This window comes from Microcaecilia unicolor, chromosome 2, assembly GCF_901765095.1.
Source record: "Microcaecilia unicolor chromosome 2, aMicUni1.1, whole genome shotgun sequence".
Taxonomy (NCBI): Eukaryota; Metazoa; Chordata; class Amphibia; order Gymnophiona; family Siphonopidae; genus Microcaecilia; species Microcaecilia unicolor.
Genome location: NC_044032.1, coordinates 382,751,473 through 383,001,847, shown reverse-complemented (window position 1 = coordinate 383,001,847; position 250,375 = coordinate 382,751,473). Strand labels below are relative to the sequence as shown.

At 44.1% G+C, this 250,375-nt stretch overlaps 1 protein-coding gene across 1 annotated transcript; it reads left to right on the top strand.

Moving 5' to 3' along the window:
- The first annotated feature begins 11,973 nt into the window (after window positions 1–11,973).
- CNOT6L (CCR4-NOT transcription complex subunit 6 like) lies at window positions 11,974–233,065 on the top strand. Its single transcript, XM_030192478.1, has 12 exons — window positions 11,974–12,028; window positions 126,613–126,734; window positions 135,245–135,431; window positions 144,960–145,045; window positions 173,534–173,623; window positions 181,561–181,629; window positions 184,663–184,820; window positions 205,989–206,143; window positions 214,955–215,106; window positions 217,319–217,546; window positions 231,199–231,398; window positions 232,658–233,065. The coding sequence occupies exons 2-12, from the start codon at window positions 126,623–126,625 to the stop codon at window positions 232,868–232,870; spliced, it is 1,650 nt and encodes a 549-aa protein (XP_030048338.1). The 5' UTR covers window positions 11,974–12,028; window positions 126,613–126,622; the 3' UTR covers window positions 232,871–233,065.
- The last annotated feature ends 17,310 nt before the right edge of the window (window positions 233,066–250,375 follow it).

The following is a 250,375-nucleotide window of genomic DNA, read 5'->3' as shown; positions in this document are numbered from 1 at the left end:
TAATTTATTTTATTTATTTATTTGTTACATTTGTATCAGGAAATCTAGACTGCCCCAACTTGACATTTCGTCCTTTAGATTGTAAGCTCCTTTGAGCAGGGACCGTCCTTCTTTGTTAATTTGAACAGCGCTGCGTAACCCTAGTAGCGCTCTAGAAATGTTAAGTAGTATTAGTAGTAGTTACATTTGTATCCCACATTTTCCCACCTTTTTGCAGGCTTTATTTGAAAGCTTCCCATATGTAGATATAAATAACACGAAATAACAATTTAATATCACTAAAACAGCTTAAAATTATTATAGCTGGTAGAGACAGCAATTTTAAACTCTGTATTTTGTGCTCATTTTTCTACACTAAATAAATACACAGATGGACAAATTTCAGTGAGGATATCCTGTTTCCTGATTGGTGTATCTTAAATGTTGTTGTAACCTGCCTTGGGAAGCCTGGTGTTATAACGATGATGGAATATATTGAAATTAAATGGAAGTAAAATTAAACTCTCCTTTCATTGGTGCAGATGGAATCACATCTTCATCTGTTTTGTAGACGTTTACCTTTGAGATACACAAATGGATTATTCTGTTGTTTGAGCATGTTTCAGGGACAAGTGGTTTATAAGTCAAAATAATAAAAATATTTTCTGTCAAACAGATCTCTGATTTGTTCAAACATTACTAATTGGGCTATAAGCCCCTAATGCAGTCCATTGGTTTTCTTATATTTTGTTCTTGTGATGGCTTATACTGTGCCAAAACTGGAAATACAGTGAGACCGAACAATATAATTCAGTAACATCCAAAACATATTTTTTATGTTTTAATCATCTTTATTAAAAGCAAAACATGTTGGTTGATAAGCTTCATACAGAACAAGAAAAACAAAACAACAACAGTAAACTATCCAACATGGCACAATAAAAACTTTTACAGAGAACATACCCCAAGAACCCTTCCCCTCCCATACTCCCCTCTCTCCCTATAAGCCCCACGTTTCCACCCACCAAAATAACACAATAGATGATCAGTAGGACTCAAAGCATTTCATAACAAGCACTACCTCCACTGTATGCAAATCTCTCTCATTAATATTCATTGTTAATATCCAGACAAACCTGACTGCCTTGGGTAACTCCAGGGCCAGGTTATCCTAACTACCATAAGAGGCAGACACAGTCGTATAATTAACATTATAGTTTTATTTGTATTTGAGTAATAACTGAGAAAATGCTATTAAAATTATATTACAAAGCATGAAGTTGACTTGGTTAACTTCTGCTGTATATCAACCGGTAATAAATAGTAATAAACAATATTAAGTGCATTTTTATAATATGCCACTGCATTCTTCAACACAGAAGGTGCAAGTTCCCACAAACCATCTCTCTCTTTTGACCTAGGCACAGGAAAAAAAAACTTTCAAAACCTCGTTTCAACCTAATATATGTTAAATGTGGGATATGAATGTCATAAATAAATAAATAGATAGAAACTCTGAATGTTGAGCACCTGATTCTCATAACATGATGTCTGTTTTAGTGGCCCATTACCAGGAGAAATAAAAATATCTGCAAGAATATAACACTTTCTAGGGTGTCCCTGTAACCAGACCCTCCAACTGACCACTGATTAAGATTTATAACAAATTACTACTCTACCTATGAAAAGTTATTCCGTTATTATACTTCCTCTGTGTACATCTGTATGCTGCACAAGCTGGAATGTTTGAAAATGTAAGTGAGATTAAATAAAAATGCTACCAACAATAAAGAATTACAAGGTGGATGCAGCAGCTCATAGGTTTGCTTGCTTTGTTTTGAATGAATGGGGATGACAGCTGTGCTGGGAAGGGGACACTTATAGACTGACCTAATTGGTTTCAGCGTTCTGATGTCACTTCTTCTCCTATTAAACTTCCTTGCTTGTTACTGAGGATACTGGGCTGCCGCTGCTCCCACTATTTACCAAGGTTACAGTAGTGCAGGTTTCTCTTTCTTCTGTGAATGACTCTCAAGCACTGAACAGAGCAGAACTGCACCTCCTTGCTCTTGGTTAGAGTGCAAAGTCAGGAAGCAAACTCCTCCATCCCTGGGGGTGGCTGAAGCCTAAGAGTGCTTAGATTAATGGCACTGGGAGGGCACAGAATAGAGTATGTTATGCAGCGCCTAACCAGCCCCGCCCCAGGCTCCATCACTTACTTCCATCCTCAACTGGAGATTAAAGGCCAATGTGAGGCATTTTTTCAGGGGTCCTGGCCTAGGGTACCATACTTGCAGAGCCAAAAAAAGAGGACACAAAAAATCTAAAATGCAACCCTGTTGCACTGCACACTGCTGTATAGTCACCTTGACCCCCCCCCCCCAAGCAACATGTCGTTTCCTTTCCCTTCCCTCCCATCCATGAGCAGCATGTCCCCCTCTTCTGTCCATCCCCTTCTATCCATGTGCTGCATTTCCTTTTCCCTTCCCCTCTCCATGTACGTCCTCATCATCACCAATTTTTTTCCAGCCCCCTTCCATGCACCCACACTCCATCCACATTTACAGCCCCTTCCCTCCCTCCCTCCACCCACCTCCCCTCCCACTCTGCATCAGGCCAGAGTGTCCTCCTCGAATGTACCATAATGCACGATGGTGGTCTCTTCGGGGAAGGAAAGAACCCTATTCTTTCCTGCCTGCAGCTGCTGACCTCGCTGCTGCTTCTTCAAAATTATTATTATTTATTTATTGCATTTGTATCCCACCTATTTGCAGGCTCAAAGTGGCTTACATAGTATTATTAACCTGGTTTTTCCAGTGTATAAAGTATTGTTAGTATTGTGTAGAGATTAATTAAGGGAAGAGAAGGGATTTATTAGGGTATTTATAGAAGGTGAGTTTTCATAACTGAATAGGTTGGTGAAGTGGATTAATGGGGCTGTAGGTTCTCATTGTAGGCTTATGAAACTTTAAATCTTTTTATTTGTATCAAAATTGTTTTTTTATTTTGTTACATTTGTACCCCATGCTTTCCCACTCATGGCAGGCTCAATGCGGCTTACATATTGTATACAGGCACTTATTTGAACCTGGGGCAGTGGAGGGTGAAGTGACTTGCCCAGAGTCACAAGGAGCTGCCTGTGCCTGAAGTGCGAATTGAACTCAGTTCCTCAGTTCCCCAGGACCAAAGTCCACCACCAGTGGCGTTCCTAGCCTGGATGGCACCCGGAACGGATCGCTGATGCGCCCCCCCCCCACCATGTGCAGCGCGCCCCCCGGCGATATGACACCGCCCCCCTGGGTACACGCCGCTGAAAAATAACTCTTTCCTCTCACTTTGAGAGAAAGGAAAAGGTGGGACAAGGAGAACCGCCTCCCCCTCTTTTTTCTTCCACAGAGTTTCTATTCTGTGCCAGTGCCCTAACCCCTATGGGAAACCAACTAAAATAGTAATCACGTTCCTTTCAACAGTTTGTAAACACATCAGAAAAGGGAAATAGCACATGAACTCAAAACTTTTAAGTGCTATTCAAGGCAATCCCAGTATCATCCTTTAAAAAAAAAAAAACACAGACGCGTAGAGGCATTAATTTACAAAATTTAGAAGAACGTCGTAACATCCTGAATCTACGGGGTCTTACCAAAAGGCTGTAACAGCAGTGTCAAAGAAACAGATGGCTGCAAACAAGCTTTTTTTCTGAAGAAAGGCACCAGCAACAGTTGGCATACTGAGGAAGCGCGTCTAACATATCTCAACGCACAAGGTTTTTGTTTTTTAATCTACACAAAACTTTTTTTGTGCCTAAGTGCCTGCCTCATGAGTCTATAAAACTTGTAAGAACTAGTGCGAACATACAATAAATACTGAGACAATAAAATCAAATATAAAATATAAATGTAGCTAAACATAATAAAAACTTATAAATATATTACCAAGACATAACATATAAAAATATTGTACTTTGATTAAATTAGAATAAAATAAAGAACAGTAAAAATTACAGGATGGATTTGCATGCATGAAGGAATAATGTATGGAAGAGTGGCCTAGTGGTTAGGGTGGTGGACAGTGGTGTATCAAGGGTGGGGGGTCCGCCCTGGGTGCACGCCGCTGGGGGGTGCCACGGCGCGCGCCTGTGGACTCCAACTTCGCTAACTTCACTTGTTCGCTGCAGCTCCCTCTGCCCCGGAACAGGAAGTAATCTGGAGCCCACAGGCGCGCGCCGCGGCACCCCCGAGCGGCGTGCACCCGGGGTGGACCCCCCCTTGATACACCACTGTCCACCACCCTAACCACTAGGCCACTCTTCCATACATTATTCCTTCATGCATGCAAATCCATCCTGTAATTTTTACTGTTCTTTATTTTATTCTAATTTAATCAAAGTACAATATTTTTATATGTTATGTCTTGGTAATATATTTATAAGTTTTTATTATGTTTAGCTACATTTATATTTTATATTTGATTTTATTGTCTCAGTATTTATTGTATGTTCGCACTAGTTCTTACAAGTTTTATAGACTCATGAGGCAGGCACTTAGGCGCCAAAACAAAGCAGCTGTGTTGAGTCGCTTGGTGTTTTTCAATAAAAACCTATAACTGTGCATACGTCTCACTTGTTGTTTGAAAAGAGCAAGCCTACCCTACTCCTTCCTTTGCTTGATTGACTCACGTAGGGATCAAAGGTTCCTTCACTTTGCTGGTTGTTTCTCTTTTTCTGCCAGAAATCAGCAAGGCAGATGATCCACAAAACCCAGAATGAAAGCACATCAATACAAGATATCCACCACCAAAAAAACAAACAGTAGGGCACAGAGCAATGCAAGATATCACACAATCCAGAACTAAATGTGTATTATTTATGATGGATGTCTTGTATCAATCTGCTTTCTTCTGCTTTTGCACTGTGCCACAAAGACTTGCATTTGCCAAGCAACTAAGAAAGACTCCTGACTGTGACCCTGACACTGTCTATCCAGTGAAACATCTGGCCCAGTTTGGAGGTATGCAGATAATCTTGGATAAGTTTATGCAACCTCAGATGGCTTTGGGGGGGTGGGGGAGGAATATCTAGATTACATCAAATATATACTTGTGGTCTACCATAACTATAGGGCACGGAACAATCACCTGTCATGATATCATCATCAGTGGAAAGTCACTTCTGATAAGAACTTGTATAAAGATGCACCTGCAAAAGGCATGGGACAGCACTCATTAAGAACATCATCACTCTACATCACATAACCATGAAGATTATCACCATTTGCCTTCTGTGCCAGCTGCTTATGTGAAGAGACAACCCAATACCAACAGACTAAAGTTGTATACCTTTTATTGTAAAGTCTGTGATCGTTCTGGGCTCTTTAGGTGGCTTTGCCCGTATGGGGTGTGTGTTATTCCATCTGACTTCTGTTCAGTTTATCATCCTATATAATTGTATCAGGGACATTTAAATCCTAATCTTTACTTCCATTTATACTTTTTGCATTTTATCTTTGTAACTACTACTACTACTTATAGAAGCCCCTTTTTCCTCAAGAAACTTGTCCAAACCTTTTTAAAACTCAGATACACTAACTGCTGTTATCACATTCTCCAGCAACGAGTTCCAGAGTGTAATTATTTGCCGAGTGAAAAAAATATTTTCTCCTATTTTATAACTTAATCGGGTATCCCCTGGTCTTTGTACTTTTTGAAAGAGTAAAAAATCAATTAACTTCTACTCGTTCTACACCTCAGGATTTTGTAGACCTCAATTATATCTCCCCTCGGCTGTCTCTTTTCCAAGCTGGAGAGCCCTAACCTCTTTAGCCTTTCCTTATATGAGAGGAGTTCCAGCCCCTTCATCATTTTGGTTGCTCTTCTTTGAACCTTTTCTGATTCCGCTATATCTTTTTTGAGATAGAGTGACCAGAACTGAACACAGTACTCAAGGTGAGGTTGCATCATGGAGTGATGCAGAGGCATTATAGTATTCTTGGCCTTATTTACCAGACCCTTTCCTAATAATTCCTAGCATTGTTTGTTTTGGCTGACATCACACAATGGACCCCTTCAGCACAACACCTGAGGTGTGATGCCTCAGAGGTGTGCGTTCTGTAGTGAAATGGGCAGTGAAGGCTCCACCTATTAACTTCTGGGGAGACACTGTGTATAAATTCCCGATCACACCCCTTTGAAATGGCTAGACCAAATGAATAACAATGCCAGACTTACCTGAGGGTATTTGGCCCTTCAACATTTATGATTTGGAGTCTAGCATAGAGCAAGGGAAGTACATACCAATACTGATTTCCTGTCCCAGAAAGGTGACTACCAGAAGAGTGAAGGCCAGGAAGGAGGGAGGTACATGACAGGGTATACATCCAGTCACTGGTAACTAGATTTTCTGGAGTAGAGAAGGTATCTGCTCTTTGAGCAGGAATTGTTTTTCTATGTTAAATTGTACAGCGCTGCGTAACCCTAGCAGCGCTTTAGAAATGTTAAGTAGTAGTAGTAGCCAAGTATAGGAAGACCATTTGGGTTTAGTCCCTTCTTTCACACTCAGGGTAAACTCCTGGGACCTTGCTGGGGTGGTAGTAGTCCGAGCATAGAGACTAAGCAAGAGGTGGGAGGAACTAGCCCAGTCCTGAAAGGCAGTGGAGTAGATTACTATCACAAGAGGAACTGTAGATACATAACATTGGACCCAGTGGCTCTCAGATCCTGGAAAAGTGTGTGTGTGTGGGGTGGGGGTGGGGGTAAGAACTGAACCCCCTGAACTTGTCTGGGGTAACCCAGAACAGTGTTCTGGAAGTGGAACCATTTCACCCTGAGAGAAAGGGACCTATTAAGATGACGTAGAAGCCAAGGAGGCCTAAAAAAACACAGAACCTGATCTGTTCAGAGGTCTGGATTTGGCTTGTATTTCAGAATGCAGTACCTTAAGGATTCAGCTCACAGTTCAGCAAACAGTGTTTTACACGAGACCCCCAGTCTACACTGTCAGGTAAGTGGTTTGGTTCACAAGATTCCAATCCTTAATCCAATTCTTCATTTAATATAGTTGATAAGATAAACAAATCAGTCACTTAGTTACATTGAGTCAGATTCTGCACATGCAGAGTGAGTCTGTGCCTTTGATTATCCCCTCTCCCAGAGAAGAACTATCATAAGTACATAAGTACATAAGTAGTGCCATACTGGGAAAGACCAAAGGTCCATCTAGCCCAGCATCCTGTCACCGACAGTGGCCAATCCAGGTCAAGGGCACCTGGCACGCTCCCCAAACGTAAAAACATTCCAGACAAGTTATACCTAAAAATGCGGAATTTTTCCAAGTCCATTTAATAGCGGTCTATGGACTTGTCCTTTAGGAATCTATCTAACCCCTTTTTAAACTCCGTCAAGCTAACCGCCCGTACCACGTTCTCCGGCAACGAATTCCAGAGTCTAATTACACGTTGGGTGAAGAAAAATTTTCTCCGATTCGTTTTAAATTTACACACTGTAGCTTCAACTCATGCCCTCTAGTCCTAGTATTTTTGGATAGCGTGAACAGTCGCTTCACATCCACCCGATCCATTCCACTCATTATTTTATACACTTCTATCATATCTCCCCTCAGCCGTCTCTTCTCCAAGCTGAAAAGCCCTAGCCTTCTCAGCCTCTCTTCATAGGAAAGTCGTCCCATCCCCACTATCATTTTCGTCGCCCTTCGCTGTACCTTTTCCAATTCTACTATATCTTTTTTGAGATACGGAGACCAGTACTGAACACAATACTCCAGGTGCGGTCGCACCATGGAGCGATACAACGGCATTATAACATCCGCACACCTGGACTCCATACCCTTCCTAATAACACCCAACATTCTATTCGCTTTCCTAGCCGCAGCAGCACACTGAGCAGAAGGTTTCAGCGTATCATCGACGACGACACCCAGATCCCTTTCTTGATCCGTAACTCAGCGGCTGGTAATATGAAATAATCTGCAGCCTCTACAGTAACCATAGTAGCAGCAGCTGCAAAAATCACTATGGATTACTAACTCTGAGAGGAAAAACAAGCAGCAGTTTACCGCCTCAGCATGGAGAATTCAAGCTCTCTACATGCAGGATCTATAACCTAGGCACAGCTCAAAACAGGTTGCCATGTCTTTCCTTATTTTTTTTTTACCTCAGGAGAGCAAAGCGGAGAGAGGGGGGAACTGCTCTTCCCAGCATGCTTACAAATATCCAAAAGGCACTGAGAGCAGAACATAGGTGTTCATAAAGGCTAATCACAGAACTTTGTAAGTCTAAGTGCTTTGAAAATGAGCCCTATAATCTATTACACACAGACAGAATTAGCTGCCCCATGTAATGGTGGCAGAACAGCACAATAGCAAATAGGTGTCTTATTGACACTTTTTACGCGAGTGCTGGTATTTCAAACATTTATGTGTGCAAGGGGTGCATAAATGTGGATGCTTAGATTATAGCATTGCCTTTCATGTCTCGGTTTATCCCAGTTCGATAATGTGCAAGCCTTATAAATCTTGGCAAGTGGCCCCCTTTGTCCCGTTCCTCCTTTTATGGGGTAGCCTGGATAAAAACAAAGGGGTCAATATTCAAAGCAATTTAACTAGCCAGAAATAGCTCCTGGCCGGTTAAATTCCCTGTTTGGGGCTATCTACTAATTTTCAGCGGCACTTGACCGGTTATTGCTTCCAGGAACTTCTACAAGAGAAGACAAGTTTTAAAGGTATGTTGGGGGAGATGCAGAATGGTTGTGGAGGGGACAGCAAAGAGAGATGACAGACCATGGGAATGGGTGAAGGACAGCAGAGAAGAAGAGGTGATGGACCACTGGGGGAGGACAGAAGGAGAAATGCTGGACAGAGAGGAGGGGAAAATAGAGATAAGGGAAGAGACAATGGGAGTCTGTATATGAAGTGTGAAAGAGAGGGAAAATACTGACCCTTGCTATGGGGAGGAGGGAAGGGAAAAAGAAGGTGAAGGGGAGATGCTGACTGAGGGGAGGAGATGGAGAGATTGAGGGGATGCTATGGGGGACAGGAGAAGGAAAGTGTAATCTGTTAAATTGGGATTACTGAAGAGAGTAAGTGCCTGTGTAGAGTCACTGAGGGGAGTGACTGGGAGATCCCTGGGTGGGAGGGAGCCCAACTCATGGAAGTGTTTATGAAACAAAGTGCAGAGGAAAGAGTGGTGAGGAGAAGTGGAAGGGAAGTGGAGTTAAGGGATAATAAAAGAGTAGATTTTGAGCAGGAAGATGTCCTTGGCTTTGCCTCTGAGGGTATCTAGTGATCTCTGGTAGCCTGCAAGTCCATGCCAAATGACCAGGAAGAATGGGAATACATGAATGCCACTTACAATTGGGCAGAAATTAAGAAGCAGTATTGCCAGACTCACAATAACTGCAGAAGGAGTAAGAGCTCTGGTGGGATTAGGGAGTCGTATCCAGGAGTGGGACTTGGAGAAGACAAGCATCTGCTCAAGGCCAGCGTGTGACCCAGTGAGGTGCACTTGCGAAAGGAGGATAACCCTAAAGGGGTCTGTGCTGGATGGAAGAGGAGAGATTGGAGACAGGAGAAATATAGCCCATGTAAACGGATACCAGGACAGGCATGGACAGGAGTACTTGTCTATATTTATTTCAATTGGCGGCACTTGAATTACCTCCTTCATGCAGGCCTGGCTAATTTGCCTGTGGTGGTTAAGATCAGCATTTTATTGAAACTGCTCTGGTTCACGTCGAAGGAATTGCTTATCAGTTGGGATCTGGACCCTGCATGCATTGACTTTTACTGATCTTGGATAATGTGGAGTTCCCCCTGGGTCTAGACAATAAAGCATTTGGTGGGTGGGCTCCTTACAGAATAACACTGGTGGAACAGCTGCTTCAGCTGGATGGTGTGTTGTTTAACTTTAAGGGTAAATCAATAGAAAAAAATAAAAACAACATGGAAAAGAAAATAAGATGATACCTTTTTTATCGGACATAACTTTAATACATTTCTTGATTAGCTTTCGAAGGTTGCCCTTCTTCATCAGATTGTAAATAAGCTTATTTCAGATCTGACGAAGAGGGGCAACCTTTGAAAGCTAATCAAGAAATGTATTAAGTTATGTCCAATAAAAAAAGGTATCATCTTATTTTCTTTTCCATGTTTTATTTCTATTGATTACCTTTAAAAGTGGACTAACACGGCTACCACACCTCTCTACTAAAGATTGTTTAACTTTGATTATTCTGACCCTGCCCTATACCGGTGATTAACTTCAGTACAGAGGAGCCTTGGGGCTCTTGTGAACGAAGGCCCTGCTGGTCCCACGCCCACTGACACATATGCAACTTGTACAGAATACGTTGTGGGTATAGGACCAGAGGGCCTTCATGCACATAGGGACCAAGGCTTCTCCACACTGAAGTCACTAAAGTTAATTGCCAGTATTGGGCTAAGCCAGGTACTTTTCTTCAATCTCATGGGACTGGAAGGTAAAGCGGAGATGTAGTTGCAGGCCACATAAAATTCACTGTCAAGCTGCAGGTTGCACACCCCTAGTCTAACTGGACAATAAGGAACATTTACTTGAAAAAAAAATCAGATTTAAATTCACCTGTGTTCAAATATTTAAGGTTCAGAGACATCTCACCTAAATTAAATGCACAAATGTTCTATTTGAGGGACTTTGCCTAGTTTACCATGGCACATCACTCTCTACACTAGGGCAGTTGTTAAATACAAGGAGTTCCTCTCTCATCAATGATGGAGAAACAACTTTTACACATCAAGATAATTTGGCAACACACATCAGGCCAATAAGAGTTAATACATATAGAAGTAATTTTACAACAGAGGCCTAATTTAGAAATCTAACTCACGTCAACCCACACTTTCTGTTTTATAAAGGCAGGTTACACATATAATTGCCTTTATCCAAGAGGCTCCTACACTAATCCCCAGCAGTACACAAATGCTCACACACAAAGTTACACTTGATGAAAGGAAAGTGCAACTATGTGCAAGAACTCTTACAAGGGCACATATCTATTTTATAAAACAAAGTAAACTGATATACAACAGTTCCACCCAAATGCAGACCTCAGGAATACCTATAGGCAAACCTCTTAAAAGTATACAGAAAATAAATCTACACAATTTTATAAAAGCTGTTTCCACATGACTCGCACAACAAAAATGCTTTAGGACAGTGGTTTCCAAACTTGGTCCTGGAGGCACCCCAGCCAGTCAGATTTTCATGATATCCACAATTATTCATGAGACAGATTCTCTCTCATAAATATTCGTTGTGGATATCCTGACTGGCTGGGGTGCCTCCGGGACCAGGTTTGGAAACCACTACTTTAGGAAATTATATTTAAAGTAGTTAAAAGGAAAAATCCTTTTTTCAAAATTGCAACAACAGTAAAACAAAGCTACAGGGCATAAAAAGGTCTTGCATTTACAGATTCCAAGGCGGTACGTGTGGGAAAGCACATGTGCAAATCCATACATGCGTGCTTAAACTTAAGTGCAATGCAGAAGTCTACAGACAGGCCAGAAGCTGCGCGGCTCGGGACGAGCAACTCTCTCTAGAGATTTCTAAGGATAGGTTCTGCGCACTTCCTCCAGGCAAGTCCAGGACAACTCATGGCAGGGAATTGAGGGCAAAAGCATCAACGTGAGACCAAAACCGGAAGAAGCAGGCACTCAAACACCTCATACAAGCCCACGACCGATATTTCTCCCTTTCTCTCACAGCCAAGCTTGTGTACTGGCAGCCCGTAGTCCAGTATCTCTCCTTCACTCGTCGCAAAGTCCCCGCCCTCGACTATCACCCTCCAATGTATCTTTCTTTTGAAATCACCAGAAGCTTTCCTACTCCAGCGTCCCGCCCTCCCCGACGCCACTTTCTCCTTGCCCAGAGTCCCGCCTCTTCCTGTTTCCGGCAGGGCGGAACGCGGCAGAGGGAGAGAGAAGTTACGTCAGAGGGGGCGGGGCGGCGGAGGAGGAAATCGGCGAGGACGGCGGCGGGCAACCTCACGTATGAATTTGAAGGTAGGAGAGGTGAAGTTTGAGATTAACGGGGAGGCGCCGGAGCGCGGGTGGGAGGAGAGTGGGGGGGAGATGCACTGGAGCGGGGAGAGCCGAAGATAGAGGGGAGAGATGGCAGACCACGGGGGAGGGGGAGGGGTGCTCGGTGTGTAAGAGTGTGAGGGCAGGCGAATGCGTGTGACTTGGTTATCTCTGTGTTGTTTTCACTCTCCTTCTCAGCTAACTTTAGGTTTGCCGAGATCTTGTCCTGTAGTTATTTTGTTTATCTCTTCGTCGGGCTTAATCTTGCTCACGCATCCCTCGCTTTGTTTCTTTAGACCTGTGATTAGACCCCGATGTTTATTTGTTGATGGAAGGCTTAAAAAAACTAAGGTATTTTTAACTCGTGGTTTTGATTAAAAAAAGTTTTGTGTAGATTAAAAAAAACAAAAACCTTGTGCATTGAGATATATGTTAGACGCGCTTCCTCAGTATGCCAACTGTTGCTGGTGCCTTTCTTCAGAAAAAAAGCTTGTTTGCAGCCATCTGTTTCTTTGACACTGCTGTTGCAGTCTTTTGGTAAGACCCCGTAGATTCAGGATGTTACGACGTTCTTCTAAATTTTGTAAATTAATGCCTCTACGCGTCTGTGTTTTTTTAAAGGATGATACTGGGATTGCCTTGAATAGCACTTAAAATTTTTGAGTTCATGTGCTATTTCCCTTTTCTGATGTGTTTACAAACTGTTGAAAGGAACGTGATTACTATTTTAGTTGGTTTCCCATAGGGGTTAGGGCACTGGCATAGAATAGAAACTCTGTGGAAGAAAAAAGAGGGGGGGGCGGTTCTCCTTGTCCCACCTTTTCCTTTCTCTCAAAGTGAGAGGAAAGAGAGTTATTTTTCAGCCAAACAATTGATCCCATTAGAAAAACATGTAACATAGTAAGATTAAGACCTGAATGGTCCATTCAGTCTGCCCAACAGTCACTTTCATTCTCAATTCTAGATTAAATCAACAGTGAACATGATATTGTATATTTGATCTTGGTCTTTCTTTGTTGCTTCTGGGACATAGACTGTAGACGTTCGCCTGGCTCTGTCCTTATGTTCCAACTACCGGAGTTACTGTCAAACCTGTCCAAATCTGTCTTCTCATTTACGGGACACAGACCGTAAAAGTCTTCCTGGCACTGTCCTCATATTCCAAATTACTGGAGTTTATGTTGACGTTCTCTCCAACCCATTCTAAACCGGATTGCTATATACAGCACTCAGCCCGAAGAAGCCAGCCCAGCACCTAGTTGATACAGCCAGAGTTGCCATCTAAGCACCACTTGATATGCAAACACATGCAACCATTTAAATCTTGTTTTTTTTATACCCATTCATTTTGTAACTAGAGATCCTCTGTATTCATCCCATGCCATTTTGAATTATGCCACAGATTTTTTCCCAGCACCTCCCTTGGGAAGGCATTCCAGGCATCAACCACCCTTTCCGTGAAAAATAATTTTCTGACATTATTCCTATCAACCCTGCAACCTCAATTCATGTCCTCTAGTTTTACCATTTTACCTTCTCTAGAAAATGTCTGTGCATATGCCAATAATGTATACTTCTATATCTCCATCTAGGTTCAACGTGATTTACAAAATACACAAGTTCCAATACAACATTGACCAACTGCCTATTAAATAAATCGCCAACCAGGAGATAATTGATTTTCAAATAAAAAAGTTTTCAGTTTCTTGTGAAATAAGAACCCAATCTCTAATCTTTCAGAGAGGGGCAAAGAGTTCCAAAAAGAAACTATCAAAAGAAAATAATGTATGTTTCAATACTTTTTATTGATAACAACTCAAGATAGACATTCTCACAAATCTGGAACTTATACAATATAGCATCTGTCATCAAATATTAAGTTTTTACCCCCCCCCCCCCCATCACTATTATGTAATATAAGTCATTACTCAGCAGTCACACTGAAAACATTAAGGCCATCTTTCAGAAACATCCATTTCGCCAGACCTTCCCTCTGCATTCACCCTAAATCCCCCCTTCTCTCCCCCCCATCCCAGATTCTAAACTCTATCCACCCCTCCCTTCCCCAGTCCACAAATCCGTGATTAGGGCTCTATAAGTTCAACAAGTGGCTCCTGGCAGCAGGCGAACGAGTATTCCAAAAGGGGCTCCATGTCCATTGCAAATCCTCTCCAGCTCTAGTGTTCATGTCAGCAACTCATACGTTCAATACACATTAAATATATCATATGTATGCGCCACTGTTGCAGTGATGGATATTTATATGTCAGCCACTCTGTCAAATTAACCTTCTGAGCCACCACAATAGTCTTATTAACAAAAGTTGTAAATCCATTAGGAGTTGGGCGCCCCAACTTTAGCTGCCCAAAGAGGAGTTTGGCATCACAATTCCACCTTCTCCTCCTCAAGCTGGACGTGTAACGCACAAGTTCTTTCCAAAATCCAAAGTATTCCTTTGCAGGACCAGAACATATGTCCTAATGTCGCACCACTGGATCCACATTTCAGGCATGACCCCCAAGGAGAGAGTCCCATATAAAATGCCCTTCTCGGGGATATGTATAGTCTGAGAACAAACTTATACTGCTGTTCCCAGTGGAGTGCTCATGCAGACTTGCGTCGAATCGATAGAATATATGACTTAAGTTGTACCGCTGTTATTGTTATCTTTAAATCTTGTTGCCATAAGTACTCCAGCCTAGAATAGTCCAACTTTGGCATTGAGTCCCTGATGTGACTATGATGAAAAGAAAATGTATTAAAAAGAAATGAACACCTCTAGAACCGGGGGTTGTGATATTAAAGAAACAGAGGTATTTAAAACTGTGCTCTATGGCAAACTCAGGGGTGCTGTTAAGGAAGATGTATAATAAGTGCACGCTGATTGTTCTCCTCTTTTGTGCCTGGACCCAGGTTATTGCATGTTAACATATTAACTTGTACTGTGCTGCTGTCCACGGGTTGGGTCCTTCCTGTCACAGAAAGTAGAACCTGACTTGTAGCGCGGCAGAGCTAACATGATAATCTGGAGCAGGAGGCAGACCAATGGAGCACAGCAGAGGTAGTGAGCTACTAGCACTGGGCTACAGCAGCAGCTGAACAAGCAGATAGCAGTGAGTTCTAGGCAGCTCTTTCTGTGCATGGGTGATTAAAAGCGTACCCCCCATGAAAACATTTCCCCCCAGAATACCTTTGGAATGAGCACCTGGACACTAAGGGTGCCGCAGACCAAAAAAGTTTGGGAACCATAATCCTTGTGTGTATAGGTAGCCAATGTAATGCTGTCAAACATGGTGTAACTCTGTCAAATTTCATCAAGTGTTCTGAATAAGTTGAGTTGATTGGGGGGGGGGGGGGGAATGGGGTTTTTAACAGGCAAATATGTATAAGTTAGGCAAGTAAAGCAGGCAGACAGAGGGAAGTCCCCCATTGAAATATGGGTAAACAGAGAACTTGCATAATTGTCTTGGAAGAGTAGTTTAGAACAGCATTTTGTAACTGCCGGTCCACAAATTTTTTTGTCATTCTGTGCAAAACAAGCTAATTTTTGAGGTAGCAGGTGGTGAGCGCAAGCCCCTCTACCTGAAGATCTTCTTCTGATGGTGCCAAAAATGTTGCTCTCCACCTCGGCAATCTGCGACAGCTCCCTGAGCTGCCAACACCAGCATCTATGCATGCTCAGTTTTAAGCACATGCTGGTGTTGGCAGCTCAAGGACCTGCCGCAGACTGCTAAAGTGGAGAGCAGCATTTTTGGCACCATTGGGGAGAGGTCTTCAACTTGAGGGATTTGGGTTCCCCTGCAGCTCAGGAATTTAATTTTTTTTAAGTTGAGTAGCGAGGGGGTAGATAGTAGGAGGCAGGAGGTAATTCGGTCCACAAAGAGTTTCTTAGCTAATTTGCTGATCCGCGAGTGCAAAAAGGTTAGAATACAGATGCTTCTGAGGAGTTGAGGGGGCAACAGGAGGAGAGAGAACGTTTGGTTTTAGGGAGATTTGCTGCCTCCGTGCTCTTTAGTTTTGTTTAAAGGAGTTTTGCTTCTTGCTTATAGATAAGCCACTGAAGGCCTTAGTCAAAAGGGCTGTGTTGCTGTTTGGGTACAGATTCTAAAATAGATGATGCTTATATTAAGGTAGGTAGATCCTACACTACTGGAGATTATTTATTCTTTTTTTTGTGTGTGTTATCTAAGTGATAGTTATGAAAATATTTACTGGTGTTAAGGTGAGCAACGAAGCTACAAAGTTGTAAATTTAAAACAAATCAGAGAAAGTATTTCTTCACTCAATGTGTAATTAAACTCTGGAATTCCTTGCCAGAGAATGTGGTAAAAGCAGTTAGCTTTGCTGGGTTTTATAAAAGGTTTGGATAGCTTCCTTAAAGAAAAGCAGAGAAGGCAAAAGTAGAGACTAATAGACGATTCACCACTGGAGACGTGAGTCCAACAGTCTTTATTATATCAGAGATAATGACCCATAAGAAAAGCCCATAAACCATTATTAAGATGTACTTGGGAAAAATCTATTGCTTATTTCTAGGATAAGCAGCATAAAATTTATTGTACTCTTTTGGGATCTTGCCAAGTACTTGTAACCTGGATTGGCAGCTGTTGGGAACAAGTTTCTGGGCTTGATGGACCTTCGGTCTGTCCCAGTATAGCAACACTTATGTATTTTTTCTTTGTATTTGGCTTTTCATCTGGCTTATGGGTTAGCAGTAGGCCCTGACGAATAGAGAATTTAGCTGTCAACAGGTGTGTGTATGTGTGTGTATTTTCCTTCCTCCCCCCATTAAAAAAAAGTTGACAAAACAGGTGGTCTTGAAATAACCAACTCCTGTTGCGTCCCTATCTCAGCCTTCCATATTCTGTAGTACCAAAAATAAGTCAGTTTCTGTGTGGCTTTTTTTGTTGGGCAGCTTGTGTATAAAAGAGGTGCAGAGGGAAACTGACACTGTTTTTGAGTAGCATGCCCTTTATTGCAATGCAGTGTACATTCTGATATTTTTACATTGTGGCCTGCAAAATATTCTACATTAAATCAAGACAAATATAGGAAGAGGCCAGAGCAAATCAACATGTGAAGATTAAATAAAGTCCTGACTAAAAATAAGGATTTATTTTTCTCTTTGGCTTTATATTTCATGAGTAGGTGTGAAGCACATTTACAGTTCTGTCTTAGGCTTGGCTCCCATGAAGAGACCCTTGACCACTTGATGAATGTATCGGGTATTGCTTTAGTGTAATTCTGATAGGTTTTTCCATTTTGTATGGACAGAGAATTTTATTTAAGTGTGTTTAGTTGTTATGATTTACAGGTGGTGTCCAAGGGTTTTTCTAGTTTTTAGGGTTATGTGAATGAATGTTTATTAGGAGGTTGTATATTGTGCTTGTGGGTGCTAATTGTTGGCTGGTTTGCTTGTATTTCAAGTGTTTTGTAATGCTTTTGTATGTTTTAGTGCAGCTTGGTTAGTCTGGCTCTGGAAATTTAAGTAAAACTATAAATCAATATATAAGCACCACAAATTGTAGTTTACTAATAGAATGGTTCTTCTCCAACCAGTGAGATATTAATGGGGCTTCAACCTTCTGCAATTGTATATTACTTTAATGTTGAGCCATATGGAATTTGACTGTACGAATGGTTTTTCCCATATACCAAAGATTGCAGGGTCATTTCACAGCAAGTCACTTAACTCTCCTTTGCCCCATGTAAGCCGCATTGAGCCTGCCATGAGTGGGAAAGCGCGGGGTACAAATGTAACAAAAAAAATATATATATATACTACACCTGCAGTATCGCAATCGGCAGTGCTTCTCAAATGTTTTTTATATGTCTTGCCCAACTTTTGTGTTGTAATAAATTACAGCTACAAAGAACTTTATAGGGTAGCTTATGCTGTAGTCAATCTCTTTGTTCTGGGAGGTGGTTATATACAAATGTAATAAGGTTTTATTACCTCAGAGATACTTAACTTACTCTTGAGCTGGGTAATAGCAATCAATAATAGGATTGATATATATGTCCGCATCAAGAATAGTAGACGTAAAGTCTCAGAAATTTTCAGGGGTGTTTTATGTATGTATGTTGGTTTTGAGAGTGCAATTTTTAACTGTATATGTGTGCAATAAACTATAAAGTATTTTGTATGTATAAGCATTTTAGTAATATAGTAAGTTAATCATATCAACAATTAATATTAGAGACAATAAATATGTATGAGAGAGATCTGCATACAGTGCTGGGAGTGCAGATCTTTCTTATGCAGATTAATTAGGGATGTACTGAAAACCTAGCCTGTTTGCAGCCCTGAAGGACTGAACTTGGACAAGCCTGTTGTAAATCATACTCTTCAGTGTTATAACATAGGCAAGGGCGACTCCTCCCCATTGTTTCCTCTCCCCTCACCCCCCCCCCAAATATCTATACACAATGCACAAACCATAAAATACACATTGGAATTCCAGTGGCCACAGTTAATTTGGCCAATAACCTCTTATACAATACCAATGTCATATTCATCAGGGTCCCCTTCCATTCCCCCAGGTGTACCTCCCTCCCTGGCATCTGGACAGTAACTCTATCACAGCATTCAAACTCCACAATTTCAGCTACAACTTTGGAGGTTATCCTTAACTAAGCAGGATGCCTACACACAGTTTGTGTTGCACTTCCCTTAATACTAACTTTATAAATTGCTATTAGACATGTTGCTTGTCTGTGGAAGAAAACAGAGGTGGCTCTTGCTGTCTCACCAAAACATTGTGGTCTTAAACAAAACCCAGTGTGCTCCTAGGGCCCTGTTCACTAAGGTGCACTAGTGTTTTTAGCGTGTGCTAAAAATTAGCATGCGCTGTGTAGACGCCCATAGGAATATGGGCATCTACACGGTGAGCGCTAATGCACCTTTAGCGTGGCTTAGTAAATGGGGCCCCTAGAGTTTGGTGTAAGAAAAGTACACACCATCTGCCTTGTGAAACCCTGTCCATCCTTCCTCCCTGGTGTACCCTGCAGATAAAATGAACAAGTTTGATTCTCCATGCCCACACCATTTTCAGGTCTCTCTGTCCTGCAAGAGATGTCCGATTGCCATTTACCTAAATGTTGAAATGGTTTTTTTGCTCTCCATTTCCTACTGCTGCTGTGCTTGTGGCGGTGCCTATCCTAAAGGAATGGGTGCAATAAGCCTTGACTCTTCCTATCTTAGGGAAGACATTCCTCAAAATTGCACCAAAGTAAAACTTGGTGAGCATCTACGGAGTGCGATCGTTCATCTCTTAAGCCTAAACTAGATCAGAAGAGTATGCACCTGCATTGTGAAAGCAAACTCCCAGAGGCCGTTCTTTGTGTAAATCGCTTTTATTAATTACAAAGAAGATCTGCTTCAGAGAAGGTTTCCCAGTATTCTGAGACTGCTCTCTTCTCTACCCTAGAGGTCAGAACCTAATATAGAGTCCAGTTCATCCATACGCATGATACAATGATGTGAAAAATGTTGACTCCTTTCTGATGTCCCCTATTATTGCATATCTGGGCTGAGCTGATGTAAGTCTGATCTACTTAACCTTACCCTTCCCTACAACCCCTCTACACTACACCTGGGATTTCCTCTGTTTGACTGTGGTGCTTTGTGATGAGCTCGTATATGTCTTTGTGGCAGACTCAGGACCTTTGTTTCTTTCCGTGGGGGTTGTTTATTTGTTTGTTCTTTCCCTGTGCTTACATTAACCCTTGACTGCAGTATTCCTGCGTCTGGCAGCTGTGTGTTCAGAGCCTGGTTAACCCTTTGACTGCAGTATTTCCCTGCCTCTGGCAGCTGTGTGTTTGGAGCAGTCTTTCCCTTGTGACTGTTTTAGTTCTTTTTGCTGTCACTACCCTCTCTATTTGCTGTGTACTACTCTTTCTGAGCGGGGGGTGCATGTCAGGCCCTGCACTCTATTTTTTGCTGACTTTTCCTCCGCTGTCTTCTGGGGGTCTCTGCTCTCTCTATCCATATTCCCACAGTCCCTCTTTTCCTTTGTGCGTTGTGGGGTACAGCCTGACTTGTTTCCTATAGTTACCTCTCTTAGTTCCTTTTCCCTTGTGTCCTTAGGGAGCACTTAGTGTGTTGGTGCTCTAGTCCCCGTGGGGACCCCTCATTTTTCCTTTCTCCCTTCTCTGGGTTTGAGTCGGTTCGGTTAGGCCAAGAGGCCCGTATGACTGTATTCTGAGCAAGTGGGTTCCTGATAGACCGTGAGGCCTGCCTGAATGTCCTATCTTTCCCTTTCTGGAAGTGCAAGTTGGTTGTGTGTGTGTGTGGAGGGCTTGGTAGCTGGGGTAGTGTATAGTACCTGTTCGGTCCATCCTAGGCCTTAGCCTAAAAGCTGTATTCGGCCTAGGCTCAAGGGCTCACGACCAGACTAACAGTGCACAGGCGGTGTTCTCATCTATCCTTCCTGTTGAAGGTAAAGACCAAATGAGAGAAGCTTGCATCCTGGAGCTAAATGTGTGGCTGAGTGGATGGGTCTGGCCTGAGCGCTTTGGTTTCCTAGACCATGGTATGATCTTCCAAGAGCTACTGAACGATGATGGTGTCCATCTCGCAAGGAAGGGATGGAGTGTCTTCAGCAACAGACTGGCTAAAACACTAAGGAGGGCTTTAAACTAAACTTGCAGGGGATGGGTAATAAAGGCCCCAAAGCCATAAATAACCATCAGGAAGGTAGGACATCGAATGCTCCTATAGAATCGGAAAAAAAAGAGTAACACCTGGAGAACCTTGTATACCAATGCCTGCAGTATGGGAAACAAACTTCTAGATCTAGCGGCTACAATGATTGATGCAGATTTGGATTTAGTGGCGGTCAATGAGATGTGGTTCACAGAGAACCATGACTGGGATATAGCTATACCTGGCTGTAATGAAGGAAAGTCGGTAGGAAAAAAAGGATGGAGGAGTGGCGTTATATGCTAAGAATAATATTAAAGTGACAGAACTGCAGGACACACGGGGTACGGAAGAAGCGCTGTGGGTTAAACTGCAAAGATGGAAAGGAAAATGTATTTACATCGGAGTAATATACAGGTCACCTTCACAATCAGAAGAAATGAACAGAGACTTAATTGAAGTCATTCACAAGATTGCTAGGAAAGGGGAAGTAGTACTGATTGGTGATTTTAATAGGCCGGATGTTGATTAGGGCATTTCTGCTGCGGGGTCGTCCAGAAGCAAAGGGATTCCCTACAGGAAGAATTGTTTCAGCAGTGGGTAACGGAACTGGACCTGGTGTTTACAAATGGAGAGAATGTTTCTGAGGTCACGGTGGGAGACAATTTGGCATCTAGCGTTCACCGAATGGTGTGGTTCAATATTAAGACAGAGGAGAGAGCTTATTTGAGATTGAAGGTCCTGGATTTCAAAAGAGCTAACTTTGCCGAGTTGGGGAATTTCTCAAGGAACAGTTAGCAGCATTGGAACAGCTGAAGGAAGTAGAACAACAGTGGACAAGACTGAAAGGAGCTATTTTAAAGGCAACTAAATGTTAATAAATTGCATAAAGGAAAGAGGAAAGGTAGGCCGCTTTGGTTCTTGAACATAATAGCCAAAAAGCTAAGGGAAAGGAGGTTAACCTTCATACGATATAAGATGACTCAGAAAGAAGAAGACAGGTGAGAATACCTGGATAAGCTAAGAGAAGCTGGAAAAGCTGTCTGGAAAATGAAGAGGCAAATGGAAGAAAAGATAGCTAATATGGTAATTTTGGGGGATAAGACGTTTTTCAGATATGTAAGCAACAGGAGGAAATGCCAAAATAGCAGAGGGGGAAGAATACGTGGAAGCTGATAAGGATAAAGCTGAACTGCTTAAGAATTATTTCTGTTCTGTGTTCATAGATAAAAGGCTAGGGGTAGGACCACAGAAAAAATGCAAAAAGAGATGGATGTATGATAGACCAAGACCCGTTCGTGAGGAGCTACCTAAATTAAAAGTAGACAAAGCGATGGGGCCTGTTGGGGTGCATCCGAGGGTGCTAAAGGAACTCAGAGAAGTTTTGGCGGCTCCACTGACTGACCTCTTCAATGCTTTCTTAGAGTCTGGTGTGGTCCTGGAGGACTGGAGAAGGGTGGATGTGGTCCCTTTGCACAAGAGTGAAAGTAATTGAGAATTAAAGACCTGTCAGTCTGACCTTGGTGGTAAGTAAATTAATGGAAAAACTTCTAAAGCAGACAATTGTGAGGTTTCTCGAATTGAATGGAATGTAGTACCCGAGGCAGCATGGCTTCACTAGGGGTAGGTCGTGTCGGACGAATCTGATTGATTTTTTTTCAACTGGGTGACCAAACAGTTGGACGTTGGAGGGGCTGTTGATGTGGTGTATTAGGATTTAAGCAAGGCCTTTGACATGGTTCCGCATAGGCGACTCATAAATAAACTGAGTTCCCTCTGTATGAGACCTAGAGTAACTGACTGGGTTAAAAATTGGTTGAACAGAAGCAGAGAGAGGGTAGTGGTAAATGGAGCTTGCTCTGAAGATAAGGATGTTAATCATTGGTGGAGTACCGCAGAGATCAGTCCTAGAGCCAGCTCTTTTTAACATCTGTGTGAGTGATATTGCGGAAGGGCTGTCTGATAAGGTTTGTCTCTTTGCGGATGATACCAGATTTTGTAGTAGTGTGGACAACCTGGAGGGTGGTGTGGTTGACATGAGGAAGGACATAGCAAAGCTTGAGGAATGGTCTGATATTTGGCAACTAAGATTAAATGCTAAAAAATGCAGGGTCATGCGCTTGGGTCACAAAAATCTGAGGTAACGGTACAGTATAGGGGGTGAAGTGCTTCTGTGTACGAAGGAAGAGCGTGATTTGGGGATTGATTGCGTCTGATGACCTTAAAGTGGCCAAACAGGTAGAAAAAGCTACGGTTAAAGCTAGAAGGATGCTTAGGTGCATAAGGAGAGGGATGAGCAGCAGGAAGAAAGAGGTGATGGTGCCCTTGTATAAGTCTCTGTTGAGGTCCCATTTGGAGTACTGTGTGCAATTCTGGAGACCGCACCTGCAGAAAGATATATAAACAGGATGGAGTTGGTCTAGAGGGCGGCTACAAAATTCGTAAGTGGTCTTGAACACAAAAAATATAGGGACAGACTTTTGAACCTCAACATGTACTCTTGAAGAGAGGAGGGAGAGAGAAGATATGATAGAGACGTTTAAATATCTCAAGGGCATTAACGTACAGGAAGTGAGCCTTTTTCAACTGAAGGAAAGCTCTGGAACAAGGGGGTGTACAATGAAGTTAAGAGGGAACAGGCTTAGGAGTAATCTAAGAAAGTATTATTTCACAGAAAGGGTGGTGGAGGCAGTGGAGTCGAGGACTGTGCCAAATTTTAAAAGGAGTTAAAGGTTACGGAGGATGGGCAGACTGGATGGGCCATTTGGAGTTTATCAGTCATCATAGTTCTATGTTTGTTTTCTTTGTTTAATGGGACCTGTGTTTCCAAAGAGTTCTACTTTTGACTTGTCTATCCACAGAACATTATTATCTCAAAAGGCTTGAGGATCATCCAGGTGTGGTTTTGCAAATGTGAGGTGAGCATTGACGTAACTCTTGGACAGCAGCGGTTTCTGCCATCCTACTCCTATGAATCCTATTTTTCCCTTATGGAGTCATGAACCACTGACCTTAGCTGAGGTTAGAGAGTCCTGTGGTTCTTCGGATGCTCTTCTGGGATTTTTTTTTTGGACTTCTCAGATGAGTTTCTGCTTCCTTGGAGTAATTCTGATAGGCTGGCCAATTCTGGAAGAATCATCACTGTTCCAAGCCTTTTCCATTTGGAGATAATGGCTCTTCCTGTGGTTTGGTGAAGTCTCAGAACTTTAAAAATGGCTTTTGTAAGCCTTTCCAGGCTGATATTTCAACAACTTTTTTTGTTCTCATTTATTCTGGAATTCCCTTTCATTGTGGCATAGCATTCTTGTGGTGACTACTTCACTCTCATGGTAAGGCTCAGTATACTGTGTAGTTGAGGTTTAGCCTGAATGTAATTAGCAATTAAATTTGGTCAATTGGTTGAATAATTAAGGGAGCAGTTACTTTTTCACACAGGTGATATAGATGTTGGATAGCTCTGTTCTTTAAATAAATGACACAACTTAAAAACTGAGTTATGTGTTTACTCAGGATCCATTTGTTAGGAATTATATTTTGTTTAAACATCAGAAACCATTCAGTGTGACATAATATATGCAAAAATAGGGGAAATCAAAAAGGGGGCAAAAACTTTCTATCGGTATATACATTTCTTATTTGATTAGCCATATAGGGCCTATAAACATGGATGCTCAGTTAAGCAGGCTGCTTCATTCCTCCCTTTTGGACTGTTGGAGCCCAGCACAATATCTGCAGTTATCAGTTGTACTTATTTTGATCTGACTTATTCTGTGATTTCTTCCTGTACATCCATCATTAAGACCTGGGCCACTAGAGGAAGCTGAATACTGATAAAACAAAAATCTTATGGTTTAGTAATTCCTTGCATTCAATTCAATCTGCAATTCCACTGGGCCAATCACAGTCAATTCCGATTGTGCAAATATCGCGAGTTTTGGGTATCCTTTTTGACTCTACATTGTCCTTTGAACCCCAAATTAACAACTTAATGACAAAGGTATTTTTTAAACTGAGGCATCTAAGAATGATTCGATCTTTATTTTTATGATAAGCACTTTTGGTGCAGTCTTTCATATTGTTTCATCTGGACTACTGTAATTTGGTTTATATTGGGTTACCAAAGAAACAATTGGATAGATTGCAGCTACTTCAAAATACTGCTGCTAAAATGATTTTTTTTGTAGTAATAGATATGTTGGAAATAGAATACTGGGATAGATGGACCATTGGTCTGACCGAGTGTGGTTATTCTTATGTTCTTATGGTTACCAGGAAAAGTTAGAATTATTTATAAGGTTTTTGTCTGGTATTCAAATCACTACATGGTTTAAGGTCAGACTACTTGTATGATATACTTTTGTTTTTTTTTTTCTCGATTAACATTTAATTTTAAGAGTCATAATAATCTTCTTTATCCTCCTGTACAACATTTTAATGTCTAAAAGAGTCTACCATTCCAAGAGTGTTAAATATATGCTGGTGTATCAGCGGCAGCACAAGTGGCATACTGCTTGGCAGTGCTTATGGCAAAACAAGGGGATCGGTTAAAATTGTTCTCCACTGGTAATAGTAATGTCTTTGGCCAATGTAGAGGCTGGAGAATACCATGTCTCCTTGTTCTGGGCAGTGTCCTTAAGATCCCTACTCCTTTGCCCAGCAACCGCAGTCCCTGAGTGACAGTAGTAATATTTCTTCACTCAACATGTAATTAAACTCTGGAATTCATTGCCAGAGAATGCAGTAAAAGCAGTTAGTGAGATTTAAAAAAAGGTTTGGATAGGTTCCTAAAAGAAAAGTCCATAAGCCATTATTAAAATGGACTTGGGGAAAATCCACTGCTTATTTCTAGGATAAGCAGCATAAAATGTATTGTACTGTTTTGGGATCTTGTCAGGTATTTGTAATCTGGTTTGGCCACTGTTGGAAACAAGATGCTTGGCTTGATGAACCTTCAGTCTGTCCCAGTATGCCACTACTTACGTTCTTTTGTTTTTATGAGCCTGTTAAAGAGGCTTTCCCTTTCTTGCTTATATCAGTATTGCGTTCATCAACACAGGAAGTCTTCATCAAAGATTCTTCTCTTGCTGATGTACTGTATTGGATCCTATTACCTTAGGCAAAAGGAGAAGAGGGAATGGACCCCAGAAAGAGGCTAGGAGCCAATATGAACGGGTCTGAGCTTCAAGTGGGAGGCGTATAAAGAAACTAATGCATAGTGTACATTTTCCCCCAGACTCTATAAATTGCATGCTATTATGAGATGCACTTAGAACTAAATTGGCTAACTAGCCAGTCAGCGCTAATGGGTGGTAATTATTGGTGTTAATTGGCAGCAATTTGAATTTGCTTGTGGATCTTGCTAAGCACTATTTATAAGGGTCCGTGTGGAGCTCAGAAAGGGGGCAAGGCCAGCGAGGGGCATGGGCGGGTCAGGAAGGTTCACTAAAGATTCTTGCAGTGTTACTGAATACCCGGGATCTGTAAATCCTCACACCCAAAATTTGGCGTGGAAATCAGCTGTAAGCGCTATTCTATAAATGGTGTGCATCTTGGAGTGCCGTTTAGCACTCCACATAGATTTTTTTTGTTCACCCCAATTTGGGTGCCATTTTTTGAATCTAGTCCTTTGTTTTTATTTATGGAATTTTACATGTTTGGTAGCAGTTTTAACAATTCATAGTAACATAGTAGATGATGGCAGAGAAAGACCTGTATGGTCCATCCAGTCTGCCCATCAAGATAAACTCATATGTGCTACTTTATGTGTATACCTGACCTTGATTTGTATCTGCCATTTTCAGGGTACAGACCATAGAAGTCTGCCCAGCATTAGCCCAACCTCCCAACCACTAGCTCCGCCTCTGACCACTGGCTCTGCCACCCAATCTCCGCTAAGCTTCTGAGGATCCATTCCTTCTGAACAAGATTCCTTTATGTTTATCCCACACATTTTTGAATTCCGTTACCGTTTTCATCTCCACCGCCTCCCGTGGGAGGGCATTCCAAGTATCCACCACTCTCTCCGTGAAAAAAATACTTCCTGACATTTTTCTTGAGTCTGCCCTCCTTCAGTGTCATTTCATGTCCTCTAGTTCTACCGCTTTCCCGTCATCGGAAAAGGTTCGTTTGCAGATTAATACCTTTCAATATTTGAACGTCTGTATCATATCACCCCTGTTTCTCCTTTCCTCCAGGGTATACATGTTCAGGTCAGCAAGTCTCTCCTCATACGTCTTGTAACACAAATCCCATACCATTTTTGTAGCTTTTCTTTGCACCGCTTCAATTCTTTTTACATCCTTTGCAAGATACGGTCTCCAAAACTGAACACAATACTCCAGGTGGGGCCTCACCAATGACCTGTACAGGGGCATCAACACCTCCTTTCTTCTGCTGGTCACACCTCTGTCTATACAGCCTAGCAACCTTCTGGCGATGGCCACCGCCTTGTCATACTGTTTCATCACTTTCAGATCCTCAGATACTATCACCCCAAGATCCATCTCCCCGTCTGTACATATCAGACTCTCACCGCCTAACACATGCGTCTCCCGTGGATTTCTACTCCCTAAGTGCATCACTTTGAATTTCTTCGCATTGAATTTTATTTGCCAAACCTTAGACCATTCTTCTAGCTTCTGCAGATCCTTTTTTATGTTTTCCACTCCCTCCTGGGTGTCCACTCTGTTATAAATCTTAGTATCATCTGCAAAAAGGCAAACTTTACCTTCTAACCCTTCGGCAATGTCACTCACAAATATATTGAACAGGATTGGCCCCAGCACCGATCCCTGAGGCGCTCCACTACTCACCTTTCCCTCATCCGAGCGAATTCCATTAACCACCACCCTCTGACGTCTGTCCGTCAACCAGTTCCTAATCCAGTTCACCACGTCAGGTCCTATCTTCAGCCTGTCAAGTTTATTCAAGAGCCTCCTATGGGGAACCGTGTCAAAAGCTTTGCTGAAATCTAAGCAGATTACGTCTATAGCATGTCCCTGATTCAGTTCTCCGGTCACCCAGTCAAAGAATTCAATTAGATTTCATTTGGCTTGATTTACGTTTGTTGTCTTGGATCTTTCAACTTATTGGCTTCCAGGAAATTCTCTATCCTTTCCTTCAGCATTGCTTCCATTACTTTTCCAATAACCGGTGAGGCTTACCGGCCTGTAGTTTCCAGTTTCTTCCCTAACACTACTTTTGTGAAGAGGGACAACATCCGCTCTTCTCCCACGGAACCTCTCCCGTCTCCAAGGATTTATTAAACAAATCTTTAAGAGGACCCGCCAGAACCTCTCTGAGCTCCCTCAGTATCCTGGGGTGGATCCCATCCTATTCCATGGCTTTGTCCACCTTTAGATTTTCAAGTTGTTCATACACACTCTCTTCCGTGAACGGTGCTATATCCACTCCATTCTCATATGTACTTTTGCTAGTCAGTCGTGGTCCTTCTCCAGGATTTTCTTCTGTGAAAACAGAACAAAAGTATCTGTTCAGCAAATTTGCATAATTTCTTCATCATTATCTACATAGCGGTTCGCAGCATCTTTCAGTCTCACAATTCATACTAGGTATTATAACAAAATACGCACCTATTAAAAACAGCAAAGATCGTTAGCACCCCATATCAGATCTTGGCATCTAGAACCCCGACCCAACTTCAGAGACTCCACTGATCAGTCTGATAAAGTTTGGTAGCAATTTTCTCTGGTTAGCATGGTCAAGCATTTCTTCAGAATTGTTAGACTTGGGTGGATATTTGTATCCAGACCCTATTGGAGAACCAACACCCCTCCCTTGCTGGCTGAAGGGGATGGCAGTGAAGCTCAATTTGTGATAGCATCTAATGTCTGGAGATCCTGAGCGGTGGTGGTTTTCTTGCTATACAATGTGTGGATCCATGTTGAGAGAGCCTTGGCACTTAAGTACAGTATTGGTGGTTAGCACCTGGTAGGGTTCTTTCCAGCATGGCTCCAATGATGACTTGTGCTAATGTAATTTCATGTTCACCCAGTCCCCTGATTGTAATGGGTGGCACTCTTCCTCAGGTTCCTGGGTTAAGGCACTGTGTTAAGGCCTTTCATGCTCAGGTAATGTTCATCAATGCCCTATAATAATTCAAAACGGTATCATCAGTTAAATGTATGTTGGCAAGGTGAGTTTTCAAGAGGGAGAGGGACATATTTTATGACGGCTTTGTCCATTCTTTTCAATTTTTAGCCAGTTTATTCTTTGAGATCCCACTGTTTCTCTCACCCGGGGCAAAGATTTGAAGGAAGTATGGGCAATGAAAACTTTGCTGAATTTGCAAATGACCTTTATGATTTGACCGTAAAGTAGATACACCTATGCTTAATAGTCAATGATATCCTAAAAAGAGGGATAAAGGCTTCTCAGCAATTTCTTACTCCTGTAGCTGAATCCGCTTTGGCCCATTATTAAGCTTCAGCTGATCCAATAAACATATGCACTATAATCAGAACACATTCATAAAAGCAGCTTTTCATTTGAACAAAGTCATTCTCAAGGTTTCTAAAAGTAACTGATTTCCGCCTTACTAGAGCACAAGCTCTAGGGTCTAGCGAGTGCAATTAATTCTACAACTTAGGTTGAGTAAACCTGTGGGAGGTAATTATTTTCAATGGTTGCATTGTGAGAGCACAACCTTGTCCAGCTGCAAAGGCACCAGATTGATTTCATTGGGGAGAACCATACTGGAGTGGTGGTTTAAAATGGAATGTAAAGTTTCAGTGAACACAAGCCAAACAACTAGGGATTGCTTAATCCCTACGTATCGTGCACATTTATTAAAATTCAAACAGAATATCTGCAAAAAATAAACAGGCGTTCTGTTTTACTGCTTTTGTATGGTGTCACTGTAAGGATAGCAGTTCATGACAATTTTGTTTTGACTAATTTATAACTAGACATAGGTCTCTGAACTCTTAGTTTATGTTTATCATTTTATCCTAAGCAATCATTTCACTATTGCATAAAAAATGGCAGTGGATTCTCTGGTACTCATAATGTTTCTATTAAAAAAAATATCATGCTTTCCTATCATAAGCTACAATATCTGCAGAAAAGGCATTTACACAATCCCTAGGTTAACAGCAATAGAAGCCTTCTGTGCCTTTCTTGTTATTTCTAAATCCCGGGAACACGGGATCTCTTCTCTGGGGAAATAGGAACATCAAAATCTAGAAACTTGAATATGAAATGAGGTTTAAATTGAAATTCAAAATAAATTTATCCTTAGGATTATGCACTTCCGTAGACAGCACTTACATATTGCAAATAACTGAATGTCAATTTTATTTTCAAAGCACTTAGACTTACAAAGTTACATAATAACCTGTGGAACTTAGTGCTTTGAAAACGAGCCCCTACGTGGTGGAACTGTGCTGTTCTTTATTCACACAGAGAATTTACAGTCTCAGGGAAAGGCAATACAGTTTAGTTAATAAAACAATATATACCCATAATGGGAACACTGCATTTAATTATATTTCTTTCAATTTTTTGCAAGTATGTTAAGGACAAATTATAAATTTGGCTTATTCTGATTTACAGCAGAACAAACATTCATTATATTTCTTCTTTTTATTCTCCTTCCAAGTAAAGACTTCAGTGCCCCACCTGAGTTGCACCAGGACCTACTCCTATTGTTGTGCACATAACAATTCATGTGTGTTCCTGAGATGTAAATGTTGCAAACTTATAATTTAATGCACATGCCAAAACGGGTTTGAGGGTAGTGAATACCTTGATTTGTCTCAGCATGGTTTTTCTATATTTCATATGTAGATTTGTTGATGTAATTTACTCAGTTCAATCATTAAGGTGAATAGAAACAACTGCATGTCCCTTAAATTATTTCTATTTAATACGCTCTTATGGAAAGGAGGTCATAATTTTAACCTTCACAGGTAACAACTCTTGTAAAAATTGCGCCTGCCACTAGAATTCTTATTTTTCAAAGGTTCTAACTTGCTAAACATTCCTGTATAAGTACTTAATAGGCTGGCTCTTGTATATATGGTGTCTCTCTAGATCAGGATTTCTTAATCCAGTCCTGAGGACACACCAAACCAGTCAGAATTTCAGGATATCCACAATGAATATGCATGAGATAAATTTGAGTGCACTGGCCTCTATTGTATGCAAATCTATGTCTTGCATATTCATTGTAGATATCTTAAACCAGACTGGCTTGGTGTGTCCCAAGGACTGGGTTGAGAACCTCTGCTCTAGATGTTGAGGGAAAACTTGAGTTATTGGGGCTGCTATCAATTTCCAGCATTTAGTTTTCATCAAAATATCAACATTCCCCAGAAACAAAGCTTTTTAACCATGGCATAACTGTCTCTGATAAGATAATTTTTTTTCTTTAAAACTCATTCACAGTCAAGATAAGAGACATGAAATAGCTTACAAACATAATTGAAATAACAACACTGCTGGAGGTCAGATTTTTTTTTTTTTTTTTGCAGCTATTGATAGTAAAACAGTCTGTTTCAGAGAGACTTCTCTGTATCCATTGAGCAGAAATTTACAATGGTAAAATATAAGCTTAAGGTAGTATACAGGTCAGAAGGGTGGGGTGGTGGTGGAAGACATTAAAGGCAAAAGGACTAGCGGGGAAGAAAGAATGAAAGCAAGCATGTTTCAGAAATATGTCCTAGTTCAGTGATGGCGAACCTATGGCACGCGTGCCAGAGAGGGCACGCAGAGCCGTCGCTGGTCCGCCCACTCTCCCTCCCTCCGAGTACCAAGCCGGCCTTCCTCCCTCCCACCAAGCACCAGGCCGCCCGCCCTTGCTACCTCCCTCTTCCAACCAAACAAGCATCAGGCCGCTCACCCGTCCTCCCTCCCAGCACCAGGGCCCCCCTCCTCCTCTGAAATTTAAAAAGCGTACCGGGTTAAGGCGGCGTTGGCAGTGGCAGCGGCAACGAAAAGCGTGTTCTTCACTCGGCGCGCCTTCTGTCTCTCAAGCTGTGGTCCCGCCCTCATTGGTTGGAGGGGGGGGGGGGCGGGAGGTAGGCCTGGTGCTGGGTTGAGAGGGAGGTAGGCCTGGTGCTGGGTGCTGCTGGCTGCTGGGTGGGAGGGAGGCCTGATGCTGGCTGCTGCTGCTGCGTGCTGGGTGGGAGGGAGGGAGGCCTGATGCTGGGTGCTGCTGGGTGGGAGGGAGGCCTGGTTCTGGGTGCAGCTGGGTGCTGGGTGGGAGGCCTGATGCTGGGTGCAAGGAGGGAGGGAGGCCTGGTGCTGGGAGGGCTGATGCTGGGTGCTGGGAGGGCAGGGGGGAGAGGAGGGTGGCTGGACATTTGTGGCTGGAGGGGAGAGGAGGGTTGCTGGACATGGATGGAGGGCAAGAAATGAAGAAGAAAGGAGGAATGTAAAGAAATAAATGGAGGCAAGAAATGAAGAAGAAAGGAGGAAAGTAAAGAAATAAATGGAAAGGAAGCTGTCTTATTTGCACTGGGTATACTGGAGCTGTAACAGCTTATAGAAATGATTTATAATGAAAGAAAATCATGTTATTTTTTTTCTCCTATACTATTATAATATATTCAATGATGTCTGTTTATATGCGCCATGGCTGGTGTAAGGGGTGAGACTATCATAGGGGTGGAGTCATAGGTGGTGACCCCACCCATAATGAGTACCGGCACTTTTTTTTTTTTTTGTTACATTTGTACCCCGTGCTTTCCCACTCATGGCAGGCTCAATGTGGCTTACATGGGGCAATGGAGGGTTAAGTGACTTGCCCAGAGTCACAAGGAGCTGCCTGTGCCTGAAGTGGGAATCGAACTCAGTTCCTCAGTTCCCCAGGACCAAAGTCCACCACCCTAACCACTAGGCCACTCCTCCACTTTGCGATAAATAATTAGATTTTGGGTTGCTGTTTGGGCACTCGGTCTCTGAAAGGTTCGCCATCACTGTCCTAATGAGACAGTTTTAAAAGGCACAATCACAGGAGGACAAATGCCCAGTAAAATTTTGTAAGATCCCCAGAGGCCTTGTCAGCCTACCTCTTCTACTTTTCTTAGAATAGGAGGAGCTGAAGGTAGAGGGGGCCAACGGTCTGAGGTACTGCCCAGTCAGTAATTAATTTATCACACTATCCTGCTAGACCAGTTAAGACTGATGGGTTATCTCCCCCTGTTAGCAGATGGAGGCAGAGACTTTGAAGATTCTGATGACATAATAGTGTAATAGTTGGTTCAGCCAGGAACTTTCCATATTCTGGGGCTGATACAGAAAACTACCGTGATGCTAACCATGCGGTTACTGTGGGTTTAAAGCGAAAACTACTAGCTGAGCAATGCAGAAAAGATTTCAGCTTGACTGTTAACTCACACAGAAACCACAACTGAATACTGTATCAAAATGAATGGTAATGCAGACATTACCACTTCTGTGGCCATGACAAATAAAACAAAGTTTTTGACACTTGCACGCACAAGAAACTTTTGTGCCAGGTCTGGAACAGCATAGAAGGGTTGGTTGAGAGGAATGGGTGTCTGGAGGCCCCTCCCTCTCTTTCTCCCAACCCAACCACCGTGCCCCATATAGCTTTCTGCAGTAGTCCTTTCCATAATGTTCCACAGATCAATCCAGAGACTTGTGGGTTAAGTCCCTCTGCCAGCAGGTGGAGATAGAGAGAACTGAGGTTCACTATATATGGTCATGTGTAGCCACCTTAACCTTAGTATTCTCTCTGTCTAGCAAGTGGAGGGTCATAACTCTGCAGCTCTGTATTGATTAGGCTCCTGATCCATCTCCCAGGGCTGAGTCGAGTCTTCTTTGGGGTCGAGGTCTCCCTTCTATGGAGAAGGGTACACCTGGTGGTGCCAGGTTCCTCCCTTACCTCCCCTTGTCTGTCCCCCTGGTACTTGCCTGGATTGTGTGCTGACTTTGCTTCTCCTGCCTCCAACCAACAAAAAAAAGGAGAAGCAGTGCTGGTAAGCTGGTGAGTCCTTAAAAAAAAAAAAAAGCAACCTAAAAGTTCGGAGCGCGGCTGTCGATTGCAGCGTGTGGGAGGGGGATCAGTACCTGCTGGGTCAAGCACTCAGTCATGTTGGCGCTGTCAGAAACCGCCAAGCACTTCTCCCGGTGTGGGAGCCAGAGGGCAGCATCACGATCTTGTGCTGCGTGCATGTGGGGTTCCTTCAAAGCCCGTCTTCTGGCGGACAGCAAGGTGCGGGAGTCTGGAGAATGTGCAGGGGCATCAGAGCTGGTTTTGGCGGGTGTCTCCAGCCTTTCCACTTCGCGCCCTTCGGTGGGCGCCATCGTCTTCTCCATGTTTGGTGGCGGTTGCAGACACGCTGACGGAGGAGCCTGTTTCGCTGTAGGTTTTGTTCGGCACCTCCGACCTTTCATCTGTGTGCCTGGCAGCAGGCGCCATTTTGTCTACCCCCTCTTGTATGGCCATGGGGCAATGCGCTGGCAGAGGTGGCTCCTGCATTGGGGCCGCCTGATCCTGCTTCTCTGGGGGTTGCTGACGGGGTGGGAGTCGAGGACACCCTTTTTCCCCGGAGTTTGTGCTATTGAAGCACAAAGCATTTTTGCTCAAGAGGCCGATAGGTCTTCAGGTTAATGCTATTTGCCCTGACACCCAAGGTGCCCTGGTTCTGCCGCTAGGGGAACTGGACTCCTTATGTCTTCCCACAGTGGATTCCTTAATTACGGCGGTCACTAAAAAGACCACTTTGCCAGTGGAGGGCAGAACGGCCCTTAAAAATCCCCAGGACTGGAAGTTGGAAACGTCCCTTAAAATGTCTTTTGAGGTGGCGGCCTTATGTCTCCAGGTGCTGGTTTGCGGGTCGAATGCGGCCCGGGTTTGCCTTTCTTGGGTGCAGCAATCTTTGGCGGATGAGCTGGTTAGCTGCTTGCTGACCCTGGAGTCGGGCCTTGCATATCTGGTGGACCTGTTTTACGACCTTCTCTGAGCTTTGGCTAAGGAGGTTGCATTGGCGGTTATGGCTCGCCGTTGGCTGTGCCTAAGACATTGGGCGGCTGATACGGCTTCCAAATCTCACCTGTTGCGCTTACCTTTTAGAGGCAAACTGCTTTTTGGAGAGGACCTAGATAACATTGTTAAAGACCCGGGAGACTGTAAGGGGCGGCATTTGCCCCAAGGATAAGCCTAAATCTAGTTTTCAGTTGGGTTTTGTCCTGTTCCCGTTTTCGAGAAGCGAAGCATTATTGGCCAGGACGTTCTGCCTCTTTTCTGAAGCCTTGTTTCCAGCAAAAAACAGCAGCCTTTTTGAAGGGAGGAGCGCACAGACGGCCTCTCCTCTCTGGCAACCCCTTCCCTAAGGTCCCAGTGATGGGGCCCTAGTCCATCCCCTGTCAATAATTGGGGGATGGCTGTCCTTCTGGGGGAATGGGCCAGGGTTACTTCAGACGAATGGGTCTTGGAGGTTATCTGGGACAGATACAAAAATCGAATTATCCCAACCTCTGTCAGATTTTTTCGTGGAGTCACCTTGCAAGGCTGCTACCGAGGTGGCGGCAGTCTGGGAGACTCTCGCGGCCTTGGACTGCCTTGGAGCAGTGTCATCAGTGCTGCTATCATAACACGGACTCGGCCAGTACTCCATTTACTTCGTGGTGCCCAAGAAGAGTGTGTCTTCCCACCCTGTCCTCAATTTAAAGGGTGTGAACAGGGCACTGCGAGTCCATCATTTTTGGATGGAAACCCTGCGTTTGGTCATTGCAGCAGTTCAGCCAGGGGAGTTTTCTGACCTCTCTCAACTTCAAGGAGGCCTATTTGTACATCCCTATTTGGCCACCTCACCAGCACTTTCTCCGGTTTGCAGTGCTGGGTCAGCATTTTCAATTCCGGGCCTTGCCTTTCGGTCTGGCGACTGTGCCCAGAATCTTTTCCTAGGTCATGGCTGTGACTGCGGCCTTCCTCCAGAAGGAGAGAGTACAGGGCCATTCATACCTGGATGACTGGTTGATTCAGGCATCGTCCTACGAGGAGAGTGCGCAGGCGACGGAGAGGGTGGCCAATCTTCTGCGTTCCTTGGGGTAGTCAATCTGCCTAAGAGCCACATGTCCCCCTCGCATTCTCTGGAGTACTTGGAGGTTCTTTTCGACACTCGAGCAGGGACAGTGTCCCTCCCGGAGGCTCGATGACTGCAACTCTATTCCCAGTTGGAGGGCCTTTTGCAGATTGCGGCCACCAGGATGTGGGATTACATGCAGGTCTTGGGCTCCATGGTGGCCATGTTGGACTTGGTACCGTGGGCCAGGAGTCATATGAGACCTCTCCAGATGTCACTGCTCAGCCGGTGTTCTCAGCTGTTGGAGGATTACTTGATCCGCCTCTCCTGGTTGTCCCAGGCATGACTCGCGACGCGTTGGTGGCTCCGACTGGAGAATCTCCCCTGGCGACCCCAGACTGAGTGACTTCAGATGCAAGCCTGTCGGACTGGGGAGCCCATTGCCTAAGCCAGATGGCTCAGGGGATTTGGTCCCCGGTGGAGTCATTTTGGACAATCAACTGGTCTGATCACCTTTTCGTTCTGTTTGTAGGTCCCAGGAAAGGGGATCTGGTCTCAAATGTGGGCAATCCGGATGGTGCTTCAGGAATTTTGGCTTTTGATTCAGGGTTGACCAGTGTGTGTCCTTTCGGACAACGCTACAGCTGTGGCGTATGTCAACAGGCAGGGGGGCTCCAAGAACTCTCCTCTTGCGAAGGAGGCATCGCGGCGCTGTTTCTGGGTGGAGTGGCACCTGATCCTCCTCTCGGCGGTGCACGTTGCAGGATCTTTGAATGTGGAGACAGACTTTATCGATCACAATACACTTGGACCCAGGGGAATGGGAACTTTTGAGTCAGGCATTTGCTCAGATCATGGAGCGTTGAGGGTTTCTAGCGATGGATCTCATGGCCTGGGAAAACAACAGAAAGGTGCTCCGGTTCTTCAGCAGGGGCAGGGAACCCGGTTCGCAGGGCATTGATGCACTTGCAGCCCTGGCCACTGTTGCTCGAGTGTTGGAGTAGCCTAGCAGTTAGTGCGGCGGACTTTGATCCTGGGGAACTGAGTTTGATTCCCACTTGTGACTCTTAGCAAGTCACGTAACCCTCCGTTGCCCCAGGTACAAATAAGTACCTGCATATACTATGTAAACTGATTTAAATATAGTTGCAAAAACCACAAAAAGGTGGTATATCAGGTCCCATTCTCACCGCTTCCCCCCCCCCCACGTGTTCCCTCCGTGGCCCGTGGTGGGGTGGATTGTAGGGCATATTGCACAGCATCCAGGACAGGTTATTCTGGTGACCCTGGATTGGTCCAGAAGCTCCTGGTACGCAGACCTGATCTGCCTGCAGGTTGACAGTCCTTTGTGGCTGCCAGCTCGCCGCAGTCTACTGTTGCAGGGGCCAGTCGCAATGGAGGATCCCTCCCCCTTTGGTTTTACGGCTTGGCTCTTGAGAGGGTGCAATTAAGGAAGAAGGGTTACCTGGACTGAGTGATTACCACCATGCTGCAGGCACTTCAACGGCATATGCGCACGTCTTGTGGATGTTTGAGTCCTGGTGCTCGGTTGTGGGCCTGTCTGCGCACTCGGCCTCTGTGTCATCCATCCTGACGTTTTGCAGGATGGTCTTGATAAGTCTCTCTCCCTGAGCTTGCTGAAGGTTCAGATGATGGCCTTGGCCTGTTTTCGAGGGCGCCTCAAGGGTTCTTCACTGGCGTCCCATCTGGACATTGTATGCTTCCTGTGGGGTGTGAACCACCTGTGCCCGCCGCGCTGTCCCTGCCTGGAGCCTTAATTTGGTATTGCATGCGTTCCAATGTCCACCTTTTGAGTCTTTGGATCGTTTGTCCTTGAAAGACCTTATATTGAAGACAATATTTTTGGTGGCCATCACTTCGGCTAGATGGGTGTCTGACCTGCAGGCCTTGTCCTGCAGGGATCCCTTTCTTCGCTTCACAGAAGTGAGGGTTTCTATTCGGACGGTTCCATCTTTTCTGCCTAAGGTTGTCTCAAGTTTTCATTTAAATCAGCTGGTCTTTCTCCCGTCGTTTAGGAGGGAGGATTATCTGACAAAATTTTGGGCTTTCAGTGCCTGGATGTGCGGTGAGTTCTTCTTCGGTACCTGGAGGTCACTAATGACTTCTGCCGGTCTGATCACCTTTTCGTTCTGTTTGTAGGTCCCAGGAAAGGGGATCTGGTCTCAAAGGCCATGGTTGCCCGTTGGCTGAGGGAGGCAATTTCTTCAGTGCACCTCTCTATGGGGAAGGCTCCTCCTTTGCGGGTGAGAGCGCATTCCACTAGGGCACAGGCGACTTCAGCCGCCGAGTCCAACTTGATCTCCTTGAATGAAATCTGCTGATTGGCGACTTGGTCTTCGGTGCATATCTTCTGTAAGCATTATCGGCTGCATGTGGCGGCGCGTGGGGATGCTGCATTTGGAGCTTCTGTCCTGGCTTCTGGAGTGACAGTGTCCCACCCTACTTGAGGAGTGCTTGGGTACATCCCACAAGTCTCTGGATTGATCTGTGGGACGCTATGGAAGGTAAAATTAGTCCTTGCCTGATAATTTTCTTTCAACAGTTCAGTCCAGAGGTCCGCCCTATGTTTTTATCTCAGCATATTTTCTGTTTCCAGTTGTTAAGTTTCAGTTTCTACGTATGAAGTTTGCGGTTGATTGGTTGCTTGACCCGGGTTGAAGGGGTCTCATAGCTCTGAGCTGCATGCTTTGACCTCCCGCGGTAGCGGTTGAAGGACATACATGAGTTGTATGGAGGCAGGAAATGTTGGTATGTTATTTTCTACTCATCTACACTGCTTGGGTACCGACAATACTGAGATTAAGGTGGCTGCATATGACCATGTATAGTGAACCTCAGAAGTTCTCTGTATCTCCACCTGCTGGCAGAGGGACATATCCCACAAGTGTCTGGATTGATCTGTCCGGACTAATGGAAAGACAATTATCAGGTGAGAACTAATTTTACCTTGTAGTCTAGTGGCCCCTCCTCCTTTTTTTCCTCCCTGATAGTTCAGTGGCCCCTCTTCTTCCTGACCTCACTCCTGAAAATAAAATACCTGGTGTCTAGTAGCACTCCTCCCTCCCTTCCCCCCGACCTGAGTTAAAAAAAAAACCCCAAAACAAAACCCCCCAAAATGGTGTTTAGTGAGCTCCATGCCCCAGACCCTGTACCATAAATGAGGTGGGAGTAATGCCTGCTTGATCCTGCCTCTGGCGCTGCCGTTAGTGCCTGGCCCTGTGTACTGCATCCTGGGATACACTGGGAGAGCCTGCTCAGGCACTGAGAGGAATCACAATGAACTGTAGCTTATTGCTGCATTATACTCATTGCTTACTATATGGCTGCGATTTTTTTTCCCCCATTAATTGTGCAGTAGAACTGGTGTGCTGAACCAGGGATAGCTTGGCTGGAATCCAGAATGACCTTTTTGTGGATGCCTTTCATGAGCTTCTGCACATTTATTTATTTGTTGCATTTGTATCCCACATTTTCCCACCTATTTGCAGGCTCAACGTGGCTTACATAGTACCGTGATGGCGATTGCCAATTCTGGTATGATAAATACAGAGTGATAATTGTGGCAAAGATCACTTGTGACAGACACATTAGGGAATCAAGGAGGAAGAGTTCAGTTATGTCCAGTTGAGTATTGGTTTCGTTGTGTTGCAGGGTCAGGCGTTGGATCATTAGGGGTATGCCTTTTTGAACAAGTTAGTTTTTAATGATTTCCGGAAGTTTGATGGGTCATGCATTGTTTTCACGACTTTTGGTAATGCGTTCCATAGTTGCGTGCTTATATAGGAGAAGCTGGATGCATAGGTTGATTTGTATTTGAGTCCTTTGCAGCTTGGGTGGTGGAGATTTATGTATGTACGTGTTGATCTTTTGTGTTTCTGGTTGGTAGGTTTATGAGGTCTGCCATGTATCCTGGGGCCTCACTGTAGATAATTTTATGAACCAGAGTGCAGATTTTGAATGCAATACGTTCTTTGATTGGGAGCCAATGCAGTTTTTCTCGTAGGGGTTTGGCGCTTTCAAATCTCATTTTTCCAAATATAAGTCTAGCTGCGGTGTTTTCAGCAGTTTGGAATTTATTTATGATTTGTTCTTTGCATCCCGCATAGATTCCATTGCAGTAGTCTAGGTGACTTGGTACATGGATTGTACCAAGTTGCGGAATATTTCCCTCGGGAAGAAAGGTTTTACTCGTTTGAGTTTCCACATTGAGTGGAACATTTTCTTTGTTGTAGTTTTCATTTGGCTTTCTAGCATGAGGTTTTGGTCGATTATAACTCCGAGAATTTACAGGCTGTCTGAAACAGGAAGGGTGTAATCTGGGGTGTTTATATTGGTGGGTTTGTTCGTGTTATATTGGGATGAGACAGTGTGTTTTTTCTGTATTAAGTTTTAGTTGAAATGCATCCGCCCATGAGTTCATGATTTGCAGGCTGAGTGAGTTTGATTTCGTTGGTGATTTATGTTAGATCGTGTTTGTAAGGGATGTATATTGTGACATCATCTGCGTATATGTAAGGGTTGAGGCCTCGGATAAGGATTTGAATAATGAGGTCATCATTAGGTTGAAAAGGGTCAGTGATAGTGGTGATCCTTGGGGTACTCCACATTCTGTTTTCCATTGTGATGATATGTTCGAATTTGATGATATTTGGTATGTTCTTGTGGTTAGGAAACCCTTGATCCAAGTACACTTCCACCAATCCTGAAGTATTCTAGTATGTTTAATAGTATTTTATGGTTTACCATGGCGAATTGTAGGAGAAATATGCTTTTGCCAGTTGCAATTTCTTGTTTGAATTTAGTTAGGAGAGTAATTAGCACTGTTTCGGTGCGGTGGTTGGAGCGAAATCCTGATTGTGAGTCATGTAGTATTGAGAATTTAAGTAGTCGGTAAGTTGCTTGCTTACCATGCTTTCCGCCAGTTTGACTACCAGAGGGATAGATGCTACCGGGAGGTAGTTGGTGATTTCGTTTGCTTTTTTCTTTGTATCTTTAGGTATTGGGGTGAGTAGAATGTTGCCTTTTTCCTTAGGGAAGAGAGTCCTTATTGCAGCATGTAGTTTAGGTGAGCTGTGAGGTCTGCTATGAAGCGTTGAGGGGCGGATTTTATTAGGTGGCTGGGGCAGGTGTCCAGTTTACAGTGAGTCTTGGCGAACTTATTGATCGCTTGGGTGACAATTTCATCGGTGAGGAGAGCAAAATTTGGCCAGGTTCGGTCTGCTGGGTATTCACTGGGGATTAGGTCCAGACACTCAATGAATTTTTCGAAGTCGGTGGTGTTCTGTGGTAACGTATTGCGTAGGTTTACAATTTGGCATGGTTGTCTGCAGATGGGGTGTCTGTGTTGGTTGTGGTAACTACTGTGGTGTCTAGTAATTTGTTCACGAGTTGATATAGTTTGTTCAAATTACTTTAAAGAAATATTAGAAATAGAAGATAAAGATATACCACCCTTTTCACAGGTCTTTTATATTCCTGTGAGGGTTTTGGACAATCAACAAAGGAATAATATTCAAAATGATCAACCACTTGATGTTTCAGCTTTGCTCCAAATGTCAGATACAGAGCAAATAACAGCTACTACTTTGTTGGCTACAGTAGCGTTACCCTCTGACAAGATCTGTATTTAAAAAAAATTATTTCAGAAGAAAGATAAAACTTTTCGTGGTTTGCAAACTCGTGTTTTTCCAGATCTAGTGAGGGAAACGCAGAGGCGACGGAAAAATGTTTTGCAAATGAAACAGGAGGTACTCCAAATGGGAGCAACATTTTATCTTAAATACCCATGCAAATGTTTAATTTCCTACCAGTCAGTGAAATATGTATATTTTGATCCTGACCAATTGTCCTCCTTTATAACAGCTAGAAGAGCTCTTATATAAGAAAAAACCGAATAGAAACCTGTCTGAAACTCAATTTGATGTAAAGATTATTTTCCTTTCTCTCCTTTATAGGACTATTGGACTCTGGTAGTGGACTTATATGAAACTATAGAATTATTTAATCTGTGTACAGATAATTTCCCTTAGAATTATTACCATAGTGGAATTTTCTTTTGCAAGTGATATGCTTGTATAAAATGTATAATAATAAAGAGATTTAAACATAATTTGTTCGTGTCTTTGTAGTCTGGCCCTATATTGGTTTTGTAATATGATCTTTTGGTTTGTCTTATTGCAAATTTGTATTTTCGTTGAGTTAATTTTCATGCGTTGAGCGTGTGTACATCTTTTATTTTTTTCCATGCTCGTTCAAGTTTCCTAGTTTGTGTTTTTAGTTTTTTCAGTTCTTCTTTGAACCATGCTATTGAATTATGTCTAAGTGAGGTTCTTGTTTATAATGGTGCTATTTCGTCTAATATGCTTCTGCATCTTTTATCCCAATCTAGGAGATAGTATATCGAGTCCGTTTGCGCTGTCCATTCATTATTGTAAATCTGTTACCAGAATGTTTCCAAGTCTATTTGTCCTCTCGTGGTGTAGGTTGTATGTTCTTGTGTTAGGTATGAACCCTTTTTTTGCCATTGTAAAGATAGATTTAATTTGTAATGGTCTGACCATGGTGTGTCTGGCCATTTAGTATCTGCTAGTATTAGGTTCTGATCTATGGACAATTTGTGTGTGATAAAGTCAAGTGTGTGCCCTTTGACATGGGTTGCTTGCGTATGTTGCTAATTGAGGCCCCATAGTTGGAGGAATTCCTTGCAATCTCATGCATTGGTGGAGTTAGGGTTTTCTAGGTGAAAGTTGATGTCACCTAGTACTAGTAAATCGGAGTTAGTTACGCAGGTGTTTGATATGAAATCCATGAAGTGTGATTGGCATTCTTTCCTGTTACCTGGTGGTCTATAAAACAAGACACAGTTTAGGTGGTCAAGCAAGGTTGTATTGTGGATTCTGATTGAGGCGATTTCAAGTTGGGATGTTATGGACTCAGCTACTGTTTCGGTAGTGAAGTGGGATCTATGGATTAGTGCCATGCCTCCGCCTCTTTTTTTTCTTTTCTGGTCCAGTGAATGATTTTGTATCAATCTACATTCTTGGTGGCATGTAGATTGTTGTGGCTGTAGCATTGATCGATAGATGTGGTGTTCAAGTCGCACTTGAATAAACTAGTCTTTTTTGGTCACTTGTCTCGAGAGGACTTGAAAACATTAAGGATCTTGGTGAGATTTGCCCACAGCATGTCCTGACAAAATCTGGATCTTGGGGTCTGGGAGTCAGGGCCTTCTCCAAAGACTGGGCTTGGTACTGGCAGAATAGGAAGACTTTCACTGGTTCAGCAACTCAGGGCCAGAAGGGGTTGCTCTTTCAAGGGGTTTGGAGGGCGAGGTATAGGCCTTCTGCCTCCAAAGGTATTGAGTGAGAACTTGCAGGCAATATTCCCTCTAAGCTGTACAGGCGACCTCCAACTGTATTCCTGCCAGTGGGGGTTGGTGCGTCAATATGTTTGCAAATCTCTAGGGGCAGGGAGATTCCTTTAAGTCCTACAGAGCATGCCTGTTCCTTACTACTGAAAATGTGTTACTGGCACAGCACCCCCCCACTGGCAGAAATATAGGTGGAGAACTCCTGCACAGCTTAGAGGGAACACTGCTCACAGGCCCCCTTTAGGGAGTTTTGGGGGCGATGTCGCCTCCCCTTGTTACACAAGGAGGGTCCTTAGAGGAAGTCCATCAGGGGTGAGCCTTGGAATTTGCAGAGCCAGTTTTAGATGCCTTTATGGTGTATCCCTGCGTATTTCCCTTCAAGGCATGAGCAATAAGAGTTCACATTGCAACAATTTCTCCAGTGAGAGGTGATGAAGCCTTTTCCATGCCAGGATATGGAATAATGGCATGTTCCTATTTTTGTGGTGCCCATGAAAGGGGGGGGGGGGGGGGAGTTTCCTTCTGGTCTCTTCTAGATTTGAAAGGGTTCAATGCCTTCCTTTCAGTTCTGCACCTTTGGAAACCTTGTGCTTGGTCTTGAAAGGCAGACCAGGGGAGTTTGATGTCTCTAGACCTCTATTTCCATCAGAGCTAAAAACACAAAAATGCTTTCTGTACGTCTGTGTTCTGGGTCAGCACTTCCTGTTTTGGGCATATTTGGGTGGCAAAGCCCCAAGGTTTTTTTTTCCCAAGGTAATCATGGTCATAGTAGGCTGTTCGAGCTCATTTGTACTTGAGTGGATTGTCTTATCTGGGCTGATTCTGAGACAGATTTAAGGCTGATGATCTCTTAAGTGGTCCAGTTGCTCAAGCACCTTGGCTGGTGAACTATGCCAAGAGTCATCTGGTATTCTCTCAGAGGTTAGAATATCTTGGGATTCTTTTCAATACCAAGTGCAGTATGGTGTTTTAAACCCAGGAGTGGGTGCACAACCTCCAGGATCAGAGAAGGTCATTCTGTGCGCAGAAAGTGCCTCCTCAGGCTTGGGACTGTTTGCAACGCCAGGGTTTCATGGCAACAAATCTCAGTAGTTCCCTGGCTGAGAGCTCACATGAGGCCCCTTCACAGGTGCTCGTATTTCAGTGGTTCCCCAAGTCCCAGCAATTTGAAGTCCGGCTCCCGTTCATCAGGAGTTTGAAGATCTGTTTGGCACAGTGTAACTCCCCAAACAATTTCCCCTACTAGAGTTCCCCTGGGCACTCTAGATTGGGTGGTGCTCACCATCAAAGCATGTCTAGGGGACTGGAGGCCCACAGTCAAGATCAGGTTGTCCAGGGGCATTAGTGTCCGCAGGAGGCCTCATGAAATATTTGTAAGTCTGGAGGCCAGAAACATTTGCTTTACACGCCACACTTCTGGCAGCTTCTACAATCAGACAGTGAGACAACTGTGGCTTACCTCAACAAGGAAGGCGGGACCAGGAGTGCAGTGGTGGCCTCGGAGGTTGGCTTGGTTCGACCCTGGGCGGAATGTTGAGTGGTAGCAATTTCAGTGGCTCATGCAGCAGGATTAGGAGGTCATAAAGCAGGCTTTCTTAGCAGGTGCATCTTGGATCTGGGGGAGTGGGTCCCTCAGACTAGTGGATAGCTGGGGACTTTGCATTCTTACTGAATGCTATGAGACAGAAACAACAAAGTGCCTGCACCTCTTTAGCCACAGGAAAGAGTGGGGATTGATGTTTTTCTCCAGGCCTGGCTAGAAGTGGAATTTATTTATGTCGTTCCCCCCCCCCGTAGCTTTTAATTCGGCAGACTTTCAGAAGGTGACAAAACATCTATTTCTTGTGATCTTGGTTTTGATTTTTTTGGCAGGGTCCCCAGATCTGTTTCTTGTGATCCTGGTTTGATTTTTTGGCAGGGTCTCCAGATCTGCTTCCAAGAGGACCCATGTTCCTGCGACAGGAGCTGGTGCTCATGGAGGATCTGGATCCCTTTTGGCTTACAGCCTACCCCTAGAGAGGTGACACCTGATGTGGCGAGCTACTAGCCCTCTTGTCACAACTTTGCTGCTGGCTGATCTTATTTTCCACACCTCTGGCGTATGTCCACATTCAGTGGGCCTGTGAACGCTAGTGCATAGAGTAGGAGCTATCTCTGGGGCATATGGGACCTGTCCTTTTATCATAACCTTTTTGCAATAAGGTCTTGAGCAGGACCTAGCTCTTAATTGGCTACCTCCTTGGGTTGGATATGTGATTGACAGGCTCTGGCTATACAGATGGATATGGATCGTTTTATGCAAGCAATTGTCAGATTCTGCCCCATTTGAAGGGATCGTGGTCTCTTGGGATCTCAGTTGCATACTTCACTGAAGGATTTGTCGTTGAAGGTGGTCTTTTTAGTAGCTATTTGGCCAGATGTGTATCTGAATTGTAAGCCTTTTCTTGCAGGGATCCTGATTTTTTTTTTTCATATGTTCTATCTGATTTTTATTTTTCAGATGTTCTATCAGGGCAGTACCTGTTTCTTCCAAAGGTAATGGTCCTCTCATCTAAATCAGGTGGGCTTGCTTCCAGCATTCTCAGACAAAACAGGTGCCGCCTGAACTCTTCATGATCTGGAAGTCCATAGGGACCTCTTGTGCTACCTGGAAATCACTAATTTCTTTCATGAGTCAGAGTTGGTTTTTTTTTTTATTTTTTATTTTTCAAAGGCTATGCAAAGGGGAAGCAGCTTCAAAGTCTTTGATTGCTAGATTAAGGAGGTGATAGGAGAATCTTACCTCTTCAGTAGGTAAGAGATCCTACAAGCTTGAGAGCTCACTCGGCTAGTATTCAGGCAACTTCCTGGGTGGAAGCTTGGGCAGTCAGCCCATTACCAGTACTACTACTACTACTAATCATTTCTATAGCATTACTATAGACATACATAGTGCTGTACACATTATATGCAGGTACTTTCTCTGTCCCTAGAGGGTATACAATCTAAGTTTTTTGTATCTGGGGCAATTGAGGGTTAAGTGACATGCCCATGGTCAGAAGGAGCTGCAGTGGGAATTGAACCCAGGTTGCCAGGATCAAAACCCATTTCACTAACCATTAGGCTTCTCCTCCCTACAGCCCAGAGGATAGCTGTAGAGCAGTGACTTGGTCCTTTCTGCTTTCCTTTGTGAAGCATTACAAGATTAATGATTGGCCAGAGCAGAGCTGTGTTGCAGATGCCTTGTTTTCTGCTCAGTGGCATAAAGCTTTGATACATCCTGTCAGTCTGGACTGGTCTAACAGGATGATAAAGAAGGGGAAACTTAACTTTACTTGATGGTTTCCTTGGCTTCTGCTAGACCAGTCCAGGACCCACATGTAGTCCTTAGCCTAAGGCTGCTCTTTCTTCATTATACATAACTTTCTTTTTAATAATCTGGGTTCTGTAGGGGGTTCCATGGCTGATAATGGATTCCATGTGTACATAGGTTCCTTTAATTCTTAGCTTTGCCTTTAGCATACTAAAAAACAGGTAGTACGTCAGGAACATTCTAGCCTTCATCTGCTGATAGTGGGAGATAATCAGTCAATCTGGACTGATTTAGCAGGATTTAAGAAAACTGTCAGCAAAGGGTAAATTTATCTATTTCTCTGAAAGATTTCTAACTTGTTCAGTGATGCTTGTTTGAGTGTCCTGGATACATTTGGTTTATCAGGTGGTGGCATCTCACTTTTTTGAAGTATGTTGGTTGTTTCTCCTTTGCATGGATTAACACTAAGTACATAAGCACCGCCATACTGGGAAAAGACCAAGGGTCCATCAAGCCCAGCATCTTGTCTCCGACAGCGGCCAATCCAGGCTTCAAGAACCTGGCAACCCCCCCCCCAAAAAAAAAAAAAAAAAAAAATTAATAATGTTCAATGGACTTTTCCCTCAGCACCTCACTTTATTACATATTTATTTATTTCATTGTATTTTGATTACTTAGTCTACCAGTTTAATTCTAGCATACCCCTAAAGTGCATGATTTTATGTAAGTCAAAGGTGCCTTGGCCAGGGAATTATTTAGCTGCATCTTGAGTTATCCAGTGACATTCCTCTAAATAACCTGCAGGAACTTTCCCTTTATTTGTCAGACACAATAAGTTTTGGGACCAGGTTTAAAATGTTTATGTAGACTGGTTCCCATAATTCTATATCCAGTATACACATGCACATACTACTTCTGCCATGGTCCCAAACAGTGAAGATGCAGGTGCAAGGTGCACTTTGTGCAAAAATGCAGGTGCTGTGCAGGCTTGCAGACTGAGACAGTGCCGTACGTAGCATGCAGGTGCAAAAGGCAGGAGATAGCCAGCACTACTCAAGAAACCACTCAATGATCGAGCCCCTCTTCTAGCAACAGAATGTAAGAGGAGGTGGGGAGGAACATGTAAAAAAACAACAACCCCCCACCCCCCACAAAACTCTGGTATGTGAGCTGTCTCTTCCAAAGAGATGCAGGTGGAATGGCATTAGACCAAATACCAAAATGCCAAGTAGAAGAATAAAGGGTTGTCCCTAACCACAGACCTGAAGACAGCCCTTTGGTATAACATTATACTCAGCAAAAGCAAACTTCTTACAGGATCAAATCACATAGATCTACATACATAGAGATTGATACACATGCAAGCACACAGGCATACAGCACTCATGCAGCTGTCTCCTATTAACTGAAGCACTATGAAATCAAAGACCTGTAAATAGAAGGGTCAGTATGGACAAGGGTGAGATAGGAGTAAAGATTTCATGGACTTTGCATCAGAGAGAGAGAGAGACTTTGCTAGGTAAAAGCTGCTTTATTTCATGATAGTTTTTTTTTTTTTTTTTTTTGGGGGGGGGGGGGGGTACTGAAACAGTCCTGTGTGAAATAGGTATATGTATTATATATATCTTACTCTATAGTTGAGCACTAAACAGGATGGGTGATCTGTTAAAAACGCAGCTCGCACAGGAATTTAATAAGATGGCCACTCATACCTGTCTCAACAGGTAGAACTGGGAAGCAGCATACAACATAAAAAGACAAGGGGGAAAAAAAATCAACTCCAGTATTAAAAAAAAAACCCTTAACAAAGTAGCATGGGGAAGCAAAATTCATGTCATTCAAAATGTAGAAATCCTGTCTTAAGAACAGAAACCCTTAATGATTAAGGGACATGTAAATCGCAGTAAAGAACAAAGGCAGGCATGGGCAAACCCCATCCTGAACAGACATGAAAGGAAACACCCTCTGTCTGCTCCTACCTGGCACAGCTCAAAACAGACAACTACCTTCCCAAGGCCAATACGCCAGTTATGGAAGCAGACTTCCAGAGCCAATTATTTGTCTGAATCTCATTTATTTACACAACAGATCTGCCTGAAAAAGTCTCAAATTTCTGAGACTTGTCTGCCCCATCTGAAGAGTCAGAACCTAACATAGAGTCCAGTTCATACAAATGATGTACACTCCTTTCTTATGAATCATATAGGGCCTATAAACATGGATGCTTGGTTACTCAGGCTTCATCAGTATTCCCTATTTCCACATTCTCTTGCTACCTACCCATACTTTCATCCAAACCCCTACTTATAATGCTTTCAACAAAACAAAACACCCCCAAAATAAACACTTTTAAAATAACTTCACCTGCAGACTTCCTGCAGCAACTCTTTCTGCACCTTCAAAACTTTGTGAGGGATGGACAAACAGCAAACATCCATCCCCCTCTTTCCTCCTATCAAATCCTCTGCACTGCAAATTCTTTTCCTACCCATTCGGCTTCATAAATAGAACCCAGACAGAGATGTTCTTACAGATGATATTGTCAACTTCTCCTCCCTCAGTATACTGCATGGTGCATTCTCCTGTCATCAGCCCCTGATTTATCCTTAGTATCTCAAAATGATACTATACTCCTGCCTCTAACATTTGATGCTCATGTTACAGGTGCCAAGAATACCCAGATCCATTCCAGTACTCGAGTACTCCAAAAGTCCCATAGATTTGTGCTTGTGGTGCCAGCCAGTAGAAGAAATATTTATTTAGTAATTTCTATACCACTTGAAACAAGTGAGCCCACTGTTGATTCTCCATTCTTGGCACATGCTTTGCAAGTGGAGACACATGACGTTGCAAATGTCAGCACAAATACTCTCAATATATGATACCCTCCCATACCTATCCACCTTCCTGTTAATTGCTGTAATATCCCAAGGTTGTCACAGCATTATAAAACCTCTATTCAGCAACCTTTCTCCCTACACTGTCAATGCTACCACGATGGAAACAATTTCTAGAAGATGATATTCCTAACCAGTTCACTGTCGCACACCACACAGTGAAGGTGACAGAATAAAAAAAGCTAGACAATGTCAGTAGAGAAAAGACTTTATTCATACACATTCAAGAGTCGACATGAGTTGTGTTTTGGCTGAATAGCCTGCATCAGGAGTCTAAAAGATATAACATATAAAATACATACCATATAAACAAGTAAAATGACATGGTCAAATCAAAATATAAAACACGTAAACATCTACTCAATTAAATTAATATCAATCCAATTAGGAAAAACATACTATTAAGATAAAATCTATATCATTAGAATGATGTATGTAACAAATACATAGAGGAAGACAATCTCTATGCATAAATACAAACATCCCGTTTTTAAAAACAAAAAGGCCACTAAAACGGCACTTAAGTGGCTATCCGACACTGAATATCGTCTGATAGCGGCTTAAAGATAGCTGGCTACCCCGATTTTTAAAACCCGTCTGGCCAAGTTTGGCAGCCATATTTGGCCACCACAATAGCTAGAATAACTTTGGCTGATCTCACTTTCAGTGGCCAGTGTTGAATATCATCGTGGCCAGTTAAAATCGGACCGGCCAAAGTTTAACTACGGGAGACAGCCGGGTGCTGATGGTCTATGGAGTTTTGTGCATTCTGGTTCTGACATTGTTGTGGCCTACTCATAAAAACCAACATAAACCTGTCCCTTAACTGTTCCACCCTGTGGTTAGGATTATCATCTTGACCAGTCCTCCATCATACTAGTATTGAGAGGGTTTTGCTGAATCATCTCTCTTTGCTTGTCCCTGGTGCTGACTCCAGTTGTAGATCTACACTGTCCTTTTTCATGGTGTATTTAATTACTCTATGACCAGCTCTACACATACCACATGCATGACAGGCCTTGCAGTTGGGAAACAGGTGGCTGTATTGAATTGCCAACACACTTCACAGTCGTCTTACATCTGCTTTGTGAATGCCTGTCCCAAACCAAGAGAGCCATGAAGGAACTCCCCTATGTACTCACTGCAATGCCCTCAGTGCCTGCTACATGACCCTTATTGGTCATCTGGGCTAACAGCCTGCACCATAGCCACCAGCTTCCCTTTCCTGAATTATCTCCAGGCATCCATAGAAATATCTCCTCTTAACTCTCTCCCACCTCCATCCCTTTGTGTAGCATTTGGTTTCCTGATGCAGCCATATTTCACTTGCTAGTTTGCCAGAGGCGTCCTGAGTCTCTTCCTACTGTCCTTTCCTTTTTTTTTTCTTTTTTTTAACCCCGCCTGCCCTTTCTTATTCTTAGCTTTTGCCTTGATCTTCTGGAACCCCACAGCTAAACCATTTTTATCTTCATCCAGTACAGAACATCTGTCTCTGAAGCTCCTGCTAGTGTGTGCACTGCAGGGCGGGGGGGGGGGGGGGGGGGGGGGGGGGGGGGGGGGGGTGTTGCGACTGCTCACTTCTGTCCTATTTCTTCTTGCTGTGCGGGTTTCTGCTGCATATTGTATTATGCCAAGGCTGACAGCACCATTGAGCGTAGCATTTTGCTGCTGCTGCTGCTGCAATCTTCTGCCCCTTTTGCCAGACTCTTGCTCCTTTCTTTTGAGATTGACCAATCTCAGCCCCACTGTGTAGTTCAAAAATAGCTAAGGGGCTCATACTTCCAAAATAAACCTGTGCCCCCATTGGGATACTTCCCAGACCCACAGCAAGGGGGTGGAAGTACGTACGAGGCCCAACACCATGTTGTGGCTGACCCTGGAATCCTCAGAACTGTGTGTGTATAGATTGATTTAGATGACATCTGTATACCAGGATGCACAAATATTTTGAACCTTAGTAACATTTACAAATTGTGACAGCTAATCTATTGTGTTTAAAAAATAATTCTTTTTTAAAACAAATCTTGGCAAACAAGCTGTGTATGATATTACCCTGCGTAATTGTATATTGATGGTCTCCACTCCCAGTCCATGAGGGCCACCAGCAGGTCCGATTTTCCAGATAACCCTAATGAATATGCAGTGATGGGCAGATGATCAAAAGCCCCGCGCTGTTCCAGACAGTGATCTAAAAACAGCGCTGGAACAGCGTGGGGCTTTACTGCCCCTATGATCAGAGATAATTGTTGTTGGGGGAGGGGTTGGTTGGGTCAGGGTTTCTGCATTGGGGCTGCAGCTGCATTGGGCGTAATGGGGGCCTGCTAGCATGCAAATGCATGCTGGACAGGGCTCACCATTCCTCCCCAATGGTCTGCAAACCTTAACGCCAACTCCAAGCTGGCGTAGGATTTGCCGCGTCCAGTGCACCAATCTTTGGTGCGCTGGTCGCTGATCATTGGGGATGAATAGGTTTAGCATGCATTTGCATGCTAGTTGTGTTCAGAGCCCGCTAGCGCGTTGTTTCACGCACTTGGAGGCTCTGATCATGGGCCCATGAGAGATTTACCTACCAATGGAGGTAGTAGTAACCATGCAGATCTGTCATGAATATTAAGGATATCCTAAAAACCTGTCTATTAACAGCCCTTAAGATCTAGGAGTGAATACCAAGGCTTAAGTGTTTGTACTACATTTCTGGCAGCAGTTATCCATTGGCACCCAAGTAGCATAAGCTGATTTCATGTGCAGACAAGTTTAGGATCATACATGGCATGGTTGAGGGGGAATAGGCAGAAGGGAAGTGGGGTTTTTGTTATGTCTTTGAACTTGTGGAGGGGGAATGGGATTTGATATACTATCTTCCTGTGGTTAAAATCAAAGCAGTTTACGTATTATATACAGGCACTTATTTTGTACCTGGGGCAATGGAGAGTTAAGTGACTTGCCCATGGTCATAAGGAGCTGCAGTGGGAATTGAACCCAGTTCTGGTTCTCAGGCTACTACACTAACCATTAGGCCACCCCTCCACTCCAATATTGATTGTGGTAGCAGAGTAAATAAGAAGGGGAGATAACTTAGAAAGGTTACAGGTGATGTGTGAAAATGGAGCTTAATGTATTTGCTAATTATTATACTTGTTCTTTGTAAACTATTTTAAATTGAACTGTATTTAAGGAAAGCAGAAATGTAACACAAATAATATTGAGCTGAAGGGCAGTAGGAAAGTTGCATTCTAAGGAGAAATGTGGAGAATTAATGAAAGGTGTAAGAGGAGATACAGACAGGCTGTAAATACATGAGGATAGTGAATTAACTCTTAGCTTCAGCTGCAGGCAGATGCCAGCATAAGTGTTTGAATGGAAGGGAGATGGGGTGGTGAGGGGGGAGAGTTGCTGAGTTGTGGAATTTAGACTGGTTGCGGCAAGCCATAAACAAAAAATGGGTTTGAAGGGTGTGATACTGAAAAGTAATGAGTCTTATGGTTCTCAACCCAGTGCTCATGACACACCTAGCCAGTCAGACTTTCAGGATACCAATAATGAATATGCATGATAAATTTGCATTCACTACTTGCATTGTATGCAGATCTCATTCATATTCATTGTGGGTATCCTGAATGCCTGACTGGCTTGGTGTGTCATGAGCAAAGAAGTTTAACAACAGGAGACGGCATAACATCAAAAAGCTGAAGCTGTCTCTCCCGAGCTGCTGCCATATTGGTGTACTTTAAACAAACTATCAGATAACAGTTACTGAGAAGAGAAATCCAAATATTTGACTCCACAAACATGAAGAATAGGTAGAAAATAGAGAAAGCATCTTCAAGTTCTTATACGCTGCCTTCATTTACTGCAACCTAAGCACTTTCCTACCCTCTTCTTCTTTCCTCCAATTTGGTGCGTGACACCTTGTCCAATTTGAAGCTCATCTCTCCCGGGTGTTCGGTTTATAGCTGAAACACCGACAATAATGTTTTATGCTGGTTTGGTGATTTTAAATGTTATTCCTTAGCGTTCCTATGGACCAACCCAGATTGAGACTGATGGGTTGTGCATGCCTTCTAGCAGGTGGAGACTGCGAAATCTGACTCTTCAGGGAGAGCCAATAAGAGCCCTTGCCTGACAGAGAAAGATCCAGTTATCTCGTCTCCAGCAGGTGGAAGCTGGTGAGCCCTTCAGTCTCTCTATCTTTCTCTTTATTTCTTGTGACTTTTTGTGAAATTTCAGTGGTTTTCCAGTGATTTCTAATTATTTACGTTTCCCTTCTGTGCATTTGGTGTTTGACTAACCTGCTTCTGTAAGGCTGAGGTCCGTGGGGATCTCTTGCAGCCTCGGGGGTGCTACACCTGGGTGGCCGGGTTCCTCCCCCCCATCCTTCCATTTCCAATGTCTCTTGCTGTGGTGGTTTGCCTAGGACTCTTTGGGGGAAGAGCAGCTAGACTGGGAGAGGCAGCCAGTATTTGAAAAAACAAACAAACAAACAAACCACGGGTTCACAGCTTTCTGCAGTGTGTTTAAGCTGATATCTTTGCTGCAGTTTCACCCGGCGGCTGCTCTCTCTCTCTATTTCCTTCAGTGTATAGAAAAAAAAAAAGGTTCCGTACTGCCATTCTTTTTTCGGACAGCATGGCTGAAAGACTCCGACGCTGCACAGTATGTCAGTGTTGCTGCATGGGCATGAGTGGCTGCTGCAAATATTGCACCGCGATGAAGAGTCCCTCGGAGGGAGGGTCCTCAGCCCCTCTGGCATTGGTTCCGTTAGCGGGGGCTAGATTTGACAGCTCCTATGGAGAAGTCGGCGGTCCTGGTTTTGGCGGGATCCGCCGCCATTTTAGCTACTTTGCTGATTCGGTAGAAGCTTCTGTCTCCCTGCCTTTATCTGCTCAGCATGCTCCCTTGGAGAGTGGGTCTCCCTGTCCTGCATGTCCATCTGGGGGGTTCCTGCCGGAATTTGTTCTCCAGATGTACAAGGCATTTTTGTTGCACAAATCTAATCCTCCCCAGGTGTCTTCTAGAAAAAGACCCTCTGATGGGCAGCTGATGTCAGCGAAAAGGTCCAGAGAGTCCTGGGATCTGAATATAGAACTTGATCTTGACCCAGATTTGGAAATGCCCTCCTTGGACGGGTAGGATTTTTTGCAGGACGATCACGAGGAGGAGGGTTCTGGTCAGGGTGACTGGAGCTGAACCCTTTGTTCCTGGGGAGGATTCCTCGGATCTTTCACAAGGAGGATCTGCAGGAATTAATTTTTCTGGTTTCCTCTACTCTCTGTTTTGAGGAGGAAGAAGTTCTTGAGGCTCAACAGTGCAAGGTGGATCTCCTAATTAAGTGGGTCCGTAAGCCAGGTAGGAGTTTTCCTATGCATCAGGATATCAGGGATGTGATCCAGGCTTAGTGGGATTTCCCTGATTTGGCTTTTAGGCCCGCTAAAGCTATAGTTCACCGCTATCTGGTCCCGGAAGCTGATAAATCCCTTTTGAAGCTTCCCGTAGTGGATGTGATGGTATCAAAGGTCACCAAGCGCAATACGGTACCAGTAGATTCTGGTACAGCCCTTAAAGATTTCCAGGATTGCCGTATGGAAACTGTTTTGAAGAGTAATTTCGATGTGTCAGCCTTAGCAGTTCAGGCGGCTGTCTGTGGATCCCTAGTCGCCAGGGCTTGTTTTCGTTGGTTGGAGAGAGTCCTGGATAGATCTTCGGATGATCTGGCAGCCATAGATTCAGAAGTGGTCAAGCTTGAAATAGTCTCGGCCTTTTTGGCAGATGCTTTGAATGACTTGCTGCGAGCTTCAGCCAAGTCTATTGCATTGAGTGTAGCGGCTAGACGGTCCCTCTGGCTTTGAGGTTGGTCTGCGGATGCGGCCTCTAAGTATAAGCATAGTAAGTTTCCCTTCAGGGGTTCCTTATTGTTTGGGGAGGAATTGTACAAGCTAGTCCGCAGTTTAGGGGAGACTAAGGTCCCATGGCTCCACGAGGATAGGCCTAAGTCTGTTGGGAGTGGATTATCTTCGGGCAGGGGCTGAAACCGTGACTTCCATTACGTTCATTCCCACTATTCCAGGATGAGTGGGTAGTTATGTCCATCGACCAGCAGGTGGAGCTAGAAAATACAGAACTGAGCACCACTACATAGCTCCCTGCTAGCAGCTCAGCTCCCCAGTATCTTTTATCTCCAGCAGGTGGATGGACAGACTTCCTCTGTCTCTGGTTCTGAGGCCTTGCTCCTGGTCCAGGTGGTCAACTGGTTCCCAGTTGAGCAGACATACCTGGTGGTGCTGGGTCCCTGTTGTGCCTTCCCCCTGGTGGGGTGTTCTGCGCCTTTTCCCTGTTTTCCCTCTGTGTGAGAGCCTGCTCAGCAACCAGTCTGCTCAGAAGATGAGGAGTCGCAGGCAACACAATGAGTCTGGCAGGCCGGTGCTGCTGCCGTGCCCTGCTCTGAAAGGGGCGGTGACTCTGTCCCCGGGTAGCGTGGACCCAGGGTGGTGGGTCCTTTCTGCTGTGCTTCAGGCCTTGGGACATCGATGGGAGCACTGTGTGTTGGTGCTACAAAAAAAAAAAAACATGGAGGAAGTGGAGGGGCAGGTTAATGATTAGATCAGTGGAGTGAGAACCAGGGGAGCCTGGTTGAAATCTCACAACTGCTCCTTGAGGTCTTTGGCAGATACAGACAGACTGTGATTCCTCCGAAGACAGAAAACTGCCTAATCTACCTGAATGTAAAAAAATAAAAAAAAAAAAGGGACATTTTTTTGCTTGTTTGTGCTGTGCTTCGGTTAAAAAAAAAAAAAAGTGGCTGTGTAGCGCGGTGCGCCACATGTTTTCCCGCGCAGCGGCAGTCTCTGGTCATGGCAAGCCCCGCTTAGTGTGTGACCTGCTGCCCGTCTTGCAGTGTTCCTCCTTGGGCCACTGCACGGTGTGCTGTCCGGTTCCCAAGTAGAGGAGCTGATTCGGGACTTGCATATGCAGGGCGCGCTCGGTAACAGCAGCTCGTTTCTTTTGGCTCTTGTCCCCGGTGCAGGGCCTTGGTGCTTCGCCTCAGAAGGAGGTGGGAATGGTGGCCATTTTGGGTTTTTTTTTCAGCAGAAACGAAGCCCCTGTGCAGGCAGCTGTGTAGGTGGGGGTCCCTTCGGGGGAGGCCCTGGGTCAGGGCCAACCCTTCGTCTGCTCCACCGGGCCTTGGGCTGGTGCTAGGAGCCTTTTTTCCAGCAGGCCTGGCAGCTCCAGGGAGAGAGAGGAGATGGGGATCTCCTTGCCTGTTCCCAGAGGATCGCGACTGCTGCCCCGTGGAGACTTAGTCTCAGATTTTGCTGCAGTTGGGCTGATAGGAGGCGTCCCCCTGATTTCAGAGGCACTTGCAGTGCTCCCTTGGGGAGTTTCCGGAAGGTAGTCAGGCGGCTAGCCTTCTGAAGAGCCTCAGGGGACCATCCAGGGTATTTCTCCATTCACCTGGACATTCGGGTCCTGCTTGCCGCAAGGTGGAGTGCGTCTGACACAGGCCTACAGGTTGGGAGGACCGTGGCCCATACTTTTTCTCTGGTGCCAGAAGGGAGATGTTCTCTTACCTAAGTTGGACTCTGTGTCTGCAGTCACCTAGAGTACTACCCTCCCGGTGGTTGGCGGCCTTGCCTTGAGGGATCTGCTAGATAGGAAGCCGAAACGGGATTTCCAGCACACCTTGAGGTGACTGCTTTGGAGCTGCAGGCTTCTATTTGTAGCCCTTTGGTGGCACAGGCCTGTTTGCAGTGACATTAGCAGTCCTTTTTCCTGGGGCAGTCCCGGGCTGCCTGGATGGAGGTGGGCTTAGCCTGTCTGATGGCCACTGTGTATGTCAGTTTTTCAGCCACAAGCATGTCTTTGACACTCTCCGTGAGGCGTCAGTTCTGGCTGCGGGTGTGGGTGGCCGTTGCCACTTCAAAGGCTTGCGTGGTCAGGTTACACTTTTGAGACACATTTCTTTTTGGGAATGACCTCAGCAATTTGGTTCAGGAGCTGGGTGAGCGGGCCCCAGCGTCCTCCAGAAGACGTTCCTTGTTCCTCTGCTTGCCTTGTGGACTCAGCAGGTGCCCTGTTTCATGACAGCTCCTTGTGTTAGTCTGGTCGTCAGACCTTTGGCCAGAGGGCTCAGTTTTGGGCCCAGCAATCTTCCTTCCGGGGGACGGAGAGCCGGCAGGGCACTCAGAGTGAGTGGCTGCTGTCTCCTGGCAATCCCAATATAGCCTTGCCGGATGGTCCCTCCGGGCCTACAGGGGACATTAGGCCTTTCGGGACGTGTGGTCTACCTTTTCCTCAGCTTTGGCGCTGGTTATTCTGGGTGATGTCTTCCAGTTGGAGTTCTCCCCTCCGGTAGCTCCTCTCTTCTTAGTCTGCTTGTCGGGGGGCCTCTGGCAGCTCAGAGCAGAAGCTCAGTTGAGGTGCTGCTGGCCCTTCGGGCCATTGTTCCCATCCCTCCCACCGAGTGCGGTCTGGTCAGTTCTCCTCCTATTTTGAGGTTCCCAGGAAGATGGGAGCAGTGCAACCCAATTGGGATCTCTAGGGATCCACTGGTGTCCGTTTTCGGATGGTGACCCTGAGGGCTGTGCTCCCATCCGTTCAGAGAGTTGTCTCAGCTCTTGAGACCAAGGAGGTGTAATTACCTTCCCCTCTTGGGACTGCTTCTGCAGTTCTTTTCCAATTCTGGTCCCGACCATTTGGTCTCCTCACGGGCCCGGGGACCTTTTCCTAGGTCGTGCGTGTAGCGGTCTTTCTGCGGAGATGGGGGTTTTGTTTCCTCCTGCACTTGGAGAGCTGGCTAATCCGAGCCTCCTCTTTCCAAGCCTGTGTAGAGGCTCCTTCAACAATGGTTCGCCTCCTGTTTTGTTTTTTCTTTTCTGGTTTGGGTGTTCAGTTTCAGTGGGGGCAGCTGGCGCCAGCACACCAACTTGGAGCATCTAGGTGTTTTCGATTCCCCGTGAGCTTGAGTGTTTCTCACAGAGGGACGGTGCTTTAAGTTAGCGCACTGGATTCTTTGCTTCTGCTTCGTTCCCAGCTTCCAGCCTGGGATTTTGTGCAGCTCCTTGGTTCTGTGACAGCGGCCCTGAAAGCGGTACCTTACCGTCGGATGCGGCCAATTTTTATAGGGCCCTGTTCAGCTCCTGGTCTCCGATTTCAGAGGGTTGCAGCCTCTGGCTTCTTTGCCCCTGGCGGTCAGCCAGACCTGAGGTGGTTGTGGCTTCACCAGTCGTTGACCCTAGGGAGGCCGTCCCCGCTCCTGCCTTGGGAAGTGGCGTCTATGGTTGACAGTTTCTTGGGCTGGGGGGGGGGGCCTTTACAGGGGTCCCCTGGCACGGCTCTTGGTTTCCAGTAGAGGCGCATTGGCCCTCTGGAGCTGTGAGGGGTGCGCTAAGCTCTGGAGGCTTTTGCCCCGCTGTTGGGAATGCTTTGGTTTGGGCCTTTTCAGACATTGCTATGGCACTAGCCTCTTCTACTAGCTAGGGGGGGGGGGGGGGATTCCTAGCAGTCTGCTGGCTTTGGTTAATGGCCCAACTGGTTAATGGCAAGGGCAAAGAGACACCTGTTTTGTTTTGTTTTTAATTTTATTTTTGTTACATTTGTACCCCACGCTTTCCCACTCATGGCAGGCTCAATGCGGCTTACATATTGTATACAGGTATTTATTTGTACCTGGGGCAATGGAGGGTTAAGTGACTTGCCCAGAGTCACAAGGAGCTGCCTGTGCCTGAAGTGGGAATCAAACTCAGTTCCTCAGTACCAAAGTCCACCACCCTAACCACTAGGCCACTCCTCCACTCCTTGTGCTTTTGCGAGTAAACGTTTTGATCGTGCGGTTAATCGCAGAGAGTGTCCCCCTCACGTTTTCACCTCTATACTGCAAAATATAGACTGCAGATGTAAATTCTTTTACAGTACAAGGCCTGTGACTGAGACCTTCCTGGTGAAGCAAACAGCCACTAGAAAAAACACTTTCAAAGTCAGGTCCTTCAAGGTGGCACACTTCAGGGGCTCAAAGGGCAAGACTAATAAGTAATAGGGTCTTACCGCACAAGCTGTTTAATGCATGCTAGGTGTTAGGTGGGCTCAGTGGTGTGCTGGTAAATTTTTAACAACAGGCTCTCTCCCTGGTCCACCTCAGCGCCCCCCCCCCCCCCATCCACCACTGCGTCCCCCCCCATCCACCACTGCGCCCTCCCCCGTCCACCTCTGCGCCCCCCAAAAATTGCAGAGCTGGCTATAGCGGGGGAGGGGGGCAATGCATTACTTTCTCCAGGAAAAAAAATTAAATGATCCCAGGTTCCAATCTAATTCATGTTTAATGTGGGATAAAATGCCATAAATAAGTAAATAAATATAAACTTTTAATGTTGAGCACCTGATTCTCAAAGTGAACATATTCCAAACACTATAATGAAAATAAAATGATTTTTTTTTCTACCTTTGTTGTCTGGTGACTGTTTTTCTGATCATGCTGGCCCAGTATCCGATTCTGCTGCTATCTGTCCTCTTAACTCCGTTTCCAGGGCTTCCTTTCCATTTATTTCTTTCCTCCTTTCTTCTTCATTTCTGGTCCTCAGCTTCTGCCTATTTTCTTCATCCATGTGCAGTTTTTCTCCTCTCTTCCTTTTCCCTCATCTCATCTCCTTCCTCACTCTTCTCTCCCCTCCATCCATGTCCAGCATTTCTTCTCTCTCCCCTCCTCTCCCCTGCCCTGCATGCACCCATGTCCAGCAGTGACCCTCCTCTCCCCTGCCCTGCATGCACCCATACCCAGCGACCCTCCTCTGCCCTGCCCTGCATGCACCCAGATGTCTAGCAGTGACCCTCCTCTCCCCTGCATGCACCCATGTGCAGCAGTGACCCTCCTTTCCCCTGCCCTGCATGCACCCATGTCCAGCAGTGTACCCTCCTCTCCCCTGCCCTGCATGCACCCATGTCCAGCAGTGTACCCTCCTCTCCCCTGCCCTGCATGCACCCATGTCCCGCGACCCCCTCCATCCACCCATGCCCAGCAGCGACTCTTTTCCCCCCTGCCACCCCCTCCCGAGTTGTTTTGTGAATTCTTCTTCTCCTCCCTCCCTCCCGATCCGGTCCCTCACCGCCCGCTTGTTTTTTAAATTCTTCGCTTCCAGCGCCGAGTCGCCGATTGTCCTGAGTCCTCCCTTGCCGATTCGCGCTTCAAAATGGCCGCCGAGACTTCAGCTGAAGTCTCGCGAGACCGCCTCTGGAAGTCTCAGCAGCCATCTTTAAAGCGCAAATCGGCAAGGGAGGACTCAGGACAGTCGGCAACTCGGCGCTGGAAGCGAAGAATTTAAAAAACAAGTGGGCGGTGAGGCGGATCCGGAGGGAGGGAGGGTGGAGAGCCAGAGCCGGCTTGCTATTTTCAACAACCGGCTCGCAAGCCGGAAGAAAATTTAACAACCGGCTCTTGCGAGCCGGTGCGAGTCGGCTCCAGCACACCACTGGGTGGGCTAGCAATAATGGTTACGTACACGAAAACCCACACTAACTGCTTACCACACCTTAGTAAATATGCTCCTAAATTAGCAAAGACCCTTGAGGTTCACTGCTGATTTCTCTGTTAGTTTAGAATTGGTTCTGTGAATTGCTGGTTTCTGGAGACTACCTTCTAGCTTAATCCAGAGACATAGAACTCACCACTTATGTCTTTGTTTGCCTTGTGCAGCAAACTTTTCATAACTTACTGTGTTAATCCACATTTCATATGTTCCTGGCATCTCATATTTATAGATCTGCTCACATGGTTGTAGAAGCCAATGAGGCTGGTTTTTGACAGAATCTATTGTTGTGGCCACTTCCATGATTTGTTTTTTTTTTGTTGTTTGTTTTTTGTTTTCCTTCCTGCCTTTCAAGTTGCTTAGCTGTCTCCTTCCATAATTATCATGAATATCTTTCCCAGAATCAAATTATGCATTTTGGTCTGTATTTCACATTTTTAATGAAACCTGTGTTACAGCTAAAACAATTCAGTTAGGTATTGAAATTTAGTGAGCAGTCATGCAGTCATGAGAGACATAACTGGACAGCAATAGAGCTGAAAACTTGAGTATTCAGTTCCCACCATAGCTCAAAAACACAAATCTTGTAATTATTAGGCAATATTTATGGGCTTTCTCAAGCTAAAGTGGTGGTTTCTAAGCTAGACTGTTGCATTGGGGTGAAGGAAGGGAGAGAGAATAAGCTAGAGACAATATTGTTGTTCTCTTGCAGGAAAGTTGAATGAAGAGACTAGGGAAAGGGGTGAATGGATTTTTATTTAGCTGGATACCAAATGTTCTCCGAGGACAAGCAGGCTGCTTGTTCTCACTGATGGGTGACGTCCACGGCAGCCCCTCCAATCGGAAACTTCACTAGCAAAGTCCTTTGCTAGCCCTCGCGCGCCCGCGCGCACCGCGCATGCGCGGCCGTCTTCCCGCCCGAAACCGGCTCGAGCCGGCCAGTCTTCTTTTGTCCGCACTCGGTACGGTCGTGTTTTCGCCGTGTCGAGCCCCGGAAAGTCGACCTCGCGCGTCCAATTTGTTTGAACGTGTTTTTTTTCCTTCGGGAAAGCTTTGTCCTAGTCGGGAAGTGCTCCGGAAACCCCCCGCCGGGTTCGTGTAAATCCTCCCCGTACTTCCAGCTTTTTTGCCCCGGTAAGTTTTCTTTCGTCGTCGGGGTAGGCCTTTTTTCGGCCTCGGTCGAGATTTTTTCTCCCTCTAAATTTGGTGCTTCAAATTTCGCCATTTCGGCTTTTGATTTCGCCGGCGTGATTTTTCCGCCCATGACATCGAAGCCTTCCAGCGGCTTCAAGAAGTGCACCCAGTGCGCCCGGGTTATCTCGCTCACTGATCGACACTCGTCGTGTCTTCAGTGTCTGGGGGCCGAGCACCGCCCTCAGAACTGCAGTCTGTGTTCCCTGCTTCAAAGGCGGACTCAGGTAGCGAGACTAGCCCAGTGGAACGTGTTGTTCTCGGGCTCTTCGTCGGCATCGGCACCGGGATCTTCGAGTGCATCGACGTCGTCAGCGTCCAGACCATCTTCCTCGGCCGCCCCTGCATCGAGTGCATCGAGGCATCGGGCCTCTGCATCGGCGCCGAGACATCGGATAGCTGCATCGACGTCGGTGGTACCAGGACCTCGTCTGCTGATGTCGTCGGACGGTGGTGCATCGGGTGGAGTGCAGGTGAGGGCTGTCCATTCCCCTGCTGGTGGCGGTGAGCCCTCGGGTGGGTCTCCGCCTACCCTGAGGGCTCCTGCGGTACAGCCCCCCCGAGATCGACCTTCTTGCGGTCTCGGCCCCGAGGAAGCGACGGGTGGATTCGACGTCCTCCTCGTCGGTGCCGGGGAGCTCCGGTGACATGCTTCGGAAGAAATCGAAGAAGCATCGACACCGGTCTCCTCCCCGTGTCGGCAACCGAGAGCTCTGGGTCGCCGAGGGATTCGGCACCCAGCAGGCATCGGCACCGAGAGGACCGCTCACCCTCTGTTCAGGAGGTGTCGATGCGCTCCGCTCTGGACAGCCCGGAACAGCCTCCACGCCCGGAACAGGTACTGACGTCGACGCCTGCATCGACCTCTCAGCCTTTCTCTGCAGCCGCTCTAAAACAGAGCCTCCGGGCCCGTTCTCCCAGAGATTCTGGGAGAGCTGTTGCGCCCTACCCCTCCGGTACCGGCGGTGCTTGCGCCACCGGTACCGTCGAGCGTGGCGCCGGCTGGCCCATCGCCCAGGTTGAGGTCCCCGACGTCGGTACCAGCCGTGCGGTACCGACCGCGGCCACCTCCCAGGAAGGCTCCCCGACTACGTCGGCGGAGGGAGCTTCGCCGACGCGGGCGAGGGAGTCTACCTCTCGACGCCCCCATCGTGGACGGGGTTCCACGGAGTCGAGCAGGGCGAGGTTGCAGACACAGGTCCGTGAACTTGTGTCTGACACCGAGGGTGAGGCCTCGTGGGAGGAAGAGGAAGATCCCAGATATTTCTCTGACGAGGAGTCTGGGGGTCTTCCGTCTGATCCCACTCCCTCTCCTGAGAGACAGCTTTCTCCTCCCGAGAGTCTGTCTTTTGCCTCCTTTGTCCGGGAGATGTCTACGGCCATCCCCTTCCCGGTGGTTGTGGAGGACGAGCCCAGGGCTGAAATGTTTGAGCTCCTGGACTATCCTTCTCCACCTAAGGAAGCGTCCACTGTTCCCTTGCACCATGTCCTGAAGAAGACATTGCTTGCGAACTGGACCAAACCATTAACTAACCCCCACATTCCCAAGAAGATCGAGTCCCAGTACCGGATCCATGGGGACCCAGAGCTGATGCGCACTCAGTTGCCTCATGACTCTGGAGTTGTGGATTTGGCCCTAAAGAAGGCTAAGAGTTCTAGGGAACATGCTTCGGCGCCCCCGGGCAAGGACGCTAGAACCTTAGACTCCTTTGGGAGGAAGGCCTACCATTCCTCTATGCTCGTGTCCAAGATCCAGTCTTACCAGCTCTACACGAGCATACACATGCGGAATAATGTGCGGCAGTTGGCGGGCTTGGTTGATGCTCTTCCCCCTGAGCAAGCCAAGCCTTTTCAGGAGGTGGTCAGGCAGCTGAAGGCGTGCAGAAAATTCCTGGCCAGAGGAGTTTATGACACTTTTGATGTTGCGTCCAGGGCCGCTGCTCAAGGTGTGGTGATGCGCAGGCTCTCATGGCTGCGTGCCGCCGACCTGGAGAATAGAGTCCAGCAGCGGATTACGGACTTGCCTTGCCGTGCGGATAACATTTTTGGCGAAAAAGTCGAGCAGGTGGTAGAGTCTCTCCACCAGCGGGACACCGCATTCGACAAGTTCGCCCGCCGGCAGCCTTCAGCTTCTACCTCTACAGGTAGACGATTTTTCGGGGGAAGGAAGACTGTTCCCTATACTTCTGGCAAGCGTAGGTACAATCCTCCTTCCGACAGCCTGCGGCCCAGGCTAAGCCCCAGCGCGCTCGCTCTCGTCAGCAGCGTGCGAATCAGCAAGGCCCCGCGGCTCCCCAGCAAAAGCAAGGGGCGAGCTTTTGACTGGCTCCAGCAGAGCATAGCCGACATCCAAGTGTCAGTGCCGGGCGACCTGCCTGTCGGAGGGAGGTTGAAAGCTTTTCACCAAAGGTGGCCTCTTATAACCTCCGATCAGTGGGTTCTCCAAATAGTCCGGCAAGGATACACCCTCAATTTGGCCTCTCAACCTCCAAATTGTCCACCGGGAGCTCAGTCCTACAGCTTCCAGCACAAGCAGGTACTTGCAGAGGAACTCTCCGCCCTTCTCAGCGCCAATGCGGTCGAGCCCGTGCCATCCGGGCAAGAAGGGCTGGGGTTCTATTCCAGGTACTTCCTTGTGGAAAAGAAAACAGGGGGGATGCGTCCCATCCTAGACCTAAGGGCCCTGAACAAATATCTCGTAAAAGAAAAGTTCAGGATGCTTTCCCTGGGCACCCTTCTCCCCATGATTCAGCAAAACGATTGGCTATGCTCTCTGGACTTGAAGGATGCCTACACACACATCCCGATACTGCCAGCTCACAGACAGTATCTGCGATTTCAGCTGGGCGCACGCCACTTCCAGTACTGTGTGCTACCCTTTGGGCTCGCCTCTGCGCCCAGGGTGTTCACAAAGTGCCTAGCTGTGGTAGCAGCGGCGCTTCGCAGGCTGGGGGTGCACGTGTTCCCATATCTCGACGATTGGCTGGTGAAGAACACATCCGAGGCAGGAGCCCTGCAGTCCATGCAGATGACTATTCGCCTCCTGGAGCTACTGGGGTTTGTGATAAATTACCCAAAGTCCCATCTTCTCCCAGTGCAGAAACTCGAATTCATCGGAGCCCTGCTGGATTCTCGGACGGCTCGCGCCTATCTCCCAGAGGCGAGGGCCAACAACTTGTTGTCCCTCGTCTCGCGGGTGCGAGCGTCCCAGCAGATCACAGCTCGGCAGATGTTGAGATTGCTGGGCCACATGGCTTCCACAGTTCATGTGACTCCCATGGCCCGCCTTCACATGAGATCTGCTCAATGGACCCTAGCCTCCCAGTGGTATCAGGCCGCCGGGGGTCTAGAGGACGTGATCCACCTGTCCACGAGTTTTCTCGAATCCCTGTATTGGTGGACGATTTGCTCCAATTTGACTCTGGGACGTCCCTTCCAAATTCCTCAGCCTCAAAAAGTGCTGACCACGGATGCGTCTCTCCTGGGATGGGGAGCTCATGTCGATGGGCTTCACACCCAAGGAAGGTGGTCCCTCCAAGAAAGCGATCTACAGATCAATCTTCTGGAGTTGCGAGCGATCTGGAACGCTCTGAAGGCTTTCAGAGATCGGCTGTCCCACCAAATTATCCAAATTCAGACAGACAATCAGGTTGCCATGTACTATGTCAACAAGCAGGGGGGCACCGGATCTCGCCCCCTGTGTCAGGAAGCCGTCAGCATGTGGCTCTGGGCTCGCCGTCAAGGCATGGTGCTCCAAGCCACATATCTGGCAGGCGTAAACAACAGTCTGGCCGACAGGTTGAGCAGGATTATGCAACCTCACGAGTGGTCGCTCAATTCCCGTGTGGTGCGACAGATCTTCCAGGCGTGGGGCACCCCCCTGGTGGATCTCTTCGCATCTCAAGTGAACCACAAGGTCCCTCAGTTCTGTTCCAGGCTTCAGGCCCACGGCAGACTGGCGTCGGATGCCTTCCTCCTGGATTGGGGGGAAGGTCTGCTGTATGCTTATCCTCCCATTCCTCTGGTGGGGAAGACTTTGTTGAAACTCAAGCAAGACCGAGGCACCATGATTCTGATTGCTCCCTTTTGGCCGCGTCAGATCTGGTTCCCTCTTCTTCTGGAGTTATCCTCCGAAGAACCGTGGAGATTGGAGTGTTTTCCGACCCTCATCACGCAGGACGAAGGGGCTCTGCTGCATCCCAACCTCCAGTCCCTGGCTCTCACGGCCTGGATGTTGAGGGCGTAGACTTTGCCTCTTTGGGTCTGCCAGAGGGTGTCTCCCGCATCTTGCTTGCTTCCAGGAAAGACTCCACTAAGAGAAGTTACTTCTTTCATTGGAGGAGGTTTGCCGTCTGGTGTGACAGCAAGGCCCTAGATCCTCGCTCTTGTCCTACACAGACCCTGCTTGAATACCTTCTCCACTTGTCTGAGTCTGGTCTGAAGACCAACTCCGTAAGGGTTCACCTTAGTGCAATCAGTGCATACCATTACCAAGTGGAAGGTAAGCCGATCTCAGGACAGCCTTTAGTTGTTCGCTTCATGAGAGGTTTGCTTTTGTCAAAGCCCCCTGTCAAGCCTCCTACAGTGTCATGGGATCTCAATGTCGTTCTCACCCAGCTGATGAAACCTCCTTTCGAGCCACTGAATTCCTGCCATCCGAAGTACTTGACCTGGAAGGTCATTTTCTTGGTGGCAGTTACCTCGGCTCGTAGAGTCAGTGAGCTTCAGGCCCTGGTAGCCCAGGCCCCTTACACCAAATTTCATCACAACAGAGTAGTCCTCCGCACTCACCCTAAGTTCCTGCCAAAGGTTGTGTCGGAGTTCCATCTGAACCAGTCAATTGTCTTGCCAACATTCTTTCCCCGTCCTCATTCCTGCCCTGCTGAACGTCAGCTGCACACATTGGACTGCAAGAGAGCATTGGCCTTCTATCTGGAGCGGACACAGCCCCACAGACAGTCCGCCCAATTGTTTGTTTCTTTGATCCCAACAAGAGGGGAGTGGCTGTAGGGAAACGCACCATATCCAATTGGCTAGCAGATTGCATTTCCTTCACTTACGCCCAGGCTGGGCTGGCTCTTGAGGGTCATGTCACGGCTCATAATGTTAGAGCCATGGCAGCGTCGGTAGCCCACTTGAAGTCAGCCACCATGGAGGAAATTTGCAAAGCTGCGACGTGGTCATCTGTCCACACATTCACATCTCATTACTGCCTGCAGCAGGATACCCGACGTGACAGTCGGTTCGGGCAGTCAGTTCTTCAGAACCTGTTTGGGCTTTAGGATCCAACTCCACCCCCCGAGGGCCCTGTTTGTTCTGTTCCAGGCTACACTCTCAGTTAGTTGGTAAATTTTTTAGGTCAATCTCAGTTATGTCCTCGCCGTTGCGAGGCCCAATTGACCAATGTTGTTGTTTTGAGTGAGCCTGGGGGCTAGGGATACCCCATCAGTGAGAACAAGCAGCCTGCTTGTCCTCGGAGAAAGCGAATGCTACATACCTGTAGAAGGTATTCTCCGAGGACAGCAGGCTGATTGTTCTCACAAACCCGCCCGCCTCCCCTTTGGAGTTGTGTCTTCCCTTGAAGTGTATTGTCTTGCTACATACTGGACTGGCCGGCTCGAGCCGGTTTCGGGCGGGAAGACGGCCGCGCATGCGCGGTGCGCGCGGGCGCGCGAGGGCTAGCAAAGGACTTTGCTAGTGAAGTTTCCGATTGGAGGGGCTGCCGTGGACGTCACCCATCAGTGAGAACAATCAGCCTGCTGTCCTCGGAGAATACCTTCTACAGGTATGTAGCATTCGCTATCTATGCACCTGTCCTGAAACTATACTTCAACTGATGCTATTTTTGAAGAAATCATTGAGTTAGGTGGGGGAGGGGGCCCTTCAGCCAAGCACCTCCATTTTTAAAAGGTCAAGGAAAGAGCTAACAAGGGTACAAAGCATTCTTCACTGTCTTTAGGTTGAGAGCCCCAGCCCAGTACCCGTCGTTTTGGACTGGCTAGGCAGGAAGGAAGCCTTTTCCTTTTTTTGATAAAAACCGAGGCAAGGCTCTCAGCCCCAGGGTTAAGTCCCAAAGCCATTTTTAAACCCTGCTAGGCTAACTGCTTTTACCACATTCTTGGGCAACAGATTCCAGAGTTTAATTATACACTGAGTGAAGAAATATTTTTTGTGATTTGGAGGAAGCCAGATTCAAAATGGTCGCAGTTTGCATCTGTGCGAAATCCATAACTGCCATGGCAAGTGCAACTTTAGCATCATGTATTGCTTCCTGCACAGCTACCAGCCAGGTGAGCAAGGGCTGAATGAGAGCAAGCACTAGCCACAATACTAAGCACCTCAACATATACACTCAAAATAACAGTTTTTATATACCACTACGGACTATGCATTCAGTAAAAGGGGAACAGTCTCATAGTGTTAACTCGCTCATGTCCTCAAATTTATCTCAGGACTTTTTAAGCTTCCGTGACTGCGTATAATCACTGACTTGAACCCCCAACCACCTTGATGTCCAGAATAAAGGTGGTACTATGCAAACTTTTTAATTTGTTTTATAATTTTGTATCAATTTTTTTTTTCTTTTGTATTTTAAGAACACAGTCCTCTTATTTGCATAACTCAAATGCTTAAAGACTATCAAACACTTTTCTGCACATTTTCATATCTCCACCGGATTTATTTGAAGACTCTTATATATAATCTATTAAGTTATCAGCAGGTTACAGAAAAACATAAATATATCAAAATAGAAATAAGTAAATCAGTCAAAAGAACCAGATATAGAAGCACAATAAAAAAAATGGACAAAGTGCTTGTCTGGTGGTGTATTATAATCCATAGGATTGAAACACCCTCCTGAGTTTGAAATGTGGAGAATGTAGATACATGTGATGCAAATAGAAAGTTTGACACTTACGGCTCGAGAGAGTTTGGAGAAAAGATTTAGCATCTCTTTTGTCCCTGCTCAGGAGTGAGATATTTAACAGCTAGCTGTTGAAGCTTAAATATGTGGATGGGTTTAGGGCGAGAGGGGGAAGGGAATAACTGTAAAAGTTCTAGTTTGTGAGTTGTAACATGGCAAACTAATGTAAATGATTGGCACGAAAAAAAAAGGGCAATAACATAGCTATTCTTTTAATACAATAAAAACCCAACCTAAGAATACAAAATAAATTCATCTAAAATGAAATGGGAAAATTGTCTTTACTTTTGAAAAATAGTAGGATCAATAATTTACTTGAATATCCTGAGATAGCGTATGACACAATGTTGGCGCAACTGCTGAAAACTCCTCCATGAGTAATGACTTTCCTAACTTCTCTGATATTTAGAATCACAAATGTATTCATAAACAAAACCATACTGTTAAGCCAACTCATACACAATTAACATTACAGAGATGCTACCTGCTGCCATTATGTGAATAGCTTTAAAAGTCCAAAAATGCCAAAGTAGGGATGTCAAACAGCCTTCCAAAACAAATCCAAGAGAGCTGTGTTTCGACATGAAATGTCTGTCTCATGAATCAAAGCTTCTTGGTCACTCTTCTCTAAAATTATTGCTGGTAATGCACTGAAAATGCTAGCAGGTATTAATTATATCAAGAAAGATCTACTACTAATAATCATTTCTGTAGCACTACTAGATGTACGCAGAGCTGTACACATTATATGCAGGTACTTTGTCTGTCCCTAGAGAGCTCACAATCTAAGTTTTTATACCTGGGTCAATGGAGGGTTAAGTGACTTGCCTTAGGTCACAAGGAGCTGCAGTGGGAATCAAACCCAGGTCATCAGGATCAAAGCCTGCTGCACTAACCATTAGGCTAGGGACACTGTAAAGACTGTGGGGGAAATTGAGCTCTGCACAGGGTCTTTGGAGCAGGGGCATAGCCAGACCTTGCGGTGGGAGGGAGCCAGAGCCCTAGGTGGTGGGGGGGGGGGGGGCACATTTTAGTCTGCTGCCCTGCCACTCCCCACCCACTGCTGCAGCAAACACCTTGGCTGGCGGGGGTCTGCAACCCCCTCCAACTGAAGCCTTCTGAAGCGCCGCTGTGTTTCCTGCCCTGCTCTCTCTTCCTCCTCACGTCCTTTAAGTGAAACTGAGCATGCTCAAAGGAGCGTGCAGGACATGAGGGGGAAGAGAGAGCGGGGCAGGCAACGTGGTGGTGCCGGAGACCGGCGCTGGACAAGGCTTCAGCTAGCAGGGGTTGGGGACCCCCGCCAGCAAAACCAGGGGCCCGGAGGAAATTGGGGGGGGGCAGGCCCCCTTGGCACCACTTAGCTATGCCACTGCTTTGGAGGGAACCAGTGGAAGCAGGATCTGTTTTTGTTGCTTTTTCTTGCTGTAATAACTACTAGCATTTTTATTGCATTACCAGCAATAATTTTACAGAAGAGTGACCAAGAAGCTTTGGCTCCTGAGTTAGACATTTCATGCTGAAACACAGCTCCGTGTTGCGTCCTAGTTTAACTTGATGTTCCAATAAAGGTAGACTCTTGTGTTTACCTTTGGAGTCTCTTCTTGGATTTATTTTGGAAGGCTGTTTGACATCCCTACTTAGTTTTTTTGGGGCTTGTGTATAGGGGTGTGTCTCCCTTTTTCTAGCTTTAAAATTCAGCATCAGAAATAAATGTGTATTGAATGTAACAATTAATGTAAAATTTCTCCTCAAGATTTTAGAACAATGAGGAAAGCCCTTGAGTGCTCTAGACTTCTGTAGAGGTTGTCTTTTGGATTGTACCTTTTGTTTTCCCCACAGTAAGACAGAAAAAACATTCTCAAGTTTCTTTAGGGTCAAGAGATTATAGGCTCAGAGGCATCTTGTCTGGTTGAACGTAGGAATTCTGAGTTGGTCACTGGATTTCCAAATATACTCATCAAAGGATGAACTGTTCAGAGCGTTCTGCCACTCTGCCTTCTTGGAGAATGGAGACAGACAGGATTAGAGTCATAGTTTCTGAAGAGGTCTGGAGGTTTAAGTGGAACCAGACTTCTGATTTCTAAAATTGGCAATTCTTGATGTAAAGATGAAGTTTTGGACGGAGTGGATCTGGGTGAGCTTTTAAACAGTGTTGGTCCAAGATATTCTAGAATAACTACAGATGATTTACCTGAAGTGAGATATGGTACGGGGTCTTAAGTGCACTGCAAGGTATTTTTTCCTTTTCAGAAAGCTGCTTCCTGATAGGATATGTATAAAAAAAAAAGGAAACAAACCCTTTTTTTTGGCCCTTTCTCTGCTCTGCAGGAGTTTCAGAGCAAGGAGAGGCACTGGGGATTGGCTTTGCCACTGCTTTATGCCAGCAACACAAGAATGTTAAAAACTTATGGGGGTGGGGAGGCTCTTCCTGTGTTTTGATCTTGCATACTAGATCAGCACTCAAGAAGTGTCTGCCACAAAGTTTTAAGGTTGCATTATAGGCATAAAGCAGCAGCAGCAGAGAGACTACCTCTACTCTAGTAAACAGGTGAAAGCCTGGCTGTTCTCCCAAGCCTTTAATACATAGGGTGACTGACTATACACCTGGACTTGCTTGCTACACATAAAGATCAGTTCCTTATATTTTGGTTAACTGTACAAAGAACTTGCCTTTAGATTAGCCAACCATTTGTTTATCCCAACTGACTCTGTACCACTTGTCCCCATCTATATATCTGCTCTTAGTCTCTCAACTATATGGTAAGTTGTGTTTTGTAAAAGCATTAGCATCATATCTATGCTAGTTGAAATTTTTAATACATGTTTATTAGGTGTATCAATATTGTGTTAACATTGTATTATATCTCTGGTATTTGAATTTCTGTGCTGTTAAATGTATATTTTTGATACTGTTTCATGGTAGTCCTATAAGGCTTCAATCTGCTGTTTTCAAGTTTACCTCATTTATTATAGTTATGTTTATATTTGGTCATTTTACTATTGTTATGCTGTTAACAGTGCCTTGGGTGAATCTCTTCATAAAGGTGGTAAATAAATAAAAACTTGTGGTAAGCAATTCTTGTGTGCTGATCTTGAAATACCAGAGATCAAAATGCAGGACCTCCCTGAGTTTTTGTTGTTTGTGTTTAACTAGCTTACACTATTGGCATAAAGTAGTAGTAGGTTAGGATTGAAGGCAGTACATGGGTGCTCGAGGATCAGGACTTCAGGATTACACTGAGGCATAGGAGCCAACTTTTCAAAATTATTGGGGGTGCTAAGCCCAGTGGAAATAACCCTTCCTTGGACACATACAAGGAATTTTCTCAATATTGGGGGTGCTCAAGCACCCACAGCACCCACAGAGTCGGCTCCTATGCACTGAGGTCAGTGGAGCAGCAGCAGTAGCGTTAGCTACATGGAGGCCCAAGGTAAGGATGGGGAGAGGCAGCTGCTGAGAATGGGGAATGGAGGTTTAAGAAGCAGGGAAAAGTAATGAGGCTAAAGTCAGGGGAGGTGATGCTTGGGGAAGGAGGTAGGAAAGAGGGTGCAGAGGGAAGGGAGGTTTAAGGGAGGATTCTTGGGGAGGAGAACACAGGAGGGTGGACCTACAGGAGGAAGTGGAAAGGCCAAATTAACTGGAGGCTTGCGTAATATCTAACACTATTAAAAAAAATAATAAAGAAGTAAAATACAAATGTACCCCATTAAAATGAGTGACAGCCTTGCCATACTGAATCCTCCCTTTTTAGTTCTGACCTTAGAGGCACTGAATAGTCCTCTGATATGTCTTCGCCCCTCACCTCAGGATTGATGATTTAGATGAAACTGCTACAGCCATTCCTTAACTGGACTTGGGCACTCATTGATTCCTATACAAGTTTTATTATAAGCCGTGCATTTTTTTTCTAGCGAAAAAGGTGCCGGTACTCAAGTGCTGGGCCACCCTTCAGGGATGGGCTGATCACTGAGGGACTTACCCCACAATAGCCAGGCCCCCTGCAACCAGTCACAGAATCTATGACAAGGCAGAATTAGTATGTAGAGTCTGAGCTCTTTCATTAAAACTTGGGGACCATGGGTCAGTTTTAGCAGACAATGGAAAAGGTGAATATATTCAGTACCTCCAAGTACTCCCTCAAACAAAGCCCTGCTTATAAGGAAAGTTATTGAGAAAGAATTCAAGAACTTTCTTAATTGGAGGCAAGGGACAGCAAGGTGCTATGAGTTTGTCTATTCGTAGAACATCTTATCAAGGGGTGTATTTCCCAAAAGTTGTAGCCCGGCTAAATGTACTATCTAGAGACATGGTAGAGGAGCAAAAAAAAAATCAGAAGCCCAAGGTATTGAGGCTTTGGAGTTTAGATATAGCTTTTGAGTGTTCTGAGCCTCCTGTTTGAGCAGTCTTGTTTAATACTTGTGCTTTCAGCCATTAAGGTAGAAATTTTGGTTTGGGCTAGCATCAGTGAATTGGAAGCTTGGTCCTTCAAGTTACTGTTCTCTGTGGTATAGAGTAAGCATTCTTGAGATCTAACAAACACAGCCAGTCCTCTTTTTGGTTAAATAAGAGAGAATGCTAGGTAGGGTGTTCATTTTTTAACTTTTCCTGTTGGAGGAAAAGGTTGATGCCCAAATTGAGTCACAGTCCACTAGGCTAAGGATGAGGAAATATTTGGTGTTAAACCTCTGACTCTTCTCTAGAGGTGGAGCAGGCTCTGTTGCATTGGCTCAAAGCGGTAGGTTGTCTGTAGGAGACCCCTTGCTTTCTCATATATAGCTTCTCAGCAGGATGGAGAAAAACCTTTGGCGATATCTTGACTGCATGCTTAAAACCCAAGAATCTATATTTTGCTGCAGAAGATTGACTAACTAGGGCAATTCTCACAAAAACAAATTGGAGTTAAAGCCAAACCTTGCTGATGCTCATGAATACTTAACTGATTTCTTCTTGTGACACTTTTGATACCACTTCAGAATCTCTGCTTTGGCTACTGCTGCACCGAGGCTGGCATAGTTAATAGCATAAGAGCTTAGAGAGAGGCCATCCATAGAAAAATTATCTGGCACTCCTACCAAAGACAACCTGTTTGGGAGAAAGTCAGAGATGCAGTGGATACCATCAAAGACCACTGTGTCATTTTGCAACATTCTTAGACCAGGAATTCTCAACCCAGTTCTTGGGACATGCCCAGCCAGTCAGGATTCAAGAATCCAGAATCCGTGTTTACAGATGTTGGATTACATGCAGGTGCTGGGCTCCATGTGGTTGAGAGCACACATGCAGCTGCTTCAGCACTTTTGAGTCAGTGGTCACCGGTTTTGCAGGACTATTAGTTGTGCCTCCGTTGGACTCCACAGGCTAGGCACAGTATACGGTGGTGGCTCCAGGATGGCAACTTGCAGAAGTGGCGGCCCCGCAATGGATTCTGGTTGTGACAGATGCCAGTCTGGTGGGCTGGGGTGTAAATTGTCTGCAAAGCAGTGCTCAGGGCCAGTGGACCAAGATGGTGGCACAGTGACCCATCAATTGCTTGGCACTTCGAGCTGGTGACAAAGGCTTTCTGGGTATTGGTGCAGGGCAAGCCAGTCCAGTTGCTCTCTGACAACACAATGGCGGTTGCGTACATCAGTCGCCGGGGTGGGCACGCACAGTGTCACGCTAGCAGCGTGGGCGGAGCACCATCTTCAGCTCCTGTCCACAGTTCACATTGTAGGCCGCCTCAGTGTGCAAGCAGATTTTCTCAGCAGAATTTTGCTGGACCCAGTGGAGTGAGAGCTGTCCCTAACGGAGGTTTGCTCCATCATGGAACAGTGAGGCATTCTGTTCATTGATCTGATGGCGACTTGGAACAATTCCAAGGTGGCTCATTTTTCAGCAGGTTTTGAAGGCCTGGCCGTGCTGCTGCAGCCCTGGCCAACGGAGGATCTGCTCTGTGTCTTCCCACCGTGGCCTTTGGTCAGGGGGGTTCTTCATTGCATCCTCTGCCACTGGGGTCTGGTAATTCATGTGACCTCGGACTGGCCCAGACACCATGGTATGCGGATCTCATTTGTTTGCTCGTAGACGAACTGTTCCTGGTTCTGGATATCCTTTGTCAGTGGCCCGTCACCATGGAGGAACCCTCCCACTTTGGTCATATGGCATGGCTCTTGAGAGGTCGCAGTTGAGACGGAAAGGTTATTCAGAAGGTATCGCCACCCTTCTGCAGGCCCGCAAGTGTTCCACTGCTTCAGCTTATGCGTGGGTCTGGCGCACATTTGAGTTGTGGTGCTCTGCACAGGAAGTGTCACCACTGGCAGCCTCCTTGTCATGGATCCTGACGTTTTTGCAGGGGAGGCTGCAGAAAGGACTGGCATGTAATTCGCTTCAGTTCTAGGTGGTGGTTCTGACTTGCTTTAGAAGTCGCGTTGAGAGTTCTTCTCTGGCCCTGCATCTGGATGTGTTGCATTTTTTGAAGGCGGTTAATCAACATAAACCACCTTTACAGCCTCCGTGTCTGAAATGGAACCTTAATTTGTTTCTGAGAGGCATGCATCAGTCTTCTTTAGAGCCTTTGAAGAAGTTGTCATTGAAGGACTTGACCGTTAAGGCAATGTTTCTTGTCCCCATGTCCTCGGCGCATTGAGTGTTGGAGTTGCAGGCTTTGTCATGTTGTGACCCTTTTTTCCAGTTTTCAGACTTTGGGGGTTACATCCGGATGGTTCTGTCCTTCTTACCAAAGGTGCTATAGGCGTTCCACTTGAATCAGCCACTGTTTCTCCCGTCATTTGCAGCAGAGGGCTTGCAGCCCGGTGGTGTTTGGACATCAACGGTTTCTGTTGCACTATCTGCAGGAGACCATTTGTTTGTCCTGCTAGCGGGGCGCCAGAGGGGCCTTGCAGTTTCCAAGGCGAACCTGGTACACTGAATTCAGGAGGCGGTGGCCTCAAAGTACGTGCTGGTGGGTCACCAGGCTCTGGGAGCATTGTGAACGTATTTTACCTGCACCGTGGGCCTTCCTGGATGGAGTCGAGAATGTTCTCCCTAGACAATATCTGTCGGACAGCCACTTGGAACTCTCTTCACTCTTTCACCAGGCATTATGGCTTGGATGTGGCGGCTTGCCGGGGTTCACGGTTTGGTGCGGTGGTTCTTTCTGCTGGGTGATCGGATTCCCCCTCGCTCCTTTTTAGGGACTGCTTTGCTACATCCTACTAGTTAATGAATTCATCTGCTGCTGATGCAAAGGAAGGGAAAATTATGCCTTACCTGGTAATTTTCTTTCCTTTAGTCACAGCAGATGAATCCAGCACCCCCCCCCCCCCCTCTCTGCTGTATTGTTACCGAGGTTTCTTTTCATGTTCTTCATGTATTTTCTGTGAAGTCAAAGTTTACAAAAAAAAAAAGGAAAATACTGCAAAGGCTGCTGGATCTGATGGTGATTTTCTTCGGCATTGGACCACAATAACCGGATTTCGGTTCTGTGCATGGAACAAAGGAAAGCTGACGACAAACTGGTGAATGACAAGGTGCTACCCTGTAGTTGATTGCTCAGGTCACTGCTTTAGTATTCGACATACTGACTTTCTGAAGAGCTATCTGTCCTATATCACTGGTTTAAAGTCTGTGATCTCTCGCCACCTGCTGGTAGATGGACGCAACCCACTAGTTTCTGAATTTATCTGTTTTGATTAAAGGAAAGAAAATTACCAGATAAGGCATAATTTTCTTGTTGTCAATAGTGTGGCCTGTTGTTGATGATGGGGGTCGGGGTGGGTGGGAGAGGAGATAAAATTTAGGATTAAAAAAAAATATTTCAAACAAATACACATTCTTAATAGCTACAGGAACATTTACAGTAATTGATGCTCCACGGGCACACATTTTTTCACACAGTCTTTTTGATGAATAAATTAAAATATATCCTTTAGTTTTGTTCAGTGTTTTTTTTTCTTTTTTCGTAGCAGGGATTAGATTAGAATTAAAAGTAATGTTTTGGCTATAAATTTGAACAAAAATACAGATCTTCCTAAGGGCTTGTAGACTTCCACAGCACTGTATAAGTAAATACACCATAGAGATATGCCTTTTGGCCTTTTGGATCATGACTTACTGCATTCATGCACAAATAGAGCAATTCCAGCTCTTTCTCTTCACTTAATCTTACATGTCCTTAGTAGTCATAAGGTCTTGATTGTTGTATGAGCTAAAATTGGGAGTAAATGTTAAGGACATATGTTTAACATTTCTACTATTGCTGCTTTTTGTATTAAGGGGCAGTTTTTGAGTAGGCTGTTTTAAATGCACAAACATACTAGTATCCTCTGTGAATTGCCATCTGTTTTTAAAGTGAAATCAGCAATGTGATTCTTTTGTACAGGTGACCAGCTGTACACATTCTGTTCCGCTCCTTGACCTGAAACACTCCTAGGAATGTGCCTTCACTTGAACTCACCTGAAGGTACTGCATTGTGGAAGCACACATGTACTTTAAGCCATAAAGAGGAGGGCAAATCTCAGTTGGGTTCATTTACCTGCCTAAATGTCTTTTAAAGATGCCCCTCCTCCAAATAAACATTGTAAAATGCTTCCTAAGCTGTTGTGAAAACCAGTGAAGAATTTGTATACCGGGGACAAAAGTTTTTACATATATAGATTATTTTTGTTTGAAGTGAGGTGGGTTGTTTTTATTTTTATTTTTTCAGTATCCTGAGTGTATCAGAAAGCAGTATTCTGGGATGTTGGATAAGATTCATTATCTATGGAACAGTCTCACAATAAGCACTCGCAGCTTGACATCAAGTCATAGCGGTAGTAGAAACTATAAGCACAGCTGCAGAAATCAGTGATTGACAAAAGGCAGTATATCAAATGTTGTTAGGGTTTGTTTAGTGCAGCTAATATCACATGGAGTCTCATCAACTTGACAAATTGTTGGCTTCACGTCATTTGTTTTGAGTAACTGCTGGGACCACACTACCCTGGTTTTAAAAGAAATACCATTTTTGAGTGTTTTCCATGTGTCAGTTTGATGCCTGTAAAAGGGGAAGGGAGGGGGGCGAGGTCTGATGAAAATCATCAGAGTAGGAGCAGGCTGTGGTTTATGTAAATTTGAGTAGCAGGTGCTAAATAGGAGACACTCATTATAAGTTGTTTTTTTTTGTTACATTTGTACCCTGCACTTTCCCACTCATGGCAGGCTCAATGCGGCGGGCAATGGAGGGTTAAGTGACTTGCCCAGAGTCACAAGGAGCTGCCTGTGCCGGGAATCAAACTCAGTTCCTCAGTTCCCCAGGACCAAAGTCCACCACCCTAACCACTAGGCCACTCCTAGTTTCAGTTGCTTCTCAGAAATCGAGCGCTAGAATGCTGTGCTTGACAGTGAAACACATTGATGAGGAAAATGGAGTCTTCGTGGGTTGGTATTCTTTTAGAAAAAAAAATCAGCAAAAAAGATGTGCTACAGAGGGTTTGTAAGGCCCAGCCCATGGGACGTCAGTGGGAACGCTGGAGTCAGGCTGCTCAAGACATGGCTCCCACATGCTAGACAGTAATAATTACCATCACTCTGATAGTATAGTCTCTTTTCTCCATTATTTATCTATGGCCCTGTTTTCTCTTCTGCTGTCCACTGTTAACCACTCCCCCCCCCCCTCTCATCCAGAGCACCAGCCCAATGCTGGATACTTGATAGCAGATTTTGTTTTCTGCTGCCTTGTGTCTCATAATTCAGTTCCACTGAACTGAATCTGGTGGTGTTCCGTACATACATGTTAATGGCATGGGAGAGGTGGTAAGAGCAGCCGGATATGAAATTCTAAGTATGGGAGCCATGTTGAAGTACCCAATGAGGGGTGTGTCAGTGAGTGGTATCTGGGTTCTACGTGCTGAGTGAAGCACAGACCTAGCTGGCAGCTGTACAGCTTTTCATTCTCTGTAGGCACAAATACTAGCAGGATGATCTGCTGCTGCTCAGGCTCTGAAGAAGAGACATAAGGAGAGAGCTGATGGGTCTAGATCTGGAGCCCCAAGGCCATGCAGACGGAAGGCGGGACATTCCTCTCAGATTTCTGGTTTGGGGGAGAGGAGAACTGATGCTGGGTTTTCTTTCTTGGTTCTATTCATCTTTTGTTGCTTCTGTTGGTTGTCATCCCTGATGCCTGGGTCTGCTCTTTCTGCACTTGTTACTGCATTTGCTCATTGCCCTCTGGTGCTGGGTTTGGTTTTATTTTTTGGATCTCATCGGTGCCTGTATATACCATAAGAGTAGCCATACTGGGTTAGACCAATGGTCCATCTAGCCCTGTATCCTGTTTTCTAAACAGTGGCCAAGCCAGGTCACAACTACCTGGAAGAAACCCAATTAGCAGCAACATTTCATGCTACAAGCAGTTGCTTCCCCATGTCTGTCTCAATAGCAGACTATGGACTTTTCCTCCAGGAATTTGTCCAAATCTTTCTTAAACCCAGATATGCTATCCGCTGTTACCATCTCCTCTGGCAAAGAGTTCTAGAGCTTAACTATTCGTTGAGTGAGAAAATATTTCCTCCTATTTGTTGTAAAAGTATTTCCATGTAACTTCCTTGAGTGTGCTATAGTCTTTGTACTTTTGGAATAAGTAAAAAATTGATTTACTTCTACTCATTCTACACCACTTAGGATTTTGTAGACTTCAATCATATCTCCCCTCATCTGTCTCTTTTCCAAACTGAAGAGCCCTAACCTCTTTAGCCTTTCCTCATACGAGAAGAGTTCCATCCCTTTTATCATTTTAGTCGCTCTTCCTGGAAACTTTTTTAATTCTGCTATATCTTTTTTGAGATACGGTGACCAGAACTGAACGAAAACTCAAGGTGTGAATGCACCTTGGAACGATACAATGGCATTATAATATTTTCGGTCTTATTCACCACCCCTTTCCTAATGATTCCTAGCATCCTGTTTGCTGTTTTGGTCGCTGCCACACACTGAGCAGAAGATTTCAGCGTATTATTTATGACGACACCCAGATCTTTTTCTTGAGCGCTGACCCCCATGGTGGACCCTAGCATCAGGTAACTATGATTCGTATTATTCTCTCCAATGTGCATCACCTTGCATTTGTTCACATTAAATTTCATCTACCATTTGGACGCCCAGTCTTCCAATTTCCTAAGGTCTTACTGCAACATTTCACAGTCTACACGTGTTTTAACAACCTTGAATAGCCATCTCCTTATCCCTGATGATGCCTGGGATCAGTCCCTTTTTAATCCTGCTTGTCATTAGGATTATGTGCCACTTATGCCCCTTCTTTCCCTTGGATACCCCTGGCTTCAGTGATGTTTGTGTATCCATGCATAAAACTCTGGGTTTGCTTTCCAACATTTTCCTAATATGTTGTGGAAAGTCTTTTTCCTCTAGCTTTCTGTTGGAGTAGAATAAGTGTATTAATGCAGGAGGTGTGTTTTAGATTGGCCAGTGTGCCCAAAATGTTGCTGGCTCTCCCCCTGTCCTCTCCCTCACACATGCACGCACATACTTCAGGTGTAGCATATGAGTTTTTGTGACTTCCAGGCTTCTCCTTCCAGTGTGGTAGTATGAGACCTACATTATGTCTCAAGTTCTTTTTACCATGAAGTGAAATCTTACTACAATTGCTTGTTAGTTCTGCTGTTTTCAGCATTGAGGTCAGAATTGAAAAAACGCTTCAGCCTCTGGCCTCTTTGCACAGGCATCACTATTTTCCCATCCACAGGTTATACTCTGTCTTAAGAGAGTCTGGGGAGGGACAATAGCTGTTTAAGTACAGCTGGTAGGAAATGAAGACAGATAACCTGCTGCAGCTTTTCACAGAACTGTCAAAGGGTGACAGTTCTGCTGCTGGCAGAGTCCCTGCAGAGACTGGCAGCCCACAGTCTAAGGCACTGCACAGTATAAATGTGGTGGTTTTATTTGTAAGAGAACAAGTAGCCCTTAAACATTGTCCCTCTGATTCTATTCTATATACTGACTGCTGTCCAAAAATTGGATTCACAGCGGTCTACAAAAAAAGAATTATCTAGACAAAAGAGGAGGTTACAAAACCCAAAAACTCAGTACAAACACAGGAATAACCATCATATAAATGGGTCTTAAGCAACTTCCTAAAATGTGTATAAATTTGTGTTTTCAGGACCAAAGGCATTGTGTTTCATTGACGTTCCTCTGAAAAGGAAATGATTTCATTTTAAAGTTTAATATGCTGTATGATTGGTAACCAATGTAGCTCCTTCAAAACAGGTGAGACGCTATCAAACTGACCCAAACCAGAAATCAATCTGGCTTCTGTATACTGCAATTGTAAACGAGCTGAGAGTATAAAGAGTTGCAATAATTCAGTTGGGGAAGAAGCGTAGCCTGTGCCAAAATTCTAACGTCTTCTTTCCGTAAAGAGGACCTAATCGCATGCAATTATCTTAAATTAAGAACAAATAAAATCTCTTAAAGCAGCAACCTATTTTTCAAATGTAAGAATGGAATCTAAAATAACTCCCAATACCCTAGAAGCACCCTCAATTTTCAAGCTTTTGCCAGAAGCTAAGACAACAAAACTATTTGGAATATTGTCCCAAACCAAAGTGACTTCGTCTTTTGTTTATTCAAGCACAGATAGTGCCTTGTTGCCCAGTTATCAATGTAGGAAATGTAATATTTAATAGAACTCAAAAAACTGACCGAAGACCCCCTCATGGGGCAAAAAATAAGATGATATCTGCATCCGGTAATAAAGTGTCTCTTTCCTCAAGGAAAAGATTACCCAAAGGTAAATGTTAAACAGTGATCCCTCAAGCACTCCACAACCAGGATTTTCTAATAAGCTGATTTCTCCATATTCTCTTTAACACTATATGACCTGTTCCTTAAGACTTTCTTGAATCACATCAACACTGCTCCTGACAATCTGATTTCTGATAACTTAGACAAAAATATGGTATGATTTATTGCATCAAAAGCAGCTGATAATATCAAACTGTAATAACACTGCCTGTAGCCCCTGACTCAAAAAATGTCTAATCTTGGTTATAAAAACAAGTAACAGTGTTTCTGTAATATGTTTTGATCTAAAACCATCATTAAAACCAGGATCACTGCTACCATAAATGTTATTTGTTATTATTCATGAATAAACAATGTACTAGTTCTTTTCTTTAAATAAAGATTTTTTGTGTGTATAAGAGTACCCTCAGACTTCCCCACACACTCTGGCACTCAGATTAACTGTTGCCCGGTGGTATAGTACTTTGTTCATTGGGTTACTCTGTTTTTTGTGTATATCTTTGTAAATATCTTTTAGTGATATCTATTCTATACCAACTCCTACTAAAAAGGTCCCCAACTAACTTTAACATAACTTCAGTCCTTGGAATCACATGATTATTCATGAAAACGTCACTTATCTTAATATCCACATTCGTGCTGACTTTGCTGGATCAAGGGGCAGAAGTGTATGAAAACATTCGACCACCTTCCCCTGGAAATGCCCGACATCGCGAGTTTCAACCTTCTTTCTTCAGGGACTCTGGTTAAAGCTGTCATCCGCGCCGTCTTTCTTTATTCAACAGGCTGCAAGACACTCCTATTGTTCGCTATTGTAGCTTATATAGGTGAACCAAACAAAAAGAGGTCCAATACTTCCACAAGCAAACCAAGAGGGAAAAAACAAACGAGGAAAAACGCCAAATCCAATGAGACCAGTCCAAATGACACAGTAGAAAAAGCACCAAAATAAAGTTTATTGGGACCCTACACGGTCCATGTTTTGGGTCTAAAAACATAAAACAAAAATATTTAGAAGCATAAAAATAATAGTTTCTCATATAGATTGTACCACGTATATAGATCAAAAGACGTGACATATATGAATGAACATAAAATACAAAATATTAAAAAAACTGTTTCAAAATATACAAATCCATCATAATACAGATAAAAATCATAACATTTGACAGGACATGTAGTAAAGTAAAAAATGTATTACTATATTATAAAATACAATATAATATACATATATACACTCTCGTTCACTAATGTGTATATATATATATATAACAAATATGGAAAAATAAAAATATAGATAAATGAATAAAAGTATATAAAAATATAATGAAATTACATGTAAGCAAGTGTGTGTGTGTATATATATATATATATATATATATATATATATATAGCCTTATACATAATTGTATATATAAATGTATATATTGAGCTCACACAGATAAAAACAATAGTGTTTATAAATGGTCTCACAAATTTACATACCAACGGCTTGACATATACTGATTGGCCGCTTAATCTCTCAGATCAAGGAGCGCATAAACTGCTATGCATATGAAAAAAATATATATATATTAGGATACGTGAACCTCATCAGTTGTAGAGATCAAATTAAAAGGTAAAAATATAGTTAAAAAAAAAATATATATATATATATATATAAACCCTCCCAAAAAAGTTAGAAGTCCCTCTGTAAAAAAGAAAATAAAACGGAGAGGAAGATAAAATAAAACATGTAGATGAACCCTCATATATAAAAGATAAAACTGGTGTAAAATAAGCGTACGGTCCGTGCTACGCTATACTTGCAGGATTATTGGCAAATGATAAAATAGCGGTCTGTGTCTGAACACCAGAACCCTCAACATTTGACAAAAACTTGACTTAACATCGCATAGGAAACAACGTATGAGTGAGAAAAAATGTATAGATGCTTCTAAATATTTTTGTTTTATGTTTTTAGACCCCTGATGAAGGCTTTTTGAGCCGAAACACGGACCATGTAGGGTCCCAATAAGCTTATATAGGCGCTCATCTTACAGCTTCCGACCGGACATGATGTCACTACAGAATATAAAGATTGTTTGGTACCGACTTTATTTCTTCAACTGACATATCTTCTTACTGACTTCCCCAGATTACAGTTGTTTCTTATTCAAATGATAGTATTCCACTCTATATTCTCATTCAAACTTTTGGGGCTAATGGTCTGTAATGTATAAATCCACCACTGTTCCTGTCGGGCTAACATTAAGCCCCGATCAGAGCCAGCGGGGGATTCTGGAACTTGGTAAATCAATAAACTTATGATTGAATTATAAGCAGTGAACAACAAGTGGAGCAGTTACAGATTTTGTTGCAAGCCGACTTTTATGGTCCATCAGTCAAATTTTTATCCTCCTAATAATACGTCCTACACAATATAAGTGACAGGGACATTCTATTATGTACACCACAAACGAAGATAGACATGTAGTGGTGTGCCTCAGTTTGTAGGTTTGCTGTGTTACATTGTGGATCCATTCTTGCAAAACTGTAGTCTGAGGACAAATCTGACACTCCCCACAATGTAACACAGCATACACTATTAACGTGCATACATGGTTAACGCGCGTTAAAAATGCTAATTCGCCTATAATGTGGCTTAGTAAACAGGGCCCTAAATGTCTCTATATGATTTTCAGTTGTTCATTAGCTGAAAATTGTAACAATTTCACCATCCATGGGATACTGGCTGCAGGATGATAGTTCTATACCTTTGTCAGATCAGCACTTGAAGATCATATCACCTCCATTCTGTATCCTGGTGCTGTTGGCACTATCACTTAACTGTGTTCTTTTTACCCCTTTTTTTGCTGAAACTGGTAAGAATCTCTGGGTGTAGAGCTTCACCCAGAAAAGACTTTTGTAAGTGCTGCAGCTATTCAAGTGTCCCTCCTGGGCAAGTCACTTAACCCTCCATTGCCCCAGGTACAAATAAGTACCTGTATATAATAGGTAAACCACTTTGAATGTAGTTGCAAAAAACCACATAAAGGCGGTATATTTTCTTTGAAATACTGCTGGTTCATGGATGTCAGTCCTCATGGGCTGCAGAATCAGATCTGGTGGAGGAGTAGCCTAGTGGTTAGTGCAGTGAACTCTTTGATCCTGGGGAACTGAGTTCGATTCCCACTGCAGCTCCTTGTGACTCTGGGCAGGTCACTTAACCCTCCTGGTACAAAATAAGTACCTGAATATATGTAAACTGCTTTGAATGTAGTTGCAAAAAACCTCAGAAAGGCGGTATATCAAGTCCCATTTCCCTTCCCCCCACACACTTTCCTTGGATTCCACTGCAGCTGGGCTACTTCCTTGTTCTCCCTGAGCCAAATATGCTTTTATCTTCCACAGGATTGGCTGCTCTTCTTCCTCCAGGCTCTTGCCACTGTCTGTTGGTTTTGTGGTGTACCCTCTTTATTCTACCCAGCTTTTGCCACAAATTTATTTTTCTGTGGAGGAAAGCATAATTCTGTGCTGTGGGGGAGATCTGCACAATGCAGAATAAGTACATAAGTATTGCCATACTGGGACAGACTAAAGGTCCATCAAGCCCAGCATCCTGTTTCTAACAGTGGCCAATCCAGGTCCCAAGTACCTGGCAAGATCCCCCCAAAAAGTACAATACATTTTATTCTGCATATCCTAGAAATAAGCAGTGGGTTTCCCCCAAGCCCATTTTAATAATGGTCTGTGGACCTTTCCTTTAGGAAGCCATCCAAACCTTTTTTTAAACCCCGCTAAGCTAACTGCTTTTACTACATTATCTGGCAACGAATTCCAGAGTTTAATTACATGTTGAGTGAAGAAAAATTTTCTCCGATTCGTATTAAATTTACTACTTTGTAGCTTCATCGCGTGTCCCCTAGTCCTAGTATTTTTGGAAAGAGTAAACCAGCGATTCACGTTTACCCTTCCCACTCCTCTCATTATTTTATAGACATCTATCATATCTCCCCACAGCTGTCTTTTCTCCAAGCTGAACAGCCCTAGCAGCTTCAGCCTTTCCTCATAGGGAAGTTGTCCCATTCCCTTTATCATTTTCATCGCCCTTCTTTATACCTTTTCTAATTCCACTATATATTTTTTAAGATGCAGTGACCAGAATTGAACACAATATTTGAGGTGCAGTCGTACCATGGAGCAATTCAAAGCCATTATAACGTCCTCATTTTTGTTTTCCATTCCTTTCCTAATAATACCTAACATTCTATTTGCTTTCTTAGCTGCTGCCGCACACTGAGCAGGAGGTTTCAACATATCAACGACAACGCCTATATCCCTTTTCTGGTCTGTGACTTCTAATGTGGAACCTTGCATTGCATACCTAAAATTTGGGTTCCTCTTTCCCACATGCATCTCTTTCCACTTGCTCACATTATACGCTATCTGACATTTGGATACCCAGTCTCATAAGGTCCTCTTGTAATTTTTCACAATCCTCTTGCGATTTAACAACTTTGAATAGCTTTGTGTTGTCAGCAAATTTAATTACCTCACTAGTTACTCCCATCTTTAGATCATTTATAAATATGTTAAAAAGCAGCAGTCCCAGCACAGACCCTGGGGAACACCACCATCTACCCTTCTCCATTGAGAATACTGACCATTTAACCCTATTCTTTGTTTTCTATCTTTTAACCAGTTTTTCTATCTCATGACTCTCCAGTTTCCTCTGGAGTCTCTCATGAGGCACTTTGTCAAATGCCTTTTGAAAATCCAGATACACAATATCAATCGGCTCACCTTTATCTACATGTTTGTTCACCTCTTCAAAGAAATGTAATAGATTGGTGAGGCAAGATTTCCCTTTACTAAATCCACGTTGGCTTTGTCTCATTAATCCATGCTTTTGAATATGCTTTGTTCTTTATAATAGTCACCATCATTTTGCCCGGCACCAACGTCAAGCTTACCAGTCTATAATTTCCCTGATCTCCTCTTTAACCTTCTTTAAAAATCGGCGTTAGATTTGCCACCCTCCAATCTTCTGGTACCACTCTTGATTATAAATATAAATTACATATTACTAACAATAGTTCCTCAAGTTCATCCGGTCCAGGCGATTTGCTACTCTTCAATTTGTGAAATTGAGCCATTACATCCTCCAGGTTTATAGAGATTTCATTCAGTTTCTTTGACTCGTCAGCTTTGAATACCATTTCTGGCACCTGCATCTCTGTCAAATCTTCCTCAGTGAAGACGAAAGCATAGAATTCATTTAATCTGTCCTACGGCTTTGACTTCCCTGATTGCCCCTTTTACCCCTCAGTCTGCTGCTGATTGAGATGACTAGCTACAACCTTGTAAAAAATTGGCCAGAGGATGTTTGCCTCCATCCCCTGCCCCCTCTCTTCCATCTTTCTTTTGTAGCTCTAGGCTTCCCCTTCCTTTGCGTACTGTCCATCTTGCTGCCTGTCTCTGAGTATGTGGGTGCACCTTACAGTTGCCACACTGTATCCAGATACAACCAGCAAAAAAGGTTGTTTTTTTTTTTGTTTTGTACCGTTAACACACTCTTGGCTTTCTTTTTATCAGTTGCCAGTTCATACCTTCTCAATAAATGGACGAGTGATGTCCTAAATGTATTGGTGGTTATTACGTTGAAGTCAGCTTCCAGAATCTTGACCATATTTGAGGCTTTTCAGATCTCCTTTTGCTCCTCCCTAGTCTGTCTGTTAGATTTTTATGTCATTGGCAATAATCATTATTTTCACTTCAGGTCCTTCCACAATGTCTCTATAAATAGCATTAAGCCATGAAGCAGCACACCCGTTCTTTGCCAGTGTGAACTCCCTTGACTGCTACTCTTAGTAGTTCTCTACCCAGCTAATAACTGTGTCCAGCCCTCATGATTCAGTTTGTTTATCAGCCCTCTGTATATTATTATGAAAAACTTGATATCTCGACATCAGTAGAGTATGACAAATAACATCATATTTGTTAGACCTGTTAGGTTCAGGTTGGCTTTCTTACCATAAAGAAGCCCACTGGACGAACCCATCCGAAGGTATCATTTTAGCTAGGTAATCATAGACCTGGAAGTAGGGCCTCATGTATGGTCATTACCTTGTTGATGCCATTTCACAAGCCTTATCAATACTGATAGCTGCTTCGTTCTTCAAAGACCCTAGTAATAAGGAATTTTAGCGACAGAACTTTGGTCTATATTTAGACACTAATGTCCTCCCGTGGACTTTCACTAACTACACCCTCTCCAAAAGACATTACACGATGTGATACCCGCATGCGAGCCTTCTCCGGAGTAGCCCCCACACTCTGGAATGCATTGCCTGAAAGGCTCCGCTTAACACAAGACTACCTCTACTTTAGGAAGGAGGTGAAAGCTTGGCTCTTCAACCAAGCCTTTAACGGAAAAAGTAACTAACTTGTTAGTCTCACTCACACACACAAGGATTGACTCGGGCTGCACATACCGCAGTGGGCCATGTTTATCCACTCCTACCCTAGCTGAGATAATATTTAACCATCTCTCTGACCTCACGTGCAACTTTCTTCAAATCAATCACCTTACTTTCTAATTCTTCCTACTTTCTTACTCATCTATATGTTACAACTTTGCCTTACCCTTCACTACCAATTATAATGTTCTAGTACATATTCTGTTGTCATTGCAAGCAGTATACTATGCCATACTTTGTATTGTTGTTTGAATATTTTTACTGCTCTAATTGCCTACTGCTCATGTTTGATCTATTCTTACTGTACACCGCCTTGAGTGAATTCCTTCAAAAAGGCAGTAAATAAATCCTAATAAATAATAAATAATTTTGCAAAATTCCTGAACTGGGTGACTAGCCATTTATCTTGGTAGCTAACCAACAGTGTACTTTAGGGCCCTTTTACAAAACGGCATTCAAAAATTGCCTGCAGTAGTGTGGACATGTGAAGATTACTGCGCAGTGAGGCCACTTTTACTGCAGCAGGAATGTCCATTATTTTAAATGGAAATTGTAACATAGTAACATAGTAGATGACGGCAGAAAAAGACCTGCATGGTCCATCCAGTCTGCCCAACAAGATAACTCATATGTGCTACTTTTTGTGTATACCCTACTTTGATTTGTACCTGTGCTGTTCAGGGCATAGGCCGGTGTAAGTCTGCCCAGCACTATCCCCGCCTCCCAACCACCGGCTCTGGCACAGACCGTATAAGTCTGCCCAGCACTATCCCCGCCTCCCAACGACCGGCTCTGGCACAGACCGTATAAGTCTGCCCAGCACTAACCCTGCCTCCCACCATCGGCTCTGGCACAGACCGTATAAGTCTGCCCAGCACTCTCCCTGCCTCCCAACCACCAGCCCTGCCTCCCACCACCGGTTCTGCCACACGATCTCGACTAAGCTCCTGAAGATCCATTCCTTCTGCACAGTATTCTGATAGATTTGTTTAAATTTTCTAGGAAATTGCAAATTCCAACTTTTTCAAAAAATGATACACCATATACAGATGTTTCCATTGTCAAGAGAACTCAAAATGGATGCCTCCAGGACAGCAAGATCCACTTATCTATGCATACATGGAATGCGTGCAACGGGATGTTGCTCTTTTAGAGAAAAAGAAAAAACAAAGATTCTACAACCTGTCTAAAGAACAAAATGAAGCCATCTATTCGCTATCAACAAACTGTGCAATTGTGATCAAACCCGCTGATAAAGGTGTGGGGATAGTAATCCAAAACAAAACAGAATATGTGACAGAGATCAGAAAACAGTTAGACGACAGACGATATTACACTCCACGTGACACAGATCCAACAGTTACTATTCAAAAAGGCATAGATGAAACAATCACTTTGGCAGCATCCAGAGGTTTTCTGACTAATAAAGAAAAAGATTTCCTGTTAAATATCCTACTATACCTACACTATACACCTTGCCCAAAATCCACAAATCTTTAACCGATCCCCCAAGCAGAGTAATTGTGTCAGGCAACGGATCAGTTTTAGAGCCCTTGTCTGTTTTTGTTGATTTTTTTCCTCCATTCCTTAACACCATCCATAGAATCCTATGTTAGAGATTCTGGCCATATGATACAATTACTTGAAAACTTTGACGGTGACCTCACAGATATTACATTGGTAACATTAGATATAGACTCTCTCTATACGAATATCCCGCAACTAGAGGCTATACAAATAATCGAAAATCATTGCAAACTAGAACCTCCAATTTACACATTCCGAACTGGTTCATTATCACATTGACAACCATAGCACTAACAATTATTTTAGCTTTTTAGGACAGTTTTATCTCCAAATCTGTAGCACCGCGATGGGAGCTGCCATGGCTACTGACGTAGCAGGCTGTGCGCTAATAAAAATATTGGTGTGCGGCAATTTACTGCCTGAGCCCTTACCGCCTCCTGTTTAGCAGGTGTTAGGGGCTTACGCGCCAACCCGGTGGTAATCGGACAGCATGCGGCGATGGCCAGTTACCACCGGGCACGCCTACTCCTTGCCGTCCCCCCCCCCCCTCCCACATACTAGAAGATAGAAACATTTTCTGACATGGAAAATGCTATGCGACAAACACAACTACCACAGAGCGCCGTGTTGCGCCATGCGATAGTGCTGTTTTACAGCGCGCTACCCACACGGTTGCCTACCATGCCTTTGTAAAAGGGCCACTTTATTCTTTCCAGCCCAACAAAAGTTGGAAAGAATTGTACTAAAGTTATCAAGAATGGCTGGCAGGGTAGTTTGGCTGTCCTGTCAACAGATTAGCTCTCCAAAATGTTAACAGAATGGGTTGAAACTTGGCACATTTGGGGAACAAAACAAAAAAAACTAAAGATACATTGTGTTAAAAAAAATGGCAATATTTGACTAGGGGTTTGAGGAAAAAAAGAGCCCCTTGGTGAAAAGAAAATAGTCCAATACATTTCTGTGGGAAAAGGTGTTCAGCTGCTGTAGCATAGAAACTTAGTGAAGTGTAGCAGCTGAACAAGTCCTGTTTTCAAACTGCCTCTCTCTGTTATCTACTAACCCCACCCCAAGTATTACCCCTGCAACTGTCACATCTCACCCCCCCAATTACCCCACCTACAAAATCTACCCTTGCAACTCCCACAATGAGCCTACCACCTCACAAATTGCCCTCATACCCAAACCTAACTGCATCTACCACAAACACTACTACTACTACTACTATTTAACATTTCTAAAGTGCTACTAGGGTTACGCAGCACTGTACAATTTAACATAGAAGGACAGTCCCTGCTCAAAGAGCTTACAATCTAATCTGGCCTCACACGGAACTGCTTATACATAACGCACCCCCACCTATACATTCGTACACACACACACAACCCCCACCCAACATGCCACAGGCAATGTAGACATACATTCACCCATATACATATATAATGGAATTGGAAGGAGTTACTTGAGCTGTGTGCCGCACGCTTTCCTCACTTTTCTGGATATTCCAAAAAGAATTTGGACTGGCATGTATGACACTGGATTCTTTTTCCCATTCTTCAGTTTTTTCAGAATAGATGTGTACACGTTTGTGAATGGGCTTATAATATACTTATGCAAGTGCTGATTGGCAGATGTATGTCTTGAGCATTTGGGGATAGTCCTTTTAATGGTGGTTACTTGCTAACTTTTTTTTTTTTTAAGGCAGCTTGCTGTGCAGCAGGTGTATACATTTTGAGACTGAAATAACTTCACAAATGCCCTCTTTAGGAATGCGTGGAGGTTGTGGCTATTTTTTAAATGAGATGTGAAGCCCTAAAAATAAAGGGTGGTGATATGAGGCTGAAAAGGGGTTAGACATGAGTGTAAAAAAAAAAAAAAGGAAATATTTTGGCATAAATGATAAATACATGAAATAACCATCTAATGGATGTGGTGGAGGCACACACAGGGGCCTTTTTGCTAAGCTTTAGTAAGTGCTAGCGCAAGCTTACCGCAACTTAAAAGGGCTGAATAAGCAAAGTGTCTGCCCAGAGTTGCTGCATGCCTTCAGATTGAGCCAGATGTGTCACTGGATAGACAGGGTCATTGCCAAGAGTCTAGGAGTCAGATGCCCTAACTCCATGGAAAGAGCCCTTCCCTTACCGATCCCTTAGCGAATCGGTAAAAAATGGGCATGCATGAAGGAAATCGCATGCAAATGAGCTGCTCGCTGTTAGCTCATTTGCACGTGATTTCCTCCCTAAGGAGGGGAAGCCAGTCGGCCAGCTGAGCATGCGCAGAGCAGCCAGTCGTTATGCTGGCTGCTGTGCGCATGCCAAAGACGGCTTCATACACGTCCTTCACTCAGGAAAAAAAAAGGACGTCCCTGACGAGCACTTGGACGTTTTTCCCTTCAGATTTTGTGATGGGTGTCCTTCTCTTGGACGTGTTTTTCTTACGTACCCGAAATGACCACGCTGGAGAGAATCGGGGATCGGGACGTGCGAGGACGTTCAAATCACAACTATTTGGACGACCCTTCCGATTATGCCCCTCCAGGTCTCTCTCAGCCAATCACAGCACATTTAGCTGTCAGCTAAACGCGCTATGATTGGCTGAGAGAGACCTGGAGGGGCATAATCGAAAGGGACGTCCAAATAGTTTTGATTTGGATGTCCTCGCATGTTCCAATCCCCGATACTCTCCGGTGGTTTTCGGGCACGTAAGAAAAACACGTCCAAGAGAAGAACGCCCATCACAAAATCTGAAGAAAAAAAACGTCCCAAGTGTTCATCAGGGATGTCTTTTTTTTTTTTTTTTTTTTTCAGTGAAGAACGTCCAAGTGTTAGGCATTTGAAAGGATGTCCCTGACGAGCACTTGGATGTTTTTTTTTCTTCTTTCCATTTTTGCGATGGGCGTCCTCCTCTGCATGGGTCCCGCTCACAGCAGCCCCAATGAGAGGTGCAGACCTCCCGTTAGGTTTTCCACGGTGCATGGGGTCGGAAATGGTAGTGCATCACATTCACATTATAATAGTAATTAGCTCATTTGCATTCCATTTTCGTTAGCTGCTACCGTGACAGGAAAGTGGCTTGTTGAACCCTTTTGTGCATGTCCCAGTTTACTACTTGCACGCTAAACTTGCTAGAACCAGTTTAAAAACCACGTTGCTGGCTCGTTAAGTTTAGTGCATCTGGCCCTAGGTAGATGCAAGACAGGCATGTCCGGGCAAGTCTCTCGGGCACAGTACACAGTACAGTATGATTATTACTATTTATTGCATTTGTATCCCACATTTTCCCACCTATTTGCAGGCTCAATGTGGCTTACAGAGTTCTGTTATGGTTTTGCCATTCCAGGATATTAGATATGATTAGTGATGTAAAAGTGTTAGGGAGAGAAGAAAAGGATTAGGTGGATAGGTAAAGAGATTAGACTGTCGTAGCTGGGCTAGTTGGCGGGGTGATTTAGTAAAGTTATGGGTTCTCTTTGTAAGCTTCGTTGAAGAGGTGTGTCTTCAGAGATTTTCGAAAGTTGGTTATTTCTTCAATGGTTTTCAAGATAGTAGGTAATGCATTCCACAGTTGCGTACTCATGTAAGAGAAGGTGGTTGCATGCAACATCACAAAGGCAGCGTTGCAGGTGGAACGTAAGCTAAAGTCTGTGATATACTGAATATATTATGGCAGGGGGCGAGGGGTTTACTCCCCCCTCCCAACACAGTCAGATGCAAGGCAGTTCTAGAAGGGATTCTAGCTCATTTGACACAAGCTCAGGCGGTATCCTGAGTGGAGGCCTCTTGCAGTTTTGCTGGAAGATATTTGCAGGGCGGAGACATGGTCATCGTTGTATTCATTTGTAAAACATTACAAGCTGGATGTGCTGGCCAGTGGGGATGCAGCCTATAGCAGTGCTGCAGCCATTCAGTGGGCCTTGTCTTCCTCCCCCTTCCTGTGGAGGACTGATATGGGTCATCCTGTTGGCACTGATTGCTCTAGCTGAATGAAAAGGAAGGAGAAATGTATTTATACCCGTTAATTTAGTTTCCTTGAATCTGCTAGACTAGTCCAAGACTTGTCCTGGAGGTCAGTAGTGCTTGAGATTTGGGGGAAGTTGGTTTGCTCTCTAGTGTTAGTGTTTTTGAATTGTAAGAAGTTAACGTTTTGCAGAAGTTTCTCTAAAGGGAACTGTTTCTTTCTGGGCCCTTTACTGCTTAGGCAATAGCAATACTGAAGGATCCCAGCATGCACTGGTACAGTTCATATTTTCTAACTCTGTCTACTGGTTGGGAGGGGACTCAATCCATTGGTATGGACTGGTTTAGCAGGATTCATTGAAAGGAAATTAACAGGTATGAATACATTTCTCCTTTAATGTATTTCAAATTGTTTTCTAGACAGCAGGTCTAGGTATAAAGGTGTGAAGGCATATTTGGTATAAATCGTGCATATGGATAGCTCAGCAGAAAGTCATGTGGTTTCTCTTAAAGCTTGGTATGAACTCTTCGTGTAATTGTGTTAAAATTACAACTTCATTGAGGCATTAAAAAAACGTTTAGTCTTTAGCTGTGCTGGGCTTTGTCTCTGACTTCATTAAGTTCTATTATTCTTCCTTTTGGAGCTTTCTGCCTTGTGGGCTCGACTGTTTTGCTAGTACAATTGTTTTTGTTTTAATGAATTTCTTTGGGTTGCTGTATGTAGTGTGTGTGTTTCTTAAATAGAGGCCATTTTTCCAAGGTAAGGTATTTGTCAGTGCTTGTGTGTCTTCTGTGGACCATTGAAATTCATTAGTGTGTACATCTGATGTAAAGAAAAAGGTTCAGAAGTGTGTGTTTCACTTTGAGATTTTTGATTTCTTCCTATAGCACTATCTTACTTATTTTCCAAACCGTGGGATTACTGTCTTTTTTCCTTACCCTGCCTCTCCCTTCCACTTCCCACCTGTATATACATTTGTGTACCTCACATATATAGTGTGTGTAAATGCTATATCCCCAGCTAAGTATAAGAAAATTGATGGTGAAAAGTCAGAACTAAGGTTAATTTTGTGTTTTCTCTCAAATTTAAGAAAAATGTGATCTTTTTTTTGTTAAATATTTTTTTTGTTAAATATTTTTTTATTAAAGAATTTAATAAACAGTCAAATATATAGTACAGTGGTTCAGTTTTTACTTTTAGAACAAATCCAGTTCCTAACCCTTCCCCATCCCTAACCCAATACCCCCAATCTCATTTAACAGTATGTTACGTCAAAATCTGAGTCTGAACATTGCACAAAGAAAAGAAATATACAACAAAGACTCCTGAATCAAAGATACAAAAAACACACCAGACTGTAGAGAACTTGTGCTCTTATAGCTCCCCATAGTAGTCTCAAAGATGAGCTTGGTCATCTAAAAGAGAAACAACCCAACCCCCTCTCCCCACAATGGACTGAGTACCAAGGGGTTGTTTTACAAAGGCGCACTAGCCTTTTTAGTGCACGCTAAAAATAAGAGTGCTCTAAACGCTAGAGATGCCCATATATTCCTATAGGTGTCTGTAGTGTTTAGCACTTGCTAATCATTAGTGTGCACTAAAAACTTTAGCATGCCTTTGTAAAAGACCCCCCCTCCCAGGTTCTCAAGATAAGACTACGTATTTGAGAGGACAAAGATTGTACATAAGGTTCCTAAATGTCCCAAAATCTCTGTTTGTGTTTCAAAGTAAGGCATGAATCCCGAGTCTCTATGAGCAATAAAATTATGTAAAGCAGCCCTCCAATGACAACAATTAGATGAACATGCGCTTTTGGTCCAATGTTGTAAAATACGTTTACCTACCACACTAGCCTTATATAAAAATATACGTTCCTTTCGCACAAGTGGGCCAAAACACTACCTGTTCAAAAATAATCAGAATAATGGTCTTATGGAGCAGCTTCTCCCAGTATCCAATCAAACCATGCCAAAAAAGTTTAATAGAAGGGCAAAACCATAAAGAATGAGAAACATGGCATCATGGTGACCATACTTAGCACAGTTCATGGAAGAAACACAACCAGCATAATAAGCTTGTTTAGGGGAAAAATAATATCTAGTAAGGATCCTAAATTGACATTCTCTATACTGTGCAGATGACTAGATATCGATTGCAATAATTTAATAACTTCTCCCTCCCGGATGTGAAAAATTTGATCTTTTTATAGTTAAAAAAAAAAAAGCCCTCCTCTCTCACGTGACTCGAGTTCAGAACAAGTAAAATGTTTTTAGGTAGGGCATGCCTGGACATATTTTTGCTGCCATAGTAATGGAGAGAGTTGGTGCCTAACCATAGTCTCAGAAAACTATCTGTGGTAGGTATTGTGCTTGATCCTTGACTGATTAACTGAAGCTTTGCAATTTTTAGTGTGTGTATATGAGCCTGGAGGATGGAATACTATTATTATTATTATTTATTGCACTTGTATCCCACATTTTCTCACCTGTTTGCAGGCTCAATGTGGCTTACAAATTCAGGATACAAAATACAATTGGTGTTACAAAGGTAATAAGAATAACAAGGTTCACATGTCAATATAATCAAACAGTTATAGAAAGGCGACAGTTATAGTCAAGGAGTCGTGGTGGTATGTTGTGGTTAGTTATGGATTCTCGTGGTAAGCTTTAGCGAAGAGAGAGGTTTTTAACGATTTGCGAAAGTTGGTTACTTCATTAATTGTTTTTAAGTATTTTGGTAGTGTATTCCACAACTGCGAGCTCATGTAAGAAAAGCTGGACGCATGTATTAGTTTGTATTTTAATCCCTTGCAACTGGGGAAGTGTAGCTGAAGAAAAGTACGGGCAGATCTTTTGGCATTCCTGGGTGGGAGGTCCACTAGGTCGTGCATGTATGACGGGGCGTCTCCGTAAATGATTTAATGAACTATCGTGCAAATCTTGAACGTGATACGTTCTTTAAGAGGTAGCCAATGTAACTTCTCTCTTAGGTGTTTTGCACTTTCATATTTTGTTTTTCCAAATATGAGTCTGGCTGCGGTGTTTTGGGCAGTTTGAAGTTTCTTGATAATCTGTTCTTGCTTCTAGTTCTGTCACTAGCCTGAGGAAGGGGGTTTATTCAGAGCAGGAGGGAAGTAAGGGTTCAAGTCCAGAGGTGAGGGGACTGTGTCACAAGATGGGCTTCCAGATTCCCACCCTACCCCCATGTGAGTAATTAGCGAGGGAGAACAACACTGGTTTAAACTAGAATCACAGGAGAGGGCGGGCTTTTTTTTTTAATTTTTATTTTTTTAATTAGTTTTATTTTAGGTTTTTTGTTTTTTTTGCTCTTGTAATCCAGATGGAAGTGGTAAAGGAAAAAAATAACCCGAGAAAAGGAAGCTTGGATTGTAGCTACTGAAGAAGTGGTAGAGGCTGGTCCCACTTTTTCAAGAATGTAAGGTTAACCTGGAGTCCCTCTCATCAGTTGCAACCCCACTGTGGCAGACAGGCCACTACACCTTCAGGCCCTGGGAGCTCTCTTAGAATAAGCACACCGCCTCCTGGGTTCTGAGACATGTGTCAGAGGAAGTTGGGGTGTTCTAGATCTGAAGAATTGACAAATTGACCCTTTAATATGCTGTTTGTAATAGCATGAATTGAAAGTCTACAGGTTTTTTCCAAGGTTCTACTTGCTGGTTAACCACATTAAACAAATCAACATGGCATGTGGAGGGTAATTTTATAAGGGGTCACTTAGTTAAAGCACCATTTAAAGCACCTAAGTGGTGTCTATTGTATAATGACAAGTAGACACCTATGTGTGTAAACTATCCACGCCTGCCGCTTAGGTTAGTGTTTTATAAAGACAGATGCCTGGTTATGTTCATAAAATATTAGGATTTAGGGTTGGTATAAAATGCCCTCACTTACTGCTTGTGTCAATATGTGAAGTGCATAAATGATAGTATTTTATAATTGTTTGTATTTTCCTTCTCCTGCTAGACCAATTCAGCCTGACAATTTATGTTCCTCTATCAGGAAATGGAGGCAGAGATTGGAAGATTCCGATAACAGTGTAATAGGGATGCAGCCATGATTTTTCCCAGTATTTCTCTGCCTCCAGCACATGGTTCAGGTTGAGCGGTGCATCAGTATTTCTTCTGAACAGGCCTTTCTCCCCAGGGTGCAGTCCACAGCCTGCAGCCTTTCAGGTTGAGCTTTGGCCTAGGCAGTGCTCGCAGGGACTGGTTCACAGACCACCATCTGGCTGAGAGCAGAGGTGCTTTTCCTTCCTGGGTCCTAAACTGTAGCCCACGTGCTTCACTTGTGAGGCCAGCTTAGTGAAGCCTCCAGCTCTGTTTGGCCCTCCTGTAATGGGCTTTTTCTGACTGCGGGATCTATGGGAGGTTACTGGAGCTGATTCTTTTTCTTCCTGCACTGAAGCCTCGGGACCTGTGGTGCTAACAAACTCAGCAGAAATGGCAGCCATGTTGTCTGTCCTTTCTCCTGCTGCTGCTTCATTGCCTGTGGTGGTGGTGGTGGTGGGGGGGGGGTCCTTTGGGTGCCCCTAGCTACTTTTGACTCCAGAGCTTTAACCTAAATGGTTAAGCAAGCCCTACAGGCATAGGCTGGCCCCTTGGCTAGCACTGGAACCCCTCGGGGCCCGGAGGTCCTCTGCCAGGGCCCTGCCCTGGGGGCCAAGCAACATTAGGGAGATAATGGTCTCCCATCATCCCTGGTGGTTCCGGATGGTCCCCAGAGGATTGGGAGGGTCTTTCAGACCCCCAGACTCTCTTGGACTTGGATTGTGAGGAACCTTCTCCACCCAGGGAATAAGAGGAGCAATCCCATTTGATCTGACTCTTCCATCTTAAGCTGTCTTGTCCTAATGACGAGGTCACAGAGGCCCTAGGGATGCTTAAGGCTCTCACTGCAGACCCTTCTGATGGATATTCTTTATTGCAGGGCCTTGTGGGACCCCTGAAACATTTTCTGCTTCACAAGACCCTCACCTGCATGATGCTGGCAGAGTTGGAAACGCCAGATGATCATCTCTAAGCCTTCATACTTGAAGAGTTAGAGAGAGAGGTGTTGGTTGTACCCAAAGGTGGACATGGCTGGTCTGCCTTTTTTCCTGTTTGGCAGCCATCTCTGTTGTGGTTCAGCGATGGCTATGCTTCCGTCTTTGGGTCGTGGATGCAGCCTCAAAGAAACTTCTTAGCTGCCCTTTAGGGGATGCTTGCTGTTTGGAGAAGATCTGGAAAAGCTGGAGTCACCACCCAGGAATAGGATTTAGGTATCATAGTTGATGGTACATTGAAACCATTTGTTCAGTGTGCAGCAGCAGCTACGAAAGCAAATAGAATGTTGGGAATTATTAGGAAAGGAGTGTAATTCAAAACTGAGAATGTTGATGCCCTTGTATTGCTCCATGGTGCAACTGCACTTTGAATACTGTGTGCATTTCTGGTCACTGCATCTCAAAAGAGATAGCAGAATTAGAAGAGGTACAGAGAAGGGTGATGAAAATGATAACGGGGGTGGGACAGCTTCCAGTTAAGGTTCTTAAGCTTGGAGAAGAGATGATTGAGGAGAGACGTGATAGAAGTCTATAAAATACTGAGTGGAGTGGAATGGGTAAAATAGAATCGCATGTTTACTCTTTCCAAAACTACTAGGACTAGGAGACAAACAATGAATTTACTAAGTAGTAAATTTAAAACAAACCTGAGAAAATGTTTCTTTACTCAACATGTAACTAAACTTTGGAATTCATTACGAGAGAATGTGGTAAAAGCAGTTAGCCTACAGGGTTTAAAAAAGGTTTGGATAATTTCCTGAAAGAAAAGTCCGTAAGCCATTATTAAGTAGGGAAAATCCACTACTTATTTCTAGGATAAGCAGCATAAAATATATTGTACTGTTTGGGGATTTTGCCAGGCACTTGTGACCTGGATTGGCCACTGTTTGAAACAGGATATTAGGTCTAACTTGGTATGGCAACGCTTATGTTCTGATGGTGAAAGATATGGGGGAGACTAGGACTCTCTTTCTCTCCCTGAACTGAGGCAAAAAGGTGCTTAGAGTTCCTCCACCTCTAGAGGGCACTCTAGAGAAGCGGGCTGTTTACAGTGTTGCCCAGGCTTCCAGTTTGGGGAGATCCTCTAAGTCAGGTTCCTTTTGTGCTTCCAAAAGAGCCTGTGGTCCAGTTGTGACCGCCACAGCCAGACCTGCCCAGTGAGGGTGCAGGGCCCCTTGGTGTTTCAGGTGGGGGGCAGACTATCTCTCTTCTGCCATGAGTGGGCTACCTATCACTTCGTATCAGTTGGGTGCTGCCTACATTGTTGATGATTTCATGGTTTCCCCATGTGGCTCGGCCCTAAAGCAGCAGGCTGTCACTCTTACTTTTCAAAAGCCTTTACATGAGCTGGAGGTAGTAGAACCTATTCTGCCTGCAGAGTGGAGTCTGGGACATTATTCCATTTATTTCACAGTCCCAAACAAAGGTGGCTGTTCTCTACCCATCCTGGTTCTAAAGGAAATGAATACTTGTCTGTAGATCCAGCATTTTTGCATGGAAACCCTGAGGTCTGCGATCACTTCAGTTTGTCTGGACGACCTCTTGATGTCCCTAGACCTCGCAAAGCCTATCACAAGAGATATCTTTATTTTGTGTACTGGGGACCACATCTAGTTTCAGGTCTTGCCTTTTGGTTTGGCTATGGCTCTCCACACCTTTTCCAAGGTAACAATGCAAAGGTGGTAGCTGTACATTTGTGTCAACAGGACATCCAGGTTCATCCCTATCTGGATAACTGGCTGATTAGAGCTGACTCAGAAGTGAAGGCCAGCTTGGCCACCTCACAGGTTATTTCCCTCCTGAAGGCACTGGGTTGGGTCTGGAATCAGGTTAAGAGTCAGTTGGTTCCTTTTCAGGTTCTGGAATTAATACTACTCAGGGGATGGTTTTCCTCCTAGAGAACTGAGCGAAAAAGCTTCTGGTGCAAAAGTGAAAGTTGTTCGAGTTGTCAGCCCCCAAGATATGGGACTACCTGCAGCTCTGGGGGGACCCTGACAGCAATGCTAGAGCTTGTGCCTTGGGTGAGAGTGTATATATGGGCTCTGCAGTGGGCACTATTTATCCCAATTGGCCCCTATTTTCCAGGACTTTAAGGGTCCCTTGTCTGGACTGATGGGACAGTCTTGTTCACCTCCTGAAGGGGGTGCCACTAGAACCCTTGGAGCGGGTGCTTGTCACCACAAAATGTGTCTCCTTGGTTGGAGGAGTGGCCTAGTGGTTATAGCACTGGTCTTGAAATCCAGAGGTGGCTGGTTCAAATCCCACTGCTGCTCCTTGTGATCTTGGGCAAGTCACTTAACCCTCCATTGCCACAGGTACAAACTTAGATTGTGAGCCCTCCTGGGACAGAGAAATACCCAGAGTAACTGACCTTGAGCTACTACTGAAAAAGGTGTGAGCAAAATCCAAATAAAAAAAATAAATTGTTGTACAGGGAACCTGGTTCTTGTAGGAGGTGACCTGGTTAATCAGTAGCCTGGAAATTTGGGCTGTCTTCTTTTCCTTTGGTGGAATTTCTGCTGCTCCTTTGGGGGGGGGGGGGGGGGGGGAAGCAGTCAATGATGTCAGACAATGTCGCTGTAGTGGCCTGTATCAACAAGCAGGGAGGCACCGGTAGTCAGGCGATGGCCCTAGAAACAGCATGTCTCTGTTGTTGAGTTGAAACACAATTCTTATTTAAGTTCACTCTCAATAAATAGTTGTATTCAAAGCATACAAAATTATTAACAACCGTTGCAAAATATTACAAATCTTTATTAAATACTTTCCTTTAACATTACTGTTTATCTATTGTTATCTGAAATCCTCAATCACATTCAAACGCAATCACTCATATCAAGCACATTCAACTATATAAAATCACATTATTACTTATACAAATAATACAACAACCCTGAATGGTTGTACCATACATAATTCCTAAGATCTAAATAATTATATATCTGTTAAACCATTCTGCAACACTGTTATTAGTAGGAACGCGCTACTTTCCCACTCCAAACATTATAACGTCTTTAGAGCATGTTAATGGTTCACCCAAGTGCATCAACAGTCCCACATCATATATCTCTTCTCTTATGGGTTGTTGTTTTCCCCAAAAAGTTTATATAGTGTTTGAAGCACTTCTGACTCAAACTGATCCATATAACTTCATCCTCCACAACACACTCTAATATGGAATGTTCTTCAATTATGTGGCCATAATCATCACAGGATAGATGCATTGTATTCTTTTATACAAATTTTTTCTTCATAAGGCACTACACTGTGTCCTTACAATGAATCACTCTCCTTTCCTCTGTCCATTGAGGCAGCCTCATTCAGACCCTACATGATTGTGTTTTGCTTTTTAAAGTGTCTTCAGGGGTCATTAAATCTACAACAGACAACAACATATCTTCACACACATTCAATACTTATCCCACCCCATAAAAACAAAGCTACAAGACGTTATAATGTTTGGTGTGGGAAAGTAGCGCATTCCTACTAATAACAGTGTTGCAGAATGGTTTAACAGATATATAATTATTTAGATCTCAGGAATTATGTGTGGTACAACCATTCAGGGTTGATGTATTATTTGTGTAAGTAATAATGTGATTTTGTATAGTTGAATGTGTTTGATATGAGTGATTGCATTTGATGTGATTGAGGATTTCAGATAACAATAGATAAACAGTAATGTTAAAGGAAAGTATTTAATAAAGATTTGTAATATTTTGCAACGGTTGTTGATAATTTTGTTTGTTGTTGAGTTGAGAGACGTCTGTAGGCCCTGCAGCGGTTCATATTGGGGACAACGGCAGTGTGCAGGCAGACTTCCTTAGCTATTTTTTCCTGGATTCGGGGGAGTGGGAGCTAGGGCCGGGGGCCTTTCAGCTCATTCTGGACTAGGGCTTCCCCTCCAGAGCCAATGCAAAAGCGAACCATTTTTTCAGTCAATGGAGGAAGCCAGCTTCTCAAGGGATAGATGCCCCCCCGTTCAGTCTTGGTCACAGGAGGATTCTCTGTATATTTGTAGGCCAGCTGTTGCACAGAATTGTGCGCCATCCTCATCTGTTCTTGTTGATGGCTCTGGATTGGCCTCACCGGTCTTGGTATGCAGACCTTGTGCACCTGTTGATGGCAAGCCTCTCCCGTTGCCCAGGGGTCGAGGCTTTCTACAGCAAGGCCTGTTGGAAATGGAAGATCTGGATTCTTTCTTGCTTACAGTCTGTCTCTAGGCATGGCTTTTCTCTGGCAGTGGTTTCTACACTGCACTGTGCTTGGAAATCTTCCACCTCCCTTTCTTATGTCAGGGGTTGAAGGGTTTTTGAAACCTGGTGTGCAGGATGGTCGCTGTCCCTTTGGAAGGCTCAGATCGCCGATACTCTGAAGTTTTTGTGGCAGGGCCTGGATAGCGGCCTAGCACTGGGATCTTTGAAGGTCCAGGTGGCTGCCCTTGCCAGTTTTCAGGGCAAGGTAAAGGGCATCTCCCTGGCTTTGTATGGGGAGGTGGGCTGGTTCTTAAGAGTTGGCATATGTTTGCCCTCCTCTGCATCCTTCCTTTCCTTCATGGGACCTGAATTTGGTCCTCAGTTCTTAACCTGGTTTCTTAGTTTTTGACATAAGTATACTGGAGAGCAGAAGGCAGCACCAGCCCCCAGTAAGGGGAGTGAAGTAAGGGCTGTTTTTCTTTTCTCTGTTGCCATCTGCTGGTATAGGCATAAACCCACTTGTTCAACTCCCTCGGTCTGTTCTCTCCTGCTCCTGTGTGCTGGGACCTGGGTTATTGTGTTAACACAATCATCAGGGTCCTGGCACACAGGAGCAGGAGAGAGAGAGAGACCCAGAAGCAGGCAGGCAGGAAGGAAGAAGCTTCTGCTCCCTCGAAACCTTGTCAACGCTGGGCCCAGGGAATCTCGCCCCCACTGCACCCTCCTCTCGGCAGCCCTGGTCCCCAGTACTCTATCACCTCCCACCCCAACTTTCACCCTGTCTGTTGCTCGCTTTATACCCATCTCTAGGCAGTTGCCACCTGTTCCCTGCTCTGTTGCAGCTTTGGTCACCACAGAAGAAACAGCAGTTCCCCAGTTTGCACTGCACAGTCTGGCTTTGAGCTCGGCAGTATGGGAACCATTGACTAGTCTCATGAGACATGAGTATAAGACCAGCTGGAATTTCCTGCACCACATGAGTTAAATTTACTGAGAGCCTAGCTCTTTGGTGTGATGCTAGAGCTTAAAAAAAAGGGAGGGTTTACAATCACTAGGGTTCAGTTGTTGATGTCCTTCTGAATTGGCACTCTTGAATTGTCAGGCCCTGGCCTAATGCATATAAGGGGTCCACTGGGTCTTAACATAGGCAACCGAGACTCTTGGGCCCGGGGTATTAGTCACAATGTATAATAATAACTCGAGACACATGGTAATTTCTTAAACATGGCAAAACTTGGCCGCAGCTTTATTTTAAATCCAAACAACTTTATAAACATATTCCCCAGGTATACCCAAGCCAATTAGCCCGCGGCTTAGTAGCCGACCCAGTCTGCCGTCACAGCAAGACTGACCAATTGTAAACCGAGCTCCCCGCCGTGCAGCAAGGGATCTCAACCGTAAGCGCAGCTATCTTAGCTGTCTAGCTTAAACCATCAGGCTTGGGTACCCCGCCAAAGCTGCGACAAATATACACAATACAAATTCATAATCATTTGGGGAGGGGGGGCGGGTGCTGGCTGGTGCTCGGACCCCGAAGAGGCCGTCTGAGCTCAGCCCAGGGGTTTTAACCCCCCCCCCCCTTTGATCCTGCCCCTCACAGCGGGGAGCACCTGTGAGGCGGGGTCCTGACCTTTCCCCCTCGCTCGCTCCCCGCTGCTTCGGGCATGAGGGCCCATCGATGCATGGCGCCATGTTAATATCGGCTCCGTGCACCGATGGACACGTCACCTCGTTTTTGTTGAATTTTGGCAACACTTTATTATTGGGTAAGTATTCGTAATACGATAACTGTTATGTAGGCTGTCAGTTTCCTGTTGCATTTTCAATGCTAAATCTTTTTTTAAACTGAATGGGATCTCTAGTTTTTGGAACCTTTTCTATTCTGCATGCTTATTAGCAGTAAGGGGTGCAGCATTGTTAACAGATTTTGTCCTACCTGCAGTATACTCAGAATACATTTCCTATATGTTTATAAGTCTGGGGTGGTTAGTTTCAAGTGATAGTCTATTCTATATATTGTTACAGTATATTGAGAAGCACAATTCAGTTATTCCCATAGAGTATATTTATGTATTTGTGGAATATGGGTTTACAATGTGAAGAACTAGCTGTATATATATATATATATAGTTCAGATTGGACAGAACCAGGTCTGGTTTCTGCTACCTTCATTGGCAGCTACTTGGGGATTCTGCCCTCCCCCTTTCTTAGGCAGTTATCTCTGCCCCAGCATACCTCCTCTGGTTATTGCAGTAACTCGAGCTGGGAGGTATACACCAGGGCTCTATCCAGAACATACCATTATGGTCCTTGAATCAGGTCACCACATATGACCTTTAAGTAATCCTTGATATACTTTACCCCTTTGGGAGCTGTGAGTGTTGGTTCTGCAGCATCCCTCAGCCAACCTGGAGAACAGAAATCCTGACTAAGAGATCAAGTCAAGGACTTCACTGTGCACAGCACTTATCACCTGACTCACCAGCCCAGCCCAGCTTCTTTTCTTGTAAACTCTGAAGAGGTTAAACTAAACTTCCCACTGACTCTTCTTCCTGCCTGTTTCTCCTTCCCTTTCTCCTGTCCTCCACAAATAGTCCAACATCTTTCCAAGTATTCTACAGTAAACTGCCTCACCTACAATTGAGGAAGGAAATGATTAAGTCTGAATTGCACCTGCACAGGTGAGACAAAGGATACAAAGCAGTGGGATGCCAGAATGCTCCAGATGTGTGCTTGATCCACAATTTAGCTTTCAGCTAGTGTGTCTGTTATTTAGGGAGCAGTTTCTAGGCTCACAAATATTTGTTCATGTAATATAAGGATCAGATCTGAGAAACAAAGGGCTACCTTAAGCCTTTGGAGGTGTGCTATCAAGTCAGCTGGCTGCAGAAGTAGTGTTTCCCTTAATCCTCTCTAATGGCCCTCTTCTCCTAGAGCAGGCTTGTCCAACCTTTTCTTATTGGAGGGCATATTTATTATTGCATAACATAATGGAGGGTCAAGACACGTGTGTGCACATGCGTGAGCACACTCATGCCCCCTCCCAGCTTTTCTTATGTAACCCCCCTCCCCCCATCCTTCACCCAGTCTTTTTCTCACAAGATTTGAAACTTCCGGATCAAACTGAACTTCTGGTGCCAGGTGGCTCAAGCTTGCGTTTAGACGAGTTTCAGCAGGGAAACAGGGAATCTGTGTTTCCATTGAGCTTCTGGGAGCCAAAAAAATGAAGTTGGTGGGCTGGATTTTGGCCCGCGGGCCACAGGTTGAACAAGCCTGTGCTAGAGGCTTGTTCTTAGAAATTAAACATGTGTGGTTGTGATATGAGCAAGTACTTCATGACTGCCCTTTAGAGCTGCACCAGTAATTCATGATCCCTATCTGACTGATAATGTAAATGTGTTTAGTTTTAGTTGTTGGTTTCCCTCAGTCCTTGGCAGTCTGGGTGCCGTTTACATTAACTGATGTTGCATCATGCTACTCATAAATCAGACTGATCTGGTAAGACTGAAGAGGATGGATGTTAACTCTAATGATGTGTGTGTTTTTATTTTTCCAACCTACCAGAAGTTGGAAAAAATTATACATGTAAGAGGCTGAGAATGGCTGGCTAGGAGCAGAATCTCAGAAAACAGGACAGAATCAAATTTGGCATGGGGGAAAACAGATGTAAAAAAACAAGTTGTTTCAAAATGGAGCAGATCAGAGTAGGGGTTTCAAAAAATAAGCGCCTCAAAAATATAGTTCAGTGCAGATTACATTTCTGTGCTTCAGCAGTTTTAATCACACACTCTTTCCCCACTTGTTTTCAAAGTGCAAATTTGGACCTCAATTTAAAATTAAGTTTTTATTTTTTTTTTGTACTGCTTGCAAGCCCAAACGCTATGGAAGCAGTGTACCTTCAAGTACAGTAGGTGATTTTTCTCTTCCCTGGAGGTCTTATGATCTGAGTTTGTACCTCAGGTAATGGAGGGTTAAATGATATGCAAGGAACTGCAGTGGGGTTTGAACCAGGCTCCCTTGGTTCTCATTTAAAAGGTGTGTATGAAAAAAAGAAGCTTCCTCCCCCCTCCCCGTCACAGGGTAAATCTGGAGTTGGGCAGCGACACTTCTTAGTTCTTCTAATAGAGATTTCCTGGGAAGACAGTTTCTCCCCTGCTTGCAGTATGGACTTGCCAAAATCCACTGGCTGTCTTATAGGAATAGTTCACAAAGTGAGACCTTTGTAATGGAGTTGGACGTGCTCTCCTTTATGCCTCATTAAGACCCTCAGCAAGTGGAGGGTTAAGTGACTTGCCCAAGATCACAAGGAGCAGGCAGTGGGATTTGAACTATCCACTAAGCTACTCCTCCACTCCACTAGTATAGAAAACAAGTCAAAGCTTGACCAGATTTGTTTTATGCTACTGTTGTGTCTTCCTGTGATATTTTATTTTTCTTGGGAGTGAGGGGGTGAAGTCTATGGAAGCCTTGAACAGTATAAAGGGGTTGGGGTTCCCACAGCTCTTGCTTCTCTTCTGGTGGTGGGGCTGACTTCTCCACCACCTTAATTACAGTCATGGGTAAAAACCCTTGTGGCCATGCAGTTCTCAGCAGCTGTTGGGCTTTATTTTGTTTTAGGCTTTGGTTGGGCTGTACTCAATTTGTATGGGTAGCTTTTTTGTTTTGGTGGCTGCAGCTATCTTGATAGTTATTGTCATGTAAAAATAGATCATTTGGCATTTATGTTGTATATGCTGAATTTTATGTACTAAAAAGTATTTACTTTTTTTCCCCTAACTATGCATAATCATCTGTATGATGATCTCAAAATAAGTTGCTTTCTGTGAGTGTTGAAGTATTCTCATCTATGAGTTGAAATGTTTTTGAGAGTGATAAAAGCTGAAGGTGACCCATTTATCATTCATTCCACGAGTTGGTCAAATCGTACATGCAGCAAAATTCTCCCTGAGGGGGTATCAGGCGTTAACAGATCAAGACTTCTAGGTACTCTAATAAAGAAACCCTGTAACAGGACAGTAGGCAGAAGATTGTTCAACACTGAACTTAGATTGTGTTGGCCTGCTCAAAAGCCAAAGTTATTTGCCAAGAATATTAGAATGAATATTAGATTGGATCACTTTCTACTACAGATACAAGCAGTGGAAAGTGAGTAATGGGAATATGTTATTTTCCGATCAAAGCACAGTCAGTGCTACTAGCTGAGATACCCACAATGAAGCAAGCACCAAAAGTCATGGTTTGGGGTACAGTCTTAGAGGCTGATTGAGCAGGATTATGTTTAAGAATACAATAATATAAATGTTTGAATATACTGAAAAAGAAAATCCCAAATTTCATACACATTTTATGACATTACGCATCTTCAATAGATTGGTGCACCTTTGTCATGGAACAAAAGTCGTGAAGACATGGCTTGCTCAGGATTGAATTCAACTAATGGAACCCTGACCAAGAAATAATCCACAAAAACAGAGTGCCGATGTACAGAACTCAAAGTACTGAATTTCAGACATACTGGTTTTGGTAAAATTGGAGGAATACCTGAAGAAAGAACTGATGGCATAGATAGGCATAGGAGAAGTAGAAGTGCAGTGGTTCAAGCTGAAAGCTACTGTAAATATGTCAACAGATTTTTATACAAGGAAAGTAAACAAAAACAAGAGAAACAGGAAGCCTATGTGGTTCTCCAAACAAGTGGCCAAAAAAATAAGGATAAAAGTGGCTTCTTTCAAGAAAAACAGAAGATCATAACAAGAGGATCACGGAAAAGATTACTGGATTAAATTCAAAGAAGTGAAGAGGGAAATACGACTAGTGAAAGCACAGGTAGAAGAAAAAATGGCTAAAGGTGTAAAGAGAGGTATATAAGTATTGCTACACTGGGACAGACCATAGGTCCATCAAGCCCAGCATCCTGTTTCCAACACTGGCCAATCCAGGTCACAAATACCTGGCAAGATCCCAAAATAGTTCAATGCTTGTTATGCTGCTTATCCTAGAAATAAGCTATGGATTTTCCTCAAGTCATTTTAATAATGGTCTATAGACTTTTCCTTTAGGAAGCCATCCAAACCTTTTTTAAACCCACTAAGCTAACCGCCTTTACCACATTCTCTGGCAACGAATTCCAGAGTTTAATTACACATTGAGTGAAGACCTTTTTCAGGTATGTTGGGGAAAGGAGAAAAACTAGGAATGGAATTGTAAGACTGAAGGATGTTGAGAATAGATATGTGGAGAGTGATGAGGATAAAGAAAATGTGGGAAGTACAGCTCAGAAGAGGAACCTTGAGGTGATGGTGTCTGAGGATCTCAGCGTGATGAAGCAATGCGATAAGGCGGTGGCCATGGCCATATGGATGCTAGTCTGCATAGAGAGGGATATAACTAGCAGAAAAAAGGAGGTGTTGATGCCCCTGTACAAGTCATTGGTCAGGCCCCACTTGGAGAATTGTGTTCAGTTTTGGAGGCTGTATCTTGCTAAGGACCTAAAAAGACTTGAAGTGCTTCAGAGAAAAGCGACGAAAATGGTATAGGGTTTGCATAGCAAGACGTACGAGGAGAAACTTGCTAACTTGAACATGTATACCCTGGAGCAAAGGAGATACAGATGATATATGACTTTCAAATATTTGAAAAGTGCTAATATACAAACCAAAACTTTTCCAGAGATGGGAAGGTGGTAGAACTAGAGGGCATGAATTGAGATTTCAGGGGGGGGGGGCTGACTGAGGAATAATGTCAGGAAATACTTTTTCATGGAGAGGGTGATAGATACCTGGAATGCCCTCTAGGGCCGCCCAGAGACTGGGTCGGGCCCGGGGCAAGGCTGCCCCCGGGGCCCCCCTGTCGTCGCCACTCCCCTCCGTCCACCACCGGGCCCCCCTGAATTCAAATCATAGTGCCTCACCTCGACCTCGCTCTGTGTGAAAGAAGTGCAGCAGCGGCAGTCTGCAGATCGCCTCCCTTCAGGCCTTCCCTCCCTTTGTCCCGCCCTCACGCAAGTTACGTCAGACGAGGGCGGGACACAGGGAGGGAAGGCCCAAAGGGAGGCAATCTGCAGACTGCCGCTGCTGCGCTTCTTTTCACACAGAGCGAGGTCGAGGTGAGGTGCTATGATTTGAATTCAGGGGGGCCCAGCCTTGTGGTGGACAGAGGGGGGCGGGTGGAGGGGACTGCGGCGCCGGGCCCCCCTTGGAGGCCTGGGTCCGGGGAATTTTGTCCCCCTGCCCCCCCTCTCGGCGGCCCTGATGCCCTTCTGCAGGAGATAGTGATGATGAAAACCATGACGGAATTCAAACATATTTCTTTGTTATTATTGCTTAAATCTATGTGTTTTTGTATGATGTTTTTGCTTTCGAAATACATTTATTGCATCGCCATTTTACATATAGCATATTTTCGTTTTTAGCTTTTGTGTGTATTTCTTAAAAATTCTTCGACCATATTGATACACATATATTTTCAAAGTTTATAAGTTTATTTAATTTACAAATTTATTGTTTCAACTTATTTGCGTGCATTATACTTTGTTTTTTCCACTTTTTTATATAAATGTATGTTTTTATAGACTCCTGATGCAGGCCTGACGGCCGAAACACGACGTTGTGTCGAGTCTTCAAATTATTAATAAAATTGTTTATTATCGAACATCCTCCAGTCTCTGGTATCCTTGGTCGCTCTCCCACTTCCTTTACACTATTGTTTTTACCGTGGGGTGTTTGAGTTCTCCGCTTTCCTGGCGGATTTCCTCTCAGCAATAGAGGGAGAGACATGTGTCTTGCTCCGCCAAAGGTTGAGCAGATTACGGGTGTGAGCTCTTGGATCCAGCCGGAGACGGCGGAGTAAACCCCTCCTTCTCCAGAGGACAGCCGACCCACCCCCACTCTTCGCCTGGGAAGGCCGCCGTTCCCTGGAAGTTGAGCCTCCAGGTGCGGGCAGCCTACAGGGCTTCGGGAACAGGGGGTGGACAGGGCTTCTGGAAGAAGCAGACAGAGAACAGGGAGAGTCAGTAGCAGGCAGTGGTCAAGACAGGCAGCGGTCCAGGAGAGTCAGTAGCAGGCAGTGGTCGAGACAGGCAGCGGTCCAGGAGAGTCAGTAGCAGGCAGTGGTCGAGACAGGTAGTGGTCCAGGAGAGTCAGTAGCAGGCAGTGGTCGAGATAGGTAGCGGTCCAGGAGAGTCAGTAGCAGGCAGTGGTCGAGACAGGCAGCGGTCCAGGAGAGTCAGTAGCAGGCAGTGGTCGAGACAGGCAGCGGTCCAGGAGAGTCAGTAGCAGGCAGTGGTCGAGATAGGTAGCGGTCCAGGAGAGTCAGTAGCAGGCAGTGGTCGAGACAGGTAGCAAGGTACAGAGTTCCATCCAACGATGCGGAGCTCTCAGGAACGAGAAGCCGAAGCACTGGCCAAGAGGAATGGTGCTCCTTAAGTAGGCCTTCCCATTAGCGTGGGGCCCCAGCTGGTGCTTCCTGCGGATGAGCCTTCCCGTATCCAATCCAAGATGATGCCAGTCACCGCTTCCCCTGCTTGGCCCCGCAACCGGAAGAGACGCCGGCTATCCACCGCCGGCGCCATGTTGCAGGGGTTCCATAGCGGAACTGGAAAGCCGGCCACCGGCGGGAACAACCGGCGATCCTCTGCCGCCGGACTAAGGTAATGGCCGCCTTTCCCTTCTGGCGGGCGATGGCCGGCCACCGGAGGACCCGCGGCGAAGGCTGGCCATCCCTGGCGGCCCGAGGTCCAGCGGCGAGCAGGCGTGCGTTGGTCCCGGCGGAAGACGGGACACATGTTTGGCTCCATGACTCCATAGCCTCATGATTTTATAAAGTGAAAAGTTCAGTGTTAACTAAGGATATTTTGCATTTTTATGTGAATACCACTCACTTATTAAGAAGTGGTAGGATTTATTTGATGCCTTTTTGAAGAAATTCACCCAAGCATTCTTATATTTTCCTAAAAATATCAACTAAAAAAGTTTAGACACTACAGTTGTTTTCCTCTGTCAAATGCATTTGACAGCATAGATGTAACTCCTGGAGATGGGTTTTAGATTTACTCACCTTTTCCCAACTCCTGGCTTAAGGTGAGTACAGTAGATATTTTCCCTGTTCCAGAGGACTTGCTGTTTATTTGTACCTGAGACAAAGGCAGGTAAAGTGACTTGCAAAAGCTCATAAGTAGCATTAAGTGGAGGGGGAACGGGATTTAAACACTGGTTTTCCTAAATATTAACATGTTGCTATAACCACTAGTCTGTTACAACTGAAAGGGGATACATATATTGGTGACTATCCTTGGTGCAGAACAAGGTGGATAAGAAAGCATCAGTGATGTACAGAGTAACACAGTGCTGGAATTCATACTGCTGATGGATGGAATTTTGAGGTTTTGTATGATCAATAACGTCTTTTCACAAAGGAGTTACCTACTCAACTTTTTTAAGGCATTGGAGTAGCAGTAGATGCCTGCACACTTGAGGAATGAGCCAGGTCTGCTGGATGCCATTCTTGGGCTGGTCTGCCTCCCCTTTCCTGTTCTTTAAGGTCAATTGTCTTTCACATCTGCTGGGAATTGGTGTCCTGCTGTTACTGTTAGCATGTAGAGCAGATATAACCATATACTGTAACTCGGAAACTCCATCTCGGGGTCTGTTGGCCAGATACAATGCATGGTATTTTAAGACTTTTGGCAACTTTGACAGCCTTTTTGCTTTTCCGTTATATGTTTCTTGTTTAGTTGTAGAGGTTTACTCTTCCATCGCTCTACTCATTCATTCATTCATTCATTCATTCATTCATCCAAAAGAACTAGACTGTTATGTTCCAGTATTAGCGCTCTCCAGCTGTTAGATGCAGGGCTGTCCTTGAACATCATGAACAGCTGTTGGGGAGGGGTGATTTATTGGAAGCAGTCCTGTTAAAGCGCTGGGTATGTATTTCTTCTGAGTGTGTGATAACTGGAAAGTAGAATCATATGGAGATGTGTTGTTTGTCTGTAATGTTATGAAATGAGCCATTTCAGTTGTGGTCAAAATGTCAGTTCTGATTGATGTGTTTTTAAAATTTGTTCTCAACATTAAAATTACTTTCCTTAACTTCTGTATGTGAAATCTGATTGCATGCGACAGTGGTGCTACTTTGTTGTTCAACAAAATGCTCTTTCACAATTTCAGCAAGGGTGTGTTCTGAGAACAAAATTGCAGACTTACAGCGGCCTAAATATGGAAGAAGCAACCCCTGCAGTGTGGGATCCTAGGCTGCATCATGATTGGTGCCCTCTTCCCCCACTGCAGAGGCAGAGAGAGGGGCGCATACTGTGCTTTGCTCTGGCAGTGTTCTGGACCGCTTCCAGACCTTGTTCTTAGTTACCCTGTTAGCAGGTATGTGCATCCTTTCCCACTGCTGCATGGCAAAATCTCATGATCGGAATTGTACAATTTCATGGCTGTTATGATTTGGTCCTGCGACATCAGAAGATGATGCACTTCTCTGGCTACTGGACCTGATGAGGTAACAGAAAAATAAGGCTGGGAAGCAGTCAGTGCAGGAACACAGCGTGAGTCATTGCCAGTCTGTGTTGTACTCTGCCTCCTGCTAGCCTTCGTAGTGGCTTCATTTATCATGGAGATGGGAGAGGAGCCCCCTTAATCCTCTTCCCCCTGGTTAGAGGGGGATAACCCCCCCCCACCAGCATGGTAGTGGAGGAGGATGTCTGAATTTGTTTACAAAGTATCCAACTCAAAAAGAGGATAGAAAGACACCAAATGAATCACTTGTACCAAATAAACTCTTTCATGAATTTCAAGCTGGGTAGTACTTAATCATATCAAACAACAGACTGGAGTACGATCAAAAAATTGATAGGGAAAAAAAACCTCGGTGCCCTACTTCCACCATATATTTGTATTTAAGGTAGCAGGATTCAAACAGGGTCAGTGCTCTCTTCATAGGCATAAAAAACCTTTCCAAAAAAAGATTGTTAAAACTCCAAATGCAAAAACTTAGCTTTAGTAAAAGGTGCTCATCAGCAAAATTATCTAAAAAAACAAACAAAACATGCTTACATCCACTCCAGTGACATAATGTGCAACAAATAAGTGATAAACCCATCCGTTAAATGAAGCAAACTTGAAAATTGATTAATTAAAATCATAGTACTTGCGAGCGTTTTATGTACCCATTTCTCAGTGTCATCAGGATTCCTCTAACATGGCGAGAGACCCCCTTCCTTTAAATATACCTGAATTAGATTATTTCCAGTTAAAGTGGTAGACTTACAAAAGTTTGTTAGAGGAAACGTTTCTACTCAACACGTGAATTCAAACCATTGGGTTCCTCAGTTCTTACGGTAAAAATCCAGAACAGTGTTCTCTGCAACAAACGTTTGTTGCGGTTCACTCGATCTGCTGTCTCATGATCTATGACTCAGACCTGCAATGTAGAAAAAGAGTAGCCAATATGCATACAGTATTCAACAATCAGGGCTTCCACTAGCCGACGTTTGTGTTCAGTTAGTCTAATCCTCAAAGGGCGTGTGGTTTCCCCAACATAGATTTTCAGACAAGGGCAGACTGTTAAATAAACAACAAAATGTGAATTACAAGTTGTGGCATATTTCAACAAATGTTGGAAAGTACAGTGTTTTCTAATTAATCAGTTTTCAAGTTTGCTTCATTTAATAGATGGTTTATTTATTTATTTTTTTGTTACATTTGTACCCCGCGCTTTCCCACTCATGGCAGGCTCAATGCGGCTTACATGGGGCAATGGAGGGTTAAGTGACTTGCCCAGAGTCACAAGGAGCTGCCTGTGCCTGAAGTGGGAATCGAACTCAGTTCCTCAGTTCCCCAGGACCAAAGTCCACCACCCTAACCACTAGGCCACTCCTATTTGTTGCACATTATGTTCAAAGAGTGGGATGTAAACACTTTTTTTTTTTTCAATTTAAGATAATCTTTTGATCACATCTTAATACAGCGGTTTAGCAAAACTCTGGCCACAGTTGACATGATTGAAACTGGGCAGCTGATGAGCACCTTTTACTAAAGCTAAGTTTTAATTTATAGAAGTCTTTATTGAGCATTGCAAAATCAATACAACAGCTACTCAAATCGGTGCAATAAAGTTATCTACATATCCACACAATCATTCAGTGAGTAGTTGACAAAAGAAACATCAGTTAACTAACAGTGCTAAAACAGAGGCATATGCTACTTAGAATTTTTGAATATTTTTTACAGAAATAAGTTTTTGCTTTTTATATTTCTCTGTTTAAATCATGTTTTGTGTGGTTCCATTTAAAGTTGAAGTTTTAACAATTCTTTTTTTGGAAGGGTTTTTTATGCCTGTGAAGATCAGTGACCCTGTTTGAATCCTGGCACCTTAAGTATAAATATATATGGTGAAGGTAGGGCACTGAGGCTTTTCTCTTCCAGTTTTTTTGATTGTACTCCAGTCTGTTGCGTGATATGATGAAGTACTACCCAGCTTGAATTTCATAGTTTGGTACAAAGAATTTGAATTTGCGCCACTTCTCATTCTGCGCTCGTGGACAAATATCCTTACTTCTATCCCTTGGCTTAATTAATTGTAATTCTCATATTGTAGATATTAAGTCTTTGAGGGCAGGGTCATGTGTGTTTAGCTTGTGTTGCTTGGTGTATCGATGGTACATTTTATAATTATTTGGTGTGTTTGCCTTTTTTTGCTGTAAATAGGTGAAATGGTGTGGTTCTCCATCAGAGTGCAGTGGATCGCTTCTGGATCATTCAGAGCTGCATCATGTTGTACTATAGATCTATGAAGGAGAAATAAAACAGCATTTGTTTTCAGGGTCTTAATACTAAACTTTTGCTTGGCAAGAAATACATTTAGGGCATGTGCAGCAGCAGTTCGACAAATTTTGATTTAGAAAAGCAATATCAGAGAGTGCAAAACAAACAAACAAACAAAAAAAACCAAAGAGGGGCATAATTGAACGGGGACGACCATCTCTAAGGGCGCCCATCTCTGATGACGTCCTGCAAAGGGGCAGGGCATCCTGTATTATCTTTCGTTTCGATAATACGGTTGGGGTCGACCTTAGAGATGGGCGACCTCTGTTTTCGGTGATAATGGAACCGAGGATGCCCATCTCAAAAATGACCAAATCCAAGGCATTTGGTCGTGGGAGGAGCCAGCATTCGTAGTGCACTGGTCCCCCTCACATGCCAGGACACCAACCGGGCACCCTAGGGGGCACTGCAGTAGACTTCACAAATTGCTTCCAGGTGCATAGCTCCCTTACCTTGGGTGCTGAGCCCCACAACCCCCCCCCCCCCCCCAAACCCACTCCCTACAACTGTACACCACTACCATAGCCCCAAGGGGTGAAGGAGGGCCACCTACATGTGTGTACAGTGGGTTTCGGGTGGGTTTTGGAGGGCTCCCATTTACCACCACAAGTGTAACGGGTGGGGGGTGGGCCTGGGTCCGCTTGCCTGAAGTGCATTGCATCCACTAAAAACTGCTCCAGGGACCTGCATACTGCTGTGGTGGAGCTGGTATGACATTTGAGGCTGGCAAAAAATGTTTTTTAATTTTTTTTTGGGTGGGAGGGGGTTGGTGACCACTGGGGGAGTAAGGGGAGATGTCATCCCCGATTCCCTCCGGTGATCATCTGGTCAGTTTGGGCACCTTTTCGAATCTTGGTCGTGAAAAAAAGGGACCAAGTAAAGTCGGCAAAATACTCGTCAGGGACGCCCTTCTTTTTTTCCATTATCGGCCGAGGACACCCATCTCTTAACCACGCCCTGTCCCGCCTTCGGTACGCTGCCGACACACCCCCGTGAACTTTGGTCATCCCCGTGACGGAAAGCAGTTGAGGACACCCAAAATCGGCTTTTGATTATGCCGATTTGGGCGACCCTGAGAGAAGGACGCCCATCTCCCAATTTCTGTTGAAAGATGGGCGCCCTTCTCTTTCGAAAATGCCCCTGAAAGTGGCATACCCTCACTCTTAAATATCCACCTGCTTTTCAATTTAAAAAAAAAATATTTTTTAAGGTTTTTAAAAATATTGTTTTGACGTCTTGAATTTTTCACATAAAGCTAAAAGGAGGAAAAAGACCTCATTAGACTGTGGCTCACTGTTCAAATGGAGTTAAATGCACCCCATATCCGGGGATAAGACTTCCCGCACCACAGTTCACAGTGCAGTCATTGGTCAAAAAAACCCTCCAAAAATTGTATAAAATTTATACTCAGTTCAGTTCAAAATATTCTGAAATTCTTATTCCATTAATGTGATTGTCGTTATAATATATTGTAAGCCACATTGAGCCTTCAAATAGTTGGGAAAATGTGGGATACAAATGCAGCAAATAAAATAAAAAATGCTCCTAAAATGTGAAAGTATACATATGAAAGTTTGACAAAATGTTGAATATAAGTCAGTGTACTTCGGCAGTTACGCCACAGGATGTATATACCAAGAAGTTGTACTTAGCTTGGGCAGCATACGCAATCCCAAGAGGGACCCATTTCACCTCCCGGTTTATTTAGGGCAAGCTAGCTAGCTACCAAAAATCATAACTACATGCTCCCTGTGACCTATTTTAGCAGCTGTATTAGAGAAAAATTACTAAAAACTGCTTCTAGGCTGCCTGCAAAATAGCAGATAAATTCTTTCTGACAACTATCCCATGGTTGAGGCACTGATTAGCGGCCACCCACTTTACAACACCAGTTGTTGCTGCAGTGGGAGAGTGACTGACAAAGGGAGTGGAAATACTGATTAAAAGCTTTACTGATTAGTAGTATCAGACCTAGCTATGCTGCAATTAGATTGGCCAAACATAGGGTTGGCCGTAATAATGTTTTAACAGCCAGGCAGCCTTTCTGCATGCATATTAGATATATTTTACTAGCATGATGCACATGTGTTGCCAAAGTACCTTTAGCAGGTACTTTGGCAACATATGTGCATCATGCCAGTAAAAGATATCTAAGGTACTTTGGCAACACATGTGTATCATGCAGGTACTTTGGTAACATGTGTAGCATGCCATACACATGTACATCATTTAAGGTAAAAAAAAAAAGAATGTTAGGAATTATTAGGAAAGGAATGGAAAACAAAAATGAGAATGCTATAATGCCTTTATATTGCTCCATAGTGTGACCGCATCTCGAACAGTGTGTGGAATTCTGGTCAACGTATCTCAATAAAGATATAGAGGAATTAGAAAAGATACAGAGAAGGGCGAAGAAAATGATAAAGGGGATTAATTGACTTCCTTATGAGGAAATCTTAAAGATGCTAGGGCTTTTCATCTTGGAGAAGAGATATGATAGAGGTTATAAAATACTGAGTAGAGTGGAATGGGTAGAAGTGAATTGCTTATTTACTCTTTTCAAAAATACTAGGACTAGGGGCATGCAGTGAACATAAGAATAGCTATACTGGGTCAGACCAATGGTCTATCTAGCCCAGTATCTTGCTTCCAACAGTAGCCAATCTAGGTCACAAGTACTTGGCAGAAACCCAAATAGTAGCAACATTCCATGCTACCAATCCCGGGTCAAGCAGTGGCTTCCCCCCATATCCATCTCAATAGCAGACAATGGACTTTTCCTCCAGGAACTTGTCCAAACCTTTTTTAAACCCAGATACACTAACTGCTGTTACCACATCCTCTGGCAGCAAATTCCAGAGCTTGAGTATTCGTTGAGTGAAAAAATATTTCCTCGTATTTGTTTTAAAAGTATTTCCATGTAACTTCCTTGAGTGCCCCCCAGTCTTTGTACTTTTGTAACAAGTAAAAAATTGATTTACTTCTACTCATTCTACACCACTCAGGATTTTGTAGACCTCAATCATATCTCCTCTCATCCATCTCTTTTCCAAGTTGAAGAGCCCTAACGTCTTTAGCCTTTCCTTATACGAGAGGAGTTCCATCCCCTTTATCATTTTGGTCACTCTTCTTTGAACCTTTTCTAATTCCACTATATCTTGTTTGAGATCCGGCGACCAGAACTGAATGCAATACTAAAGGTGCGGTTGCACCATGGCGCGATACAGAGTCATTATAGTATTTTCAGTCTTATTAACCACCCCTTTCCTAATAATTCCTAGTATCCTGTTTACTTTTTTGGCCACTGATGCACACTGAGCAGAAGATTTCAGTGTATTATCTACGATGACACCTTGATCTTTTTCTTGAGTGCTGACCCCCAAGTTTGACCCTAGTATCAGGTAACTATGATTTGGATTATTCTTCCCAATGTGCATCACTTTGCATTTGTCCACATTAAATTTCATTTTCCATTTGGATGCGCAGTCTTCCAGTTTCCTAAGGTCTTCCTGCAATTTTTCGCAATCTGCATGTTTTGACAACTTTGAATAGTTTTGTGTCATTTGCAAATTTAATCACCTCATTTGTTTCATTTTCCAGATCATTTGTAAATATGTTAAATAGCACCACTCCCAGTACAGATCCATGCAGCATTCCACTATTCACCCTCCTCCACTGGGAAAAATGGCCATTTAACCCTAACCTCTGTTTTCTGTCCAGTAACCAATTCCTAATGCACAGGAGGACATTTCCTCCTATCCCATGACTTTTTAATTTTCTAAGGAGTCTCTCAAGAGGGACTTACTAAATAGTAAATTTAAAACAAACCGGAGAAAATATTTCTTCATTAAACTCTGGAATTCATTGTCAGAGAATGTGGTAAAAGCAGTTAGCTTAGCAGGGTTTAAAAATATTTGGATAATTTCCTGAAAGAAAAGTCCATAAGCCATTATTAAGATGGACTTGGGAAAATCCATGGCTTATTTCAAGGATAAGCAGCATAAAATCTGTTTTACTTTTATGGGATCTTGCCAAGTACTTGTGACTTGGACTGGCTACTGGTGGAAACAGGATACTGGGCTTGATGGACCTTCGGTCTGTCCCAGTATGGCAACGCTTATGTTGTTAAGACAGATGTGACATTGTAAACTGCCAAGAGCTGCCAGTCATGGCAGTATAGCAAAGTATAATAAACATAAACCATTATAGTATAATGGCAAAATAAAAGTTGTGTCTGGAGAGGATAATAACAAGGATAATTCCCAGGCTCTCATGCTGCTTCATATTCTTGCTCAGCTTACATTTCTTGCCTTGTGGCAGGTTGTGACATATTTGTTGCTGTAGCTGCTTTTTCTCCTCTTTCTCCCCAGAATTGTGCAATGTTTTTCCTGCTCCTCCTTTTGTAGGAAGTCTTTGATTTTCTCGGTGTTTGGGAGATGCCTATCTCTGCGATTGTACTTTGTGCAGTGTAGGTGAAATGGATTTCTGTTTTCTCCAGTATTGGAATGCATGTGGAGTTTCCACTTTTTGTCTGTATCTTTGTTTCTAGTCTGTGGTCAATTATTTTGCATTTGAAGATCTGTCTATGTTATCTATTTGGGATAGAGGTCAGGGATGCACATGCACTGTGGTTTTGTTTTTTCTTATTTAGATAAACACTTTTAACAGAACTACTAATGTGTGCTGACACTTTTAATCCTGGCAACAAGGTCTCATTGCATGAAAAGAGACCCGTGGTAAACTCAGATATTAATGGTGTTTGTGTACAATAGGAGCTCTAGCTGTAAATCTGCCCACATATATATATTCATATTTTGTTTCTTTGCATTTTTCTGCTTTTCGGGTGTTTACTTTCATTTAGTTTCACACATTCATTTTAATAGAGAATTTTGTGGTTTATGCTAAATTGATTTCAGATGCACTGACAAATTAAGGCATTCTAATCCTATTCTTGCGTGTTAACTTTGAGACATATTTTCAAAGCACTTAGCCTTCCAAAGTTCCATAGAAACCTATGGAACTTTGGAAGGCTAAGTGCTTTGAAAATATGCCTCTCTAGCAGCTCTAATCTTTTTAAGGCCCACTAAAAGTGTGCACACTCCTTGTATGTGGCTTACACCAGGACAGAAGAAGTTTGGTTTATCTGAAGATGTAAAATGTACAAGTCCATTTTGTATCTCTTGTATCAATGTGTAATTAAACTCTGGTATTCGCTGTCGGAGAATGTACTAAAAGCAGTTAGCTTAGCAGGGATTAAAAAAAAAGTTTCAGATACTTTTAAAAGAAAAGTTCATAACCAGATGGACTTGGGGAAAATCCACTTCTTATTTCTAGAATAAGCAGCATAAAATTTGTTTTACTGTTCTGTGATGTTGTCAGGTACTTGTGACTTGGATTGACCACAGTTGAAAACAGGATACTGGGCTTGATGGACCTTCTGTCTGTCCCAGTGTAGCAACACTTACATTCCTATATCTCTCTAATACAAGAGGATTCCTGCTCCATCCAGCATAGATTAAACATTTACATTCTGTAACTTAGAATCACTTCAGTATTAATTAGGACCCTGCAGATACATGTTAAACACAGGCACTGGGAATTAATCCTTTCTCCAAAGAGCTTGATAATATAGGTAGGTACCTAAAGCAGTAGAAAACAAAATGATTTACCCAAGGTTGCAGTAAGTACTTAGGCCCAGATGCACTAAACCCGAGCCAGCATCGTGGTTTTTACCCCAATTCTAGCCAGTTTAGCGAGCAAGTAGTAAAACGAGACATGCACAAAAGGGTTCTCCGAGCTATTTTCCTGTCACGGTAGCAGCAAATGAAAATGGAATGCAAAGCTATTATAATGAGCTAATTACCATACAAATGTGCATGCAAGGCGATGCACAGCCGTTTTCTGATCCTATGCATAGAAGCAGCCACTACCTTTAGTGCTGAAATTTTAATTGGTGGTCTGCAGCTGTCGGTAATGCTGGTTGGAGCTCATTCAGCGTTGGAAAAGACTGGCTGGCTGCTCCCTTCTCTGCTCTGTCAGCACAGTTGAAAAAAAGTTTCTTCCATACCACCTCCCCGACCAAACTTTTCTCTGCTTCCTGTTTAAACTGGAACTACGCAGCAAACCCACACTAAAGGACATGCACTAGATATCATTACACATAAATTTGCCCCTGACTTAAATATGGCACTAACGGATATAAAATGGACACCCATACCGTGGTTCGACCACTATATAGCAAACTTCTCCCTCCTATGGCGAATGAAAGACTCACCCCACAAACAAGAACGAACAACCTATACCACGAGAGGAGAAATAGATCCGTTAACATTCTGGCAACAGTTCTATGATAATGGATGGTCTATAAAGACAGATACAAACCAATTTCTCCAAGAATGGGACAGTAGATGCAGAAACATATTAGACAACATAGCACCACTCCAAACCAGAACCTCACACAGAAAGAACTCAATACCATGGTACAACGAAGAACTGAAACAGCTAAAAACAGAAGTTAGAAGGTTAGAACGAGCATGGAATAAAAAGAAAGACGACTCCACACTCACCACTTGGAAGCAATTACTAAGAAAATATAAATACACCATAAGACAAACTAAAAGACTATATTATAAAACTAAAATTGTTTTCGGTTTTGGCTGAAAAATGACCATGTGTTTTTGGTGGAAGCTGAACATTTGTTCCTGGTACTATTTGTCTCCCCAGTCACAGGAGCTGCCCCTCCTCCTGAGCCCCCCCCCCCCCGAGTGCCTCCACCCCCTACCCATTGGCCCCACTGGGCCTGTCTTTCAATCCCTGATGGTCTAGGGGTATAGTTGGGACAGAAGTGATCTCCTGTTACTCCTGCTAATTCTGGCTCTGCTTTCAAAGTAGCTACCATTTTATTTATTTATATTTATTTATTGAATTTGTATCCCACAGTTTCCCACCTATTTGCAGGCTCAATGTGGCTTACAGAGTTTGGTTATGACATAATCCTTACATGGCTGGGGCATCGCTCCTTCCCTGACTACACCATTAGACCACCAGGGATTGTGAGGTAGTTCTGTGGGGGAAGGGCTATTTGATTGCAAATAATGCTGTTATGAGTTTGTACAATAGTTTATATGCTAAATAAAAATCCCCAAATAAATGCTTTTGATACAAAATTTAGCAGGAATTTAAATCTGTAAATTTGGGACGCTAAACTCCTTAGGAGTTAGTCTCTCTGTGGCATTATGACTTAAGTTGTTTGAGTGTGGAACAAAGTCAACCACTGTATAAGCACCATGGCTTTTAGCTTCAGTTTTTGTTCTCTGTAGTCCATATGTGCAGAAGCTATTTTGCTTGATGGTAAAATAGTCTTTTATTTAAATGTATTGAAATTTGATTTAAACTATGAAAGTTATTGTTGCTGCCCAGTTTATGGAAGATTTTTCATCCTTTTCATGCTTTCACAAATCCCAATCAGGTTTCAGACTTTCCTATAGCACTGAAACAGTTCTTACCACACTCTAATCTCCAACTTCAAGAAGGAAATTAGTTCCGGCAAAAAGATAATCCTGATGCAATTTAACATGTCTGGTGCATTTGACATGGTAGATCATAACATAGTATTAAATATATTAGATCATTTTGGCCCGAGTGATAATGTTCTCCAGTGGTTTTGAGGTTTGCTTAAGCTCAGATCATATCAAGTGAAGAAAGCAGGCTCTCTGTCTCCTTCATGACTGTGAAATCAACTTACGACCAACTGTGAAATCAACTTCAGGAGATCAGTAGAGACCTACCTGTTCAGAAAAGCATTCCCCACCAATCTAACCTAGATGCCTCCAATCTGCAACACAGCAAACCACAAGCTGTACTGGTCACTACATATTACTTCCTATCCTTGATCCCTAGGCACCTGAGTATACTAGTTTTACCCGACCATAACATCAAATTGTATTTGTTTCCATACCGGTCTAGGTGATTGCCTTGACCGGTAAGATGTAAGCCACATTGAGCCTGCAAATAGGTGGAAAATGTGGGATACAAATGCAACAAATAAATAAATAAATGATCTCCGGATTGTGGAGTGCCCCAGGGCTCTCCCCTTTCCCCCATCTTTTTCAAGGTAATGGTGTCCACCCCCCCCTAGGTAGTAGATTGGGAATCTGCAGGTTTCAAAACCTTCATATACGCAGACAATGTCACTATCTACTTCCCTTTCATTAAACACATTTCTGAAATCTTGTACCAAATTAAATTGGCCTTGACCTCGCGGAATCCTGAGCATCTGACTTCAGATTAAAACCAAATTTCTAGTCATTACTAATCCTTATGATTCCATTCCTTTTAATTTGTTCACCATTGACCAAATATCCTGTCATCTAGAATCCACGCTGAAGATTCTAGGTGTTTTCATTGATGATCATTTCGCGTTTGAATACCATATTTTCAGAGTTATTTCCAAGTCATTCACAACCCTCTGGAAGTTAAAACGCATCAGACCCTACTTTGCAGCTGGTACTTCAAGACTGCTAGTTCAATCTCTAGTTCTCTCCTAGCTGGATTACTGCAATGCCATTAATTTGGGGTGTAAGGAGCAGGTCTTTAAAAGACTCCAAACTGTACAAAACACAGCTGCTTGTTTTATCTTCAAACTTCCTTGTTTTGAGTGAGCCACTCCTTTATTAATGACATTACATTGGCTCCCCATTAAAGCCAGGATCTCATTCAAGCTGTGTACTTTTATATATCAAATTCTTCATGGACTGACTCCAGATTATATGAACTATTTAATAGAGAGATCTTCATACAAAGCCTCCCTTGAAACCAGAGACACCCTTTTACTTTGCCCACCAAATTTTAAAAATGTAGTGTACAAATCAGTTCTATCTGCTGATTTCACTTATATTGGAACTCTCTTCCTAAATCTGTTGGATCTCATCCAGACTACTTACAATTCCATAAACTGCTAAAGTCCCCATTTCTTTTCAAATTCATTTCAGAATTCATCTTATTAGTCTTTACTTCAACAAACAGCGGACAATTTCGGTTCTCTGTTCTTGTTGTGATTCTATCAGTGTGTACAATATTAAGTTAATTTATGAATCCATCAATATTCACACAACTTAACATGTTTTCGGCTTTGGCCACAACCAGGTGATGAGTTTCGGCTGCAGTTTTGGCTTTGGCTGAAAACGTTAAGACAGTTTTGGCAGCAGTTTCAACCAAAACTGAAAAAAGCAGTTTTGATCAGCCTATAGCGGGAATCAAAAAGGAGTGGAGGAGTGGCCTAGTGGTTAGGGTGGTGGACTTTGGTCCTGGGGAACTGAGGAACTGAGTTCGATTCCCACTTCAGGCACAGGCAGCTCCTTGTGACTCTGGGCAAGTCACTTAACCCTCCATTGCCCCATGTAAGCCGCATTGAGCCTGCCACGAGTGGGAAAGCGCAGTGTACAAATGTAACAAAAATAAAATAGATACTATTGGAGATTCTACATGGAATGTTGCTACTATTGGAGATTCTACATGGAATGTTGCTATTCCACTAGCAACATTCCATGTAGAAGGCTGCGCAGGCTTCTGTTTCTGTGAGTCTGACGTCCTGCACGTACATGCAGGACGTCAGACTCACAGAAGCAGAAGCCTGCGCGGCCACATTGGTGATCTGCAAGGGTACATGGAATGTTGCTAGTGGAGGAGTAGCCTAGTGGTTAGTGCAGTGGACTTTGATCCTGGGGAACTGAGTTCAATTCCCACTTCAGGCACAGGCAGCTCCTTGTGACTCTGGGCAAGTCACTTAACCCTCCATTGCCCCATGTAAGCCGCATTGAGCCTGCCACGAGTGGGAAAAGCGCGGGGTACAAATGTAACAAAAATAAAATAGATACTATTGGAGATTCTACATGGAATGTTGCTACTATTGGAGATTCTACATGGAATGTTGCTATTCCACTAGCAACATTCCATGTAGAAGGCTGCGCAGGCTTCTGTTTCTGTGAGTCTGACGTCCTGCACGTACGTGCAGGACGTCAGACTCACAGAAGCAGAAGCCTGCGCGGCCACATTGGTGATCTGCACCTTGTGACTCTGGGCAAGTCACTTAACCCTCCATTGCCCCATGTAAGCCGCATTGAGCCTGCCATGAGTGGGAAAGCGTGGGGTACAAATGTAACAAAAAAAAGTAAGAACCTGCGCTCTGTACTATTGGTTTTACTGGCAGGCTAATGAAATGCCCACTGGAGAAAGCTTAACTAGAAGAGAATGGTGAAGGTAGGTGTAGAAAAAATGTACTTTTTACCCTTTATTCCCAGGGACACTCACTTGGAGTATTGTGGGTCACTGATGATGGGGCTGATATTTAGTTATACTTGATATTGTATTGGGAACAGGGCATAAACATGAATGCTGTCTTTTGATTTGTAAGTTACATATTTGATTCAGCTTTAAAATTATTAAAGAAAGTGAAAGTAAAAATCCCAACTCTAAACTACAGCAGCAAGTACTGTGTGATTAGTAGTTTGAAAAATAGGTCATGAACCAAGACACCAAGTTCAGCTACTGATTCAGCTCTGATCTTGAGTAAGTTTTCTTTTTTTAAAATGAAAGTAAAGGCAGCTGATCATAAAATGTGGCAGTCTCACCTGTGGTCTTGGTCTGAGGTAGATTCATTATGAGAGGCAAAGTTGGAGAAAACAGTTTGAAATTAGCAGAAGTGTACAACAAGAAGAGAGAGCACAAGATAATTAACATAGTTTTGTAGATTTAATGTTGACTAATGGAGGGGGCATTTTTTTCTCCAGTATCAATGTCCAATATGTTTCTATTGAAACAAAACACTGTGTGAAGCTGCTTTGCTTTTTTCATTATCTGGCAAGAAAAAAAGACCTTTCTCTTCTTTTTCCTTTCAGACTTTTAGGGATGCCAAAAGAAAAATATGATCCTCCGGATCCTCGCAGAATTTACACCATCATGTCAGCAGAGGAGGTGGCCAATGGGAAAAAGTCTCACTGGGCAGAACTAGAAATCTCTGGTAAGTGTGGGACTCTCTAGCAAAACTGTGCGAGATGTTTTTAGAGACCTGTCTCTTATCTGTGCGTGAGTGACTCTGAAGATGCCCGATTCACAAAGGAACACGAAATATAGATTTCCTTGTCATCAAGCAGATGAAGCCATTACGTATGGGTTGTGTCCATCAACCAGCAGGGGGAGATAGAGAGCACTCAAATTTCACAGTGCCACATGGTCAGCTAGCTCCACTGCCTCTTCAGTATTCTCTATCTCCCCAAGCAGGGTGGTTGCAGCTTGATCAAACTCCTTAAAAAATCTGCCTGGGGGTGGCTGCTGGCTTGCCAGTTGTTAGCCGGGGTGTTAGAGGCTATAGCAGCTTCACTTTAAAGGCACATAGGTTAGCCCATTCCCTGCCTTACCCATCCCCCCAGTGGATGTGAGCACATTAGTTTCACTTTTCCCTGCTCTTTCCCACTCTATACTTGGTGGATGCAGGCACATTGGTTCGCCTTTCCCTGCCTTTCCCACTGTTCTGTACCTCCGGAGTTGATTTGATTGCCTCTTTTGCTGTTTTCTCTACTTTCCTCACAGCGTTAAAAAAAAAAAAAAAAGCAAGAGGTTTTCTTCAGTTTCTACAGCGTGACCGGAGCTTGTATACTCGGTCCAGTGAGGTAAGAGTGTTTTCTGACTCCTCCGGGGAGGGCCCGCGATCGGGACGTTTTTGGTGCGAAGCCGCCATTTTGAATTTTCTGCTGTTTTTTCGGCGATGGCTGCAGAGAGTGTTAAGCGCTGTTCCAAGTGTGGCAAGCGCAGATCAGCAGCGGGGCTCTGTAAAACGTGCTGTTCAGGCGTAAGAGCCTGCCCGAGCATGGCGAGCGATGATTCTTCCTGCTCGGTGGAGCTGGCAGCGGGCACCATTTTGAAAGCACCACATGGCGCGACCCCCGCTGAGGCGGAGGGTCTGGAGACCGGAGGGGGCCCTCGAATTGAGGCTGGCCAAAGAGCTACTAGCCCTGGACTGGAACCGGGTGCCCAGAGCGAGTTTTTCTCCCCTGACTTTGTATTATTGCTTCATAATGCATATATGCTTAAAAGAGCTCAGCCACAGGGGTTTTCTGTGGCCCCCCTTACTGCCCCTCCGGTGGATGCAGGCCTGGGATTGCCCTCTGAGGCGTTTTTCCCTGATAGCTGGCCGCTAGGGCAAGCTTCAGAGAAAGATTTGACACTAAAGGCCGTTTTTCTGGTGGCCATTACTTCGGCGAGATGGGTGTCAGAACTCCAGGCGCTGTCCTGTCGAGACCCATTTCTGCAATTTTCAGAGTCCGGGGTCACGGTTCGTACCGTGCCTTCCTTCATGCCTAAGGTGGTTTCAGCGTTTCACCTAAACCAGCCTATTTTTCTACCCTCTTTTGTTAAGGAGGAGTTTCCAGAATCCTTTGGGCAGTTGCACCTGTTGGATGTGCGCAGGACTCTGTTGCAGTATCTGCGAGTTACTAATCCTTTCAGGACCTCTGATCATTTGTTTGTTTTACTATCAGGTTCTCGCAGAGGGTCTCCAGCGTCTAAAGCCACTATTACCCGCTGGCTCAAAGAAGCTATCTTTTCAGCTTATCTGCTTGCCGGCCGGCCTCTGCCTGTAGCCTTTAAGGCACATTCTACAAGAGCAATTTCTTCCTCTTGGGCTGAAACTGGAGCACGCTCTCTTCATGAGATTTGCAGTGCAGCAACATGGGCTTCGAAGCTCTCATTTGCCCGATATTACAGGCTGGATGTGGCTGCTAGGAGGGATGCGTGTTTTGGAGCACAAGTGCTAGCGCGTGGTGTGACTTGTTCTCACCCTATATAGGGATTGCTTTGATACATCCCATACGTAATGGCTTCATCTGCTTGATGACAAGGAAGGGAAAATTAGGTTCTTACCTTGGTAATTTTCTTTCCTTTAGTCATAGCAGATGAAGCCATGAGCCCTCCCTGTATGATTGTCTGTATGATGTGAATCTGTTTCAGGTTCTGTTCTTGTTTCCTGAAGTTCTAATCCTTCCTTGGGAGAAAGTTGGAAAACAGTCTTCAGGATTCTTGTACACTTATAGGAGGATGAGTTCATTCCCTCCAGTTCATGTGTAGGAGGTTGAGTTCATTCCCTCCAGGAGGATGTGTGTATTCCCTCCATAAATACAAAGAGGAGGACGAGTTTATACCCTCCAGGAGGATGTGTTCTTTCCCTCCTTTTGAGTTCATGCCCTTGTTATGGGGCCATCGTTAGCTGTGAGGAAAGTTCATGTTATTCCCATTGCGGTTTGTTATACTGCTTTGGAAGCTTCAAATACTGAAGAGGCAGTGGAGCTAGCTGACCATGTGGCACTGTGAAATTTGAGTGCTCTCTATCTCCCCCTGCTGGTTGATGGACACAACCCATATGTAATGGCTTCATCTGCTATGACTGAAGGAAAGAAAATTACCAAGGTAAGAACCTCATTTTCCTATCCTATGTCTCTGGTATCTTGATACATATATGTCCACTACTAAAACCAGGATCACTGCTACCTATACAAAAAATACTTCAATATCTCATGTATTACTGCCATTCATTTGTATATATTTTTACTTTTTTACAGAGTACCCTCAGATTTACCCACTCTCTTAAGCAGTCAGATGTACTGCTGTCTGGTGGTATAGCACTTCTCTCATCGGGTTACTCTTTTAAGGTTTTTTTTTTTTGTTTCCAAACTACTTTGTAGTGTTTCAGCCTGCAGCAAGAATCATTAAATGTAACAAGAAGGGCATAATTATTCCAATCACAATTCACTTATCTCAGTATGGCGATCCACAATTGGGAACTGAAGAAATGCCCAGTAAGCGCCAACGAAGTTTTATTGAGGGTGGCTGGCCTTTCAGCCTGAAGGTTACAGGTTCAAGGCTGGTTTTATCCATCCTATTAGAAACTGTGGGTTCAGCTATGTTTCCAATGGGGCATATTTTGTTTCATTCTCTCTTACTGCTTGCATGACCAAGCAGTTCTTGCATGATTGAAACAGTTATCAGAACTCTACCGTACTAAAGATTGCCCTTCTCTCGCTCTCTTTTCACACTGATACTGGCCACACCTTTGCATACTAGCCTCAGCTACCCCAGTATCTGCAGCGTACCCGGTACCTCTAATTGCCTCTATGGTATTTTGGCATTTTTTTCATGGTATGGGGTACCTAAATTTCATGAGGAGTAGTCCAGGAGCTACTTCAGTGTAGAGGTAGCTTAATAGTTGTTGCAGTCAGCTGAGAGTAAGGACAGAGCTCTAGGGGTGCTGCTTCACGACCCACTGCAGCTTGCTATCTGTAGTGCGCAATGGTGCAACAGCCATATTCTGCTACACCATCTGGCTTTGGTTCTCAGCCGCACTTGTTAGTTCCAGTGCACAGCAGTTATAGTACACAGACACACCAGCCAATTCTTGTCCCTATCTGCAAGAAGTTAGCGCTGGCTTAGGCATCAGACCACTGATGTGGCTTCCAAGTCACATTTGGCAACCTGCCTTTTGGGAGTAATCTTGGGACTGGAGAAGATCTAGGGCAGTTGGGTAAAGACCTGAGGGACTTCCAAGTCTCGGAGATTGCTAAAGGACGAGTTTAAGGATGATTTTTAATTCTCTTGATTTTGTCGTAGGTTTTGTGGGGCCAGGAAAACCACCTGGCTGCTGGTAGAATGAGCTCTGTTTCAACTCCAGGTCTACCTATGCCTGTTGCATCTTTCAATGATGGAGTCTCAGTTCACTCCTCAGGCAGGACTCCTGTACTGGTTTCAGGAGGAGTAGACCAAGATTACCTCATCTCAAATGTGTCTTAGTTTTTCTGTTGGATGGTTACAACCTGGACTTCACTACAGATTTTTCTTGGAGTCTACATGCAAGCTGAAACACTGTCAGGTAGTTCTTGCCACCTTGCTAACATTTCTTCCTTTAGGCCTAGTCGAGTCTATCCCCGGTTGCAATTGGGGAATGGGCAATTGTTCCCTTTGCTTTGTAGTTCCAACCAGGGAGCTTCCTTCCATCTGAGTTTGGACATCAAAAGAGTCTAGGGTGTTTACAGTTCAACTTTTCACAATGGGAACCTTGCAGTGTGTAATAGTTCTGTCTGGTGGGGAGAGTTTGTAGCCTCCCTGGACCTCAAGGAAACGTACTTTCATATACCCAGTGCTCCTTACTGCAGAGGGATCTTAGTGATTTATGATCATGTCATTCAGCCTTTCCACGTTGCCGAAGACATTTTTGCAAGGTCATGGTGGTAGTGGCTGCTTTCCTTCATGAGGATGGATTGCAGGTTCATCCATACCTCGTGACTGGCTGATTTGCGACTCTCTCTATCAAGAGACTCTGCAAATTTCATCCAAGATACCTACTCGTCTTCAGTCCTTAGGATTGATAATCAGTGTCACCAAGAGTCAGTTGTTTCCAGCACAAATCTTGGCTTATCGGGGAGTGCTGTTTCAGATAGGCTTAGGAAATCCTTTCCTCCTTTTGCTCCTCAGCAACAGGTGCCAACTCAAGTCAGGTCCAGGATATGGGAATAGTTCAAGTTATGGGCACAAGGTTCTCTTTCTTGGACATTCCCCCTTGGGCCTGATTCTGTATCAGACCACTTCAGGGGTACCTTCTCTGCTTTGGTCCCCATCTCTGTGGTTCCCTTCAAGCCAACTTAGTGTCAATGGATGATTTCAACACAGCTTTCCGCTGATATTTCAGAAGTTCTGTCTCTCTGGAGGTGGCTATCTGCAGCTTGTAGGCGCTAGGGTGTGCTATAGCTGGTGGCAACAGATTTCGGATTCCTTCCAGAAGGCAGACAGTCGACTGCCTCCTCACTTGCCAAATGTAGAGTCGAGGCCGGCTTAGTTGCCGGTTTTCTTCTGTGATTTGTTTCGGGTGTCAAATAAGCTGACAATTTTGGCGGTCAGAGCCTGTCATTTCATGTGGTTGCACTGCTGGGTGGTGAATGCAGCTTCTAGCGGCGGCTGGTGCAGCTCCCGTTTATTTGAGGACTCCATGAAGTTGGTGGAAGATCTGGGTTACTTATAGGCTCGGCGTCTTCCTGAGGATGTCTACAAGTTCTTTTCGGTCAGGTCAGGCTCGCCTTTATCTTTACGACACTAGGACTATCGTCCGGAGCAGCCTAGTTTTCTTTAGCAATCCAGTCCAGACAGGTTCTCAGAACTCCCAACTTCATTTATTTGAATTTCTACTAGTGACTGGTGCACACAGTCCTGTCTTTTCTGCAAACGGTGGTTTCTGCCTTCCATCCCATTCTACCTTTTTCTCTTCCCACCATATACTCCTATACTATTTGGAAGAGACCAACGAGTTCTGTTGGTTAACTCTTTGGTTCTTGCTTTGCTCGGGACCATAGGAAGGTAATACCCTTTCCAAAGCCACGCTGGCTCGCCATTTTCAGATTGGCAGATGTGGGCATAGCGGTTTTGATGTCAGGAGGAGCAGACCTTTTGTAGAATAGGCGTCAGTGTGAAGCTGAAGAGCTGTTCCGCATAAGCACCATTTTATTCAAAATCCTTTTAGGGGAGCAGCTGCTCCCCTTGCACCCCACCTAGCTACGCCTCTGCATAGTGGGGCAGGGCCTGGGATGACCTACTGAGCAGAAGTGACTTCCTAGATAGCCTTATTCACTGCTAGAGACTGTAGCGGTCTTCTAGTGCTCACCATTTTAAGATTAGCAGATGCAGCAGTGGCAGGATCAGAAGCGGACATATTCAGAACCTGGAGAGCCTTAGGTATATAGGAAGGTGGCGACTCCTTATGAAACACCCACACTGCAATAGGATCATCAGATTCCTGACCCGCTGAGCAGAAATGCATCCCGGCATACCCTCATGCTGTCCTCTGGCTGGTCACAAGAAAGGAGATCTGGCTTCAAGAGCCGCAGTGGCCGTTGGCTGAGAGGCAGTTTCTTCAGCTGGCCTCTGTATAGCTCAATCTGTCCTGTGGTGGGTGGCAGCGCTTTCTTCCAGAGTGCAGTTGACTTCCTTTTCCGAGTCCCGACTGGCTTCCGTGGCTACCCTTTGCAGTTCAGCCACTTGGTCCTCTGTCCTGCTGTGGATGGCTTTTGCAGATCGTCCACTTGATCTGCTGTCCTTCCCTTACCAGACTTTGCAGGCTTAGCATGGCAGTGCTAAGCATTCCAGATTTGACACGGCAGCGCATGAAACTGCGGCCTTTGGAGCATTGCTCCAGTCTGCTGAGGTTGTAGTACCCCGCCCCACTTGAGGATTGCTTTGGTACATCCCACAAGTCTCTGGATTGATCTGTGGGATGCTATGGAAGGTAAAATTAGTCCTTGCCTGATAATTTTCTTTCTATTAGTCCCAACAGATCAATCCAGAGGCCCACCCTTTGTTGTTCTGGGTTGAGTGTTTTCTTCTAGTTGCCTCAGTTTCTTCAGATTCCTTTATTTGACTTTTGGTAAAAAAAAAAAAAAGGGCAAAACAAATATAAAGGAAACCTTCTGTTACCCTCCCCCAAGAGTGGTTGAGGAGCTTATATGGGCTTTATGTAGGCAGGAGAGGACTTCCTCTTTCGTCTTCCACTGCTTTGGTATCGACAGTACTGAAGTTACAGTGACTGCACATGACCACATATAGTAAACCTCTGAAGTTCTCTCTATCTCCACCTGCTGTTAGAGGGACATAACCCACAAGTCTCTGGATTGATCTGTTGGGACTAATGGAAAGAAAATTATCATGTAAGGACTAAATTTACCTTTCTGTTGCCTCATCTGAACCCTGGGGCTGTGCAAGTTGGGTCAGGAGACCCCATTTTATTGTGGCTGTAGCCTTGCTTCTTGGCCTGCCACTGCCCAAGTAGAGCTTGATGCTGACCCACCACCATCATAAAGCAGCACCTTCCTCTGGCGTTCTCTGAACCTGTGGCTTTGTGGTTGGATCAAGAGACCCAAGTGCCTGCAGCCGTGCTCCAGTTCCACAGCTACCTTGGCACTGGGTAAGGGGGAAAAAAAAACTTTACTATAGGGTTGGGATGTGTGAGTACAGCAAGAGAAAAGTGATGATGGTGGAGAGAGGAAAGGATGGGAAAGGGGAGATTTTGGGGTAGCAAGAGGGGAAGGGGCAGGATGGGAAAAGAAAAGAGAATAGATATGCATTTGTAAAAAGGAGCAGGAGGGGAGAGAATAAAGTAAAAGAGTGGAGTGAAGGAAGTTTGGGGAAACGAGAGAACAACAGAAAAAGCATGATGGGGCAGAGAGAAGGGAATGTGTTGTGAGGGGAGGCAGATTCATTAGAGAGTTCAGTGGAGTTGCCAACCTAATCTTTTTTTCTTTGAGGGTGTGAATTTGATATCCTGGGGTTGCTGAGTCCTCCTTTCTGTATCTCTGGGGTGAATACTCCCACCGTCAGAGAACCAGCAAAAGGGACTTGGCTGCCCTAACCTATAAATTCCCACTGAGAGGTAATATGATGGAGCTGTCAAAAGCCCAGACCTGGGACCACCAGACCCAAGTACCCCCATCCTGAGCCCAGCAACACAGGGAATGGAAGTCCCCCCGACCCCCCTCTAATAGAGCCCTGGTGGTTCAGTGGGCTGCGAGTCAAAACTCCCCTCAGTCTCCCCAACCGCCCCCACTACAAGTTTGGGAGGCTTGGAGATCCAATGGGTTTCCAGCCCCCTTAACCTCCCCTCACATGGCCTTGGTGGGCCCAGTGGGCTGCGAATCAATTCTCACAAGAATCCGAGGGAACAATACAATATAGGGGATGAGATGCTTCTGTGTACGAAGGAAGAGAGGGACTTGGGGGTGATTGTGTCTGATGACCTTAAATCTTCCAAATAGGTAGAAAAAGTGATGGTCAAATCCAGAAAGATGCTTGGGTGCATAAAGAGAGAGATGACCAGCAGGAAAAAAGAGGTGATGGTCCCTTGTATAAGTCTCTGGTGAAGCCCCATTTAGAGTACTGTGTGCAATTCTGGAAACCACACATACAGAAAGATATAAACAGGATGGAGTTGGTCCAGCAGGCAGCTACAAAATTGGTACACAGTCTTGAACACAAAAAATATAGGGACAGGCTTATGAACCTCAACATGTATATGCTGGGAGAGAGGGGATATGATAGAGACATTTAAGTATATCAAGGGCTTTAATGTACAACTGAAGGAAAACTCTGGAACAAGGGAGTATACGATGAAGTTAAGAGGGAATAGGCTTAGGAGAAATCTAAGAAAGTATTATTTCATGGAAAGGGCAGTGGAAGCGTGGAATGTCCTCCTGGTGGAGGTCGTGGAGTTGAGGAGTGTGTCAGAATTTAAGAAAGAATGGAGTAAACTTGTGGGATCCCTTAGGAAAAGGAAGAGTTAAGGGTTACAGAGGATGAGCAGACTGGATGTGCCATTTGGCCTTTATCTGCCGTCGTGTTTCTATGTTTCAATTTGGTAACTTATCATATATACACTTGCCACATTTAGGGTTTTGCGTGCAGTTTAGGTTTGTGCATTTAACTTTCCTACTTTTGCCTTTTTAGGTAGAGTTCGGAGTTTGAGTACATCACTTTGGTCACTGACGCACTTGACCGCTCTGCACCTCAGTGATAATAACCTCCTTCGCATTCCACCTGATATTGCCAAGCTCCATAATCTGGTTTACCTGGATCTCTCATCAAATAAGCTCAGAAGTTTACCAGCGGAGCTAGGAAACATGGTGTCACTCAGGTAAGAATGGAAAGAAATAGTATTGGAGCAGGCTTTCCTTGGTTATCTAATGTATTTTCTATGGGCTGTATTGTGACTGACATCATCTACTGCATGGAAATTGGCAAGGCCATTAGGAAACTAAATGGAAACTTGTGTATCCCCCTAGACCAATCTAGACTAATGGTTTGTGTTCTCTTACCAGGAAATGGAGGTAGAGATACTGAAATCTAGCAACATCACAAGTAAAAGAGCTGGTGCAGCCTGGAACTCTCCAGTATTTCTCTACCTCCAGCAGAGGTTGGACTAGTGCAACAGGTTTTTTTGTCCTCATCCTGACTCTCCAGGATACAATCCACAGCTTGCATTCCTTATAGTAAAGTCCCTTGGCTGATATTGCTCCTGAAGTTTAGGCCACTGTCCTTACACTAGTTGAGCCTGGAGTGGTCTGACCCTCTGCATGCCTAAGCATTAGTTCACGGGTTTCTGCTCAGTGAGGTGTGCTGACAGACATCCCTGCAGGGCCCCTTTCAGTTGTGGTGGGGGGTGGTGGTGAGGTCCTTAGCCACCCTGGTGCACCTCTGAGGAGGCCAGTAGGGGGAAAAAAAAGGATTAATGGAAAACTAATTGGCAAGGCTACCTCTGTGATCCTGGGGACCTCTTTCTAGAAGAGTAGGAAGATTTTCCAGTTGTATGCTTATTTAGGTGAGAGGAGCTCAACTGTCTGATTGGATGTCTTTTGGCCTTGCACATCTCTTATGAGACTGCTGCTAGACATTGCAGCAGCCATTTTGAAATTGGAAACAGCATGGGCAGGAGCTACTGGGGATCACTCCTACCCTGACTAGACCACAAGAGCTTCTAAAGTAGGCCTGGAGAGGGCCTTATGGGGGTGGTGGGAGGGCGATAAGGGGGAAGGGGTAGCAGAGAGTGGTTGATACTTTTGGTCAGGGAGAGGGAATTTCAGTTTCAGTCAAAAATGCACTGCCATTTTTGTCCAAAATTGAAACATGGCTAAATCCAAAATTTGGGTTGACACTGAAACTGAATATAGTTGTCCTCTTGTTCGGCAAGTCAAGTCTCCTGAACTGCAGGCCCTGTACTGTCAGGATCCTTATTTGTCATCTACTGATGAAGCTATCTCTTTCTTTGCTCACCAAAGATTGTATCTCCCTTTCATGTCAATCAGGTAGTGGCTCTTTGGCCTTTTAGGAAAGGAGAGAATCTGATTCAAGCCATGGATGTCCCTAAAGTGCTCTTGCAGTACTTGCAGACTACAAATTCCTTCTGAAATTGATAGACTTTTTGTTTTATTTCAAGGTCTGAGTATGGGGGAGGCTGCTTCCAAGTTCTCGACTGCACGTTGAATTAAGGCAGCAATCAAATCTGCTTACATCCTTTACAGTAAAACTGTTCTGTGGGGCTCCGCAACATTCTGTGTGAATGCAGGTGACCTCATGGGTAAATGCCTGGGTCATCTTGCCTGTAGATGTCTGCAATATGGTGACCCGGTCATTATCACATTCCTTTGTGAAACACTTAGAAGATTGATGTTCTAACCAGAAACAATGCTACCTTTGGCAGAGCTGTGATTGGTGGGGGGGGGGGGGGGGGGGGGGGGGGGCTTCTTTTGTTTTTGTACATCTCATCAGTCTGGACTGGTTTAGCAGAGTAAGGAAGGTGAAATTTAGTTTTACTGTTAATTGCCTGTCTTTGAATCTTGCTAAACCAGTCTAGGATTCACCCTGGAAGACTTCAGCATTGGCAGTCTCTCGGTCTGCCATTCTTAGGGGCCGATGATCAGAAGCAAACGCGGGCACTAGAGGCCAATAGCGCTGTACTAGCACCTGCGTTTCCTTCCACCTGATGATCAGATCTAGCGAGCGTGTGGAACAACGCGCTTGCTGGCTCTGAATGCAATGAGCATGCAAATGCATGCTATACAGGGCATTACCTATTCGTCCCCAATGCCCAGCGGGCAATGTACCAAACATTGGCTCTGCTCCCACAGCAAACCCTATGCCAGCTCAGAGCTGGCATTAGGGTTTGCGGAGCATTGGGGAGGAATGGGGAGCCCTGTTCAGCATGCATACACAGGTCACGGGGGGGGGGGGGGGGGCTGTAGATCCACCCCTAACCCCTTTACACCCAAAAAATAAGGCCCTGGTGGCCCAGTGGGCTTCAAGCCCAATCCCCCCCCCCCCCATCTGGTGGTCTAGTGGCCCCCTCCTCCCTGTACCTTTGCGGTGGAGGAGAGAGTAGCACACTCCTCCTCTTCAGCGCCGTCTTCAAAATGAAGGCACCCTGCTCAGTGCATTATATGGTTGGGAAGCCCTGCTCAGCACATCCCAGGATGCACTGGGCGTGGGTGGGTGCTGCCACTTTAAAGATGGCGCTGAAGTGGAGGGAGTGTGCTACGCCCTCCTCCATCGCAAAGATACCGGGGAGGGAGGGGGCTGCTAGACCACCAGGTGGGGTTGTTTGGGCTTATTTTTTGGGTGTAAAGGGAGGGGGTTAGGGGGCTGGAGATCCACCAGACCTCCAGCCCCCCGTGCCCCTGTGTCAGGTAGGGGAGGGAGGACTGGAGGTTCTCAGGACCTCCAGCCTCCATGTTGCTATCGTTGGGGGGGGGGGGGGGGGGTGTATGGGGGGGCACTAGGCCACCAGGACCTTGGAGATAGACGGAGCCCCTGTGTTTGACAGGTCCGGGCTTTTGACAGCTCGGACCTATCAAAAGTGCGGGAGGATTCAGGCACAATCCTCCTGCACTTTTTCCCCATGATCAGAGTGTTTACATTTGCATGCTGTTATCTCTAATCATAGGGGCGATATAGCCCTGCATTGTTCTAGTGCTATTTTTTAGAGAGCTGTTTGGAACAGCATGGGGCTTCTGATCATCCACCTGTTAATTTCTTGGAGTGTAAATAATTATTATTGTGGGGGGTTCAGTTAGTGTGTTCTACAGTGGCTCCCTGCGGGATTTCAAATGGTGAGATCAGGTTTTCAAAGTCTGCTGCTTTGGCATTGGCATACTAGAGAGTTCTAGGCAGTACCAGTCCTTATGCTGGTGATGTCACCAGAAGACTTCAGTTCTCTTCCTCCATCTTCTGGTAGGGGGATACAACTCATTGGTCTGGACTGGTCTAATAGTATTCAAGAACAGGAAATTAACATATAAATTTCACCTTCATGGTACTTAACCTTTATAGAGAACTCACAACTCCAAATGTTTCTAAGAAAACCCAGGCCACAGTTGCTTTTCAAGTATTACTTAGGCAAAATAACTACAGTGTTGGAACTGGAGATCACTGAATATATTAAACTTTATTTTCAACTGTACAACTTGGGAAAGAATTACATAAGGTATTGAGTGTTTGAGGCCCTGCCAACTGTGTTCTTTGCCTTCGCATGAAGAAAAGGACCCAGGTTTCCTGGGAGGCTCAGCGTGAGAAAATTTTTGGAGCTCGGTCCAGTTCTTTGACATCAGCATCAAGGTTGGAGGCGTTGGTATCGACATCAACTGTTGCATCGGGAGTCAAGATAGGAATGGCTGCTTTGAGACACTGGGAGCAATGAGGCGTCAAGTGGGTCTCCTCCTATGCAGGACTCCTAGGACTGTCCATCGTTGGACCCGACCCCGAGGCAATGGGAGGATTCAACGTCGTCCTCATTGACACTGAGGAGCATGGCTGACATGCATCAGGTGAAGGCCAAGAAGCACTGTCATCGATCTCCATCAACACTTGGTGCCGAGGGATTTGACGCCTGAGAAGCGTCGATGCCGGGAGAACCGCCCCCCCCTCCATCCAGGAGGTACCGATTCGTGCATCTCTAAGCAGCTGAGATCCTGCTGCTGCACCAGCCTCTGTGAGTCTGCAGCCTGCATCCCAGCCCACCTCACAGTCTTTCCCAATGGTGGCCCTCGATGAGCGCATCCAGGCCTTGCTCCCTGAGCTTTTGGATGGCCTTATGCCGTGAAGTGCATCGGTATTGGGGATGCTTGAGCTTGCCATACCTCCCGCTGCGGCCCCGCCTAGCCCTCAGCCTATGGTGCAGCTTCTGACACCAGCACCACTTGCGGCCCTGGTGTCAACTGCCACCCAGGCTGCCACCCCCTCGATGTCGGTGGAGGAAGCTTCGCTGGAGTCGAGATGGGAGCTGGTTTTTCAATGATGCTCTTGAGGATGTGGCTCCTCGGCTTCGAGACGGACCCGGTCTCAGACATCTCTTAGGGAGGTGCTATCCGACACCGAGGAGGAGTGCTCATGGGAATCGGAAGAGGATCCCAGGTACATTTCCTTCTGACCCCTCCCCTCCACCTGAGATCCTCTCTTTCACATCTTTTGTACAGGAAATGGCTGAGACCATTCCATTCCCTGTAGAAGTGGCGGATGAGCCCAGGGTCCTGGACTACACCTCCCCTCCTAAGGAGGCAGTTTTGACTCCTCTCCACGAGGTACTCAAGGCAGTCCTCGTACGGAACTGGGCGTCCCCTCTGTTCCTGTGGTCCCCAAGAAAATTGACACCCAGTATTGCACCCACAGGGAACCTGGTTTTGTGATGTCTGTTACTTCATGACTCCATGGTGGTGGACTCCGCTCTCAAGAGAACCAGGAGTATTAGAGACTATGTCTTGGCTCCCTCAGGTAGAGAAGCTAGGACCCTTGACTCGTGGGAGGAAAATGTATCAGGCCTATTCTCAATTGCCCGCATCCAGTCATACCAGCTCTTCATGAGCGTGTACTTGCTGAACTCAGTGCAGCAGCTATCAGACTTGGTTGATGCAGTCCTTCCAGAGCAGGCTGAGCCGTTTTGCCAGTTGGTCAAGCAGCAGAAGGTGTGTCACAAGGGGCACTTACAACACTTTTGACGTGGCATCCAGGATCTCTGCTCAAGGTATAGCAATGTGCAGACTCTCATGGCTGCGTGTTTCTGACCTGGAACATTCTGTTCAGCAGAGGTTGGCGAATGCCTTTTGCTGGGGGGGGGGGGGGGGGGGGGGTAACCTTTTTTGGAGAGAAGGTTGAGGAGGTCACTGACCAAATCAAGAAGCATACCAATACTATATTTTCTCTCTCCCTCAGGGCGTCTTCTGCAACTGCCTCTTCATCCAGGAGGTATTTTGGCAAGTTGTGGAGTTCTCCCTATTACTACTGTAGGCATAGATACACTCAGGCTCAGCCCCAGCGCGCTTGTTCTCGTCGACAGTGTGCACCCAAGGCCCCTGCTGCTTCCCGGCAAAAGCAAGTGACGAGCTTTTGAATGGCTTCAGCAGAGCATAGCTGCAGTCAAAGTGTCCGTTCCGGACGACTTGCCAGTTGGGGGGAGGTTAAAGTTTTTTCACCAAAGGTGGCCTCTCATAACCTCATAAATAGTCTGACTCAGTTACACCCTCAATTTGCTTTCTAAACCTCCAATTGTCCACCTAGAGCCCATTCTTTCAGCTCTCAGTACAAGCAGGTACTTGCAAAGAAACTCTCCGCCCTTCTCAAGGCCCATGCAGTCAAACCTGTTCCACCAGGGGAAAAAGGGCAGGGATTCTATTCCAGGTACTTCCTTGTGCAGAAAAAGATATGGGGGATGTGTTCCATTCTAGACCTAAGGACCCTGAACAAATTTCTAGTCCGCAAAAAGTTCAGGATGATTTCCATGGGCACCCTTTTCCCCATGATTCAGGAAAACGATTGGCTATGCTCTCTAGACTTGAAGAATGCATATACATACATCCCGATACTTCCAGCCCACCTGTAGTATCTTTGTTTTTGGCTGGGAACACATCACTTTCAGTACTGCATGTTGCCTTTTGGCCTTCCATCAGCTCCCAGGGTCTTTACCAAGTGTCTAGCGGTAGTTGCAGTGTCGCTACGCAGACTGAGAGTTCATGTGTTCCCTTATCTCGATGATTGGCTGGTGAAGAGTACCTCGGTGGGCGGTGCTCGGGAGCCCATGCGGATGACTGTTCGGGTGCTGGAGCTACTAGGGTTTGTTATAAACTACCTCAAGTCCCATCTCCATCCTGTTCAACAAATGTGGGATATAAATGTGTTAAATAAATAAATTAATTGCAGTTCATAGGAGCCCTGCTTGAGCCTACCTCCCGGAGATGCGTGCGGACAATCTTCTTTCCTTAACGTCCAAGGTTCAGGTATCACAGCAGGTCACAGTTCAACAGATGTTGAGATTGTTGGGCCACATGGCTTCCATAGTGTACGTTATACCCATGGCATTCCTGCACATGAGATCTAGTCAATGGACCCTGGCTTCTCAGTGGTAACAAGCAACAGGGAATCTAGAGGATGTCATCCAAGTGTCCCTGGAGCTTGTACGCTCTCTTCAATGGTGGACAGTTCGGTCCAATTTGACCTTGGGACTTTCATTTCAAATTCCTCAGCCGCAAAAGATGCTGACGACAGATACATCTCTCCTGGGATGGGGAGCTCATGTAGATGGGTTTCACACTCAAGTAGCTTGGTCCCTCCAGGAAATGAATCTTCAGATCAATCTCCTGGAGCTTCGAGCAATCTGAAATACTCTAAAGGCTTTTAGAGATCGGCTGTCCCATCAAAGTATTCTAATTCAAACAGGCAATCAGGTTGCAATGTATTACACCAACAAGCAGGGGGAAGCACAGGATCTTGCCCTCTTTTTCTTGAGTGCTGACCCCAAGGTGAACCCTAGCATCAAGTAACTATGATTTGGATTATTCTTTCCAATAGCTTTACTTATTTCTCTTTGCTTTAAAGTTGGAGGTCCTATATTCCTTCTGATATTATGTTTTTAGCTAACTCTGTAAACCGCTCTGATTGTATGAAGGGTGGTATATCAAAATTCAATAAACTAAACTAATTCCATTGCTCTTGTTGTCTTTGGACATTGAGAAAGCATTTGATCGGGTACATTGGCTGTTTATATTCTTGGTCTTGAAGTGGATGGGTTTTGCAGGACACTTTCTTAAATGGCTGTGTCTAATAGACACACATCCTTTAGCTTGTGTTAAAATTAATGATACATACTCTAACCCTTTTCCCCTGCACCGAGGCACTCGTCAAGGATATATGTTGTCCCTCCTGCTTTTTGCTCTTAGTATTGAGCGCCTGACTCGAGCTATCAGAGCTCACCCAGGGATGAAAGGTATCCAGAGGGGAGCCCCCAAAGGAGTTTTTCAGCTGTGCTGCACTGCCTTTTAATCACCTGATGGTGGCCATGGATATCCCATCTTTGGTGAGAACGGCAGCAGTTTTGCAGCTGGCTTGTCAATGTTTGGTCTGAGCTGAGGAATGTTCTGAGCATGTGTGTGTGTGAGGGGGTTGGGGATGGATGGGGTGTGTTCCCACCTGGTGGAGGCTCTGGCATGGGGAGGAGTGTCCCAAGGGTTTTAAGGGGCCCTACGGCTAAAATTGATTCAAGTCATACCTGAAATCCAGATAGCAGGAGCTTCCTGATTTGGGGTGTCCTCTCTTGGCTGTGGAGGGACCCCGAGGCTCAGGGCCCCAGGGGCCATCCAGAGTCCCGGTTCAAGATTCAAAGAGGCCTAGATGATAGGGAGCTTGACCTGTAATGAGGCATGGATGCTGGATGAAGTCTCACTTCTAGAGGAATCCTTTTCAGACGTGGGGGACCTCTTCTCAGAGTAGGACTCTTCCCCCCCCCCCTCCCCCGTGGTTTGCTTGTTCATGAAAGAAGTGCTTAAACATATGATAGACTCAGTAACCTAAGCTTTGTGCATCTCAGCATTGTTCTAGAAGGCATTTAGAAGTCACCCAAGGCCTTCCCACTTCATAGGGCCCTCTTGTAGTTGGTCATGGTGGAGTGAGAAGTGCCTGAGGGTATCCTCAGAGGCGCTCTTGGGCACACTGTATCCACTACTGCGCAAGGAGCTGAATAAATTGTTCTACTTCACTAAGATAAATGTTCTGGTTATAGCTGTGACCAAGAAAACTAGTATTCTGGTACAGAGAGACTTGGGCGCTGAAGGTTGCTCATGACTAAAAGATGGAGCTGCATCTGAAGGTGATCTCATTGGTGCATGTCACCAGAATAGAGAATATATAAGCAGATTTTATTAGAATGCTTTAGATTGAGGAGGTTGGGAGCTTAATCCTTCAACCTTTAACTTCTGGTGGAGCACTGGGGTTCACTGTGCTGCAGCTTGATGGCATAACAATGGAATTTTAGGAAGGAGTTTGGCTCAGTACTGAAGTGCTCATATAGCCTTGGCAACAACAGTAGCCTCCGACGTTTCCTTCCTGGCTCCTTATTACAGGATCGTCCAGTGAGTATCTAGGTGATCAAGGGAGCTTAGATCCTTAAATGGAAAGCTGTTCCTGTTGGACTCCATGCATTCAATGCAAGCAGCAACTTGGTAGTCACTACCTTGCTTTGTGAAGCACTACAAGGTTGATGTGCTAGTTGGGGGCGATGTTGCCTTTGTCAGAATAGTGTTACAGGGGACCTTTTCTTCACCTTCCAATAAGATATTGCTTTTGTAAATCATATTGGTCTGGACTGGTCTAGTAGGATGAAAAAGTCCTTGAAAGAGCTTTTATTTATACTGCTTGTTGGGTGCGTACCAGTTCAAGTACTTGTTTTAGAATTACTGCAAAAGCCAAGGCATTATATTTCACTCTGAAGTTTATCACCTAAAAGGAATGGAGGTTTGGATTTTGAGGAGGTGGGGATCTACTGCAGCATTTCATTGTCTGAACTCTGAAAAATGTAAGACTTGTTTGAACTAGAGGGCTTTTGTATTAAACAACTAGCCAGCCAAATGTTGAAGCTAGGTATATTATTACACTGGCATTCAACTAATATGTATCAACAGTCACTAAAAGTGTTACCAATTTAAGAATGAAAAACAGGACAGGCACATTAAATATGAATAGGGACAACCAGCATGTGTGAACAGTGGAATAATACCAAAGCAAGTTCTTCAAAATAAGCCAAATAAATCATGGTAAAGAGTTAAGTTTTACTACTGAACTAGGAATAAATGCCCGTTTCTGAGCGGAATGAAACGGGCGCTAGCAAGGGCCCCCCTCCCTCCGAGCTACTTGCCTTGTTTGGTGTTCGCGTCGCTGTGTGTGGGTAGGGTTTTGTTTTGTTTTTTTTGTTTGCTGCGCGTCCGTGGCCGTGCCTGTGGCGTTTCGGTTTCGGGCCTCAAGTGTTATAGCTCCGCCCTCAACTTCATGACGTTTTGACGCGAGGGCGGTGCAGACACTCCAGGGCACACCGGATATCTCGGGCGCCTCAACTTCCGTGGAGGCGTCAGAACGTTGGGGTTGCCTTTTATATAGAGAGATTATCAGCAATATGAGTGACTTCATGCAATTTCTTTAACTTGCCTCAGAGAGCTTGGTTTGCAATTATTATTATTAGTTTTATTTTTTTTGCATGTTGGTAGGTTTTTGAAGCACTAATATGCCCAGTATTCACTTCTTGATGACTTCTTTTCATTTCCATTCACACATTTTATGCTAGTTAGATAGTAATAAAAGAGATTGCTAAAACACAATATGGAATTTAAAATACCCCAATGTGCTCCTTTTGCAGGGAATTGCTTTTGAATAACAATCTGTTACGGGTTTTGCCTTATGAACTGGGACGGCTCTTTCAGCTACAGACCCTAGGTTTAAAAGGTAAGTAAATGTGATTTCCTCCACCCCCCAACCCCCCTCCCCAAACCTGAAAGACAGCCTGTTTTTATATGACTTAGTGTCCATGCTAATCAAATAATGTAGAAGCTGCATTTAAAATATTTTTTCTTCCTGTCCTGAGAATGATTTAGAGAAGTTCACCATTTTTTATTTTAATTTTTTTAAACTAAAGGCAAAACTTGAAGAATGAGGTCATTTTCAGTTCCAGTTCTTCAAATGGGCCATATGGCGCATGATTTAAAAATGTTGTTTTTGCATCCATTATAGAGCTAGAAAAGTTTTGCTCAATACGTCCAGAATTCGAGTGGTGAATATAGCGATTTTCGGAACAGCGAAACATCTATCTTTTTTCTCTTTTTTTAAAAAAATGGCCACTTGCTAGATGTTTTTGTGCTCTGTGCATTTATCTTTTTGGTCCATTTTCGGAGGAAAAAAAAAAGGTCCAAGTGAAAAATGCACAAAATCAAGGCAGTGGGATGTTGGAAGAGCCAGCATTCTTAGTAGACTGGCCACACAGGCATCCCAGCAGAGCAGTGAGGCACCCTAAGGGTCACTGCGGTGGACTTCATCTAAAAGCTTCCTGGTACACATCTCACTGTTACCTCCTTATATTGTTTGGTGAGCCCTCCAGAATCCATCAAAAACCCTACTGTACCTAACTATTTGCCGCTACAATAGCCCTTATGGCTGCAGGTATCACCTATATGTAGGGTTTGGAGGGCTGACACTTTCCTCCAAAGGTGTAACAGAGTGGATTATGGATTGGGTTGTCTTCTCCACAGTTTACTGCAGCGACCACTAGGCTACTCCAGGGGCCTGCTTGCTGCTGTAATAAGACTGGCTTTAGCATCTGAGGCTGATAATGTACTGTTTCCTTCATATCTTTGGGGAGTGGGTCAATGACCACTGGGGTAGTGGGGGGGGAGGGTCATTTCTTTATTCCTTCAGTGGTCATCTGGTCATTTAGGGTACTTTTTTGTGACTTAGTTGTTATTAAACCAGGACTAGCTCAAAATGTCTTAATTTTAGTCCTGAATGTTTTTGTTTTGTTCCATTATGGCAGAAAAGTGTCCAAGTGTTAGGAACACCCTAATTTGTCCCCAAGATACATCTGGGCATACCCCCTTGTGATTTGGATGCATTGCAGATGAAATGCATAGATAAATGTTTGCAAAATAGTTTGTTTGAGTTCTTTCTCTAAACCCTCTGGTGTGTCTATATTGTTTTCCTATATTTTAATGGTGTTCCTTTCCTTTCTTTGTTTTTATCCTGTACACCGCTCTGCTCTGCTAGTCAGCTAGTGCGGTATAGAAAGTTTTGGAAATAAAATAAATAAAAATAAATAAAGCTCCTGCTGAATTTCCTCAAACAATTAATTCCACAATGTGGGGGACATGGATGTGCATCAAAATGTGATTCTGTGGGTTTGCAAAAATGTTGGACTCAAATGAGTGTCCCTATCTATCTGTTTCACACTTGAGACACAAAACCAGTACTCAGTTTCTGAGTGAGTGACAGTGAAATGTATCAGATCAATCAAGTATTGAGTACTTGAGAATATAGGCAGTTCAGAAAGATAAATTGACTGTCCTTGAAATTAAGTGTATTGGAACCTTGTTTGGAAGTAATGTAGGAACAAGTGCTAGCTGATGAGACTATTTTCTGGCAGGACATTGCATGGTCTGTTACGTTTTGACATGGAGTGGGAATACCAGTAGATTTTTATCATTACTAAAATCTGCACCTTATTCTTATTCTTCTTCTCATTTGGACTGTTGCAGTCTGTTTGTCAGACCTCCCACTGAACTATCTTTCTCTGCTACAGTCTCTTCAAAATTCAGTAGTGAGGCTTTTCTTTCCCCTATGTTGTCATAAGCATGTTAACCTTTCTTCTGATGATGCTATGTTGGTTCCCTGTCTGCTTTGATTTAGTTCTAATTTTGCAGCAGGACCAACCTTTTAAGCTGAGTTTTAATGCACATTTTCAGTGCAAAATTTAATTCTGTTTTCAGTATTGGTTTTATTGCTGGCAGTGGTACAGCTAGGGTTGAATAGGCCCCAGGTGAAGAACTGAAGATTTTTAATAGCAGGCCTTAAAATTAATTTTTAAAAATTTTATTGCTTCATGGTAAGCAAATGGAAATTTAAAAAAAAATCTGGCTTTTCAAACTGTTTCTCAGACATCTGATTTCAAGTGGTTCTGTGAGACCTCGGATCCTAGTGTCCCACACATGCCACAACACTCTGAATGAGAAGAGCCCTTCTATTGAGGGGACTACAATGCTTTGGTGACTGGTATCTCTATGCATCGAATGACATTTGATTGTGATTTAGGGGTAGATGCACTAGGAATCATTCCTGCCTCCTGCTGGAAACTTTCAGTTGGGGGTGAGTTGTGGCTTGAGGGGCAGGGAGGGTGCCTTGTGCTAGGACCTGATTTTGTATTTTTATGTGAGAGTGGGGTTGGCAACATTGTAGATGGTGGGTGTTTGTGGAGTTGGGGCTCTGAATTTGGGTATTAGTTCCCCCCACACCACCCACCACTGGGGCTCAGAGTGGCACTTGTACATTAAGGAGTTATATCCAAACTACCTTTCCTGGACCCCCAATACATTTTACATGGGTCAGAAGCATGTTACTATATGGGCTGCATTTATTTTGGTGGGCTTGGAGGCAAGATTCAGGAGGTTACTAGACTACAAGGGTATTGAGGCCACCTAAGAGGGGGAGGTCCCCCAGGGGCTGTTGGGGCAGAGTCCCTCTGACTTTGGGGGTCCAGGACTACAACAGAGCTTACAATTTTCTTTTAACTATAAACGGTAAAAGTTTTTAACTTCATCTGTTTTAATACACCCTTCTGTGCTATCCTTCCCTGATGTAATTTATGACATTTGCATCCCACCTTTTCTTGAGAAAAGTTCAAGTTCAATGTGGCTTACATTGTAACAGAACAAATTGAAATTACATAGAACGTTTTGTGACAAACTCAGGTAGCATCATTTATACAATTAAAATACATAGAAAATATTGTGTTTGCCAGAGTATAATGTGAGTAATCATGGATATTGTGATCTATAGATTAGATATTGGATTGATTGTTTCTGTCATTGGTGATTGATCTTATCAGGTGGGTTTTTAGCTGTTTGCGAAATGCAAGATAATCATCAATGTGATGTAGTTTGAGTAGGGAGTTCCATCTCTTAGTACATTAATAGGAGAATCCTGTGGTATGAATTGCTTTATATTTAATTTTGTTAAATTTTAATTTTGTTAAATTGAGGGAAGAATAAGATAAGGTCTCTGGAGGTCTTCTTATTGTTACTTATTGGCAACTCTATGAGGTTCTGCATATAGGATGGAGACAGACCATGTATTATTTGGGAAACGAATATACATAACTTGAATATGACGTGAGCATTAATTGATTTGATTCGCTTACTTTATTTTTTGTCTATTAGATTGTAAGCTCTTTGAGCAGGGACTGTCTTTCTTCTATGTCTGTGCAGCGCTGCATACGCCTTGTAGCGCTATAGAAATGCTAAATAGTAGTAAATAGTAGTAGTAGTAGCATGTATTGGGGTCACTTTGGATTATTGAACAGCTCTCAGTATGAGGCGAGCTGCTGTGTACTGGGCATTCTCCGAGGACAAGCAGGCTGCTTGTTCTCACTGATGGGTGACGTCCACGGCAGCCCCTCCAATCGGAAACTTCACTAGCAAAGTCCTTTGCTAGCCCTCGCGCGCCCGCGCGCACCGCGCATGCGCGGCCGTCTTCCCGCCCGAAACCGGCTCGAGCCGGCCAGTCTTCTTTTGTCCGCACTCGGTACGGTCGTGTTTTCGCCGTGTCGAGCCCCGGAAAGTCGACCTCGCGCGTCCAATTTGTTTTGAACGTGTTTTTTTCCTTCGGGAAAGCTTTGTCCTAGTCGGGAAGTGCTCCGGAAACCCCCCGCCGGGTTTCGTGTAAATCCTCCCCGTACTTCCAGCTTTTTTGCCCCGGTAAGTTTTCTTTCGTCGTCGGGGTAGGCCTCTTTTCGGCCTCGGTCGAGATTTTTCTCCCTCTAAATTTGGTGCTTCAAATTTCGCCATTTCGGCTTTTGATTTCGCCGGCGTGATTTTTCCGCCCATGACATCGAAGCCTTCCAGCGGCTTCAAGAAGTGCACCCAGTGCGCCCGGGTTATCTCGCTCACTGATCGACACTCGTCGTGTCTTCAGTGTCTGGGGGCCGAGCACCGCCCTCAGAACTGCAGTCTGTGTTCCCTGCTTCAAAGGCGGACTCAGGTAGCGAGACTAGCCCAGTGGAACGTGTTGTTCTCGGGCTCTTCGTCGGCATCGGCACCGGGATCTTCGAGTGCATCGACGTCGTCAGCGTCCAGACCATCTTCCTCGGCCGCCCCTGCATCGAGTGCATCGAGGCATCGGGCCTCTGCATCGGCGCCGAGACATCGGATAGCTGCATCGACGTCGGTGGTACCAGGACCTCGTCTGCTGATGTCGTCGGACGGTGGTGCATCGGGTGGAGTGCAGGTGAGGGCTGTCCATTCCCCTGCTGGTGGCGGTGAGCCCTCGGGTGGGTCTCCGCCTACCCTGAGGGCTCCTGCGGTACAGCCCCCCCGAGATCGACCTTCTTCAGTCTCGGCCCCGAGGAAGCGACGGATGGATTCGACGTCCTCCTCGTCGGTGCCGGGGAGCTCCGGTGACATGCTTCGGAAGAAATCGAAGAAGCATCGACACCGGTCTCCTCCCCGTGTCGGCACCGAGAGCTCTGGGTCGCCGAGGGATTCGGCACCCAGCAGGCATCGGCACCGAGAGGACCGCTCACCCTCTGTTCAGGAGGTGTCGATGCGCTCCGCTCTGGACAGCCCGGAACAGCCTCCACGCCCGGAACAGGTACTGACGTCGACGCCTGCATCGACCTCTCAGCCTTTCTCTGCAGCCGCTCTAAACGAGAGCCTCCGGGCCGTTCTCCCAGAGATTCTGGGAGAGCTGTTGCGCCCTACCCCTCCGGTACCGGCGGTGCTTGCGCCACCGGTACCGTCGAGCGTGGCGCCGGCTGGCCCATCGCCCAGGTTGAGGTCCCCGACGTCGGTACCGCGTGCGGTACCGACCGCGGCCACCTCCCAGGAAGGCTCCCCGACTACGTCGGCGGAGGGAGCTTCGCCGATGCGGGCGAGGGAGTCTACCTCTCGACGCCCCCATCGTGGACGGGGTTCCACGGAGTCGAGCAGGGCGAGGTTGCAGACACAGGTCCGTGAACTTGTGTCTGACACCGAGGGTGAGGCCTCGTGGGAGGAAGAGGGAGATCCCAGATATTTCTCTGACGAGGAGTCTGAGGGTCTTCCGTCTGATCCCACTCCCTCTCCTGAGAGACAGCTTTCTCCTCCCGAGAGTCTGTCTTTTGCCTCCTTTGTCCGGGAGATGTCTACGGCCATCCCCTTCCCGGTGGTTGTGGAGGACGAGCCCAGGGCTGAAATGTTTGAGCTCCTGGACTATCCTTCTCCACCTAAGGAAGCGTCCACTGTTCCCTTGCACCATGTCCTGAAGAAGACATTGCTTGCGAACTGGACCAAGCCATTAACTAATCCCCACATTCCCAAGAAGATCGAGTCCCAGTACCGGATCCATGGGGACCCAGAGCTGATGCGCACTCAGTTGCCTCATGACTCTGGAGTTGTGGATTTGGCCCTAAAGAAGGCTAAGAGTTCTAGGGAACATGCTTCGGCGCCCCCGGGCAAGGACGCTAGAACCTTAGACTCCTTTGGGAGGAAGGCCTACCATTCCTCTATGCTCGTGTCCAAGATCCAGTCTTACCAGCTCTACACGAGCATACACATGCGGAATAATGTGCGGCAGTTGGCGGGCTTGGTTGATGCTCTTCCCCCTGAGCAAGCCAAGCCTTTTCAGGAGGTGGTCAGGCAGCTGAAGGCGTGCAGAAAATTCCTGGCCAGAGGAGTTTATGACACTTTTGATGTTGCGTCCAGGGCCGCTGCTCAAGGTGTGGTGATGCGCAGGCTCTCATGGCTGCGTGCCGCCGACCTGGAGAATAGAATCCAGCAGCGGATTACGGACTTGCCTTGCCGTGCGGATAACATTTTTGGCGAAAAAGTCGAGCAGGTGGTAGAGTCTCTCCACCAGCGGGACACCGCATTCGACAAGTTCGCCCGCCGGCAGCCTTCAGCTTCTACCTCTACAGGTAGACGATTTTTCGGGGGAAGGAAGACTGTTCCCTATACTTCTGGCAAGCGTAGGTACAATCCTCCTTCCCGACAGCCTGCGGCCCAGGCTAAGCCCCAGCGCGCTCGCTCTCGTCAGCAGCGTGCGAATCAGCAAGGCCCCGCGGCTCCCCAGCAAAAGCAAGGGGCGAGCTTTTGACTGGCTCCAGCAGAGCATAGCCGACATCCAAGTGTCAGTGCCGGGCGACCTGCCTGTCGGAGGGAGGTTGAAAGCTTTTCACCAAAGGTGGCCTCTCATAACCTCCGATCAGTGGGTTCTCCAAATAGTCCGGCAAGGATACACCCTCAATTTGGCCTCTCAACCTCCAAATTGTCCACCGGGAGCTCAGTCCTACAGCTTCCAGCACAAGCAGGTACTTGCAGAGGAACTCTCCGCCCTTCTCAGCGCCAATGCGGTCGAGCCCGTGCCATCCGGGCAAGAAGGGCTGGGGTTCTATTCCAGGTACTTCCTTGTGGAAAAGAAAACAGGGGGGATGCGTCCCATCCTAGACCTAAGGGCCCTGAACAAATATCTCGTAAAAGAAAAGTTCAGGATGCTTTCCCTGGGCACCCTTCTCCCCATGATTCAGCAAAACGATTGGCTATGCTCTCTGGACTTGAAGGATGCCTACACACACATCCCGATACTGCCAGCTCACAGACAGTATCTGCGATTTCAGCTGGGCGCACGCCACTTCCAGTACTGTGTGCTACCCTTTGGGCTCGCCTCTGCGCCCAGGGTGTTCACAAAGTGCCTAGCTGTGGTAGCAGCGGCGCTTCGCAGGCTGGGAGTGCACGTGTTCCCATATCTCGACGATTGGCTGGTGAAGAACACATCCGAGGCAGGAGCCCTGCAGTCCATGCAGATGACTATTCGCCTCCTGGAGCTACTGGGGTTTGTGATAAATTACCCAAAGTCCCATCTTCTCCCAGTGCAGAAACTCGAATTCATCGGAGCCCTGCTGGATTCTCGGACGGCTCGCGCCTATCTCCCAGAGGCGAGGGCCAACAACTTGTTGTCCCTCGTCTCGCGGGTGCGAGCGTCCCAGCAGATCACAGCTCGGCAGATGTTGAGATTGCTGGGCCACATGGCTTCCACAGTTCATGTGACTCCCATGGCCCGCCTTCACATGAGATCTGCTCAATGGACCCTAGCCTCCCAGTGGTATCAGGCCGCCGGGGGTCTAGAGGACGTGATCCACCTGTCCACGAGTTTTCTCGAATCCCTGTATTGGTGGACGATTTGCTCCAATTTGACTCTGGGACGTCCCTTCCAAATTCCTCAGCCTCAAAAAGTGCTGACCACGGATGCGTCTCTCCTGGGATGGGGAGCTCATGTCGATGGGCTTCACACCCAAGGAAGGTGGTCCCTCCAAGAAAGCGATCTACAGATCAATCTTCTGGAGTTGCGAGCGATCTGGAACGCTCTGAAGGCTTTCAGAGATCGGCTGTCCCATCAAATTATCCAAATTCAGACAGACAATCAGGTTGCCATGTACTATGTCAACAAGCAGGGGGGCACCGGATCTCGCCCCCTGTGTCAGGAAGCCGTCAGCATGTGGCTCTGGGCTCGCCGTCAAGGCATGGTGCTCCAAGCCACATATCTGGCAGGCGTAAACAACAGTCTGGCCGACAGGTTGAGCAGGATTATGCAACCTCACGAGTGGTCGCTCAATTCCCGTGTGGTGCGACAGATCTTCCAGGCGTGGGGCACCCCCCTGGTGGATCTCTTCGCATCTCAAGTGAACCACAAGGTCCCTCAGTTCTGTTCCAGGCTTCAGGCCCACGGCAGACTGGCGTCGGATGCCTTCCTCCTGGATTGGGGGGAAGGTCTGCTGTATGCTTATCCTCCCATTCCTCTGGTGGGGAAGACTTTGTTGAAACTCAAGCAAGACCGAGGCACCATGATTCTGATTGCTCCCTTTTGGCCGCGTCAGATCTGGTTCCCTCTTCTTCTGGAGTTATCCTCCGAAGAACCGTGGAGATTGGAGTGTTTTCCGACCCTCATCACGCAGGACGAAGGGGCTCTTCTGCATCCCAACCTCCAGTCCCTGGCTCTCACGGCCTGGATGTTGAGGGCGTAGACTTTGCCTCTTTGGGTCTGCCAGAGGGTGTCTCCCGCATCTTGCTTGCTTCCAGGAAAGACTCCACTAAGAGAAGTTACTTCTTTCATTGGAGGAGGTTTGCCGTCTGGTGTGACAGCAAGGCCCTAGATCCTCGCTCTTGTCCTACACAGACCCTGCTTGAATACCTTCTCCACTTGTCTGAGTCTGGTCTGAAGACCAACTCCGTAAGGGTTCACCTTAGTGCAATCAGTGCATACCATTACCAAGTGGAAGGTAAGCCGATCTCAGGACAGCCTTTAGTTGTTCGCTTCATGAGAGGTTTGCTTTTGTCAAAGCCCCCTGTCAAGCCTCCTACAGTGTCATGGGATCTCAATGTCGTTCTCACCCAGCTGATGAAACCTCCTTTCGAGCCACTGAATTCCTGCCATCCGAAGTACTTGACCTGGAAGGTCATTTTCTTGGTGGCAGTTACCTCGGCTCGTAGAGTCAGTGAGCTTCAGGCCCTGGTAGCCCAGGCCCCTTACACCAAATTTCATCACAACAGAGTAGTCCTCCGCACTCACCCTAAGTTTCTGCCAAAGGTTGTGTCGGAGTTCCATCTGAACCAGTCAATTGTCTTGCCAACATTCTTTCCCCGTCCTCATTCCTGCCCTGCTGAACGTCAGCTGCACACATTGGACTGCAAGAGAGCATTGGCCTTCTATCTGGAGCGGACACAGCCCCACAGACAGTCCGCCCAATTGTTTGTTTCTTTTGATCCCAACAAGAGGGGAGTGGCTGTAGGGAAACGCACCATATCCAATTGGCTAGCAGATTGCATTTCCTTCACTTACGCCCAGGCTGGGCTGGCTCTTGAGGGTCATGTCACGGCTCATAATGTTAGAGCCATGGCAGCGTCGGTAGCCCACTTGAAGTCAGCCACCATGGAGGAAATTTGCAAAGCTGCGACGTGGTCATCTGTCCACACATTCACATCTCATTACTGTCTGCAGCAGGATACCCGACGTGACAGTCGGTTCGGGCAGTCAGTTCTTCAGAACCTGTTTGGGCTTTAGGATCCAACTCCACCCCCCGAGGGCCCTGTTTGTTCTGTTCCAGGCTACACTCTCAGTTAGTTGGTAAATTTTTTAGGTCAATCTCAGTTATGTCCTCGCCGTTGCGAGGCCCAATTGACCAATGTTGTTGTTTTGAGTGAGCCTGGGGGCTAGGGATACCCCATCAGTGAGAACAAGCAGCCTGCTTGTCCTCGGAGAAAGCGAATGCTACATACCTGTAGAAGGTATTCTCCGAGGACAGCAGGCTGATTGTTCTCACAAACCCGCCCGCCTCCCCTTTGGAGTTGTGTCTTCCCTTGAAGTGTATTGTCTTGCTACATACTGGACTGGCCGGCTCGAGCCGGTTTCGGGCGGGAAGACGGCCGCGCATGCGCGGTGCGCGCGGGCGCGCGAGGGCTAGCAAAGGACTTTGCTAGTGAAGTTTCCGATTGGAGGGGCTGCCGTGGACGTCACCCATCAGTGAGAACAATCAGCCTGCTGTCCTCGGAGAATACCTTCTACAGGTCTGTAGCATTCGCTGTTTGTAATTTTCTTATTAAAGAATTTTTTAAATCCTGCATAAATGGCATTGCAATAGTCGAATTTAGATAGTACTAGTGATTGAGTTAGGGATCTGAAAACTGAATTTGGGAAGTATGGTCTCAATTTCTTTAATTTTCACAGTGATTTGAAAACATTGGACACTACTTTGGTTATTTATGGTTGAAATGATAATTGTTGATCAATTGTTATTCCTAGGATTTTCATACTGGTTTCCAATGGATAGGATGTGTTGTCAACAGTGAAGTTATTTGAACTTATTGGGTTGTAGGGATTTGTTATTATTAAGAACTTGGTTTTCTCTGGGTTAAGTTTCAACTTGAAGTTGTTTGCCCAGGTTTCCATTAGGTCTAAACTGTTTTTGATTTTAGATATGATTTCTTCAAGGTCATTAACAAAAGGGATATAAATTGTGACATCATCTGCATACATAAATGAAAGGAATCCAGTTGATTCAAGTAGTTAACTAAAGCTATCATCATTATATTAAATAGGATGGGGGAGATGTGTCAAAAGCACTGGACATCTCAAAGTGTAGAATAACAGTTTTTCTGCCTTTGTTCTGTTCTGAAGCTTGCTAAAAGCTTAGTTAAGACTGACTCAGTGCTATAAGAAGGTCTGAATCTGGACTGACAGGCATGTAGAATCGAAAATGAAGTAAGGTAATCCATAAGTTGTTGAGCAACTAGTCCTTCCATAAGCTTCACCAGTATTGGAATTGAGGCTACAGGCCTGTAGTTTGAAACCTCATGCTGGACTGGGAGTTTTTGGGAATAGGAGTTAAGAATATTTTGCCTTTTTTTGAGAGGAAAAAGCCTTGAGATAACATATAAGATATATTTGATTGTAGACATTGAATGAGTAAATCTGGTTCTGATTTTAGAAGGTAGCTTGGACACATTGTGAAGAGACATATTTTTATAAATAATGTTTGACTGAATCTAATGATGGTTGAGAGAATGAAAGCCATATTCTATCTGCAGGCGTACAATTTAGTGAGGTGGTAGGGATATTAAGAAAATGTTATCGAAGTTTTAGAACATAACATAAGAATAGCCATACTGGGTCAGACCAATGGTCCATCTAGCCCAGTATCCTGTTTCCAACAGTGGCCAATCCAGGTCTCAAATAGCTGACAGAAACCCAAATTGTGGCAACATTCCATGCTACCAATTTCAGGGCAAGCAGTTGCTTCCCCATGTCTCTCTCAATAGTAGACTATGGACTTTTCCTCCAAGAACTTGTCCAAACCTTTTTTTTTAAACCCAGATACGCTAACCACTGTTACCACACCCTCCAGCAAAGAGTTCCAGAGCTTTTCAGTGTGAAATAGTCAGTGGAGATAACCAGTTCAGTGCCACTAAAAATGTCCAGATAGCCATGAGCAAACGATTTAACCAGTTGGCAGCCGTTTCTGGCTGGTTAAATTGTTTTGAGTATCAGTCAGTTAATTTTTAGAGATTTGCTTTTAAATGTAAAATCTCTTCCTCTTGCAGATCTTGACTTTCTCATTTTATATATGTACTAGTAAAAATGGCCCGTTTCTGGCGCCGATGAAACGGGCGCTAGCGGGCACGGGACTCCCTTCCCCTCCCCTTACGGTACCTGTTCTGTCGGCCCAGGAAAGAAAGAGCCTCCTCTTTCCTCCCGTAGTGGTGGCTTCCTTGCTGCATCATGTGGGAGTTCGGCTCTCGGTGTTTCAAAATGGCGGCCGAGAGTTGAAGTTTCGCGAGGCAGCTTGAACTCTCGGCGGCCATTTTCAAACGCCGAGAGCCGGACTCCCACACGATGCAGCAAGGAAGCCACCGCTACGGGAGGAAAGAGGGGGCTCTTTCTTTCCTGGGCCGACGGAACAGGTACCTCTAGACCACCAGGGAGACACGCGTAAGGGGAGGGGAGGTGATGGGGGGGAGGGAGGTTGGTGAGGTTAAGCGTGTGCTACCGTGGGCGGGGCGGTAAGTTGTAAGGGGTGGGGCTATGTGGCGAAAGGGGCTGGGTTCATGTGCACGTCGGCGGTGGCTGGGATTTGTTGGAAGGGGAGGAGTACTGCTCCCCGTGCGTTAATTTGTTTTTGTGTTCCGCCCTCGACGTCATCACGTGTGACGTGAGGGCGGGGCATGAAGATGTTGTGGCTTCACCACCATGAAACCACGAACCGGTGTGTGAGTGACTTCAGTGACGTCAGTGTCCTCAGAAAGTTGAGGATGCGTTTTATTATAGTAGATTTGAATAGTGAAGGAGTTACAAAAAATGTCTGGTATGTGTGTTTTGACTAGATTGTCCCGGCTCTATGGCAGTTTCTTTATGTATTTGTCCAATACTCTGCCCATCTAAAAGTGCTATAGAAATGCTAGTGTTAATGTCTTAGTGTAGGTACATATAACTGACTATATGGCTGCTTTTTTTTCTGAAAGCTTATAGATTCCCTTTCATTAATAATAGAATTCTTGATATGATCAGAGGTATTGAATAATTTTATAGCTGCGTATGCCGTGTAGCGCTATAGAAATGCTAAAGGAGATTTATTTCCAGTTATTCTGTTGTGATGATAAAATTCAAGTTTATTCAAGTTTCAAGTTTATTAACAAACTTGATATACTGCCTAAGAGAAAATCTGTCGTGTTGGTTCACAATACAAAAATCAATAACTAATAACAAGAAACGGAAAAGAACTACAATATAAATAGCAAAGAAGAGAGCAGGAACGGGAAAGAATTTCATAGAAGTGATAGGCAAGAGCAGGGAGAGATGCCATCATGTGGTCACAATCTAGCCAGCAGGCCGCAAAGCATGGCTAGGGTCAGAGGCCATAGGAAACAGATAGGCCTTAAGTTGAGCCTTAAAAATAGAGCTCAGGGAGCAGTATTCCAAAGAAGAGGGCCTATTCCACTAAATATTCAACTACGCACAGAGGAAAAATGAATGTGATGGAGGGACCTGTAGTAGGTGTTCTTGAGAGGAACAGAGTGCCCTCGAGGGAAAGTAAGGTGTCAGATATTGAAACAGGTAAGAGGGTTGGCCAGAATGGTAAATCTTTTGAATCAAAAGAAGCAGTTTATAGGAAATTTGAAATTAAGCGCAAGAACATAAGAATAGCCATACTGGGTCAGATCAGTGATCCATCTAGCCCAGTATCCTGCTTCCAACAGTGGCTAATCCAAGTCGCAAATACCTGGCACAAACCCAAATAGTAGCAATATTCCATGCTACTAATCCCAGGGCAAGCAGTGATTTTCCCATGTCTGTCTCAAAAACAGACTATGGCCTTTTCCTTAAGGAACTATCCAAACCTTTTTTAAACCTAGATACGCTAACTGCTGATACTACATCATCCGGCTGCGAGTTCCAGAGAGCATAACTGTTCTTTGAGTGAAAAAAATATTTCCTCCTATTTGTTTTAAAAGTATTTCTATGTAACTTCATTGAGTTCTCCTGGTCTTTATACTTTTTGAAGAGAAAAAAAATTGAGAGGATAAATTTAACCTAAATGTGTAAGACCTAAGATGTCTGGCTGGCCTTAAGTTTAGATGGCCAGCAGTGGTGTAGCTAGGATTGAATGGACCCCTTTCAGAAAAATTTAAGATAGGCCCCTATAACACCATCTTTTCCAAGATGGGGGACCTTCAATTATGCTTTCTACTGAATAAACAGAGCAAGCCACACTAAGATGCCTATATAGAAATTTTAAACACTTTCAGAATACTTCACTTCTATCATGCCTGCAGAATACAGTCAGAACCTCTGATACAGAATAAGTAACCACATACCAGAAATAGAAACTCCAAGAAGTCTGAATGCAATGCATTTCCTTCTATACCGTGTAAAATGTAAAGTTATCAGAGTTGCACATTTCAAGAGAATATTTACTTTATTGAAAATAGAAGTATTCTATCTTTGTTGTCTGGGCATTGTATTTTATTAATTCGCTTTGTTGCAGGCTCTCCTTTCAACGTTTCTTCTGTCACCTTCATCTATGTTCTTTTCCAGAGTCTTGTTTTCATGACTTCTTTATTCTCCTGTCTTTCTTTCCTCTCTACATCTGTTTCTGACATTGTTCCTCCTCCTCCTCCTCTGCACTTTTCCCTTATCCCTCTTCCTCCATTCTGATCCCTTCTCACCACTTTCCTCCCTCATTGCTTCCATTCTGACCCCTCCCTCTGATCAACTGCACTCTTCTCCCTCCATACCTTCCCTCTGAACCCATTCTCATCCATCCACAGTCTCTGCATCAGCCCATTGCGCCCATCTCCAAGCTTCCTGTCAGCCCCAGTCTCTGTCAACCCCCTGCCCTCAGCACCCTTCTTCTATGCCCAGCACTAAGAACCATCCCTTACCATCTAACCTTTCTCTCATCCCCAGCCCCTGTGTTATCATTTTCAAGCCTCCTCCTAGCCCGAGCATTAGACCTTTTTCTCTGCCGTTTAGTCATGTAGATTTTGGCAAATTTTTAGCTGCAGTGTGTGTTTCAAAATTTGCTTAACTCTTAACAATAATCTTGGGTACACCTCATCAAAAATAAGAGGCTTCAACCTAAAGTAACTACTACTATTTATCATTTCTATAGCGCTACAAGGCATACGCAGCGCTGTACACCATACACAAAAAGAGACAGTCCCTGCTCAAAGAGCTTACAATCTAGATAAGACAGGAAAACAGACAGAACAATTAAGGGTAAGGGAACAGAGAGGTGAGGATAAAGGACAGGACAAGTGAGTAATGGTTAGGAGTCAAAAGCAGTGGTAAAGAGGTGGGCTTTAAGTCTGGACTTGAAAACGGCCAAAGACGGCGCTAGACGTACAGGCTCGGGAAGTCTATTCCAGGCGTGAGGTGCAGCAAGACAAAAGGAGCGGAGCCTAGAATTACCAGTAGGGGAGAAGGGGACGGATAAGAGAGATTTTTCTACAGAACGGAGTACTCGAGGGGGGGTGTAGGGAGAGACGGGAGTGGAGAGGTACTGGGGAGCGGCAGAGTGAATGCACTTATAGGTTAATAGGAGAAGTTTGAATTGAATATGGAAACGGATAGGGAGCCGGTGGAGTGACTTAAGGAGAGGGCTAATGTGGGCATAGCGACTTTGGTGGAAGATAAATCGGGCAGCAGAGTTTTGGATTGATTGAAGAGGAGAGAGATGGCTAAGAGGGAGGCCGGTGAAAAGTAGGTTACAATAATCAAGACGAGAGGTGATAAGAGTGTGGATAAAGGTTCTGGTAGAGTGCTCAGAGATGAAGGGACGGATTATGCTAATGTTGTAGAGAAAGAAACGACAGGTTTTGGCAATCTGCTGATCAGAGAAGGAGAGAGAGGAGTCAGAGGTGACCCCAAGGTTATGAGCAGATGAGACAGGGAGAATGAGAGTGCCATCCACCGAAATAGAGAACGGGGGGGAGAGGGGAGGTAGGTTTAGAGGGAAAGATGAGAAGCTCGGTTTTGGCCATGTTGAGCTTCAGATGACGTCGAGACATCCATGCAGCGATGTTAGACAGGCAGGCTGAAACTTTGGTCTGGATGCCGGTTGAGACATCGGGGATAGAGAGGTAGATCTGGGAGTCGTCAGCGTAGAGATGGTACTGAAAGCCATGGGAAGAAATCAGAGAGCCAAGGGAAGAAGTATAGATGGAAAACAGGAGAGGACCGAGAGCAGAGCCTTGAGGTACACCGATAGGTAGAGGGATAGAAGTGGAAGAGGATCCACCAGAGTGTACACTAAAGGTACGAAGCGAGAGGTAGGAGAACCAGGAAAGTACAGAGCCCTGGAATCCAAATGAAGACAGCGTATCAAGGAGTAGGCTGTGATCAACAGTGTCAAAAGCGGCGGATAGATCGAGAAGGATGAGGATAGAATAGAGACCTTTGGATTTGGCCAGGAACAGGTCGTTGGAAACTTTTGCAATGACCGGCTGCCTCATTGTTGTTAGTTTGACTGTAATAATGAAAAATATCCAGTATACTTTAAAGGAACACACTCAGGATAGTTAAGTTAAAATGGTTGTTTGGCAACAAATAATATTTTGTGTTTTATTTAGGTTTAAAAAACAACTATATATATTTCTCCGAGGACAAGCAGGCTGCTTGTTCTCACGACTGGGTGACGTCCGCGGCAGCCCCCACCAACCGGAAAGAAGCTTTGCGGGACGGTCGGCACGCAGGGCACGCCCACCGCGCATGCGCGGCCGTCTTCCCGCCCGTGCGCGACCGCTCCCGCCAGTTCCTTTTTTTCCGCGACTGGAGAGAGTTGTGCGTTTGCCTCTCTCTCTGTTCAGCCGCCGGATTTTTCGACCGCGTTTACGCGGATCGTCGCTTTTGGATTACCGTTCGGTTTCCTTCTTTTTCTTTTGTATTGTTTAAAAAAAAAAAAAAAAAAAAGAATTTTGCGCGTGTGGAGCACGCGCTCCCCTTTTCCCTCGCTTCTAGCGGGGACGCCACGTTGCGGCCTAGTGGCCGCTCGGTCGGTTAATTTTTTCGTGGTGTGATTTTAGCCACCATTGCCGACTTTGACTTCGCCGACGCGATTTTTCCGTCGATGTCCTCGAAGGTCCCGAGTGGATTTAAAAAGTGTGGTCGCTGCGGCCGGCCGATCTCGCAGACCGACACCCACGCTTGGTGCCTCCAGTGCCTCGGGCCGGAGCACAATCTCAAGTCGTGTGCTTTGTGTCTCGGTCTCCGGAAACGGACTCAGGTTGCGAGGCAAGTTCTGCGGGACCGTCTTTTTGGAACTTGCGCCGGCCCCTCGACGTCGACCTCGACGGCATCGGTATCGAAGGCCGGTTCTTCGGTACCGGTATCGATGCCCGAGACATCGGCACCGATGGCAGCGACCCCAGGAGAACAGGTCCCGTCGGCCCGCCGGTCCGCCGGTGAGAGTGGGGTTGAGAGGCCGCGTGGGCAGTCGGCCCCGGTCACTCCCTCAGCTCGTGAGCCACGGGACCGAACCCTGTCTGACCCGGTACCTCGAGACCGAGGGGGATCGACCTCCTCCTCCTCCATGCCCTCCGGCGCCGGTGACGTGCATCGGAAAAAGGATAAGAAGCGCCGTCACCGGACGCCCTCGGTGCATCCTGAAGAGGAGTCGACGCCGAAGCGTCGTCATCGAGAGGAGAGGTCTCCGTCGGTTGTGGAGGTACCGACGCGTCGGGGTTCCGGCACCTCGGTGCCGTCTCCTGGCTCCCAACAGCTTCTGGCACCGACACCCTTACCGGCCCCACCGCCTTTCCCGGCAGCGGGCCTGGACGAGTGCCTCAGAGCCATCCTTCCGGGGATCCTGGAAGGGCTGATGCGCCAGGCTGTGCCGGCGTCGGGGGTGCTTGCGCCCCCGGCGCCGATGACTGTGGCGCCGGCGAGCTCTAGCCCGGCGCCGGGGCTGTCGACACCGCCGCCGCTTGCGGTGCCGGTCTCGACCGCCACGCAGGTGGAGTCCCCGTCGACGTCGATGGAGGGAGCTCCGTCCCCGCCGGCGCGGGGAGTCCACCGCTCGACGACACCGAGACCTCGGTGCCTCGACGTCGAGCCGGGCCTGGTACCGGACTCAGCTACATGAGCTAATGTCCGATACCGAGGACGAGGACTCGTGGGGGGAAGAGGAGGACCCGAGATATTTCTCCTCCGAGGAGTCTACGGGCCTTCCCTCGGACCCCACGCCGTCACCGGAGAGGAAGCTCTCACCTCCTGAGAGTCTCTCCTTTGCCTCCTTTGTGCGGGATATGTCTATCAGCATTCCCTTTCCCGTGGTCTCTGTGGAAGAGCCGAGGGCCGAGATGCTCGAGGTCCTCGACTATCCATCACCACCTAGAGAGTCCTCCACGGTACCGCTGCACAATGTCCTGAAGGAGACGCTGCTTCGGAACTGGGTGCGACCATTAACTAACCCCACCATTCCCAAGAAAGCAGAGTCCCAGTACAGGATCCACTCTGACCCAGAGCTCATGCGGCCCCAGTTGCCCCATGACTCAGCGGTCGTGGATTCTGCTCTCAAGAGGGCACGGAGTTCGAGGGATACCGCCTCGGCGCCCCCGGGGCGGGAGTCTCGCACTCTGGACTCGTTTGGGAGGAAGGCCTACCAATCCTCTATGCTCGTGACCCGCATCCAATCCTACCTGCTCTATATGAGCATCCACATGCGGACCAATGTGCAACAGCTGGCGGACCTGGTCGACAAGCTCCCGCCGGAGCAGTCCAGGCCTTATCAGGAGGTGGTCAGGCAGCTGAAGGCGTGCAGAAAGTTCCTGTCCAGGGGGATTTTTGACACCTGTGACGTGGCATCTCGTGCTGCGGCCCAAGGTATAGTGATGCGCAGGCTCTCATGGCTGCGTGCCTCTGACCTGGACAACCGCACCCAGCAGAGACTGGCTGACGTCCCTTGCCGGGGGGATAACATTTTTGGTGAGAAGGTCGAGCAGATGGTTGACCAACTGCATCAGCGGGAAACCGCTCTCGACAAGCTCTCCCACCGGGCGCCTTCAGCACCCGCCCCCACGGGCGGGCGTTTTTCCCGGGCCCGGCAGGCTGCACCCTATTCTTTTGCAAAGCGTAGGTACAACCAGCCGGCCCGAAGGCCTCGTCAGGCACAGGGACAACCCCAGCGCGCTCGTTCTCGTCAACAGCGTGCGCCTAAGCAGCCCCCTGCGCCTCCACAGCAAAAGCCGGGGACGGGCTTTTGACTGGATCCATGGGAACATAGCCGCCCTACAAGTGTCCGTACCGGACGACCTGCCGGTAGGAGGGAGGTTAAAATTCTTTCACCAAAGGTGGCCTCTCATAACCTCCGACCAGTGGGTTCTCCAAATAGTGCGGTGCGGATACGCCCTGAATTTGGCCTCCCTGCCTCCAAATTGTCCTCCGGGAGCTCAGTCTTTCAGCTCCCATCACAAGCAGGTACTTGCAGAGGAACTCTCCGCCCTTCTCAGCGCCAATGCGGTCGAGCCCGTACCACCCGGGCAGGAAGGGCAGGGATTCTATTCCAGGTACTTCCTTGTGGAAAAGAAAACAGGGGGGATGCGTCCCATCCTAGACCTGAGAGGCCTGAACAAATTCCTGGTCAAAGAAAAGTTCAGGATGCTTTCCTTGGGCACCCTTCTGCCAATGATTCAGAAAAACGATTGGCTATGTTCCCTGGATTTAAAGGACGCATACACTCACATCCCGATACTGCCAGCTCACAGACAGTATCTCAGATTCCGCCTGGGCGCACGGCACTTTCAGTATTGTGTGCTGCCCTTTGGGCTCGCCTCTGCCCCACGAGTGTTTACAAAGTGCCTCGTGGTGGTAGCGGCCTACCTACGCAAGCTGGGAGTGCACGTGTTCCCATATCTCGATGATTGGCTGGTCAAGAACACCTCGGAGGCAGGAGCCCTCCGGTCCATGCAGTGCACTATTCAACTTCTGGAGCTGCTGGGGTTTGTGATAAATTACCCAAAGTCCCATCTCCAGCCAACTCAGTCCCTGGAATTCATAGGAGCGCTGCTGAATTCCCAGACGGCTCAGGCCTACCTTCCCGAAGCGAGGGCCACCAATCTCTTGGCCCTGGCTTCGCAGACCAGAGCGTCTCAGCAGATCACAGCTCGGCAGATGTTGAGACTTCTGGGTCATATGGCCTCCACAGTTCATGTGACTCCCATGGCTCGTCTTCACATGAGATCTGCTCAATGGACCCTAGCTTCCCAGTGGTTCCAAGCCACCGGGAATCTAGAAGATGTCATCCGCCTCTCCACCAGTTGCCGCACTTCACTGCTCTGGTGGACCATCCGGACCAATTTGACCCTGGGACGTCCATTCCAAATTCCGCAGCCCACGAAAGTGCTGACGACGGATGCATCTCGCCTGGGGTGGGGAGCCCATGTCGATGGGCTTCACACCCAGGGTCTGTGGTCCCTCCAGGAAAAGGATCTGCAGATCAACCTCCTGGAGCTCCGAGCGATCTGGAACGCACTGAAGGCTTTCAGAGATCGGCTGTCCTGCCAAATTATCCAAATTCGGACAGACAATCAGGTTGCAATGTATTACGTCAACAAGCAGGGGGGCACCGGATCTCGCCCCCTGTGCCAGGAGGCCGTCGGGATGTGGCGTTGGGCGTGTCGGTTCGGCATGCTCCTCCAAGCCACGTACCTGGCAGGCGTAAACAACAGTCTGGCCGACAGACTGAGCAGAGTCATGCAACCGCACGAGTGGTCGCTCCATGCCAGAGTGGTACGCAAGATCTTCCGAGCGTGGGGCACCCCCTCGGTGGACCTTTTCGCCTCTCAGACCAACCACAAGCTGCCTCTGTTCTGTTCCAGACTTCAGGCACACGGCAGGCTAGCGTCGGATGCCTTTCTCCTCCATTGGGGGACCGGCCTCCTGTATGCTTATCCTCCCATACCTTTGGTGGGGAAGACCTTACTGAAGCTTAAGCAAGACCGCGGCACCATGATTCTGATCGCGCCCTTTTGGGCCCGTCAGATCTGGTTCCCTCTTCTTCTGGAGTTGTCCTCCAAAGAACCGTGGAGATTGGAGTGTTTTCCGACTCTCATTTCGCAGAACGACGGAGCGTTGCTGCACCCCAACCTTCAGTCTCTGGCTCTCACGGCCTGGATGTTGAGGGCGTAGACTTCACTGCGTTGGGTCTGTCTGAGGGTGTCTCCCGGGTCCTGCTTGCCTCTAGGAAGGATTCCACTAAAAAGAGTTACTTTTTCAAGTGGAGGAGGTTTGTCGTGTGGTGTGAGAGCATGGCCCTAGAACCTCGTTCTTGCCCTGCACAGAACCTGCTTGAATACCTTCTGCACTTATCAGAGTCTGGCCTCAAGACCAACTCAGTAAGGAATCACCTTAGTGCGATTAGTGCTTACCATTATCGTGTGGAAGGTAAAGCCATCTCTGGAGAGCCTTTAGTAGTTCGATTCATGAGAGGCTTGCTTTTGTCAAAGCCCCCTATCAAGCCTCCTACAGTGTCATGGGATCTCAACGTCGTCCTCACCCAGCTGATGAAACCTCCTTTTGAGCCACTGAATACCTGCCATCTGAAGTACTTGACCTGGAAGGTCATTTTCTTGGTGGCAGTTACTTCAGCTCGTAGGGTCAGTGAGCTTCAAGCCCTGGTAGCTCATGCTCCATATACCAAATTTCATCACAACAGAGTAGTGCTCCGCACCCACCCAAAGTTCCTGCCGAAGGTGGTGTCGGAGTTCCATCTTAACCAGTCAATTGTCTTGCCAACATTCTTCCCCAGGCCGCATACCCGCCCTGCTGAACGTCAGTTGCACACATTGGACTGCAAGAGAGCATTGGCCTTCTACTTGGAGCGGACACAGCCCAACAGACAGTCCGCCCAATTGTTTATTTCTTTCGACCCTAACAGGCTAGGGGTCGCTGTCGGGAAACGCACCATCTCCAATTGGCTAGCAGATTGCATTTCCTTCACTTACGCCCAGGCTGGGCTGACTCTTGAGGGTCATGTCATGGCTCATAGTGTCAGAGCCATGGCAGCGTCGGTGGCCCACTTGAAGTCAGCCACTATTGAAGAGATCTGCAAGGCTGCGACGTGGTCATCTGTCCACACATTCACATCTCATTACTGCCTCCAGCAGGATACCCGACGCGACAGTCGGTTCGGGCAGTCGGTGCTGCAGAATCTGTTTGGGGTGTAAATCCAACTCCACCCTCCAGGACCCGAATTTATTCTGGTCAGGCTGCACTCTCAGTTAGTTGTTCTTCGTAGGTCAATCTCTGTTATACCCTCGCCGTTGCGAGGTTCCATTGACCTGGGTTCTTGTTTTGAGTGAGCCTGAGAGCTAGGGATACCCCAGTCGTGAGAACAAGCAGCCTGCTTGTCCTCGGAGAAAGGGTATGATACATACCTGTAGCAGTTGTTCTCCGAGGACAGCAGGCTGATTGTTCTCACCTACCCTCCCTCCTCCCCTTTGGAGTTGTGTGTTTCATCTTTTTGCTAGTCATTCAACTGGCGGGAGCGGTCGCGCACGGGCGGGAAGACGGCCGCGCATGCGCGGTGGGCGTGCCCTGCGTGCCGACCGTCCTGCGAAGCTTCTTTCCGGTTGGTGGGGGCTGCCGCGGACGTCACCCAGTCGTGAGAACAATCAGCCTGCTGTCCTCGGAGAACAACTGCTACAGGTATGTATCATACCCTATATATATATACAGTGGTGGAAATAAGTATTTGATCCCTTGCTGATTTTGTAAGTTTGCCCACTGACAAAGACATGAGCAGCCCATAATCACATTGTGGAAAGTATATGAATTTATTTGCATTCTGCAGAGGGAAATAAGTATTTAATCCCTCTGGCAAACAAGACCTAATACTTGGTGGCAAAACCCTTGTTGGCAAGCACAGCGGTCAGACGTCTTCTGTAGTTGATGATGAGGTTTGCACACATGTCAGGAGGAATTTTGGTCCACTCCTCTTTGCAGATCATCTCTAAATCATTAAGAGTTCTGGGCTGTCGCTTGGCAACTCGCAGCTTCAGCTCCCTCCATAAGTTTTCAATGGGATTAAGGTCTGGTGACTGGCTAGGCCACTCCATGACCCTAATGTGCTTCTTCCTGAGCCACTCCTTTGTTGCCTTGGCTGTATGTTTTGGGTCATTGTCGTGCTGGAAGACCCAGCCACGACCCATTTTTAAGGCCCTGGCGGAGGGAAGGAGGTTGTCACTCAGAATTGTACGGTACATGGCCCCATCCATTCTCCCATTGATGCGGTGAAGTAGTCCTGTGCCCTTAGCAGAGAAACACCCCCAAAACATAACATTTCCACCTCCATGCTTGACAGTGGGGACGGTGTTCTTTGGGTCATAGGCAGCATTTCTCTTCCTCCAAACACGGCGAGTTGAGTTCATGCCAAAGAGCTCAATTTTTGTCTCATCTGACCACAGCACCTTCTCCCAATCACTCTCGGCATCATCCAGGTGTTCACTGGCAAACTTCAGACGGGCCGTCACATGTGCCTTCCGGAGCAGGGGGACCTTGCGGGCACTGCAGGATTGCAATCCGTTATGTCGTAATGTGTTACCAATGATTTTCGTGGTGACAGTGGTCCCAGCTGCCTTGAGATCATTGACAAGTTCCCCCCTTGTAGTTGTAGGCTGATTTCTAACCTTCCTCATGATCAAGGATACCCCACGAGGTGAGATTTTGCGTGGAGCCCCAGATCTTTGTCGATTGACAGTCATTTTGTACTTCTTCCATTTTCTTACTATGGCACCAACAGTTGTCTCCTTCTCGCCCAGCGTCTTACTGATGGTTTTGTAGCCCATTCCAGCCTTGTGCAGGTGTATGATCTTGTCCCTGACATCCTTAGACAGCTTCTTGCTCTTGGCCATTTTGTAGAGGTTAGAGTCTGACTGATTCACTGAGTCTGTGGACAGGTGTCTTTCATACAGGTGACCATTGCCGACAGCTGTCTGTCATGCAGGTAATGAGTTGATTTGGAGAATCTACCTGGTCTGTAGGGGCCAGATCTCTTACTGGTTGGTGGGGGATCAAATACTTATTTCCCTCTGCAGAATGCAAATAAATTCATATACTTTCCACAATGTGATTTTCCGGATTTAATTTGTGATGTGCTATCTCTCACTGTTACCAATAACCTACCCTTCAATTATGGGCTGCTCATGTCTTTGTCAGTGGGCAAACTTACAAAATCAGCAAGGGATCAAATACTTATTTCCACCACTGTATATAAAATGCAAGCTTTTTAAAAGGTAATGTGTGACACAAGAAATCTAAAAAAAGTGAATTTAGCATTTGTATTTCTTCAGAGAACTAAACATTTGGCATTTAACACATTATTACCAGGACATGTATGAATTGAGGTGCTCTGTGGACAGAGCTTTACTGGCAGTTGTGATGTTTGTCTGGGTGATGTTTTGTTTGTTAAAACTACAGGGTACTGGGTACAGATGTGTTTTCAGATCAGGCCTTCAGTTGCTACTCACCTGACCTGGATTTGACTGGTTGACTTGGAAGAAGTTTGTTTCTTCCCACCCTGAGCCACTAGGTCCTTGTAAAAGACCTGTTATTTCTCTCTCTAATTATTTAATAACCATCTTGAAAAACAAACTTTGAGAATGTCATGTCATAAAGGTCAAAATGAGATAACAGACTAAATAAAGCCATATGAAAAACCTAAACTGCGATTAGTTTGTTCCCAAGCTAGTTAAAACATTTTCAGAATGTACATAACAAGGTTAGTCAGTAAGTTCTGACCCTTAGAGGGTTGATACTATTTAAATTGCTAGATGTATGGAGTAAAATGCCCTTTTGTCTTTTTATGGTCGAGCAGTTTTTTCTTGTATCCACTAATAGTCTGAAAGCCCAGTTTTTCTTGTGATGAAACCAATTGCTGTTTGTCTTCCCTTTTACAGCAAGTAGAAAACAACACACAGATTGCAGATCAGGAAAACAAAAAGAAGGGATATGCTGTAGATCTGGTCTCACCTTTAAGAAAGCAAGTTCTGATGTCACAGGCCTTAAGTAATTGCTGATTATCCTAATTAGGCAGGGGTCTTTCCTTTATCATGGTCAAAACCTCTCTGAATCTTAGCTAGGCTCCAGTGCTAAGTTTGGGAGATCTGGGTTTGATTCAGGTTTTAGTTTCTCAGCCTGGCTGGGGCTAGCTATGCCACTGAGACCACATGCACAGCCCCTCAGGGAGAATAAATCCTAACCATTGCCTAATAGTGACCTTTACTGTTCAAAATTGTGAGCACCCCTCCCTTGCCAGAGCCTGGAAGAAACTCTGATCCATGGCCTTTAACAGGTTGCTTCTCACTGAAACGGCTGGGCTAAATTGGGTGCATTTGGAAAGATATATTAGGAAAATTCTGATGGTGGACCAGGAGTGTCTTTGGGTTATGATTGATTTAATCAGAGTTATTGACAATAATCTGGATTAGTGCTTGCTGACCACTACCATTGTAACTTGAATTTTTTTCCATATTTCCCAAGCCCTATCAGTTTTCTCTGAATTTTGTAATATGCCATTTGGTGGTGATATTTGGGGAAATGGTGTGGAAAATATATTAAAATGTTTAACAAGAATTTATTTATGCTGACATTGCAACCTTAATGGTTCAAGCCTCAGGCAGGCTTTGCCTTAGTCTTTAACTCTTTCACAATCTCCAGCTAAAATCCCCATGTTTCGCAAGATCATTATGTTGGTGCAAATGTTCATGATGTGACATTTGATTTGGCTGTATAGGCACTACATATGTTTAAGTACATGGTAATTTAGCAAGGAAATGTAAATGAATGTTTTAAAAAATGAGTTGTCCTAACTACAGAAAACTGGTGTTCTGTTGCACATCTTTCTGTGAACTAATAAAGCTCCCAGAATGTTTGAGACCTGCTCCAGTAATGAGGACATTCAAAGTGTAATGTAATGATGCCTTACACTTGCTTTCCTTCAGCTTCTCTCTCTCTGTGTTTCCTTAACCCCAAGACTTTGTCTTGGTAGGAAAAGATATGTGTGCACGCTTCCTCTGAATAATTCACATAATGGAAAGCAAGTTGGATAGATTCAACCTGCATGTCACAGATTGCAGATTGCTGGGTTCAGCAGAAATACTGAATTATGGTAAAACTAGTAAAACAGGCCTGTTTCTGACACAAATGAAACGGGCGCTAGCAAGGTTTTTGTCGGAGTGTGTATGTTTGAGAGAGTGTGTGTGAGAGTGACTGTGTGTGAAAGAGAGAGAGTGAGTGAGTGTGTATGTGTGACAGAGTGAGAACACTGGGTGCGAGTGTGTCTCCTCTGTCCCCTGCTCCCCCTCCAGCCACCCAGCGATTCTCCTCTGTCCCCTGCCCCCCCTGTAGCCACTCAGCGATTCTCCTGTCTCCCCTGCCCCCCTTCCAGCCACCCAGCGAGTCTCCTCTGTCCCCTGCTCCCCCTCCAGCCACCCAGTGATTTTCCTTTCTCCCCTGCCCCCCCAGTCACCCAGTGATTCCCCTTTTTCCCTTGCCCCCCTCCAGCCACCCACCGATGCTCTTCTCTCCCCTGCCCCCCTCCAGCCACCCAGCAATTCTCCTGTCTCCCCTGCCCCCCCTCCAGCCACCCTGCGATTCTCCTCTCTCCCCTGTCCCCCCTCCAGGCACCCAGCGATTGTCCTCTCTCCCCTGCTCCCCTTCCAGCCACCCATCGATTCTCATTCTCCTGTTGACCTCCGTCGAAGCGGCCTCGTATTTGAAAGCCCTGCCCCTCTGTAGCCTTCCCTTCGACTTAGTTCCCTCTGAGTCCCGCCTGCTGACGTCATTTCCTCTTTCCGCGAGGGCAGGACTCTGAGGGAACGAACTCAAAGGGAAGGCTATAGACGTTGAGGTTGTGCCTCGTGCTGCTATCCTGTAGTTGGTCAGTGCTGTTTGTGACGAACCCGGAAGTGCGTGACGTCAATTCAGGAGATGGATACAGCGTTAGAGGCAGCACGAACCCTTCAAACTTTCACTGCCATGGAGTCAGCTTCAGAACGTTGGAGGTGCTTTTTATTATATAGGATAGCAGAAATGATAAACATTTTTCCTGAGGCCACACATTTGACATGCACAATTTAGGGTGTGGGTTTTTGGAACAGCTGAAATAGAACTTGATGGCAAATTTATACCTTTTGACTTGGTGACCATGATTGCAAGGGCCATGACTGATGACATGGATTCCAGGAGAGGGCTTTGGCTTTTAAACATTTAATGAAGCGAAGTCTTTCTGCATGAGCAGCATTAAAGGTTGAGGGGGGTTCAGTTTGTTCACAGGAACTGCCTTCTTCTCCCCCCCCCCCCCCCCCCCCACTCCTTTTACCTTTTGGTTAGCTATAATACCCTTCCTGGAGTGGTTCTTAGGAGTTCTCTATAACTTGATTAACATACATCATTAATGGTTTCTTTTCTTTCATCCGTTTTCCTTTGTTTCTTATAATTTTATATGTACATTACATTGCCAGTATATGACGTGTGTATTTTGTTTAAAATTCAATAAAAAGAAAAAAGAAAGTTTGATGGGGCCTGACCTTGATTGCCGTTGGCAGTGCTGTGCACTGTTCTGTCTTGTGGAAAACGTGAATTTGGCTATTGGGACTGGGGAAGTTGAGGTAGGATTCATATCCCTTTTAAGGAGGGAATCGGTCTTCAGTCAGCAGTGACAGCAGCTAATGGTTCCGTTTTAGGCCCATGATTTCAGAATGCCAGAAGGTCGAAGATGATCACTTCAGTGACTGGACAAAGGTGGGAGGAGGAGGATATGAAATAGGAGGGGGAAATACTTGAATAGAGAAAGGGGTAAGAGGCATACGTTAAAAGGTCTCTGCAGGGGGGTAGAAGATACACAGGTGGAGGGTTGTGGCGCATGAGCAGCAAAAAAAAAAAAAAGCAAAGTAGGAGCACAAGATTCACTAAAAGGTGAAAGAAAAAGGGCAAAGAGAAAATGCAGAAAACTTTCTGAGGGTCTATATAACATGCAAAAACAACCATTTGATATGGATATATGTCCTATATAAGTGATTTATTGGTGTATAAACTGCACTAAAAATGAGATCATCCCAAATAGGTATTTTTCCATATTTATATCCTGCTTTAAACCAAAGTGGGTTACAATCAAACATAAATAATTTAAAAATACATAACAAGTGCATATAAGACCTCATCAGTCCATATCTCCAACCTTCATGAGTCCAACCTGAAATTATCTCCCTAAGAAAACCTTCATAGAACAGTGAGCTTTCAAATATTTCTTAAATTGTTGAACATTCACACAAAGTCTCAAATGCCCTGGAAGCTTTTACCACATAGTAGGTCCCAGCAATTGAAAAAACACAAACATGTACAAGTCTCAACAAGGTGATATGTTGTAATTGCCGTAAGACGTATGAAAGTAAATTTCATTTTAGTTCATAACATGAAAAGGTGGACATCTAAATATGCTGGGGATGCAATAAAGGTTTTAACATTTTCAAATGTTAAATTGTCCTTCCTATTTATAGTTAAGCTTTTAATTTTTATATTCACTATAAAAGTTTTTTATATTCATCGTTCTGAATGTATTACTGTTATGATTGTGACTATTTGAACAGTGACTCAAGTCTTATCAACAGTTTCCATTTTTCTGTACTATAACAATTAATACTCATGTGTATGTGTGTTTATTTTAAATCTTTTTTAAAATTATTTTCTGTGTATGTTAATGCTTTTGCTTATAAATGTTTTTTTTTTACAGTTATTGTTAGTGTATACTTCTGATGAAGCTTGTTTAGTTGAAACATGGCCACATCGGGGGTGTTATCTTTCCAATAAACTTATTGTGGACTGTTTGGAGCTATTTCTTTGCCTACATAGTTGGATTTATAGCATCAGCCTCTTTGTATTTTATTCTATGTATTAACCACAGCTATGCAAAAATGACTGTTGAGGTATGCTGTATGTGGGATTTTATAAAATTTACTAATTTTAATCTAGCAATTTGATGAGTGGAAATGGAAGTTGTCAGGCTGGAACTGTTTAATTTAAGTTTGTTATGTTATACTGTTTTATTATATTATGAATGTAATTCTGTAACCCATTCTGTGTGCTGTCGGAAGGATGAGCTAAATAATGGAATAAATATATAATTCTTAAATATTTACATCTTTTTATGCAAAGGCAATCCTTTATCGCAGGACATTTTTGGCCTGTACCAGGAGCCAGATGGAACACGAAAGCTACTGAACTACATGCTTGACAATCTAGCAGGTAAATCCATGTGCGATAAAATTTTTGATTTAAAATATATACAGTGATGAGTTCTTATAGCCATGTTGTCATTGAAGGAAGGTTGTGAGCTCATGCACTGGATCAGTAGAAATGAATAATATATGTAAGCATTTCAGTACCATGCAAGTTCCCTCAGATGAAGGACCTTTTGTGATATCAAAGGCTTATCCTTGTTTATGCAATAAAAGATATGACCTACAAAGATTCTAGAACTTCATGAAGTATTCAAAATAGCACAGTATATCAGTTGTTTGATCTGTTCAGATATACTGAAGTATTATCATGTGCAATAGAACTGAAGCACCACTCCTACCACCCTCTCCAGCAAAAGGGTAAAAGGTTGAGTTGTTTGTATTGTTGGGTCTAGAGTCAAGACTTGCCGAACTGTAATTTGCCTCAGGTTTATGCTCCACAGCTGAATCTGAACTCCCCAAAACCAAAAAAAAAAAATCAATCAGATAATATGAAGAAGAACCTGTAGAAAGCACCGGGGCAATATGAAGAGGAACCTGTGGAAAGCACTGGGGGCAGGGTGGTAAAGGGAGGGAAAATGAATTAATTTCTAAATTCTCCAGTAGAATGTCTAGACTCTAGACATTCTACTGGCGAATTAAGAAATTAATTCATTTTCCCTCCTTTTACCAGCCTGCCCCGGTGCTTTCTACAGGTTCTTCTTCATATTATCTGATTGATTTTTTTTTTGTTTGTTTTAGTTTGGGGGAGTTTAGATTCAGCTGTAGAGCATAAACCTGAGGCAAATTACAGTTGGGCAAGTCTTGCAAAGCTTATAACATAGCACCTGATGCAAACTTCACCCATTGTTAGGGACCTGATCTTATTGTATTCACAATCATGAAATAAAAACTGAAATTAACAGTATCTACTGACAGTGTGAAATTATAGGCTACTGTTGCAGAGTGGGCAGAAAAGAAAGCAGGAGGGTGGGTACAGATATATTGGCAGATTGGGCCCAGAGGGAAATGAGGGAAGTGGCAACTTGTAGAAGAGTATGGGAGGGAAGGAGAATAGTGGCCAATCAGAGACAGAGGTGGTGATTCATGTATTAGAAAACACATCCCATTCCTGCCATGTTCTCCTTTTTTTCTTTTAGTGAAATTGCTAGAAGAGAAGCACAAACAATACAATTGAGTCTTTGTTCTCTAATCACAAATGACACACCAAACCAGGCCTCCTGCAATTGGCTATCTGATTCTCTTCTGCTGAATCATGCAGAGCTTTCTACTAGTAAATTTCAGCTAGGGCCATCGTTCTTATTGAAACAAATTTGAATAATGTGACACTGGTTCTACATGTTTTAGAAAATTTACTTGAATGAAGAGTGCAGCACCTGCTGAAAATTAGTAGGGTAGGAATCGGGGACAGTTTTAGGTTGTGACAAGCAAGGTTATTTGCCCAGGCCCCCAGTTCTATAGGGATCTCCTTGACCAAGCTGAATGATAGCAATGAAGCAGAGTTTGAGGCTGCTTAGCACTGGCTGGACCCATGCTTTAGTTTCTACTCTGAGTCCCAGTGTGTTGAACCCTGGCCCAGATAGAACTAGAAAGTACAGTGAAGAGAGAAGGAGGCATTGGATGATGGGGAAGAGTGAGAGGAAAAACAAAATAGACTGAAATGAAGAAGAATAAAGGCAACACAAGCTGGTATGAAGGGAAAAGGAAAAAGACTAAGTGAGCATGGGCAGGCTGGACTGGGGAGAGAGATGGGGAAGAGGTAGGTAAAACTGGGTTGAAAGTGTTTTAAAGGGAAAGAGACCAGCCGGTGTGGCTAGAGAAGGAAGTGGTAGAGAAACTGAAGATATGTGAGATGTTTGGAGAGAGAGGTGGAACAGGCTAAGCCTGGGAAGGAAATAAAGGTTGGAAGGAGGGGTGGGAAGATGATGGGGAAGCGGTGAAAAGCATAAAAATTAGTTGTGGGGTGCCAGAGAGGCATACAGATGAGGAAAGAGAAGGGACAAGACATTTTGAAATAGGAAGTAGAGATGAGATGGAACTGAGGGGTAGAAAATCAAGAAATGGACAAATAATAACAGTGCTGGCCAAGTGATTTTGGGGAGGATCTTGCCAAAGAAGCAACATTAAAATTTGTTCAGGTTATTAAAAGAAACAAAAAAACCAGGAAAGAAATCAGACTATTAGATGGCCTGAGGATAAATGATGCTTTGAGAGCAGGGCTGTGAACTCCGAGTTGGAGTTGGAAGCAATTTTGGGTGGAGTCAGTTGGTAGAAATGTACTGACTCTGACTCCAGCTTTAAAATTAAAAAATAAAAAACATAATTATAATATATGGTAAATCTATCGTTTTATACTTATATATATGTTCTGGATCTAAAATTATACTGACCAGTACTTTAGATTCAGAACAAAAAATTTAAAGCCTAGTATCTGTAGGAATCCGAGTTAGAACTGCAGCTGGAGTCGGAGTCAGGCAGTGGAAAAATAGAGTCGTCGAAGGTTTGGTATACAGCCTTGTTTGAGAGGACAAGATTTCAGCAGAAAAACTACATTAATTCTTTGTTTCAGTGTTCACTGTCTGGATCTTGGGGAAATACTCATGCTGGAAACTTACTTTGCAGGCAGCAATTAAGGGGAGGAACTGAAACAAATTGATGTGACTCTGGGGAAAGCATTAGAGCAAATTGAGTAACTATGTAGTAGAAAATCACTGGGATGTGATGGTATTAGCCCCCAGAAGTCTAATGGAACTCAGATACAAAATTTTCAGATCTGCTGGTATTCTGTAACTTATTCAGGTCTGCCTCTGTTTGTAAGAAGTGGTGAGCAGCCAGTGTAATGCATGATTTTAAAACCGGTTCCATGGTGACCCAAGAAATTAAAGTTAGCCCAGTGTTGGTGTTGAGTAAAATGGTGGAAGATATTAGTGTTGTAAGTTCTTTCATGTCTATCTTTTGTAGTGCATACAAAATATTTTTGCTGTTACTGTATAGCTTTGTAAACCATTGATTCTGAAAAGTTTTGAAAAGTGACAAATATTTTAATAACAAGTACTGCCCAAGTTTAATAGGTAAGAACCAAAAGATTTAGCAAAGTTGAAGGTATGGTGTGCTTATCTATTTTAATTATTTGAAGGTATGAATAAGTATGTGGATAAAGGTAAAGACAGTCTATTAGCGTATCTGGATTTTCAGACAGTGCTTGACAAATGCACTCATGAGGGTCTCGTCAGGAAATTTGAAAAGTCTCTGGGTAGGAAGTAATGCCTTACTGTTAATTGGTGATTTGTTTAAACAATGAAGTGAAGAGTGGGATGAAATGGTCAGTTTTGAAAAGGCTTGAAGGGGGTATGATAGAGGTTTATTTTATTTATTTATTTATTTATTGCATTTATACCCCACCTTTTCCCACAGGATGCAGGCTCAAAGTGGCTTACAAGAGACTGGAAAGGCTAACGCCAAACCAGTGAAAATACAATATTTAAACAGATAAATAGAGGGGAGATAAAGGAAAAAAAAAGAGGGGAGATAAAGGAGTCCAAAATGGTCCTTTCATTTGATGATGTGAAGGTGTTGACTCGTTGTGACTAAGTATGGTAACAATTCAGCTCTCTTCAACTGTCCACACACTCATAATCTTCATCAAAAACAGCTGACTGGAAAGCAGACACTGCCGAACAAGACAGGTATTGCAGGCATAAGCCAACAGCTGGAATCGGGGTTTCAGAAGGAAGCGAGATCCCCACGATGAGCAAAGGTTTCCAAGAAGCCTCCCCAATGCAAAGCAGCTGGCGACACTCAGCAGAAGGCAACTTTATAAAACCACAGGCCCTGTTTACTAAAGTGCGCTAGCATTTTTAGCGTGTGCTAAAAACGCACGCCTATAGCACAGCTTAGTAAACAAGGCCCCGTGAGTGATGTGACATATGGAACCTTTTCAAATAGCATTGGCACTTTGTGAAGCTACGTGGAACTACATGGTAGTAAATTTAAAGCAAAATTTATGGGGTATATTTTTATCACTACACAGTTAAACAGTGTTTCTAGATGATGTGGTCAAGATTATTAGTTAGTGGCATAGCTAGGATTGTAACACCATATTTGCCCTTCAGTGCTCCAGTCAAGAGCTGAGGAGTGTTTGGTATCTGAGATAATTTGTGAGGGAGTGGATATCAAGGGTAGAAATGTGTGTGGATTTGGGGGTTTTGTATATAAGGCAGGATATTTTACATGTGCAGTATATGAGGGATACATAGGACAATAGGAGTATGTGGGTGATGTCTGCTATAGATGAGATGTTAAGAAACCTTTCTCATTCAACAATGGGTACAGATCAGATCTAGGGCATTTCCCCATAGAATTCTGGAGAGCCTATTTAATGCGTTCAATGGTTGCTACACCCCTGTTAATTGTATAACCAGTTTTTTAAAAATAGATTGGGCAAGTTTCTGGAGGATTGGTCCAGAATTGGCCAGAAAGACTTGGTTGACTTCACTTCTTTGTGGGTCTGCTCTTTGAACCATGGAGGGCAGCTTCTCTAAAGGAGCTTATGCTGAAGACAGTTTTCCTGGTTACCATTGCCTCAGCATGCGGGGTTTCAGAATTACAAGCTCTTTCCGTTCGGGACCCATAATTATCTTTTTCCGATGAGTTCATTTCCATCTGCACAGTCCCAACTTTTCTACCAAAGGTGATTTCTCCGTTCCATCCAAGAGGTTTGCTTTCCTGCATTCCAAAACTGGGGAATGGACACTCAGTCCATAAAGCTTCACAAGCTGGATGTATGGAGAGTATTACTGTGTTACTTGCAGGAAACAAATGATTTCCAAGTACTGGACCATTTGTTTGTACTGTTTCAGGAACTGCGCAGGAGTCTGGTGGCTTCCAAGGCAACAATAGCACACTGGATCAAAATAGCTATCAAGGTGTAATTGTTTTGGAACAAACCACTTTTCAAGGGTTTCAAGGCCTGTTATACCCTTGAACAGGCAGCTTTGTGGACGGAGGTGTGCACGGTTTTGCCTACACATTTGCAGAATACCCACTTGGTTGTTTCTTCACTCCTTTGTGAAACACTATAGAATTCATGTTCAACCAGAGACTGCTCCCTGGGCGCTCTGCTTTTCTCCTTGTGTATATAGTTTTGCTTAGAGGTTAATTATTCAATTTAATAATGCTTTAATGACAGATGGAGCTTTGGGATGGCTCACAGGACTTTGTGCTGCCTTGGTAATGACATGTTGGAGAGTTCCAGGTGAGCTATTGTCCCAGTGATGTCACTGGACCTCTCAGTTCTCTATGTGCATCTACTGGTAGGAAAGATAACACAATCCCTACTTGTTCAGACTAGTGTTGAAGGAGCAGCAGACACACACCCTACTGGGAAGCGTACCTTAGATGTGTAAATAATGGCACTAAGGGCTTCTTTTACTAAGGTGTGCTAATGAATTTAGTTCACACTAAATACTAAGAAGCCAATTTTATTCCTATGGGCTTCTTAGCATTTAGCACGCGCTAATCATTACTAAAAGGAGCCCCGAGTCTAGGAAAACAAATACTTCAAACAGATGGCTCCAGAATTCAGAATCCCCTCTTATCCTGATTAGCCACATGAACCAAACGAAGCAAATAGAAGGATTTATTTACAAAGAAAGTGCAAAACAAAAGTATAAACAGAAAAAAAGGTATAGGTTTAAAAATCTCTGATACAAGTATGAAGGTTGATAAAGTGAGCAGAAGACAGATGGAATAACACACACCCCCTGTGGGCAGAAATCACCTGAAGAGCCTAGCTGTCAGTGATCATAGACGATTATAGATTACACAACCGCAGTTGGTTGATATTGAGTCGTCTCTTCTGTGAAGTAGCTGGCACGGCAGGCGGAGGTAATCTTCTGTTGATATTTCAGCGCATGTTGTGGTCCTCGTGACATAGAATGTTGATGTTCTTGGTGTTCTTATGAGTACTTTTATGCCTTTTTGCAGGTGCATCTTATATAGAATTTCTTTTCAGAATCATGATACCATCATGACAGGTGATTGGTCCATGCCCTGTTGTAGTTATGCCAAAACCACAAGTATGTCTTTGACGTCATCATGGATATCCCCCCAATTCCGGAGCTCCAAGCAGTCTGGGGCTGAATAAGCAATTGTCCTTGCCCAAGGTTCCTGCATGCCTCCAGATTGAGCCCAATGTGTCGGTGGATTGACCGTGCCAGAGTCACGGCCAGGAATCTTTCTTAGATGCAAGATAAGCATTTCATCACAAAGCACAGTGCAGTGAGATGACATCAGCCAGCACAGCAGATATACAGGACATATTGAGGGGCATAATCGAACGGGGTGCCCAAGTTTTCATGAGGGCATCCTCGCAGGACAGCCCCGCGAAGGGGGAGGGAAACCCGTATTATCAAAACAAGATGGGCTTCCATCTTTCGTTTCGATAATACTATCGGGGACGCCCAAATCTCAACATTTAGATAGACCTTAGAGATGGTCGACCTAAATGTTGAGATGGTCGACCTTAGAGATGGTCATCCTCGGTTTTTGGCCATAATGGAAACCGAGGACGCCCATCTCAAAAACGACCAAATCCAAGCCCTTTGGTTGTGGGAGGAGCCAGAATTCGTAGTGCACTGACCCCCCTGACATGCCAGGACACCAACCGAGCACCCTAGGGGGCACTGCAGTGGACTTCACAAATTGCTCCCAGGTGCATAGCTCCCTTACCTTGTGTACTGAGCCCCCCAAAACCCACTCCCCACAACTGTACACCACTAACATAGCCCTAAGGGGTGAAGGGGCACCTACATGTGGGTACAGTGGGTTTTGGAGGGCTCACATTTACCACCACAAGTGTAACAGGTGGGGGGGGGGGGGGCCTGGGTCCGCCTGCCTGAAGTGCACTGCACCCACTAAAACTGCTCCAGGGACCTGCATACTGCTGTCATGGAGCTGGGTATGAGATTTGAGGCTGGCAAAAAATGTTTTAAAGTTTTATTTAGGGTGGGAGGGGGTTGATGACCACTGGGGGAGTAAGGGGAGGTCATCCCCGATTCCTTCCGGTGGTCATCTGGTCAGTTCAGGCACCTTTTTGAGGCTTTGGGCGCAAGAAAAAATGGACCAAGTAAAGTCGGCCAAGTGCTCGTCAGGGACGCCCTTCTTTTTTCCAATATCGGCCGAGGATGCCTATCTCTTAATCACACCCCAGTCCCGCCTTCGCTATGGTGCCGACACGCCCCCGTGAACTTTGGTCGTCCCTGCGACGGGAAGAAGTTGAGGACGCCCAAAATCGGCTTTCGATTATGCCGATTTGGGCGATCCTGAGAGAAGGAAGCCCATCTCCCGATTTGTGTCAGAAGCCCTTCTCTTTCAAAAATAAGCCTGATTATGGCAGGTGGGGGGGGGGGGGGGGGGAGTGTGGAAAGGAAATTAACAGGTATGACTGAATTTCACTATAAACTCTTTCAAGCTCCAGAGCTTTCAGATCATGTAGGAGAAGGCAGGATGTAAGTGCTCTTGGCATTTCTAGTAGGTAATGTTGCTTGATGGGCTTTTTTGAGAACATGATAATACAGAGCACAGCGAAATCTTAAGATGTTGATGAAGAAAGTTGTGTGACCTTTAGCCTGTGTAAGGTACTATGCACTCGATCTTCATCACAAATAATTCATCAGAATAAGATACTTTGGGCTCTTTTTACTAAGGTTCACTAATGATTAGCAAATTTAGCCCATAGGAATAAAATGGGCTTCTTAGCATTTAGTGCATGCTAATCATTAGCCATTTGTCACTAATGTTGCTTAAAATCTCTCTCCTCTTTCTTAATCTCTTGTCAGTATTTGGCATTTGTATTCCACATTTTGTGGGTTCTTGTTGAAGTTCATAGATCTTCATTTCAGTTATACATTTAGAAATAAAATGAACATATGTCTTCCTTTTTAGTTCATCCAGAGCAGCTTCCTCAGAGGCCATGGATTACACTGAAAGAGAGAGACCAAATTCTGCCCTCAGGTAACTTTCCTCCATTTTGTTCCTTGAAGTTTTGACCTTTTTTTGAAACATGCCACTTTTTAGGGGCAGGCTTGCCAAGTTCATCCCTCAAGTGCTATATAAAGGGCCAGGTTTTCAGAATATCTCTAATGAATATGCATGTGAGTGTTGCATGTCGACTATCTCAGTTATGTGCAAATCTCTTATGCACATTCATTTATTAAATTTGATTTAAATTATTTAAGGTGTTGTACAATAAAATGGTAAATTACAATATCCTGAATATCTGACCTGTTTGCAGCCCTTGAGGATTAAACTTTAACAAGCCTGTAAAAGGTACAATGAAATAGGTTGCTGGGAAGCAGGTCCAGTGTTAGACATGCTGGGGCCCGTAATCCCCTCTCTTCCCTGCCCCCTCCCTCGATTTCCCTACCCATCATTATTACCACTGATATAACAACCTTAAATGATTTCTTTACACACAAAACACAGACAGACCTTCACCAAATACAGAACAAGGGATCACAGATTAGAAATATGAACACCAAAATGGAACTGGGAACCCCAAGAAGTTAAACTCAGCAAGTACTGCAACACGAGAGAAATAAAAACAGAAATGCACTTCATTTTCTACTGAACACAATCAGTGGCATAACCATGAAAGGGGGGGGGGGGGAGGACATAGATCCCCTCAAATTAGCATCTCCCTTGCTGTGGCTGGTGGGGCTCCCCAAGCCTGATGACCACCTCCTTCCCCTCCTCAGGTCCAGTGACCAGAACTCTCCGATCTCTGTAGCTAAGAGCAGTATTTCAGAGCTGTTGCCCCCACCTCCGCACACCTGCTCATCTTTCACACATTCAAAAAAAAAAAAAAAGAAATTTGAACATGCGGAGGGGGGGGGGGGGGCATCTCCGTTTTCTAATGATGGTTCAGTTGCCAAGATAGAATCTCAGGACACTGAATATTACAAACGCTACAGATTAAAACAAGTCCTGAAATATTAGAAAATCAGGTTCTTAGGTAACATGCATTAAATATTAATACTGTCACGCTGGAGACAGAGGAAATGTGGTAAAAAAATATAGAAATAGTCTTACTAATATTGGACACCACTGGTATGATTAAAAGTACTTCCTTGATATCTTGAGTGTACATAACACCCTGTAAACTACAGAAGGAAGCCCTCTTTAGCAAAGAAAAGTATTAAGAACTCTAACAGTGCATTTGAGAAGTTGAGATCATAGTTGATATTCACTGGCTTATGAGTGAGGTTTATTCCTGTCATGGTATCTGTAAGAGAAATCCATTTGGAGGTGCAATTTCCTGAGAGATGTAGGAAAATATGGCAAATGAGTATAGAAATTGTACCAGTTCTCATGTACGCCGTGTTAAAAAACCCCCAATACAAATCTGTGTTGCAAGTGCATACTATATCTTAACAAGCTCCAGAAATGGAAGCTGTTTGGGATGATACAGGTACAATGAAGATCACAAGTGAGCAAACTTCACGGTTCAGTGGCTGTGCTGCATGAAGGGCTTTGGTTGCCTTCCCATATCTGTCCTTCTGGAGGCAGGGAGCATAGCCCTGGGGAATGGAGAGGAAGTTGTTCTCATTGCACAGTGGCAACATCTAGTGGCTGGATTAAAGTTCTATGTTTGAAGGTTCTGTAAAGAGCCCTGGTACATAGCTTACATATAAGGCCTGTCACCAGGGTGACCAGATTAGACATGTTGAGAGGTATAAAATGGGGGGGGGGGGGGGGGGAGGGGAGGGTTGTGGGGTGGGGAATCCCTGGGGCGTTGTAAGAGGTGGCTTTGTTGTTGGCTTTCTAGCCCTGATTCTGATTGCTGGAAGCTCAGAGGAGGGAGATGAAATAGCAACCTCCCTCTCTCTATCCCTACCCAAAAAAGTCCTAGAAGTAAATTTGAGACAGAGCTGTACCTAGCATACCTTGCAATAAGAGTGAGGTTCATTCATGTCACAGTATACCCAAAATATAGATTCTATAGTGCTAAATTCCTATACAACCACCTGCATGCTTTACAGAATAAGTGGTGTATGCTAAACTAAAATCTACATATAAAAACATTTATGGGAGTGGAAATCTCACTGACCTTGCATACACTTCTCAATTCTATGTAACTCAGCAACAGGGCTCTCCCCCACCAACCACAATCCTACATAAGGAACATCCTTTTTTTTTCTTTTGTTTTTAAAATTTTTGTAGAACAGCTCATAACTTGCCTCTTTGCTTAACCCTTCTGGTAACTTATTGCACAACTGTGGAGTCAATACTGAAAATTCCTTATCTCTCAGCCTGGTCAGTTGTAGCTGTCTCACTAATGGCACCATGAAAAAGGCCCCGTGACTTGATTGCAGCTGCCAGCAAAGGTACATATTGATTCAATTTCCTAGTCATCACTTTGCAAAGCTGAAAAGGCAAAATAGGGCAATTTAAAACTAATCCTTCCCTGAATCGACAACCAGTGTTGGCTGCTCAACAAAGGACGTTCTGAAACCCACCTAAGTTGATTTTAAGATCAGCCTGGCTGCCATATTATTTTTAGACAGTAGAGTAATGGCCTTGGTAGCCACACACACAATCTATAACAACCTAGAGTTGGAAGCCCTGAGGTTTGCACCACCAACCTACGGTAAACATGTCTGGTCCTCAGTTTTCCAAATATGGCACATATACGGTACATGCTACCTGCCCCTCTCCTGTAAATCTGTGGTTTAAATACCATCATAAATTGCTTACCTCTTTCATCACTCCAGACCTTCCACACTACAAAAATTAAACCCACTTGGAGAGACTAGTCTGAGAGAAGTGTGTGTGTGTGGTTATTTTTAGTTAAATTTTTTGCTTTGTTTTGCTACCCTGACTTTAACATAGTGACAGGTGAAGAAAGAGATAACACTGAGTGGAGGCTGTTTTTATATGTTGCTTTTATTTATTTGAAATATCAGCTCCTTAGGAGTCTGTATTTGGTATTAATGTACAGTATTTAGCCTGCACTTATCTGTTTTCTTCCTCCTTTCATCCCACCAGCCTCATTCACAGTCATGTGTTACAATGTGTTGTGTGATAAATATGCCACCCGGCAGCTATATGGCTACTGCCCCTCCTGGGCATTAAACTGGGAATACAGGAAAAAGGGAATCATGGAAGAAATCGTCAACTGGGATGCAGATATCATTAGCCTTCAGGTGAGGGGTCCTGTGCATCATTTTCTTTCAGTTTTTGTCTGAAGATGTGTAAGAGAATCCCTATACCCTTCCTCACACAGGTAGCTTTTTAAAATGTGCTATTCATGTGTGGAATAAGCCTTCAGGACAGTGTGCAGTCAAATGCAATGAACATTTTTAGCTTTCTACTCTCGCTTCAGATCATTCCATGCTGAGGATGCATGTTTTACGGTTTCTTCAACGGGAGAAGCAGGGGGCACCTAGGATATCCCAGCACATCCCCCAACACCCATGCGCAAAATGCACACTAATGTTATGGTCAGCTTCAGTACTCGCTAGACATTGCAGCTACCCAAATAGTGGTTCTTTTCTCCTAATTGATAAGTGACTGCTTTTCCCCCTTATCCTGGAAGATCTACTTACTCTGTGTTGTATGGCGAGATAAAAGTATGCTATTGGTGACACCAGTATAAGTTCGGCACTGACAAGATAAAGATCTTTCATTGTCATATCTTATCGAATATTAAGAAGTCTTAATTTTCCCCCTCACTTCTTGGGCTCTTTGACAATTACAATGGGGTAGTCAAGGGCAATGTATATTTTATAGTTTCTGTATATTGTAGATTACGCAGAGGTTAGCAAAATCCCCATTGTGTAGTATTGTTTCAACACTCAACTTTATAAAGACCTCTGTGTAGGTGGAATGTATGACATCAGGAGGTCACTATATACTGATACTGTTTGTAATCCACAATATTTTTGTTAACAAAACTAGATTGCTTTTCTGTGTGTGTGTGTATGCGAGTCTGTGCCAGAGGAACTTCTCAGTCTTGCCAACTATACATAGGTGTAGCTTGGGGTTGGCATGGAGGAGCAGTCTCCCCACCCCACCCCCAAATGTTGCGGGTGCTAATGCTGAATTGGTTCCCACTGCCCCCACTGCCAGTATGACTTTCGTATCTTTCCTCCCCTCCCCAACCTGCATCAAAGCAAGCACGCAAACTGATGGTACCACAGTACCCGAAAGCTTTCTCACCCGTAGTTTCTCATGTTCCACATATTCTGGTATGACAGTTATTTCCAGTAATGAATTTCCAGTTCAAGAAGGGTTATAAGTAGAAAAATAACTTTTCTCAGCTGCCTGAACATGCATCCATTTCAGAAATCTTCTTATTGTTTAAGTGAAGTATAATCTCAGGCAAGATGTTTTAAAGCTGGGGTTTTTTTTTCCACAGGGCCAAATTGTAAGTGGGCCTAAGGCTTTCTCAAGGCAAATGGGTCCTCCCATTCTCACTTCACTAGAAGCTCGTAACCAGTGCTTGGGTTTAAGATTTTAAAATATTTTCTCGGTTCAGTAAGTTAGAGGGGAACAGCATCAGATGTGACTGCAGTTGTACAGAGCCACATACATGTATTTCAGATGAGTTCAGGACCATTTATTAACATAATAAACAATGGCAGCAATACACTGGGATCTCAAGCGAGTCTCTCAACACTGGCGTAAGGTCAAAGAAAAGGAAGGACTCCTTAGCTCATGGTGGCTTTGAAATAACCCTTCACAGAATTAGCAAATAACCCTTGAAATATACTGAATAAAACGGTTTTAACTTTATAAAAATGTATGCTTAATTTTTACTGGTGCCACAGTTCTCTCTCACCACAGAACCTACCTCTGAGCTGTTGCAGGAAACTGAGGGATATATTTATAATTAGCAGAACATTTACATGAGAAAGCTGAGCTGCTTGTTCTTGGAAATAGTATTTTGTGTTTCTAAATGATGATGTATCCTGGAGCAGAAATTTGGGGAGGAGGGGTCAATTACTAGACAGTTTCCTAGTTGGATTGATCCTGGGGCCTGAAAAAAGTATACTCAACACAATGTTAATGAAATTGTAGGAACAAGTTTCTAAATCAGAATTTTTCCTATTTTATCTGTAATATAAAATGTATATACTGTAAACTTTTTGTTGTCTAGGATCTTCTACTTTGTCCAATCATTTTTTCTTTTTTATGTTTTTGTACTGTTTCCAATGTCCCCATTCTGGTGTTCAGTTGTTTTATCATTCACACTTTCTATAACCCTTCTCTTTCTCAACAAATTAATCCAGCACTTGTGAGTTATACCCATCCACCAGCAGGTGGAGATAGAGGACTCAGAATTGAGCCGAGCGATAAGAGGTAGTGTACATTTGCTCCCATTCTTTATTCCTGTATCTCCATCTGGTGGCAGATGCATCCCTGTGCAGTTCTGGATTGATGTTGAGACACTTGCTCCTGGTCCAGTGTTCTGGTTTCAGTAGAGCTGGGGGTTTAGGCGGTCTGTATAAGCCTTAGGTGTATACCTGGTGGTGCTAGATTCGTACCCCCACTCTCCCTGTGTACTCCCTTCTTTTGGTCTCCTTCCTTTTTAAAAGCAACAACAACAAAACAAAGGGGGGGGGGGGAGAGAGGGCAGAAGTTGCTTTAACTCTGTCTAGTGTCTCTCAAAGAAGCCTTCACAACTGTGGCATTTGAAAGGGGGGGGAGTGGCTCCAGTGCCAGTAAATGGTTTCTGCTGAGCTGCACTTTGTTTATTTCAGTATCTCTATGTCAGCACCGGCTGAAACAGGTAAGTGTTGCTTGATGAGGAAAACAGCCATGGGCCATTGTGTCTACTCTCTTTTGTCTCCTCATTCCCAGGAGCAGCTGAATTTACCTAGTGGCATTTTATCTCCTTCTTTAGGCCGGGCCACGTCTGTTCTGTTAGAGCTCTCAGGCCAGGATTCGGTGAGTGAGCAGCCTACTTTTATCATGGAAGTGGCTGCCATTTTTGATTCGTTACGCCATTCCTACTGGCTCATTCTCAGCCTTCCTCAACTCCTGCATCTCAGGACCCCTTAGACTATTCAACTGTTTTGAGCTCCTCTGACACACTATTAGGTTTGTCATGGCTGCATTTTGCCTTGGCTCCTTTTCCAGTGGATTTTGTGCGGTTTTTGCACCAGGTTTACTTACTGAAGTGGTCACAGGCTTCCTTGGTGCTTTCTGCTACTGCTCCTATGCATGAGGATGTTTCTTCAAAAAAGCAGAGCCTAAAGCCTCCTATTGAGTGAGACACAGATTCCATGGCCTCTGAATCTCCTTCAATTTTGACTCTTTTGCTTTCTCAGCATTCAGTGGGTGGTACTTCTTTAGTAGAGGGTGAGCTCCTCTAATGATAAAGGGAATGAGCTACCTGTCTTAACTACAGAAGTTTTGAAAATCCTTCATATCTCCTCTCCCGTAGCTCAGACCTTCTCTGCGACTTGTGATCCTATGATGGCAGGGACTAAAAGACCTCCTAAAGTCCTTCATATACAGGAGGTGATGCAGGAGCTCATTGCAGCTTAGTGAAACATCCTGACTCTGGGCCTAAGGTGACCAGAGCCATGATGAGACATGGGCCATGCTTCCCAGAGGATTTGGAAAAGCTTAAGCTGCCCATGGTGGATTCTCTGGTCTGTAAGAATATATTAGAAGGATAAACTCCTAATATATAATCAGAGGTACTTGGCTGACATAACACTACTAAATAACAATTATTCTGGGCACGTTTCTAGGGGATGCGTGTACCTCTTATTTGTCCTCAGACTCTTCTCCTAGCTAGCTGTACCAATGAAAGGAGCAATGCCAGAGATGAAATATATTATTTATTAGGTAGAAAAATAATATGGCAAATTGCAAAGCAGCTTACTAAAATACTCTTGTATTACAAAAATAAATAATCACCAAGATATATACAAAGAAATATGATTAGCCAAATAACTATATGGATAAGTAATAATACAACTGATCACAATACTGATATCCTACTTATTACGAAAACTTACACCACTAACATATCTTGTGCAAATTCACACTTAGCAGCTAATCATTCACTGACCACCAATCCTGAAATAAAACCAATCTGTCACAGATAAAACTGTGGACTAACTATTCCCTGAACCATAGATAGTAAACCCTGCTATCTCACCCTGCAGTCCGTATTGCAGACTTCCATTGGGTGAAGAATCGGATTCCACCATTGAGACTCAAGCTAAAGCCCAAGCGAGTCTTATCTCATTCCCGGAATAAAGTCCAAGGTCTTTACTCTCTACTGATCACAGTCTTTTGGGTAGTCCCAGTGTTGTAGCTGAGCTAACCTTTCAGTTTGTTACAAGGTATACAGTTCACTGGTGTTTAGGAAATCAGTCTCTTGCTCTCTCTCAGAGCCATCTATCCACCAACAAGTCTTCTGGTCTTCTCCTTTCTCTTCTCTTTCTTCAGTCCAACATTGGCATCTTTCTGGGTCAGATTATATCTGTGGACCAATCACAGATGGTTCAATTATGTCCAGCCAAGTTCATGGTCATGAAGAGAGGCCTTTGTTATAGCAAAGAAACTGTTCCCAGACGGTAGCAGATGGTAGCAAACCTCCCTCTTAATTCTCATTAAAACTTGGAGCCATGGTCTCTGTGAGGAGCACTTCTCTGCTCTTCCCAGGAGATAACTGGAGGCTAGTTTGCAGCAAACAATGTGTCCTTGGATGAAGTCATCCTCGTATGCCAAGCAGTAAGTTTCCTTTGTGAAAAGCTGGTTTCTGATGGTTACAGATGATTTCAGGCCACAGGCTGTAGAATACATATTGGTTATAAAAGAATGGTTCATGTTACTAAGATTACTGTTTCAGTTCAAAGAGGAACAATGCTTAAGGATATGCAAGACTGTAGAATTGAGGCGTCTTTTAAATTTTCCTTTGAGGTAGCTGCCTTATGTTTGCAAACTACAGTGTTGGTTTCTTATGTAGCTAGAGCCTGTCTGTGGTTTATTCAACAAGCAGCTGGTAATTCTGGAGAATTCCCTTCGGCTCTGGATTTTCTAACTCTGGAAGCAGATGGACTCTATGACCTTCTCAGAGCTTCGGTGAAGGAGATGGCCTTAGCGGCATGGCATCTCTTGTGGCTTTGGAATTGGGTGACAGATGCTGCCTCTAAATCCACTCTAAGTTGCCCTTCAGGGGTAAATTATTATTTGAAGAACATTTAGAGAAGCTTGCCAAGGATTTAGGAAGTTCTAAATCTCTCACTGTTTACTGGAGCAAAAGCCAAAATCTTCTATCGGTCTTCCCAGTCTCAGTCTTGTTTTTGGAAAGCCAAAAGATACAGGCCTGGACATTCTTATTTGAAATCTCGTAGTCAGTATTAGCAGTCTTCCTTTCAGGGAGGCAAGAGAGATGGAGCTTAGCCGTCCTGAACAACCATTTCTGCCCACCTTTCCCAACAAAGGTGGGCAGGTTCACTCCTTGACCACCTTGATAGGCTGTCATCTGAAGGGCTTTTACGAGGAAGTGGACCAAGATCACTTCTGATGGGTTTTAAAGTTCATCAGGGAAGGTTACAAACTTGAGTTTTCTTAACCCTCTCACAGATTTTGTTTTCTTGGAATCTCCCTGTTGGGCACTAGCAAAAAAAGAAAACAGTTCTTTCCACCCTACAAGGTCTTTGGGAGCTGGAGACAGTGTTAGTTGTTCCACCCGAGGAGCAGGGGCGTAGCCAGACAACAGATTTTGGGTGGGCCTCGGCAAGAATTGAGTGGGCACCAAGTGTTCTCCCCCCCCCCCTCCTCAAAGAAAAAATATCTCAGCTGGTGGGAAAGCGCTTCTTTCCACCTTGGCAGCAGGAATGCACTGAAAACTGAGCATGCATAGGTGCCGGTGTCGTGGAGAGTAGCATTTTTGTTACCATCAGGGGAAATCTTTAGCTGGCGGAGCTTGGGTTTCCCACCAGTTACCACTAAACATGTGCTACTGTTGGGTGGGCCTGAGCCATAAATGGGTGGGCCCTGGCTCACCCAAGCCCACCTGTGGCTACGCCACTGCCGAGGAATGGGGGCTGGAAAAGTATTCCCTTTATTGTGGTCCCAAAGAAAGAGGCTCCTTTCATCTTATTCCTTTTCTATGTTCTGTTTTTTTTTTTTTTAACTTTAATCTTTATTCATTTCAAAATAGCATCCAAACGTATTGAATGAAATAGCCAAGTAACAGGGGGAAAAAAACCAAAAGGAAATCTTTACAAAAATAAAACAAATTTTGGCAAAGTAGTCCACCTGGATCAAGATAAGGAAATACAATGTACCAACAATATAAAAAATGAAAGTGGTTGAAAGTCACTTACAGCAGCCAGCAAGCATTTGATTTTAAATAACTATCCCAGGTTTATCCTGCACCATCCTTCCTGGCTTCAAGAAAATCAATAGCAAGAGTTGTCGGTTTTAAAGCCAAGAATTCTTTTCTTTCCATATCCCTAGAAAAATCAGGAAATACTTGGAAAACCCATAAACAGCACATTTATATTTTACCATAAACAGCTGCTGCAGGAAACTGAGAGATACGTTGAATATATATATGATGAAAATATAAATGCATAATGTTATTCCTATCCATCTCAAAACCAAATTCAGCAATCAGAGTTGTACGCTCCGTAATTTCTTCCTAAAAATTCAGTAAGATTCATTACTTTCTGTGTTTCTCCAGGAGCAATAGAACCAGATCCATCTGATCTTCTTATCCAGAGATGTAGTGGAAGGTTATCTTCTGGAACTCCAAGGATCTCCTTAAAATATTTTTTCAACATATCTATTGCTGCAATCAAAGATGACTTTAGGAAGTTAATAAATCTTAAGAAGTTTTTCTTCAGTTGGTTCTCAAGATGCTCCATTTTCTTTTCCAACACTTCCCTTTCTTTAATTATAACATTCCCCGAGTTCTGGTGACCTTCCAACTTCTGTTCCATAGCCAGAACTCTGGAAGCTTGTTGTTCCAGCTCCTGAGAGTGATTCACCATATTTTTCTTAAAGTGACCTGAAAATTTCACTGTTGCAGTGTAAAGGCCCTGTATAGCATCCCATAAGGAATCCATTATAACAACTGCTGGTCTTGCCAAACTTTGAAGGTCACCTCCTAAAGCTACCACCTCATTTTTTGATGTCTTCTCCTCCTCGTCAGCGGCTCCAAACTGCTGACCATCAGGAAGAAAACTCTCCACACGAGGTGTACCGGCACTCCTCCAAGGCCGTAGCTCAGGGGAAAGACTTCCTGCTCCGAGCTCCCCTGCCCTCCAGCACCGATGAAAATGCCTCCGGGTCTTGGCAAACCTAGTTTATGATTGGGGCTGAAAGACTTCCCTTTGATACTTTGGTTGGCCGTAGCTGTTGCTGACTTCTGAAGCTGCAGGTTGAACTTTAGTATTCTGAGCTACACAGCTCTCTAGCATTAACCTGACCCAGTAAAAGGGTCTGCATTGGGGCAGGAGTTAACTCGCTGAAGAATTGCTTTCCTTTTCCCTATGAGTGCAACCAAGAGAAAATTCTAGGTGGGCTGAGTACACGGAGCTCAGAGCAGTACAGCTACTGCCATGCCATCTTGATCCCTCTCTTCCTTCGTCCTCTTTTAGACCTGTAGCACATGAATCATGCCTTAAATTACCCATTTCAGGTTGAGATGCTTTGATCATTGATAGCTTCAGTGCAGCCAGGAGAGTTTCTCACATATCTAGACCTCAAAGAAGCCTATTTTCACATTCCTTTTTGACATCACATCAGCGTTTCCTCCACTTTGCGGTTCTCAGCTGTCATCAGTTTCAAGAGTAGACCCACGTAGTAAAATAAAATATTTATTCAGTGCAGGTATATAAAAACAGCATATAATTTTCCTCTAACCGCCCAACATGAGGAAAATTATATGCTGTTTTTATGTTCTTGCATTGAATAAATATAATTTTATTTTACTACTTGGGTCTGCTCCTCATTTTTGCTGTTCTGGATTTGTAGACTGCTTGCCTGGATGCTAGGCTGTATAGAGAGAGGTGTGATCAGCAGAAGAAAGGAAGTGTTGATGCCCCTGTACAAGTCGTTGGTGAGGCCCCACCTGGAGTATTGTGTTCAGTTTTGGAGGCCGTACCTTGCGAAGGATGTTAAAAAAATGGAAGCGGTGCAAAGAAAAGCTACAAGAATGGTATGGGAATTGCGTTCCAAGACGTATGAAGAGAGACTTGCTGACCTGAACATGTATACCCTGGAGGAAAGGAGGAACAGGAGTGATATGATACAGACGTTCAAATATTTGAAAGGTATTAATCCGCAAACAAATCTTTTCTGGAGATGGGAATGCGGTAGAACGAGAGGACATGAAATGAAAATGAAGGGGGGCAGACTCAGGAAAGATGTCAGGAAGTATTTTTTCACAGAGAGGGTGGTGGATGCTTGGAATGCCCTCCCGCGGGAGGTGGTGGAGATGAAAACGGTAATGGAATTCAAACATGCGTGGGATATACTTTACTTTTTGTCTATTTAGATTGTAAGCTCTTTGAGCAGGAACTGTCTTTCTTCTGTGTTTGTACAGTGCTGCGTACACTTTGTAGCGCTCTAGAAATGTTAAATAGTAGTAATAGTAGTAGTATATAAAGGAATCCTGTGCAGAAGGAATGGATCCTCAGAAGCTTAGCCGAAATTGGGTGGCGGAGCAGGAGGGGGGAAGAGGGGTTGGTGGTTGGGAGGCGAGGATAGTGGAGGGCAGACTTATACAGTCTGTGCCAGAGCTGGTGATGGGAGGCAGGACTGGTGGTTGGGAGGCGGGGAATCCAGCTGGGCAGACTTATACGGTCTGTGCCCTGAAAAAGACAGGTACAAATCAAGGTAAGGTATACACATATGAATTTATCTTGTTGGGCAGACTGGATGGACCATGCAGGTCTTTTTCTGCCGTCATCTACTATGTTTTTTGGGGTCATCAATTTCAGGCCATATTATTTGCCTTTCCAGAACTTTCTCCAAGGTGATGTTAGTAGTTGCTGTGTTTCTCCGTTGCCAAAGAATCAGAGTGCATTCTTTCCTGCATGAGTGGTTAATCAGACCCTCTTCATATCAGGACAGTTTGGAAGCAAAGTCCAAGGTGGTGTTGACATCAGTCTCTGGGCTGGATAGTTAATCTACCCAAGAATCATCTGCCTCCATCGCAGTTGCTTGAGTATCTTGGAATGTGTTTCAGTGCTCTGATGGGAAAAGTTTTCCTTCAGGCTTCCAAAATCTCCAAGATCCAAACTCAGATTTGTTGTCTACTGCTCCTCTTGAACCTTTGCGCTTGTGATTATATGCAAATCCTGGGTCTGGTGGTTGTATCTTTGGAGTTGTTCCCTGGTCAAGAGCTCACATGAGGCCGTTTCAATTCTCTGTGCTAAGTCGTTGGTCTTCGGTGTCTCAAGAATACTGTGTCTGTCTCCCTTGTACTGTTCAGGTGAGGCAGAGTATGACTTGGTGTCTTCAGCAATGCAGTCTCCTTCAGGAAGTCCTGCTTGCATCACCACAGTGGATAGTAGTAACTACAGAAGCCAGTCTCTAAGGCTGGGGAGCCCATTTGCTCCACCTTATGGCTCAGAGAAAGTGTACACTTGTGGAAGCTGCTTGGCCAATCAGCCGTCTGGAGCTCAGGGCAGCTTTTGAAGGCTGTGGTTTGCGTTTGCATCGGTGCTTCGTCATCAGCCAGTTTGAATTCTGTCAGACAATGTGACAACCGTATCCTACATCAACAGGCAGGGAAGGACTCAGAGTGCCTCCTTTGCCTTGGATGCCCACCTTCTTCTTTGGGAAGAAAAGAATCTTCAAATGCTGCCAGCGACTCACATTGTGGGGAGCTTGAACATTCAGGCAGGCTTTTTCTCAGCAGGAATTCCTTGGATTCAGGGGAATGCGAGCTTTCTGACCAGGCATTTGGCCTCATAACAGAAATGGGGGCTTCCTCAGATGGATCTTACGGCCAGGAGAACCAATGCCAAGCTTCCTAAATTCTAAAGCAGAAGAAGAGAGGTTCTCAGGAATTGGATATCTTGATAAAAGCCTTGGCCCTTTCAATTCTTTCCTTTACATGTTTCCTCCCTGACCCTTGATAGGCAGGGTTCTCACCGGGTTGCTCTTCATTCATGTCATGTGGTTCTGATTGCTCAAGACTGGCCCAGAAGACCGTGTGGTATGTCGATCTCAGTTGTCTTTTGCTGGATGACCATCTTCCTCTTCTAAACGTGTAAGGTTTTTTACGTCTGGTCCCATTCTCATGTAGAATATGTCTCGATTTGGTCTTATGGCCTGGCTCTTCAAGGGCAAACTTAAGGATAAAAGAATATCCAGTTGATGTCATATCTACTCTCCTTCGAGCTAGGAAGTGTTCTGCCTCTACTGCTTATGCTAGATTTTGGAGGGTGTTTGAAGCATGGTGTTCTGAGAGAGCTGTTTGCTCTTTTCATTTGTCCCTTGCACATATTTTGCCATTTCTTCAAGTTGGGTTCATAAAGGCCTAGCTTTAAATTCTTTGAAGGTCCAGGTAGCTGCTCTCGCCTGCTTCAGAAGGGGCATGAATCTTCAACTTTCTCTTCAGTCTGTTTGTCCTCAGTGGAACTTCAGCTTTCTGCTTAAATCTCTAAAAAATCTTCCTTACGAACCTCTAAAAAGGGCCGCTCTGAAGGATCTTCCTTTGAAATTGATTTTCCTGGTTGCCATTACTTCCACCAGGTGTGTGTTGGAGCTTTGGACTCTCTCTTGTAGGGATCCATTCCTATCCTTTCCAGTATTGGGAGCTTTTAAAATTAGAACTCTTCCTTCCTTTCTAAGGTAGCATCACCTTTTCACCTCAATCAGCCTTTGCTACTTCCTTCTTTCTCAGAGGATGTGTGGAAAAGATTATGCCATACTCATGTTACTTGACCTTCGGGTCTTGGTCAGATCTCTGAACATCACTAATGAATTTAGGGAATCTGATCATCTGTTGTTCTTTTTGCAGGTCCCAAGAAGGGGTCTGGCTGCATCTAAACCTACAGTGTCGCTGCATGAAAGAAGCTTTTTCCTCAGCCTACACTCTGGCGGGGAAGTCTCTGCCTTCAGCACTTACAGCTCACTCTACTAGGAGTGTCTGTACCTCTTGGGTGGGGTCTGGGGCAGTTCCTTTTGTTGAGATTTGCAGATCAGCTACCAACCTGTAAATTATGGAGAAGGTATGATGTAGCGGTCAGAAGGGAAACTGGGTTTGGAGCTTCTATGCTCCAAGTGGGACTTCCAGGCCCCACCATACTTGAGGACTGCTTTGGTAACATCCCACAAGTACTGGAATGATCTGTTGATGACACTGAGGGCATAGTTTCTTTCCTTTTAGTCTCAACAGATCAATCCAGTGACCCCACCCTAGTCTGCTGTGTTTTCTGTGTTTGTCCTCTAGTTCTGGAGACACCTCTATTCATAGATTTGGATATTCAGCTTCTTTGATAATTGTCAGTTTGGTTTATTCAGTTTTATTCTTGACAGAGGAAGGAGACCTCTCAGAGTTGTTCTGTTTTGTATTGTTCCAACTGCTTTATCTAATACTGAATGGGAGCAAGTGCACATTGCCTCCTATGGCTCAGCTGAATTCTGAGTCCTCTATCTCCACCTGCTGGTAGATGGGCATAACCCACAAGTGCTGGATTAATCTATTGAGACTAAATGAAATAAAATTAGCATGTAAGAAACTAATTTCTCCTTTCTTTAGTTTTCTCTTTCAACTCCACTTTCTCATCTACATGCATTTCCCCTTCCAACAACCACCTGCTCTTAGAATCCTTTTTAATAAAGCCTGCCTTCTACTTCCTGCTGCAATCTCTAATTTTACTGACAGCAACGGGGACAATAAGTGAGTTGCTAAGAGTTATTTTGTTATCAGCAACAAAGTAGAAGGGAAAACTAGGCAAAAAGCTATGCAAAAGATGAGAGCCCATAAAATACATCTGGAAAGCAATGAGCACAAATGCTCGCAGTCTAAGCAACAAAGTCACAGAGACATGGTTCAGTGACTCCCATGAATGAGATGGGACACAAACATACCAGGCAATAATCTCTTTAGGAAGGATGAAGATGGTTGAAAGTGGTGGAGTATCAATGTGTATGTGAAAAACCAATATTAAGGCTGTTAAAATGCAGGGAGCCTAGGGAAAGGAGGTTGCAGTATGGATCATCTTGGAAAGAGAAGATGGAAGCTCTATCTGCACAGGTGTTCACAGACCTCCAACAGAAATGGAGAAGTTGCATAAAGATCTGGTCATAGATTTCCAAATTTGGGAATGAAAGTGGTGGTCCCGTTTGGGAAATTTCAACCTGCCTGATACAGATTTGAATGTCCTTTTTGTAACATCAGATGGTGATGGAACCCACAAGGGAAGGGGCAACGCTGGGTATGTTTATAAGTGGAGAATATGTGTCTAAAATCTGGGTTGGTGCCCACTGGGCAGTAGTGATCATCACATGGTATGATTTGACATCAGAGCTAAAGTGGAATGCAATCACACACAAATCATAGTCCTGGATTCCAAGCCTGCTGACAGTAAAATACAATACATAAGAACATAAGTATTGCCATACTGGGACTGACTGAAAGTCCATGAAGCCCAGTATCCTGTTTCCAATAGTGGCCAATCCAGGTCACAAGTACCTGGAAAGATCCCAAAAAAGTACAACACATTTTATTCTGTTTATCTTAGGAAAAAGCAGTGGATTTTCCCAAATCCATCTTAATAATGAACTTTTAGGAAATTATCCAAACCTTTCTTAAACCCTGCTAAACTAACTGCTTTTACCACATTCTCTGGCAACAAATTGCAGAGTTTAATTACACATTGAGTGAAGAAATATTTTCTCCGGTTTGTTTTAAATTTACTATTTAGTAGCTTCATTTCATGCCCCCTAGTCCTAATGTTTTTGGAAAGCGTAAACAAGTGATTCACGTCTACCCATTCCACTCCACTCAGTATTTTATAAACTTTTATCATATCTCCCCTCGGCTGTCTCTTCAGACTGAAGAGCTCTAGCCACTTTAGCCTTTCCTCATAGGGAAGTTGTCCCTTCCCCTTTATCATTTTGTCACATTTCTTTGAACCTTTTCTAATTCTACTATATCTTTTGAGATGTGGTGATTAGAATTGGACACAGTATTCGAGTTGCAGTCACACTATGGAATGATACAAAGTTATTATAACATTCTAATTTTTGTTTTCCATTCCTTTCCTAATAATTCCTACATTGTATTTGCTTTCTTAGCTGTTGATGCACACTGAGTAGAGGATTTCAGCATATCATCAACGATGGCACCTAGATCTTTTCCTGGGCAGTGATTCCTAATGTGGAACCTTGCATCACATAGCTATAGTTTGGGTTCCTCTTCCCCACATGCATCAGTTTGCACTTGCTCATATTAACTGTCATCTGCCATTGGAATGCCGTGTCTCCCAATCTCATAAAGTGCTCTTGCAATTTTTCACAATCCTCTTGCAACTTAACTTTAAATTTGCTGATGACACAAAGTTATTGAATTACTTCACTAGTTATTCCCATCTGTAGATCATTATGAATATGTTAAAAAGCAGCGGTCCCAGCACAGACCCCTGGGGAACCCCACTATCTACCTTTCTCCATTGAGAATACTGACCATTTAACCCTACTCTCTGTTTTCTGTGTTTTTAACCAGTTCTTAATCCACAATAGAACTTTACCTCCTATCCCGTGTCTTTCTAATTTCATCAAAAGTTGTTCATGGGGCACTTTGTCAAATGCCTTTTGAAAATCCAGATACACAATATCAACCAGCTCACCTTTATCCACATGTTTGTTCACCCCTTCAAAGAAATGTAATAGATTGGTGAGGCAAGATTTCCATTGACTAAATCCATGTTGACTTTATCTCATTAATTCATTCCTTTGTATATGCTCTGTAATTTTGTTCTTTATAATAGTCTCTACCATTTTGCCCGGCATGAAGAAAGAGCTGACAGGATGGGAGGGCATAATGGAAGTAGTCAAGTTGAAATGAGATATAAAGGAACAGATCGTTTTTTAAGGAAAGTAAATAAAAGCAAGGGGAAAAGGAAACTGATGTGGTTCTCTAAACAAGTAGCTGAAAAAATAATGTCAAATGAGGAAGAATGCAAGAAGAGGAACACAGAAAAGAATATTGGCTCGGAGAGAAATATGGCTGGCAAAAACACAGTTGGAATTGAAAATGACTAGAGAATAAAAGTAAGTGACAAGACTTCTTTCACGCATGATGAAGAAAAAGGGAAGGCTAGAAATAGAATTATAAGATGTGGGGAACTGCTTTGAATTTCTTCTGTGTTTGCAGAAGAAAATACTAAAGGATCACAGTTAACTGACAAAGATATGTATGGAAATGAAGTAGATATCGTACCTTCACAAAGAAGGAAGCATTCCTGGGGTTGGATGAGATACATTCCTGGATATTGAGGATACTTAGAAAGCTTTTACTGGATCATTTTAAAGATTTGTTTGATAAATACTTGTAGATGGGAGAGGCTCCACAGGAATGAAGAAGTGTATGTGGTCCTTCTTCACAAAAATGGTGTCAGAAGTGGATACATTTCACTTTGGTGGTTGAAAAAGTAATGGAGGCACTGTTGAAGAAAAAGTGACCTGTTTAGGATCCAACAAGTTGCAAGATCTGGGACAACATGGTTTCACCAAAGGAAAATTGTGCCAATCAAATCTGATTTCTTTGGGTGACCAGAGAATTGGATGGAGAGGATACATTACATGTAGTCTACTGGGATTTCAGCAGAGCCTTTAATAACTGTTCCAGTTGTTCCTTTTTGAGGCTCATAAATAAAGTAGCTGAAGTTAGGACCCAAGTGGTTAACTGGATTAGAAACTGGTTTCCTGACTGGAAGCAGGTGATAGTGAATGGAAATCACTCAAGGAAAGAAAAGTGAGTAATAAGAGTGCCTCAGTGATTGTTACTGGGGCTGATTCTATTCAATACATTTGAGTGATATTGCCGAAGGGTTAAAAGGAAATGTTTCACTTTTTGCTGATGACATGAGGTGTGCAACAGATTGGAAAACTTGGAAGGAGTAGACAACATGACCAGTGATAGTAAATGGCATGGATGAGCAGACTGGATAGACCATATGGTCTTTATATGCCTTCATTTTTCTAGGTTGCTATGATCAAAAAGTTTAGAAGACTTGTTCAGTGCGAAGAAGTGCAGAGTGATGCACTCGGGATGTAAACCTCCAAAATAGCTGTATATGATAGGAGTGAGAGGCTGATATACTCAGACCAGACCTTGGGATGATTGTTTTTGTCACCTTGGGATCTTCAGACACTATCTGTCCAATATCCACTTGGCAGCGGTCAGCGTTTTTATGTCCACCGCCGATTGTATTCCCGGATATTCAATGCCGGGCCATGTCTGGGCACTGGCATTGAATATCCAGTTTTAGGTTGGCCACTAAAGCTTATGCGGTTAAGTGCAATATTCAGCCCTTGACCACATAAGCTGAACTGCATAAAGATAGGACTGCTATTTATGCGGCCCAATTTAAGGGTATGATGATTGAACCAAAACGTATATGAAGAGACTTGAAGACCTGAATAGGTATACCCTAGTGGACAGGGGAAATATGATACAGATGTTTAAGTACTTGACGGCTATTAATATACAAACAGATCTTTGTCAGAGAAAAGAAGTGGTAGAACTAGAGCACATGAGGTTCTAGGGAGGCAGGAGTAACATCAGGAAATACTTTTTTTTTTTTTAATGGAGACAGAACATGGGCCAAAAACAATACAGACCTGAACAAAAATATGGAAGAAAGCCATAAGAACTTACAAGCACAATATAAAAGCAAAAATAGAATACAACAACACTAACCCAGAACAGATAAATACGAAATAAATATTTGAAATCATGAACAACTTACTCAAAACCCAGGATGTACTGGCAACAATCAAAATACCATCTAATGCGAACAAGCTTGCAAAGTATTTAGAACAAAAAATAACTAAAACAAGATCTAACCTTGCAACACCTCAGGCATCCATCATAGACTTCTTACAAGAATGCAAAACCAACAACATTCAAACCATGGCAGACATTTTGTTTCGCTTTTGAACCACCCAAAACAAGCAAAGTGAAGGAAGCACTGATAAAATACGCACATACAAAATGCCTGCTAGACAAATGCCCCAACTGTTTGATGGAACACCCACCGGAATGGTTCATTGACTGCATCACCAAACACCTCACGTATATTCTCTCAAAAGGACAATTCCCAAAAGATAAAGGTGAAATTGTACTCTCTCCAATCCCCAAGAACGCAACAAACAAGATCAGCGATCTCACAAACTTCAGACCAGTGGCCCTCAATACCACTATTGACCAAAACAATGAAGGCCCTTGGTAGCACAACAACTAATGGAATACATGACTAAATTCTCAATCCTTCATAAATCCCAGTCAGGATTCAGACCACAACACAGTACCGAAACTGTCATAGCAACCCTGATAACAAAGTTCAGGTGCTTGAGAAGCCAAGGTCAGAGTATACTATTATTACAATTCAATATGTCAAGTGCATTTGATCTAGTAGATCACGCAACACTAATGACGCTGCTTGACTACATGGGAATCAGCGGGACAGTGGTTGCGTGGTTTGATGGCTTCCTAAAGACCAGATCCTGTGTAGTGAAGATGTCCAACCAGTTAGCCTCCTGGATCTCTGAGTGTGGGGTTCCACAGGGCTCCTCAATATCACCTATACTATTCAATGTACTGATGTCCCCACTCAGAAAAAAACTGGAACTAATGGGTTTCAACCCATTCATTTACGCAGATGATGTCACTATTTACATACCATTCAAAAGCAGTGTCACAGAATTACTGGACAAAGCCAAAACTGGTCTGTACTTCATGGAAAACTGGACAGCAGCATCCAAACTCAGAATAAACAGAGAGAAAACCAAATTCCTGGTTCTATCAAGTCCACACAACCCCACATCATACCAAAACATCACAATCGGTAATCAAACATATAAAATGGAAACACAGCTATAAATACTGGGAATCATCCTTGACAAACATCTGTCACTGGACAGTCAAATATCAGCAGTAACAACAAAATGCTTCAGAACACTATGGAAACTGAGAAGGATCAGAGACTATTTTCCAAGTCAATCATTCTGGATAATAGTACAATCGTAGATACTATCACAATTAGACTATTGTAATGCAGCATGCGTAGGGGGTAAGGAAAACACACTTAAATCTCTACAAACCGTTCAAAACACAGCAGCATGACTATTATTTAAGAAGTCAAAATTCGAAAGAGCCACTCTGTTGCTTGAAAAACTACACTGGTTACCAATCAAAGGAAGACTAATCTTCAAAGTTAGCACCCTCATCTACAAATTATTCAGTATGTCGCCTGAATATATGATAGATATGATCGAACTATCCCCGAGAAATGCAAGCCCAGAAACCATAGGCTACTGCTTCTTCACCTACCCAACTGCAAAAACATAACCTACAAAACTATCTATATGGCTGGATTTAGTTACCTGGGTTCCAAATGATGGAACTCAATACCAAAGCTCACAAGATGCATCACAAACTACCTCCAGTTCAGAAAAGAACTGAAAACCTACCTCTTTAAAAAATTCTATAACTAAATAAATAAGCCAGTAAAGATCTTCCCACTTCCTAATCATAAACATTCACTGTTAGTCGCCTCTATGCTGCTAGCTGCTTGCGAATGCAAATCATAACTGCAATCGTAAACCATCACTGCTAGTCGCTTCCATACCGCTAGTTGCTTCCGAATGTAAATATAATTGCAACTTCCACCAGAAGGCAAACTGTAAACGGTCATTGTAATTTCTTAAGAATGTAAATTGTAAGCCACTTTGAACCAAAACTTGCTTTGGATAACAGTGGGATACAAGAATGCATAAATAAATGACGCGAGGACAAAGTTTGTCCCCATCCCCGCAGGCCTCGAACATCTGCTAGGTTTGACCCTGACGGTCTTCTTTAAGCAAAGCATTGGCATTTGTACATTATTATATGTTAATGTGAGAAAAAAGTGGCATAATGTTTTGGATTAGGTAAGATATGAGCCCTAAAGGGTCAGTCTTGTGGTTAATGTGTTAATTTCTACATAAAATCTATTTAAAACAGTTTCAGATTTCATCAACTTCTTTTTAAAATGTCCTAAGCAAGTTGTTTAAGCGAAAACAGATCTCCGTCCATATCCCACTGACATAGACAGATCTTTTATGCTTTAATAAGTAATATGGAAGCAATTGTTAGATATGTCCCATGAATTAGAAAAACCTGTTAGAATTCAAGAGGCAGATCATTCATACCTAGTGTGATACAGAGCTCTAAAATTTCCTAAATATTAACAAGTCCAAACTCAGCCCTCCCTTGCTATTGTGAATTAAAGATTGAGAAGTCAGGCTTCACTTTATGAGAACCAGGGTAGTCAACATATTTTTATTTTACATGTATAATGAAGTTGAAACACCATGGAATTATTAACTAGGTCCTATGAAGGGGAAATCTCTATGGATCTGCATGAAGGTCATTAATATTTTGTTTATGGCAGGAGCAAGGCTGGTTAAATTCCCTAGGCAGGAATAAATAGTGTTACCTATGGTGAAGGTGGATCTGTCAACTATTAAAAGTCAACGCTCTCAGGCTCGTCAAACTGAAGTTTACAGGACACCAGGAATTGGTATCCTTTCTCTGCAACGAAGTTCACGCTGTTTCTTTCTTTCAACGAGGTTTGCGCAGGCTCTCTGACGCTCCCAGTAGTGCTGGCATCTGCCCCTGTGGCCCCGGATGTACTCGCTCCTGCGTACTGGCACTACATGATTCAGTGACTCAATGTGGGGCCGGTAGGCAGGAGCCAGCACGTCCAGGCCGCAGGGGCAGACACCAGCGTCATTGGGAGCATCAGAGGCATATCGAATGTCTGGCACTGTCATCCTTTAATAGGACTTCCAAGACAGGCACAACATCAAGTAAGTTGTATCTACAAAGCAGGCACCTCTTTGACCACCAACATAGGGGGGGGGGGGGCGTGAGAGAGGGATAAGGGGGGCTTGGGTTCCTGAGGTACCCTGTAGCTATGCCACTAGGCCTGTTCTGAGGCTTTCCTTCCTCTGGCTCCTGCCTTCTGCTGTAACTTTCTGTTTCGCAGGCCTATGGGAAACCTCCTTGTGTCGCGACTTGGAGGGAGGGAGGAGATGCTGGACCCGGGCCGCAGTAATCACAAGTTTTATTTTTTTACCTCGGGAGCAAGGCTTTTTACCGCTCCCACGGGGCGGTAAAAGGTTTTGCTCCTGCACCCACGGTAAACCTCGATAAACCAAATATATTACTGTGGGTCCCCGTGTCATTCTCCAGTGCTGAGCAATGACATCTTTGCAACAGTCCTGAAGTGGGATCAGTTTTAATTTTTTCCCTCATTCTCAAGAGGTCAGAAAAAGGCACAGAACCAGAAGAGTGAAGGGTCATGGATTTGATATACTGTCTTTCTGTGGTACAGCCAAAACAGTTTACATTTATTATATGCAGGTACTTTCTCTGTTCTTAGTGGGCTCACAGTCTTAAGTTTTTGTACCTGGGGCAATGGAGGGTTAAGTGACTTGCCCAGAGTCAGAAGGAGCTGCAATGAAAATTGAACCCAGGTTCTCATCCTTCTGCACTAAACATTAGGCTGTTCCTCCACTCAGCATTAGTTACAGTTAGTTTATTTATTGTAACGTAGTAGATGATGGTAGATAAGACCTAAAGACCTGTACGGTCCATCCAGTCTGCCCAACAAGATAAACTTATTACATATGGTATGTGATACATCATATGTATTCCTGATCTTGATTTGTCCTTGCCATTTTTGGGGCATAGACTGTAGAAGTTTGCCCAGTACTATTCTTGTTCTAAAATTTCTGAAGTTAATGTCGAAGTCCCTGAAAAGCTCCACTTCAGCCCATCCAAATCTATTCAGCCATGATCAGGGCACAGACCATAGAAATCTGCCCAACACTGACCTTGGTCTCCAACTTCTGAAGCTGAATCTGTCCAGCCACAGTCAGAGCACAGACTGTAAAAGTTTGCCCAGTACTGGCTTTGCTTCCCAATTACCAGTGTTGCTTTCAAATCTCTGCTAAGCTTCTTTGGATCCATTCCTTCTAAACAGATTACAACTAAGATACTAGATAATAAAAAATCTGGGCTGTAACAGAATAATCCAAAATTATCACAGACATTAATATCATGGTCACCAATAACCTTGCAGAAACACATCTTAACTAGGGTTCTGCAACACATTACTTCCTTATCACATATTTGTAAAACATGGTCTTCAATCCCTTCTTAAAGATATCGTAACTAGATGTGTGCCTTAGTTTAAATGAAAGGGAATTCCATAAGCTAACTGCTTGATTTTCAGATAAGCAGGTAAACAGTTTCTTCAAAATAATCCTCTGAGGACTGGGGAAAGAAAATGAGAAAGAATAGAGTACTGTAATGTTATCCTGATATTGGTTGGCATAAAAGAGAAATCATATATTGAGGAATTAGGCTAAATACAATCTTGAATAGCAAGCATTCCAATTTAAACAGCACCCTGGCTTCTATAGGAAGCCAATGCAGCTTAATAAAATATGGTGTAATTCTATCTTATTTCTTAAGGGAAAAAAAATCAGACATATAGCCACATTTTGAATCGTTTTTATTTTTCTCAATAGCTGTTTTGGTAAACTCAAATTATACAATATTACAGTAATCTAATTTACTAAGGATCAATGATTGTACCACTTGTCGAAACAGATCTTCCATTAAATATTTACAAATACTTCTTAACTTTCTCATAACATAGAAAGAATTCCTTACAAGTGAAAGAGAAAAAGAATCTACCCTAGACCTCATCATGATACTGAGTCCACTTCCTTAATCGAAGGGTAGGTCAGTAGGAAACCAAGAAGTTATAAGGAAAGAAGGCTTGTATAGTAGTAGTCCTGGTATATATTTAGCCCTCTCATATTATAACACAAATGCATTTTAATGTCAAAGCTGCAGAATCTGCCTTTTGGTGTCAGGGGTGGTGCTGTGATCTATTATGTAGCAGTTTGAAATTGTTTTTTTGTTTGTTTTTGTTTTTTTTTTTTTTACTTGTATTTCATCACTGAATCCATATGAGATGTTGGTACATTTTTCTTGATCAAGTTGGCAGTCAAAAGCTTCAGCCCTTCATTTTTGTTGTGTAATTTTGTAAGTTTGCTGCTGTCTTATGTGCCTGGTTTTTTTATTCTCCCTCCTTCTCCAGGAAGTGGAAACAGAGCAATACTTTACCCTCTTTTCCCCTGCATTGAAGGAACGGGGCTATGATGGGTTTTTCTCACCAAAGTCTCGTGCCAAAATCATGTCTGAACAGGAGAAAAAACATGTTGATGGCTGTGCAATATTTTTCAAGACTGAAAAGTAAGTGTTTGGTATAAAGTAGGCAGGTTTTAGCTTAGATATTTTTTTTTTTTTAGAAATAGTGGGATATTCTACTCCAGATTTACCAGTGAATGTTTTGCACTGTGACAGATTACATGCATGTTGTCTCTTCATAGGAAGATTATTTCCATGTTCAGGAGGAGAGGGGGAAGAAGTCACGCCATCCCAGTTTTAACGCATTGTGTGCAGGGATATATTCTGCTTTAGCGAAGCTGGAAAATTTGGACTATCTTGCCATGTATGCAGTAGGATAAACCAGAGCTGCCCTACCTTGTCCCTCTGGAAACAGCTGTTGGAACACTGTACTTATAGAAGACGTGATGCTGCATTTGCTGTTCAGTGCCTGTTGATTTCATGTACAAGCTCCATGAAAAGTTGCAGGCAAGGAACTTGGCTGGCTTTTTTTCTCGCACATCTCTACAACCATCTACAGCAAATCCTGTGTAACTTATGTTTTAAATTGAGGGAGAATGGGAGGGCTATATATTTTCAGCTATTCTGGTATTTTAGGACTGGTAGGGTGGGAAAAAACTGCTGTATAGTAGGGAAAAAAAATCAGCTAAAGCATACTGAGATTTGGGGAGGTAATAGAAACACAGGTTAAGCCTTTTAAGGTCTCATGAATAATATTGAGGCGTGCTGCTAATGCATGTCCTCAATCTCTCCTCTTTTTAAGGATAAGGTGATGCATTTGATATGCTGCCTTTCTGTTTTAGCAGTGATGTACTTTTGCTCATGGAGTTTATACATTTGTCCAAGTCATGCACATCTTGCATCTTTGTGGTCCCCCTCCCCTTCAGCTTGTGTATACTTTGTTTTCATGTTTGCTCTGTCATGGCATAATCAGAATCGGGAGTCATTTCATGAAGTGGGTATTGATATATATGCTATTAACTCTGACCATGCAAAAAAATTATTTGCATGTAGACTTAGTAAGAAGTGCACATGCATATGTACATAGTTTTAAGACCATAGATAAAATTTAAATGTGTGCATTTGTTTCTCATGCTCTTCTGATAAAACAAGGTGCTGGGTAATATGCAAATTGCAGTATGAGCTCTTCTTTGAGTCACTGTGGCAAACACAAATTGCTCATCTTAGCCTTCTCTAGCAGGTGCCTGACTAAGCCATTATATTTTTGGTAGGTTTTAACATTTTTTCATGCTATTGCTGCTGCATGTAACAACCAAAATAGACTTTTAGCAACTAAAATCATAACAGAAGTGCATTGACTTCTGATATTAGTTTTCTATAAGCTGGCACATGTCTCACACACAGCTTGTCCTAAGCCAGTGGTTACCAAACTGGGGGTGAGGATCCCAAATTGGCTCATATTGATGGATGGGGTTCACAAAAACAGCTGCTCTCCTTTTCTCTGGATCTCCATTGTGACCTTTGATCAGTAGTGGCTTTCAACCTAGCCTGAAGGAGTCTGTTCTTACAAACTCCCATGTTCTGCATGATTTTCCAGTCTATCAGGAAAGGGCAGGGTCTGTGAATGTTCTCACACTGACACACGAGACCCTATGCTGGCTGATGTTATTTGTTAAAACAAAAAGATCTTATTGGACACAATTTCAGCAAAAAAACTTTCACCGTAATAGCAATAGTGAGCTGAATATTTTTGAACACTTAATCATTATACTATATACAATGCGGTATCCATTCTATTGATCCTACTTATCTTTGTCTTTTTTATATTTGTCTTTTTTATTTTCTCTTTTTTCTTCTTTTTTCTATATTAAACTCGAAGCGGAAAAAAAGACCTCATCAGTCCTTGCATGGCGTTACTGTGCTTAATGTGCTCAAACGCCAGCATTCCTTGGACTCCGTTATAATCCTCGGTCTGAAAAAACTCTGCTTCTATATAGTGGATTATGAATATAATAATCAATAATAGTCAATCGTGATATTTCTTTCCTCTGAAATCTAATATTGTAAACAATACTTAATGTTACTTAGCTTTTAATCTTGCCCTACGGGGCTCTCCGTTTCGCTATATGAAATAAGCTTCATCAGGGGGCCAAGCAACTTTTGGCTGATCACGATATCTTACAACATGGCGTCTCTGCTACTATGACACCGTAGAATGAATAAGAGAAGGAACAAAAGGCTGCTGATCCCGGGACATTAGCGCAGAAGGAGATGGCATCCTTTCACCCTGAACCGCAGCAAGCCATGTGGAGCCATTGGCTCTGAGAAAGAAAGTCGCAAAACTGAGACCACACGCCAATCCACCACCACAAGCTGCAACCAAAAGACAACCCCAGAAGGGAAGTCAGAGGACCCAAACCCCAGAAGGGAAACCGGTTAGCATCCAAGAGTGACGAACAGTTCTCCTGTGGAGAACAGGTTACTAATGGAGCCACACTCAGAAGATTGCCGACCGAACAAGAATGATCACGTAGCACTGCTTCCCTACCTTGTCCACCGCGTCCCTTGGTCTGGTATGCTGCCGTTCTGGCGGTGAAGGAACCAGAGGACGGGAACACTGGCTTAGAGCTCTTGTTCCCCATCTTCCGGGAGGAACGAACCGCCCCTTCAGCGCAGCAGGAGTAGATGCCGAAACTGCTCCATGCCAGAGGAGGACCATGCAGGAGCAGGTCAGCACTTGAAGCAATAACAGGGGCCCCGTCTGACCTTGTCCTACAGTCTCTGCAGCATTTCCACATCGGAGCGCTGCTCAGTCTCCACAGCACTTTCACATCGGAGCGATACTACAAAGGAACACAGGAGCTTGGAGCGGGAGCGAAGTCCCACCGGGGGAGAGCTCTCACGTGGCCATGGGCCGTCATCTTGCTGGTCACCACTGTCCCTGGAATTGGAATTTGACCAACAGGAGGCAAATTGGAGGACCTGCCAGGTTCCTGCGGCACATGGCTTATGTCCACTCACTCGCTTTTCTGAAGGAGGTGCTCTCTCTGTCTGGGAAGCGGCTATTGAAGGACTTGCAAACTGCTTATGATATCCTTAGTTAACAGTGAAAAGTCAAAGAACAGAATATTTAAACTGCTTTCTCTTCCAACTTAGCATGAACTGTATGCTCTTTATGTTTTACATAAACTGCTTATGATGCCCTTAGTTAACAGTGAATATATACAGTTCATGCTAAGTTAGAAGAGAACAGTTTAAAAATTCTGCTCTTTGACTTATTCACTGTTAACTAAGGGTATCATACTATGGCCTGCCCTCACTCCTTATCCACCTTGCAAGATGGATGCTCACACCAGGCACAAAACAAACCATAGGCCTACCTACCACATTCAGACACACACGCACACCTCAGAAGTAGGCCTGTTCAAAACCCGTGCATGTAAACACACATAATCGAAAACCAACCTAAATGCTTACACACACCTATACCTACACACATACACACCCAAAGGAAAACAAAATCAGGTTCTAGGAACACTCCCCCATACCCCAAAGAAGAAAAAATGCTCTTTGTAAAAATATTAATAGGGTTATCAGCCCTAACGACAATAACATCTATGGAAACCTAACTCAAAGCAAGAATAGCAACATACCGATACTCTGCATCCATTGCCATTCAGAGTGAAAAGTCGCGTTCATCCCAGGGAGAGCCCAAACAGCTGGGCGACACACACCAGAAAATGGAAATCACTCACTAGATGCCCAGCCAAAAACAGAGGACAAGAAAGGAGAACAAGAAACACAGAAACCCAAATAAACGTTAACTATTGAAAATTAACACAGTCGCGATAACAGAGGATGAATATTTATCAATACTTGTAAGATATATCAACGCCAGATCAGTGGTGAATAAAATAGAAACAATAAAGGACTGGATAACTGATGAAGACCTAGGTCTGATCTTCCTTAACAAGACATAGATCCATGATAAAGCTGACCCTCTTGTTCTTGATCTATGTCCACCAGGCTACAAAATCCTCCACTGGACCGGAAAAGGGAAAAAAGGCGGAGGAATCGCATTGATCTATAGAGCCTTCCTAACGGTTGAAGCCATAGCAGAATCTATATCAGCACAACTGGAAATCGCCTTGCTTATAATCAGGAACTTGGAAAGAGTCCCAAACAATCTTCATTAATTTTATCTCCACCACGTGTTGCCAACCCCAGTACTTTGCTAATAGGAGACGCTCATCTACATCTAGACAACCAAAAGCTAGAAAACACCAAAGAATGTGACAATTTCCTCCAACTATGGGACTTCCAACAATCACCAGTGACTACAACCCATGCAAAAGGCCACACCATAAACCTACTAGCCTACAGATTCATAAATGACTGCAACTTCAAATTACGAAACCCTAGTTGGACAGCATCCCACTGGTCTGATCATTTTAAACTAAATATGACCCTCTACTGGAAAGAACACAGAACCCACCCAACAAAAACACACATACCATATAAATCACCAGGAAAAATTGATTCAACTAAATTATGGACAGCCATATTTGAAGACCAGTGGTCACCAATGACTAACACAGAAGGATTCCTATCAGAATGGGACGAAAGTTGCATTGACATACTGGACATTAATAGCTCCTATGAAAGCAAAACTGGACAGAGACGCAAACCAGGCCCATGGTTCGTTGAACTAAAAGCAGCCAAAACCCTCTGCAGAAGACTAGAACGAGCATGGGGGGAAAACAAAAATAAAACACACAAAACCGCATGGAGAGAAGCATGGAACAGGTACAAGATCAAATCAGACAGGCTAAAACAAAATGTTATATATAACAAATAGGCCCAGACTACAAAGACACTAAGAAATTATACAAAATCATTAACAACCTAATAAACACCAAACCCCTGACGACGGCCAATGAAGATGCTTCGTCAGCAAATGACCTCACCAGATTCTTCGAGGAGAAGATCCTCAACCTTAGAAGGAACCTTAAACAAGATGACACAAATTTCGAATCCCTAACTTGATGAACTTGATCACCCATCAGGAGAAGCCCCAGTAGACCGAACATGCACCACCTTTACACAACCCACAAAGGAGATAGTAGCAGAAGCATTAAGGAAATTCTCTACCACTTACTGTGTGTGCTCGATATATGTCCCAGCTACGTACTAAAAGCTGCCCCGGACCAATTCATAGATCAACTCACCTCCCACCTGAACTTCATATTCCAGGAAGGCAGTTTCCCAAAGAAAAAAGGCAATATACTGCTCATACCAAACCCAAACACCACCAAGAAAAGCATCAAGGACACTTCGACCTACAGGACAGTGGCTTCCATACCTTTAACGACTAAACTAATGGAAGGAATAGTGGCCAATCAATTAACCAACTACATTAACAAATTCTCCATACTACATGACTCCCAATCAGGCTTCAGATCCCATCATAGCACCAAAACGGTGTTGATCACACTACTGGCCAACTTTAAAAAGGAAATCTCAAAAGGAAAAAATGTACACCTACTACAATTTGACATGTCGAGTGGATTTGACATGGTTGACCATCAAATCCTTAAAAGAATCCTTGATAAAATTGGCATTGGAGGGAAGGTGCTCAGTTGGCTCCTAGGCTTCTTGACTACAAGATCTTATCAGGTCAAGACAATCTCCTCTCTCTCCCCCTCATGGAAAGCGAAATGTGGAGTCCCCCAGACATCGCCGCTCTCACTGATTCTATTCAACCTAATGGTGGCCCCCCTAGCCTGAACACTATCCAAAGAAGGCTTCAACCCCCTGATATATGCTGACAATGTGTCTATCTACATCCCCTTCCACAAGAATCTGCACGAAATTGCATCTAGGATTGAGATCGGCTTAAACATAATGGAATCCTGGGCCTCATTGTTCAAGCTCAGACTGAAGAAAGAAAAAACACACTGCCTGATTATCACATCACCACACAACAATGATCACTACCCAAATATTGACGCCATGGGAACTTCCCTCCCAATATCTGACACTCTACAAATCCTAGGAGTTTTCATCAACTGCAATTTATCCTTCGACAAGCAAATCTCAAACATAACTAAGAAAATGTTCCACATAATGTGGAAACTGAAATGCATAAAAAAACTACTTCCTGAGAGATGTATTCCGCACGCTAGTCCAATCCACGGTCCTAAACCATGCAGTCTATTCCAATGGAATTTATGCTGGATACAAGGAACTACTACTAAAGAAACTGCAAACAGCACAATATACAGCTTCAAGACTAATATTTGGAACAAATAGATTTGAAATCGCAAGACCATCGCTCCTCAAACTTCACTAGCAACCCATCAAAGCACGTATATCCTTCAAGATTTGCTCTGTGGCTTATAGGATAATTTTAAGCCTTGTACCTACATACATGACAAACCTAATAGAATTACCCAGGCACAAGAGCCGGAAATTATAGACCGGTGAGCCTGACGTTGGTGCAGGGCAAAATGGTAGAGACTATTAGAAAGAACAAAATTACAGAGCATATTCAAAAGCATGGATTAATGAGACAAAGCCAACATGGATTTAGTGAAGGGAGCTCTTGCCTCACCAATCTATTCCATTTCTTTGAAGGGGTGAACAAACGTGGATAAAGGCGAGTCGGTTGATATTGTATATCTGGATTTTCAAAAGGCGTTTGACAAAGTACCTCATGAAAGACTCCAGAAGAAATTGGAAAGTCATGGGATAGGAGGTAGTGTCCTTAAGAACTGGTTAAAGGATAGAAAACAGAGAGTAGGATTAAATGGTCAGTTATTCTTAATGGAGAAGGGTAGAATGTGTGGTTCCCCAGAGGTCTTTGCTGGGACTGCTGCTTTTTAACATATTTAGAAATGATCTAGAAATGGGAGTAACTAGTGAGGTAATTAAATTTGCTGATGACACATAGTTATCAAAGTTGTTAAATCACAAGAGGATTGTGAAAAATTACAAGAGGACCTCACAAGACTGGGCGACTGGGCGTCTAAATGGCAGATGATGTTTAATGTGAGCAAGTGCAAAGTAATGCATGTGGGAAAGAGGAACCCAAACTATAGCTACTTAATGCAAGGTTCCACTTTAGAAGTCACCGACCAAGAAAGGGATCTTGGCGGCGGCGTTGATGATACGTTGAAACTCTCTGCTCAGTGTGCTGCGGTGGCTAAGAAAGCAAATAGAATGTTAGGTATTATTAGGAAAGGAATGGAAAACAAAAGTGTGAACGTTATAATGCCTTTGTATCGGTCCATGGTGCGACCGCACCTCGAATATTGTGTTCAATTCTGGTCACCGTATCTCAAAAAAAATATAGTGGAATTAAAAAAAAAGGTACAGAGAAGGGCGACGAAAATAATAAAAAGAATGGGATGACTTCCCTATGTGGAAAGGCTGAAGCTGCTAGGGCTGTTCAGCTTCGAGAAAAGACGGGGGAGGGGAGATATGATAGAGGTCTATAAAATAATGAGTGGAGTGGAATGGGTAGATGTGAATCGTTTGTTTACTCTTTCAAAAAATACTAGGACTAGGGGGCATGCGATGAAGCTACAAAGTAGTAAATTAATACGAATTGGAAAAATTTTTTCTTCACTCAACATGTAATTAAACTCTAGAATTCGTTGCCAGAGAATGTGGTAAAGGTGGTTAGCTTAGCGGGTTTAAAAAAAAGGTTTGGACGGCTTCCTAAAGGAAAAGTCCATAGACCAGTATTAAATTGACTTGGGGAAAATCCACTGCTTATTTCTGGGATAAGCAGCATAAAATGTATTGAACTTTTTTGGGATCTTGCCAGGTATTTGTGACCTGGATTGGCCACTGTTGGAAACAAAATGCTGGGCTTGAAGGACCTTTGGTCTGTCCCAGTGTGGCAATAGTTATGTACCTCCATACTACACTTCCCCAGCTGTCAAGCCTGAAATACAAATCTGCATACTCAACCAGTTTCACATACATATGTCCCAAAATCTAGAACACAATACCGAAAATTCTAAAATGCCCGGCTGATTTACGTAACTTTCCAAAAACACCTGAAAGCCCATTTCTTCAGACAATCTTTCTTAGAACATACCACACAGGCTAATCAACAATGTATCATACCTCGGAACCCGACCACCAGTTAGAAAAACAAATAATGACATGTTCCAACTACTAATGATAATATTACATGTCTAACTATACCAAACTATAAACCACATTGGTAATGCTACATGTCTAACCAGGGGTGTGCTGGTAAATTTTTAACAGCAGGCTCTTTCTCCGGACGTAGCCAGCTCTGCAGTTGGAAGAGCCAGGGGTGGCTGGGGGGGGTGCAACACTTGCCTCTCTCTCCTCCCTTCCTTCTTGCGGGCACGCTAGGCATACCTTTGCTGGCAGCTAATAAATGGACTTCCACCACTCCCAACGTCTTGCTCTGAGCAGCATGCTGGAACTTCTTTCACATGCTCGACAAGTCCCAGCCTGCTTCCCAGAGCTGGAAACAAGGAGCGGGGAGCAGCAATATTCTATTTACTTGGCTGGCAGGGCTCAGCATCCCCACCAGCAAAGTAAAAGATAATTCAGCAGGGGGCCCAAGCCCACATTTTGGGAACCAGTTATTAAAGTAGCCATGGAGGGCCTTACTTTAACAACCGGCTCCCAAAATTCTTAAAAACTTAACAACCGGCTCTTGCGAGCCTGAGAGACCCTGCTCCAGCACACCACTGTGTCTAACTGTACTAAACTGTAAGCCACATTGAACTGACAACCTGATTGGAAAATGCAGGGTTCAGATGCAGAAATAAATAAATGTATGGGGAACCTGTCTTATTGCGTGCCTTTCTTATATTTCTTGTTCAGGTTATAGTTCGTTACCTTGCTTTCTTTTTCTTTTTGCTGTAGATTTACTTTGGTGCAGAAACATACTGTGGAATTCAACCAGGTGGCAATGGCAAACTCAGAAGGATCAGAAGCCATGTTAAATAGAGTGATGACCAAGGATAACATTGGTGTTGCTGTATTGTTAGAGGCCCAGAAGGAACTGTTTGGAGGAGGTCGGTGCTGTCAAGTGTTCAAAGTATCACTTTATTAAAAAAAAAAAAAATATATATATATATATATATATATATATATATATATACAGTGGGGGAAATAAGTATTTGATCCCTTGCTGATTTTGTAAGTTTGCCCACTGACAAAGACATGAGCAGCCCATAATTGAAGGGTAGGTTATTGGTAACAGTGAGAGATAGCACATCACAAATTAAATCCGGAAAATCACATTGTGGAAAGTATATGAATTTATTTGCATTCTGCAGAGGGAAATAAGTATTTGATCCCCCACCAACCAGTAAGAGATCTGGCCCCTACAGACCAGGTAGATTCTCCAAATCAACTCATTACCTGCATGACAGACAGCTGTCGGCAATGGTCACCTGTATGAAAGACACCTGTCCACAGACTCAGTGAATCAGTCAGACTCTAACCTCTACAAAATGGCCAAGAGCAAGAAGCTGTCTAAGGATGTCAGGGACAAGATCATACACCTGCACAAGGCTGGAATGGGCTACAAAACCATCAGTAAGACGCTGGGCGAGAAGGAGACAACTGTTGGTGCCATAGTAAGAAAATGGAAGAAGTACAAAATGACTGTCAATCGACAAAGATCTGGGGCTCCACGCAAAATCTCACCTCGTGGGGTATCCTTGATCATGAGGAAGGTTAGAAATCAGCCTACAACTACAAGGGGGGAACTTGTCAATGATCTCAAGGCAGCTGGGACCACTGTCACCACGAAAACCATTGGTAACACATTACGACATAACAGATTGCAATCCTGCAGTGCCCGCAAGGTCCCCCTGCTCCGGAAGGCACATGTGACGGCCCGTCTGAAGTTTGCCAGTGAACACCTGGATGATGCCGAGAGTGATTGGGAGAAGGTGCTGTGGTCAGATGAGACAAAAATTGAGCTGTTTGGCATGAACTCAACTCGCCGTGTTTGGAGGAAGAGAAATGCTGCCTATGACCCAAAGAACACCGTCCCCACTGTCAAGCATGGAGGTGGAAATGTTATGTTTTGGGGGTGTTTCTCTGCTAAGGGCACAGGACTACTTCACCGCATCAATGGGAGAATGGATGGGGCCATGTACCGTACAATTCTGAGTGACAACCTCCTTCCCTCCGCCAGGGCCTTAAAAATGGGTCGTGGCTGGGTCTTCCAGCACGACAATGACCCAAAACATACAGCCAAGGCAACAAAGGAGTGGCTCAGGAAGAAGCACATTAGGGTCATGGAGTGGCCTAGCCAGTCACCAGACCTTAATCCAATTGAAAACTTATGGAGGGAGCTGAAGCTGCGAGTTGCCAAGCGACAGCCCAGAACTCTTAATGATTTAGAGATGATCTGCAAAGAGGAGTGGACCAAAATTCCTCCTGACATGTGTGCAAACCTCATCATCAACTACAGAAGACGTCTGACCGCTGTGCTTGCCAACAAGGGTTTTGCCACCAAGTATTAGGTCTTGTTTGCCAGAGGGATTAAATACTTATTTCCCTCTGCAGAATGCAAATAAATTCATATACTTTCCACAATGTGATTTTCCGGATTTAATTTGTGATGTGCTATCTCTCACTGTTACCAATAACCTACCCTTCAATTATGGGCTGCTCATGTCTTTGTCAGTGGGCAAACTTACAAAATCAGCAAGGGATCAAATACTTATTTCCCCCACTGTATAGCCTCAAAACAAAAGTTTTTCCTCGTTCTTACTTCCCCCCCCCCCCCCCCCCCCCCCCGGTGGGAAAGAAGTTGAAGTTCTAACTGAATCCAGATATCAGTTTTTGGAGATGGCTTTCTAGATGCTCCCTAGTGCCCCCTCCAACCACCACCACCAAAATTCCAGATAACATTACTTTCTCTTTGGGGTGGGTGAGTGTGTTGGCTTAACCTTGATCTGCAAGGTTATAAGCATGCTTTTGGGTTATGACATGCTCTTCATGATTAAGCAACACTATCTTGTTGCAGAGCTGGTTATTGCCTAGAAATATAAAAAATGTAAAGAGAATGCTTTCAGATATGAACATAATTTTAGGATAAAGATTTTTTTTGCACCCCCTTCTGTCATCTGCATTGCATGTTTTTGATATTGTTGATTTGAAAATAAAAGGTTAGATCTGATAAATTTCTATTTTAAAAGCCTGTAACTTAAATATCCTAGCATGCTAAAATACTTATTTATAATATTTATTTATGTTTTTAAAACTTAGGTATGAAGACCCTTCAGACAGTTGACAAACAACTTCTGCTAGTAGCAAATGCCCACATGCATTGGGATCCTGAGTATTCTGATGTAAAACTCATCCAGACCATGATGTTTGTGTCAGAACTGAAAAGCATCATTGGTAAATGTACTGGCAGACCTGGGAGCCCTACAATGGACCCTAATTCTATCCCCTTGGTGCTATGTGCAGATCTCAACTCGCTGCCAGATTCAGGTAGGGAGAAACATTTCCTCCAGCTTGATTGAAGTCCTGACAGTTTCAGCATGAACATCTGAAACAACAGATTCTCCTTGCAGGCTTCTGAGAATTCCTTTCTCCCTTCAGTAATCTTCTCATAATCTTTATTTTTCTCATTATATTCTTATTTGGAGGAACTGCAACTTCCTGGCCTACTTCGTGAAGGTTGTGCCACTTATAACCAACCAAAATAGACTCTTAAATATTGAAAGTAATTTTCAAAAGTGTTTTCCATTTTGTAAATGCCTGGTTACCTGGCTAATACTCAGTATCCTGTCGACTAAACTGCTAGCTAAACTAAGCAGGGACTTTCTTTTCTAGGTGTCTAACATACTCTTTACTCCTTGTGGTATAATAGAAATATTTAATAGTAGTAGTACTATAAGGACATTTATCGTGCTAGACAAGTTCAGATGAATGGGTTTATGCACCTCTGCTGGCAGATGGAGACAGAGCACAGCTGTGCAGTGATGACATCACTACCTATAAGAGGCTGTCCCTGGGAGTCTCACAAGTATTCTCGGTAGCCAGCAGATGGTGGCACATTCTGTGCTGTTGAAGCAGGAATGAGTCTCTCTTGATCTGTTTTAGATATACAGTTGGAGTGGTTTCCAGCCCAGTGGTTTTCAGGCCGTCTCCCCTAATCAGCTGTACCCAGGGTGGCAGTAGTAAGAGCTGCCATTCTTGATTGAGCTACAGAGGTGAAATTGTTCCTCTCTTTTGTGAGCTGTTCCTAATCCTTTTCCCTTTTGGACTTGATTGAGTGGTGGGGGGTGGATAAGGATGAGTGGTTAGCCCTTGGTTGCAGGCAAGTATTCTATTTGAACAGTTGCCCAGCTTCTACATTTGCTTGTCTCGGTGTCCTCTTCCTCTCCCCCCCCCCTTTGGTTCCCCTTCCTCTTTTTCTTCATCCCTTCAGCCAAAAGCCCAGACCATTTTTGAGTGCCTTGAGGCAATGAGTCTGCTGGAGGTTTGCAAATGTCAGTCTTATGCCCACAGTTGGAGATCTCTGGTGGAAGGGTGTAAGGGGAGGCATATGGTTGTGTTGGGAAGGGTTGGGGAAGCTGGCATCAGGGTGGGGATGTGATGGGGGGGGGGGGGGGGGTGCTGGCATTGTGGGGACTGGTAACCTTTTTAGAGCTGTTCTACAGCAGGCAGTTAAGCACACTTGAAGCAGGTGTAAATTTCAACATTCAGGTTTCCCAATGTAAACATTGATTCCCTATGAGAAATAAGGAATACATGTCTGTATTGTTATCCCAAGCTCCCTGTGCCCCCTTGGCATCTAAATGTAATTGCCTTTCTCATGCCTGAATGGCCCCTGATGTGAAATTACATTTAAACCTCTGGGCCTGTCCAGACATTTAAATGCTGCCAGTTAGATATGGGAATGCTTCTAAAATAAAGGCCTTAGTGCTGCACATGTAGTTATCTTTAAAAACAGTTGGAGGTGAGGCATGTGTGTGAGATATTTGAATTCATTACCCTGTGAGTCTTTCCCCTTTCTGATTGTCATTACAAAGAGCAATCAAAATTATTGGAGTACAAAAAATATTGAAGAACATCAGGAGGGGAAGAACTGAGGAAAGCAGCTTGACAAGTTAGTGATTTGTAATTCTGGAACCCTTGATGTATAATCCAACAGCAAAAATGGATAAATCAAAGTTCCCCGCTCCATGAATGGAAAACAAAATGACAAAGCAGACCATCGATTAAGATTCAGGTCCCTCAATAGATTATCACCAGTCACAGAAGCTCAGGACAGAGTCCGAATGGCGCTGGAGGCGTTTTCCTTTACAGGATACTCTGGTCCAGCATTTAGCCTTGGGAGCCACCCCTGAGGAGGCCAAATTAGGCCCCGGGGAGGAAGCTTTGGCCATCCCCGCCTCTTGCAGTAGCTTCCAAGCTTCATTTGGTTCATTTGGAAGTGGAAAGCTAAGAGCGAAGGGGAAAAGCCAGTGATAGTTCATCTGTTTCTTCCGAAGGATGGCCAACACTGGTTTGAATTCCTGTCGTTTATCCAAAGTAAAAGCTGACAAATCCTGATAAATTGTGACCGAAGCATCTTGAAACTGTAAGGAAGGAAGAGCCCGTGCTTTTTGCAAGCTTGTTTTTGTCCACATGTCTCAAGAAGCACACCACAATATCATGGGGCCTATTGTCCAAGGGAGCACGCAACGCTCTATGAGCCCGTTGTAGCTCAATTTCCGCAAGCCCCAGTAGTGGCTGACACAAGGTTTGAATCACCTCCTGCACATTCTCCTGGTTATTATTCTCCGGTATTCCTCTAAATCATAAGTTATTGTGACAATTCCTGTTCTCGATATCATCCAGTTTAAATTGTAGATCCTCAAACTGGGACTCCAAAGCAGTGTATTTCATGTGCAAGTCCAACACCACTTCTTCCTGTTCTTCCACTTGCACCTCCAAGTCCTCATAATGAGCCCTCAGCTGACACATATCTTTATGCATTGTATCAATGCGTGATGCAAGTTCGCTACACATCTCTTTCAACTCTGTGCATAAATCTCTAAAACAACGCTGCACTTCTCGGGTAATACTTTGTAAGTTCATAGGCTCAATATCCTCTTCTTCTGAGCCACTATAGGCAGGAAGGATCCAGCTTAAGTTTGGCAGGGGAAGCAGTCCTCGAGGCCTGTGTGGAGGCAGTCCCTGATTTGGTCCGCCGAAAGTGATGAAGAGTCTCTTTAATATCCAGTGATTTCACTTTCTGAGACATCCTGAATAATCAGCAAAGCGAGTCTGCATAATATCGTACTGCAAAACTCCCAATGGTTAGACATATAAGCTTTAGTTTGGGAGGTAGAACTGGAGCCCAAAATCAGGCATCCATCCAGGAAGCTGACATCATATCCTCTCTTCAAGGTAGTGATTTGGCTTGTGATGGGAGTGGGGGTGAACCCAGTCGTGTTGTGGCTGTGTTGTAGTTAAGAGTAATGTAAGCTGGTTCTGATTGCAGCAGAGTGCGACAGAGTGTAGTTCTTAGCACTGGCTAGTTCAAGTAGTCGGGCCTCTGTATCCTGTGTGCAGAAAGCAGCATGAGTGGGGGGAGCTTGCAGAGACAAGAAATTGTGTGAGCCACATTGGTTCCTAGATCTTAAGGCTAGACTTTTAGCAGAGGTACACTTGGTATGTCTGAGTCCCCTGATGTTGGCATCAGAGGGGATGGCTCCTTCACGTCACTCAGTCTTGGAGGGGGGTAATTTACCGGTGTTGCTTCCTAATCTTCTAAGCTTGTTTGGATCCATTCCTTCTAAACAGGGTTCCTTTGTGTTTATGCCATGCATTTTTAAATTTCGTTACTGTTTTCATCTCCACCATCTCCTGCGGGAGGGCATTCCAGGTACTTACCACCCTCTCTATGAAAAAATACTTCCTGACATTATGCCTGAGTCTGCTCCCTTTCGACCTCAATTCATGTCCTCTGGTTCTAGCACCTTCCTATCTCTGGAAAAGGTTTGTTTGTGGCAAATATTTGAATATCTGTGTCATATCACCCCTGTTTCTCCTTTCCTCCAGGGTATACATGTTCAGGTCAGTAAGTCTCACCTCATACGTCTTGCAGTGCAAATCCCATACCATTTTCATCACTTTACTTTGAACCGCTTTAAGACTTTTTTCATCCTTAGTAAGATACGGCCTCCAAAACTGAAAACAATACTCAACTCACCAACAATTTGTAGAGGGGCATCAACACCTCATTTCTTCTACTGGTTATGCCCCTCTCTATGCAGCCTAGCATCCTTCTGGCTGCGGCCACCGCCTTGTCGCATTGTTTCTTCACCTTCAGATCCTCAGACACCATCACCCCAAGGTCCCTCTCCTGAGCCAAGCTCACCAATCTCTCCCCTCCTATTTGGTAGTATATAATGGTAACAGGTTTATCTTGAAGAAAACAACTTTGTTTAAGGCTGTAAACATATTCATTATTTATTACCATCACTGTGATAATTGACATATAAAATCTCATATCCTATTACATATCTTGGATAACTTGATGTCTCTAATATAATTCTTAATCCTACTAATGGTTAAACCTAGGTCAACCCATGTGAGGGACCGTATCAAAGGCTTTGCTGAAATACAAGTAGGTTACAACTTGCGCATGTCCTGCATCCAGTTCTTTAGTCACCCAGTCGAAGACGTTAAGATTCTTTTGGCAGAATTTTCCTGTAACCTGTTGGCTTCTGGAAAGGATAGTTAACTTTCTAGAAGCCAGTGGGTTACAGGATCCGAGGCAACATGGCTTTACCAAAGGAAAAATTTGCCAAGCAAATCTTATTGACTTCTTTGACTGGGTAACCTAAGAACTGGATGAAGGATATTTGCTAGATGCAATCTACTTAGAACATAAGAGTAGCCATACTGGGTCAGACCAATGGTTCATCTAGCCCAGTATCCTGTTTCCAACAGTAGCCAAGCCAGGTCACAAGTACCTGGCAAAAAACCAAATCGTGGCAACATTCCATGCTACAAATCCCAGGGCAAGCAGTTGCTTCCCCATGTCTGTTTCAATAGCAGACTATGGACTTTTTCTCCAGGAACTTGTCCAAACCTTTTTTAAACCCATATGCACTAACTGCTGTTACCATATCCTCCGACAGAGTTCCAGAGCTTAACTATTCGTGAATGAAAAAATATTTCTTCCTATTTGTTTTAAAAGTATTTCCATGTAACTTCCTTCAGTGGCCCCTAGTCTTTGTACTTTTGGAACAAGTAAAAAAATTGATTTCTACTCGTTCTACACCACTCAGGATTTTGTAGACCTTAATCATATCTCCACTCATCTGTCTCTTTTCCAAGCTGAAGAGCCCTAACATTTTTAGCTTTTCCTCATACGAGAGGAGTTCTATCCCCTTTATCATTTTGGTCTCTCTTCTTTGAACCTTTTTTAATTCCGCTGTATCTTTTTTTGAGTTATATCGACCAGAACAGAATGCAATAGTCAAGGTGTGTTTGCACCATGGAGCGATTCAGAGGCATAGTATTTTTGGTCTTATTCACCATCCCTTTCCTAATAATTTCTAGCTTCCTGTTTGCTTTTTGGGCCGCCGCTGCAAACTGAGCAGAAGATTTTAGCGTATTATCTACAACAACACCTAGATCTTTTTTTTGGTTGCTGACCACCAAGGTGGACCCTGGCATCAGGTAGCTGTGATTCAGATTATTCTTCCCAATGTGCATCACCTTGCATTTGTCCACATTAAATTTCATCTGCCATTTGGATGCCCAGTCTTACAATTTCTAAGGTCTTCCTGCAATGTTTCACATGTGTTTTAACTACCTTGAATAGTTTTGTGTCATCTGCAAATTTAATCACTTCACTTGTCGTTCCGATTTCCATATCATTTATAAATATAAATACTTGGATTTCAGCAGAGCCTTTGATACAGTTCCTCATAGAAAAGTCCCTCGCTTTTCAAGGTGATGGTTACTGTGGCAGCCACCTTGCACAGAGAGAGGTTTCTCATCCATCCCTTTATGGACAATTGGCAGATCTGAACTAAGAATGTGGTAGGAGGCACACTCTATGATGTTCATGGTTGCAGAGTTTCTGGAGCACTAGACTGAGTGAATTACAGGAAAAGAAGTTGTGCTCCTTCCTAATCTCTTTAGTATCTAGGGGTCTGTTTTGACACTTGCCTAGATCAGGTCTTTATAACTCAAGAGAGAATAGTCACATTGCAGCTAGAAGCCTTTTGGCTTGGAAAGTCCTGCCAGTATGGGATTGCTTTAGCTCCTGGGCTCCATGATGGCCACATTGGAGTTGGCTCTTTTGGCCAGGGCTCGTATGCATCTTCTGCAGTGAGCATTGCTATCTCAGTGGTCTCCTTGGTTCCAACGTTTTCCATCTGGACACAGATGAATTGATATTTAAATGTCTGTATTGACAGACGTAACGAAGCCAAGTTGTTACGTGGTATGCACAAAGAAACATCCAGTCTAAACCTCACACAACATTCTGTGAAACTTGTGCTGTTATTAATTGCAAGGTTTTTTGGCCCTTAATACGTAATTTGGATAGGAATCTCAGGTCTGCAAGGGTCCAAACATCAATCATGCTCCAGTTTTGTCCTCACACAGATCCCTTCTAGAAAACACATAGTTTAGTGTCATGAAGACCTGTTTGGCTTGTGGCTTTAGAAGGCTGCAGTTGCCAAACTCTGGTCTACACTGTTAAGAAGCAGTCATGTCTCCATTATGGGCCATATAGCTGGACTGAATAAAATTGAAATTGGCCACTTAAAGTGTGTGTCGGAGTGACTTTTGTCTTCTTTGTCACTTTACTGGAAATGGGGAAGCAATAAACATGCAAAAGCTCAACTCTTCCCATAGAAGTCATTGAACTCTGTGATACCTGACTGGGGGTCTTTTACTAAGCTGCGGTAGCGTTTTTAGTCCGCGGTAGAAAGCTGGTGGTGAACGCCAAGATGCTCATTATATTTCTGTGAGCGTCTTGGCATTTGCCACCAGCTGATTTCTACTGTCAGCTAAGATCACTACTGCGGCTTAGTAAAATATCCCTATTGTGTATTACTGCAACAGCCACAATAAACAGGGGACAATTCTCTATGCTTTCTAATAGACCAAGATTAGAAGACACTCCGTGAAACTAAATGGGCAGCACATTTAAAACAAACTGGAAAATTATCAGTCAGGCTTGTTGCTAGAAAATGTGGTCAAGACATTTCAAAAAGTTTTAGTAAAGAGGATAAGAATCTGTTGGGTATTTGTGACCTGGATTAGCCCTGTTCGACAGGAAGCTGGGTTCAATAGATGTTTGGTCTGACTCAGCCAGGCAATTATTTGATCTTATATCTTTATATTCTGAGCTCAAATGTCTTAGTTTGCTGTTCCAAAAGGAGATGCATCCAGGACTTAAGCATCATTTTGCTCTTTAATGTTTGCTACATCTTCTGCAAAGTTCAGTGCAAAAGTCATAACCAAAGATGTAGCACTGTTTGTATGTTTAGGGTCAAAATAACTTTCTGAGAATTTAACAGAATAGGACCAAATTTGATTTTAAAATGGGCCAGATCAGGAGTTCCAGAGAAATAATCTACTCCCCTCAAGTCCCAAAATGGTCCAGTGCATTTCTGTGGGAAAAGCAGTTCAGCTTCTGCAGCATAGAAACTTTACCATGAAACACAGCAGATAGGGAACTGCTGTTTTTACATTGCCTCTTCTCTCTCTTGTACTCCATTACATACATATAGTGAGGCACAGGTGCAGTTATGCAGAGAGCGATTTGAAAATAATTCCATGAGCACACTGTTCCTGTCATGCAATCCATCCCCCACCCCTCCCAGGATTTGCTATATCTCATCCCCAGTGGAGTTCATTTTACTGACTCAGTTGTGTATTCCATTTTCTTTGTTGTAAATTAGTTTTCCTTTCCATTTTATTGCATCACATTCACTTTCTTGTTCCAAAAGGGAACATGAAACACAGGTAAACCATATAGACCAAAAAGAATTCAAGCAACAAGGCAAAATAACTACAAACGGGAAAAAAAATATCAAACCCAATAGGTATGAGACCTCATGGAAAAAAAACTGGAAAATTATATGAAAGACTGAACAATTCTGAAGAGAATAAACAGGCAAGCTTATAACAGTTCAAGAGGATCAGTGTAGATCAGTGCTCATCTCTTTGTGGCCATAACCTCTTGGTTGCAGCCAAATAAAATTGTTTGACCCCCCCCCCCCCCCCACACACACTCCTTATGAAGGTGAATAATGATGTACTTATGGAGAGCTCACCCAGGTCCCAACCCCAAACATGAGTTTTGTGACTCCATTTGGAGTTCTAATTGACATTTTGGGAAGCTCTGATATAGACAGAGTTGCCGGGACTGTTTTAGCATCAAGAAATCTTTGTATCTGTTCTGGGTCAAAGAAAATATAATTGTTACTCTCAAATGTAACTTGGCATCTACAGGGAGACAGTTAAAAAAAAAGTCATATCAACAGCCAATACCTGGGAGCACTTGGCCTTGTACTTCACCTTGAATAATCAGGAAATTTGACCCCCTCCCCAGGAAAAAAGTCTTTTAAATAATGAAAATAGTCTCAGTATCCAGTTCTTGTCCAGCTCCAGAGCAAATATTACACTTCATGCAATTTTTATGATTGTAACAAGTTGAGAGTGCTCCAAAAAATGTCCTGTCTAAGCTATCTGCAGATAACATAGCTCATTGTTCTTCGTTACTTCCAGAACTGTTCTTTTGCTGTTCAGCTCCCCCCTTCAATATTTTTCTGAACCCTTTGACATCACTCATCTATTCTACTGCAGTTAAATTTTACATCTACATGGACAATCTTTTATTGGCTTTCCCTCAAAGTCCCTCTTGCTTTGACCTTTGGGCCTTCAGTCCTCCCTTGATAAAATTGATGCCTGGTTAACTTCTAATCGCCTGGTTTTGAATCCTTCAAAAACTGTTGCTGTCTGGTTCTCGAATCACGCGCCTGTGTCCCCCCCCCCCCCCGCTATCACCCCCTCTTTGCATAACGTCCCGGACCAGCTTGTACAGTCCATGAAATACCCGGGGGTGACCCTTGACTCTGTTGTCCTTCACTGTGCATATTTCTTCTGTTGGGAAGGCTTCCTTTTGTTCACTTCATTTGCTCGCTGTGTCTGTACCTGGATGTTGTTTATAACCTTCCTTTATCCAAGGTGGGTAAAGCTGAACATACGTAATATAAAATACAGAACACAAACCACTCACAAATAATCTGAAATCATTACAGCACAAATACAGCAGCAGAAATATTGGATGATTTCTCATGTGCCTCGCTTCTCTGTTCACTGGTTCTCTCCCATATAGACTATTATAATGTTGTCTATTTTGGTCTTTCTTAAGTCCCTCTCAAGCGAGTTCCCATCCGGACAGTCCCATCGGCCAATTTCCACCCACCAATTCCCCCCCCGGACAATTCCCACCCAGAACTTTTTACACCTGCTCATTTACCGCTTATGTTATCCTTTTTTTATTAATCTTTTCTTTTCATTCTGCTTTTGGTGACTTTCTTCCCCATGAGCCATGGCAGTGTGTCATGTCGTGCTGTGTGAGTGTGAGGCACTGCTTTTTTTTGAATGGTTACAGGAGGTTGAGAAAGTGGGAAGGCAGCAGGTTTGTGGTGCTGTGAGGATCGTTTGTGCTGCGCCAGCATATGGATGTACCCAAAGGAAGTATCGGGAAAGTCCTGGGGTTGTGGCACTGCGAGGATCGTTTGTGCAGCGCCAGCATATGGATGTACACAGAGGAAGTATCGGAAAGATCCCAGGAATCGTTTGTGCAGCTTTCTATCTATTTATTTACTTATTTAGGAGCATTTAAAATCTTTTTTTTTTTTTAGTTTTGTTGTAGGCAGGGTACAGTTAGAGGGAGGTGTGGGGGGGCATTGCCCCCCCCCCCCCATGAACTGCATGTGTGGAAGGGTAAAGGGATGTGAAAAAGTTGATGTTGGGGGGGGGGGGGGCGTTGCCTCCCCTAAATGCTCTGGATGGGGAAGGAGATTAATTGTCCTAATGTGTTTTGTATTTTTATTTATTTTTAGTTTTGGGTGGGAATTGTCCTCCCTAGTGTGGTGGGAACTATCCAGGTGGAAATTGGTGGGTGGGAACTGACCTAGAACCCTTCAGATGGTTCAGAACATCGCCATCTGGTTACATGCTCATGCCTGCAAGTTTGATCATGTATCACCCTTGCTGGTTCATCATCACTGGCTTCCTGTTTTAGTTTGTTTGCATACAGTTTAAGCTTCTCACTCTTACCCATAAAGCCTTGTACTCGGGCTTTCCCCTGTATTTGTCTGTCTTCTTGTCTCTTTATACCCCAACCCGCACTCAGCCCTCACCTATTGCCTTTCCCTCCCTCCAGCCCTCTCCTCTCACCTTGAGTCCACCAGACATTCGGCTTTTTTCTTTCTTGCCTCTTCGCTTTGGAATACCCTTCCTCCTGCTCTTCATGCTGAGCAGTTCTATTCCCGCTTTTTTGGCGATCCTGAAGGCTCATTTCTTTACTTTGGCCTTTCCTAGTTTGACTCCTGCACGGTGATGCCAAACCTGCGGTCCTGGATTGCTTTTTCTCTTGCCTTGCCTTTGTTTTTGAGTTTGATGGAGTTCCTTTCTTTTTTACTCGTTTATTGTAAACTGCTCAGATATTCTATGAAGGGCGGTATGTCAAGCCTGTATTAAATTGAACTAAACATTACCTCATTGCCTTCTGGAGTTTAATGAAAGTCTTTATATACTGCCTTTGGCCAAGCCAACAGAGCCGTTGACTGTAATAGTATAACAGACATAATTTACAGTGCTGTCACTGATTGAATATCTAAAATTACTATAGCTGGTGATAGATAAAATAATAAAATAGAGAGATGAGAAGAGACAGCAAAAAGAGAATTACAACAATCATAAATAGCTAAAGGTATCTTAAAAAAACAAAAAGGTGGGGGATAGAACACACACAGATGTGTCCCAGTTCCTCAAACCCTTACAATGCACATCATAGCCAGGGAAAAGAAATACATTCCATGGTATATTTAGTAAGAATCTCCATACACCTACTCAAAAAAGGTTTCAGACCTTTAAACCTCTTATAGTTATTCAGCATCTAATACACAAAGGGGTTCTGCGTTGCTTTTACTGTTCATGGTATCAGCTACCGATAATCCTCGTTAGTATTAGCACAGCAAGAAGCACCTACCTTTAATGTTCAAAACGTTCTGGCAGGTCTGGAGCTGTCATTGCATGAGGGCAATTTCTCGGTGGAGTAGTCTGCTTGCATTTTTTAATAGTATCTGCATGTGTGTGTGCAAAATATGTCATGTGTGTGTATTGTTTGCGTGTGTCCCACACATAGCAGTAATTTTAAAAAGTTGTGGAACATTTTGTAATAACATCTGCACATATGTGTGAAATGTGCTATTTGCATATATTATGTGTGTGTGTGTCCCACAGTAGTGTTAAAAAGTTGTTGTGGGGGGAAAAAAAAGAAACTCCATGTGACGTGGTTATCGCCTTTCTTTTTTTCCTGAGCTTGCGTAGAACATCAATGCTTTCTGCGAAACTGTTCTGCACATGTGCTAGGTGATTTTCCTACCGAGCTGATTGCAGAATTTCTGTGCATCTCATTTGTATGCGATTTCCTTTGAGCATCGACAGCTGTTTCAAAATCGGTAATTTTAATTGCGGATATAGACGCACTTGGTATTTAATGGTGATTTTTAAGCATCAGGGCCTCAGAAAGGACCTATGCCTCTCCTGAGAGGCTCTGGGTACATCAGAAAAAGCTAAAGTAGGGGTGGAGGGACTAGTTGGCAATACACTGGTGTAAGCCAAAGTGTCTTGTAGCTGCAGACCTGCTCTCCTGGTCTGACATTGAGCCCCATTCAAATCTGTCCTGGGTTGGCTCACCCCAGTATGCATAGCTTCCAGAGTGCAAAGCAGGTCCTCCAACGTCCAGTTTTACCATTCCCATAGACTATGACCCAACTGCACCAGGCCTCGCCCCATCCACCAATCTTCTGCCTAACCTGGTGACTGCCATCATTAGGAGAGATTATGCTACCGTATCTCCAGGCCTCAGTGGTAGAAGGTGCTCTTCAGGGCTCAGTGAGACCTTGCTCTTGCTAGATACCAGCATTAACACCCCTGGCACTTCAGCCTCAGACCAGGCTTCCACCACTTTAATCAGATTTCTTTCACTAACTGCAAAAGATTCTATCAGTCGTTGCACCATCCAGGCCTGCAGTACAAAGGGATTAGATGGCCAAACCAGACTCTTCCTTTTCCTCATTGCAAAGAGCCAACGAGCCTGTGGAGTGTCTGGAGGCCACATCTGTTCGAGCCACCATCTTGCTTCCTCTCCCCCCCCCCCCCCCCCTGAAAAAAAAACAATTGAGAGTTTTTAAATTTAATTGTATAATATTTTGGCAGCCAATGCTGGGCAACTAGTAAAGGCATGATTGTATTTTTGTGCTTGATACAGTATTTTGACAGCTGTGTTCTGCAAGATTTGTTCAAATTTTAATGATGACAAAGGGGGTAAAGCCTGGTTTTAGGAACTTGAAAGACTTCCATAAAATTCTTCTTAATCATCTCAATAGGTGATGTTAAAGGGGACCTGGGAAAGTTTTTAACAGCTGCAGGTTTAGCTGGCAGCTATGATTTTCCAGCATTTCAATTTTACAGTATACAGCTCCCTTGTCCTTTCACAAGGACCGAACAACATGCCCTGTCCACAGCTAATTGCTGATCCAGAGGCCTCCTTATAGATGTGAATTTCATGCTGGAACAAATTAGAAGACTCAACAATTTTATCCAATCAAGATGACATACTATTTTTGGCTTGCAATGGCTTTGCTAGACTCCATTGTTACCCAAAATGATGAAATATTCCTTTCAGCTGCTCATAATTCCAGAAATGTTGCCAGATACCAGAGCAGCTTCATTCAATACTTCTTCCTCAACACCTGGATGATTTAGTAGCTGCAGTAAGGGGGACAGATGACTCAACTGGGGGCCTTGTCAATCTAATCCAATGTAACAGTTTCCCACCTTGTTCATGGGTCTTGGCTACTCAGGTCTCTCACACTTCAGGGAAAATGGGAATTTGTCACTCTTGCACTGTGTAAAACTTCCATCACTGCACCCCCCCCCCCCCCCCCCCCAGAAGAGCACCTTTTCCAGATGTGGGCACTGCAAGGTCTTCAATGATCCACTGTCCCCCAGGAATCGAGGTCCAACCCTGGAGAGAAAGATATGAGACCTTTCCTTGCGCTTCCCCATATCATTTAGGTACAAGCTGAGCAGCATCAGATCCAAGAGTTAATAGATCACAGCTCCATATGAGCTCAAGTTGCTCCTCTCCCATTGTAAATTCTACTGTGAACCTTACTGACTGAACCATACAATTTTTTTAATGGTTGTTAATGTTTATTGCTGGCTAATTAATACCTGTTGCCTGTGGGACAGTTGTGTGGTTAAATGTAAAATTCATCCTTTGAAATCTGACAGTGGCATATACTGATTTGACAAGTAAAGCACAAACTGTGAGTGAAACAACAAAATATTCAACCCCACTTTAGGCTGATACGAGGAGAAAAAGACTTCAAGAAATTATTCAAGAAGAGTATTTTTAAGAAGAAGGAAAAGATAAAAAGATAGAAAATAGCTTTTGCCTGAAATGATTGCAGGGAGTTTCTTTTTAAAACTGGTGATGTGCCTGATGTGAAGCTTTCTGGCTAGTTTATATTTCAGCCCTGAGAGCCACTGAAGTCTTTTTCTACTCATATCAGCCTAAAATGTGGTTGAATATTTTTTTTGCTTCACTTGTGTATTTGAGTGAGTGTATTAGACACTAGGTTTTGGTGATGTACCTTATTTGATACATCACACTTGTTTATTTTTTTCTTCTTTCCAAACAAAATGTTTGGGTGCCACTCCATTCAGCTGTTCACATGTGTGCATGCATGCACATGCAGAGGGGCAGGAAAATTCCATGAACCATTTTTTGCATGCTTTCCCAGCTGTTTTTTTTTTTTTTTTTTTAGGAGCAAGGGTTATTAATGGTTATTTCCTTTTCTTATTGTTATACAAAGGTGTTGTGGAATACCTAAGCAATGGAGGCGTGACTGAGAACCACAAAGATTTCAAGGAGCTACGCTATAATGAGTGTCTTGTGAACTTTAGCTGCAATGGGAAGGGTGGATCAGATGGCCGAATAACGCATGGCTTTCAGTTGAAGAGCGCCTATGAAAACAACGTGATGCCTTACACCAACTACACTTTTGATTTCAAAGTAGGTGGCAAGCTGGAGGTACTTTCCCCTCTATAGGGCTGCAGAGCAGTAAAGTCTTTCTTCATGCTTGTGCTAGTGCTGATTTCTGCCTGACGGTATATCAGCGTTCATACCTGTTTATAGCAGCTGCTCTTTACCAATGGATGGCTTAAACCAAGTGTATTTCTAAAATCCACAGGTCAGTAGTCCGCAACCAGAAATTAGCATGGGTAAAAATGGTCTAGTCCTGCCCAAAAAATGGGGTTCACTTGCAATCATAAAGTTGTTGGAGAACTGGAGGGTGGAGGTGTAGAGTGATTCTTTATGTTGGTACACCCCAAAATGTGTGCTGCCCATGTAGTTGAAAAACAAGGATTTTGAGATGTTCCTCGTCAAGTTTGTGGTGCATGCGTGCTTGCCACTCTGCACTATTAATGATGTGCCCGTATTTGCACACTATCCAGTGATGACAGTTTTGGGAGGGCAAAAGTCATTTACCACTTGTATTTGAGATCTGTGGTAACAGAGTAGAACTGTGTTGTATATTATAATCCACGGGATCAAAATCCAACCTCAAGGGCTGAAGAGTGGCTTTTGCAAGCTTGAGATAACTGTTCAATTTTAAAGTGGAATAAAAGAAAAACCCTTAGGATATCAGTGGGGGATCACCCTTGCAATGTGCTGTAGAAATCGTTCCCTTTCTTATTTATCATTTAATGTAATAGCATTAAAATTGAGTCTTTGGCAGTTATGCTCAGTTGTTAATCAGGGATTTGTTTTCTCTTTGGGGGATGGGAATTACCACAGTAAGGGCTAATAATATGCTTTTTATCAAGCCGTCATGGTTGGGGCTCTGGGAAAAGCCCTCAGTCAGCAACAGTGGCTTTTATAGTATTTCTGTGAGGGTTTTTAAACCATTTATTTGACATTTAATCCTAATTTCACTTGAGAAATACACAATTCTTTGTACATTTACTTGTGCTGACTTGCATGACACTCCAAAGCATTGTTACCTGTCATGTAACAGATGACCGTTTCCAGTAGAGCTAAGTCTGAATCTTTATAGTATGTATGTGTGCATGCATCAGGTCATACTTTCCATTTACCTTTTATAGTGTTTTATAAATCCTGTATTTATCATTAGGCCTCAACAGTAGCAAACTAAAGATGCAGTAATTGTAAGTTTTGTTTAATGCTAGTAGTAGACTAGGCAATTAGCACTTTCTCTGTTCCATTCTTAACAAGCTTGCTCTTTTTTTTTTTTTCTCTCCTATTTCTAGGGTGTGATTGACTACATTTTCTATTCCAAGACTCACATGAATGTGCTTGGCGTCCTGGGGCCTTTAGATCCACAGTGGGTGGCGGAGAACAACATCACCGGGTGCCCTCACCCTCACGTCCCTTCTGACCACTTCTCACTATTAGCGCAGCTAGAACTCCATCCTCTACTCTTGCCTCTTGTCAATGGCGTGCACATGCCCAGCAGGAGGTAGTGGAGCCCCCTGCCCTGCGGGGCTGGGAACTCATTTTATGGACCTGTACACTTGTAAAATCAAAGTATGTAGGAGTGAAGTATGGCCAGCTGTATGCTGCTTCTTCAAGGCTCCTTCCATTACGTGTTTGCTGTGAGAATTTGCACTTTTTGGTGCATAATGGTATCTTTTGGCACTAGGGCTGGAACCAAAGTAATATTCAGTATCCAGGTTTTTAATTTTGGCCTACTTTTTTTTTTTTTTTAAACTTGAGTGTCCTTTTTTTGGGGGTGGGAAGGGGGGGTTATTTTCGTTTGGAAGACTGCATTTAGAATGGGAAGCTTTCAGGTTGGTGATTTGGATCTGAGTGTTACCATGTCTTAGGCTGTCTTTCAACTGCTATTCAAACTGGGCCAACCTGATATTTTTTACATGGAGGGTAGAGCTGTGCTCGCCTCTGCTCAGCACTTGCTATGGAGAAAGGTAGGTGAGAGCAGGAAGGAAGTGACAACTGTACACATGACAACTGTATCCTTCCAAAGACCAGAAAGGAAACTACAAATGCCAGCGTTATTTGGTACTCTAAACAAAAACAGCAAAACAATTCTTTCTTTTGCACTAGGCACAGATTCTGCTTGGCAGATATTGCAGATCTCCCTGGATAACTAAGAAATAATATTCTTTTTTTATTATTATTATTTTTTTGCTTATAGTTCATCTTGCATCATTCCCCCTTCCCCAGTGTAGGACTTCCACCTTCTGAGGTCAGCTGAATGTGCACATTCAGGCCATGACAGGGGCAGCAGTGTTCAGTTGAAGAATGGAATAGATCTTATTGACTAGGGCTGCACCCTGTAGAGAAGGCATAGGGGAAATGTTTCACAGCTGAATTTCTGGAGGCAGCAAGGATAGAAAAGCTTGAAGCTTACAACATTTTGCTCCTGGCAGACTTTGTAGCGAATGTCTTTGGCCAGTCCAAGAACACCAGCAGTATGTGTCTGTCTGTTAAATGATCCTACTGGGCTCAGCCGTGCACCTAATACATATTTCAATTCTAAGTTATGATGGCTGCATCAGTTAATCAGGCACATTTGGTTAGCTCATAATGAGGCATATTTTCAAAGCACTTAGCCTTCCAAAGTTCCATAGGTTTCTATGGAACTTTGGAAGGCTAAGTGCTTTGAAAATGAGCCCAAATGTGTATCGGGGTACAATAGTATCCTGGTAGGTTTCTGGTGCTTCTCACTGCCATAAAATAGAAGCACAGGATATTAGCGTTTAATGTGGAGTCTAACAACATTTCCTATTTAAGTGGCAAATCCTCTATTGGTGTTAATAGTATTTGATATTTAAAGGGGGAGAGGATTGCTGCAAGATGAACTTCAGTGCTTTTAAGAGGTTTTTTTGTGTATCTCTTATCAGCCCTCCAGTGCCTAGTAAATGCACACAAAGTGATTTAGAATGCTAAAACTCAATTTGGTCCATTCTGCTGCTTGTGTCTGAAAAACGTTGCACTGAAAAAAATAAACAAGCAGGCAGAAAATTAGAAAAAGATATAGAAATCTGATTCTGTATCCAAGATTCAAGTACAAGCAGCTGTCCAGGTGTGTTCTGTTTTCCGATAGGCTGTATGAATAGAGATGGCTTTCTTACCTCTGGTCCCTAGTTGCCAAAGGGCCGTTATAAGCTGCTGGTTCATTCTCTGTTTATATTGTTCAGATGTACCAAATATCCCTTTTTATTCTGCCATGATTGACCAGTTCAAAAATATATTGTGTTTTGGATCAAGAAGCAATTAACACCATTCTGGAAACATTTGGGTTGGACTGTGTGTTTCCAAAAAAAAATTGCTTAAGAAGGAATATAAAAGGTTATGTCTGCCTTTTTAAAGTTTTTCTTTATTCTGCTTTTTGCTGCTATAAGATTTTAGATTTTAAGCTTTAATGCACTTTATTGTTCGTGGGCTTAACATGTGATCAGTTTTTTAAAAAAAATAAACATAGAGAGCTTTTTCATTATGCAAATGAAAATTTTAATTCAAATTTAATTGACCTTGTGCAAAATGGCATTACATGCTACCAAGTAGATAGAATGCTTAGATTGTGGGGGTGAGGGGGTAATTTTTGATGTGTTCAGCGACAGGCTGTTTCACAAGTCAGGCAAGGTAGCATGTACTGTGCTCTTCGATCCCAACTTGAAAATGTCCAGATATATTTTAGTTTGTGGAAGGAGGGAGAGGGGGTTGATTGGATTTAAAATGACGAATGAGGACACAGGAAGAAGAAAATGCATGGAATGATTTTGGAAGATAGAATTTCCCTTTCATAATTGCCCAGTGGAAAGATTGTTTTGCCTGTTCACCTGCAAATGAATTGGAATTGATTTGTAAATAACTGTAAAATACAAAGTGCGTTTCAGAGGCAGATGTCCCTGTGATATACCTTGAGTGGCTAACGCTTCACATGCTCCACTGAACAGAAATAACTTGAGTATAGTACTAGAAAGTAGAATAACGTGCAAAAACTTAAAATTTGTGGACATTGACCTTGGGTGTAAGGGTAATGAGCAGCTGCTATCTTTTCTCCCCTTGCCCCACATTTTTTCCATGGTGGGAATCTTGCCCCAGAGGCGTATATATGCACTCGATAAACTGCTTTGTGTTTTCCTTTTCCTTCCTTCTCTCACTCACATCTGTTCCAAATGAGCAAACTGTAAGCAGCAGTTCCTACCATACTTCACTCCCAAGTATTTTTCTCTGTGAGATCTGTTTGTATAAAATGGAATTTAAAGTATGTCTCTCATGATTGTATATGAACCACACAGAGGAGCCTGTTAATGAAAAAAACAAAACAAAACCTTTTTATACTTAATTGTTGGAAGATTAAATTGCCTAACCTTCCTGCCTCCAAGCTAGTAGGGGTGGAGTGGAATATGTTATGAACACTTTCCTGTTTTCTGTGGGAGGGGGAAGGATATTTAAGTCTGATTAGTGAATGCAATCTGGTGCAGGAAGGTGTTTAGTTGGGCTTTCTCTGCTTCTTAAATGTGCGCTTAGGAGTGGCCATTTTCCTATGTGTATTTTAAATTTTTTTAAATTGTTTTTAAGCTCACATTGCACCCTTCAGCTCTTTTTATTTTAAAGGAGTACTGCTCCCCCCCCCCCCCCCCCACCCCGTGGGACCAAGATGTGGTAGCCTGGAATTTATAAGTGATGCTCTTTGTCCCTTCTAACCTTTGTGGAGGAGTAAATGCTTTAAGCTTCCTACTAAGCATTAACTTAAAGAGCACACTATCTTTGTGGTCCATCAAGTAGATGTTTCTTTGTCTGCCTCTTTGAAAGAGTGCTTGGACTAAGCGGAAAGGGGGAATTGAACAGCACATCCTGCCTGGTATTTTTGCATGCTGGTAACTGACACCATATTTACTTTTGGGGGGGGGGGGTAGATCTTGTGTAGGGGAAGTATAAAAGAAAAAACACAAAGTATTTTGAGAGCATCTGCCCCATTTTGTCAAGTGCACTTAGTACAAAATGTTTTTCTGCCTTTTTCGGTGCATCACCTGGGCTCCTGTTGAATTGAAATGGAGTACTTGTGTTCTAGAGGGACATCGCTCTCTCATCCCTGGAATGTGAGCATCCTTTTAGAGAGAGGCGACTGTGCCAATTATTCGCCCTCCTTGCTATTGGTGCATGTTATGTTAGGTTTAGCACTTCATGAGCACTTGAAACATCATCTATACTGGGGACTGGAAGAGGCTCAGACCTCAGTGTTCCTCGACTTAGTTGAGTTGTATTCTTTTTACTACATAAAGTGCCTGGTTGTCAGCAGCACTGCCTGAGCAAGCAGAGAAAAGAAAATGTTCCTGAACATTTTATTGGGGGAGCAACCATTTCTTTTGTGAAACAAAATCTGATGTAAATCTGTAAAGATTTGTGAACTATGTACAAAGAGGAGAGAAAAAAAGATGATTTTTGTACTCTGTAGCTGAATGTTTTGTTATTCCCTTTGGTGTAAGGAGTGTGGCCATTGGAGTATTGCACGCTAAGTCGGGTGTTGCACAATGGTGTGCTGAGACCAGCTTTTTCTGCCCTTAACTTGGATGTAGTGTCCCCTTCCCTTCTTTTGTGGAATCCAGTTGAATACATTTTACTAACAATTTTTCCAAAATATACAGAAAAAGAAAAACACCTTTCTAGTTGGCTTCACCCCCAACCTTTCCCTCACATTTATATACACCCCTGGCTCCAAACAGGGAATGTAAACAAAGGCTCATATCACTTGACTATGGTGGGTTGGGTTAATGATCATGGGAAGAAGATTTTGAAGACCTGTAAAACTCTAGCCAAAAATACATTTCTTGTCCATGTGCTACCTTACTAAACAAACAGATATTTATTTTGATCACGAAATGCTGAAAGCATAACAGAGGAGAAGAGTAGCTGTGTGTACAATTCTGGTTTTTATTGTACTTTAATGGTGTAGGGATCCATGTTTGTTTAATTTCTCACTCACAGCTTGAGTCTGCATGCCCTTTTTCCAGGTGTAAGTCTTTGGAGGATGGGGGAGAACACACACCTGTATGCTCATGTAACCATAAAGTCATCCTTCGTTCCCTTGCAAACTAAGGTGACTCTTCCCCCAAAGATTTTGTTTTCACTCTTGAGATGTACAACTGCATGCTATGCACAATATAAAATTTTTCTTTTTAGTTAGTATGAGTTTTCAAGAATCGCAATCATGAGCGTGGTTTAAAAAAATAAACATTTTATGCAGTTGTCTAAATGGTTATAAAATATCATTGAATTTTGTGCCCCAGCATTGCAGTAATGCATTAATGGGGTAGGGCTGGGAATGTGTCAACATTGAAGAATTTATGCATTTTTTAAATGAATAATTTTCCTCTCCTGGTTAGCAGACCACTGAATATAATGTAAAAGAGTTGCATTTTTGCACTAGTGGCTTCCTAACGGAAGTTTGCTTGAATTTCTGAAGGGGAAACTAAACACACATGTAATTAAAACTTAAGTACTTGAAAAGCAGGCTGTATTTTGGTTGGTGGCAAAATGGATAAATGACTGTGGGTAGGGTGAACTTGGGCAGGATTGTCATGAATGACTGCGTCAAACCTTTTTTTGAATTATTTTGTTCATTGAATATATCAAGTGATATGACCCTTTGTGTGAAACCTGGTGTGCAGCTTTTTAAAACCCATCGATCTTCATGGCAAGATGTAGCAATTCCTGGAACCTGTTTGGTTAGGTTTCATTTCGTTGAGCCCTTCAATTCAGATGCATCTGTGGTGTACCACATGCATGCTAGAGGAGAAGGGGTTCTTCTCAATCTAACCAAAGAGTTAGTGTAGTTATCTGTGTTAATCTGTCATGTTCTCACCTTCAGTACTATGTGTTTATTACCCCAGGCAGTCAGTGTTGTGTGTACCATGATTCACTAGACTTGCTTAAATAATTCCTGAACTCATTCAGTTTCTCGAGTGCTAAGCTCAGGTTTTTCTTTTTTCCCTAGCCCACTGTAGGATATCATGGTAATTCTTTTTGCCTCTCTCAACACCTTAAAATATTTTTTCTTCACTTTTTTTTGTAAAACCTTTTTTAGCCAAACAATCCAGATGTCCATCATTTGATATTTAATGGTTACCGATAGTTGCATTCTATATGATCTCAATCTCAGTACTGATCTGTATCTGATATATATTCATATTTTTACACAGTTCTTTTTTCTCATCCTTCCTGAGAATCTGTAATATTTTCTGTTTTGGATACCAAATGAATCTGGCTTCTCAATATGGGCTCTGTTTCCATAACAGTGCTATCATGTAATCTGTAAAGCCAGCTCCTTAGTACCACCTAATAATGAGACAGTCACAGATAATAATAGACCTAATTCAAGTGTCAGTGGCACTTCTGATCCCATTCTTTCTTAAATGGGAAGTTTTTCAAGTCTTCCAAGATCTTTTGTGTATGTGGACCTGTCAGCCTTTTGTATAAGTTGGTGACATCTCCAAGATCTAATTTGGAAAGAAAACTGAGATAGGCTTGCAATGATATGAGAATCTGAACACTTTTACAGTATAAGCACTTTCCAACATTCATAGCTAGTAATCTTCAGTCAGGCTGAATCACAGATCTGTGTTCCAGCCAACAGCTGTAAACTAACTGGCTATGGTCCTTAAACTCTACGCTTTCACTCAGTCTTCTTACTGGGGGGGAGGGGGTGCCTTTCAACAGAGATCTTCACTGTTTAAATTCCATCCTGGTCTACTTGCCTGGATTCCACAGGCACCCTTAACAAAACCCTAAGGCTCCAGCAGAAGTCTCTTCCATTGTTGCCTGTCAGTACCACTGTATGGTGAACAGAGACAGTCAAAGTAGCAACAGTAGCAGTTACCTTCCCTTTCTCCTTGCACTGAATTGCATCTTTTTGGTGTGTCTGAGCCTTGCTGTGGCTTTAACAGACATGTCCTGCACAGTGCATGTGGTCTGTCCTTTCTTAGTTTTTGCCTATGCTAAAAATTTCTGTTCCAGAAATAGAATTGGCAAAGCAAAAGGTTTTCAGTACCTTTGATTACCCCTTATAAAGCTCATTCTTTCCCATCATTTTCTTTTCCTTGTGCGCCAAATTACATTGTGAGCTGCTTTTTTGCCCTTTATTAATAAGTGCTCCTTTGTCCCGTTATATTGTTAAAATGAATACACAGTTCTCCTTCCTGATAAAGGTCCTTAGCAGTGAAAATCCATGTTGAACGGCTGCCTTTTTAAATCTCCCTTTGGTTGATTGATCATCCAATAGATTTTAACCAAAGAGGAAAGGCTACAGACTGCAGGGATATTCAGTGGCAGTGAGGAGCTGTACCTGGCAGCCTGCCTCCCCCATACCAACTGAACCTCATCGGCTTTTCATTCCAATACAAAGAAAGTTGGGTAGAAACAGTACTCTCCATTGTACTGGTCTTTATTTGTTTGTATCCAGTAAAGAGATTTAGAAATCATACTAGTGAATAAATAGCTAACGAATAAGCTGCTTTGTCACCATGTTAAGCATTCTGTCTTGCTTCCAACCTGTTCCATACCTTCAACATGCCAAGTAAATAGTTATGTGCAAAAAAAAACCAACCCCACGTATTATGTATCTGTGCTCCATTAGAATCCCATTCCTAGCAGCTCTGTGTTCCTTGTGTATAATATCAAATGGGACTGGTTTAGATATATCAGATGACATCTTGAGCAGGAAGAGCAAATGTGCTGACAAGTCTCATTTCAGTAGACAACATTAAAAGAGGCTGAAAGTCACCAATGTGCCCCCTCCCCCCAGCTCATATAATGAATTCTAACAGTTTGTAAATAAAAATAATGGCTTTTGTACACATCTAGAGAATGAATGATTTTCAGATGACCTGGATGTGTCTGGGTTTGAAGCTTGATCCTCCACTTGAGAGTTTTTGCAGTAATTTCTTGGCATTAAGTCTTTATTACATATGACTGCATTTGGCTTGTAACCTATTTATGGCAGTAATTCCAGCCAGCTGCAAGCTTTATGCAGTAGCTTCTGTAGAAACTATATGTGGAACTTAACATACAACTGCTAGCAAACCATCCTTTTCAGCAGTAGCAGTTGAAGTCCGAGACCAGTGCTTTTGTACCAAATGAAATGGTTCTGTTCATTATAGGGCCAGTTCTTTCTCTTGTTCCAAATAGGTCCCTCTAAACCAGGGGTTCTCAGTCCTGTCCTTCGGACACATCTAGCCAGTCAGGTTTTCAAGATACCCACAATGAATATGCATGAGAGATTTGCACACAATAGAGGTAGTGTATTCAAATTTATCTCAAGCATATTCATTGTGGGTATCTTGAAAACCTGACTGGCTAGGTTTGTGTCAAAGACTGGGTTGAGAACCCCTGCTCTAAAGTTACAAATACCTCCCCAGGAATTCCCAGTTGGTAAGTGTTCTTGCCAGCTGTTTATTTTGAGTGCCTAATATTCAGAAAAAGCTAACCTAATGCTCCTTCCAGAGGGCCAAGAAATTTAAATTTGCCTAAAATTTTTTAACATATTTTTGTAGTAGTGAGTTGGTTTTCAGAACAAGTCTTTTATTTATTTCTTTTGCTTTTTGCTTTTTTTTTTTATACCTGCCAAAGTGGTTGAAACAGAAATCGGAGGTTTCTTATCATAATTGGAAGGAGATATCCTGGGTTTTTTTTGTTGTTGTCCCTTGTTTCCGTATTTTGACATTTGACCTCCAGCAATTTTTATCCACTAGCACCACATACCTGAGCTTAGCATTCTGCAGAAAAGCACATCTAGTTTCTGCTAGATAGCTTACAAAATATGGTCTGGATACTTTTTTTTTTGTATTTTTACAAATTTTGTAGGTTTTTTCATTCTATTGAAGCTACTGTATGTTGAACAATGAACTCAATTCATGCAGGAATGTCTTTTGTGTATGTTTAATAGAATTATAAGGTTTGTGTTTTGTTAAATATTTTAATGAAGTCTCATGCCATTGTAGTTTATCAGCCTCCTAGCCATCGGTGCTGAACAGTTATGACTGTCCTCCCATCCTTGACCATCCCCTGCCTTTTGGCTGAGCAATTCCGTGCCATTCACACTGGAAGAATAATATTTCTGCTCTTCCAGTGACTTTTTATGAGATAAAAATCACCAGCTATTTTATTTTTCTTGTATTTATTAAAATTATAGGTAGAAACTCTTGATCGCATAGCTTAATGGAGGCATTTCGCACAATGTATAACACTGTACAGTAGGTATGCGTGCAAGAGAGCCAAAGTCATTTTAAAAAAATGTGAACACATACAAAATTAAAGACAGTGACTGCACTTCAGTGCTGGTCCTGCCTTTTTTCTTTCAGTGGCAGCTCAGAAGGGTGGTGCTGGAGAACCTGAACTACTATGTCAGATGACAGTCCTTTTCTGTTATGGAAATTGGGTACTGCTCACATGTGGCATTTGGGGCTAAATGATTGCTTCTTTCCTTTCATCTGTGTACTTTCCCATCCCCTCACCCTCCAACATAGGCAATAAATGGTCATTTTGGAACTGCTTCTTTTGGTGCTGTACTTATTTTTTTTCTCATCAGCAGCTTTACTAATTGACAAGTGATACCGCAATAATTTGAGGCAATAAACCAACCACACCATCTATGCTTTCTGCCCTTTAATGCAGGGGCATAGCCATGGGTGGGCCTGGGCCCATCCAATTTGGGCTTGAGCCCACCCAGCAGCAGAGCACTCTTGCCAATGCCGGAGCAAACTAGGCTCCTGTGTCCGCCTTTCCTTCTGCAGATGCTCCCATTCAAAGAGTCACCGGCAGCATGTATGAATTGCTGCCACTGCTGTTGGCTGACCCAGAAGCCTTCCCTCTTCTTCTCCCCCAACTATGATGTAATTTCCTGGGAGGAACGCGGCAGAGGGAAGGCACCTGGGTCAGCTGGCAGCAGTGGCATTGATTCTTACATGCTGCCGGCAACCCTTTGAAAGCTGCTGTGATGCTCCCGATGCTGCATGGGGGGAGGGGGAGGTTAGAGGGAAAATTGTTGGGCTGCTTGCGCATGGGAGTGGAGAGGGGTGTTAGGAGAGAGGGAAAATTGTTGGGCATGGGTGGAGGGGGGAGAAAAGGAGAGGTGCTGCAGGAGGGGTGTAGGAGAAAGGGAAAATTGGGGAGAGGAGAGATGCTGCACAGGGGGTGTAGGAGAGAGGGAAAATTGTTGGGGAGGGGAGGGAGAGATGCTGGGAGGGGTGTAGGAGAGGGGAAACTATTGGGCATGAGAGGAGGTGAGGATGAGAAGGAGAGATGCTGCACGGGGGGGTGTAGGAGAGAGGGAAAATTGTTAGGCATGAGACTGGAGGGGAGGGAAAGAAGCATGGGGCAGGTAGAAGAGAGGATCATTGTTGGACATGGAGAGAGGGAGATAGATGCTGCAAGGAGGGGGAAGAGAGAGGGATAATTGTTGGAGAAATGCACAGGAGGGGTGAAGGACAAGAGAAGAAGAAATGTTGGACCTGGGAGGGAGGGAGGTAGAGATGCTTTACAGGGGAGAGAGGGATGAAGGAGAAATGTTGGATGTGGTGAGGGGAGAGAGAAGTGCTGCAAGGGGGGAAAGAAATGTTAGACTTGGGATGCAAGGACGAGAGAGAGTGAGATGGTGGACAATGGGAGAGAGGGAAGAGGAAAAAGTGAGGGAACATGAGGGTGGAGGAGAGGGAAGGAGAGATGCTGCACAGGAGGGGGGGAGATGGATCCAGGGGAAGAAAGGAGTGAAGGAGAAATGCTGGACTATGGGTGGGAGGAAAGATAAAGAGAAATGCTGCTCCCGGGGGAGGTCAAGAGGAAAAAGAAGGGACAGGAAGATGCTGGGAGAAAGTAGAGGGTGGGGTTAAGAGAAAGAGGGAGCAGATGCTGGGCTAGAAGGGTTGGAAGGCGAGAGATACTGGGATGGTGGAACCATGTGGGAGAGGCCAAGGGGGTGGTGAGGAAATAAACGAGAGGAGAATAGTGATTACAGGGGATAGAAATATGATGTGGGAGAGACAAGGAAATAAACGAGAGGAGGATACTGATTACAGGGGTAGAAATATGATAATGGGGAGTAGATTGAAGATGGAAGGCTGGGGAAGGAGTGAGATGGGGAATAGGAGAGCTAGTGGGTGAAAGAAGGAAATGGAAATTTGATAGGTATCTGAAAAGTAAAAAAGAAGGAAAGGGTTTAGAAAGGGTGAATTCTGAGTGGACAGAGCAGGAAAAGAAAAAAGAGAGGAAAGAGCTAAAATGGAAAGCTCAATATGTCAGAGGCAAGTGTAGTGAAGGAATGGAACTAGAGTGGAGAAATGATAAATGAACAGCAACTACTTGAAGGAGAATTAACAGAAAGACGGAAAAGTGAAAAAGAGAAACTGGAACCAACATGATGGAAAAATAAAATGACCAGACAACAAAGGTAGAAAAGGCATTTTATTTTGAATTTTATTAACTGAAATATGTTAACTTGAGAAATGTGCATTACAGATATCTTTTATTATGTTCAGTAGAAAAAAATACATTTATGATTTTATTTCTCCACTGTAGCAGTACATGCCAAGGTTCCGAGTTCAATTTTTGTCTATATATTTTTATTTCTAATTTGTGATCCAGTGTTTTGTATTTGGTGAAAGTCTGTCAGTGTGATTGTAATGATAGGTGGAAGATTGGAGGGGAGGCAGTGATAGGGAATTGGGGGGGGGCTTCTTTATTTTCTGCCCTAAGCCCTAGAATGTGTAACACTAGGCCTGAGATCCCCAAGCTCCATCAGTTAAGGATCTCCTCTGAAGGCAGCCAAAACTCCCTTCTACTAAGCTTGGCAGATGGCAGCAACATCCTTGAGCCACCAGTAACTAAGCATGCATGGGGTGCCAACATTGGTGACTCAAGGAGTTGCTGCTGCCTGCCAAACTTGGTAAAGGGGATTTGTGGTTGTCTTTGGAGGAAGCCTTCAGCTGACAGAGCTTGGGGATCCTCATGAGCTAAAGTATATTTTGAGGTGGAAGGGGGTGGGGCAGAGAGAAAATTTTGAGCCCACCCACTTTGGGCTCGGGCTCACCCAAAATTGGCTGTCTGGCTATGCCACTGCTTTAATGCTTGCACATCTTGCATTTTTTAACTTTCTTCACAGACAGCAAGAAAGTTGACCACCTGTCAGCATTGATATGCTGAAACCCTCTGCTCAGAGTGCAGCAGTGGCTAAGAAAGTAAGGGGTCCTTTTACTAAGGCGCGTAGGTGCCTACATGTGTCAATTTGGAGTTAACGCCTGGCTACCGCGAGGCCCGGGCGGTAATTTCATTTTTTACGTGTGTCCGCTACATGCACTGTAAAATAAGCACATAAGCACCACCACACTGGGGAAAAGACCAAAGGTCCATCAAGCCCAGCACTCTCTCTGACAGCGGCCAATCCAGGCCCCAAGAACCTGGCAAACCCCCCAAAATTTAATAACGATCAATGGACTTTTTCTTCAGGAATCTGTCCAGACCCCCTTTCAACTCAGCAAGGCCAGCTACCATCACTACCTTCTCCGGCAATGAGTTCCAGAGTCTAACTACGCGCTGAGTAAAGAAAAACTTTCTCCGATTTGTTTTAAACCTACCACATTCTAATTTCATCTAATTTTTGTTTTCCTGCGCACGGTGGAAACTGGGCAGTAATCGTCATTTTATGTGCGTAGATGATTACCACACAGTTACTGCGTGAGACCGCTAAGTCAATGGCTGGTGATAAGGTCTCTAACCCAAAATGGATGCGCACCAATTTTTATTTGGCTGCATGTCCATTTTCTGCAAAAAATATTTTAAAGGCCTTTTTTATAGGCACGCTGAAAAATGGATCTCCATGCGCCCAAAACAAATGCGTACCCCAGCGCAGCCCATTTTTTTGCTTACCTTAGTAAAAGGACCCCTAAATAGAATGTTATGAATTATTAGGAAAGGAACAAAATGGAGAATATTATAATACATTTGTATCATTCCATGGTGCAACTGCATTTAGAATATTGTAAGAAATTTTAGTCACCACATTTCAAAACTGATATAGCGGAATTAGAAAAGGCAAAGAGAAGGGCAATAAAAATGATAAAATGGGTGGGTTGACTTCTCTATGAGGAAAGGCTAAAAAGGTTAGGGCAGCTTGAAGAAAAGAAGGCTAAGGGGAGATATGAGTGGAATGGAGTGTAAAGGGTAGACGTAAATCACTTGTTTACTCTTTCCAGAAATACATGGACTAGAGGACAAGCAATGAAGCTACTAAGTAGTAAATTTAAAACAAATAAGAGAAAATAATTAAACTCTGGAATTCATTGCCAGAGAAAGTGGTAAAAGCAGTTAGCTTAGCAGAATGTTAAAAAGGTTTGGATAATTTCCTAAAAGAAAAATCCATAAGCCATTATTAAGATGGACCTGGGAAAATCCACTTCTTTTTTCTAGGATAAACAGCATAAAATCTGTTTTACTCTTGTAGGATTTTGCCAGGTACTTGTGACCTGGATTGGACATGGTGGAAGCAGGATACTGGGCTCGATGAACCTTTGGGCAACACTTATGTTCTTAACAAGCGCATCACAAACGCATAATCCACCAACTGCAATGCCCAAAATTCCAAGACAGGTTGTAATTGTCTAATCAATCCAAGTTTCCAAAAAGCCATTTTTATAATATTCACGATCTGTCTTTGATCCTATCCCATCTTTCTCAATAATCACTCCCAACACCTTTACCTCATCTACCCATGGAATAATCTAATTCCCTGTTTCTGTCCCAACCCCCCAGCTGTTTCAATAAACTATTACTCAAGCCGAAGCATGCAGTCTTAATATATTCAAATTTAATCCACTTTTTTCTAGTCATTGCTTCACCTTATATAAACACAAATGTCTGGATCTTACCACAGAGAAATCTTCCAGTGGACAACTCATCTGGATATCATCTGCATATATGTAAGTCAGGTATTCAGATGATCTAATAAGCTTTCTCAGTGTGTGTGGATATATATTAAACATGGGAGCTCAAGGAGGTGCCTTGAACACTCCCCCTTCCCCCCCACCCCCCCATTGTAAGGTGTCTTGCTATAAAAGTTTGATCTTCCAAAAAAGAACCTAACCACTTCAGGACTATCTCACTCGGGCCAATTGCTGAACACCTATTCAACAAGATAGATTGTTCTAGTGTGTCAAAAGCAGCTAACAGATCTAATGAAATTTTTTTTTTAAAGTATATTTCTCTCCAAACACAAATAGATATGGTCCATCAGGGCCGCCAATAAGGTTACTGTTCCACTGTCTTTTCGAAAGCCCCCCCCCCCCCCCAGCTACATCCAGATAGTTTTAACCCCTATCAAGCTGTCTAGCTTGAATGTACACCTTCTCAATAGGTTTGGCTAGCGTAGGTAAATTAGAGGCTGGTCTAAAATTCTCACAAACTGCTATATCTGCTCCCTTCTTCAAAGTTGGGGTAACTATGGCCTCCTTCAAAGACGTATTTATTAGATCTTTAATCCAACCCAAGTTGTTACAAGAGCTAGTTTTATAATAAGAGGAAGACATTGGGTTCATGGGCGAGACTTTTCCTTTTAAATCCATAACCAATTTCTGCACTCTCCACCGTATGTCAAATTCCTCCAGAATTGCCATTGGTATTTCCCTAATTTCAATACCCTTCTTTCTCTGATTTTATGTTATTAGCAACCACACTGATATCCAGTTTAATCTTATATATCAAGTTAATGAGCCCTTTGAGTCATGAAGGTTACACTTTCAGCCGCCTTCAAGCTGTTCCTTTTTGATGTTCAAACCCAAAATCAAATTCTGTTGGAGAAAAAATTTCTTTTTTGTTCTTTTTTTCTTTTGTAAGGAAGAGCCATCAAACATTCCACAGTTCAGGAAAAAGGAAAGTAGATTTATTCAAATGTAGTAAAATAGCTTGTCAAAAAGGACAGGTCAGAAGCATCTTCACCCCTTCCCCATCCCTTCTGGCTTCAGTCCAGCTCCAGCATTTTCCTTCTTCCTTCCCTCTTTTCTATCTAACATGCTGCTGATGTTCAGGCGTTGCCAACTTCCCTGCAGATGTGAAGCTGTTGACCCCTTAAATTCCCATTGCCATGTTTAGCGGCACTTGACATAGTGCACCCATCAAAATGGTACCACCCCCCCCCCCCCCAGCTGAATGGAAGGGGGTGGCAAGTCAGCATATTTTTGTCTAGTGGTGGTCAGGATAATGTAGCCACATTGTTAGTGATGTCATCCATCTCCCAGGACAGAGATGCTTTATCATAAAAGTCAGAACCTTCTGAAAGGTTTTACTAGGCATATCCATGCTGGTATATCTGTTTAAAAGGATTTATAGTCCACACATCATACCATCTGAGCAGGGTACAACTGAAACATATATAATTTACAAGAATAAAATGAAGGCAACAAATTTAAATGTTTTGTGCTTTTATTTTATAACAAAACTAAAAAATAGCACATAAAGCAAGCAAACAAAATACTTGTCTCATCCAGTAATAAATGTTGTGACCTAGTAAGTATTGTTATAAAATAAGACAGTTGCACAAGGCATTGTCAAAATCTGAAATCATATTGTAGATCCTAGAAGATCTGAGTATATAAATGTTTTTTGCTGCCTTTTAAATTCTGCTGTATCTGTCACCAGCCTAAACGCAGTAGGATGTCTCAATTGGGCCCGCAATAGAAAACGAATGTTTCCACAAAATGCATTTTTTCTTAAGATGGAATAGAAAATATCTGCATACCCTCAGAGTACACAAGACTTATAAATCAAAACAGAATGTATAAAGGGGAAACAACTATTGATAGTATCCACCTGACCAGAATGAAAGACAGATGTTAATGTTGGAAATTAGGGAAGCCATCAAATTAATAATAATAATTTGTGATTTCAGTTACCCCAATATTGATGAAGACCACTGACCATTATATTAGCTGCCCTCTGGACCAACTCCATCCTGTTTATATCTTTTTGAAGGTGCAGTCTCCAAAATTGTACACAGTACAGTCTCATCAGAGACATACAGAGGCCTTTTCACCTCCTTTTTCCTGCTGGTTGTTGCTCTCGCTGTGCACCCAAACATCCTGGCTTCTGCCATCATCTTTTCTACCTGTTGGCCACCTTAAGATCATCACATAAGATCATCCCCAAGTCCTGCTCCTCTTTTGTATACAGAATACTTCACCCCTTATACTGTACCACTCTTTGAGCTTTTGTAGTCCAAATGCATGACCCTGCATTTTTTTTAGTGTTAAATCTTAGCTGCTAAATTCTGTAGCATTCTTCAAGTTTCACTAGGACCCTCCTCATGTTATCCACACCATCAGGGGTGTCTACCCTACTGCGAATCTTGGTATTTATTTATTTGTTACATTTGTATCCCACATTTTCCCACCTATTTGCAGGCTCAATGTGGCTTTCATAGTACCGGAGAGGCGTTCGCAGACTCCGGTGTGAACAAATACAAAGTGATGATGTGGTAGTAAAAAGTTCATGTGGAACAGTCAGCTGAAGAGTTGTGTTATGTCCATTATGCACTTTACTTTTGTTGTGTTGCAGGGATCATCTACAAAGAGGTAAATAACTCCCTTTCCAAACAGAGAAAGTTCAGACAGCCCATAAAAAAGAGTCCAAGGGTGACTGCTTTATGTGGAGCCCAAAGTTAACAGGTGGGTGATCACCACCCCAAGGTTTGGCCGCGGGTCCAGGTGGGCCTTGCAGCCCAAGGTCCAGCCAAGCAAAAGGTATGAAGGGTTTGGGGGTGTGATGTGTGCAGAAATATACTGCTTCGTAGTGCTGGCTGCCTTCTCAATTGAGCAAATTAAGTTTGAATGATGTGGCAGAAAGGCTCCTCCAATCAGAGCCTTTCCTAAGCAGGCAAGTAGGTCCAGGGGGAGGGAGATTTTAATAGTATGTGCCTCCGAGGATCAGGATTCCTTCCCAATCCTTGGAAGTGGTAGGCTTTTGGGAACTCCTGGTGCCCTTTGTGGATTTGGTTCCAGGAAGGGATGGCGGAAGGTGGAGTGGAGGACACCGTGGAGCTGTCCCTGATGGCAGGCGACTCCTTTATAGCTTCTCTGGACTGGGTAAGGGATTTCCTACCCCCCTGCTCTGCTGTTTCAGTGGTAGTGGCTTCCCCTCCTCAAAGGAAGCAGCATGTGCAGCTATTTCTGTCAACTCAGCCCCTCAGTCACACCGAAAGAAAAGAGATAAAAGGGCTGCTTCCTAGGCACCCCCGTGCAATCTTGCTGCCTGTCTGCCCCTGTGGGCCCTAGGCTAGAGGGAGGTCCTGCCTTGATGGATTTGGAGTTCGGGCATGGCCTAGCGGTTACTGCCTTACGGCCTACTCAGGTTTTGGAGCCTAGGCCCAGACCTCATACTACAGGTGGTCCGTGGAGTTCCAATTGGCTTGTTAGGTGCTTTCAGGTTGCTCCCCCTTCTCTCCTTTGTTCCGCGTATGGGGCCTGGATGAGAGAAAGCAGAGGAAGACTACTATGATTATCCACCTCAGCGTTTTTGGGGGCATGGGTGGGGCTTTCACCCTTGGGGCCCTCTTCCAGCTTGGAGGGCCTATCCCAGGTCCAGAAGGTCATAGGACTAGGGGGACTGGGATCATCAACCTTCGGTTTGTGACAGTTGTGGGCTTTGCAGGAGGGGGTAGGGAGAGGAGGGCTGGGAGGTGCTCACTTCACAGCTCGGATCCTGCTCCTGTTTCTTCTCTCTCTCCACAGGCACATACTGTGGAGGACCAGGCCAGCGACATGATCATACACAGAGAGGTTCTTTGAGCCGGTCCAGCCTTTTACTCCTGTGGGACCATCCACTTCTTTGACGACCCCTGCAGCAATGCTTGCTTCTGCTGAAAATTCAGGTGAGGTTGGGGCAGCTTTGCCAGTTTCTATTGATAAGGATCATTTGTCTGGTTCCAGGACTAGGAAAAAGACTAGGTCAGCTAAGGTTAAAAA

What these genes read in the sequence shown, in the direction of transcription:
- CNOT6L (XM_030192478.1), top strand. Translation starts at nt 126,623, where the DNA reads ATGCCAAAAGAAAAATATGATCCTCCGGATCCTCGCAGAATTTACACC. An exon ending in CAGATATCATTAGCCTTCAG is followed by an intron (nt 184,821 to 205,988) that starts GTGAGGGGTCCT and finishes CTCCTTCTCCAG; the next exon opens with GAAGTGGAAACAGAGCAATA. An exon ending in GAAGGAACTGTTTGGAGGAG is followed by an intron (nt 215,107 to 217,318) that starts GTCGGTGCTGTC and finishes TTTAAAACTTAG; the next exon opens with GTATGAAGACCCTTCAGACA.